The following is a 288,358-nucleotide window of genomic DNA, read 5'->3' on the forward strand; positions in this document are numbered from 1 at the left end:
GGTGCGTGCCCTCAAGTACTATGTGGCCCGCATAAAGTCACTCCGTTTAACGGATCATCTGTTTGTCGAATTCAGACCTACAGGGCACGGCAAGGCTGTCTCCAAATCTTCTATTGCCAGATGGATTGCAGCCTGCATCTCATTCTGCCACCAGCAGGTGGATAGACCACTCCAGAATAGACCCAGAGTGCATTCCACCAGAGCAGTGGCCGCAACTACTGCTTTTCTCTCCAGGATCCTGCTGCCAGACATCTGCCATGCTGCCAGCTGGAGATCAGTGCACACATTCACCAGATTCGACTGCGTCGACAGGGATTCCGCAGAGGAGTCTATAGTCGGCCAGGCAGTTCAATGAAACCTGTTGGTAAATCTCCTGTGGTAAGTGATATAGGGAGTTCCTCCACGCTTGTGTATTGGTTATTTTTTGACTGCTTTGTGATCTATTCACAGCATATGAATCTATGAAAGCTCCAATGCTGGAGAAGGAATGTTACTTACCTGTAACTCCTGTTCTCCAGCATTTGTATCTTTCATAGATTCACATGCGACCCTCCCTCCTACCCCTCATGGCTCGTCGTTTGGCTCTTACTGCCACTTACATGTGCTTGCCAAATCTGAAGATTGTGGAGTTAAGGGAGTGTTTCCTATTGGCTGTGGACAGTCTGACCCAAAACGATGACGATAGAGCACCAAAGTGACTGAAGTTTCAGTTTAATTTAAACTGCTCTATTTTCACGAGGATTCCCAACCTGACGACGGGGAATATTCACAGCATGTGAATCTATGAAAGATACCAATGCTGGAGAACAGGAGTTAGAAGTAAGTAACATATTACTTCCTTAGAGTAAGGATGAAGGATGGACAGGGCTTTATCCAATGAGAATGCAAATTAAGTCTCAAAATATTATATGTTAATTGATTTCATTAAGATAGAAGTGACTTGTTACAGGCCAAACAAATGTGTTTGAATCTTATTTTCATTTAGTGAGAAGACCTGAGGGACATTGAAGATGACAAATATGTTTTAACAATGTGTTCATTTAGCAAGATGAACTGAGGGACTGTGAATGTAAATAAAATACTTATTTTACATACTGCATTGTTCGTTCTTGTCTCTAGCATGTGCACTGCATTATGTGTTGTCAGTCTGTCTCTTTCTGAAGTCTTTCTGTTTTGTCTATCTCTCTATCCATATGCATGCATTAGGAAGCATCACAAGTTTTAACGTGGAGCTGTTGCAGAACCAGTGAGTCGGATGCCAGGTTTTGAGGAATGTAAAATGCTAACGATGTGGAGGAGGGGAGACACACTTGAAGCTCACGTATTACAAATCTAATCATTGTAGCTTCTTCCAGCGCAACAGAGAAACGCTAAACTCTTCTCTGAGGCTGAGCTGAGTGCGGGGCAGAGTTCTTATCTAGCCGGGATCGTCGATCAATGACGACACACGAGAATTGGTTCCCAACATGGTGCTTTCAAGGGTCTCTCTAGCCCTCTTGTTAAGTCATAGCAGATAAACTCAAAGTGTCATGCCAAGAATGTTGACCTATGGCACAGAGTTGTTACATTTTACAGTATTACATCTTTTCCTTTGCTAGTGAAGAGCAGTTTAGATTTCTACCAAAAAGGCCTTCTAACAATTAAAAAGACATAACTAGGCAGGGAGCCAAGGGAGTCATACCTATCAGCTAGAGACAAGCACCATTAATATAAATCTCCAGCGCTGTATAAGCATGGGTGTGCTGCGATTAGTTTAAAAGTCATAGCCCTTATGACAATAAGCAGGAATAAACGGCTACTTGAAATGTTCATTATGAGTGCTTCAATAACATGCACAGAAGCAGGTGTACCCATGATGGTGCTGATGAAGGTGTTTTTGATGGGAAGTCATTCACACATGACAGGTACATTCCTTTGCAATGCATATATCAGGTGAATGTCTGGCAATGTGCATACAATGTGTACAAAATCAATCAAGTTTTTATTATAAGAATGCAGCAGCCACAGGCAGATTTTCTTTTATCTAGATAGGTGCTTTATGCATATGTAAAAATACCCTCTGAGATTTAGGGGTAGATTCAGTTGCCTTGTATACAGAGCACATTAGGCAAGAATAACCTACTTGCCAAATACTGAGCTGGATCTCCGGCTTTCTAGAGAAAGATATGTTAGTTGGTTTCCACAAGTATTGAGGTTCCTGTCTGGGAATACAAGATATGGGACCCTGGTACAGGACCCTTGGTCTTATGAGAAGATATTGGGATTTCATCCCACCAGAGAGCTTCCAGTGTCAATTGATACTAGGGAATACCTTCTGTTAAAATGTCAATATGATAATCTGCACAAATGGATGGTGAGGTAGCGAGCAGAAATAGAGCATAGTCCTACGCAACAATCTCAGGAACAAGAGATAACATGTGAGTCTATACAAACTGACCTAGGGATACAGACCAATGGGCTGTCACAGTGATCGCCCATCTTGTTCCAGTGGCCACTCTGGCCAAACAGGTTAGACCCCTGTTGTGTCGAAACAGAGTGTCAGCGTATGGCTTGAGTTCAGTTCACCCTGCCAGACCACTTTCTTTTTGCAATTAAGACGTTAGGGCCACGTCTTTACTGGAACTACTCGGCAGCAGGACGCCCCAACAAACACTGAGTTAAAGCGCAGTGATCTACAGTTTCCAGAGCCCTCAACTTCCCCTTTCAAGAAACAAATAGAGTGTGCATTTTTAGCTTAGCCCCTGCACAAGCAGGAATACAATACAACAGCTGCAATTGTATATAACTCTCCCCTATTTAGTATACATGTGCACACACGGCTGAAAGAAATACAGTTTTCCTTATAAAACATGTCAGTGTCAATGTTATCTGCGAAGCCAGTGGAGACAATATTTACATACAAGAGGCACATTACAGGCTTCTCACAATAAATTAAATAGAACTTCAAGCTACTGATGAAGGTCAGGAAGCCAAACCAATCCAGGCAATCCTTCCAGGAAGAAAAGGTGGGGATGCTCACAGCTCTTAGCTACCGTGGACGCTGGGAGAGAGCCATGCTGAATACTCCCGCCTTCCTTCGTGCTGTGTAAGACAGATACACTTCCAAGCATACACTCTACAGATCGACATTAAAAGTTTGGAAAACACAACACGTAACACAAGGTACTCTTTAAGCTACACAGCTTTAACATGAGGTGAATCAAAAACAAACATGAGAGGCTGATACACTGCAACTACAGATTCTCCTCCCACTTTCAGGGGATCACAGTAAGGACAGAGAGTTGGTGAATAGGGTGTATCTCATCATTCAGGCATGGATGGCATCTCATGGCCTATACTAATTACGGAAAGAAAAAATCCAGAGGATACAATTTTGGAAACAAAGGAATCAAGAAATTTAATTGAACTGATCCATTATTTAAATATCAAATTTTAATCGAGAATTAATCATAGCACTCAACAATTTTACATCGCAGGAAAGAAATTAAGAACACATAATTTCACATATAATCCATCTCATTCATACACAGGCGCCCATTAACCATTCATACATACATCACAATAATACATGTAAGTTAAAACTTTATCCTAAAAAAGTCATAACAATTGATTTACTTATTGTCTTCATAAAAAAGAGAGAGAGATATATATAATAAATATATATGAAAGGCCACAACAACAAATTGCTCAAGTGGTCATCAGTTTAGGATGGGTCACATCGATGTCCAAGGTTGACCTCATCACTGGTTTCTCAACCGGCTTCGGCGTATTTAACTTTAATTGAGTTACGCCTTAATCAGGAGTATAACAATTCAAAAATTAATACTCGGAATCTGAATGCTCCTATGGTAATCCATTTTGTTCAAATGGGCCATACTGCGGAACAAATGGAGTGGTTCTGCATTGAAAAAGTAACTGCTTCCAATGTAGCCCAAATGACAAAAAAACTGGCTTACAAAGAACAATTATGGATCTTTAACCTAAAAACTTTAACTAAAGGTCTTAACACACTAGAACCAGGGTTTTCATATTCCTAACGGGTTTCCACAAGTGAGACAATGACGTGGGAAGTCCCTTGGGTCCCGCCCACCGCAAGCCTTTTGATGTTATAGAGAACGAGAAAAACAGGCCGGCATACCATTCATAGTCCGTTTTTTACCTTGATTGACAAGTTGCAGTCACGTGAGCGGTCCTTTGGTCACGGGTCCCTCCAACCGCGGTCAACTGACAGCATTAGCTCAGTATTTAAGAAGCCGTAGGAATAGCTTTTACGTCACCAGAGGGGTGCCGTTGGGTTACGGAATTGACATACCTTGCGAGCGAGCATATTTTCAACAGCTCGTCCCGGAATAGTAAGTAGATTCTCCCCTCTCTCATGCCAGAAAGTATTTTTTCAGCCACGAGTCACCCGTTATTTAATAGTTTCGCACACAGTGAGTTTTCGGCCCCGTTGAATTGTATATGCCTTCGGCTGTTGACATCCTTCCAATGCCGGGCTCTCTCCCATTAGTAACGTGAGCCCTGGTGATTGATTATCTTTTCTCAGGGAGTCTTATTGTGATTTGCGCAACTTATCTTCGCCCCAACTCGACCCTATCAATATTTTGACCATCTCTCTCTCCATTCTTTCTCTCATTCATATAGAGAACGGGAGAGTTGTGAATTCCTGGTTGCACCCCTTGAGTCTATGAAAATTAATATTGGAGGATTGATCCTTCCCTCCTAAATGGTGATTCCTGCAGACAAACAGCTACTGTAGGATCGAACTATTCCCATATCTCCGGCTGATGGTTACGCAGTACAGACGTGTTGGGACATCGCATATTGGTATAGCTGGTACTCCTGTTCTTCATGTCAGGAACTTTCAGCTGTCTCTCTTTCTCTCTCTTCATTTATGAAGGTTAGTTATCAAAAATTAGGCTTATGGGTGCTCGCACAGCACACTGCTTGTATAAATAGATCACGCGAGTTTAACACATGGGAATTCACATCTTCCTACTAACTAAATGGGTCTGCTTGACGGCCACGAGCAGTGGATTCTCTCTGCACTTTGGGGCATCAATGACCATGGTAGCACTGTTTATAACATGCAAAGTACCCCCCTTGGAGTCATGGTACAAGGGTGGGGGCAGGTTGTGTTTGATTTTAAATCACTTTTAATGAATATGAATTGGTCGATAATTGGGGGGTTTCCCTTTGTTTTTTCTAGTGACTCTACGATGAGGTCTCATATATGTATGTTTCCCTGTCTTTCTAGAGTTGAATTGTTATTCTCCTGATGAAGGCGTAACTCAATTAAAGTTAAATACGCCGAAACCGGTTGAGAAACCAGTGATGAGGTCAACCTTGGACATCGATGTGACCCATCCTAAACTGATGACCACTTGAGCAATTTGTTGTTGTGGCCTTTCATATATATCTTTCTCTCTTTTTTATGAAGACAATAAGTAAATCAATTGTTATGACTTTTTTAGGATAAAGTTTTAACTTACATGTATTATTGTGATGTATGTATGAATGGTTAATGGACGCCTGTGTATGAATGAGATGGATTATATGTGAAATTATGTGTTCTTAATTTCTTTCCTGCGATGTAAAATTGTTGAGTGCTATGATTAATTCTCGATTAAAATTTGATATTTAAATAATGGATCAGGTTCAATTAAATTTCTTGATTCCTTTGTTTCCAAAATTGTATCCTCTGGATTTCTTCTTTCCGTAATTAGTAATGTACTAATACCCTGACCCAGAGTGTGGGGTTTCCTGTGTCCTTCAGATAAATATATCTCATGGCCTATGCCTGAATGATGACAAGACAGAGCTCATCATCCTGGGTACCCCCGCTAATATCAATAAACTAGGCCTTGAATATGCCGAATTCAACATAGATGGCAACATTATCAAAGTATCCAGGGAGGTAAAAACCCTCGGCTTTTACCTGGATGCCACTATGTCATTCACTAAACAGGTCAACTCACTAGCATCCACCACTGCATATACCTGCAAATTAATAAGAGCAGGCACACCATTCCTATCCAATGATAGCTGTATGATCTTGGCAAGAGCACTCATACTCTCCAGGCTCGATTATTGTAATGCCCTATATAGCGGTGCTAACAAAGCCATTACCCATAGGCTACAAATCCTACAAAATAATGCCTTGAGAGCTGCCCTCGGCATTAATAAAAGAGAACACATCTCCACTACCAGACGCCAACCCAAATGGCTCTCCACCGACAATAAAATCAAACTAAATTTGGCCTCCCTAACCCATAAAGCCCTCAACAATGCTGCCCCTAGTTATCTGATGGACAAAGTAAAGAGAAAGTCATCCATCAGACAAACAAGAACTATCAATTCCAACTGTCTGATAATTCCCAGATTCAAACTCTCCACCATTGGAGGTAACAGCTTCCCTGTGAAAGCTGCTACATTTTGGAATTCTTTGCCACACAACCTGAGAGCCAATCAACCCTATTTGCACTTTAGAAGGAATCTCATCAGTCATTTGAACTCCAACAATCCCCGTATTTAATTGTACATTTTATACTTCTGTATAGATACTGATACTTTCTGTTTGAGGCCTTTGCTCTCGCCACAAACAGCCCCTGTACATATCTGTATATTTCACTCCTTTGTATAGATATTGATATTTTTTATGTGTGAAGATTTGTATTTTTCTCATTCCTGTAACCCTTAATTGCATATGTCTATAATTTTCTCTCAACTGTATATTTCTGTAACATTGTAAGCTTCGCATATTCTTTCTGCCTGCGCCCTGCTGCCCCTGGGTATGGTGCGCCATATAAATAAATAAACAAACAAACAAACATACAATCTAGATCCTGGAACACAAGTTCCCAGTACAATCTAGAATGATCTAGCATGGCATCTAGAACCACGATCTAGAACATTCTAGCTTGTGTGACATAGCACCTTAAGATGTGAAAAGGGCTCCATCAGTCCATTAAATATGAATGATCAATGTGCAAAGCAGACCAATGCTTTAGCATTAAAAGGCAGCATACTTACACCCAATCAAGACAGTGGTGTAAACACCTGCAAATATCAGCCAGCCATTACATAGCTAAATCAGAGCACAGCAAAGCTAAGCTAAGCAGACATATTCATGTGTGAATATATTATCTGCCACAACATGCATGTAAAAAGCCTGCATGCACACATGCAGTTCAACCCAACATGGACATTCTCAACATGTGCACATATTTTAAAGCAACTCTAGCAACAACAAAAAAACAGATCACAATCTATATAATCTATGGAGGTGTGAAGACAACCGCTCTAGTCCATAAACTGTCATGATTCCTGCCCCTCGTGTCCCCAGCCCTCAAAGATGTCAGGCTGGAGCCAGGCCACGATCACCTACATAGCCCTCAAGGGCCTCTCCATCCCTCCAAAGACCCACTTGGAGTCAGACTTGGCGCTTGTGGCACCAGACTCACTCACTCCCATAGGATAACATTGGGGATTGGACTTGTGCATTGATGGGAACAAGATGGATGCCCACACATATTTTGGTTCCCAGAACTGCATGTGCGGTCTAGTCTTTTGGGTGTGGTTCAGCCCAGAGACACCTGGGATACCCATAGACTATTTAAGCCACGCTCAGGCTGAGAAACATGGTTTGTGTTTTCTGCACCTGCAGCGTGACACTCACCGTGTTCGGAACGGTCTCCAGTAGGCCTGCATCTTTCTTCTGCGCTCAGCTCCTGCAAGAACAAGAACACCGTTAGGAACAGCCTTACCTTGCGGCGCTTCTGCCCATCATTCATCGCTCCTTCTGTTCTGCGGGCATCTTCGGCGGTGTAATTCCCATCCCGGCACGCCGCTTCCTAAGGAAAAGGGAAAAGAACAGAAAAAAGGCATTAGTAAGCATTCTGCAAATCTTCGCTTATTTTTAAATACTGTACGAGCTTCAAACGCTTACCTGAATTCCAGCCGCTCTGGGGGAACCCTGTCTCCGGAACTTCTCATCCATCTGCAAGAGGGAAAAGACACTCCAGGTTAGCGTGGAAACATCTAGAGGCACCGCATACCGCGCTTACCCACCGCATTTGTTCTTCATACCCGGCATCCATGCTGAAAACGTTGCAGCACCTAAAAGACACAGAAAAAGAACTCAGTTCAATGCAAATACGAAAGGGGTGCATCGCGCTCTCACTCACCTTCAGCGCTATTCAACTCAGCAGCACGCCGCCATCCCCGGACGCCGGCCATCATCTAAGGAAGGAAAGGAACAAAGTTAGGGAACTGTTCAAAAGACTTGTTATACTTACCTGTCGGACTCTTGCCAGTGAAGTAACTAGGCAGCAACGAGCCCTCATCAATCAACGCGTCCCTGCGCTGAAAGCAGGACGGAGAGCACACTATCCAAGAAAACAAGGTGAGCTGTGGATCAAAGGGAAGGCTTGGACGCCGGGGAAGAAGGGGTTCAAGCACACAGAGACAATAGCGAGTTAAACTCTACCAATCCTGTGTTTCAGGCCCAGTCTCCAGTCGAATAGCCTCCAGGGAAGGGTTTGAGGTCGTAAGAGGTCGTAACAGGTTGAGTGCTGTCCCCGTGGATACCAGGTGAGCACTACATAAACAAGAAAATATGCAACTTAATAGAACCTGTTAAACAGATACCTTCCATTATGATATACAGCATAATGCAGGCAGGATGATGAATTGCCAATTAGATAGCCAAAGCAAGCACTTAACTGCGTGTGCTATAATTTGTTAAGGATTTCAATCAGGCGACACACACCTTGGTCTCAGCCTAGGATGTAGCGCTCAATTGATATGCCTTTCTCTTTATTTTAAGCAAATTCAATTTGAGATGGTACACAACTCATATCACACACCCTTTTTCCAAATACCCCGGGTCACAATGGACCATGAACCAGGCCGGTTGGTGAAAATACAATATTTATTTATTTTTAAAATTCAAAAGAAATCATAACATTTTTAATATGGGGCAGCAATCAGCAAAAGGGTGATATTTATAATGAATATGGAAGCAATGCACTTGGTTAACCTTCTCCTAGAGCATATACAAAGCATAGGAGCACTTTTTGATTTAGGAAAGATAGCACCCAAGTTAAGATTTCCCCCTGCAATGTTCCCTCAACCCACAGATAATCGAATTCTGAGTGGATAGAAATGAATTAATTTGTGGTTAAACTATAATATACATATGTTTTATCACAATAGCATGTATGTTATATCAGTGGCAATCACAAGGCAATGGATCAGCAAGAGGCATACGATTCGAAAATTAGTGGAAAGTTTAGAGCATGCTGCAGCCAAATGACATGTGGGAAAACTTGCAATTTTCTCAATTCCCGCTTTAATTTACCAAAACGGTTTTTAATAAAAACTGGTGAGGTACTCTGACTTGGAGTGCGGTTTCTGGATTAGGGAATAGATGTATATCACAGGGCCAATATAGAGGTGAAAATAGGTCTCTAGCTATGAAACTGGATGAGATATGCAAGATATAAAAAGGGTCGATTTGAGTAAAATGAAGCCGTGAAATAAGAAAGGAAATCAGTTATGACAAGAACAGCTTTACTTTAAACTAGAGTAATCAGACTAGACCACCAAAGATGGACACAGTAAGATCCAAGGTTGATTTTCGAGTTCTATCACCCCAGGGCCCAACCTTGGCGGTAACCAGTTCGATCACTCGAAATATGACTAATGGCTTAGGATTACACAAGACGTAATTGAAAAGAGATGGCGCTAGCACTTAAAACTGAAGGACAGGATGCAAGGATAATTCTAACAGTTTCAACAAGTTATCGGGGTAAGATCAGATTGCTTAGAGAGTGGGATAAGGACAAAGGCAAGACAAGATAGGCTATGTATTACTAAGGGGTAGGGATTATACTCACAGTCCACTTTCTAGTTTTGGGATTGTTGGACAGTCAACAGGGTCGGGTCACCACACAGCTGGCGCGCCTCTCAAAAGACAGCTGGCAAGGTCTGGTCACTGGGTAGCGAACAGCTGGGCAATTCGGGTCACTGGATGGCACAGGTACCGCTGGATGCAGTTAGTGAGCAAGCAGTTAGTAGGCAACAAGTCAGGCTGGTTCAGGATGCTTCCCAGAAGAATACCACAGCTTTCCCCATTAGTTATTTGGGATTTTAGTGGGATTTCAGAATTAAGGCCTTGCTGGGATAGGATCAGCAATGCTCAGGCCTTGTAGCTGGGATCAGCAAGATGGATGGAGCAGATGAGGAACACAGGGCTGGAACTTCAGGAAGAGTGTGTGTCTAGAGTCTTGTCAGGGACTCTTATTTATAATGCATAGTGACATCATCAAAGTACATGGCTAGGCAGGCTTAACTAAGCACACCCCGAACCGACTGGATTGGTCAGGGGTGCTAGTCTCCACCTCGCTCTCAACTGGTTGGATTTCCGGATAACCTGTCAGATTTCTGATGTGAGTTTTACAATGTTGAAAAACCTCCCACAGTTACTTTAGCTAAAATCCAATTTTGCCACAAATGGTACATTTATACAGTTGAAGTCTCTTCGCAACTTACATAAACAGGTTAACGTTCCACTCCAACTCTGAAATCTGTTAGACATTGTTTCACCCTTCTAATACGTTTTGGTAATTTTGAGTATGAAAGATTCGGCCCAAAATTCTGTAACTTAAGACACGTGTGTTGATTATCATTAGGGAGGCAAGTATGAAAATTTGCAATGGGATCATGGATACTTTTCTTATAATACCCTATTCTTTGCCATTTCTGTACCCAAGGTGTCAGCGAATTCTACAATGTCTCAAATTGTACCCCACAAAATCACTTTTAAACTGGGCATGTTTACATTTTTACAAAGTCTTACTGCAGAGATAAAAGTCTTTACATTTGTATTAATCAATAAGCTTTGGAAACAAATGGCAGTGCTTTGTCCGTCACTGGACCATTTCTTTTTCTTCAGCTGCCACCAACTGTCATTTCCTCCAGACCTAGGTGGGGGTTTCCCAGCTTGATTGCGGTTTAATACCTTTATTTTCTTATATTTGGTCCTGAATTAAAACAAGCCTGTGGAATAAAATAGCCCATGTGTGTATTTTCACCAGCAACAAACCCCTTCACATTGCTAGGTAATGGCAGGCTTTCATTCAACAGTTGTACTTTTTAAAACAGGCATTTTTCTTTTTTGATTTGCAAAGCCCATTTTTTTACATGGGTGGTGCAAGCTGGCATTTCTTTTTTCTAAGTTCGGTTTTGCATCTCCATCAGATTCCCACACTGTTTTGCAGCCATAGTTATTTTCTTGTATGCCAGAGTTTTGTTTGAAGCGCAGATGCATTGAAATTGACATGGCCCAGATAGTTGGAGTTCCTTTGAACTACTGATCTTTGATACTTTGTGAAGAAAATGAACGTGTTTCCCCGTGCGGGTAAAAGTGAAGTTCCTTGGTTGATTATTCACAGAGTTGGTTTGACAGGGTCTGTCAATTAGAAATAAGTCTTGGTTTTGCTGAAGCACAATGGGATATACTGGGCGTGGCAGGGCCTTATTAGTAACAGTAGTTTAAGGAAGAGCAGATGATAATAGCGTCAGCAGCATTATTTTAAAGGTGAATACATTTCCTTTTTACTGGGGATTTTGGGCAACACTGCTTTTTCACTTTATTCCATTTGTATATGTCAGAACACACTGGCACGCTCCCTTAGTGTGTCCCCTTGTTCCATCCTGCCCAATATGTGCTTGGCAAGATGGAGCAGCCATCTTTTTGTTGCTGCAAAACGCAGTTTTGAGGCCATGGCGCTCACAGAAGCAAGGGCAGCTATTTTGCTGTTTCTGCTGAAATGCAGCTTTGTGATGTGAGGAAGCACAGCTGAGTTGGGTCAATATATCCCACACATTGCAGATGTTATGTTATTTGGTATTTATATAGCGCACTATTTATCATTGGTAGGACCTCAAAGCACTGGTAGGTTGAATGCCCTTGGGGACCGTAGTCCAGGTCAGTCGAAAGAGTAAGGTGTGATAGTGTACTTGGGTGCACCGATTATGTGTGCAGCAGGTGCGATTGCCTGGTGGTAGCTGCAGCCTAGCATTAGGTGTGGTGGTATTTGATATCAGTTGAATGTGTACAGTCTGGATGTTGGTCACCAAGACAGGGTTCTGGCTGCGATAGGCTCGTGTAGGACGCTTATGTGTGCAGCTAGGCCGATTTTCGGGGGTATAGCTGCATTTTATCAGAATGTTGAGGTGTTCATGAAGTATTGTTTGTATTTGAGCAGCTAGGCCAAAATTGATCGAGGAGTGTAGCTGCGCTCTAATTGAGTGATGGTGTGGAGTAGAGAGTAGGCATAGTGATAGGAGAGGTGATTGTCTGGGTCGAGGTTTTGATCTAACAAGCTCGCTATTCTGGATTTCACTTGCGCATTTGCGATTGCTGCGTTCAGCGTAGACTTATTAGTGACTTGATGGTCACATTCAGTGGCGTCATTGCTCGGGATCTCTTGAACATTAGTCAGCAATTGTAAGGTCTCAGCAGCCTTAGATGGTCTTAGTCGGCATTATGGAAAGAGCCAGGTTTTTAGAGCTTTGCAGAAGGCCATGTAGTCTTGGGTGTGTCGAATATGTGGGGCGAGTGAGTTCCACAGAGTAGGGGCCAAGGTTGAGAAGGCAGATCCTCCGATCCTGACAGAATTAGAGGTTGGAATCACTAGGAAGAGGGCAGTGCTTGATTTTAGGGTGCGAGGTGGGAGGTAGGGTTTTATATTCTCTTGTAGGTAAATTGGGCCGGTCTTGTGCACTGCTCGGGGGGTAATGCATAGGGACTTGAAGGTGGCCCTTCGTCTGACTGGGAGCCATTGAAGGGTGCAGAGAGCGGGTGAGATGTGGTCTCTGTGTCCCAGAGCAAGGAGTAGTTTGGCGGAGCGTTTTGGGCTCTTTGGAGTTTGTTGAGTTGGTATGCCAGTGCTCCCAGGAATAAGGAGTTGGCATAGTCCAGTCTCGACATAACAATAGACATAACAGCAGTGAGCCTGTTGGGGTAGGAGAGGTATGCAAAAATGCGTCTAAGAAGTTTGAGGTGGTAGTCACAGCATTTTGAAACATTATTGATCTGACGGGAGAGGGTTAGGCCTGCGTCCAAAGTGAAGACTAGGTTTTTGACTATATTGGGGGGGGGGGGGCGAGGAAACGTGGCCAAGGGAGCGGTTGTGGGAGAAGGGCACTATTGCCGAACACCAGGATTTTAGTTTTATCAGGGTTCAAATGGAGGTGGTTACATGTCATCCATCGGTCAATATCACAGAGACAAGCTTCAAGGTTGGGACGTGGGTGCTGATCTTTGGGATTCTTAGGATAATTTGGGTATCGTTGGCATAGTTGTAGCAGGAGATGTTGCGTGCAGGGATGATTCCTGGTACAGTGGTCAGATAGAGGTTGAAAAGGAGAGCAGAGAGGCACGCGCTTTTGGGTACTCCAGTGTTAATAGCGCAAGCAGTTGAGACAAAAGGGCAGAGGAAGGTGATTTGTTTCCTGTTGCTGAGGAAGGAGGTAATCCATTTGAGTGCGGAGCCACAGATTCCTAGGAAGTGATGGCGGTCAAGGAGGATTGAATGGTTAACGGTGTCAAAGGCTGCAGAGATATCAAGAAGAATCACCTCTGCGCAGCCCTCAGAGTCTGATGTGACCTTGAGATCATCCCAGGTCGAGATCAGAGTGGTTTCTGTTCCGTGTCAAGGTCTAAAGGCAGATTGTGCTGGGACGAGGAGTTTGTTCAACAAAGCAGTTGAGCTGGGAGTATGCAGTCCGGTCAATTAGTTTTGCAAGGAATCTGGTGTTGACGATTGACCTGTAAATCTACAACCAAGTAGATCCAATTGAAAGAAGACGAACAAAACATACTCATTTGATGCAGAAAGTGCAAAGCCACCCATTGGTGGATACAACTGCTCCAAGCAGAAGCGCTACATAAATCACAGAGGAAATAATCACATTTGATAGCAAACTAAAGCAGAGGCAAAGTTATGGGTGTTGTGTGGAGAACATACCTCCTAGATTGTATGTGTTGCTAGAATACACTAATAGTAATTCCTAGTGAAGTGTTTCACCTGGAGTTAAAGTAAATCGGGTCAATGTGCTTTCACACTTGAGAAGCTGGTAATGGGATTTAGAATTAGCGATCCAATAATTGGCCGTTTTGTGGTCTGCAATGGGATACAGTTTTGAGATTCTGTTTCAATATAGATTGCACTGGCTACTGGCCAAGTGTCGCTAACATCATTCATAGGATAGTCCAGAGACCTAAATGCATGCAGGGGTCCTAGTTTATTTGACATTCCTGGGATTTCTCAGTTCAGGGATCATTGAGCAGGTAAGCGTTTGATATATACAGACATAAAAGTAAATGTTCCTTGAGCTGAGTAGGAACTTGACTGAGAAAAGGCACACAGGACCAGTGCGCACCTTCACTTACGCAAGTACAAGCAAAGCTGTCACATGTACAAGAAAATGACGCCACATTGGTGCAATTTGAAAAGCAATTTTGAAATATGCATAAAAAAGAAGAATCCTGGTAGGTTGTTAGCAGTCTTTTCAGTGGAAGACCAAGTAGGCATTGGTCAGTAATATTGGACATGTATATGACAGACAGCATAAAACCCCATAACATGACATAACAAATATATAGTTGCTAAATCCATACACCTTGGTAGGGCTATATATACTTTTCATTTTTCTGATTCTACTTTCCCAGTAACAAAATTAAGGGAAGATCAATTAATCATCTCCTTCATTGGGAGGGGGCACAAAAATAATAGCTTTACATACACCCTAGGATGGTGTACAAGCAAATGATTCTCTGAATGAATAGAGACGGCAATTTCATATGCATCTTGCCCTATGATATTATGACACCCAGAAAGGGGTGGAACTAAACCTTTGAAAATACAATGAGAAAATATCCTACAGAATGCATGTGCATCCTATGTTAAATGTACCATTGCTAGAACATGTACAATCCAGAATCATTCGCATATCAGAAGCAGAATCATTTGCAAAGCACAGAAGTGTCTGAGGCATATTTACTGTGCAATTTTTGAAAATCATATCTTCTCTGTTGCAATCTGTAAAATTCTTGGAAGAGACACCATTATATAACATGCATATAGTAATGTTAGTGCCTTTGCCTTCCTTTCTCTGAGTCCATGCCAAGAGGGGACAGTGAGCAGAAATCACCTGCAGCCAAGACCATAATCTATCTTGCAGCCATCTAAAAGAGGCAAAGTAAGTATTGGAAAGTACACAAACAGAAGTGGTAAGAGGCCTGATCAAGCAGCCATTCTAATCTTGTACATTACAATATCACTTATAAATGAAAGCAACCAGCAATGAACATAAACATCCCTATGAGACAGGCTGGGTGTTGAACCGGTACACGGTCCGTAGCATACAAATGTGTAGTCTAATAGAAGATAGCTTATCTGCAAGCAATGTTAGTTGTGCTGACAACACACTAGCATACTTGAGATGAGAGGCAATGTTTACAAACGCAGCAACTAACAAACACTTGCCGATGTTTTGTATGTGGTCTAACTAGAGGTTTAGAAGAGTACAGAGAGTTGGATGAATAGTATGTCTGTGCACCTCTCTACGTTGCTTGGAGTTGGAGTTCAATGTGTAAGTGTGATGCCGGCTGCAGGACCCCAACTATGACTGATATCCCCTGATCAGTCAAAAGGCAACGATGCAACTGTATGTCAGTTAGGTATGGTTCACCGCCATGGCAAAAAATGTAATCAAAGACCGGTGTATATGACCAATGCTCTTGAATAGCATAACAAAACTGTACACTATACAGGAATATAATCGATTATTCTGTGACTAATGAACCAGCACAGCAGGTTATATGCAGAAACCAAACGTTGTTCTCCTCTGAACTGCTTTATAGACATTCTGTGTGCATACAATCCACACACTCCTGCATCCCTGACGTGAATCGCTGGATCACTCAGAGATTGACAGCTGTGCTCCTAGCCAACTGCCTCGGCTACTGCATCTGCCAGCCCCAGACGAGTGAGCTGACCACCAGACAGAAATCATGGCACAGCAAGCATCGCAATCTGCTGCTGCCCCATGAAAGCGCCTCCATAGAGAGAAGTCACCAGCACTGCTAGAAGAAGTTGCTGTGAGCATCAGTGAAAGAAAAAGACAATCTCTTCACAGCCTTCTGTGACTCGTGCAGAATCTGCCTGCCTTCATATCGCTGCTTGTGGAAAACAGAAGTCAACATTCCTGTGGATTGCAGTCAGTACCAGCAAGCATGCTTCCGCCCTTGACCACTGTTCGCAGCTGGGAAAGCTACCTATATCATCAATGAGCGCCAAGCACCATTGGGCCTTTTGTTTGACACAGCCACGGTGCATTTGTTTCAGGTGATTTGCTTATTTTAAACAAAGTTCGCATCAAGTTACCACTCACCTGCAGCCATGGAAAACTCAAGTTGGAAGAGATACCGAGCCGAACTGGGCTGGGGCATTCTCCATGGGATAGCAACCCAATTTACCATGGGTTTACAGCATGGGAGGAATGAAGGAGAACTTGTGGGAGTGGCCCTTTGCAATATGTGCCCCCATAGAAAGTGCTGTTGACAGAACTTTCAAACTGCCCTACTGTGACAAGGAAGTATCCGGCATGTAGAAGAAACGTATGGAAAGAAGTGATGGAAGATCATACAACACCTATTCATGGAAACAATATACATATTAATCAAATGAGGCAAGAAATCCTGGATCCTCCAAGAGTGATGATAGAAGCAGAAGCTGGTGACCTGGACACACTCTGCCAGCTATTGGTTCAATCGAACAGAGTGGCGATAGAGGACATGAAATACATACGTCAGAAATGTGTGCAGGAGATTCACAATCACAAATGAATTCAGATCTGAATCAAGTCCTAGGTGTGGAAAGTAACCCTTTATCCGGTATTAATGCAGTTTTGCCTAGTTCATCTGACACTAATGCCAATGATGTTTATAAGAATGTTGATGAAGAAAATATAATGCAAAATGTAATCTCAAGTAGCATGGATATAAGCTCCTCAGAGTCACAGGGATAGCGCTCTAGTTTTGGAAAGTGAAAATGGGAATGTCGCTGACAGTGACAATGTTTTACAGTGGTATTCAGATGATGGTGATCATGCATGATGCAACAGAATTAAGTACATGATGCAGACAATGTAATCAAAGTGAAATACACAGCAAAGCTAAGAAATAATAGCATAGCACAGTAGATCTATCCTGTTCATCTAGTAGCTTTAGATATGTCTTTGTACATCCAGTATAAGTAATGTGTAACACACTGCACGCTTACATGCCTAGAACACATATATCAGCCAGACACATGTGATGCTTGTAGAAGTAAGAAACGCATAATGTGTAAAATATCTAATAAATATTAGAATCCACAAAAGTAAAGCACAAGTGGGCTCATTATGAGTATGGCGGGGAAGTGGAGGATTCCCCTCCAGCAAAAAGCTGGAGGTAAATCCACCACTTTACTGGTCGAAAATCGGCAAAAATTGGCGTAATTGCCAGTGACAGTAATTCTGCCTAAATCCCCATGGACTCCAATAAATGGGGACTAACCCCACCTACCACCACTTGTAATCTGGCGTTAAATCCGCCGGAATACTGCCAAACATGTAATGAAGTGCAAAGAAAGCACTAATTAGTGAGTAGTGCGAGTACCACTATGTAGCCCAGAAAATGTTTAGATCTAGGAATGCCTAATAAACAGGTGTCAATGTTCAAGGGCAGAAGTGGTAGGAAATCACAACAGAAACTGTAGAAGCAGAAGAAATTATTTAGTCCTTTCTTCAATTCATGGCGTCTAGGGGAGATGTCATTGTATTTCAACCCTTTCTGCCTTGCAGGGGGTAAGAACAACAGGTGAGACACGATCTAATTTTAGAATTTTCCCTCATAATAGCAGAACTAGCATTAGCTTTAAAAGGGCAAGTAGAATATAGTGCCTTGAAGGGAATAAGCAAAAACCTTCCTAAATGGTATCCTCTGAGGATATATTAGGCTATGTTTAAGTATATGTAGAACCAGTAGTAGTGTGATACATGTTTAAGGGCGGTCTAGACGGCAATATTTAAAACAGCAACAGTAGTGCTACAAACAGAAAAAGTATACTCAAAGTGCTTTAATGCTCAAAGGGGCTCATAGAGGCCCATATCAGCATTGTAGTGAAAAGCAGCTACATAGCAACAGAGCTTTAGTAGTAGTCACAAAGAGAAGTGAGAAGTGTGTTTTTGTGTTCGTATACATTCATTAATTTACTTTTAATTATTTAATTTATTAATGTGTTACAGTTTATAAATAAGCTTTTCACATAATTACAAATCATGTATAAATGTTCACATAAAAATAGTCCACAAATCTAAAATATTACATATACATACTTATTAAATCACAGAATATAACTGAAATATAATAAATATACCATAAGGCATTATCTTGTATATGTAATAGCCGTTCTACATTCCATTTCCATATAAAACTAGATATATTCAGGATCAGATACTAAACAACTCACTTGTGTTCAAATAGAAATCCCTAGTAAACTCTCGATAACTAACCACACATTATACGTTGCTATGAAACACTTTAAATTCACAGAGTTAATATTGCACCACCAGAGGATTTCCTCCTTTATATGATCTACATTATGTACATATGTATCATAATGTCTACTGTAGGTACTTGTCATCTTCGGGCAGCAAGTCAACATGTTTCCCTGACTCAACCGATTCTTTGTCCTCGCGTCCTCTGCAGCTGCGCTCAGAGCTAGTTAGTTTGTTTATTACTCCAGTATTTTCCAGGACTGGGAGATGGTTAATCCTAACAAGCAGGATAAATCGTCTAAGTCTTATCCCTGGACACAAGTTTAAATAATGTTGTGGCTTTTTATATGCATACAGCATGTATTTCACAAATTGATATTCTTTTTAAATATTCAAGGTGAGCATAGTTTTCTAACCAATCGCCTAGGTCTATTTTTCTTGACAAAGAAGTTTTTTTTCAGAGGGGGTGAATTCTCCCTGTCTGTTACTCCAGTTTATTGCGGCCAAAACATCTTCAGTATTGGGCTTTAAAGGCAGTTTCTTGGATTACCTACAGACTTCATGTCGCAGCAAGACTAATAATTGGTTACTAGAGGTACTACTAATCTCCAGGTAGAGTTCAGCCCTTCTCTTAAGGACCATCGATTTCAAAGATTGCATCCCCAGGTCTAGTCTGATAATAGCCATCGGGATACAGGTAGGGAGGCCCAGAATTTTTTTTCTCCAGAATTTGCCTTCCACTACCTGTAGCCACTTAAGGTCAGTCTGTTGAAGAGCTTCAAGGCTGTATATCATCATAGGGGTGAGAACCTGCTGAAACAATAGCCGTGCGGGCCATATACTGAAACCCCCATGGGTTCTAGTGAAACAATAGACCAGAGCCGTGATTTGAGCAGCTCTAATTTTTCTGGCTGGAATATATAATAGGTAGTCATTAGTAGTCTCAAAATCGATGCCGGGATATCTTATAGTTGGGTGTGTATAGTATAGCCAGTTCTTGCACTTCATGTCTTATACGAGTGATCTTTTCACTGGTGAAAACCATAATTTGGGTCTTCTCCAAGTTAATTATCAGATTGTTCCTTTTTGTGTAGAACCATAATGCTTCAGCTGATCATTATAGATCACTAAATGTATGGTCAACAATGACCAAGTCGTCTGCCTAAGCAAGAACCGGGCAACCATCAGTACCTATTCGAGGAGAACAGTTGTGAACTGCAGAAATTGCTTCCGGGAGGTCATAGACAAAAAGATTGTATAGCATAGGTGCCGTGACACATCCCTGCTTGACACCTCGATTCTGTTCAATTTGTGCAGTCATATTGCCTTGCGAGTCTAGTTTCAGAGAAGCTGTGTTGTGTTCCTGTAGAAGTCGTAAATAATACAGAAGACCTTGCGGGAAACCAAGTGTTTCTAGTTTAGACCATAATAGCTCTCTGCGAACTCGATCAAAAGTGGCTTTAAAGTCCACAAAGAGGGTGTGCACTGGGGGATTCCCATTTTGCCTTACATTCATGCGCAGGGTGTCTAGAATGGCCAGATTATACGTGGTGGAGTAGCCCTGCCTAAAAGCACTCTGAAAGCAGTTGAGGAGCCCCCTCATGTCTATCCATCTTTGATGTTTGTTAAGAAGAAAGCTGGCAAAAATGTTGCTGGTACAATCCAGCATAGATAATAGTTTGTAGCTTGCTCGATCAAACTTGTCGCCCTTTCTGTGTATAGGGATAAGTGTTGCCCTCTGTCGAGAGATCGGAATTCTTCCTTCACTAAATACTTTATCGAACAGAATCTTGAGGAGCTCTGCCCAAAACACTGGTTTGTTCTTCAGTGCGATGTTTGCCAAGCCATTCGGCCCGGTGCCGAGGATGATTTTAATTATTTTATTTTGATGATAAGCTGGTCTACTGTGATTGTAAACGGGGGACAAGGAGGTTCAGTCGCCATGGCACAGCTCCCTATCTCGCCACAAGGGATATTACGTTCCTGCAAAAATCTTATCTGTGAGCTCCGATGGGATTAATCATATGGGTTAGCCTGTTCCCCCGTGCTTTCCCCAGTAAAACCCATATGTTCCGGGTGTTCTTAGTACAAATTACTCGTATAGTGTCCTGCCATTGTTTAAGTTTACTTAAATATTTATTTTGTTTGATCCACTTTTTGTGTGGGTTCTTAAGTGACCTGCAGGTAATGTGATAGGAAAGTAAAGTGAAACATGACTTCTTAGCTTTTCGAATTGCTGCTCCGAGTGCTCTTTTGGCGTCCCTAATTTCAAGATCATACCAATTAGTTCTGGGCTGGTCGATCCTAGCTATCCTTGTCCTCGCTGAAACATGTTTCATAGAAAAAGCAGCTATCCATTTTTCGATATTATCAATTGTCATCCTCTGAAAGGTGTCAGTGTCAGGGTGATGGGCTTCCGATATGGCAAGAGCTGCTTTTGCTATGGTTTTCTCTGACCAACTGATTTGTGTGGCCGCATGGCTAACCCTCAAATTTCCCAGGGACTTGGAGGTGTGTTTGGGCTCCTCCAGAGCCACTGTCAGTGAGAGTAAAGCATGGCACTCCAGTTATTAGCAATCACCTCAAAATCTTTGACATATGCCGCCAAATCAGGTGTGACAAGGGTATAATCGAGAGTACTTATGCATTTGCTTTTCCCCACATTTCTTTACCAGGATAGTCGCCTATCGTTCTTCCATTTATCATTTCCATATCCCAATATATTTTTTTTTTAATTTATTTTTATTGACAACATACACGACAGGGTGGGCCTACTGGCCTATTCCACCCGCAATAGATGCAAGAAAAAATCACATTGTCAGAAACATTTTCTGGTTAACTCCCAACCCCCCTTCCCCCCTCCCGATCCCTCCCCCCAAACAATTGTTACGCCAACTTTAGGGAAAATGCAACTATATTTAACATAGGGAAGAACACTTGCATAGCGCTGCGATAGAGAAAAGTGATCCTTGAGACAGTGGGGTAAGGCCATGTGGTGATTGGGCCAGGGCAAGACCAACCCTCTGAGGGGCGTGGGGACCAGCGCATAGCAACCATTGGTTTAAACTTTTGTTCCATCGCCCCTCTACAATCGCATAGTAATACAATCATCGTGCAGCAGCACTGCCGTCCACTCTTGGACAAAATCAGACATAGTATTGTTTGCTATTGCCGAGAGTTTTTCGTAGCTGAAAATCACTCTGAGCTTGCAGAGCCATTCCTCTTTGGAGGGGGCCAGGACACTTTTCCATTTTTGCGCAAGCGCCAGTCTTCCTGCCCGCAACATGGCGCATATGACCTTGGGGAAGGCATTCACCTCCGACTCCGGCATGGGGGAGCCCAGTAGGATTTCCAGCGGGTGCAAAGATGGACCATAACCCTCGATATCTTTGATCCAGCTTAGGAGCTCCGTCCAGTATACCTGTATGGACGGGCAACTCCACCACATATGAAACCAGGTTCCCCGTTGATGGCATCCCCTGGGGCAGAGGGAGGAAACATCCCGGTACATTCTGGACAATAGCGCCGGGGGGCGATGCCATGAATGGAGGATTTTAAAGTTATGTTCCATAGCTGCTGTGTATAGGGAGCCTGTGAAAATGCACTTGAAAACCGCCCTCCAGGTGTGGTCCTCTATTGGCATCCCCATCCTCTCTTCCCATATGCGCTTAAAGGGTTGTCTGCCTTCTAGGTCGGCTATAATCAGCACACTATAAAACTTAGATAGCGAACCTTTGCGAGATTTACTTTTGGCCAGAATTAGTTCGAGTGGGGTGAGGGGGCGACTAAGCTGATCGGACCACCGCGGTTGGGTAAGTATCCCTTTCAGCCGCAGGAATTCAAAAACCGTGGGGGGCCTGTCCACCAGAGCCTCTGTCAAGCTGTCGTATTCAATGAAGCCCTCTTCTCGTGTAAGCTGGGAGACTCTTTCCAGTCCCATGTCAGACCATGCCTGGGTGTCCCGAAAGCCCCTCATATCCAGATCAATGGGCGGGCCCCAGAGAGATGACAGAGGCGAAGGCCATGTAGTTATCAAATTATTAGCTTTGCTGGGTTTCCACAGTGACCAAAGGACTGCTAAAGTAGGATGTGTCTTGAGTTGTGGGGGGAGTGACCTGGGAGAGGCCCAGAGATAGTCCCTGACCTTCCTCGGATGTGCGTGGGTGTCTTCGACGTACGTCCAGAATGTACGCATGTCGTCCCGCATGTGCTCCAACATCACCCTGAGCTGAGCTGCTTTATAATAGAGCCTAAAATCGGGGAGACCGAAGCCACCATGGGACTTTGGGAGGGTCAGAGTGGAAGTTTTAACCCTGGGCCTTTTGCCGTTCCAAATGAAGTGAAGGACACGAGACTGGAGCACCTCGAAAAAGGCCTCAGGTATCACGACAGGGAGAGCTGAGAAGAGATAGAGAAGGCGAGGTAAAATGTTCATCTTAACCGAGACCATGCGTCCAAGCCAGGAGAGCGTGAGGGGGGCCCATCTTTTGAGATCGCTACTGACCTGGGCGAGGATTCCAGGGAAATTCCATTGGTATAGATGAGACAGATCTCTGGGGATGGTGATGCCCAGATACCTTGTGGATGTTCGCTCGATTCTAACCCCTTGAATGTCGGTTTTGTTCTCAATATCTTGTTCCCCTGGGCCCATTGGCATAATACTTGATTTGGATGCGTTTATTCTCAGCCCCGAAAAGGAGCCGAAAAGGTTTATGAGATCAAACAGCCTCGGTAGGGATTTGTGAATGCTGGTCAGATAGCCCAGTATGTCGTCCGCGAACAGGGAGAGCTTAAACTCGCACTCACCACATCGTATACCCCTAATCTCCGGGTCGTTCCTAACCGCTATAGCCAGGGGCTCCATGGCCAGGGCATATAGGAGAGGTGACAGGGGACAGCCTTGCCGGGTGCCTCGGGAAAGGGAAAAGGGTTCGGATGTGCCCCCATTAACTGATACTCTCGCCGAGGGCGAGTTATATAGAGCTGCGACCCACCTACAGAAATTATCTCCCAATCCCATTTTCCTAAGAACCTTGATCATGTAGGGCCATTCGACCCGGTCGAAGGCTTTTTCAGAGTCGAGTGAAAGGAGGTACCCCTCCACTCCCTGTTCGGTAGCCTCATCCATAAGGTCGAGGGTTTTTCTGATGTTGTCCGACCCCTGGCGCCCCGGGATAAAGCCCACTTGATCTCCATGTACTAGGGTGGGGAGGAATTTTGCCAGTCTGTTCGCCAGGAGTTTCGCCAGTATTTTAACGTCAGTGTTTAGGAGCGATATGGGGCGATATGACTGGCATAGGGCTGGGTCTTTGCCGTCTTTCGGTAGGACCACTATTAAGGCTGACATCATTGTGGGGGGGAGGGACCCTTGATTTAGTGCACAGTTAAACAGCTTGGCCAGGAAGGGGGCGAGTGTGGATCTATAGGTCTTATAAAATTTGACTGAGAAGCCGTCGTCCCCCGGGGCCGTGCCACTTTTTAAGGAGGAGATAGTATCAATTACCTCTTCCGGGGAAATAGGGATTTCCAGAGCGTCGGCCTTGTCTGGTAGCAGGCCCGGGACAGGGAGGGAATCCAGGAACCTATCAACTTCTATCCCATCCCCCTTGTATTCTGAGCAGTATAATTTTTCATAGTATAGCCTGAATTGTTCCGCTATTTTGGAGTCCCTTGCGGTCGAGTTACCGTCCACAGAGCGGATTGAGTTCACTCTCCTGCTGTTCCTAAGTTCGCGGAGTCTCCAGGCCAGTATCTTGTCGGCCTTTTCCCCTTTTTCCATATATTTTTGTTTCAGAAACGAGAGCTTCCTTTCCGTTAGGGTACCTCTGATGGTTGCCTTAAATGCCTCCCATACTCCCATAGTGCCTACCTCCCCGTTGTCGTTCAGGGAGAAATAATCTTCTATGGCTGTAAGAAGGGTTTGGCGCGTCTCCTTGTCATGTAGTAGGAGGTCGTTACAACTCCATCGGGAGCTGGCTACAGGAGTAGGGGGGAGGCCGATACCAATCTTCACCATGTCATGGTCCGTCCAGGGGACGATTTCCACCCCAGCGCTGGTGATCTCACCCTGCATTGCTGAATCTACCAAAATGTAGTCTATACGCGAGAAGGCATCGTGAGGCTTAGAGTAAAAAGTGTAGTCGGGGTTCAGACCTTTCTTGGGTGTACTCGTGTCACACAACCCCAAATCCCCATTCACTGCCTGGAAGGTTGATGCCAATTTTTTGTGGAGGCGGATGTTGGGGCAAGGATTCACAGATTTTCTGTCCCTTTCGGGGCAGAGCACCATATTAAAGTCCCCTCCCACCAGGAGGGTCCCCTCCGCAAATGACATTATTGTCCCCTTCATGCTTTCCCAGAAGACGTCCTGCGACTCATTTGGGGCGTATATGCAAACCAGGGTGAACAGGCGTCCCCGCACATCCCCTTTTACCATGAGATACCGACCCTCGGGGTCGGCCTGTGCCACCTTAAATCCAAAGTGAGCCCCGGGGGACACCAGCAGAGCTACTCCCCTCTTCTTGGACTGGGTAGAGGCTGAGAATACCTGGTCTATATTTTTAGCTTTAAGCTTGGGCTCCTTCCCCCGAACCCAGTGGGTCTCTTGCACAAAGAGAAATTGTAGTCGTCCTCGTAAATTCCCGCATGAGCAGTGACCTCTTGGTGGGTGAGTTGAGCCCCCGAACATTCAGAGACCCCACTGACAAGGATTGGAGTGAATCATCCATTAGGATGCGTTGTGAAGCACATAACTCCAATTTCAAGGATGCAAGCGTCATTACTCCCTCTATGTTTCAGCACCTCGCTGAGGGTTAGGAACAGCCCCCAGGGTGTGATCAAGACCCCAAACTTTGGCGTATTATAACAAATTCCCCAACATCCCAACATCCCCTCTTCTCTCCCCCCACCCCCCTCCCCCCAGATCGCCTGGTTGTATTGAGGCATTGTCTCAAAGTCACACAACCGGCCAACCATGTCTCCCCCCTCCGGGCTCGTTACCTCATTATAAACGCCCATTCGAGCCCCCCCCACCCCTGCGGGCTTGATGCAAGAATTTGAAATGTAACAACATCCCCCCTTTGCAACGTCGAGTGGAGAAAGATTTCATCAGATTCTAGTAGTTTGTTTCAGCTATTCTGAGGGTCCGGCGACGCTGGTGCCACTCTCCTGAATTTCCTTTGGCCTCGTACTCTGCGCCTCTCCTTTGGAGCGTTGATCTTTTTAGGGCCCTTCGGATCGCGGTCTCCCGGTTCAAAATCCGAGTTATCTAAGAGTTCGCCTGTCACTCGTTGGATGTCGTCTTCGGTGATCAGGGTATACTTATATCCCTCGTGCTCGAAAGAAAGTGAAAAAGGATACCCCCACCTGTATCGGACTCCCTTGGCTTGGAGCATTTTCGTCAGAGGGGAACAAAGACGGCGTCTCGCCAGAGTGAAGGCCGACAAATCTTGGTATACTGAGATCTGGGCCCCATCACATTCCACCGGGCCCTTCTTGCGAGCTAGTTCGAGGATCCTGCTTTTCTCAGAGAAGTAGTGGAAGCGAACTAAGACGGATCTGGGGCCTCTGGAGGCTGCCCCTGCTCTGTGGGCCCTGTCGATGGTGGGTTCGTTAGTGTTAGTTCCGTCAAAAAGCACTCTCACCACCGCGTTGACTGCCTTGACAATGTCTGCCTGGGTTTCCCCGTCCTGTTCCGGGAAGCCCAGAAAACGTAGGTTGCAGCGCCTTTCTCTGTTTTCCAAGTCATCCATTTTCAATGAGCATTTTTCTTCTCTTCTCTCAAGTTCAGACAGGCGCATGTCAAATTGCGATTCGAGAATGTCATTCGAAGGTGTGTTGTTCTCCAGTGACTGCACCCTGTCTTCTATGTTTTCAACCTTTTTGTCTAGGGTGTCCAGCCTAAGGGTGATGTCTGCGCGGAATCCTCTAATTTCATCCAACAGGGCCGCCATTCCCCTGGAGACCGAGATTGCGTCTGCCGCTTCTTGCTGCGTTTGGGCGGCCATTTCAGGGGTTGTTTGGGGCTCAAGGGACGGGCGCCGAAACCTCTGCAGTGTTTCCCTCCAGGTCATAGGCCTTCCCTGGACACTCTTGCTCCCCGGTGTCTGCCCCCAAATGATTGTGGCCACCGGGGCCTGCTTGTCTCCTTTGCGTCCCAGGGGGAGCGGGGGCCCTTGGTAGCTCTGCGGCCAGGGGCGGGGAGGAGGTTGTGGGGGGGCTGGAGCCCCAGGCAGATCACTTGTCGTGGGCGGGGGATCCACTTCCACAGGTTCTCCCCGTTTTTTTTTTTTTTTTCCACCGTTGTGTTGGGGGCCGTGAGTTTTATTGCCCCCTGTGGGTGCCCAGCCCCGGGGTGGGTCTCCTTACCTCGGGGGGGGCCTCTCCCACGCCACTCGTGTTCGCCCCGCGCGGGCTTCGCCAGAATCTGCGCAATCCTGGGGAGCCTCTCCCTCGCCGACACCCCGCTGGGGGGGTTCCTCGTCCTGGTGCGGCGCCTCCTTCTCCCGCTCCTCGGTCCACCTCCTGGGCCGTTCCGTTGCCGCGAGCCGCCGTCGGTTCTCGGCAGGATCCCTCGGCCTCGGACGCCTGGGCCTTTGCGAGGCCTCTCTGGGCCCGGGCTCGCAGTTGTTTTCCGCGGAGCCGCAGGGCCGCAGGAGGGAGGGGTTTCGCGCCCTCGGGGTCCGCTGGCTCGCAGCTCCGGCTCTGCTCCACTCCTGGGTTTCAGGTTTGGGCCAGGGGTGCCCGGCACCTTCGTACTGGGGGGGGGGTGTCGGTGTCTCGCTCCGGGGGTGTAGGGGGGGGCTCGGGTCCCTCGATCAGCGCCCTGGTGGGGAGACGAGAAGAGATGCTTCAACACATCTCAGCGCCCCCTGGTGGATCTCCATATCCCAATATTTAAAGAAACTCAGCCATTGCTGCTCCACCTGATCTTTTCTCGTGTGGAGCATTCTACTCTCAGATCTTAGGAGAGGATTGCATGAGGGCCATTTCTCTCTCAGTATGTGGCAATTAAAGTCACCGACAATCGCAATAGGTTTATTTCCCTGCTTTAGGGACCATTTTATCATAGTTTTGTGCAAAGATTGTTGTATTATTTCATTTTGGCAGCGCCGGTGGCGAATAAAGAGTAATTAGTAAGAGTTTCTCTTTATGTTCTACAGTTTTGTTTTGTTTATTTATTTATAGTGCGCACCAGACCCGGAGGTATCAGGGCGCAGAGGATATAAGAAGGCATTTAGCTTGGTCACATATGGTAGACATACAGATCAAAGTATACAGGCCTAGGGAGAAGTTATACATGAATAAGAACACGACAAGCATGGAATTTGTTACATATGGTATAGGTACAAAGCATATTATAAAGACATCAAGAGAAGGTATGCAGTCATAGGAAGATATATACATATATGATAATGTAGCAATGTACAGGCAGAACTATAATATACAGGGAAGTTAAGGTTATTTACAGTAGGTGTATGGCTGGAGAGGTTTACTTGTCATTCTCCTTGAACCAATTAATCAGATTCTGTCCGAATTTGGTAAATGTTTGAGTCGCTCTCAGGGGTGGTGGCAGAGAATTCCACAATTGTGCTGACTTAACCGGGAAATTGGTGACCCCAATTGTAGAGAGTTTGAATCCAGGTACAAGGAGATAATTTGAGTTAGCTGTTCTAGTGGGTCTCCTTGAGGATTTTCTGATGATTCTCTCTGTCAGGTATCATGGTGCCTTATTATTTAGGCATGTGTGGATGAGAGATGCTGTTTTCAGCCGGATTTTATCTTATTTGGATAGCCACTTATGTTGTCGCCCAGTCTCAGGGATATGTTAATTTTTAGTTATGCTAAGTGCCGCTCTGAGGGCGTTGTTCTGAAGTATCTGTAGTCTTTTAATGATGTATTTGTTGGCTCCAATGTAGAGGGCATTACAGTAGTCCAATTTGGACAGGATAAGCGCTCTGGCTAGTATCATGCAACTGCTGGGAGATAGGAATTGTTTGCCAGCTCTAATTAATTTACAGGTATATGCAGTGGATGAAGCTAAGGTGTTTACCTGTTTGGTAAAAGTTAGAGTGGAGTCCAAGTAGAAACCTAAGGTTTTTACGTCTTTGGCTACTCTAATGGAATTCCCATCAACGGTGAAGGATAAATAATCAGGGCCTAATCTGGTAAGGAGGGAGGTAGTGCTGAGGATGATGAGTTCCGTTTTGTCATCGTTCAGACAGAGACCGTGATTGGCCATCCATGCCTGAATCGATGATATGAATCCTATTCACCAAGGCCAAATCCTTATCATAATCCCCAGTAAGTGGTAAGAGGATCTGAGTATCATCTGTATAGTTAGTGTAGGTGATACCCAGATGGTCCAGATCATCAAAAAGGGGCTTGGTAAATACATTATATAGGGTCGGTGAAACACATGATCCCTGGGGCACCCTGCAAATGATGGGGGTAGGGTCTGCTGCTGCTGAGGGAGAGAAGACTCTCATAGTCCTATTACTGAGAAAGGACTTTATCCATACTATGGTCTCTTAAGAGAAATGTGCTGCTGACTCCAAGTGGCTGCATAAGACCCCGTGGTCCACCATGTCAAATGCAGCAGAGAGGTCAAGGAGGAGGAGTAGCGCTAGTTTTCCGTTGTCTCTAAGTTTGCTTATTTGAGCTTTGAGATCAATTAAGGCTATTTCCGTGCCATGTTGTGGCCGGAAACCGGATTGGGGGTCCTAGGAGTTTGTTGATTTCTAAGAAATTCTGAATTTGGATGTATGCTACCTTATCTAACATTTTTAGAAGGAAAGGCACTGTTGTGATGGGCCTGTAGTTAGCCGGTATAGAAGAGTCTAGCGTCTGTTTCTTGAGAAGAGGGAGTACCCACGACTCTTTCAGGTTGCAAGGGATAGTGCCTGATGAAAAGGAGGTGTTAATAAGTTTGGAGATGAAGGGTGCTAGATCTATGGCAGCGTCCTTGATTAGTTGTGCTGGGCATTGGTCACCCTTACAAATTGAGTGTGTGAGTATGACCTTCTCCACCTCAATCGTGGAGACTTAGGAGAAGCTGAAGCGGGTAAGATGTTTGAGAGGCAGCGTGGGAGTTTTATTACAGGAGGTCGAAGGAATTAGGGAGGCTTTCTTTAGTGCTATCTTATCTGGAGATTGGAGACTTTGTTGGCTAGAGCATGCTGAATGTCAGAGCACCAGGTTTTATCTTTGATGCAATTGTCTTGTATTGGGATGGGAGCTTCTAGTTCTTTTAGTATTGTAAATAATTCTTTCATACTGGAGTTAGCTTGCAAGATTCTGTTATTGTCGTTTTCCTGTTTCGCTAAGAGGATGTCTTTTTTGTATTGGGCTGAGATATTGATTAAGATCGTTTTGTTTTTTATGGATGGGAGTAGTCTCCATGCAGCTTTGCATTTTTTCTTGTCTAGCCTTAGTTTTTTTAAGTGTGGGGTGAACCAGGAGTTAAGGTGACTTTTAGGTTTGCTGTTTCTTAGTTTTAAATGGGGCAATTTCATCAAGCGCGGTGGATATGGCTTTATTGTATTCATCAACTAATAGATTAGGGTCCATATTGTCGTATAGTGAGTTAAGATTGGGTAGTATGCGGGGTAGGAGTTTGTCAGGTGTGATATTCTTTTTGTTTCTAGTTAGCGTGGTGGGGAGTGTGGGGTTCACTTGGCGGCCGATCTTTTAGTTACCAGCGTAAATGCCAGGAGGTGGTGGTCAGTCCAAATTTGAGGGGAAATGGCAGTGATTGAAGCATTACAATTGTGATCCGCCACCCAATCAAGGATTCTTCCCTTGTTATGGGTCGGTGTATTCACTTTCTGGGTGAATCCAAGATCTACCAGTATGTTAGCCACAGTGATTGCATGTTAGTCTTTCGCATCATTGAATCCCAAGTTAAGATCTCCTAACAGTAGGTTCTTTAAAGATGCCGTCTGGAGCACAGGGTAAGCAGGCTCCTTGCACTTGCCACCATGTCACGGCAGCGCAGGAAGAGCGACCAAATCGCCTGTGGCTGTGGTCAACCAGCAGGTGTTGGCAGAACGCAATCAGGCCGTCATGCCCGTCGGTGCTTGGGTGGAGCGAGCCCAGGATATGTGGAAGGAAGAAGTGCAGTATGGGGCTATGCTATCAGCTTTTCATGTAGAGGAGGAACAGAAGAAGCACCAGAAAGAAAAAGAGGAGCATTTGAGACACTTTCAAGGCGAGGTGAAGCACAGAGTTAATTAGCAGGTGAGAATGGGGAAAAAACAGCAGATGCTGAAATCTTATGATGCAAACTCCTTGTGTCGCAGATCATCTCCACAGTGTGTCAATGAGGATCTTGAGGATTGCTTTCTGGAAAGACCTAATGACCGTTCGATGGAGCAACAAGACCAGATCTTGGTTGCTAGCCGGGCTGGAAAGGAGAAATCGTTTCATAGCAGAGAAGGTTGTGGAAAGGTTTGTGATCGCATATTGAAGGAGCCCTCTCCAACTGCCCCAGACACAGCACTCAGCACTTATTTTCAAACTGCACTAATACTTCAACCAGGTGCAGAACTAGAGAAAAAGAAAAAGCAGTGTGAAAATGAATACTTGATGTACAGACGCCTTTTCATGAGCATTGAGCTGGATCGAGTAAAGGAAATGCACAGACAAAAAGAGAATGAAAAGAGAATTGAAAAGATCAAGAAAGGAAAGGAACTTCTTTGTCGTGCAGAGGAGAAGAGAATCCATAATCTGACTATCCTGGAAGAGTCACACTCTGAGGCGAGAGAATGTGAATTGTTAGGAGAGCTTACTCTGGAAGATCAGCAATGGAAAGTAACAGACGAAAAGAAACAGAAAAGCAAACGTGTTCGGTAACTGTGCTGTTTTATGGGATCCAGGAAATTAGGTTTTGTGTTGTGCACCACATAAGGAATATTCTAATTGGCATCAATCAGAAGGTGATGGTATGTATGTTAATAGTGTTGCACAAATCGAGAGCTTTGGCTTCCCAACATGAAAAAAACACCTGGCTTAAAAATTATGAAGCCACCATTACTGTTCTAGACCTGCCACCAACTGGACATTTATTGAAATAGAATCTGTTCCTCCAATGCCACTGGACAGCCTGTTCACAATGAACAGACCTTCTCCTCCGCTCTTACACGTATGGCTTGAAGGGATGGCTGGAAACAGGGATCAGCATGAGAAATATCTTCGAATTAAAGAATCTTGTTTGTGGAGAAATCCTACGAGTATATAGAGCCAAATAATGTAAAATTGTAGCATTTGGCAAAGCGCCTGAATATGGAAAATCCAGCACATTAGTGCACATTTGCTTCTTGAAGTTTAAATATAAGTTGTGCATCTCTCAATACCCTAATTATTACTGACTTTTGCCTCTGTTTGCATCAATTTTCCTGTCCTAATGCCAGCATAAAAGAAACTCCAGTGCTCCTTGGCCTCTTTCAGGTCTCTCCCCTCTCTGCTCTGACATTTTACAACTTCCTGCAGCAAGCACCCAACCGCTTTCTGGAGGTATTTGAGGTGAGGTGAGAAATGGAAGGAGTGACTAGTATGTGACATTGTTGATCAAGACGGGTGCAGGTATGTCACAATATAGTACGAAATGAAGGTTGATCTGCACTTCCACTACATTCAAGAAAGGGTTGTACATTTCCTCTATTTGTTCCCCTTAGAGGACGTGGAAGTGCAATGCTATCTGAGTAATGCCTGTTCTGGAAGGAAACTAGTGGCATACTAGCCTGCGTATGTTCCAGAGATGTAGGAAAGCTACCCTCCTGTGAAAAGTGGTTCTCCTCTGTATGGATATGATGGTAAATGCTATGATTTGAAAGACCACTTATTTGTATACTTTGGCTGTCCCCTCCCCCACCCTCCACCCCTCCTCTCATTGGAGGTAAAAAATGGCTCTACAGAGCTCTTCTTGTGGAGCGAGAAAAGATTTCAAAGTAGTTCGAGAGTAACAACAAGCCTTAATGCAAACAAGGGATTTGCGTGATGATATCCCTCTTGGCAAAGGGGAAAGTTGCCTTTGCAAAAAAGGCATTCTCTGAATATGTACTGATTTGGGAAGCATTTAATGTCATGTACATAAAATTGATAGAGCACTGTAGGCTTGTGTGAAAGATGGCTCCTGTTTGCCATGATCCCTCCATTCCTCTACCCTCACACCTGTCTACTTCCCTCCTTTCTTATGTGTATCCGGTTAGCATATTCAAAGGGAAAGATGATACATTATGTATCTAGCCATTGAGTATACAATTACAAAAACAAAAAAAAGGAAAGGCTGTGTGCATTTGTACAACAACAAAAAAAGATCTCCTAACAGTAGGGTTTGTGAAGTACTTTTTAGATTATCCGACAGGATAGTGGAGATATCTTCATTGAAGGTACCAATAGGTCCAGGCGGTCTATATAGGAGATGGATATTCAAGGTTTGGGAGTTGGCAGTGGGAATTTTGACTGATAAGGATTCACAGGCTTTTATGTCGGGCGAAGGGGCTAATCTCATAGAGAGATTGGATTGAGCGATTATAGCTAAGCCTCCTCCTCGTGATTCATGACTATCGGCTCTCAGGATAGTATAAACTGCTAAAGTAAGGGCAGGACCTGCTGTATCGTGTAGCCAAGATTCCGAGATGGCTAGGAAGTCGTAATTTTCTGCTGCGATCAGGTCTGCTTTGTCAGTCGCATGAGCAACTAGGGAGGTGGGAGGATGCTGGGAGTAGCTCCAACAGCATGTCCGCCAGTATGTGGCTTGGTTGGTTGTGGTTTAGTTTGGGCGTTATAATTAAGAGTAGCCTTCTTGGGTTCCGTTAATGGTTTATTTGATAAGCTTGTCCTCCGATTGTCTAGGCTAGACACATATCTAGTCAGGGGATCAAACAATTTTGGCAGGCGTGCGCGAAGCCTAGAATTTCTGTAGGCAATGTTACATGTAGATATGGTGATGGGAATATCTTTAGTGGGTATTGTGTGAGAAGGGCGCTTGAAAAGCGTGGTATTGCCATTAGGCTAAGTAGAATGCTTGGTGAGATTATAATTAGCTGGGTGATGTACATGGTGCTTTAGGTCAGGGAGGCACAAAGTAGCGGTGAGGAGTAGTTGAGGTTGGTCAAGTTACACAGTACGAGAAGCCGGATCGGGCGGCCTAGAATGTTAAGTATGCCCAGGCTAGTGTAGTTCTGCAAGTAGGGCAGACTAGGCATATGCTAGAGCCTTATGATGCAATGGGCTAGTCAGGTAGAGGTTAGTCGGTGTGTTAGACGTAATAGTCTGGTCTGGTGAGAACATATACAATAGACTTAATGTGATGTTCAAATGTGGGCAAATGCAGTTGAGGTCAATGAGCTAGTCTGAGATAGGCAAATACAAATAAAATCAGTAGTCTGGTTTCATATAGACAGATACAATAGTCACAATGGGCTGGTCAGTATGGGCAATTACAATTGAGATGGATAGGCTAATCTGATATAGGTGTATACAATTAGGATTTTTATTTTATTTATTTTATTTATTCGGATTTATTTAAAGCGCACGTCATCCCGGGGGCACCGTGGCGCTGTTACATGAAGACATACATAATCTGGTTACAGTGGAAGGAAGACGGTTACAAAGCAATTTTCATTACAGGACACATTTCGTATCAGACGTATGCGAGCTAGTGTAGGTGAAGGAGGGATGAAGTTAGTTGAATAGAGTGGTTTTGAGGGATTTGCGAAAGGAGTACAGCGATGGTTCTGCTCGGAGTGAGTTGGGGAGGGCATTCCAGAGCTTAGGTGCTATGTGTGGGAAGCCAATGCCGCCGGCTTTGGCTCTTCTTACAGTGGGTACTCGGAGTTGGTTGGCGTGATGGCTTCTTCTGGGACTGATGAGGAGTTCTTTGTTATAGTTTCAGATAGGTAGGGGGGTGCTGTGTGATTGATGCACTTGTGTGTGAGAGTGAGGATTTTAAAGTTGATTCTTTCCTTGACTGGGAGCCAATGGACGAGTCTTCTGGCCTGTGAAATATGGTCAGTTTTGGGGATGTGTAGTGCAGCACGGAGGGCGTTATTTTGCACTATTCGGAGCCTGCTAAGGTTTTTTGTCGATGTGCCTGCCAGGAGGGCATTGCAGTAGTCCAGTCTGGCTCCTCTAGTAGCTCTGGCTATGGAGAGGCAGTTGGGCGTGGTAAGGTAGGGTTTTATGGCATAAATGAGTTTGGTGGTCAGAGCAGAAGCTGATGCAATGGCGCTGGTTTGTCTGGTCATAGAGAGTGTGGCGTCAATGTAGACTCCTAATGTCTTGACAGCAGATGAGACAGGTATGCTAATACTGTCGATAATCATGTGAGAATAATCGGGGCTGAGTTTAGTTAGTGTTTCGCTGGGGGCTAGGATGATGATTTCGGTTTTGTCTCCGTTTAGGCAGAGACCATTGATAGCCATCCAGGTTTGGATAGTGGAGTAGATTTTGAGGAGGACTTCTGAGTCTAGGTCGTAGTCTCCGGAGAGGGGGAGGAAAACTTGCGTGTCCTCTGCGTAGTTTGTGTAGGCTATGTTGAGGGGGTCCAATAAGTCAAAGAGGGGTTTGGTGAATAGATTATAAAGGGTCGGTGCGGTGCAAGACCCTTGTGGGACTCCACAATTTATAGTGGTTAGGGGGGCGCTGTCCTGGTCAGAGAACACTTTCATGGCCCTACCTTCAAGGAAGGATGTGATCCAAGTGGTTGCCTTGTGAGAGAAGTGCGCAGCATTGAAGAGGTGAGATGTGAGAATGCTGTGGTCGACCAGGTCAAATGCAGCAGAGAGGTCGAGCAGTAGGAGGAGAGAAGGTTTGCCTGTGTCCATTATTTTGGTAATTTGATTGTTTAGCTGTAGAAGGGCAGTTTCAGTCCCATGGCCTTTGCGGAAACCTGATTGTCTTTTGCCTAGGATGGTGTTGGTTTCCAGGTAGTGTTGGATTTGATTTTGTGCAGCTTTGTCTAGGATTTTGAGGAGAAAGGGGACAGTGGTGATGGGGCGATAGTTATTAGGGGAGGAAGGGTCGAGAGAGGGTTTTTTAAGGAGCGGGCGAACCCGAGCTTCTTTTAGGCATTGTGGTACAGTTCCAGATGCGAAAGAAGCATTGCTGAAAGCCGTGATGATGGGGGTGAAATATTCTGAGAACTCTTTGATTAAGGAGGGTGGGCAGATATCCCCTTTGCAGGTGGAAGGTTTGATTTTTTTTAGGAGGTACTTGACTTCCGTCTCTGAGACTTCTCCGAAAGCAAAAAGGGGTGTTTGTGAGAGAGAGTTGTTAGTGGGAGGTGTGGGCGAGCAGGTGGGGGTGTTGAAAGCTTTGCGTTGGGAGGCTATTTTGTCTTGGAGTGTTTTAACTTTATTGAGGAGGGCAGTCTGGATGCCTGTGCACCATGCTTCATCCTTGAAGATTTCGTCTGGGCTGGAGGCAGGTGTGGTGAGTTCCTTGAATATGGAGAATATTTCTCTTGATTTGGAGCTGGCATTAGTGACTCTCTGGTTGTAGGATTCGGATTTAGTGTGGAATATGGCTTTTTTGTAAGTCAATGAGATCTCTTTGAAATCTTTAAGCGAGGATTGGTTAGGCGCTGCTTGCCATCTGGATAGAGCTTTGCGTTTCTTGGTGCGAAGGTCAGATAGTTCTTCAGTGAACCAAGAGTTGCAGTGCATTGATTTTTTCCCTTTTTTTTCTTCTAGAGGGGCAATGAGTTTGATGGCTTGAGTGAGTGTGCTGGAGTAGATGTTTGTTTGTTTGTTTGTTTATTTTATTTATAAAGCGCTCCGGACCCGGGAGTAAATGGGCGCTGGAACATGTTACAAAGCATAATACATGGTAATTAACAGTGATACTTTTAGCAAAAGTTATAAACAGAGAGTACAGGCCATGGCTAATTAAGACATAACTGGTACATGTACAATATATACAGATAGTAACTGTGTCTAGCATACTAATTGACTTTGTGCCAATAGCCACCCAATGGCAAGTTTCCTGAAGGACTGGAAGGAACTGGCCGACTTAATGTTTAGTGGCAGGGAGTTCCAACGTTGGGAGGCGAGGACAGTGAAGCTAGAGCCTGTGGCTCTTTTAGAGATAAATCTTGGCACCATGAGACCTAGGGTGTTGGAAGATCTAGTAATTCTGTTGGACTGCTTCCAGGTGAATTTATTGGTAAAATGGGGGGGGGCTAAGTGGTTGAGAGCTTTGTATGTGAGGCAGAGAGTTTTGAGGTCAATTTTTTGTTGGATGGAAAGCCATTTGCATGTGATTCTAGAGTTGGAGATATGCTCTCGCCTAGGAATACTTAGTGCTGCTCGTAACGCGTTATTTTGAATGACTTGGAGTTTACTAATTATAGCTTGGTTGGCACCTAGGTAGAGGCTGTGAGAGGTAGGGTCATGGGTAAATGGAGGCTTGAGTTCAGGGATATCAAGGAGAGGGGCGAGGTTGGAAGCAGTGAGTTTTTTGGAGCTTCTTACTTTTGCGGGGGGGCATGAGTTAAGGTTTTATGGGTGGACGTGGTAGGAATGGAGAATTGAATGAAGTAATGATCCGTCCATGGGAGGGCCGATATGGAGGATAGACGGCTAGTCTCATATAGGCAGATACAAAAGCTCAATGGTCAGGTCGGATATAGGTAAATGAAATCAGAAATGCAGTCTGATCTGGGCAACTACAATTTGGATCAGTAAGCTGTATGAAATCGAAAATTACAATAGAGTTCAGAAGGCTTGGTTAATGATGTAGGTGGATACGATTGGGATCATTAGGCTAGAGTGAAGTAGACAAATCCAGTTGGAATGAGAGGGCTAGTCTCATATAGGGTGATACAAATGAGGTCAGTGGGCTAGTGCATGTATGCCAGTGGAGTAGAACTTTTGGGCTGATCCATATATGTTCATGTGCGCTGGCTTAGTGTGTTGGACAATTAGGACTATTTCGGCATCGGAATGATGTAAATATGTTTTAGTCAAGAGCGTTACATGCAGCATTGGATTACAAGAGCTGTTGCAGTAGGATCAGGGAGAGGTTATGGATGGGAATGGGGAGATTAGGGAAAGATGCTCCTCAGCTCCTGCCGCCCCATCCACTGGTTATTCTTGTGGTGAGTTCTCCGCCCACTCATGCTACACACATTCACACTGTTGACCAGTAACTGGGGGCCTTTGTTGTGGAGCCTGGAACCACTACAAGAGCTTTTGCTTGGAGCTCTCAACCACGCTACATTGCCCCCAAAACACTGCGTTAGTATGAGCCTTTTGCCGTCACTGCATTAGCTGCATGCAGTTTAAAGACTTGTGGTAACGTGCACTGTTACACGGCATCCTTGTCATTACATTGCACCTTGTGACATTACAGAGTACATTAGCCAAGGATCAGAAATGTACTTAGCTGCGGACCGTAGTCTTGTTCTTCTTCTCAACACACGGATGTCCCAAGTGACCCGTAGGAGGCTCCGCTGAAAATACCAAAAAACACAATAAGCGTGTGCTGGGTCTACTATACGTTCTCACACTATGTTTGTGCCCCCAAACAATGGGCCAACATGACCCGCTTGTGTGCTTGAGTTGGGTTGTCTTCACCCGAGGCTCCGCACCCGCGCCTCCTGCCCTGCCCCGCTGGATCACCAGAAGTATACGTTCCAGGTTGCCGAACCCAGAATGTACGTGAGCTACACTCAGTCTCCCCTATGCTCTCTGCATGCAGGTTAATGTTCGATCATGCGTTGCGGACTGAGCCGCCAAGTATGTATGCCAGGTCCGCGACCTCGATCGCTTCGTTAGTCTTTCTTTCCACACACAGTATTATTCAAAAGCACTTATCTGTATGCTGGTGCGGGGCCTGTGATGAGTTCAGGCGGGCGGAATGCCCTGCGAAGACTGGCCCTGAGCGGAGGGCTGGGAAACACGTCCGATCTCCTCAGAAGCCGGAATAGCAAGCGAAGAAGCGTGGGCGCGGCTTGCGCATGCGCAGTTTGTTGGGCGCGGCTCGCGTGTGGCCTTCAACTCGGGGTTGTCATTGACAGTAAGGGGTGGGGGGTTTTTGGTTTTCAGGGACGGGGGTGCTGCTTTTAGAAGGGGTACGTGAAAGACTGTATGTATACGCATGTGCTTTGGTAGTGTCAACCCTACTGCCACTGGACTTATCACCTTTTCTATCGGATATGGGCCAATGAATCTTGGTTGGAGTTTCCTTGGACCTTGGAGGTGTAAATTCCGCGTGGATTGCCAGAGTATGTCCCCATTGTATTAAGGTGGGCTTGGTCTGTGCTTCTTGTCAGCGTATTTTTCATAGCTTTGCTTTGCTGAGGACAGGTGGTTTTGCATAACTTGCCAAGTGCCGACAAGTTGTTTCCTGCGTTCTTCCACAGCTGGAGCCATAGGCGCGAGGTCGGGTACTGGTTGAAACCTCGGGTGAAACCCGTATGTGCCAAAAAAAGGAATCACTTTAGTGGATGTGTGGAAAGCATTATTATAGGCAAATTCAGCTAGGCAAATTACCTCCGCCCAGGATCTTTCTTGACTGTGAATCATACATCTTAAGTACTGTTCTAATGTTTGATTCAGGCGTTCGGTCTGACCGTCCGTCTCGGGATGATAATTTGTAGACAGACGCATCTCAATACCTATTGCTTTACAGAAGGCACTCCAGAAATGGGAGGTGAATTGTGGGCCTCTGTCTGAAACAATTCCCTGAGTTATACCATGAAATCGTACTATGTTCTTCAGGTCGCTAGCAGAGGGCGTCCCTGTACATGGTATAAAGCGTCCCATTTTAGTTAAGTAGTCTGTAACCACCAAAATAGATATGAAGCCCAAACTTTTAGGTAGTTCAACAATGAGGTCCATTGAAATCGTATGCCAAGGCCTTGGTGGTGTTGGTAAAGGTTGGAGCAAGCCTGCGGGTCGTTGATGATCAGCCTTATTACGTAGACAATTTTCACACTGATTCAAATATATTCGAACATCTCGGATCATGTGAGGCCACCAGAAATGTCTGCGGAGTAGTTCGAGTGTTTTAGTCGCCCCTGGATGACCCACAAATGGCGAATCGTGACACCACTGAAGAGCCCTTTTTTGTAGTTGGTTAGTGGGTAGATACAGGCAGCCTTTGTAGAATGGTAATCCTTCTTTTACAGTTCGGTCTGCATCCTGTATTTCCAATTGTGCTAGTTCTTGAGCGGTCATCACCCTTCTGATATCTTGGAACATATCATCCACAGTAATGCTCCCGATTACCCGTACTGGATCTACTATGGGTTTTGTTTCAATTGGATTTTCTGCCAAGAACGATGAGGAGTCTGGATATCTGGACATGATGTCGGCCTTTTTATTTTCTGCGCCAGGCCGATACGTGACTATGAAGTCGAATTCAGCAAAGTACATCGCCCATCTTAATTGTCTTGGACTTAATGCTTTCGCTGACTTTAGGAATTGCAAATTCCGGTGATCAGTATAAATTGTGATGGTATGCCTGGCTCCCATTAAATAGTGTCACCATTCACTGAACGCAGCCTTGATGGCCAATAGTTCCCGGTCAGCTATTACGTAGTTTTGCTCAGCTGGTAGCAAGGTTCTGGAATAATATGCTACGGGATGTAATTGTCCATGATCATCACGCTGCGACAAAACAGCCCTGATAGCATAACTTGATGCGTCGGTTTCTACGACAAAGGGTTCAGCAGGATCTGGGTGCAAAAGCACTGGAGCTGTGGTGAAAGCCTTCTTTAGTGCCTGGAAACATTCCTCTGCTGCCGATTCCCAACGGAACATCACTCCCTTCTTGAGCAGACGGGTGATTGGAAGCACTTTTTGAGCAAATCCATCTATAAACGCCTATAAAAGTTGGCGAATCCTAATATGGTTTGGACTTCCTTAACAGAGCTAGGGGATGGGCAATCTACTATGGCTTGTACCTTCCTCTTGTCCATGGTGACTCCTTGAGGCGATAGGATAAACCCTAGGAATTCTACAGTTGACCGATGAAATTCGCATTTCTCAAGCTTTGCATATAGTTGATGTTCTCTTAACCTTTGCAAAACAGCTTGTACATGCTTTTGATGTTCCTCCATATTTTGCGAATATATTAATATATCGTCAATATATACAACTGCGAAAACATCTAGGTAACCCCGTAGGACTTCATCCAGAAAGTGTTGGAACGCTGCTGGGGCGTTGCAGAGTCAAAACAGCATTACTTGATACTCGTATAGACCAAATTTGGTCCTAAATGCCATCTTCCACTCGTCTCCTTCTCTTACGCGGACTAGATGGTATGCTCCGCGTAAGTCCAATTTTGTATATACTGTGGATCCTCTCACTTGATCTAACAACACCGGTATCAGCGGTAACGGGTAACGGTTTTTAATAGTTATCCGATTTATTGCTCTATAGTCTATGCAAGTACGTAGATCTCCTGTCTTTTTTGGGACGAAGAATAAAGGAGAGGAGACTGGTGATGTTGAATGTCTGATAAACCCGTCTGCTAGGTTGGTCTCTATATAAGCCTGGAGGTGTTCGTTTTCTGCCTCCGTGAGTGCGTAAATTCTGCTGCATGGCAGCGCGGCTCCTGCTTCCAAATCAATGCAGCAGTCGAATGGTCTATGGGGTAGTAGAGTTTCTGCCGCTGCCTTACTGAAGACATCCCTATACTCAGCATATTCTTCGGGTAGCTCCATGTTCATACTTCCTACGATCTGTGTGTTACGTGGTTCCAAACAGTGTTCTTCACAATAGCTTGCCGAGAACTGGACTGAACTTACCTTCCAGTTTATTCCGGGATTATGTATTCGTAACCAAGGTAAACCTAGAATGAATCCAAAATGTGGAGCTGCTATGACGTCGAACCGTAACTGTTTTTGGTGATGATCCCCGCATGTCAATTGCAGATCTTGTGTTTGGTGCGTAATGAGTCCTGAGGACAACGGAGATCCATCCACTGCCTTCACTTCTTCGTCCAGTCTTTTCTTGACTAGAGGAAGTCCAAGTTTCTGCGCTAATTGCGCATCAACAAAATTGCCCGTAGCACCTGAATCGAACATGAGTATTATTGAGACCTGATTGTCCTGCCAACGCAACTGCCCTTTCAGCAGCACATGGGCTCCCTGGCTGTGATAAGTGTTAGACAAGCTCTTCGGGGTGTCTTCTACTAAGCTCGCCTGGGCCACCCTCACTGGCGAACAGTGGCGTTTTCCGATGAATTACCTTTCGGTTTTGTGGGACACTCACAAAATGCCCTGCTTTTCCGTAGTATAAACAAAGCTTGTCTCGCCTTCTCTTGTCCTTCTCCACTTTGGACAACGGTCCCCAGACCGTTTCGATTTGCATAGGCTTGTCTGTGCCTGTACCTTTTTCAGAGGGTTTACTGGGTCTTTGTTGATCTAAACGTACCATTGTCTTTGCATCCCACTTCCTTCTGTCTTGGCGCCGGTCGCTTTGGCATTGATCTAGACGTAATGCTAGGTCGATCATCCCTGAGCAGGTAGTTGGCTGCGGATCTACTTGCGCAATCAGGTCTTTGAGGTCTTCTCGAAGGCCTTGATAGAAAAGCACCATTCTTTTCTCTTGCGGCCAGTCCGTTTCTACGGCTAATCTATTGAAAGAAGTTACATAGGTGACCAGTTCCTTGCTTCCTTGGCGTAGGGTCAACAACTCCCTGTCTTTTTGCAGGGCGGCTGAACGTCGATTGAAAATCCGACCAAATTCCTCTAGGAAGTCTTCCCAAGAATACAAAAGGGCATCATGCTTTTGAACCAATGGTGTCGCCCATGAAGCTGCATCCCCACTGAAGTACAATATCACAAAGGCAGTGCGAGCCTGTTCTGTCCGAAAAACTGTGGGTTTCATTAGAAAATGTCATTGGCATTGCATGATGAATTGATTGTACCTTTGAGGGTCACCTTGGTATCGTTCTGGGGCAGCCAAAGGAAGCGGGGGTTCGCTTGACACCTGTACTTGGACGGGGGTTGGGGGCTCACGGGGTAATGGAGTTGCCGGGGCTTGACTTTGAACTGTTAGGGCATGAACCTGCACTGCTAGAGTCTGGTACTCTTGCCTGGTTGCTGCGAGCTCCTACTTGAGCTCCTGTAATAAGACTACCATCTCAGCCATGGTTGATCGTGCTGCCCGGGCGCCTAAATATACGTGGGCTTGCTATTCTGTCGGGGGATCTTCTGTCTTGTCAGCCGCAGAGGCAGCACAAACACCTGCCTCCCGTAAGGTCTTGGGACCTGGACCCGATGGGAAACACAGGATACCGCAACCCGTCGGGGAAAGAGGGTTAGGGTCCGTTGAGTGGATGGGTACGGGGTAGTAGGATCACCGGGAAAAGGATCAGGGAGAGGTTATGGATGGGAATGGGGAGATTAGGGAAAGATGCTTCTCAGCTCCTGCCGCCCCATCCACTGGTTATTCTTGTGGCGAGTTCTCCACCCACTCATGCTACACACATTCACACTGTTGACCAGTAACTGGGGGCCTTTGTTGTGGAGCCTGGAACCACGCTACATTGCTTGGAGCTCTCAACCACGCTACATTGCCCCCAAAACACTGCGTTAGTATGAGCCTTTTGCCGTCACTGCATTAGCTGCATGCAGTTTAAAGACTCGTGCTAATGTGCACTGTTACACGGCATCCTTGTCATTACATTGCACCTTGTGACATTACAGAGTACATTAGCAAAGGATCAGAAATGTACTTAGGTGCGGATCGTAGTCTTGTTCTCCTTCTCAACACACGGATTTCCCAAGTGAACCTTAGGAGGCTCTGCTGAAAATACCAAAAAACACAATAAGCGTGTGCTGGGTCTACTAAACGTTCTCACACTATGTTTGTGCCCCCAAACAATAGGCCAACATGACCCGCTTGTGTGCTTGAGTCGGGTTGTCTTCACCCGAGGCTCCGCACCCGCGCCTCCTGCCCTGCCCCGCTGGATCACCAGAAGTATACGTTCCAGGTTGCCTCACCCGGAATGTACTTGAGCTACACTCAGTCTCCCCTATGCACTCTGCATGCGGGTTAATGTTCGATCATGCGTTGCGCACTGAGCCGCCAAGTATGTCTGCCAGGTACGCTACCTCGATCGCTTCGTTAGTCTTTCTTTCCACACACAGTATTATTCAAAAGCACTTATCTGTATGCTGGTGCGGGGCCTGTGATGAGTTCAGGCGGGCGGAAAGCCCCGCGAAGACTGGCCCTGAGCGGAGCGCTGGGAAACACGTCCGATCTCCTCAGAAGCCGGAATAGCAAGCGAAGAAGCGTGGGCGCGGCTCGCGCATGCGCAGTTTGTTCGGCGCGGCTAGCGTGTGGTTCTTCTTCTCCCGGCAGGCTTGTGAAGCACACGGCCTCCTGGGAAATGTAGTCTCTTTAGGATTCTGAGTCCCTGCATACTTTGCCTGCAACATGGATGGAAAATCCTGCTTATATACTGCATATAAGGTTTCTTCAAATGATTCACAGGGTTTTGGTGATTGGGGAACATATGTTTACTACAAGAAGTGCTGCTAACCTGCCCAGCCCTGACATGGGGTCTCCTGCCCTCTCCACCGCAGGGTAGGTAATTCTGCCTAAAATGGAGGCAAACAGGGCCTTATACTGGCCTTGGATGTGGCCGGCTCGTCCGCCTACCGGCGGACGCTCATAATGATCTTGTTATTGTTGCCTAGAAACCTGACGAAGCCTCGTTCTGGTGCTGCATCGCGCCCAACATTTTGTAAAGATGGGCATTTATGTAACCATTAACCATTTAGCATAGCAAAGCGCTAAGCAGCTTGATCATATCATATATACATGCATGCAAACACGCATACATATTCATTTTTGAATGGCCAGAACATTAACCCTATATGCATACATATAATATATAGCTATAATGAGTAGGTTTTCTATGTTAGAGGAATAAACAGCATCTTGCTTAAGTGCGAAGACAAACAATTTGTAATGTTGTGTCCTTGAATTAGGGACATTTAGGTAAGGTTAGATCATTTGGCTTGAAGCCGACACTTGATAATTCAGCAGCAAGCTGCGGGGTGGTACCAACCATATTGTTTACCATTATCCTAAGAAGAACGGAGGGGTGCTTCTAAGTCAGAAGCAGGGGATTTCCCTATCAAGTGACAAGCATTTATGGTAGTGGGGATTTCCAAGCGAAGGACCCTAAAAATATGCTGCTTGCCCAAAAACCGAACATGCCAGGGGAGTTTACAGGGGGTATGAGCTCTGAGCTACACCTTAAAGTGATGTTATTATATTTTCTTTCAGATGCAACGGGTTTTGGCTTGATTGAATAATGTGACATTCTGGTCCTTTGATGTTGTGATTTTGTGCTTAGCATTGAATATTGTCATTTACTGAGATGCATAAAGATAGCCTCATTGATTTAAGCTTTTATGAAAATGGTAGAATAATAGGTTTCAGTACCTTTACACAATATTGCTTTATTGTATTGAGCACTAGCTGTGGTACTCAGTGTTGCCCGTGTCCTGATCGAGTGGTGTCTCATGTGCCCTGGAGGATGTTGCTCTTGTCCTCATGTCAGCAAGTCTTGCTTCAGTTTGCTCCGGCATCTCATTTGCCCTGGAGAAAGTTGCTCTTATCCTCTGTTCGGCAAGTCGTGCTGCTGTTTGTTGTTGTGTTTCAGAAGCTCTTGATATTGTTTTTCGCTTTGCATCAGATGGAGCTTTTCCAAGTGATGTTCGTTTTTTGTACGGCATATTTCAGTCACTCAATGGCTTCAGCACATTTGAGAAAATAGCCAAGAAAGATTGATTGTGTTCTCTTCTCGCGAATGAACGTAAGTAAACTGTAACCTTGCCATTTCCCATATTTGGAGTGGCGAGATAAAAAATATATTTCTTTTCCTTTAGAAATGCTTTAATAAGCACTTTCAAACTGTATGCAACAGTAATACATTTCAAAGGAATAACCAACACATCGAACATTTGACTTCAGACACTTTTCAAAATGTTGCCTGCTTCTAGTACCTACTGTAGTGAATCAGGGTGAGCATCAGTAAATGAGGGTGTCTACGCAGTGAATTTCTTGCATCCACGCAGAGTACAATCTTTCCCCAGACAAATGAGGAATACATGCAAAATTTGGTAGCAGTGAGTTCAACAGTGTGGATTTGTATAGCTGGACTAACATACACATATCCAATATTTGTTTGCATATAATATTTTTGCATCCAACCATAGACTACGATCTTGCCCCAGACAAAAGAGGAATCCATGCAAAATTTGGTAGACGTGGGTTCCAACAGTGTGGATTTGTATAGCCGGACAAACATACACACACACATACATGCATACATTCCACTTTATATATAAAGATTGTGGTTTGATTTTAAAAGTGTTGTGCCTTTCCTTAGAGTAAGGATACAGGATGGACAGGGCGTTATGCATTGAGAATGTGAATTAAGCCCCATGTTGGGATGCAAATTAAGCCCCACAATATTATTGATGTTAGCTAATGTAATTAAGAAGTGACTTGTTACAGGCCAAACAAATGTGTTTGACTCTTACGTTGATTTAGTGAGAAGACCTGAGAGACTTTGAAGATGACAAATATGTTTGAACAATGTGTTGATTTAGCAAGATGAACTGAGGGACTGTAAATGTAAATAAAATACTTATTTTATGTACAACGTTGGTCGTTCTTGATTGTAGTATATGCACTGGATTATGTGTTTTCATTTTGCCTCTCTCTGAAGTATTTCTGTTTTGTCCATCTCTCTATCCCTATGTGTGCATTAGGGAGCATCACAAGACTTGACATGGAGCGGTTGCAGAACCTGTGAGTAAGATGTCAGGTTTTGAGGTTTGTAAGATGCCTACGATGTGGAGGAGGGGAGACGCACTTGAAGCCCACGTATTACAAATCTAATAATTTTGGTGGGAAGTGCGAGAACCCATTGCTACACTTTAAAACATCAGTCGCTGCGCAGAGCATGGCATGGGAAGTGGCAAGCTAAGTGGTCTGCAGGTGAAATCTGGAGCCTTGGTTGTTGAGCTGGAACAGCACCCTGTAGAATCCTGATGATAGACCACAAGACTACTGAAGTTCACCTCGCACAAACCAAGTTGTGGAGCAAGTCAGGGCGAAGCAGGTCCATGGCAGTTTATGGTAGTCTGTGGTTAGGTGTGTCTTACTGCTCTCAGAGGGCTACTTCGATTGTGAGTATTCCTCAACGACTTACTATTCATTGCACAGTAGAAACATGGCACCATGGCTGCTTTGATTAAATCACCTGCATGACCTCTAATTCAGCACACACACAATTCTGTCTTCCCATCAAGAGCAACCAGAATTACTTTGTCCCACTTCTGACTTGTTGGCGCATCAAACTTATTGTACCAAAATTATGCCGACGTGATTAGTTCTTAATATGATAGACAATTCTGTTTTAGATGCATGGCTTTGGATGTTCTGCTGTCTTTTCCAAATTATCCAGTCCAAGGTTCAGATACTAAGCTTACTGCCCAACAGGACTGGAGAATATCCTTCTCTTCGTACACTCAAATTATTACAGATACTAACCTGTCTCGCTCTCCGTTCTTATTAGCTACAGGCTCTCCTAAATCTAATACTCCTTTAGAGCATCCATTTCTTTAACATTCAACTACTCCTAATACAAGCTTGGGCACTTTGCTGAGCAATGTTAACAACACACCAGGCTCAGAACTACACACTTTTAAGTTTACTCTCTCCACACTTGCTAAAGCATATGAGTGTATTCTTGAGTTCAGAAAACAAAAATACACTTTAAACTCTATGGGCCTCATTTCGACTTTGGAGGTAGCCATGCCCTTAATGAGGGCATGGCTGTCTCCAAAACCGTGTCCGGGTGCCCTGAATGGGGAATTACCGGGCCTTTCCGAGTTTGGAGGGCCCAGTAATTCTTCCCTCTGGGAACCCGGGCCCGGACCTTCCCCATTCTCATTTGAGCCCCCATAGGGCTCAATGGGAATGGGCGCGGGAGCTAACAACGGGCCGATTACGACCGGCACGCTGTTAGGTCCCTGGTCCCCTCGCGGGACCCGGTAAGGACGTCTGGTAAAACCAGACGTCCCCATCGGGTCCCGCGAGGGAACCTCGTAATATTGTGGAATGGGTTTAACAGGTCCGCCACCATTAGCGGCACCCGTTAACCCATTCCGCAATACTTATAATGAGGCCCTATGGCTTCTAAATTAAACTTTGTAGAAGGTTTAATTTATGGAATTACTTGGCATAGGTCAGATAAACCCGATTCCTTTCATTTGGATCACACTACCTCTTCGCCCCGTAGGCCCACGACTTCGCCATCTGAAACCTTGAGCCATTTAAATGAGGGCGTTAAGCGTGAAGTTGATGACTCTCTCGCTAAGCTGAGTGACTTGGCCAAATCTTTTACACTTCACTCTCCGATCATTATATATGATTCACAGCCAGTAGCATCAATAACTAGATAACAACCTCACTAGATGCTTTATAGAAGCTTACTTCCGAATCTGTGTCTATGCTTCTATGCCGAGTATTGGTCAACGGACCCCATTTGAGAGAAAATATACAGAAGTGATACCTGACTCTTTGAGTATTAAGCCATCAAAGAAAGACAAGAACATTAAGGATTTTCCAAAATCTACAAAAAAATGGGTCTCGTAAATTCCTGAGGAAACTGAAATCCTGTTTGCCCCATCAGCAGGTAACCCAAAATTGTATTATCGCAGACAGGCCAAAGGCATCATTGACAACATCTGAGCCGATTTAAGTAGCTGCATCTCCCAAAAAAGAAGGAGAAAAAAAAGAAGAAACATGCTCCCCTGGCTACTGCAAGAGGTTCAATTAAACACTTCTTAAAACCAGTAGAGGAAGAAGATAAGGAGCTGAACATGAGTATTTTGAATACGCATTCTGAGGCTGATGTGGAGCAATTATGTGTAATTACCACGTCACATGAGGCTTAACCTACCATCTCCTCTAATGAAGTTGGAAACAGGGCCATTGTGTTACTATTGGACTCAAAGGACAACATTCACTCTCTTGGACCAATGTTCTTCTAAATCCCAAAAGAGTAGCAGTGACAATATGCTACTCTTTTGGGAGTAGCAGTTCGGAAGTTCGGAAGCCTTCAGTCAACTGCCCCTTGAGCCAAAGTTCTTCCCGTACTAAATTTGAAAGGGAGGTAATACCAGCTAACTCTGGGAAGTATTTAAGCAATCATGCCATACTGCTGCCTTCCCAGAATCCCTCAGTTCAATCTTACACAATCTTCCTTGTGTTGGAAGAAAGGAGGAGTAAAATATGGGAGAAACATTTGACGAACATGAGCAAGCACGAAACACAACCTTGGGGTCCGAGTGACTGTTTATTCTTCTCGACAGCCTTGGCAGCTCGGTCCTTTAGACCTATTACTTATTACTTAGGACCACAGGGGTTCTGTGAACTATTTCACTGATGATCATATTTTGTATGTGGAACACCTTTTCAAAGAGGACAAGGGTCTTCCACTAAATAGGCAACATGTTTTAGCCTTGTTTTAGGAAATTCCTAACCTTAGAGTCATTTCTATGAAAGATTTGGCACAGGTTGAATTTATTACTGAGACTAGATGTAGTAAAACATTATTTTAAGGGTAATTAGGAATGTTGTCTTAATGGATGCACCTTCTTTATTGTCCTATGAATATGTTTTGGTAGTGTCTTTGGGCCTTGACAAATCATGTGATTTGCGTTCTGAGGTTCTGGGGATTCAATCACTGGTTGAAGATCTCCCTAGAGAGCCTTTAATCCTTTAATAATTAGCCAGTAACAACAGTGATAAAGGGCATCTTGTGAACGGATCAAATCTGATTAATTCTAACAAACGAGATTCATATGATGGTTCCCAAATCGCCAATTCCGTGCATGGTGGAAACTCCTGTGCTGGCAATATGAACTGAAACAAACAGTTCTTGGTAGCGTCTTGGAATACCAGGGGTTAATCCCATCTAATGTCACAATTTGATACTTTGCAGAACTATTTATGAACTTCCTCCAGGAAACCTGGCTTATCCCATTCTTGATGGCTTCACCATGTGCCATGTTAAAGCTGAACAGTGTCCTTGAGGCAGGCCATATGGTGATTTACTTTGTACATTGCAGAATTGTCTGGGCATTTCAATGTCCCAAATAATTACACCTAGAAGAGACATATTCTTGGTTAAATTGCAGTGGGTTGAATTTAAATTAAAGATGCTTTGTTTCTGCCTTCTGTTTAATATTTATTTTAATTTAAGGTCAACTAATACAAATGATTTCTTATTAGGTTTTTCAGACCTTTTATCTCAAGAAATGGTTGAGGAAGATACCAGTGTTTTGGTGCTACGTGACTAACAGCAAATGTCTTGATCCTAGCCATTATTTGGCTGCGAGCCGAAATTTCGGTTGAACTAATGAATCGTGGCTTTATGATTCAACTTAAAATGGAGACTTGGAATCTGCTCTTAATGAATGCAAACATTATTGGTGGCGCAACTCCTCATTTCACTAGAAGGAATCCCCACATTAGGTCAACCCTGGATTATATTTTTCTTTCGAGAGACCTCAGTGCCTTCTGTCAAAAGCTTGAAATAATCGAATCCTCTCGGAGTGATCACTGCATATTGTCACTGCTGTTATGGATACCCTTTACAATTTTTGATCCTGGTAGTCATATAATGTATGTCGAAGTGAGACCCAGGGACCATGCTTTAATTTGGAAACCAAGGCTTGCAGACCGTTTTAATCAAGTTCTTATGGGCTGTGACAATACAGATAAAGAAGCCTTAATTGATCCTAACTCATACGACCACATCACACAAAAACTGATGATGAGTTTAACAACTGAGAAACGTTTGCGTGGCATGGCTACTCAAAATAGTGCCCACAAACATACTTTTAATGCGCTGATTTAATCAAACAAATAAAACTACGAAGTGCAACTTAAATAAGTATGATGTGAACTATAGGCCACATATTTGTAGCCCAAAACATAGGTACACTAATTGGGTCAATCCCACAACCAGTTAATTACCTTTAGAGATGCAGAAGCCATGCTCTTTTGTATAACTCAAAAGGGATGCAGGTACATTCTGGAGACTAATTAAGCCTCCAGACAGCCAGAGATCCCTGCAAATCCAATCAATCTCAGCTGTGATATGGTAAGACCATTTTACAAAGATTTATGCCAGCTCTTGTATTGTGAATAAAGCTCCAGGAACTGCGGGCCAACATAGCAAACCATTGCAGTTTCATCTAGATTCAATTTAACAATGTATTTTGAAATGCAAAGCATCGAACACTCTGAACCCTGATGGTTTAACAAACGCCACCTTGAAATCTAATCCATCGCTATGGTCCGCAGTTCTTTGGGGCTTGTTTAACAATATTCTAAATAGAACATCTTGCCTCCTTCTTCAAAAGGAGAATTGCTGGTTCTTGTTTTCAAACGTGGCGATAGGCTGGTTCCAACAAATTATCAACCTATATCCCTCTTGGGCTCTTGAGGATTTTTACAAATTTGATTTTAAAGAATTTACATGCCTGGACCAGAAGCTCAAGTAGGTTTGATATACAAGTCAGGGTTTAAGAGTGGTGTGGCACTTCTCTTAACTGGCTGCTGCTGCAGCTGATGAGTAGTCAGGCAATCCTGGAAAAAAGATAGATATACAAAGTGCATAAGCTTGGTTGTCCAGAAGTGTTGCTAAGTATCTTAGTTGCCTTACAAAGCGACACACAAATTAAGATTAGACTTGACCAACAAGGCCCTTTTACTCAATGGATTAGTACTAGTGCCATTCTTGTTTACTTTATATATTTGTGATCTGGACACTGCATTTCACCAAGTCCTGGCAAATCCTCCTAAACTTGATAATTCCCACTTTCATTACCTGGCCTATGCAGAAGACATCACCCTATGTGATCATACCCCTACAGGACTTCAAAGATCCTTGACTGCCCTGAATTCTTATTTTCTGGACATGAATTTAAAATTCAATATAAGCTATTCGAAAATTTTGAGTAATATCAGTCTCCATTGCAAGCAGTAACTAGCTTTAAATACTTGGGGGTGAGCTTCTATTCAAAAAAGGTTAAACAGGTTTTGTTTAATAAAGCTACAGTGAGTGCGACCAGGTTACGGATGTTGGACAAAAGATATGGTTGTTTTTCATTTTTGCCTTTACTCAAGTACTACCATCAAAAAGTTATTCCAAAATGTATGTACGGTGCAGCGTTCATGTGTTCTGGGCAAACATTGAAGCATTACTGTGGAGAAAAAACGCTTTCGACCCCCAAGGTGTCCCAGTAGCAGTGCTGTGTCACGAGCTGGGTTTAATTTCTCTACAAACTCGAGTTAATTGGAGGCTTTTGCAGCTTTATAGAAAGCTATTACTTCCACCTTTGCATAGACTATTTACCAACTTGAATTTAGAAGCTGAATAGTCTGCATGTCTGGGTCTGTTAACTTGGAAACTAGAATGCAACTCCCTTCTCCTGAACATCGGATGAGGAACTAATTGGTGTTTCGGTGGAAGTAAAAAAATAAGCTTTTTCAACTAGACTAGATTGGATTGGAAACAGAGCCTTATTATTGGATTATCATGGTTTATCATTTTAAATCAGAAATAAAATATTTCAACGTGATTTCGCCATATCTGATGAAAAACCCGCCAAGAGCCCTAAGAAACAATAGGCTAAGGCTAAAATTAAACTAATATTCCACTAGAGAAGTTATGGGAGCGAGAGAAAAGGTTCCAAGAGTTGAGAGAGTCTGCAGATATTGTGCCCTAGAGGTCAAAACCTTAAAAGCACTTATTTATTGAATGTGGTAGTTTGTACGATCTGCATACGAAGATGTTTGCAAAATGTGTGCACAATCGGAATAAGTTATGTACAGAATATTTTTGGTGTAGAATTTTACTGGGCCAGGAAACCATCTCATGTATTACTACAATATAAATGTTGGTTTTAACTTGATGATTTTATCAGACCTAATAGGAATAGTGAAGTTGTTGTATTGATGTATTATTTGAATTTTATACTATTTATATAGTATATTATTTATCATATTTTAAATGTTGTGTAAAAGGTTTATGTAAACTTCTATACACATAAATAAAATCTTATTGTAGCGTGAGCATAGAATCAGTTCTTAATTGGCCAAGGGGAGAGTTCCTCTGTTTAGTCAATCCAGTGACTGATTGCTTCTTCTGCTGCATGTGTAATGCTAGGCTTCCCCGAGCTGAGCTGAGAGTGTAGGCAGAGTTCTTTTCTAGTAGGGATGGTCGTTCAACGACAACATGCAATATCTCTGGATGATGTTCATTGGTAGTCTAATGGCCCCAGGCAATACGGTTGAGAGTTTCAGAACATACCCGTCTGCCTTGGGTGCATACTTGAACTCGGATGAACAATGTTGGTCTATTTCTACCCCAGTAGTAAGGTGTCATTTTGCCTGTGCCACCTCTTTACTTCATGGACACCTTAAACCCAGGTGGGATCTCTAAGTATAGTGCTTTGTGTCCTATGCCACAAACCACCCAAGCTCATAGTTTCATCAGACCTTGAGCTAGTCTCCTGACAAGGTCGCTTTTCTCATAGAAGTAACATTGGGGAGGAAATCCAAGCTATATCAGCTGAAGAGCTGTTCATTCATCGAGAGAAAGTGGTATTGGCGTTCCATATCAATCAGGAATTTTTGCTAGCTGCATTCTTCCCCAAACCGTCTTCTATGGCGGAAAGGGATCTTCACTCACTGGCTGTCCAGAGGGCCCTGCAATTCTATTTGGATAGAACCAAGGGCCTTATGAAATCTTCACAGCTTTTTGCCTGTCTCTCACCCCCAGCCCCCCGCTAAGTGGCTCCTGTTGCATTTGAAAGGCACGCCCCTTAGGTATCAATTGCAAAGGCTGCGATGTGGGCCTTTTCCTCCACCTTTTGTGAGCACTATTGCCTGGACAGGAGTTCAAGGGCAGATCACCAGTTTGGACAGGCGGTCCTGAGGAACCTCTTCAGTTGAGATGGAAATAGGACATTTCACCCACAGATAGATGCAAGCTCTTCCAGACATATGAAGTACAGAGGATGGGATGTAGGAATAAGTAAGTTACTCATTGTAGGGACTATTGTACTTCTGGTCCAGAGTCCACTTTCCTCCATACACCGCCCTGCATCCCCGTAAAATGTCCTGGGCTTTCATTTAGGGGACAACCTTGGTAGTTGTAGAAGTTCTGAAAGGTGAGGGCCAGAGGCGGGGCTTGGGGAGGAAGGGCCTGAGGCTGAGCATGCATCAAAACCCATGTAAAAAATAAAATTGACACATTTTTTGTGGTGCTACAAAAAACTCTCTGGTCCCATCCCATTCGATAGAACGTCTCAAAAATATGGAGGAAAGAAGACTCTGGACTAGGAGTGCAGTAGTCACTAAGGTGAGTAACGTTTTCTTATCCTGGTGTAAAACCTGGGCATGTGAGGCTGTACCTGACATCTACATATTACGGGCATGTCAGGTTTTAGCTGGCATAAGATGGTGGTAAAATTGGCGTTTGACGATGCACTTGGCACATGATAGCAGTATTTGGGTTTGTGATACTTTGCCTTTCCTATGAGGACTGTACATGGAGTAAAACACATTGGGCCTCATTACGACCCTGGAGGTAACTATGGCGCTATTAGCGCCATGGTTGCCTCCAAAACCTTACAGATTCCGCCATGGCGAATGGAGCAATTACCGCCCATTCCAAGGTTGGCGGGGCGGTAATTCCCCATTCACCATGGCCTTTCCCCATTCCCATTTTAGCCCCCATAGGGCTCAATGGGAATGGGGAAGGTGGTAATAACGGTACCGCAAATTGCGGTACCGTTATTACCTATAAAGTCCCTTTGCGGGTCCCGTCCTAACTCGTAATAGGGCGGTAAGGGATTACTGGTACCGGTAATCCCTTACCGCCCGGGTCGTAATGAGGCCCATTATCCTCTATGTCTAAACACACATTTCTGGCACAAACAGGACATATGGAATTACTTACATGGAGACAGTGTGCTATGTTATTTGGGTGCATATATGGCTACATGTCAACAATTGTTAGTGGTAGCACAGTGGACCGTTAGTTCCGCCTCTACCACATTTTACTTAGGATTAAAAGAACTGAAGAACCTGTTGTCTTTCGTGATTAATCACCTCACCACAGTGACTAGTCACAGATCACAAGTACATCAACAGGCTCAATCGCAGGCTTGAGAACAGAATAGAGAACACAGAAGATCTCAAGCGTGGGAAAGGTCAAGAGGCAATCCCTCAATATCAGGAAATTAGTTGGGAGAAGATCCCATGCAGTTTGGGAATCTTAAGAGAAGCAAAGTCCACGTAACTGCCTGGGAGACTGACCAGGAAGCTTGCCTGATTCCTGGACTGAAAGTCCCACCACTTTTCTCCTTTAGTTGCAGGGAGTGCCAGAGCCCTAAGAGACAGCTATTATTGGGACCTCATTAAACTGCACCATGTGGGAATGGTGGGCCGGAAAAGAGTCAAAGGAAAGTGGATGCCTTCACTGCATTTAAAGAGTTGGTGCCCACAAGAGAAGACTTACTCTGTTACCATTGAAACCTTACATAATCACCTTTGCAAAGAGAAGATTTACTCAGAAGGCAAGACAAGCTCGACCCCATGATGCAGGGCTCCGGAGTACTCACTGCACCCTTGGGCGACACGGTGCTTATCCTGATGGTTCAATAATTTCTCCTTAATTTAAGGTTTGTCATCCAAAAGGGCTTTCATTGTGTGGGCAGAGAATACTGAATGGAACAGATCCGCCTGGAAGCATTTGTTGGAGTCTGGAGAGAGAGATGTTCTTATAAAACATTGTTTTCACCGCCAGACATGGGTTACTTGAAGTGTCTGCATACTTTCTGAATAGGAAGCCTGAACAAAGGATTGCATTCCCTTCTACTGGTCTTCGAGGGATTTGGAAACGGGCCTAGCCTACACCTAAAGGTACCAGTATGGACCTCATGGCTTCTTTTTTTCAGAATAAAATCAAGATGCTGCAAATGCCTCATGGCACAATTTGCACGGGCTTGAATCTGGAGCATTGCAATTATAAATGCTTAATACTCAGACAGGATCGAACCTGTGTTGCTCTGCAGTGCCTTACTTCCCAGACGAGCACGTTGCCCCTGAGCTATCCTCCCGGGACCAGCATTGAAGCGTAAGATATGGGACTAGAAAAAAAAAATCAGCACACAGAAACTGAAAATGAACAGCTAAAAATAAGAATGATGCACATAGTTGGGGCCCACTGTACTGGAAATACCGAGGCGTCAGCGAGGGAGCAGTTTCTGATCCTTACATTGTGGTGGAAAAATCTAACTGGTAACAGTGCGAGGCGATTCATAAGTAAGGGGTATGAACACACCCATGCATTGTGATGCAAGCCAGTTTCTGTTCTCCACCACTAGCTAGAAAAAACTCCCCAACCCGCACTTTCGGAATAAGAAAGGCCCAGTATGTGGGAGTACTAGCAATCTAGATTAAGCATTGATTGAATCTGTGATGAATTTACCATTTTCTGAAATTCAGTTACAATGTAGAAGCAATGTTAACTTGAGGACATCTCTAACCAAGCCTCTCTTATTGTGTTCAAATTGTACATGGTTGAATGTCAGTTACTTGGAAATTCAGCCACTACGTTCTCCAATCACACAAATCAAATTGTGTGCTTACATGTGTGTTTACAACTCCCTACTCCCTGATGTCAAGCCCATCCCCACTGTGTCAGATTTAAGACTGCCCTGAAAATTGAAGGAAAACCTGTGTTGTCCAGTACCATCATCCCCCGACATAATTCCTCACCCTGACTCACCTGTGTATGCATGTAAACTCTGCAAATGGTTATCTCTGTACAAGTCCATTTGTGTGCAGTGTATAGGAAGGCCCTGGCCGTGCCCTCTTCATGCCCCACGCCTCTGTGCTCATCACCTGTTTGTATTCTATTGTGAGGCACCCAAGCACGAAATTGCTTCGCAAGCCATTGTGTCCTTAAGTGCTGAGCTCTTCTCATTTTCAAATGAATACAAATGTAAGTTGTGCCAAGAATAATAAAATGGCTTTCAACAAGAAGGACTTTGTTGCAGAATACACAAGAAGATTCAGCGTGGGCGACACAAGATACATTCCACACATTTCACTGCACGTACAAGGTTCCAATCTGTTTATTTGTAATGCAAAACACAGCACAAACTACAATGGCATCAGAGAGATGTAGACAGGTTAACAAAGTTAATAACAACAAAGACATTTGGATAAGGCACTGATTGCAGTTACCATGCTGTTGTACATAGGCACAGGTGGTTAACATATTGATGAAGGTGGTTCCGTAAACCATAATACAAAAGGGATCACTTTGAAAAATCACAAGAGGTCCAGGAGATGAGGCAAAACCTGGTTATTCCAGCAATGCTCCACATTAGTTTCCCTCTCTCTAAGTTTCTTGTGCAATGTTATAAAGTTTCTAGTTTGGAACCTAGGTACGTAGATCAATTATATTAGGATACACTGCTTAAAACAAATGTGAGAACTGAAATTTAATTTGAACATTTGATTGGCTACTACTTTCTGCAGACAAGCCAAACAGACAATCTAAAGAGTTGTGCAAACAGACAGTGTCGGATTATCCATTAGGCCGTGTAGGCAGCGGCCTACGGGCGCCACTCCTTTTAGGGGCCCACGACAACGGATCAAAATAAAGCAGTGCAGAAAATTCAAAACGTATTAGGAGATAATTTGCGAGGTGGGGGCCTGTCATTTCGACTGCCTAGGGGCCGTCACAGGGTTTAATCTGGCACTGCAAAACAGAGTACCCTAGTAAATGGATAGGTGAGTGGTGCCTGCAGGAATCTGCTGGAAACGTGGGTTCTGTTTTCATGCACAAGGAAAGGCAATGCTCAGGAACATACGCAAAGGAGAAACCGGGAGGATCCTATTTTCTTTTCTATACTGACCTTCTTTGCGAATAGCACTAGAATTTTAATCCTTGCCGTAGATACAAAAACATAACCATCAATTCCAAAAATGTAGCTTCATTGGAAATGTGATGGTCTAACCTTCAAATCAGCCCGCTCACTGAATTTCTGGACCTTTGAAAACACTGGAAAAGGTGCTGGGAACAAAGGCGAGAGGGCATCCCCTTCAAGAGGATCCAGCCCATTGAACATTAAACCCAGGTTTAGCTTGCTCAAAATATTATTTAATATTTTTCTCCTATTAATGTAAGTTTGACTTTTACATGGAATATTGTTCTGTTTGTAGCCCACTGCTACTTGGAGAATACTTCATGCAGGGGGGGGCCCGCTTGCAGCAGCAGTGTGCGCAGATGACTCCCTGTCACCAGGTCAACACTTGCCTAGTCCTGGGCTTTTCGTTTCCCAGATCAGATATGCTCAAATGTATTTTTAACATGGATGATAACCAAGACTAAAACTTCCAAAATATATCAGTTTGTTAAATTAGAGTCATCATTAGGAATATAGCTTCATGGTGACATGGGTCATCAGATCACCCTATGCAGAGGCGTACAGGACATACAAATCAAGCAGTATGAGGAATGCATATTGGTAGATATAAATCCACAATAACCATAACCTGCGGGACAACCAACCAAGAGCTAAAACAGAACAAAAAATGTATTACTAATTTCCAATGTAAAAAACAAACATACAATCCATCAACGCACCCATAACCACTCAAAGTTCTGTATTTGCCAAATGGCTGGGGGGTAAAAAAAACCACACATTTTTAAAAGCACTGCTCCATCTTTTGGCCAAAGCAGACACCACTCCAGCCTGCTCGGTGTCACCCAGGTGCGCACCACCTAAGAGCAGGAGAACATTACTTGGCCCTGGTTTCACCTAGAAGGGATAGCAAAAGGTGATGTTGCTCATGATGAAGTGGGGACTCCCTGTTCTGAGGCTTGGCTACTAGGTGGCTTGTGTGCACACAATATTCAAAACGTTATTGCTCCTCAGGAGATCAGGGAGCAGGTGGTTATAAAAGCTAAGGAAACATAGGCTCGACATTTATTGAGTTATGAAGTACTTCTATGTTCAAATGAGTTTCTATAAAAAAAAGTATAGATACACACACACACTCTCCGTGGGGGTAAACCTGTGCCACCCCCCAATAAAAAATGCTAAATTCACCATTACAAATAATTTCTGAAATGCTGCTAAAAATCACAACATTTTGTATTTTACCCAAGTGCCAGTCATTTTAATTAGGTTCCTTGGGCCTCATTACGACCCTGGTGCTAAGGGGTTAACGGCGCCGTAAAAGGCTGCGGCGCTGTTAACCCCTTAGCGCCTAATTACGAGGTCCCTTTGCGGTTCCCGACCTTAACGGCTGGTCTGGACCAGCCGTTAAAGTAGGGACCCGCAAAGGGACCTTGAAGGTAATTACTGTACCTCAATTTGCGGTACTGTAATTACCGCCTTCCCCATTTAGCCCTATGGGGCAAAAATGGGAATGGGGAAGGGCCAATGGTGCATGGGGAATTACCGCCCCGCCAACCTTGGAATGGGGTGGTAATTCCCCATTGCACCATGGCGGACTCGTTACAATACCGGCAGCAAACATGGTGCTAATAGCGCCATTGGTTACCGCCGGTGTTGTAATGAGGGCCCATGTGTTAATATCCCCGCAAAAAGATCACCATACAAAAATGGCACTGTTTTTCTGCGGCGATATTAACCCATTGAACCAGGGGGGGACACCCCTGCAGCCCCCATATTTTTTTAAAGGAGCGGGGGACACCCCTGCATCCCCCGCTCCCATTTACTCCATAAATTATCCCAACAAATTGGTGCCTATGCCCTTTCTTGGTAACCATTTAAATGGCAACCTTATTTGTGGGGATAATATTACCGAATACCTTTAATTAGCCAGTAAAATAAATCACTACCAATTCTGGATATCTGATGCACACCACTCTGGTGTCCCCATGACACACTATTGATTTAAATGAATCAAGAGTTCCAGTTCTGTAGGAATTGTTTTTAATCAGCACACCAATTTAAAGACATCACCACTGAAGTTCTCTGAGTTTGTTAGCTGCGTATTTCTTTTTTAATGAAGCAAAATGTTTTGAAGCTGGTTTTCCCATTAGTCAATTATCCCTGGAATCTTTCATTATAAATTCTGAGGACAATTATCCCCCTTCATTGTTCTGTACAGTGGTGTACTGTGAAATGGCACCTGAGCTCTTCTCCAACTTCTAGCATCTCAGTTTAAGAGATTGTACATGCTTAGGGTATGCGTGGAGAATCCCTAGGAGCAGAATAGCCTGGGAACTTGGGCCCCCGACAACTCGGTGCTCTAAAACGTAGTGTGCCCGATGCACAAATTGGCATGAGCTTCAACCACCATTGCAGGCCGATTCCCCGGCAGGATGCCACTAGCACATGTGGGAATAGAGTGCTCGTATCCAGAAGAGCTGTGTGAAAGGACATCTGCAGCTGAAGTAATGGCAGGGACAAGGAGATCTAACATGGTGCCAGGATGGGAGCAGTATAAGGTGGCAGGAGCTGGAAGATGAGAGCAGGATCAGCGTTGCAGGTCAGACATTGATGGCGGCGAGCAGATCATTGAATGATTCAGAACATACAGGGAGCTGGAGGATGAGAGCAGCATCAGCGTTGCACGTCAGATATTTATGGCGGTGAGCAGATCATCATTTAATGATTCAGAACATACAGATGATCTGAAGAGTACACATTGGAAGTGGGACTGCTCTAATTGGTCTGGACCCAATGCTGGGTATGAAAGTGCCTGGCTGAAAATCAGAGTGCCCTGGGAACTGCGCTGCCGGTGTCCGATTCTTTGTGTGAAAGTCTGGGTTGCCGGACCTGTGTCCGCCAAGTAACTTGTGAAGGTGACCCCACAAAGACGTTATTTTCACTCTGCTCAAAGAGTACATTGTTAGCCCCGGAACGTGAGGAGTTGGACAAGGCGTGTATGTCTTGGAACAGGAAGAGTGAAAAAGTTCTGAGTGTTTCATGAAAGAATTGACTGTATGGAGAACATGCTAGCGGACCAGAGCCATGACAACCTTTAACACTGTGCAGTGGGTTTTTGATAATCTGCCCAGAGAACAACACTAAAATGCTGGAAAACAAACTAACCAATTTAAGAGTTCTAGCTATCCCATTCCCCCCAACTCTGGCAGTGGATACGGATCTGCAACATGCAGTGGAGGCCTCCTATCTATCTATATTAATTTTTGTATAGCGCTAAATCGCCCTTAGGCCTCGAAGCGCTCACAGGGACAGAAAACACAAACACACTCCTTCATCGAAAAGCCAATATCTATGACGCAACTCTTGTCTAGGGACATGAAGACAAGCCGTTAGAGCTGCTGTGGCATTCAGTCTGCCTTCCATGGGGATAAAGGTAGCCCCCTAATGAGAGGGGATGACACTGGTCATGTTGAGGGAAGGCCAATAGAGGGGTGGCATTTTGAGGGGGGTAGTATTAAAGAAGGAGGTCAGATGTGAGGGATCATGGTGTGTTGTTCTCTGATCTTTTTATGGGGGATTTCACACAGGTGGTACTTGCGGCATATCCAAAAAAGCTTTGCTAGATCTTGAACTTTAGTTACCCCCTTGGACATCGAGCCATGTTGAGGGTCATAAATATGAGAAAGGTCAATGGCTATGGATGGGTGGAGAAGGTGCAGAGCATTCCACAGCAATTCAATACAGATGCAAGTAGTTCTTGAGCAGCCTTTAGCTTAGTAAACGTAGGAATATGGTGTGACGTAATATGGTTTTCGTGGGTAGTACTGAAGTTGGGAGAGTCATAATGTTGTGGATGGTATTTGCCAAGCCAAATGGCTGATCCTAAAGTTACAACTCTGACAGAGGGGCAGCGATAGAAGCAAACGGGCTGCCTCCCCTTATAACAAGCCTCTGCTTTTGATAATGGCACTGAAAGTTGCAGGATTGTCTAGAAGTTGATTGCTTTGTGTGGTTAACTATGTCAATTACTTACATGTTGTACACATGTGTGTGTTTTCCTTATGGGGTTGATTCACAGCAGCAGCTAGCCCAATGTTAGGAGGAGAGTTGAGTCTGGCAGAAAACGGATGCCTTTTAATCAGAAATAGTCTTATAACCGGAAATGAGAAATCAGGGTGCCCTACATCCAGCAACAGATCACTTTCTCCAACTTAAGTAACAGGCAGTCTCTTACTCCTTCACGCTTGGGCATTTAGTGTAGTCAAAAGTGGTAGAAAACAATCTACTTTAGATCCAGTGTGAATATTGACTAAGTTGTAGCCCTCAAGTGGGACTGAAAGTTTGGGAAGCAGTCTCTTACTGAAGCACCCGCCACATCAGCAGTAGTGGCTCCAGTTCAGCAGCAGCTAGAGACCCAATTCGTCCCTCCATCAGCCAGAGAAGCAGTTTCTTACTAAAGCAACAGACATAGCTCCAGCAAGAAGCGACCATCAATCACTATGGCTGCAGAGTCTCCCTCTCCAGCATCGGGCATCACTTGCAGTAGCAAGCAAATGAGTCATTTTAGGTGCAGGTCTCACTGAATACCTGGCGACAGTCTCTTAAAGCATGTGCAAGACACCAATAGCAGGGCAGCTTGTTGCTAAAAGGAAGGCCACAGTCGTTCACTCTGGAAACAGGACACAGAGGCTTGTGCTGAAGCAGCAGATCACAGAGAGTTGTTTACTGCAGTAGTAGGTCTCCATTTATAAGCAGCCATATTTGAAGCCTTGATTGTTCTGTGCAGTAACAGTCGATGGAAAGTAATACCAGGTTTCGAGCCTGCATTATTCCTGTAGTAGACGAATGGGAAGATATAGCCCTCAGAGAGAAGACCAGAGGTAGAAAAGATTGTTTAAGAGTCCTAGAAGCATAGGCCCACTAACACCAGCCACACAATGACAAATCGGGCAATTTGATGATAGTGCCTTTGTTAGAATCGGAAACATAAGAAAAGAAAAGTGTAGTCCATAAGTAGGAAGCAAGAAAGATTGAATTTACAAACGGGGGTCCTACTAAGAAAACAGCAACACAGTCCTCATTTCATAAGAAGCAGGTGTCACTATATCACAAGAAAATAGAAACTCTCTATAAAGGGCAAAAGACAACAGGCCCATGGTGACCCTCATTCTGGCAATTCTGGAAAAAGAGAAGGTGAAAGCGGTTAATACGGAAAAACAAAAATAATGCAGCCGACGAGCCACAGACTTGATGAATTGTTTTGCCCATAACTACCACCAAATCGGACCAATGGTGCTGGCAGTGAAAGCAAAGAGAGTGGTGCATGGTGGGTGGTGGGACACCACAACGTGGAAAACACAGAGGGGCTAATTTTCTAGAAACTTGGGTAGAAGTGTAACAAAAGGTTAAAGACCCGATTCTGCACACCAGGGGATTATTGTCATTGTTTGCGGGCTGATCTGGGGCATGGAATAGGATTTCTGTAACTGCCTGCCCCCAACATTCCGCCTGCATAAACCACATGGTTTATGACAACATGACATTTTCACACTGGTATAAAACCAATGGATTACTATGGCATTGCTTGGTTTTGGCAATTGCTAAAAGCAGGTGGATTCTTTAGCAATACAATGTAAAAATAATGTGTTCAGGGGATTTCACGTGCTTTAACCATTTGTTCTACTCCGTATTGCAAATACTGAACATTTCAGAGGGAGTCGTGTTGCGCCAACATTTTAAAGTATCCAGGCCCATCTGTGCAATTTACACTTTCTTTTTAAATAACCCCCAAAACGGGGAAAGAGTCATGTCTGGCTCACCGTAGTGGCAGGGAAATCTCTGCCATTCCACATTCTAACAGGGAGGCCCTCACTATGTGTCCTCGGATTACCACAGGGTCTTCACAGAATTTGGCACTTTCCACCCTGCCAGCGATAAAACATGCAGATCTTTTAAAATTGTGCATTTCAGATCAAATCTGTAGGTCATACTTTGCCAGCCTAAAAAAATCTATTTAGATGCCAGTGTAGAGGGATGTAAATGGGCGTGGGGCAGTAGTGGGTCACACTACTACTGCACCGTGTAAAATGATGCCAAGAGGGACTAATAATCCTTCTGTGCATCATCTTTGAAACGGATGAGAGTTGTAATCCCTTCACAACCTTCCCTAGCACAATCCTTCCTGTTCCTCAAATGAAGCCGTGTGCATACATTCACCCTGTTTTATAAAACAAATATTGGGGAATAGGTACAAATGTAAGGAATAGCCATATTCTATTCCAGCTTAGACTCGAGCGTTATTTTCACCATGCAGTATCCAGGAATAAAGCATGCGCTCAATAGCTCATAATCCTTGAAATCAGGCAGTTTTACTACCGAACTCATCATAAGGACCTGCCTGTTTTCTACATTTGCAAATAGCAGTCAAAGTGGCATGTGCTCCTGTGTGAATCCTGATAATAAAAGTGGAGGTTGAACCACTTAGGAACCAAGAAGACAAATATGGACTGAGCTCAAAAGTTTAAAGAATCATAAACGTTGGCCACTACCCTGGACCTCAGTATGCACTATAATGTGTGACCCTTTCTTCAGGATTCCCTACAAAACCGTAGTTCAGGATTCGTTCAAGGTCACTTAAAATCTACCCGTGGTTCTTCTTGAAGGAAATAGGATGAAACCTGGTTTAATGCTTTCTTCTTCTCGGTGACCCATCTGCTTCCACTCACAACATTTGTTAAAGGCATCTTCTCTCAGCCTGCTTTCTGCATGACATGGACACCCAACATCTTGTTAATAACAGTCAAATGGCAGCAGTGCTGCACTTTCAGGAACATGCAACTTTTAAAAAGAATCAGCCACGAGGTTATTTTGTGTGGCCTGGGTTTTGGAGGATGTTACTGAATTGTTCTGGTCTTTAAGTAAGAGGCTGATGACAGCAGGCCAATCAGTGCCCTTTCGCCTCTCTATTAACCTCTGTGGAGTCTGAAGTGCTGCAAGGCTCCCTCTGGTCACTTTTCCTCGAGGCCACCAGTCAGAAGTGACCAATCAAAATTGTGCAGGCCTGTAGCATGGATTAACATTTTTAAGTTGAACATTCCCATATCCCCCTTACCTTCCTCTGCCTTGTGGCTCCTTTTTTATGGATGTATTGAAGAATCACTTTCTTTTATTGTATGTATTGTACATGCTGGTTTTATAATGTGATTCACTATGATCTCAGCTTTTACAGAGAAATATACTTTTATCTGAAATAAAGCTTTTGGATTAATTTCCTAGAAGATGATGTATAGAGTAAGGCTGCCAAGCTGCATTGGCTTTCTAAGCAGAAGCTAGTTTTCACCACATCAGAAAAAGTACCATGGGTTCCAAGACAACTTTATCTATGGGCTGCTTTAAAGGGCCTACCCAGGGCGAGGGTCAAGGTTTGGCGGTCTAACATGATGGCCGAAATCTACAGCTTGAGGAATCTCCAGATGCAGTCATTAATAAAATAAGTGCTGTCAGTTAACACTGCTTATTATTAAACATCAGGACTGCTGTTATTTCTCATACCACTACCAATTAACTACACCCACATAATGTATATCTAGACCTCCTTTTGGGGGTGAGGGGACAGAATATCTTGCACTGAGTTGGAGAGAAACAATGAACACTTGTTAAACAAAAATCCACTTAAAAAACATGCATAACTACAGGTTCATCAACAAATGTCCCCTATGATCTTGGCCATAATTCACTAAGGCAACGCTGGCTCGTTCTACCTGCATTGTAAGTTTGTGAAAGGCATTCCACTTGATCACCTTCAGTATCTCCACTTATACCCGAGTCCTATATGCGCACTGTGCCACTCAAGGCATAACACTGCAATCATTGCATAGTAACCAGTTTGGGAACTACCTCCCTGAGAATCATCGGAAAATTGAAAAAGGCCTTACATTTTCTAAAGAGCCAAAAGACTGGTTTTCATGTCCCTTCTCCATTTCAGTGGTTCCAGGCCCCCCGATTATCGCCTTTACTGTGCTTGGAGAATTTAAGTTCTAGGTTGTGCTTATACAATGTAAATCATCTCATTCATTCATTTAAGAAAGGACATGACAGGATGCAAATGCATACAGTGAAGAAAACGAGAGTGCAGAAGGAAAAATAATTCATATAGTCATATGTGAGAAGGTTGCAAGAATAGCTAATAATAATATACAAGTAAGTTTAAGTTACAAAAAGTGCATATAATTCCCTTATTCTAAACATTTTCACTGGTCTGAAGAATGGGAGGGATGGAGGGTCTAAAAAAAGAGAGGAGGTGGGTCTCAAGTTTACAAGAGGTTTGGATCTTTCGAGATTGTAATGGCTGTGGCTCCATATGGTTTGTATGTTGAAAGACTAGGCGCGTTATAAATGCCATATCATATCATTCCATAGAGAATTCTTCATCGTGGGAGAATTCATGGATTTTCTTTTATAGGACTTTTTACAGAAAATGTATGCAGGGGGGAGACCCTTCCCCAAGTCCCCCCTACCTTTATTAGTACCCGAATCCTCCGACCACATACATTTGTGGCAAAATGCGTCGGAAAGAATGTGATGAATTCTCCCACGATGGAAAATCCAGTGATGGAATCTTCCTATCCTAATGGCTGTATTATCTAAGCTGGCAAATGTATTAATCACTGACCAGCGGGGCCCAATAACCAACAAATTCCCATTGTATTTGCCACAAAGCTTCCATGCTCCCAGTTCTGTAAAGGTTGTGCTGTTTACATCGGTTTCCTAGGCAGCTTCTGTATTCCAGTCTGGAAGCAACGACCCTCCACCCTTCGCCGCCCAAACCAAAGGCAGATCATAACGGATTAGCTGAACGTGTCACGGTTTCTGGTCTTGCAACATCCGACCACAAGACCATAAGTATAAAATACCTTGCATACCTGTCAAACTGGTCCTCAAATAAGCGGTCATGGCATACTGATTTCATGAAATATGTTAACGGAGAAAACGCTGATCCCGCTTCAGAGCTTCTTTGCAAATAATTATGACATTTTCAATACAGATCGATAAAAGCAACTTTGTAACATATTTCGTCTCACACACAATACTTATAAACTATTCGGATGCATAACAAAGTACATGAATTCTGTCCAAGCTGCATACTGCATCAACGGGGATGGGACATGGAGACACAATCCATCTTCGCGAGAAGGGATCCCTTACTTAAAAGAAAAGCTGGTTTGGGGAGAAAAATGGAAACCACAATTACATCCAAAATCGTTATTGATTGCAGTAACATTCAAAATTAATTATTTTATACGACTTAAAGGGCATTGGTATCCAAACTTTGAGAAAACTCAACGTACTTAACTCTTTTTTAACACACTCTGAAAAGTAACTAGATGCACAACGTGGAGCTGGAAATTGCATTTGATTGGAGTGGTTTCTCTACCAACCAAAAATAGATCTTATTTAGCAATTTCCGCCCTCCAGCTTGACCTTATTTTACAATTTAGCAGTAACCATGTTGTGGAAAGACTTCACAATACAGTGCAGGGTGAGGCAGAGACCATTAAACAGAACTGGTTTTACAACATTTCTAAATCCGAACTCAAGGATGAGTGGTCATGCGACGGAGTACTTGAAATAGATGCTGTAGTCTGAAGCATGAGCTAACAGAGGAAAACGATGCAAACCCTCTGTCCCCGTCGGTTGCCAGGAGCTCATGCCTTTGGCGTGTTCCCCGAAAAAGCACTACCACCACTCTGAAGGTCAAATGGCAGGGCTGGTTGGTTACCGCGAAGGAAAATTAGTGCCTAGCAAATCAGTTGTTTTATGTCGCTTGCATCCATGATGTATGCTACTGGTGTTCTTTATCAAAGAGTACAATGGCCATTTTGAGTTCTATACGATTACTGCAGCATCACACACGGTTCTTGCAATCAGCGCCTACTTGCCCCTGGGTTAAGTGCCCTTCTACAAATGCAAAATAAATAAAAGTAGTACATTTTGGAGTGTCTGTACTACGGATGGAGCAAGATCACTTTGAAAGCCAGAGCATCAATGTACGTGTTAGCTGTTTTCAAAAATTGCTTTGGTGTTCACAACCACTAATGCAGTAGTATTGGGATATCTGCAGGAGGAACTTCAAAGGACTGTAATATCAGGCCTTATAACACACTGAACCAGCAGGTACTTACACCGGGACCAGACTTTAGTCTCAAGAGCTTCCCAGCATTACTTGATGCTTTCTTCTCATATCTCAACTATTTGAATCTTCCAGATATTGCTCTACATCAGTACTGTAATACAGGCTCATTGTGCGCATACTGCATTAGAGGATTCAGCAGGAAGCTGGGCGTTCAGGAAATAACCCAGGGGAAAGTCCAGTGTGAGGAGTGCTTCCATTTTCATCATTTGAATCTGCCATAATTTGTGGATAGAGTCCACAATCCCAGGGAAAGCAAGTGTCCTTTATTTGTTGGTGTAAGAGGCAAAGAAGTGCCATCTCACCACCAAGGTGCAAGGCCCTTGTGATTTCTTTTTGAAACATACAAAAATGTATCAACACATATCATATAATCTACAAAGTGTATACTGTTTCCAAACTAAAAGAGACATCAACCTCCCCTCAACATGAACAGCATAGCTACGCCCCCATCCACCACCCAAGAGTTTCAGCATATTTACACTACAACAGCTCCATCCCGGTTTTCAAGCAGTGCGTGGTAATGCTGTACAAACAGCAACTCTCGTCTCTTTGCTGCTAGACTTTCTACCCCCAACCAACGTATATCAGCGGCTCACATACTACTGCCATTGGTTTGGACGCGCATGGATCGATAGCACTCCTCATGAGCCAAACGCAATAATGGTGCCTTAGCCCAGTCTGCGTGGATTGGGACACCCTTACGCATTCATCAGAGGGCTATACAAGGCTTGGCAAGCACTAGTGCTAAACTGGTGAATTTCCTTACCAGCTAAAATAACTTGGAAAATAGTGCCAGTAGTACCACCTTTCGGATGAGCAGGAAATGCATGTCAAGTATTTCCTATATGTCTTTCAGCACAATCTCCCAGAATTCACTTACCGGGTATATTCACAGCTTCAATGGGAGAAGGTAGTTGCTGAGCAGTTTGTCATGAATCTAAACTGCACTTGGTCATTATGGAGACGTTGGGGTAAACAACACGTTCCTCTCTGCAAGTACTGCTACCAATGTGGCGATCTGGGTCCTTTTTACATCTGCAGGCAGTGGTCTAGTTGTTTTTAAGATGGCGACTGTATTCAGTACAGCCGGGCACGAATGAGTCTCCTTCTAAATTGTTTATAAGGACGAACAAAGGTAAGGAGTACGCATCACTATGCTCCCATAAGCTTGGCGTATGTTGCCTTTTGTTTCCTTGCTTCCCGGTGCCTGTGCTTGTCCGGCCTGGTTCCAGTTGTATCCCTCTCTCCTCGATCTGCTGTCCTTGTGCTGCAGTTGCCCTGTCTTCATTACGTGTGACATGGGCTTCACTCAAACCGCTCCTGACATCGATCTACTTCATCGGAGAGCATCCCGTCTACCATCTTGAGGGTTTTCTTCTCCAAAATGGTTTCCCTTGGGAGTTCCCTTCTGGAGACCAGACCGGTCTGTTCCACTTCGGCAGGTCTGGTTTTCCCTAGGTGACATACCACTAACAGCCACAGAACCAGTGCTGATACTATCCACACCAGTCTCTTATATTGGAATTGCCTTATATCATTGCTGCAGAATTGAAGGCTTGACACAGTTCCGATTTTTGCAGCGTGGTTTATGAGCGGAATACTGATTTTCCATAATAATGTTATGAAAAGTCAAGATTCTATTAAAGACACAGAGCCGAAGGATCATGCTTTCTCTCTTTACTTAGAACTCTAGCAGCATATAACAATTACAACTTATAAAAGAATATTACATCAAAAAACTACATTTCCCAAATAAATGTCTTTTTGTGTAGTCCATTCTCTTTATGTATATGAAAAAACCACGTGACATTTCCACCAGTCAGAACACACTCTATCCTTTAATCTTCTCTACATCTCTGTGTCCTTTGTCTTTCTTTGTCTGTCTCCAACTTTAACCTTGCACCTCAACTGGTAAACGCTGTCTTAATCCTCAACTTTCTGTTCCTCCTCATGTCCCTGCACTCTTCACTTCTATTTCTGCACACCCTGGGGAATGATGATCATTAGCCCTCTGTTCTTTGGTTTCAGCAGCTCATCACTTTCTCTGATGGTGCCCACATGCTCATAGAAACGGCATGGCCGGTCCACAAATTGACCTCACCTCCAGATAGCACACTAACTGGCAGAAACAGATGAATGATGTTAATTGCCCTCAATTGTTTCATGACATGGCTGAGACATGGAATCTTGCCACTTGGGTCTTCGCCAATCAATTATTATAAGGATCTAGAGCATGGTGTATTCATTTTTAAATATATTAGTTTTAAAGTAAACAAATTCATAATATGATACGGATTAGAAAATGAAACCAAGATCTTCTGGAAGAGTGTTAAGGTCTCTAGGGCTGGTCTGCCTTGATGGAGTAATGCGGTGGGGAGGGATACAGTGGTGGTGCAATGTGAATGTCATCTGACAGATGCTGGGTACCAGGGGAAAGAGACTCAAGGATCCTCCTCATACCACCCCCGCCCACCCCCAAGGTACAACACTCACTGGCTTGGGGTGGCACCGCGCTCCCCAAGTCAATGCCTGCTGATTGGCAGAACCAGGCAGGGGACCGTTACCCTTCTCCCTCATTTCCCCTAGCCCCTTTGCATGGGAATTTTGAAGGAAGACCAGAAACTGTAGGAGGTCTTTTCCACTTACAGTGAGAAATATCAGGGCCACTATTTCTCTTTTGGTGATTGTCCCTCCCAAGCGGATAGATCTTTCTGTAATGCAGTTGACTCTTCCACTGGAGTAATTTGAAAACATTTGTCAAACTGGGAAAAGTCAGTGCCAGGGAGAACTTTGTCCAGGAACCCAGGTAGCACTGCCATCTCCATCTTACATTGCTTCTTTCCAACGTCGACCCTCAAGTTGGCCTTCAGATACTCCCATGCACACAGGTGACTAGATGCAGAGGATTAATTTGCTCAGGGAATACCAACTCTGCTTGGACCGCAGTCTGTCTGCTTCGAGAGTCTAACACAGCCGTGTTGTGTTGGGCAGATCTTTCAATAGAATTGTTAGATAGCACTTTGTTAAGTAACGCTTTGTTAGCAAGGTTCACACTCACCCTAATAACCCTAACAATAATATATTGTAGCTTCTTATTTTTTTGCAGTTAGTACTTCCTCAGACGTTTGGTATGCTGGCTCCAGCTACCAGTTCTCATTAGGGTAATCTGCATCGTCTGGGACAAAATAGCTTATGTCCATCAACTCGGGCATTAGTAGTGTGGGACATGCACGAGCCATGTGAATGTTTGCAGGCTTAAAACCAGATTGGGGCATGCTCAGGTGTCATAAGTCACATTCCATAGTTCCCTGTTGGCTCAAATTCCTCGGCACATTCACAGGGGCCAGTTTTGGGATGTCACTGCTATTCCCAGATTTCACTGTAATGTTCCTGGGCCTGTGTCAGGGACATGGGAAGCTTTGGGACAGGATCTAAACTAGGTACTAGGAGACTCAAGCGTGGGAGAGCACCGACGGTGACAGTGCACTGGGAGAAAAGTAATATGCTATAATTTTTCCTTAATGGTCTTTCCAAGAGATCTGCAGACTTCTATGCTCAAAATTGAGGATTGGGCTCTAACTAAAAGCCCTCACAGGACAAGGCTGCAGTGTTGAGCGACGCAGGTGTGCAGGAGATGCTGCCTGACTGTACGTAGCACGCTTTGCTACATCCACGCATCCGTGCCTATAAGAACAAAGGTATGGACCCCCTGTGGCAAAACCCTCGCAGGACTAGGCCACGGTGTTGAGCGATGCATGTGTGCAGGAGACACTGCCCGACTATACGTAGCATGCTTTGCTAAGTTCATGCATCCATGCATATAAGAACTAAGCCACGGAGCCTCTGCAGCAAAGCCCTTGCAGGACACGGCCGCAGTGTTGAGCGATGCAGGTGCGCAGGAGACCCTGGCCGACTATATGTAGCATGCTTCGCTATGTCCATGCATCCGTGCCCATAAGAACTGAGACACGGACCCCCCATGCAGCAAAGCACTCGTAGCACAAGGCTGCAGTGTTGAGCAACGCAGGTGTTTGGCGGCGATGGGGTAGCGGCGTAGACAATGAGTGTGGATGACCTCACCCTCCTGTCTGCAGCCGCCAGGTAAGAAGGTGCGGGGAGAGTTAGCTTTCCACACTCCACACATCCCCCCCTGACCTGGTGCCCCGTCTCACTATTGAATATGCATGGTTTCTCCTGCAACTGGTCCTTGCCCCATCCTCCACCCCCTGCTTGCCTGCGCCCCCTCGCAACTTAGGCCGCATGCGTCCCTCTTGTGGAGGCTAATCGTTGTGCACTCCTTCTTACTGAGGTTACGTTCACTCACTCTAAGAAAGTGTTGTCAAAACAGGTGCTCCCCTGTTCATCCAGAACCATCAAGGACCACATTGACACCTTTACTCCAGCCTTGGCCAATTTCTGCAACCGCTCCTTTGCAACTGGATCCTTCCCTTCCCCCCTTAAGCACTCCCTTTTGCACCCCCTACTAAAGAAGCCCTCTGCCGATTCATGCTGTACGGCTAATTACCGCCCGATCTGCATCACCCCTTTCCTGGGCAAACTCTTGGAAAAGCTGGCCATTGAAAGTAAGCCCCTGAACGTTCACACCAGAGAAAAAATAACCCGCTAGGGAAGAAAGGCCCAAGTCGATCTTGTAAGGATAACACGCTTTTAATCTCATACACAGATGAGAGCAACAGCAAAGAACTCTGCTGCCAAGAACATTCTGCTGAAAAGAGGTACAAGCAGAAACATTTAAGGCAAAATCATCATAATGACGCAATACATATAGTACACACCCGCACAGCTGATTGGATGGACCCTATACAGGTGCTGCCTTTATCCATATGGATGGCAGTTTATTGGTCCCAGCCAGGTCCGTATATCTCATCACGTGGTCGCTGTGGGGCTCATCTGCTTCACATGTCGAAGGTAAAGAAAACAAATGAACTATACTCGTACTATACAACTTGTTTATCACTCATACCATGCACTTGGCAGGCTTCAAAACAGACGCACAGGGCCCTCTAACCTGCACCCACACATTTTACTCACTCCTTCGCATCATCTGACTCCCAGGTCTCCACCCTTGTTTGAAGTCTAATTTATCCCTCCCAGCACCTCGCAATACAAATCACACGATTGTCGCTGCAACGATACATCCTCTCCATCCTCTTTGAACATTTCAACACTTCTTACTTTGGGGTTGATGGTCAAAGGGCACCTGGTGTCATGGGATTCAAGGAGCTTAGGATTTGGTCAGTTATATGGGCTACAACTCATAGTGACTTGGGAATGGGTCGGGTCGTGCTTTGGCCAAAGTGAGATAACATGCCCACCAGGTGCCAGCCTCTAATCGCGGCCTTCCAGGGCACATTCCTTTTGGGTGAAAGACACATCTTTGCAATGCTTTCAAGAACAATGGACAAACTGTGTCGGGTGGGGGTGCAAACTGTACTCAATGGAGCTCGGGCACGACTGGAAATTTCTGTGGCCTCGCAGATTTGGGCCGAGCGCATGTAATGCCGTCTTTACTGTGCTTACAGCGTAAGCCTTCTTTTCTACCAAGAAATACTAAAATCTGTGTGAAATAGCAATGCCGGCCGCACCATATGAATATGCTATAATTGATGTTAACATGGGGTCCTACTGGACGGGAGAGCGCCCCTTTCACTGGCTCCCCTCCCCCTGGGTTCATTACAGTGCCTTGAATGCAGCTCACCTTACTTTAAAAGGACCTGGGGTAGGGGGTGGGGCTGTCCCCTTCCCAACATTCCCCCCTTTCGTTACTTCTATAGTAACAAATTCTCAAATTGCTATGCGCTCCCACTTCCCAGTTTCTACATCCACATATGGCTTATTCCTTTTTACTGGCACCCACACACTACACACTGAACGCAAACTTTCCCCCCTACCCGCATACTCTTCAGGTGAACAAGTCATGTAAATACACCCTCCCTCCCCCGCCAGGTCCACCCAAACATCTGTAGTTTTCTGGATCAGGGAGTTGGCAAATGACAGTGTGGTATAAAGGGTCAACTTTCTCGATATGGGATGGGACACATTTCATACTTCGGGTCACCTAGTGGAATATCGGTTTGCACTTCAATGCTTTTTGTTTTGCTAGGTGCTTTTGAACTCCCATTGATATCATTCTTGTGCTATCAGGTGCCACAGTGGCACAGCATCGAAGAACCAGCTGACATGCAGAAAATGACCAGGATGAACACAATGATGGGCATTAACATCTTCACAATTGCTCCAGCCATGTTGAGGCCCTATTAAAAGTCATGCTTAGCCAATCATTGTCCTGAATTCCTTGTTCCTTCTTCATGCCAACATCTAAGGCATGGACAGCTGCAATGATGTGGGATAGTGATGCATTTTCTGGCGGTGCAAACGTGCAATAGGAATCGCCAAATATTTTGCAAACCCCATCCTCGATTGCTGTCAACATATCGAGCACCTATCTATTTTGCATTATCATGAGTCTTAGTGCTCGTAACTCAACATTGATCACTTTGAACCCATTCTCTGTGTCGAACTGGACCAGTTCCCATAGCACGATCTGTAGCCATTTGGTATTTACTTCCCGCCTGTACCCTTGGCAAGAGTAGGGAAGCGAAGAAGGACTCCACTGAGCTGAACAGCCGACACTCTTCTGGTATTTCTGCAAGCAAAGTGGAAGAGTCTTTAGAGATGCAGTTCAACAATTTCATTCTTTATGGTTGCTGAAATTGGCCTTTTCCTAGCCTGATGTGAGGCTCTTGCGTGGGCACCAGGCTCTTATCTTCAGGTTCTATTGTGGGGAAACTCGTCGGCCCCTCTGCAGGCAGCACTCCCCCCCCCCCCCCCCCGTCCCCCTTCAGGGATTACCAATAGCGCTGAATGCAATTTGGCCAGCAAACAATAGCCCCTCCATGACACTGGGAGGTGCAAGTAAACTTGACAACCACAGATCCAGTAGTAATCCATCAATGCCACCGTTCCTTTCCTCATATCTGTGATCAGAGAGTCTTATTACAATGTTCATTGTGCCAACAGAGACTGTACCCTTGCTGCGGAAACAGAGCTTGTATTCTCCGTCCTTGTGCACTTGAGCCAGCTTTTCAATCCACGTCAGCTTTGTGATATGCTTTGTCCAGATTTGTGCACATAAGTTGACCACTCGTGCTATTCTGTCCTTGCTGTATGTTACCAGTCCTTCTGCCACACAAGGTAATGCACTGTGCTGACAGTTATTATTGACATATTTCCACCCATTCACCATCAGAAAAGGTAACTCAACACACTTGATGTTTCTTTTGTCATCGGAACACTACGAAATCTGGGCTCACCATTTGCAATTCCACACTGTGTGCCTGGAACATTCCTTTTACTCCGCAAAGTGCAAGATGAACCAGGCATTGTGCTTCTATAATTGGGACTGCTTATGTTACTAACACCTTGGGAGCCCCTGACGTGTGCGGAATGAGTGAACACACATAACAGCTCCCATTTACAGCATTTCTCCCCTCACCACTCATCAGAATACCATGAATTACCAAATTCGGGGTGATGAATATCTTCGATCACATCAAAACCCAACCCTAGATATGTATCATACTTTCGTTGTGCCTCTCTTTTAATTCTTCCATACACAGTCTCGAGGATAGTCGCTTTAGTAATACTCTCAAAAATAACATTACACTCTGCCACAGTGGTAAACCTTCCCCTACTTCTTGTAAACAGCTGTTCTCCGCTTCTTTCACAGACGGAACTTGCATATGGTAATCATTGAACCAGTTACCATTGTTATTATCCGGATTCACATTAGTGTTAATATATGTAACTCCACTTGCATTATTGACATTTATATGTATCGTTCCATTTGGTTAATATACAATCCAATTCCCCCACCACACCATTTATAGGACTGCTCTCTATAATACCCTTGCCCAATACACTCCCAGTAGTATTAGCATTATCACACACAATCCTCCAGCAAGTGCTAACCAACAATAATAGATATATTTCCATAGCCTTTCATTTGCAGCTCTACGCCTTGGGTCTTGGGTCCCTACTTAACCATACATGAGCTGCATCCATCTTCTTTTTCACCTGCAATAGAGGCACAGATGCACAAGACAACAAAAGGGAGGGACTTGCAAGACGTACACTGACAAAAAAGAAACAAGGGGGAGAGAAAGAGAAAGAAAGAGAAAGAAAGAGAGAGAGAACGAGAGAGAACGAGGGAGAAAGAGGGAGAAAGAGGGAGAAAGAGGGAGAAAGAGGGAGAAAGAGGGAGAAAGAGGGAGAAAGAGCTCTTAAAAGAAGAAAAGTGTGGAGCTAGCAGCTGAACTTTGGCCTGCCACTTGACTGTGCCATCACACCTGTGTCTCCTTCGGGAAGGCCTGTGAGGTGCTCGGGGTACAAGTACTGTCACCCCTGTTGTTACGACAACTGATGCACTACTATGCTTTCTGGAGGTCCCCTACGAACGTCAGAGAGATGGACCCAGTAGCGCAGCTCCTGCACTTTCACTGCAAGGAGAGTGTACAATGCCACCTCGTATGGTCCCTGGAACTGGGGATTGTTCCAACAGCGCACAAAGTTGCGAACATAGACGTAATCCCCTGGCAGCAGTGGTCGAGCCATTATATGCTCAGGATCTGTTCCAGTTGTCTGCAGCATCGGGCGTCTCTGTAGTCATGGTTGTGGGAGGTGCAATCTGTCGGGAGACATATTTAATGGGCTGAGATGGGGTCATCAAATAATCCCTGAATTCCTCTCCCAACACTGCTGCAGTCCTATGAGCATCAGAAACCCTTCTCACAGAGGACATAGGGGTATGCATGCCGACCAGTAACTACCTCGTGAGGCAACAGGTGATGGTCTTTGCTTGGCTGCGTGCGTAAGCTAAAAAAGGGCCAGGGGCAGACAGTACACCCAGTTTTTCTTCAAGGTGGTTTATATAATTTATATAATTTACTCTTGAGGAGGCCATTTATCCTCTCCACAACGCCATTGGCTTGTGGGTGATAAATCAAACACATCCGATGCTTGATACCAAGTAGTGCTGTAACATGCTGGAATAACACATTGAAGAAATGTGTGCCATTGTCCGATTTCAAGACCTGGCACACATCCCATCGTGGGAACACTTCCTGTACCAGAAAACTTGCAGCACACTTGCCATCTGGGTGCGTACATTGCCCTGCTTCCACCCACCTCGAGAAGAACAGACCACCACAATGAGGTACCTTGATCCATTACAACGTTCCCCATTTCGGCGTAGTCTATTTGTAACTCACAGAATGGCCCAATAGGGCATGGCAATGTGCCCCGTAATGTCTGTAGTGTCATACCTGTGCCAAAACTTTGACATGTGGTACAGTGAACGACCATATCAGTGATGCTCTCCTGAATATTTGGTGTGAGCCAATCCTCGTGTATATCTGCAGCTATGTATTGTTTTGAACTATGAGATGGGTAGTGCAATTGTTCAAATGCTACCGCTAGCAATTTCCCGGGCATCACTGTCTTCCCAGAGCTCTATTGTCTCCACAACAGATCTGTCAGACTGCTTACATCTTCTCTGTAACCACAACTCCTTCTGCCACTCAGGTGCCTTTCCTTGAAGCTCAATCTGTGAGATGGGCAATGTGGTGTAAGGAACTGGATGCTCGTCTGTCAGTGGGCAGTCAGAACGTACTCAGTGGATGTGTCACTTGACTGGTACGCCGCCATTTTGGCTGCTGCATCAGAGGCTGCATTTCCCCTTGAGATTTCGTCTGTCCCGTGAGTATGGGCGGCCCACTTGATGACCGCTACAACAAATGGCTGTGAGAATGCTTCTATCAGCATCTCTAACAGCAGAGCATGCTGCGCTGCAGATCCATCCGCTCTCCTGAACCCCCTCCTCTTCCAACGGGAGAGAACCGCGTGTACTGTTGTTGTAACATACGCTCAGTTGAAATATATTGTAAAATGACACCCTTGCCACGCTCTCAGTGCTTCGATGAGTGCCGTGAGTTTTGCCGCTTGTGCGGAATAGTGTGTAGGCAACCTCTTCATAACCACCATCTTGTACTCCCCCCGCCCCTCCTTGAAGTTGTACCATTGCTGCCCCTGTCCGCCTCTGGCTATCCTTCTGATCAATTGTGGACGACCCGTCAACAAAAAGTACCATACCCTCTGTTAATGCACAATCCCCTACTTTGGTAGCATCATCCTCCTCCCCCTTGTATGTGGCACAGTCGTGTATTGTCAAGTCGTCTGTCGTGGGCATATCTGTTAAAAAGGTGGCAGGATTCACTGTCATACACCCAACCACATGAATGTGAGGTTTCTAAATGTTAATTTCATATACGGACAACCTTTGTGTAGTCAGGGTGGACTTCGACCGCTCCAAAATAGCAAAGGATGTTACACATACAACGTTACTGAACACCCCATCACAATTGTCAAACTTCTCTGTATAGCAAAGGCAGTGGCTGCTAGTGCTTATTCGCATGCAAACAGCCCTTGCATCGCTGCATCCAGAGTATCACTGTAATAGGCCAATGTGTATTCCTGTGTATAGTGCAGGGTGGCCAATACGGGTGCCGAGCGGATGACTTCTTTTGAATCATCAAATTGTCTAAACATTTCTATCGTCCACAATACCTTGTGGTTCTTTGTTTTCTGTGCTTCCCTTAGGGCTTGCAAAAGTGGCCTGGTGAATGCTGCGTAATCGAGGATCCAGGCCCTGCAATAATTGCACAGGCCCAGAAACTTCTGCATCTCCATAACTGAGGCGGGTCTGCGGTGGCACGTGCCGATGCTGGCCTATCGGGTAGTATCCTCTTCCCATTCACCGATATGAACTGCCCTAAATAAATTACTTCCTGCTGGCAATATTGCAATTTGGCCTTATCAATCTTGTACCCCTTACAAGCTAGTAATTGTAGCAGTGAAACCAAGTCTCTTCGGCAATGCTTTTCATTGTCACTACAAACTAGCAGATCGTCTACATACTGGATAATCGCGCTGGGAACTTGAATATTTCCTTAATCAGCTTGCAGTATTCTGCTAAATATGCTCAGGCTGTCACAATACCCTTGAGGTAATCTAGTATGCTCCAACCTCATCGGGCCTTGCGTAAATGCCGTAATGAAGTGGAATCGAGAAAAACACCTTTTACAAATCCACCGCAGTGAAATATGTAGCTTTTTTTGGGATGCGCAATAAAATCGTTGCAAGATTTGTAACCACTGGAAACATTTTTTGTACCAGATCATTTACGGGGCACAGGTCTTGGATCATTCTCCAGGTGCCCCCCGTTGATTTTTTTAACCGGGTATATCGCTGTATTTCACGGGGAAGTAGATGGCATGATAATCTCCTGGTCCAGGAGAGCCTGTATGGTCTTTCTAATGCCTTCCTCCGCCTCTCTTGACAGTGGATATTGTCTTACCCGGGGCATCACTGCACCTAGTTTTAGGGTTATACGCACAGGTGTTACATTTTTAAATAACCCTACAGCATATGGATATGTAGTCCACAAGGGACACTGCACTCTATGGTACTGTACCATTATGCCACAAGGGATGCACATTTCTAGAATTATTTTCCCCTCTGTTGTTATTCTCAATTCAGAATCCATCACCTCCTTTAGCTGCACTGTTGGGTCTACACAGAGCACTGTGCGCTACTCACACCCATCCACCCATAACAGGACAATCATTACGTCTGAAACGACCAACCCCTGCAGGTCCAGCGATAGTATCGTTCCTGCCACCACCTCGGGTGACACAGCTAGATGAAAAATGAAATCAGTGGGCACTCACAGCACTGCTTGGCAATCTGGGGCACTGCCTTCACAAGCATTGTGATACCATAAATAAATATGTCTGGGTCTACGGGAATCCCATGGACAACCACCTCCCTTGCCATTGTATGGATAATTAGCATGGCCCTTACAGCACACATCCCAGGTGTAGAACATGCTACTGATCTGTAAAGGATATAGTCATGATACTGAGCAGGTCCCTACCCAGTAGACTGACAGGGGAACTCTCGGAATATAATAGGGGCGCCCGAACTATCTTTCCTCCCACCTTCACATCCAACTACTCAGTGTATGGCACCTTGGAAATAGCCCAAGAAAACCCCTGCGGCTCAAGATATTTTACAGATAGTGGAAAGTTGCCTTCCATGACACACGATTTAGTTCCACCAGAATCCACCATAAATATGAATTGCTTGTTTCCTATCTCCGCCCCCACCAATGGTTCCTCTTCAGGGTGGATAGTCGTCGACAGGAGCGGACACACGAAGGCTCTCTGTGGGCTGTCCTAGTCAGGATACGTGCTTGTTCCAGGGAACGAGAAAGGGCTACCTCCTACTCCTACCCAAAGGGAGCAGTCGCCCCACCTGGTGCCCCGATTACCTGGACAACACCACCCTGCTGTTGATGCGGCGGATGTTGCACTTGTGTGTCCGAAGCTTGAAGCTGCTTGTTAAAAGTGTGGTAGCGCCCCGAGGATACTCCTGGTTCTGGCACCCTTGGCCCTGTTGCTGGTACCCTAATCCTTGAGGTTCTTGGGGCCCTTGGCCCTGCTGCTGCGGCCCTCAACTATACCCTGCCATGCACCAGCTCTGGCACCCCCTTGTGAAATGCACCCACGTCAAACAATTCCAACATTGAGACCGTCCGAACCCATCTCCCCTCGGTCCAAACCCTCCACCTCTTGCTTCATAAAATCCACCTCCCCGCTCCTTTGCTGCGGCCCTCCTTGCAGCCACTGTGGGCCGGGGTACTGTTGCCCTCCGCCCTGGTCCTCCACCCGCCCAGAGCGCTGCAATAGTGGCACTCACAACTTACTGCGTTCTCTCTGCTCCCTCTACCTGTGCTGGCGTTGGCATGGGCACCTGAAGTGCCTCTTTTGCCAATTTTTTCTCTACCAACTTCGCTTCATCCCCGTGGCGCCTCTGCACTGTTTCGTTCTCCCGCTCTTTAATCCTCTTGCAATGATGCACTATTATGCTCTGTATTTGCGGCCATTATTTTGCCTCAATACTCACAATCTTATCCAATGCCTTCTGCACTTCCTTCGGCAGACACCTCTTTACAATTAAATAGAAAAATGGTATTGATTGATCCCACAGCCCTCCCATCTCACTCTCCATTTTTAAGAATGAATCCAGCTGGGTCCTCATCATCACCCATGGTATATTGCATCAGGGACTGTAGATCGGGAGTGTCCGTAAAGGCCCTTTGTAATGCTTCCCATACCAGTGATCTAACTCCATTGAATGACGGCCATATGCCTCCGGGTTGGGTGCACTATATAAATTGCAAAAATAAATAATGCCCCATCATGTGCATGATCCCCCCAAGGTTACCCCCGGGTATCCAGCCTAAACCCATAACATCTGCAGGTTGATCCCCAACTACGACAACCAATAAACTCTCCAGATCCCCCTATTGCCAGGTGTACCCTTGCTGTTTGTTTTCCGAATTTGTATATCCACTTGCTCGCCCCTGCTGTAAATTATTCTTATCCATTTAGGGCCAGGGCACGTACTGTGTCCTTCCTTCCCCCTTACGTATAAGGGGCATCTGCATCTTTACTCTACTTCCCTAAATCTGCTTCACAACACCTTTTCACCAATGCCATCCGGCCAGCTCTGTTCTTAACCTGCCTCCCGCCCATCCACCTACTGCTTAGGCAGTATCTTCAGCCACCATTTCACCCCTCCATTCGCCTTCACTCGGGTTCTCTGTGAATGTGCCAGCATCCCCTCCCTCCACATTCTCTCCCAACACTGTAGTCTGCTCTCCCATGACAATCCACCCACCCGGGCTGTTTTCCATCCCAACCCCTACACGTTTTATACCTTCAACGTCCATTTTAAGCAATAGTTCCCCTGACTTGCACTCTCCTACCCCCGTTCCTAGTACACTTACTTCCCTTCCTGTTTCTGGGGATGTCTGTAACCTCTGTAGTTCCATTTGCAACCATGTCAACCTATCCTGAAACTCCCTAGACCTGTCCTCTGGCAATGCTGGTGCTTCAGGCGGGTAGCTATACGGAGGTGGGGGAGCAGTAGCTGTAATGTTGCTGACACTGCAGGGGATCCTACTGCCGCGGGAGGGATCCCTATCGTAGCGGGTACATAGCTTGGATTAGTGTACCCTTCTGCAGGATATGGTGTCAAGGGATATAATCCCTTAGTCCCTACCTGTGCCCCACATTCCCATTCTCTCTTCTTGCACTTCTCTGTCTCTGCGCCTCAGCTCCAGTTCCTTGATCCTCTGTATCTTCAAACATACGCCGAAGATGGAGGATCTCTTTTCTCTTTTGTAACAGCTTCCCCTTGTATTTCACTACTAAAATATGTGGACATGTGCTCCAAAATGTTCTTATTGTGTGAGCCCTGACCTGGCCATGGGAAGGGAATCCCCCCTCCTCCTGTCTCTGCGATCCACTGCTTATGATACTTTTCCACCCTGTCACGATACAGTGGCAGGGCCTTCTGCATGTGCTCTATTGGTGATCCTCCCCCATGCTAGCGACGTCTATCCCTTATTAGCCCAGCAAAGCCACTCTAATGCGCCGCACGCTGCTGCTTACTTATAACAACCAAAACAAAAGTATTTACCTTCCACCCTTCTCTCTCACCCTTCCATACGCACACACGCTGCTCCAAAAGATTGGGCGGCACCACACCACACCACACCGTGACTCACACAATTACCACCCCTTCTAGGGCCTGCTTCTTCACCCACAAAGCACTACTACCACAAACTAAACCAACACTCTACGCTAACCACTGCTACTTGTTCCAGGCATACTACTTATAGGAGACCACTATGTTGTATTTCCAAGAACCTCCTTTAAATATTATTCTGCCTCGTGGTACCACCTTCCCTACCCTTCCGAGGAGGGGATCCCGGCCTTACCTTATAATCCCTTACCAAACCAATAATTAATACCGATTTGTATCAGCAATACCCCTAACCTCATCCACGTTACACCAATGTGACCTTGCTCTACACGTACTCACACTTCCCCATACACCTGTTCCCTCCTTGTTATCTCTTACAAGAGTCTACTCACATGCGTGTGTTCACCCAAACTCCTCCGTCACGGGGCTCCAACACCAGCCTGCACTCTCCTCTGAGCTATGCCCCACTTCAAAGAGCAAAGAGAACTTTTCTTAAAATGGCGCTTACTAGACCACTCAAAACATGGGGCCAGTCGCTGTAGGTGGGCACGGCTCCTTCTGGAGAAGCGGTGTGGAAGCCTCTGTGGATACGGGGGGGGGGCGTTAGGATCATGTCAGGGTCAGCAATTGAAAGTAAGCCCCTGAATGCTCATACCAGAGAAAATACAACCCACTAGGGAAGAAAGGCCGAAGTTGATCTTGTAAGGATGATGCGTTTTTAATCTCATACGCAGATGAGAGCAACAGCAAAGAACTCTGCCACCAAGAAAATTCTGCCGAAAAGAAGTACAAGCAGAAACATTTAAGGCAAAAACAGTGTCATAATGACACAATACATATAATACACACCCGCGCGGCTGATAAAATGGCCCCTATACAGGTGCTGCCTTTATCCACATGGATGACAGTTTATTAGTCCCAGCCCAGTCCGTCCATCTTCCATCACATGGGCACTGCAGGGCTCATCTGCTTGTCACGTCGAAGGTCAAAAAAACAATTAACTATACTCCTACTATACAGCTTGTTTATCACTCATTCCATGCACTTGGGGGACTCAAAACAGACGCACAGGAGGTTCCAGGACAGTCTAACCTACACCCACACATTTCCCTCACTCCCTCCGCGTCATTCAAATCCCAGGTCTCAACCCTCGTTTGAACTATAGTGTATCCCTCCCAGCACCTCGCAATACAAATCACACGATTGTCGCTGCAATGATACATCCTGTCGATCCTCTTTGAACATTTCAGGACTTGTTACTTTGGGGTTGATGGTGAAAGGGCACCTGGTGTCATGGGATTCAAGGAGCTTAGGATTTGGTCAGTTATATGGGTTATAACTCGTGGGCACTCAGGAATGGGCCAGGTCGTGCTTTGGCCAAAGTGAAATAACATGCCCACCAGGCGTCTGCCTCTAATCGCGGCCTTGTAGGGCACATTTACTTTTTGGTGAAAGACACATCTTTGCAACACATTCAAGAACAATGGACAAACAGTGTCTCGGGTGGGGGTGCAAACTGCCCTCATGGGAGCTCAAACATGACTGAAATTTCTGTGGCCTCATGGATTTGGGCCCAGTGCACGTAATGCTGCCTTTACCGCACTTTCCATGCAAGCCTTCTTTTCTACCAAGAAATATTAATATCTGTGCAAAATGGCAATGCCGGCCGCACCATATGAACATGCTATAACTGATGTTAGCATGAGGGTCCTACTGGACAGGAGAGCGCCCCTTTTACTGACCCCCCCCTCACCCGGGTTCATTACGGTGCCTCAAATGCATCTTGCCTTACTTTAAAGCACCTCGGGGACATAGGGATGGGGCCGTCCCCTTCCCAACACCATCTCCCAGCACAATCTGCACACTGAATCGGTTGGCTGTTTCCACAACCACCAGTCTGGCTTCAAAGCTGCCAGAAGCACGCAAACTGCTTTCTTGAACCCCAGTGAAGATCTGCTCTTTCACCTTGATTCTAACCTTCATTCTGTCCTCATTCTCCTCAATCTTTCTTAAGCCTTGGATATGGTCACCCATGTCATCCTACTCAATCACCTCCGGAATACCCAGGTTATCACTGATCAGGCCCTGGCCTGGCTAACCTCATTTCTCACTGACCGACCCTCCCAGGTTCAACTCGGGTCTTTCCTCTCCTCCATCTCCCTCTGTACTTGTGGTGTTCCCCAGGGGTCTAACTAACCTCTCTGCCTGGTTTTTCAACCAATACCTGGCACCTCTTGCCCACCACATCGCTTCCTTCTGCTCCAACTCTCAGTGTTATGCAGATGACACCCAGCTTTCCTTCAGGCTCCTCTCAGCCGCCTCTTCTCTTTCTCTCATTCCAGACTTTGACCGCAATTCAGGAATGGTGTGCCGCCAATGGTCTCTGCTTTAATGCCAGTAAGACTGAGATCTTACTCCTCGAACTGTAGCTCCATCCTTTCCCCTCTCTCTCTCTCTGGCTGCCCACTCTGGGCCCTCTTCCTGCTCCTATCTGAGGCTAATAACTTTGGGTCATCTTCAACTCCACCCTCTCCTCTTCTCACATCTCTGATGTCTCTAAGAAGTCAAACTATCAGCTGCACCTCCTCAGAGGTATTTTTCATTTCCTCACTGTCCTCCAGAAGCTCACTGTCACCAGAGCTCTGGTCCTCTCTGAGCTGGACTACCGCAACAGCCTCTTTCTAGATCTTCCTGCCTCTACTCCTCGACCTCTACAATTTATCCAGAACAGGACTGCAAGACTCTTCCTTGGCCTCAAGCCCAGGGATCATATCTCTCCAGCTCTGAAATCTCTCCATTGGCTCCCACTGGCGGCAAGGATCAAGTTAAAGACTCTCTGTATCGTCCACAAGGCTTTCTGGGGCCTTGGACTGCACTACCTCCAACTCCCTTTTCCTAAACATCTCCCTTCTCGAGCTCTCTGCTCATCCACTTCAAACTCTCTGATGGTCAGTCGCTTTTCCAAGCAGAGAGTTGGGGCCAGATCTCTATCTTCTGCTGGGGCCTCCCACTGGAACAGCTTCCATGCCTCTCCCACACTTGAGCAGAACCACTTGTGGTTCTGGAAGCAACTCAAGACCTTCCTCTTCGCTTCCGCTTTCTCTCTTCCTCTCCCCTGCTGATGTCCTACTGCTCCACGCACTGGTCACCTGGCTACCCTCCGAACTTGGGCCCAGGCTCCCGCATGTCCAGTTGTCTTTTTGCACTGCCTCTCGGGTCGCCTAACACTTGCTGTCTCTATCTGCAACCCTACAGTCCCTTCTCTCTGCACTCCGAGCCACCCGTTGGCTGCCCTTTTTGAGGTACCTGCACCAAGTCAGACGCTGGTTGCACTTTTTTTTTTAGTTGTCTGCACTTCTCCCCCCCCTTCCGCTGCACTTCTCCCCTTCCACTTCTCTGCACCTGCGATCTGAATGACACAGGGCCTAGTAAGATCGTTGTTCTGTCATCCCTATGTTTCCCCCTCCTTTTCTTGTCTTGTCTAGAAACACTTGTGTACAGGTGCGTTATAAATGCCATATCATATCATAACCCAGGCCAAGATGGAGGGTTAGCTCAACAGTAATCTAATTTGGAATGTTGAGGGCAGATTGGATGTTCTGACTGTTTCCAACTGCCTTTCATCCTTTCCCCTGGAGGAGTCAAGACATGTGTTTATGAATTCCTCCACTGAGGTCTAATTAAAGGGGGAACTTGAAAACTTTTAAGCTGGAACCGTTTGGGAAGAAGAACTGATGAAGAACAGAAAAGATGGGTGGGAGCGCTGCGCTTAGGAGAGCCTTCAGCTCTTTAAGTTAGAAGTCTTAATATAAGCTTAATGAAGCGCATAGCAGGTCAACAGCAGGCAAGAAACTGTGGCGTTTGGTGGATTTTTGTTTGGACCATTTGAATCTGTAAATATTAAATAGGAAGGCATTTCCAAACAGTGCGCTCGGACAACTACATCTCCTCTTGTTTAAGCTGTGCTTCTTCCATGCTGCGACTGGTTACGTAGGTTTCAGAAAAGCCTCTGAAATACTGTTTGGTTTCCTGCAGAGTTTGTAAATATTGACCATAGGACGCAAACTGAACTGCAGTCTGTTCACAGCTCTGAGTGAGAGTCACAGTGAATAGAATAAAGGAAGTCACATGTAATTATGCGCAGCGTTTGGGTAAAGCTAAATACTTAAGTTCTGCGAGATACCTGCTTATGACAGATACTCTCCAACATAGGATTCGGATCAGGACCTTCCTGCCATCAACAAAGAAGAAGGGTTTCTTTGAAGGCTTTTGTGCACAGGGAAGCGCCGTCGGCCATTTTGTTTTTGGGAATTCTGTGAATTGTAGCTTAGTTTGTTTTTTATGCACATCAGATAAGTAAATAGTTAGGCCAGAGGAAAAACTTTCAACGCTAATCTTTGTTGTTGTACAATTTATTGCTGAAGAGTTGCTACCACTTAAAAGAAGGCTTATTTTCTGCAAACATTTCAAAAGGCAACGGAATTAAAATATGAGCAACTAGTTGGTGACAGGTAAGCACGCTCCTCTGTAATTTATGAACAAGTTGAATTCAACTGTGAAAGGTAAGAGTATAGACATACATGAGCATTACTGTGTATGAAAATGAAGAGATGACAAGCAAGCACACATCCGCGAGAGTCAGCTTTGGGTAAATTAATTTCAACTCCTTGCTAGGGCACCGCTTAGGAGTGAAATCCTCGGAGCGGGTGCAGAGGAAACACAGGTACAACTCAAGTTAGGCAGAGTAATTCAGATTTTCTCTTTGAATGTAATGTTATAACACACGTTTAATTCCTGTACAGGGCACAAGAGAAGATGTCAGAAGAGCTCCTGAGTGGTTTGTTATTTTCTCCACGTCCCCTTTCCCCGCAGGCTGACCTATAATGCACAGTGTATATAGTCTGTGGGTGCAGAGTGGTCGGAGAGGGACTGTGGGGTTCAGCAGCTCCCACGGAAGATGAGAAATGTGGACCCTAATATTTGGACCTCAAATTTCTCTAAACAGTTCATAGGGGACGTTTTGGGGTGTCACTGCTATTACCAGATTTCACTGGACTGTTTTGGTGGACCCATGTTCCTGGGCCTGCATTCCAATGTTGGTGGTTGTCCATGGCCTGGTCCTTCTGTTGTGAAAGGTACTGGCCTCTTTCCAACATGGTCTCAGATAGCACATCTGGATGGATGATTGGAGACCGCAGTTGTGGTCCCTTCTGCCCCACGAGAAATGAGTTACTTCCAAACTGGGTTTGTGTACTATGAAGGCATCATGAAAAGTTCAAAATAAAATGGTTTATTAACTCAACTGTCAGAATGGTTGAAGGCCTAACTTGCCCTATGCTAATGTGGGATTTCCCTACCTGAACGAAACTAAGGAAAGTCGGAGTCAGAAAATTCAACTTAAAAGTCTGTCTGTGTCCAGAACCTATTTTGTCCCTCACAACTAAAGCTAAACAATGTGTAGGGATGTCAACAATAAAAGAAACGATGATCAAAACAAAGTTCTGAGCTTCTTCTAGCTCCTAGCTTCTAGCTTCCTTTTCAGCTCCCCTTCCCCAAGTTCAAGAAAGCTCAGCAAAAGTCTTGAGATTACCTTTCCCAAGTTCAAACAGTACCACAGATCCTTGGGGTTCCCTTCCCCAAGTTCAAGGCAACGCAGTTCGAAAGAAAAGGGTCTTGAGGGCTCCATCCTCAGGACAACATTGCAGTCCACTTGTGGTATGTAGAGGGGTTAGAACCGTAGGTCAGTGCGCTAAGGGTGTACGTCCTTCATGTGAGGTCAGCAGCAGTGTCAGCACTATGAGGTATCTCCCTTAACCTCTGATCATAAAGAGTATGCTAAGAATGGTTATATGATATGATATGGCATTTGTAACGCGCCTATACACAAGTGTTTCAAGGTGCGACGAGGTGGGGGGGGGACAGGGGGAGACAGACAACGATCCTACTAGGCCAGGTGTCATTCAGATCGCGCAAGTGCAAGGGTAGAGGGGAAAGGGAAAAGTGCAAGGGGAAGGGGAGAGGGGAAAGTGCAGTACATGGTTAGTAGAATACAAGATAAATAATAGGGCCAGCTGGTGGCAAGTGCAAGGTAAGTGCCGGGAGGAGGGGCTGTAGGATACAGAGACAGTCCCATAGTGCAGGTAGGCAGTGCAGGGAAGAGTGGCTGGGCCAAGGAGATCGGCGAGTGGCCCAGTTGCAGATTCAGTGTAGGTTTAGTGAATTTAGCAGGGGAGAGAGGGAGAGAAAGCGGAGGCAAAGAGGAAGGTTTTGAGGTGCTTCCGGAACCGGAGATGGTTCTCCTCAACTTTCAGGGAGGTAGGAAGGCTGTTCCAGAGGGAGGCCCCTGCTGTGGAGAGAGATCTACCCCCAACTCGTTGCTTGGAGATGCGGCTGACCCTGAGGGAGTTGGAGGTGGATGAGCGAAGAGCTCGAGAAGGAAGATATTTAGGAAGAGAGAGTTGAAGGTATTTTGGCCCAAGGCCCCAGAAGGCCTTGTGGACAATGCAGAGGGTTTTGAACTTCATCCTCGCAGCCACTGGGAGCCAGTGTAGTGATTTCAGTCCTGGAGAGATACGGCCCCTGGGCTTGAGGCCAAGGACAAGTCTTGCGGTCCTGTTCTGGATGAGTTGCAAAGGGCGGAGAGTAGAGGCAGAAAGATTTAGATAGAGGCTGTTACAGTAGTCCAGCTTCGAGAGAACCAGGGCTCTAGAGACAGTGAGCCTCTGGGGGAAGGAGAGGAAAGGAAGGATACCTCTGAGAAGGTGTAGCTGGTAGTGTGACTTCTTAGAGACGTCAGATATGTGAGGAGAGAAAGAGAGCGTGGAGTCGAAGATGACCCTGAGGTTTTTTGCCTTGCAGGTAGGAGCAGGGAGAGGGCCCAGGCAGGCCGGCCAGAGAGCTGCAGGGAAGGAGGGAGTGGGTGTGCCGATCAGTCTTACTGGCATTAAGGCAGAGGTCGTTGGCGGCACACCATTCATGGATAGCAGAAAGACAGTCAGAGATGAGGGAAGGGGAAGAGGAGGCCGAGGGTAGCCTGAAAATGAGCTGGGTATCATCCGCGTAGCACTGAAAGTTGGGACAGAGAGCAGCGATGTGGTGAGCAAGAAGTGCCAGATACTGGTTGAACAGCCAGGGGGAGAGGTTAGATCCCTGGGGGACACCACAGGTAGAGAAAAAGATGTCAGAGAGGAAGGACCCCAGTTGGACCTGGGAGGGTCGATTGGAGAGGAAGGAGGTCAGCTACGCCAGAGCCTGACCAGTGATACCCAGGTTATCACGGAGACGGTTGAGCAGGATGGTGTGGTTGACAGTGTCAATGGCAGAAGAGAGATCGAGCAAAATGAGAACACAAGGGGTGTTAGAGTCAAGGTTTGAGAGCAGGTCCTCGCGGATGTTCAGGAGAGCAGTTTCCGTGCTTCTGGCAGCTCTGAAGCCGGACTGATGGTCATGAAGACTACCAACAGATTCAGCATGGAGATTAAGCTGGGAGATGGCCAGTTTCTCCAGGAGCTTGCCCAGGAAGGGAGTGATAGAGATTGGGCGAAAAGTTAGCTGGGCAGGAGGGGTCGGAAGAGGGTTTCTTAAGAAGGGGGTGCACAAGGGAGTGCTTGAGGGGGGATGGGAAGACTTCAGAGGCAAAGGAGTGATTGCAGAAGTCAGCCAGGGCAGGAGCCAAGGAGTCGATGTGGTCCTTGATAGTTTTGGAGGAAAAGGGGTGGACTTGTTTTGACGAGACTTTCATAGATCAGACTTGTCTCGAAACGTCGTCAGCAGAAAAAAGGGGAAAGGCAGAGAAGGAGGGAGGACGGGTGGCTGCAGAAGGGCCAGAGGAAGATCAGGGAATAGAGGGGGGGAGGTGATAGGAGGAGAGTGAGGACAGGATGTCCTGAGTTTTTGAAATTAAGTGAGAGGCCAGTGCCGTGCAGAGGGCCTGGGAGGGGACAGGAGAAGTAGAGACTGCAGCAGGGTTGGCCAGCTCCTTGCAGATTTTAAAGAGTTCGGCCGAATTGTTAGATGCCGCAGAGATACGGGCTTGGATAAGGGCTCTCTTCTTGGTGAGAACGGAGAGCGGGTATTGCCTTTGGAGCAGGAGGCAGGCCAGTTTGTCAGAGGATGAACGTGAAGCACGCCATTTCCTCTCTGCCACCCTGCACTTGCGTTTAAGGGTGACGAGATCCGAGTCATACCAGGAGTTACATTTGGCTTTAGGCTTCAGGCGGATTCTCATGACAGAGGCAAGGATATCAAGAGTATCAGATATAGCAGAGTGGAGAGTGGAGAGGGCTGTGTCAGGGTGGGAGTCAGCCGAAGGGGGAGGGAGGGCAAGAAGGTGGTAGCGAAAGCCTCAACTGACACGCGCTTCATGGGTCGGATGACCGCGAAGGTGGGTGGCAGTGATGAGGGTGGCTTTGCCTGTGGGGTAGGGAAGGTGAGGTGGGAGGATAGGAGAAAGTGATCACTCCAGGAGAGAGGAGTGGAGCGAGGGACAGAGAGGGGAAGGTCAGAAGAGATCAGAGCATCAAGAGTGTGCCCTGCAGAATGGGTCGGCCCAGACGGGAGAATAGAGAGAGAGAGAGTCGCAGAGGTCGCGAAAGAGTCCAGAGGGAGGACAGGAGGCATCAAGGTGGATGTTGAAGTCTCCAAGAAAGAGGAGTTGAGTGGTTGAGGACAGGAGTGAGGAGGAGAGGTCAGCCCAATCAGAGAGGAAGGAGGAAATTTGACCAGGTGGCCGATAGCCACGGTAAGGGAATGGCTAGGAGAGAGACAGAGTCGGCAGACAAGGCATTCAAAGGAGGAGTAGGTCTGCGTAGGAGTGACAGTGGCAGGAATCCACTCTGGGAAGATAAGGGCCACACCCCCCCCAGCACTGTTGGGCCTAGGCAGGGAGAGGATCTTGTAACCGTCAGGTAGGAGTGTGTCAAAGCTGGTGACAGAGCTGGCCATGAACCATGTCTCAGTGAGACAGAGGATGTCAAGGTCCAGTTCCTCAAGAAGGCGACAGATATCAGAGGAATGTTTGACGGCAGAGCGAGAGTTGAGAGTGGCAATGTGGAGAAGGTTGCCATCCTTGAAGGACTTCCAGGGAGGGGTACAGATCAGAGGTACGCCCTGTGGAGGTGAAGAAGAAGGAGCCCGAGAGAGGGCAGGGTGAGAGGGTGGAGGCAAGGTAGCCGAGGACAGAGAAGAGGGGACAGCAGGAGAGGAAAGGAAGTTGATGAGGCGCGGGAAGCGTCTATCAAAGAGGTGGAGGTTGGCCTGAGGGGCTTGGACCAAGACGGTCCCATTAGCGTAGACATTAATGATGGCCTTAGAGGAGCGGAAGGGGGCCAAGAGGACATCCCAACGGGTGCCACCATTAATGGGAGAAGAGGAGAAGAGAGAGAGCACAGAGACCATATGAAGGGTCCATAGGTCAGGGGAAGGCACGAAAAAGAGGATGTCAGTAAATGTTTCCTTGGAGGAGGCACTAGTGTAGGTGTCAGCGATAGGGAGGCCTGGGTTGGAGACCAGGATATCCTTTTTAAACTTTTTCCTACCAGATTTAGTGAGGAGAGCAGGATAGTCAATGGAGAAGCAGTTAGAGAAGGTAGGCGAGATAGAGAGCACCATGGAATAAGGAGGGAGTGGGGGGGAAGACAGACGAGAGCAAACGGACAGGAATGAGCGGCAAGCCCCAGTTTACCACATTTCAGAGCAGCAGTAACACAGTAAATACATATTAGGTACCCAGTGTAGAGGCCACCTAAGTTTGAGAGTCCTGCGAGGGGAGAAAAAAGCCCCAGTTTACCACAATTAGCGGAACACAGTGAAGTGTAGAAACCATGTGAATGAAGTGAAAAGGTGTAGGTTGGTGGGCTGGGCGAGCAGGTGGAGCCAACCAGAAAGAACGGCGGAACGGCACATGGCATCCCCTGCAGACACCTGCAGACACACTGGGAGCCGCAGCCGTAGGAGCCGTCCTTCGCCTAAGGGGCCCTTAGCCGAGGGGGCTGCCGGGCAGGGGGCTGCCCAGGGGGGTGGGATTTAAGGCAGGAGGAGAGGAAGGGGAGGGGGATGTGGGCAGGCAGGGAGGCGGGAAGGGAGAGGGGAGAGGAGGACCAAGAAGTGAGGTGGGGGCAGGGGGCAGCACAACACGCACGGAGCGCCAGAAACAACAGTGCCTCAATAAATAAACTTACTGTAAGCCCAACGGGGCCAGGAAGGCAGCCTCCCAGCTGGCCACACAGGGCTACGGGCGACCGCTCAATCCCGCTCAGCTCAACAAAGAAGCGAGCGTGGAGAGCGGTCGTCGCGTAGTCCTGGAGGGACTACGAGGAGAACCAATCAGAGGGGGGGGGGGTATACAGGGAGGCGGGAAGGGAGAGGGGAGAGGAGGACCAGGAAGTGAGGTGGAGGGAGGGGGAGGGGGGCAGCACAACGCACACAGAGTGCCAGATGCCATAAACAACAGTGCCTCAATAAATAAACTTACTGTAAGCCCAACGGGGCCAGGAAGGCAGCCTCACAGCTGGCCGCACAGGGCTACGGGCGACCGCTCAATCCCGCTCAGCTCAACAAAGAAGCGATCGTGGAGAGCGGTCGTCGCGTAGTCCTGGAGGGACTACGAGGAGAACCAATCAGAGGGGGGGGGGCGGGAAGGGAGAGTGGAGAGGAGGACCAGGAAGTGAGGTGGAGGGAGGGGGCAACACAACACGCACGGAGCGCCAGAAACAACAGTGCCTCAATAAATAAACTTACTGTAAGCCCAACAGGGCCAGGAAGGCAGCCTCACAGCTGGCTGCACAGGGCTACGGGCGACCGTTCAATCCCGCTCAGCTCAACAACAAAAAAAAAAGAGATGGTCTGCGCTACACCCTGAGATAGTGTCTTTGGTGATTCATTCAAAACTCTGCAATTCGTAACATTGATACTTGTTATTGTGATCAGACAGCGGACACGTGTTTCGACCCTTGGTCATCCTCAAGGCAAGTATTATGGTTCACTTTCTGTCCCATTCTATCATATTGCTGGGTTCAGCGTTCCTCCTGTCCACCAGGATTCTGCCCGTATGTGTTACCGAATGGTAAGCTTATAGTGTCCTCTAACTAATATAGTTGGAATGGTGATTCACCTTCCGAGATTATCCTTTACAGTGTTAGTCCACATTCCTTGTTTAAGGGCTTAAGTCCATTGGGAATGTTGTCAGTCTCCCAGACGCAACAAGACGTCAACAAGACGGTCTTGTTGTCTTCCGCCTTGTATTAAACTGCCATCTTGGAGCTGCTGCTTCCTCGCATGCTTTGCCTTGCTCAGAGTGTGCTTTCCTGCTCCGCCTTTTATCTGTGTGGGGAAGTGTGATGGAAATCAGCTGTGTGTAATGATCAGTAATTGACGGACCCTTCTGACCATTGAATTGGGATACGATAGGTATACGGCTTGGTGTTAGTCCGTTTTCTCTCACAGTGAGCTGCCCGTGAGAAAGTGACCATGTTGGGAAAGGGGGGTTTAAGTTCCTAATTATCCAACCTGGTAGGATGGGGAAAAGGTGTTCCAGGGAAGGGGATACCAGGTCTGGCCATCCGGTGTCCCATTCCACTCCCCGATGACCCCTCATCCAGGTGATGCTCCAGCACAGGTACACCCCCAGGAACTGGATCCAAAAGCGATGGCCGTGTCCTCGCCACCTGGATGACAGATCCCCCCCCCCCCCCCAGATACTAGCGGGTGAGACACCTTCAGGTTTCTCACACAGACCAACATAACTTTTTCTTTGCAATCAAAGTGCTTTCACAAAGACATAACTTCACCATCTCTCTGCGTTTCTTTAGTCAAAGCTGATTTTCAGTCCTGTAAACCGAAACAGACACAATACAAGTTCCAATTTGGTTATTCATTTTCCTGTGACATGCTGTGCTTTTCATCTCAGATTGGACAGTTCTCCATTGTGATAAAAGTTTGCTAGATTATTTCTGTTACACAACAATTCCTTTTTGTGCTTTGTCAAATAATGTTGAACGTATACTTTTATTGTAGATGGGCTGCACATTTCTCTGCACGTGTTATTTTTCAGATGCTGTGTGTAGGCCGCAGCTCGAACGTTTCTTTTTTAAACTGGAGCTGATCTTCCTTTGCATACAAGTGCTTACACTCTTCCTAACTCTTCCCCACCTCCTTTCACTCCTCCTGATATTCCTCCCCTACCCCTCCGTTCACCTTCACCCCCTCCTCATTCCACCTGATATTCACCTTCACACCTTCCTTACTCTTCACCGCCCCAACTGTTGCTCCTGCCCTCTAGACACCTCTTGTAAGCCGCCTTCCTCCTGCTCTGCCACCACTTCCTTTTACGTGTTTCTCTAGCCTCAATACTCCTTCTCTGCCTTGAAACTCCTCTACTGCAATACTCCTGTACTTCCTTTCACTGTTCTTCTGGCCCTTCTTGATGGCTTGGGTTGAATGGACTCTTCCTGATAGGATGTAGTGGTCATACATACTGTCTCAGCATGCTCGGTGACTGGGATTCCTTGTAGTCCTGACTCTTGAGAGAAGTTCATCAAATTGGCCAGTTGGCATCTTAAGTCTCTTTCTGGAAATGTCTCCCTGTTTGATTTGCTGTAGATGCTTTTCCCCTCGCTGCTTATTGCTAGAGATCTTTACGGGTGGACAAATGTGGCACATGTCCATAGACACTGCCTAGGGAGGGACACCCACATGCCGTGGTGGGTCCTGAAAGGAAGCCAGGACGCGGGCAGACCTCCGGAGCCCAGGGCGAGTTGAGCCGACAAAAGTACACAGGTGTGGGAACCTCTGTGGTGAGGAAGCCGAATCTGGAGCTGTGGGGAAAAGCTGCTCCTCCCCTCCCTGCATGTTGCCAGAGATCTTTATGGGTGGACAAAATATGGCTGCTGATGCAAAGAAGTCGGTGCCCATTTTTTTACAAAATAGAAATAAAATTTCATGATATTGTTTAGTTCACTGCCAACGCTCCGAGTTTGCTGTCTGGCTGTTCTTGGCAAGTAAGTTTGGATCTGATCAATAAATCCTGTAATGCACTCTGTGTTCACCGTAGTACATTCATTTAGTCCATTCATTATAGCACAACTTGTGTAGCTTGTTCACCATTTCAGTGGGGGATATATCGATCATGTGAAGTGACTAAAGAGTGGAAATGCATATTGAGAAACTTAAGTACTAGGATGGCTCAGAAGACAGCTCAGAACATGAAGATCTTGTTTCGAAAATGCCAGCTCAAAGTACAAAATTCTGGTGAAGCCAATACAGCCTTTCCACTATCTGAGGTTTATAAACTTGAGTGTATACAATACAGAAGAGCTAGTAACATCTACTGTATTATGAATAAAATGCACCTGTACCCGTCCCTAAATATATCAAATGTGTCAGCACCTCATCATGTACTGATAATGATGCGCTTTAAATTCCACTTGATTTATTCAGACTACAGCAAGGATGAAGAGGGTAAGTGGACTTGAAGGAAGCCCCTATGGTTATATTGATTGCTGCCGGAGCAGCATATAAGGCTTTGGTTTGTGATTGAGACAAGGGGTGAGAGGTGTTGATGAACAACAAATGTGTATGTGCCCTGGCCTCAAAAACCCTGAAGATGGCCGTACCTGTTTCTGGGGCACTCCTTTCCTGTGGAGGTCGTTTTGGCTCTCTATGGCAAGTAGGTCAGTGGGTATCAGATGAAAATGTCTTTTTTAGAGAGTTAGGGAATGCGTGTATGTGTGGGAGAGGAGAGAACATGTTTGTGGTTGGGAAGGGGTGGGGGAGCGGGTTAAACAGTGTGCTTGCGTATCTGTGTGAGTGGTGGAGGATGAAGGAGACTGTGCTGGGCTGGGCTGGGAAGGTGGATGGCAATGGATTAAAGGGGGGTTCGGGAGGTAACAAACCCCTCCTGCAAGCCCCCCAACCCCCAGTTCTTAGAAATCCCACCAGCATGGGTGGGGCTGTGGCGTCTTCCCAGGGGATGGGAGGAGGTTAGGGTGGCAGAGTTCAGAATTATATTTTGGCATTTTTTAAGGCCACACAAAATCGGACTAAATAAAAATCTGTCTTTTTGGTGTTTGCACTTCAGAATGAGGAAATATTGCATAATGTAGGTGTTGAGCATTCTTTTTGAAGGATGGTGTATCTGCAAAGCCACTTCTTTAGTATGTGGTTTGGTATCAGCGTTTCTCAAATTGCTTTTATTTGAGAATTTTCACTCCATTGTGCTTGCAACAGTGCACTGTATGTCTGAGTGCTGCATGGGTTAGGGTGGCACTTTCTTCTGAGTATTAAATGGATGCAGGATGCAGGGTGCATCTTCCCCATGACTGTCCTCTTTGTGGGGTGGAGCGACGAGTACCTCTGTGGGATGCTCTGTTCCTCCCCACAGTCTTTCTGTCCCCAAATCTCTAAGTGCGCTTTGCTAGTCCAGTTCAGGTTTTCCCTTTGTAGAAATGGGGTGCAATGGGACATGTAGTTCTTGTCAGGGTGGTTTCTTAGCTGAGCCTGGATAACTTGGGCTTGGATCACATTCACATTCTCCTGTATCCCTTCTGGCCTCAGGGATCCGACTCTAGTTTCTGCAGATTCCTCCTCCCAAATCCATAATTGACCCTCATAGAACCGTTTCAGATTTTCCTGTTAACAACAAGTCGAATTCTGGGATGTGGAGTCCCTGAATGATGGATTTCCGGAAATAGTGGGTGAAACATGGCCTAATCTGAACAATATGTGTGAAGGCACTTTAAAAGATGTATAACATAGGTTCTCTAATGAGATAGCTGCACACATGATTTAAAAGGACCTTCGCTTCCAGAAACAGAATACCCTTGTTTGGATTGATTGCTCAGATGGGCTTGTGAAGTAGGCCATTTAGGGTTAAATTAGCCAAACGGTAGCTGTGTGGGGTAAGCAGAGATTCTGGTCTTTGTCCATTTTTAGACCGTGAGTGACTTGTCATAAAGCTATGTGTGCTGAAGTGTATAAAGCGGTTTGTTCTTGTCAAAGGGGGAGAGAGAGGGAAGAAAGCCCAGATGAACGATTGTACATCATGCTGGGCTTGCTTGAAGCGAAATAAACCTCTCTGAATTACCTTTGTAAAAACCTCCTGGGCCAGTGCTTTTATTTATTTGAGTCATTTGTGAACATAGGTGGGCATGCTGAAAAGTAGTTTCCCACACTAACTCTCGGGTAACAGCGGTCTTCAAGGACCTGGGGGATTTAATTCTCAGGTCCATGCGAATAAGACCATGAGGTCACTTCACCACACCGCCTAACCACAGCCTATGTGGGAATAGCTAAGACCCAAGATCATATCTTCCGTTGATTGTCCTAGCCAGTGATATACAGTATGATTAAGTAGTATTACTAAAACTGTGATAAGACCAGCTATAAAGAAGCGCCAACAGCATCACTCCAACCCCTGACTAGCATTGCTGTTCCATTTCAGAGGTGAAAAAGACATGTAGGATCAACAAATCAAACACAGAGGTTTCCAATTAAACAAGGATTTATTAAGCATAGTTAAAAGAATGGGCAAAAATAAGAAAAGGGCAATGTGAAGCTTCAAAAGCAGGATGGCGTTTCCTCTAGTTAAATTGTTTAGAGATTTAGTTTACAAATCACAGTCTAGGTTCCTCCCCTGGGGAAGTTGATTATTTTGCAGTCCTGGGGTGTGCTCTGCATTGCTTTCTCCTCTCCTGACTTTGAAGATTCTGGTCCCCTACTTCTCTCCTTCAATGCAGGGTGAAAACCATATCTACAGGTCTTTGAGCCGTACACATGACTGCAAGCTGGGTCCATCATCAGTATGGCTGGGTAGGGTGGCAAACCCTTAGAGTTTCCGTCAAGCGTCCGTTAAGCTTATTTGGTCTAAAGGCTTGATATCGGGATTCTGACCAATTTCTTGTCTTAGGGTTCTGTCTCTGCTCCCACAAAGCCCAGCCTCACTCTCTTAGATAAGCCGCTAAAGTATTGTACCAAAAGGGGCCCTCACCATCATTTGCTTTCCTCTCCTCTACAGTTTGTTACCCCTCTTGCACCATATATGGAAGAACCCCATAGGAAGCTTTGGAAGTGATCTATGAAGAATAGGACAATCAGGAGAAATCAGGTGCTAACTTGGGAGAGATTGTAATAAAATACTTGTTAGCATATCAGGAACATCAGACGCTTAACAAGCAAAAATGTAGAGAATGATGAAAAAAACGATGATAACAATAAAAAAAACAGAACACCCTAGGATTACAATGCCCACCTAAGTACTTTCCAAGTCAGAATGAAAGTACTGGTGCAGACATGAAAACAAGCTATGGTCCATGCCAGTGGCATAGACCATAATGCATAACTGAATGGATTATCAGGTGGATCAACTGGACAGACTGAAAATGCAACAGTTATATCTGTAAAGTGGTTGAAGGCCTGGTAAGAGGGGGGAAAAAGAAACAACTCCCCCACTCCCTCTTCTTAACCACACTTCATTTCCATACAGGGGTTCACTCGTTCCGACTCTCCTTAGGCTGTGCAACTCAGGAATGTGTGGTTAAGAAGAGGGTACAGACAATAGCAAAGTATATAGCGACACCCTGCTAGACATGCATTGTATTTACCTGACAACGGTCAGTGATGCACTACAATGAGTGTGCGCCTTCCATAGCACAAAGCAGACTTGCTGTGAGGTTTTGGTTTTGGCAACTGAATAAGATGCAAGGGGTTTTACAACCTTACGCTGAGCCAACCATCCTGATGAAGGTGGTATAAAATATTGTTTCCCCACAGAAACTGGTTGACGATATAAACGGATGTGTGAGTTATTGATACAAACCAGGTAAACTGTAGTTTTATAATTGTTCCAAGTGAAGGTTATTTCTCACTCGCTTCCTTTGGCAATCCATTCAGTGAGGAAGATGAATGAAGTTAGGATAAACAAGCAGTAGACACAATGGAAAAGGATTACACTGCAGTCTTTTCCTATCTCTGCATAAGGATTTTTAGATTGTTCGTATATGGTGGATAAACAGTCAAGAATAAAGTACATTGTGACCAGTTTCATTCACCATTTTTACAAATCTTATAAGAGTGGCTGGTTTCTGCAAATGAGGTTGTCTAGATAGGGACAGTTCTCCCTCTATCTTCCACCTAGATAGGCGGCCCTTCACCGCTTGCTAGGGGTAGCACACTTGTGCAGAGGGGATACTTCAGATCTTTTCAGGGACATTGACCTAGGTTCATAAGCAGATGGAAGGTTCCTCTCTTCACAGTGTTTAGGCATTAGAGGGATGGCATGAAAGCCAGATAAACATCATATCCCATTATATACTTTCAAAACCCTAGACGCGCCACATACAATAGCTTATCATGCCATTACCCAATCATCAAGGTATATCGGGAAGGTAACAACCTTAACAGAACAACCCCATCCAATTTGCAAACATATAACCTACTAATCTAATTTGCAAGGAGGACTTCCATGGCATTCTCATTGTGGCCATATTACCCCCCTATAATATCAATGAGTTATCCCGAAAGAAGCTTTACTATTCTGTCATTCCTCTCCATCTTCTTCTCCCCCACCCTTCCTATACTTCACCAAAAAGGGACACCGTTCCATGTCTAGGTTCTTAGATGATTAATTTAACAACAAAGTCAGCTATTTCATTTAAAATATTTCCTTGGCTTTATACGCTCCTTCCACCCAGATTGTTGGAAAGGACCTCTTGCAGGTCAATGTCAGGCATGCCCTTGCTGCCAGTAACAAGTTATGTTTGGCAATATTATTGATTTCTTCCCTCTAGAGGAAGCCCAACAAGTACTATTAATGGATGAGGAGGCTTCAGGATTCCTTCAAGTTCCTCAATCCGTGACAAGATATCTTTCCAAAAGGTCAGTACACAGCAGCATCCCTATCAGATGTGCCTGTACATTCCTGTGTCCGCTGCACCCTCTACAAGATAGGAAGCCAACATTGGAGAACATTCTAGCCAACAACTTGGGCAAATACTGCTATCTGTCGGGCAACTTAATTCCATGCATTGGGATACCACTGAAGTCTTCCATGCCTTTACTCATAACAATTGCCACAATCCTTCTAAAATCTATATCCCCAAGTTTCTCTTCCATTGACCCCTTGCCCTATGCAAGTAATTACTTATTTCCCTCGTTTGTGTTTTACACAGCTGCAAGTTCAAGCCCTTGAAAGTGATCCAAGACTCTAGTACTTTTAAGAATGGTGTCAGATCCCTCCTGAAGTTTTCCAGCCATTTGGAATCTGGCACCACTCGGTCCAGCTGCAAAAGAAAGGAAAACCAAGATAGGTCCCAGCCCCAAGTCCAACTTCAACTGTTCCTGGATGACAAACTTGCTTCCCTTTTGGAATTGCCCTGCCATTATCCATTGTGTTTCATGGCACTTTTGAAACTTCACTAAATCGTGTTTATTTTAACAAATTGCGGGAGCACATAAGAAACTTAAGGGGGCTGGCCATGTGGAGAGCCCTCGAATATTATGCTGTTTTTGCCAAAGTCCCCACAGCACTGGGAATACGTGATAAAATTGCATCCATTCCTAGGTAGTGTATTACACAATGTGATGAATTCTACGGATTCCTCACTAATTCTCTGCCTAAAGTGTCCTCCCAGGTGGCCAGGGAACGGCAGATGCTTTCTGATCCTGACCCTGGGTGTGTTCTGCGGATCACCTGGAAGGAGAAAAGGTTCAGGGGAATGAGAGGATTCTGTGGGATGAGACACAGTATTCATTCCTCTAGGGAGGATGACTGGGCAATGGCACAGTGTGGAATGGCTTGATATAAAAACCATCTTGCTGTGTCACCAAATACACAGGTAAATAGAGGTATAAACAATCATGAACTCCTAGGTCTTAGAAGAATAAAAACCCTTTCAAAGGCCAGGGACTTGTAAAGCTTACGACCTCCTCTACACCCAAAGGTACAGTGAAAGGGAACCTATGTATAATAACGAACTAAAAGAATTGCCTTTGCCCGTTTGAATCAGATACAGTGCCTAATCGTTATGATATTCCTTTAAAGAAAGTTATCAAGAACAAATGTGGGTTTAGAAGTGAAATTCTAAATCCAAAACCTAACTTTGTCAAAAAAGGGACTCCAAGTCCCATAATCCCCTATGTTCTCCAGCATGGGGTCTGGCACGGATTCACATGCTTATGAATATTCCCTGTCGTTAGGCTGGGTAAAAAGAAAAAACAGTTTCACTTTAGCTTGAAAACTGTATTTCTCCTCTAAACCAATCACTGTCCTTTGGGTCATACTTACCCCGCCCAATGTCAGCCTTCTCCCTAAGCTCCACCCCTGATGGCCATCTTCAGATGATTTTCACTGCATGCTTAAGTTTTGGGAGTCCTCTTCATGCTCTCAGCTATTTTTCATATTACGAGTTTTTGAGACAAATTTTGGAAACTTTTTGGACTGTTTTTTTATCCCATCGTTCGACCAGACTTCGATTACCGGCATCAGGGACAAGCTGTCGGCCAAGAGCATACTACATCGAGGTTGTTCCATCGAGTTTCGAGAAGGCCCAGGCTTGGGCCTACTTCGCACCTTTCCATCAAGACCGAGGAGAAGAGATGCCTCTTCAAACTCTGCACAAAATGTGGATTGAGGAATGTGTACGTCGAAGATCGACACAATAGATGTCTGTATTGCCTGCATCCGGACCATGAGGAGGGATGCAAAGTCTGCCATGGATTTTCAAAAAAGGCTAAGTAGGATTGCTACAGCAGGCTGGCAGCATGGCTCAAATTGGGCAAGGCCTCTGACTCTTCTTCCGGGAATGTTCATGCTTCCCCCAGGACCAGCCGGTGCCACAAGCGAACTCCCTCAGAAAAGAGGTTGACATCCTTTGAGGACGCCCCACCCTCGCAGGTCCAAAAGAAGGCCAGACTGCATAACGTTGATCCCACAGGGTCTGCTGCAGTTTCCAGCTCTGGAAGGACAAGGTCGCTGTCACCGACTACTTCTGTTAATGTTAATGTTAAAGGACATTTGTAACGCACACTATCACCACCGGAGTGGTCCCTTGGCGCTCTGGTGGCTCTGAAAGAGGAGGGGAGGTTGAGTTAGTGGGAGGAAGCATGACAAGTGCAAGAGAGCAGTGATGTGCTGTTGGCGGCCTCAGCCCGGTGGGTCAGTTGGCTGGGCCTGGGGTGTTCGCGGTCGGTAGTCGTTGTGTACTGTTGTGCAAGGCTATGTGTGTTTTTTGTTTTGTTGTTGTAATGTAGTGAAGTTTGTGCAGTTTGTTGTGCTGTAGGTTTTGGTTGTGTTTGGTTTGGAGTTTGAGAGGTGTATGCAGAAAGGGAAATTGTTAGTAGGGTTGGTTAGTTTGCGTCACTATCCTGAATTGAAGAGCTCGGCTTTTTTAGTCTACGCTGTTGCGGCTCCGTCCAGATCTGGGTCTGACTGGCATACATGGTCCTTTCTCCTCTAGCCCCCGCCTCTAACATGCTCTCTCATAGCTCCCCTTATCTTCCTTTCATACTCCTGTGGCCATTGCACCTGCCAATGACAACCTCTCAGGTAGTGGGGTGATTGCCAATATCTCGATAATTCCACATCAGTGTGGTACCTGGCAGTGATTAAGTGAGGGCGTGCAAGAGTGTTGGTGGGATTGTCTGGGGTAGTTGACTCAGTCTCTGTGCGTGCCGCCTGTGTTCCAGTCTATCCGGTGTCATCCGTCCAGGTGCTGTGGGCATTGCTCTCTGGGGTCAGGGATGTCCGTGTCTTTTCAGTTTAGTCATCCTTTTTTTCCAGTTTCGGTTTCTTGGTTTAGTCTGTGGTGTTGTAGAGCCAGGTTTTTAGTGATTTCCTGAATTTTAGGTGATCTTCAGTGTTTCTTATTTCTTTTGGGATGTTGTTCCAGGTTTTTGCGGCTAAGTGGTAGAAGGAGGCGCCTCTGAGTTTTTTCTTATGGTATGGTTTGAGTTCCAGGCGGATTTCATTGCTTGATCGGAGGGGTCTTGCTGGTTTGTAGACTGTTATTTTCTTTTGTAGGAATTCTGCTCCTGGTCCGCTGATTGCTCAGTGCGTTATGCACATTGTTTTGAAGGTGATGCGATGTTTTATTGGGAGCCAGTGTAGTGTTTTTAGGGCTGGAGTGATGTGGTCTCTTCTGGATAGTTTGAGGAGTAGTCTTGCTGCTGCATTTTGGATCCGTTGCAGTTTCTTCAGGAGGTATTTTGGTATTCCGAGGTAGAGGCTGTTTGCATAGTCGATTTTAGACATGATTAGGGCGACGATAGTGAGTGATTTGTGCGTGAAGGAGAGGAAAGGTAGAATTCTCCTTGCCTTGTGGAGGAGGAAAAAGCATTTCTTCACTGTTGCATTTATTTGTGGTTCCAGGGTTAGATTGTTGTCCATTAGGACTCCCAGATTTTTTACTACCTTCGAAGGTGTTGGTGCGTTTCCCATTTCCATAGGCCATGGGATGGTGGTTTCGTTCTCTTGGTCTTTGGATACGATCATGATTTCTGTCTTTCCTGGGTTGATTTTCAGGTTGTTGGCATCCATCCAGTTGAAGACTTCTTTTAGACAGTCGGTTAGGGTTGAATGGTCGGCATCGGTGTCTTTGATTTTGTAGATGATCTGAGTGTCATCTGCGTAGTTGTAACATGTAATGTTGTATTTTTTGAAGATTCTGATGACCGGAGTCTGATAGATGTTGAAATATAGTGGAGATGGTGAGGATCCTTGTGGTACTCCGCAGTCGTTAACTCGTGGAGTGGATTTGAAAGGTTTTATCCATACGGTTTCTGTTCTGTCTGCTAGGAATTATTTGGTCCAGCGTAGTGCTGTGTCTGTTATGCCTATGTCTTCTAGACTTTTGGTCAGGGTGTCGTGGCCAACTATGTCAAAGGCTGCGGACAGGTCGAGCAGAATAAGGGCTGAGGTAGTGTTTGAGTCTGCGTTAGTTTTTAGGTCATCCCAGATGGATAGTAGTGCTGTTTCCGTTCCTCTCGCTGGTCTGAAACCGATTTGAGCTTAGTCCAGCAGGTGGTGTTTTTCTACGTGTTCTTGGGTTAGTTTATATACGTAGATTTCTAGAAGTTTCGCTGGGTAGGGGATGTTGGAGATCGGCCTGTAATTGGAAAGGTCATCTACGTCACCACTTGTGTTTTTTAAGAGTGGCTTGATGTATGCTGATTTGAAGATTTTCGGTACAGTCCCTGTTGATAGTGATAGATTTAGAAGGTTTCTGTAGTGGTCTGCTGGCGATCCTTGTGCGAGGATTGATTTGTAGATGTCTGGGGGACATGGGTCTATGGGTGATCCCGCTTTCTTGCTTCGTTTAACCAGCATTGCGAATGCCTCTGCTGATATTTCAGGAAAACTTCAGAGTTTGTGTTGAGGTTCCGAGTTGGGTTTGTTGGGTTGTATGTTGTGGTTGGTTGGTCGCTTTTGTATGGTTTGACGGATGTCGTCGAATTTTTTTTTAAGTGGCCTGCCAGGTCGTTGCATAGTTTTTCTGAGGGGTTGGGGTGTTGTCGCAGCCTTGTGGGTTTCTCATTTCTTCAATGTTGCTAAACATTTCTTTTTGTGTGTTGGTGGCATTGTTGATTCTGTCATCGTAATGTCTTTTCTTTGCCTTTTGAATTTCCTTCTTGTATGCACGGATTTGTTTCTGGTACAGTGTTTTTTCCCCTGGGTTGTATTCTTTCCTCCATTCCAATTCCATCTTTCTGTTTTCCTTTTTCATGTCGTTTAATAGTTGGGTGAACCATTTTGCCATTGCTCTTTTCTTTGATGGGGTGAGCGGTTTTTCTGGGGCGATCCTGTCTATTGTATGTGCGATCCATTTGTGCAGTATCTCTGATTTTCCGTCTAGGTCGGCTAGCTCCAGTTCTGTAGTTGAGGGTTTTGTTAATTCCAGTTGTTCGAATAGGTTGCTTTCTTTGACGTGTTTCCAGTTTCTTTTGGTGGTGGTTGTGAGTTTCGGATGTTGGATGTAGGCTTGGGTAGGCAGAGTGATCACGAATGGGATGATGAGATGGTCGCTCCATAGTATTTGTATCGGAGGTGCTGTGGTGATGAGTTTTTCTTTGGCGAAAATTGCGTCTAGGGTGTGTCCTGCCGAGTGCGTTGCTCCTTTGACTAGTTGTCGTAGTTTCCTGGTGCGGAGTTGTTTAATTAGTGAGTTTTGGAAGTTGGCGTGGCTGTCTTCAAACCAGATGTTGAAGTCCCCCAGGATGATTAGGTGTTCGTGGTTGATGGCTAAGGTGGTGATGGCTTCTATGAAGTTATCGACGAATGTTGCATCCTATGTTGGTGGTCTGTATACCAGGATGAATGTGATGTTGGTTTTTGGGCTTGCTTTTAGGCGTATTACCATGGTTTCACAGTTGAGGTTGTTGAGTGGTTCGTCAGTTTTTATTTTCAGGTGTTCTTTGAATGCTATAGGGATGCTCCCTCCTTTTTTGTTTTTTCTGTTTATTTGTAGGCATTTGAAGTCGGTCGGAAGGCAGCTTTGGAGTGTGATTTTGTAGTTGTCGTCCAGCCATGTTTCTGTGATGAACAGGATGTCAATGCCGTTGTCGTCGAGTAGGTCGAAGATCTCTGTTGAGTGTTTTGACATGGATCTTGCGTTTATTAGATTGCAGTGAAGTTTGGAGGTGTTTGGTTTGGATTTTGTCGAGGTCGTCTTCCGGTCGGTGTTGAGGTTTCCTTCTTGGTCGGTCACTTGTTGGGCTGTGGGGTTTGGGGTGTCAGCGTCTTCGAAGAGTTCTTCTAGGTTTTGTCTTGGTTGTGTTAGGTTGATTGATGTTGCTGCTTCTAATGTTGGGTTGGATTGCCGTGTTGGCCAGTTGTCTGCGAGGTATGGAGTTAGGTAGAGGGATTTTCTCTTCTCTCCGAGTTCCTTCGGTTTGTGTTCCTGCCTGGGGGGGTCCAGTCTATGGTTGTTCTAGGTTGCTGTTCTGGCGTGTTTGTTCTTTCATCTCTTCGTCTTTTTCTCGGGACTGGTCGTTTGCGCGGCATTGTAGGATTGAGAGTTGTTTAATCTTTGTTTGGTGATGTCTAGTTGGTCCTGCTTTGATCTGGTTGTTTTGTGGTCTTGTGGTGTAGTGGCTGGTGAGGGGTTGTCTGCTACTAGTTTCGGCTCCGTCTGTGGGTGGTACTCCGGCCGGAGTTGACGACTCGTTCAGTCGCCGTCCTAGGAGGGGAGGGGGGTGGTAAGGGTTATTAAATTGGGTGTTATCGGTGGCTCTCTTTACTGTCCGTCTCCCTAAGCGCGGTTCACTGTGGTGAGCAGGCTGTGTGGGTTGGGAAGGGTATCTGCTGGTTGGAGGGTGGCTTGGACGGGCATAGCTTGGGCTTTCGCCTTGTGATGCGAGAGGCCCTAGTCAGAGTGACCCACCACCGTAATTCGCTGGTGGTTTCTGTCTCACTTGAGAGTTTGCTAAATGTGCGAGTGAGCTACATTTGAGATACCTGTGTAGTGGGAGAGCGGCTTATCAAATTTGAGACACCTGTATAGTTGGGGAGAGGTCTATCCATGTAGTTTGGAGATCACACAATGCTATTTGGGCACAGAGGCCCTGCTATCAATGCAGCCTGGAGATCACACACTGCAATTTGGGCAAAGAAGCCCCGCTAAGTTTGAGATACCTGTATAGTGGGAGAGAGGCCTAACAATGCAGTTTGGGGATCACACAGTGCAATTTGGGCATAGAGGCCCTGCTAAGTTTGAGACACCTGTACAGTGGGAGAGAGGCCTAACAATGCAGTTTGGAGATCATACAATGCAATTCGGGCACAGAGGCCTTGCTAAGTTTGAGACACCTGTATAGTGGGAGAGAGGCCCAACAATGCAGTTTGGAGATCACACAATGCCATTCGGGCACAGAGGCCCTGCTAAGTTTGAGACACCTGTATAGCGGGAGAGAGGCCTAACAATGCAGTTTGGAGATCACATAATGCAATTTGGGCACAGAGGCCCTGCTAAGTTTGAGACACCTGTATAGTGGGAGAGAGGCCTAACAATGCAGTTTGGAGATCACACACTGCAATTTGGGCACAGAGGCCATGCTAAGTTTGAGACACCTGTATAGTGGGAGAGAGGCCTAACAATGTAGTTTGGGATAACACAATGCAATTGGGCACGGAGGCCCTGCTATCAATGCAGTTTGGGGTCACACAATGAAATTTGGGCATAAGGCCCTGCTATCAATGCAGTTTGGGCACAGAGGCCCTGCTATCAATGCAGTTTGGAGGTCACACACTGCAATCTGGGCACAGAGGCCCTGCTAAGCCCGAGACACCTGTATAGTGGGAGAGAGGCCCAACAAAGCAGTTTGGAGATCACACAATGCAATTTGGGCACAGAGGCCCAGCTAAGTTTGTGACACCTGTATAGTGGGAGGGAGGTCTATTAATGCAGTTTGGGATCACACAATGCAATTTGGGCACAGAGGCCCTGGTAAGTTTGAGACAACGTATAGTGGGAGAGAGGCCTAACAAAGCAGTTTGGGATCACACAATGCAATTTGGGCACAGAGGCCCTGCTATCAATGCAGTTGGGGCACAGAGGCCCTGCTATCAATGCAGTTTGGGATCATACAATGCAATTTGGGCACAGAGGCCCTGCTATCAATGCAGTTTGGAGGTCACACAATGCAATTTGGGCACAGAAGCCCTGCTATCAATGCAGTTTGGAGGTCACACAATGCAATTTGGGCCCAGAGGCCCTGCTATCAATGCAGTTTGGAGATCACACAATGCAATTTGGGCACAGAGGCCCTGCTATCAATGCAGTTTCGAGGTCACACATTGCAATTTGGGCACAGAGGCCCTGCTATCAATGCAGTTTCGAGGTCACACAATGCAATTTGGGCTGCTATCAATGCAGTTTGCGGCAATGGGCGGTGATTACATTGATCGACATTGGTTTTGCCTAGTGGTCAGGTATCTGGGGTAGAGTTGTACCTCTACCCAACCCAAGCCACCCTACCTCACGGGTCCTTGTGGTTGCTGGTTGACGGCTGGCCACTGGCTTCCCCTGCGGACAACTGCTGACAACTGCTGACACTTCCTGGAGCCGCCTCTGTTGGAGCCGCCCTTGGCCTTGGGCCCTTAGCCGCAGGGCTGCACGGGCAGGAGGGCTGCCCTGGGAGAGTCGGCTGAGAACTAAATGGGGTATCAATCAGGGAGCGGGGAGGGCTACTTCTTATGCGAGCCTACCGGTGAGGGGCACTCCCTCTAAGGGAAAGTCCTTGACTCCTTCAAAACTCTGCTTACCATTGACGGGCAAGATGACAAAGGAGAAATCTAAAGGTGGCCCTTCGCTGCCCCCCTTGGCGACACCATCGGCAACTCAACCGGCCAAAACAACTTCATCATTGATGATCACGACCATGTTGGCTAAGGCTCCTGCTACCACCCAGTCGACAACCCCATTGACGACCTCATCGACGACCACTATTTCTTCGTCAAAGTGGGGGCTGGCCACGAAGGTAGTGTCCACGGTCACAGCGGCGGCCGCGCCTCGGTTGTCTCTCCCACCAAGGCGTGAAGCAGCTGCTGCTGCTCTGGCTCAGACCCCTGGAATGGGGACAGCTCTGGCCAAGTCTCCAGAGAGAAAGGGTAAAGTGCCTACTGACCTTAAGAAGGTGACAGAACCACGAGCTGCCCCGGTGAAACCGGTGCAGATTTATACAAGCTCAGAGGAGGGTGACAATCTGCCCAAAGACTGTTATTAAGACCATGAAGGGGTTCAGGGACACGTGCCTGTAGATGGGTGCCCATGAGGTGAGCCCGGTCCACCACTCGCCAGAGGAGGCGCATTAGTCCTGAACCTCCACCGCCCATTCCTTTCATGCTTCAGCCAAGGAACAGGTCTTTGGACATTCGGACCACGCTGCACACGCTTGTTTCAAAAATTCAACAGAGACTGCCTGCTCCACTGGGCCCTGCTCCATCTAGGAGTCCTACTGTCAGGCAGGACCCAGCTGGTACAAGGCGCCAACCGACACCTCCGCCACCACATCCACCTCAGGATTGGACTTCGACTGGGGATGCAACAGCACACACTGACACAGGCACAGATACAGCTACGGACACCAACGAAGCTAATGACTTTGTACCAGCTGACAGGGAGCCAATGAGCACGGATGAACCACACAGGGCCTCTCCACCGTATCTCCTTCACAACCTCTTCCTTGATGATCTCCTTTATTTCTTTAACTATCTTCTCCTTGGTTGATGGCACTTCCCCGTTTTCCTCTGGCACTCCCCTTATGAGGTTTATATTGTTCCTCCGAATGTTCCTCATCGTCCACCTTTAAGACCAACTCTGTCACCCTTTTCTCTAGATCTTTATGTCAGGCCTTGTATTTAAACTCCAAGAGGTCAGTTGAGAGTTGATTATTTTTCAGCACTTGCATTGTGTCCTAGACTTAGTCAATCCTCCCTTAATACCCATCAGGGATGGCTGGATATTCCGTCGAAGCACCTTTATGGCAGTCAAAAGCTTCAGTGTCCTTTTTTGTTGATACAGTCGCAGATATTGTTCCACTAGAGCAGTGGTCTTCAAACAGGGCGCCCCCTGAGCAAAATGTGGCCAGGCTAGGCTCCAAGTCCAACTGGCTATGAACTATTGCACGCCGTCACTGCACCCTACTCCCAGTATAGTCCCTGGGCTCCCCCACCTAATCCCATCACAGTCCTTGGTCTCCGTCATCCCACTCCTAGCCCAGTCCCTGGGCTCTCCCCACCCCACCACATACCCTTGGCTCTCCCACCCTGCTCCCACTAAAGTTCCTGGGCTCCCCCGATCCTGCTCTCACCACACTCCCTGCACAGTTCAGTGGAGGCTGGTGAATGTTTTTTAAGTGGAGGTGTGTGAAACCCGAGGGGATTCTCCCAAGTAGACCTTGAGAAACCCTTATTCAGGTGGCCAGGGAAAGGGTCGCGCTCTCAGATCCCAACCCTGGGGGTGGGGACCCCAGGGTTTTGCTCAGGGGAATGCCCTAGGTGAGGCGCGGAATTATACCAGGGAAGAAGGAGAGGAGGAAATCCATGAGGCTTTTGTAGGCTGTACCACATCTACCTCCCTTCCACGCAATGAGTCTTGTTGTAGCTTGAGTGATCTGTGTGATGTCTGAGTGAATGCAGGGCCTCATGGAATTGTGAGGTGGAGCCTGGTGTGCTGGAGGCTTAGGAGTTCCACAGAGTGACGGTTGGGACTTGAGTATGGCAGGGAACCAGGAAAGATGCTTGTGGCCCTCTCTCCTACCTTCATAACTGCATCTATGTAACCAAGTAATAAAGCATGACTCCTTCATAATTGACAATAACATCATTACTGTAGCCAAAGTAGTTAAAACCCTTGGTTTTTATATAGACTCCACGCTTACCTTTGGTAAACAAGTGAATTCCATGGCTTCAGCCACCTCCTACACCTGCAAGCTAATTAGAGCAGCCAAGCCCTTCCTCTCACCTTATAATTGTGTAATTCTAGCAAGGGCATTAATCCTGTCGAAAATAGATTACTGCAACGCCCTCTACATAGGCAGTAACAAATACATCACCTTCAAAATTCTGACACTTCAAAATAATGCCCTGAGAGCCGCCCTCAACTTCCCTAAAAATGCCCACATATCAGACCTTAGGAGATCTACCAACTGGCTTTCAGCTAAAGACAAAATCCTCCTCAAAACAGCCTCCCTTACACACAAATGCCTCAACCATGCAGCCCCGCAATACCTTATAGACAGATTCACCAGACAAACAGCCTCTCGCCCCTTACGAAAAGCTAACTCTAACCTTTTGTTAGTACCCAGATTTAAATTGACTAAATCTGGCGGGAGTAGCTTCGCTGTTAAAGCGGCACAACTGTGGAACACCCTTCCAACTGCTCTAAGGGAAGATCTCCATTACCAGCAATTCAGATCCAATCTGATCCAATGACTAAAAAATCATGATGCCTAACTTCGCCCTACTGTCATTTGGGATCTCATGTATATTTTGTATATTTGCTCTGCTCTATTTATCTGTCACATCTGCATTCTTGTAAACTCACTGTACATACTTCTGTGATTTTTTGACACTACATGTCTACAGCATTGTAACCGTAGCTGTACCCCTGTTTATTTGTAACATGTAACCTAAGTTGAACAACCCTCTTTCTGCCTTTGCGCCCGAATACCCTTGGGTCTGGTGCGCAATATAAATAAACAAACAAACAGTGTTGTAATTTAGTAATGCTATGAGATGTTTGTGCCAAATGTATTGGTGTTAGTGCTGAATGTGCAGGTTTGATGATTTACATGCAATTTGGGAGGCAGAAGTTGTATGTGTGCAGAGTATGTTGTTGGGCGCTATACCTGGGAGATGCATTTAAGCACAATTTGCCCCGTTTTTAGATATGGATTGCACATGATGAATTTGAGAAATAATGAAGTATTTCTTTATGAGCATGCATTAATTACTGATGATGCGCAGGATTTTGGAAGCAGATGGAAGCTTTCTTAAATGATGATGTTTCGCTTTTTTTTTGCATTTTTTAAAAATGAAGTTGAAGTATAGACTACAGTAAATTGAGCAAATATCCACAGAGTTTTGTAGATTATAAAATTGTGCAGGGATGTTCTGAATATGGAGACTATGTATATGATGAGTTCATTTGAGAATCACTTTTGATGTTTTAACGTGATGTGCGCCCCCAGCATGGTGACTGATCACCACCATGGCTGTTGGTGCAACACATCCCCATTTTAGGAAATGTAAATGTTTATTTGCGCATTTGTGTGTTGTGAAGTTGTGTTGTGTGGACAGTGAGTTAGAGTTGGCGTCTGTGAGCGCAATAGTGTAGTCGTTGTGAGAGTGTATGACGCAAGGGTGCGCACAAGTGGTAGTATGTTGTGTAGCAGTTGTGTATGTGTGAGTGGTAGCACGTGTGTGTAGAGGTTGTGTACGTGTGAGATGTAGCACGCTTGTGGTTGTGTACGTGTGAGAGGTAGCATGTGTTTGGAGTTGCATGCTTGTTGGTGGGGTGGTTCCACACTCTGGCCAGGTGTGTTTGCTGTAGTATTGGAAAACCTTTCGAAGAAACCCCATATTATTGAGGAAATTGGACACCAGGGTAAGGGGCCTGTAATGTAGCTTGGAGATTGTTGAACGCGGTAGTGCGTGTGAGTGTTGGGGCAAGGGGCCCATGGTAGATGTTTGTGTGTTTTAGGTAACCGTACATGTTCTCCAGTTGTTGAGGTTGGTGTCCTCTAGGAGTAAGGTTTAGACTTCTAGTAGTTGTTCTGTAGTGCCAGGCGGTGCAGGGTAGGTGGAAGTATAGTAGTTTAGCATGGCAGTTGATTTTGAGTTGTTAATTTGTTTTGGAGTGGCACACAGATTTTAGGCCAGTGTTGTTTTTTTTTTTGGGTGAAGTTGTGGTCATCGCGGACCAGTTGAACCACACACTGGCAGGTGTTACTGATGATTAATCTATTTTTACAAGAATCTAATTCGGTTATTGTTGGAAAGTTCGGGATTGCACTACACATTTTTACCATCTTTTGTGTGCGTCTGAACTGTGTTGCAAATTTTTAGTTATGGATTTCACTACAGTTTCCATTCTTGTGGTGTTTATTTTGACAGCTCTGCAAAGTTTTTCACTGTGCATAGCCCACGCACCACAACTTTCCTTTTTGTGGTTGCGGTTTTGTGATCTTTGTATTGTGAGTCATTTGGCTATATTTTTCATTCTTTTCCATGGTTTTTCTTGAGGGACAAGGGATGAGGCATTCGTTCGGTTGGTTGCATTGGTTGATTGTGAGTATTTGGGTGCGTTGTATTTAGTGATGTTGGCGTGCTTAGGACATTGGTTGGCCATTGCAATAGTTTGCAAGTTTGAGGCTACGTTGTTTTGGTAGGTGCATTTGCCCCATTGTTGGGCGTGGTTGGTGCTCAGGTGTGGCAGACCGGTGGCCAGGGGTGGCAGTCCTGGCGGAAGGAGTTTAGGAACGTTTTAGTGTGTAGTTCGGTTTCATTGTTCTGTGTGGCAAGGTACGTGCTTGGTGGTGGCAGCACGAGACCCCGGCGTGGCAGGCCGGGATAGAAGGAGTTACGGTTGGCTATGATTGTTAGTCCTAGCACGTTTGTGGGTGTGCTCTGTTTCTTGTGCTTGTTTTTAATGTGGGAGATGTATTGTAGCTTGAGTGATCTGTGTTATGCCTGAGTGAATGAAGGGCCTCATGGAATGGTGAGGTGGAGCATGGAGTGTTGGAGGCTTGGGAGCTCCACAGAGTGACGGTTGGGACTTGGAGTATGGCAGGGAACCAGGACAGATGCTTGTGACCTTCTCTCCTACCTTCATAACTGCATCTATGTAAGCAAGTAATAAAGCATCTTCTGTTTCTACTTACCTGGGTCAGCCTGGTTCCTGCTCCATGTCATCACTGGTCCAGGCACATCTTGCAGGAGGCAAGATACTACAAATCTCCCTTTCTCAAATCCAATGACCCCTGCGTATATGGTAAATCCAATAGGAACTCAAACCCATCTGCACTAGGACACTACATCTCCCAGAATCCCTATTTTCCAGTTGCGTACCCAAATACTCCCAGTCATTCTTCTCCATGTACATCTGATTATTATTTCCCGAACTCCCCACAAACCCCCTTATTCATCTCACAAACTTTACAAATCTCACCTTCCCGAGTTGTCCAACCACCCCACCCCCCCCCTTTTCTACACAAATACTTTCTCACACTGTGACAGACAACAGACTAACACCAAAGCCGTTCATCTGACATGTCCCAAAACAAGGGTCAGGCAGAGCCAGGCTATTGCCCATAACCACACACACCTGACTGCCCTTTCTCTTCCCCAAAGGGATAAAAGGCAGAGATTTCACTTTGAGCAAGGCTGAACGCACAAGGAAGCAGCTATTCCGGACCAGCAGTTCAAACGGAGGAGAAAGGCAGCAAGACCTGAAAGGACGATGAGGAGGGAATTGTCCTTGCTCTTTTCAACTCAGACCTGCAAATTCTCCAAAAGGGGAATTACAAGACCGGGAAGTACAGCTGGCGTGTGGTGTGATAGGTGTCAAAGGTACAAGGGGCCCTCCCGTGCTGATAGCCAAGGCAGGGAGAAGCGCTTGCCTCTGTGGTGCCGTCCTTGACTCCACAGTCAAGAAACTCTACCAAGATCAGCACAGCCGGTGAGTCAGAGAGGACTGATAGTAAACCGAACTGCGATGGGCCCAAGGTTGCAAGCAGCAACATTGTTTGAACAAAGAACTTGTGTATTTGAACTTTAAAGAAACCCCAGTAAAGGTCCAGATACAGAGTGGTCCGGCGCCATGTGAGTGCTTGTTCGAAGGACTCTGGCTAGAACCTTTTGTTGAAACTACAAGAACCAAGAGGCCTTAGGGGAGGCAGGCGTGAAGTGCCAAGGTGGTCATATGAGGGTCAAGCAACACCCCTTGTACAGTCGAAAGTCTTTGACACATTGAGGAAACAAGGTGAACTGTGTTACCGGGGGCACATGTGAACCAGACTGCGGGATGCCTACGAATTAGGGTGACCAGTGACACAGCCAAGAACATTGTGTTAACAGAGCTGTATGAAGCCTGGCTGGGGGCTGAGACCCAGACTTAGGTAAAGGGAATACCCTAAGGGGTCTAAAAGGACTGTCCTGTGAACTGTGGCAAGTGTGAACCCGATGGAGGGATGCCGTGGGAAGGGAACCCTGCATTATGATGAAGCAAAGTGAACTGTGTATTTGGCAAAATGCAAACCCGGCTGAGGGATGCCTGAAAATTGGGGTGAACAGTGATACACCCATGAACATTGTGTCGACAACAGTGAACCCGGCTGAGGGATGTCCACAGTGAATGGTTGTTTAAAAAGACATTAAGACTCTTGAATGTTACAAGTTGCTGAGATTTTGAATGAAAGGCCGTAGTGAACCCGACTGAGGGACGCCCATGTTGCAAAAAGGATCAGAGCCCTGTGGAGGGGATCCAAGGGTGAAGAGAAATCACCAGATGTGAAGATGACAAAGGAATTTTTGTTTGTTGTTTATGGCACATCAGGTCCTCTGAGGGGAGCGACTTTGTGCGAAAGAGACTTGGCCACAGAAGGTCCTGATATTTTGGAAACTAACTGTAAGCTTGTGCTGGTGAAGCCCAGGAGTGTATTGTGCTCAAGAGTACCGCCTTGTCCTGTGCTAAAAACGTGGGGAAGAGAGACCCCAGCTTTACCATCCTGACTTATCATTTTGAGAACACTTCTTTCTTTTCTTGTGAACATTATCACACACTATTTTGTAGTATAGCGGTAAGGATTGGCAATAGGTGTTTTAGTATAGGCCCTTTTTATTTGACTAAGATACCACTAGAACTGTTATTATTTCATGGTCGTAGCTTGTTCCCATCTTAGATTTAGGTTTAGATTAGGCATTTATCTCACCTATTATACAGTTTAATAAACACCCTTGAACTGTGATCACTTGTGTCTGTTTTTACTGTTGCCAACTATGAGGGCATAAATATTTCTCCTAGATATGCGATAGCAACTGAGTGTAGCAAGGGAGCCCACACCAATCAAGGGCATTCGGGGGAGGGTCCTAGCCCCGGGACATTTTTTAAAACAAATCGGTTAAAATGTTGCACTTTAGAGCATACTTTAAAAATAAAATTGGATAAAAAGCCTAACAGTCTGCAGTTGGTGCTGGGGTGGTCCGGGGGGCAGACATGCTATTTTATACTGGACATCTATGATAGATGTCAAGTAAAAATATACCATCCGTGTCCCCTGGGCTCCACAGCACCTCAGAAGGAGAGCTGATTTTGGCAGGTGGGTAGGTGGATTGTGCAGCAAAGGCATGCCTTTGTTGTACAATTCCCCCTACCCACCTGCCAAAATCAGCAGGAGCTCCCCCTCACACATACAGACACCAGTTCCCCAGCCAGCCTTCCCAATAATCTATGCAAAGCAAAACGTCCCCTGCCTTGCTTGCATGGCTCATTGAGCATGTGCAGCTGGAGAACTGAACTATCAAAGGGAAACTGGGTTTCTCTTTGACAGTTCAGCCAAGCAGCTGACGGAGCGCTCAGTGTTCCACTGGGCTGGCTCCTCCATAATGGGTAAGGGGCCGCTGGGTCGATGCCCCCTCGCCCATTATTGACGAGCTTCTCCTGCCCAGGGTTCCCCACTGCCCCGCTCCTCCCTAAACCTCTCCCTGCATAGTCCCTGGGCTCCCCCTAGCCCACACCATGCATAGTCCCAAGCCCCCAGACCCTCTCCAAAACTACCCCAGGGCTCCCCCACCTACTTCAAAAACAATCCCAGGGCCCCACATGCTCCAAGAACAACCCTAGGGCTCCCCACTTGCTCGAAAAACAACCTGAGGGCTTTCCGACCCGCTACAAAAATAACCCTAGGCCCGCCCAGCAGCTACAAAAATAAACCATGGGCTCCCCCACCTGCTTCAAAAACAACCCAAAACACCCTACACCCTTTCCACAAACAACTCCAGGGCCCGCCTCCTTGCTTTGTATAATCCCGGACCCGTTTCATTCATGCAACTGGATTCAAACACCCTGGAAGCGCGCTCTCTGGAAAGGGATAAAGAGCGTGCTTCCAGGGTGACTATTTCCTGGGTCAGCCACTTCCACTGACACTGAGCCTGGCCCCCTGTCACTGAGCATGTGCGACGGGGTCATGGCAGGATGGGATATGCAAAAATGTGCATGTCATGTCCCATCCCGCGCCAGCTTTTCTTTCCCCCCTTCTAAACCCCTGCCCCCCCTTTTTTTTTTAAATGTTTGTTGTTTCAGGCTGGGGTCCCGCGCTCCTCCCTCCCCCCGGGAATGAGGCCACGCCCCACATTTTGAATACCTCTGCACTAGAGGGCTGCAGTCTTTAACGTTCCTCCATTGTTGTTTCCATTCAAGCTCTCAAACTGCTGTAGGAACAATATGGCGCTCTACGTGTAGAACCGTCTTCCACCCAGCATGTTTTCCGTCTTTTGGGATTTCCAGGCTTGTCGTACTTCTTTCTGTGCATCAATTTTGTTGTCGACACTAATAATCTAGGTAGCCCGATGTTATATCACGACACTGTCTTTAATCAAAACCCATGCAAAAGAATGCATTAACAAGAACAAGAACAGATCTTCTAATGCACAAAACTAGTAAAACAACAACACTGGAGAAAATAAGATTTATCACAACATACAACAGCAACAATAAAATACTTACCAATATTCTTTAAAAGAATTGGAACATACTCCAAACAGACAGTGACTTAGAACAACTGTTAGACCCACAACCAAGTCTAACCTTTCGTAGAGCCAAATATTTCTAAAATATACTCAGCCCATCTCATTTTGTTTGTAAGAAGAAAACCAACAATGCAACACAAATGATGTGGCTCAAACCTCCAACAATAGGAAACCATAAGTGTGGCACCTGCAGCCAATGCACATTTTCAGACAATGCCAGAACCACCATCACACTGCCCAATGGACATATCAAAAAATAAATACAACAGTTCATTAATTGCAATAGCAAAGATGTAGTCTACGCAATTCAATATATCTGTTTGAAATACTATATTGGGAGCACCATACGAAATCTAAAAATAAGGATCAGTGAACATATCAGATCTATCCAGAATCAAGAATCACAAACACCACTGGCTCATCACTATCAGGCCAACCATTCACAAAAAGATATTGGTAAACTCAAATGTTTTGGAATTGATAAAATCAAACTCCCACCAAGAGGAGGCAACATAGAAAAATGTTGGAAGAAAAAGAAGCATTTTGGATTTGCCTTATGGACACTTGTTATACCGGACTCAACAAGGATCAGGAGATGCACCATTTCCTGTAAACATAATTTTCAAAATATTACCATTGGGCATTGTCCTCAATAGGAAAAACCGCCAAATACTTAGACGGGGAAACACGTGTTGAGGAACCTAAAAATGCAAGGAGCCTAAAATGCAAAGAACTTTTGAAGTGACAAAGCAAATGAACAGACCATAAATCGGCAATCCAAAACCAAAGGAAATTCCACAAACCAACTGGGGAACCTCCAAAACAGTGAATGTTTTGTGGATGCAGGACAGCAGAATGGAAAATAACCTATAAAAAGAATATCATTACACAAACCAACTGAACGAAAATTGTTGCAGTGACTGTTTTTGTGAATGAAGGACACTAAAAGCAATGTAATCAGCTTTAAGTAATAAGCAAAAATAACATGATTAACACCAGAAAGGACAAATAAAGGCGCAAATATTCATATAATACAGTATTCTTCTTTATTGTTCTGTCTTTAATCGTAGCCTACTCACCTATTACTTACTTTGCAGTTGCTGACATATCTGGTTGGCTTTCATTAGTCCCCATTCACAGGAGTTCTGTTGCTCCCTGGTCTAAAGAATATGCTGCAACTATAGGGAATTTGCCTGCATTACTAGGTGTCCTGGATTGTCACCATCAGGTCTGCAGGCCTTTCTTCATTCCCTCACAGCGCTCCAAGCAACCGCTTCACTTCAAGGCACTGGAGATCTTTTGTGAATGGCTGTTCCTGTACCTTCAAAGCACCATTCCTCTTGGCATCCTTCCAGGGTCGTATCTAGATTCCTTCTATTTTCTATCCTATGGGCCCTGCCTCGCGAGGACCTCCAACACCCCATCTTTCCCTCACAGAATGTGCTCACTGTGTCATCACTAGATGTGGGCCTTTTCTTATGCGCCCTCCCTCCCCTTATTGCTTGCGTGCGCCAGAATGATCCATTGGGGTTCTTGCAGGTTTGGCACTCTGACACACTACTGTCAAAAGCCACGTTTCGCCAGCCCCAGCTGTGGAAGTCTCTGGCCCATAGCAAGGCCATGCATTACAATCAGTGCTTTAAGTGGGGTAAGAAACTGGGAGGCTCATTTGGGGTGTGGTATGCATGATGGGCATGGTCTAAGACCTGATGGGCGTGGCCTAAAGATGAAGATGTAAAAATGGTCTGGCCTACATAACTAAGTGCATATCGCAACACAGTATAGTGTAACTCAAAATAACCACAAGGACTCTTTGGTGCGCTCCAAATAATAGATTTATCTTCTTAAGTTTTGTATTCAAAGTCATACATCCCTTATGGTTCAATCTGGTAGTTACATTTGATATGTATTCCAATCATACATAATATTCAAACATTTCTTCAATTATCTTGATTTTAACCAACTTTGTTTTCCATTTGATTCAATATTTATTCTCAGACTGAATCTTTCAGTGTGTGCATTGTTGTCTTTTTCTTTTCTCCCTCTTATCTCCCTCATATGGTATATTTTGAATAATATGTTGAGGATGATTACTCCTGGCATGCAGGATGCTGTTTCCTGATGTTGGTTTGGTAAACAGTGTGGATTGTATTTTGTTGTTGTCTATATACAGTTCCAAGTCTAAAAAGGGAATTTTGTCAGTGCTTTCTTCCATTGTTAATTCATTGGTATTTAGGAATAAATGATAATTCCTTTAGAGATTTTTGATTTCCTCTCTAGATTACAAGGACGTTGTCTATATATCGCCCCCAGAATACAACGTTGTTCAATTCAAAACTCCCCATATAAAGGTTTGCATAAAAAGGGGCAAATTGTGCACCCATTGCAGTACCTTGGTGCTGTTTGTATATGGTATTGTTGAATAAGATGTTATTGTTCAATACAAAATTTAACATTTCAAGAATCATGTTGTTTTCATCCAAACAAGAAATTGATCTTGCTTTTAGAAAATAGTTGACTGTTTCCATTCCTTTTAGATGTAAAATACTTGTATATAGTGCAGTGACATCGAAAGTGACCAGTCTGAAATCATCTTCCCAATCTATATATTCCAGCTGTTATATATGCTTTGTATCTTGTACGTATGATGCCAGGTTGGCTGCTAAAGGTTGTAGATGTCTTGTCTATTTATACTGATATTGATTCACTCACTGATCCAATTCCATTAATGATTGGTCTACTGGGTGGTATTTTGTTGTATTTCTTATGTATTTTGGGGAGAAAATATATAGTTGCAAGTACGGGATGTTTGTTTCTTACATAGTCATACTCATCATCCGTTAGCAAACCATTCTCATGCCAGTGTGTGCTCATGTTGTTCCAATCTTCTATGATGCGAGGCAAGGGGTTCACAGTATAGTATAACAAATAAAAGCTCAAGGTCATAAAGCCCGGCGTGTGACGAGAAGAAGCTGGGATCAACAGAGGACAGCTGCGAACAACGTAAGGAAGGAAAAGGCTGGGAGTCAGGGGAGGGCAGCATGGTTAGCGAGTCTAAAGAGACTGGCTGGGGGACGCCAGACAGGGAAACATGGGTTGGTGCGGGGAGTGCCCAGCTCATTCGGAATGCAAGCTTGCAATGTTAGCTCCAGTCGGTGAACTGAACATGCTACCCCTCCCCCAAGGGTCCCCTACCATCCCATCGAATACGCAATCAAATTACTTGTTTACATTCACCATCAACATCTCCCTCACCAACAGTGCTGGAAATGGAAACTATTGATTGGGAATCTGACCCCATAACTGCGCAGTGGTGTGCGGGTGGATTGCTCCCACTACACCCCACATCCCCCACAATAAACATTCGCCTCTGAGGAGATTAATCATTACCACCTGGAAAATAATCCAAGGTAGAGGCATTTACCCCAATGGTTCTGCACACCATCTCAATCTTAGAAACTGTATTTCAATATTTCCTGCAGGGTAAAACCCTAATGAGTGATTTCACAAGCATTGTGATTAGACCTTAACTTTGTCTTGTGGGTAAGTGCCTTGCCCTTGTACCCAACTACCTAGCTTGGAATCCCTGTTTAAAGCAGTCTAAGCACTGAACCAATGGAAAGGGAGCACATGGATTTTTCTGGATCCTAGATCAGGACAGACATGTTTACCATATTGCAAATCCGGAAAAATCCATCCCAGTTCCAGAACTGCTTATGGATCAAGGTGGGAAAGTACTGGCTATCAAAACACTGCAAATAAAACACTAGTAGGAACAGAGCAAGGTCAGTGAGAGCTATGAGAAGCGCCTATGCATTCTTCCACCCATACATGTATATATATGCCATCTGTGTATTTGTCTATATGCTGCTAGTCTTTCTGAGTCTGCAGTTCTGCTTCTCTCTCCCCATCGGTTTCTTTAGTTCTGTTGACCTCTCTACTCTCCCTTCCTCTCCCTAGTTTGTTGTTACTCCATCTCTGTCTACCCTCCTCCTCTACTCCCCTTTTTCTTTGTAGTTCTGTCTGCTAGCCTCTCTCTCACTCTCCCTCTTTTATGACGTACTTAATACTGGTGACCAGTTTCTAAACATGAGCCCGGGATTCGAACCTGTGTTGCTATGCGTTGTCTTGCTTCCAAGACAAACGTGTTGCCCCCGAGCTATCCCCCTGGCCTTTCCTTCTCTTTGTACTCGTCTGCCAGCCACTTTTTATTCTCATTCATATTCTCACTCTCTCTCACTCTCACTCTCACTCTCTCCTAGTCTCTATGTCTCTGGTTCTCTCCCTCTCTCTGTAGCTCAGACTGACATCATCCCTGCCTGCCTGTAATAGACACAGCTTGCAGGACTCGCCAGTTGAGATTTCGTGTGCAAATGCGAGTGAGACCACAAGGAGAAGCAGGCCCATAGAGACGACCTTGATGATGCGGTCAGTGTGGCGCTCCAGGCGGTAGAGCAGGGCGTCCGTGAGCATGTACTCTGCTGCAGTGCTGGTGATCGACATGGCAGTGGCATTCGTGGGAGGGGGAACAGGATTCCACAAACCCCCTCCCACTACACCAGGAGGGTCTCTTGGCCTCTCACGAGGATGCGGGGCTAGGAAGTCCTGTGCACTCAGCCCGGGATGCCCCACAAAAGTGACATCCCCAGGGGGAAGGGGCACCTAAAAGATACAGGATTCCACAAACTGACAAACTCCCTCCCAATCTACAGCACGAGGAAGTTAGTTTGGCGACTGATGCATTTCCGGCTGCAGATGTGACTGACAGAAGGGCCAGCCAGCCACAGCAACTTGCAAACTGCTGTGGCTGGCTGGCACTTCTGTCAGTCACAGCTGCCTGACTTGATCATGGCGGGCACATCTCCCGTCACGGCTACGGCCGTGGCAGGATAATGTGCCCCGTCAGGCGTGTGGGGGCTGAGCGGCACCGGCAGGGCCCCAGTTCAGCCCCACTTTCTGGAGACTGCTGGGGCCTGGCCCACTTAAAGCACGGATTACAATTCCACTCTTCACCTCAATAATCCCTGAAGCAATGGGGGTAATGGGAGAAGCTCAGCAGGCCTCTTTGCTCCTCCTACCTCGAAGGCGATTCTACAATTCATTGGGGTCTGTCACCTCATTGTACTTTACACCACACAGTCTTTCCCTGGCCCAGGTTATCGCTCCTCCTTACTATTTGCGGAGTAGGGTAGGGAAAAAGGTCCCACGGGGATTCATCACTTTTGTATCATAATCATTATTTGCAAGGGGATGGCTTAAGCCAGGACAGCGGTTCTCCAATCCAATGCTCAGCTCACCACCAGCAAGATTGAAGCCTGGGCAACCAGCACACGCACCGGTCCTCTACTCATCGGTTGCCTGTGCGTCTGCCATTTTTATGCACAATGTGTAGGGCTTTTAGAGTTACGTTAATTCTTTCGCACATCCGGGAGGCCTACATGACACGCATCCAAGTCACGTGAGAGGCCATGCTTCACACTTCCATAGTCCTCTGTCTCATTAGAGTGTTGCACCATTGTCCCCAACTTCATCTATGCAATCCTGGGTGTGCCGTGGCGGAAGTGCGCCTCTTATAGCAGCGGGAAATGGGGTAATCGCTCTTATTTTTAATCAAGGGAAATCACAGGGTGAGCACATAATTCAGGCAGCCATATTTCCTGCACCCGCGAGTGGTCAGAGATTATTTTTAAAGCTTCACTAGTTTTAAAAGTCTATCAATGGGAACTACGGAATATGGCGAAATGAAGATTGGGGAAATATGGTGCTACTCCACGAAGAAATGTATGGACACATTCTGGGGGATTAAACTCTATGTTACTATCAAAACGGAAATTAAAAAGCAAGTTGCATCCAGGGTTCGGAGTTCAACTTGCAAAATCATGGACAAAAGGTCTGGCAGGTTGCGGCTTCTGACAACAAAATTTTACAAATACACCTAGAAGGTGTATACAAATGAATACTATTCATACAATTTTCACAATGAAAATATGTATGAAGATTATGTATTACTCAATATACAACTATAGGACATTTGCACAATGAAGACATACAATTGTTTTGTATGTATTTAAATTTTCATGTGTGACTTCAAACATATATCAGACCTTTAAGTGTAAAGCTATACGCAATGGATGAAATTTGTTTTTAATCAATAGATTTGTCTTCAACCTTTTTGGTTTTTCCTTAAGTTTTCTATGTCAGACCAGTTGGTCTATTTGCACTATAGTTTTTGTGTACCATAAACCCTGATAAAACTATTTAACTAAAAGTAACAGCTAATAGAATCGTGGTTGTAATAATATTTGAATGCAGATTTCATTGTTCAGAAGTTGGAAAATCGTAGCATAGCTGAGCTGGAAAAAAAAACAAGTTGGTACTTACAAGCGTTTTACAATAGACTTTTCTTCTTTGCTTTCGTTTGAAGTTGGAGCTTTGGCAGCAGGTAATTCCTCTTCCATTATTTCAAACTGGCCTTCGTGGGGAGTAATAAGGCCACTGGGACAAAACAAGAATAACATTAGAAAGCACACAGGAAATCGTTTAACGCAAAAGTGGATGACTGTGATATTGGCTGACAGGCTGTTGTTACTGGCAATTTGCTTTTTGCTAGATAGCGCGAACGAGATGTGGTCTAGCGGTTGTTTATTTTGGAACCTGGCAATCAGGGTGCAAATCCCTGTGCAGCCAACGCAATGGAATTCAAACATCTCTCTAAGCACTGCTAAGTGCAAACTAGATGGCAATAGGGTCTATCTAGTATTGTCCAAATTACAGGTTCCCACCCACTCCATTCCCCAATCACATCCTGCTGTCTGTAATCTCACTGGATCCCAGAGTGCCATATTGTTCTACGTACAACACCCCATGTTCAAGATGTTTCAGCTACGATAAAATCGGTCTTTAAAGTGCTGCACTCCTCTTTGGGGCTAGGTCGGCACTCACTGTAGAAGAGTAAAGTGCCTGGTCCTGACCAGAGGGCCATCCTGAACTTCACAAGTTTTAATTCCGTAACGGCTGACTCAACTCTTCATCCAAGGTTAAAAACTTGAAAAAGATAAACAAACGTAGCAGCTTTCATTGCAGTGCTTAGAAACTGGAGAATCTGGCATGCAGCTCTATAAAGCAGATATTATTATTATTAATAATAATGCAAATCTCAATTCCTACTGGGGATTTGTTCCCTCAGCATTTTGCAAGTGATCCCTAGTATTGCAGATGGAAACTGAGAAATGAAGCCACTGGACTGCAAGCTCCGTATCAGGCGATTTATTCATGCGCTTATCAATGATTGGCGATACCAGAACAGCATGACAACTCTGTGGCAGATGGGGCAAAGTCTGCAGGCGCCTGGCACAGGTGTGCCAGATGGTTCCGTGTGTTTTTATCCCTCATTTTTTCATCCCTAAAAGGTTTCATTTTTTAAATTTGGCACAATTTTGAAATTCAGTGCAAAAACCGGGTGTTGCCGCCCGCAGCTTCATTAGCCCCACCCCAACCCCAAAAAATCATTATCCCCTTTGCCAAACCTACCATCTGTACCTCGTTTTTTTTTTTTTGTTTTAAACAATTCTATATTGTAGTTGAATTCCTTGGCGATTAATATCCTGCCTATACTTGCCATAGATCTCCATGGGTCGGCTACTAATGTTGAGAAAGGAAGAAACTGCATACTACCTTCATTAGGCATAAGTCACTATTACTCTCAGGTTATGCTGATAGAGGCTTAGCCTCTGACTCCCAGCAAGGCCGATGCTCCTAGAGCCTCATGTGTCTCTGAAAGCCCCTAGAACGTTGAGGGGGTCTGGGAACAATAAAAAACACCTAGATCATGACAAGTGTTGGAAACCATAGGGCAGGTGCTACAATTAAATCCGTTCTTAAGAATGGCCAAAAAGAAGATATATAAAGTGGAGAACTTCCAGTCAATATCCGCCATGGCCAGCATTAGCAAGGCTTCTGCTATATAGCAAGAATGCATATGAAAAGGATGAAACTGATGTGACCTATTAAAATGGAAACTGACAATATTTATTAACTTCCTAAAGAATGCTCCATGACGATACAGAGGAGCAGAAACATGATGATGGGACAATGTATAATTAGAAGAACAGCTGAAGCTATGATCTAACTATGTGTAATAGAATATTTAACTGAAAACGGTGCTTTAGGAATACGTTTCAACTAACAATGTTACTGGATTACATGTGTAAAAGGATAACAGTTTGCAATATTTATTATATGCATTAGATGTTGGCATTTTGCAGAAATAACATTTTCGTACTTTTTGTATGAGTTTATAAATATTTTTTCATAATATGCAGACCCTGCAAGGAGAGTGTGGATCCCGTCCCAACTCACCCGTGATGTTGGAGCGTTTATGGGCAGGCCTGCTCCCTCCCCTAGCTAACTTGATGGCGGCAGGTCGGCGGGACTGCAGTCCAGAAGATGTCGGGCCGCTATGTGTCCAGCTGCAGTATGCAGCGTCGTGCGCCTAACGAACACTGGCAGGGGCCGTGCAGCAGTGGACTGCCGCCATCTCTGGGAGTGCAGCAAACACCACAACTACGGTCACAAGGGAGAAGGATGGATGCTGTGACGGCTCTATGAGTCGACGCAGAGTCGAAAAATTGAGCCTGCACACCACCACTAACCCCCCAGGGATTAGTGTTTAAAAACAAAGGCCTTACTGCCAAAGGCCCATTAAACCACCAGGGTATGGTGAAATAAAAGCAGGCCTATCCTCAGACTTAGGCAGTGGTGGAAATGGAAAATATGTGAAGGGGATCCCACAAGGGCCAGGGTGGGTGCAGAGTTCCGAGGAGGCAGAGTTCACAGGGGGCGGGGCTGTGATAAAAGGATGTTCCAAATAATAATTTTAATAATAATAATAAGTTTATTGTGATTTATTTCAAAATTATAACTTTACACAAACTTAATCTTATAAATTACAACACAACAAGAAAACACAACGCAACAATTCACATAAGCATCAAAGCAAAATAATACAATTCACTACTTTCACTGCTTTCCAAAATGTCATGGTTATGCAAATTCATCAGTTCATCAATTCATCAGTCAATACGTAATGGTGTAACCCATCATAGCCCTAGATCTTAAGTCTTCGAGAACGGAATGACACTTTAATCAAGCAGTCAAGCAATGTCAGACATTTGACATGCACCCACACCCGAAATAAAGCAGTTTGCATAGCAATGGTGTCTGTTTAAACAATAATCCCAAATGGAGTCTGCTATGATTTCCTCAGATCTATGTACATGGATACCCAAATTGCACATATACAGTGGCCACAAGCTGGCACACTGTAAGTACATTTCTGGCTGATTCCAATTGACCTGTTACGCCGCAGATGTAGCAATGCCCATCTTCGATAGTTTTAAGCGGGGTCCCATGACTGACAGAACTGGCAGTTGGTTTGTGCGTAATTTCAACAGAAAGAGTTATGTCCAGGGAGGGACATAAAAGCAGGTATGGTTGAGTTTTCCTGCATCGATGGACTACATGCGATACTGCTTCATACCCCTTTAGTTTTGAGAGATGGAAATAGTTACTGCCAAAAATTCCATTTATTACATATCTTCACAAAAGATTTTTTCAAGTGGACATAGGACCCATTTCTGTTGTACTCAAAAGTCCAGCCGATCTCCGTAAAGAGCGTTTAATTCAGGGACTTGTAATTCAGGCCCCTGAATACCCTCTCTGTGTCGTAATTCTGCCCTACCGCTGCAAGCAGCTTACAGACTGGGTCAGAGTGAGATTTTAGATTAAAGGACCCCCTAGCCCAGAGTGCCATGCCCCAGAGTTATTCCATTGAGCCGGAAGGGCCCAAACCCAATACTGAATGCCAATAGTGTCCTTCTAACCTATTTAGCTAGCTTATATCATGAATGGCTAATGCCCCAAGACCATACAGGATGGCTGGAACAAAACATTGCTTATACAGCATGATGTTCCCCAACATGCTGTATCCAGCTTGTCCTCTGGCAAACATACACGATTGCAGGGTAAGATACTTTGCTCGTCTCTTTTTATGGGTCATTATCAGACCATAATCAGTCCGGGCATCAAACTCGAAGCCTAGACAGGAATAGGTCAAGGAAAAGTCTATGGTGCCAATTAAGGTGTCCATCCTAGTCCTATTGACCTTATTTCTGGAGACCAGAATTACACTCGTTTTCTCCAGGTTGATGGTTAAATCCAGTTGGGAGGCATATTTGGCCAGCTCATTGAGCATGTTCTTCATGCCAGTGATGGTCTGATTGTACAGGACCAAATCATCAGCGTATAACATGCCCACCACTGGTAGGTCTCCTATCCTCAGATGGCAATTAGATGTGGCGTACAAACGAGGGAGAAGGTCGGCAATGTATAGATTATACAACATAGGGGCAGCCACGCACCCTTGCTTGACACCCATATTTATGTGTGTGGGATCAGTGATTTCCCCCTCATTGTCCAGTCTTACTCTGGCAAAGTTGAGGACTAGAATATGTATAAGCCAAATCGGACACTTCAAGTCTCTAAGCTTTGCCCATAGTGTTTCCCTATTGACCTGGTCAAAGGCACCTCCAAAGTCAACGAAGGCAATGTATAACGTAGCCTCCCTTCTACTATGCGTGGTCTGGATAAGTTGATTCAAGACTCTGATGTTATGAGAAGTGCTTGAGCCAGGTCGGAAACCTGTCTGCGCGAGGTTAAGGATCTTATTAGTGGTTGCCCAGGATTGCAATTCCTCAATACTAGCGACGCAAAGATCTTTCCAGTTACGTCTAGCATGGACAGTATGCAGTAGTTAGTGACATTAGTCCGGTCCCCTTTTCTATGCACCGGAATAAGAACCGACCGCTGCCATGAAGACGGAATAGTGTGCTGTCTACAAACTCGTGAAAAGAGGATCAACAAAACCTGGGACCAATTAGTCGGGTCTTTCTTTAACACTACGTTTGCCAGGCCATTCGGGCCCGGTGCATTAGATGACTTAAGTTTCAATATGGTGTCCATCAGGATCCTGCGGCTCAATGGTAAAGGCCAAGGCTCATGAAAATGGTCTACCATAGAAGATGGCTTAACAATGTGAAATTGAGCAGATATGTATGTGGCCTATTAGGTGCCAGATATGCGGTTCAAAATTCTGATTAGCTTTTAGGTTGCCTCTCGGCTGGCCCGGGTAGATATTTCTTGGATTGAGGCTATTTTCAGCTCCAATCAATAGGCCACCAGCAGGCCGCCCATGCTCACCCTTTTTGGCTTGGGTCTGGAATAATACATACACGTCTAACTCCAACTCGAAGGGAAAAAATGTCACAGGCGGTAAGCCTGTCCCAGGACCCACCCTGGCAAAGCCAATGTTTAAAACCCCTTGTATTCCAGCTTAAGATAAAGTTATTTCACTCCTTCATTTCTTTTGGGGAATCATTCTCATCAGCCATTCCCATCCTTGGTCATCGTTGAACTTTACTGATGCCTGTGAGCTCTTATGAATAGATGTAGGTTTTACGGCAGCACGAGAGCAGTTGCACTCAGAACAACCCAGTGGCCTCACCTCTACCGGCAGCGGAACATCCAATAGAAAACCCAGATAAGTCAGGGAGGGCTGGTGCTGTCGTACGAGTGCCGCTGTCTCAAGTAGGCAACCATGTACCTGTGTTGTTTTTTTGCCATAAGTTACGCAGTGAAGGGATTTTACTGAACAGTGCCATAATTGTGGAATGGTTTAATTGGCGGCAGGCTTTGAATGTATCCGATGGGGTTATGTTAAGTTTTTTCTCGTCCAAGGGACCAAAAGGAACTTTCCAGGGACTTTTGTCTCGGCCCAGATCTTGTAAGACTGAATGTGATATATTAACTTCCTCATGCCCGTTAGTGTTATTTAAAGGGGGTGGGGGAGTCAATGTTCACATTATTAGATGAAATTTGCTCCTCTTGCAAAGTTAGTTCTTTTCCGAGTGCATCCACTACAAGCCATCTTGTTAAAGTTCCCACAGTCTGTGCAGACCTTCTCTTGCGTCATGCTACCCTCATTCGTTGTTTCTTTGACGTGATTTTGTTGCCAGGGCACAATGTGGAATTTAGCAGTTGAGTATCCACCAGTGGATTCTGTTCAAGAGGTACAAGTCTGCGTTTTGACTGTTTAATGGCTTTTGCTTGTAGTTTCTTTGTAAGTCGAAGTTTTTTCCTGGAGGGATAGAGCGTTGAGGAGTTCACCTCTGTGTCACTGATGTTCAACGGTTTGCTGTCAGGGCCCAGAGCCTCATCAGGAATTATAATCAGGAGGAGGGGCAAGGGTTTATGGTTTTGCAGACCATGCTTCTGAATTGCTTTCCCACGAAGATCAGTAGCAAGTGGCCCTTCAGCAGCTTTATAGTCAATGAACAGATTGTGCATTGCTGCTATAGTCAGCCCCTGGGCTTTTAGGTCCTCATGCATTGTTCTGCAGAGTTTTAGTAAGATCTTTACTGCGAAGTGTACAACTCCGTTGCTCCGCATAGTTCCAGAGGTTTAATGAGTACTACCATGCACTGAGGCTGAATGCGCCGTTTCAGATTCGTGGAGTAAATTAGGACTAGCAGATAGCCTTTGGGTAATTGTGGCAGATGCCTGCAACAAAGGAGCAGGTAGAGAAGAAACTGAAAAGGGGGCCAGGAAAGGTGAACGTGTGAGTGATGGTCGACCCAACTCTCCAGGTCGAGTTTCTGCAATTTCATCGAATTCAAAGTTGGTGCCATGACCAATTTCAGCTGACACAGCGATGGGGCCCACCAAAGGAACAGGAGGTCTGGTTTCACCTATATCCAGGTCAACCAGAGTGTTTCCCTGTAGGGCATAGCACAGTTGGAGTAGCGAGTCATTTTCCAAATCTAGAGGATAAGAGCTGTTGTCACCCTCTGAGGGGTGGTTTGAAGCCTCTACTGTTGCCAGAGCCACTGAGGGACCCGGCAACTTCATGGGAAAATATACATCCATTGGGCATTTCTGGGCAGATTTACGACCCCCTTGCAATCCCCCCGTTAATCTCCCTTGGTTCAGATGACTCCAATGCAGAAATGCACACTATAGCGTGTTTTCTTGACTGTAGCTCGTAGGGCTTTTTGGTGCAGCAGGCAGCAGCCTTAGTACGATTCAAGGCTTTGCCAGGCATAGATGCACACTCTGGGTAGATTATCAAAAGGTGGAGGGAAGTGAATCAAGGGGCACACTGAGTAAACACAGGTTGTTTCAAGCACAAAGAGCGCGTTAGAACTTGAGGGGAAGAACGGTTCAAACAGTGGCCCAGATAAGATTGAGGTGGGAGTATTTTGAGGTGGGAGTATTTTACTCCCCATTTTAAAAAGTTGCGAGTAAATGTGATTTCAAGAGAGTAAAAATGACTTTTCTCTTTTGCAAGAGAGCAAAATGTGTGTGACATCCAGCTGACATGTGCAAAGACTGTATGGAAAGCATTACTATGCGGCATCTTTCTGCATTGTGACAGAATCCACCTTTCATTATTTCTCCAAGGTCTGGCCATTTGATCTCTCCTGTATATATTTAAAAAATGAAAAACACAGAAACCTAGCCTATTACATAGTAAACCAAACATGAATTTTAATGTGTGTTTTGAGGTTCGATAGCAGATTTGTCTTTTGATGTTTAATGAAAGTCCTAATTTCCTGGAGCTATTACTACCTAATGGTATGCCAATGTTATGATACAACAGTGCAAAGAGGCAAGGACGCCATGCTAATTTCTATATCTAATTTCATGCTCAAACATTTATATAGCGCTTTTAGCAAACCGCTGTACATAGAACATATTTATCACAATTATCTCCAACCTAAGTCGGTACTCCTTTATCGACCTCGAAAGGATAAAAGGCTGAGTTGACCTTGCCGGCATTCTAACCTATAACCTACATTTCACGCACAGATCGCAGCAACAAGCTCTCAACCTGATAAGTTATCTTATTGACTAACATCTTTCAGGGGTCGGTAAACTGAGTATCGACTGAGATATAATAATCACAGTGCCTAGATGTTGGATGAATCATTTATGAAGCGCTACATGAAGTCAAATACTTATCTGGATTATCCCAGGGACAGGTTTTTCTGAGTTTCTATTTCAAATTACAAATGTAACTCATTTGTTTGTTTTTTGTTTTTGAACAGTGCTCGCACATCCTGGAGAGTCAGGTCTTCGATGTTTTAATTGTAGTCTTGATGATTTGAGAGGGCAGAACACCTGTGATCACCCTTGAGCAAAGACGCCACTGCCACTGACCATTTATAGTAATGTACCGCATTGACTGCAAGGTTGAATGGAGGTAAACTAGACCGTGCATACTCCTAATTTTAAACAGTTTGTATCATTAGAGTGTAAATTAAATTAGAAGTGTAAAAATGATCTGCATCCGCATAATTATGCGCAAAGCACAGAAAGTCTGAAAAATACAATTGTGCAAAACTGGTTTGCTTTCACTGGGGGAAAAAAAGCATAATTTGTTACAAAAGATGAATTCTCAATTGCAACTTAGTTTTCCATCTTATTAGTTATACAATCCTAAAATGCTAGGAAAATAAATATGCACAGTGCTTCAGTTTGCTCCATGAGCATCAACACAGCAGAAGCTGAATGGAAACAAACCATTCCTTTTATCACAGTGTGCAGTTTTTTTTTTTAAGGCTTCAGAGAAATACATTATGTTTTGGAGGCTTTTATACATTGCTTGCAATTACATCCATGTAGATAAATTGGACTGCCCTAAACTTGTGTGTAAATGTACACAGGAAAATAATAAAGCTGTTGTATTTACAAGATTTTCATGCGTAAAAAGGTCTCGTACGCACCTTATCTGGAGGCCTGGGTTCTATGGATGACTTTCCACAGTCACCGTCACTCCCACAAGTTGATCTATAAACCAGCAACCATTGCTGCGGCCTCAATGGCTAATAAGGCAGCTCTGTGATAGGATGCCCCTGTCTAAGCTGCTGCTAAATAAAGTCTGTAGGTGAAAAGTTGCTATTTGGGTATGTATAAGGACTTTTATGCTGCAGCATGTGACTAACGAACGCCTCAGGCTAAAAATAAAGGCGCCCCCAATTTAAATTATTGGAGAACGAATAAGTCTTTAGATTGGAACTCCTGTACCGGGAAAGTCACATTAATGCCAAACATGTGTCAATGGGTGCTGGTTTACCACATAGAAGAGCGAAACACAGCCTTTGTTGCGGGTGAACATCTGTGTCCGTAAAATGAGTCCCAGCTGTCATCAAAGTCACAGGAACACGGAACACTCCGCAATACGCTCTGCTAAGGAGCAGGCTTTTCAAGGAGGCTCGTCCACTGCGCAATGATGGAGGAAAGACTTCCTCTGAGCCAAGGAAGAACAGCAGCCGCAAATGGAATGCTCCAGGAACAACGGAACACTCAGCATACACTAGTTTAGTGTTAAAATGGCTCCATTTATTTCATAGCTTGAAACTTACTATGGTGTGTGTACTTTTCAAGCCATCTTCTCAAGACTACAAATAACAGAATCTGTTTGGGAAAGGCAATGATCAACGAGCCCCCAGCCTTGCAGGCTTGATCATGTAATCTGCTCTCTGTGCACAGTGTGCTCGCACAGAGCTGATTACATTACCAAGTGATCATTACATTTTCCAACTTGATTGTACTCTATATGCATGTAGCTTAGTGCAAAACAGCAAAACAGTGCATAGTTGAGCAGAGCACAGCTTTGTATAACCCAGGTCTGTCTGAGCAGTATGATATTACGTTCGCCTAGAAACGTAATATTAAAGCACAGTTTAATGGAGAGCGTGAAAGTGGAATGCAGCACAGGTTAAACTACCTCATCAAATCTTATTGTAGGAAGGTTCGAGTTTGCTTTTTTGTATAGCAACATACATTGCATGCCAAAGCATGTTAATCTATAGTGAGAGAGATAACAGAGGTGGACTTAATTTGATAAACTGGTTTTATTACTGGTTCCGTTAGGAACCATGATAAGCAATGGTAATTCAATGTCTCTATTTAAGTTAATCTATTTCAGTGGGTGTCACTTCAGGTGCAGGAAGGTAAGGTCTCTAGGCCACCAGAGACCAACAAACTAAACATCTAAACCTCAAAGCCAGTTGTTGCCAACAGGAACTCCTTCCTGCACTCCTATTGAGCCTAAGCTCTGTATATCAAGTATACCAAGTATACACATTCAATGTTCTCATTAGAGGTCATGGACCTTAAACTCGAGATTCAAGTCAAGAGTGTCAAACAAACAAAAATGTTTAAATAATGATATCAGAGATATGGATGTACTTGATACTTGCAATCACTTGCAACAAAATATATACAAATTAATGATCAAATCATTCATGGAGAATATCCCTCCTAAATTATAATTTCATAGTGTGTTATTCAATGGAACCAACATTTCAAAAAAATCAAACCGTGATTTCATACTTTGCAATAATAGAACCAATCATGTAAATAAGTGTTTTACATACCCACAAGTGAGTAAGATGTCATTTTCAAAAATTGACCAAATAACAAAGAATAGGGCTGAGGTATTAGGATTCAGTGAGGACGAGGCCCAGAGAATCCTTGGGCTCATTAAATCAACGGGTGATGAATTAACTACATCAGAAAAACCTGAAGCATTGATGAAAAAGCTCAAATGGACTATTCGTCAAGAGATTAATTTGAAACTACACACATCCACGCTAGAACAATAACACAGGGCACAAAGAATCCCGGCAGAGCTACTTGTGAACCTTGAGCCAACACTCTGCAAAGAAATTCCTATCTTTGTAAAGAAGTGGCGTCAGATCTTAAACAAGTGTTGACTCAACCTCATACTTCTAACTATTGAGGAATTGGCATATCATTTGGGAACTTTGGAAGACGAGATCGAAAACATCAAAACAAGCTTGAGTGCGGGCTTCACCAACGATCAGCTCCAGACGGTCCTAGAGGATACAAATCAGAAATTGGCAAAATACTAACAAGAACATGATGTCAAAAATATTAGGAAATTCAGGTGAGACACCCAAGATTATAAATTGGACATTGTTTATAATTGGCAAGAATATTATGGTCAACGACTGCCAAAGGTCTTCCAGCCTCGTGTCCCGAAAAAATTAACACCAAGCTCAGAACCATCATCTTCTGAGGCATCCAGCGCAGGGCTAGAGACAATAGCGGAAAGTACACCAAAGGAGGAATCTCCAACTTAATCTGCACCTGTGGACAGAGAAGCCCAAACAAGCGCTGCTTTTTTAGAAAAAGACCAACCAGGAGGGGACAAAAGAAAAAAAAAAACAGAGGAAGAAAGGGACCACAAAGAAAACCTAGTGGTTAATATCGCCTCGTATAGACTCTCTAAACATGAACTAATGGTATTACAGAAGGGCCTTTCCTTCGTGTCCCAACACTCAAGTACCCTTCTGAAAGAAAAAATAGACTTCAAGTTAATGAGAAAATTGAAATTTAAGGTATTTTTTGACTCAATAGAAGAAGGATCCAGAGGGGAGGCGACCACCGATTTCTTGGAATTATCAACTAAAAGCACATTCAATCCGCCAATGCAAAATCACATCTTGACTGTGTTTGAAAAAAAAAAAAGGTCTTGGAAGATATGAAGAAACTTCACTTCCACCAAAAGATGCACACTAACTTCTCTGCATTGGAACGACGTATCCTCAAGAAATTACTAGACAATCAGGAAATTATCTTCAAAACAGCCGACAAGGGCGGAGCACTGGTTCTAATGAACAAAAAAGATTATCTCGAGGAAGTCAAGAGACAACTCAGCGACAAAACAACATACAAGGAGATCCGATATGACCCCACGGAGAACGTACGATCACTAATACAAAATGTCTTAGAAGCAGAGGAGTGATTACTGAAAAAACACTCAAGTTCCTGGAGAAGGTCCCCCCTATAATGCCAGTGATGTACATTTTATCTAAGATACAGAAAAGATTAGACAAACCACCGGGACAACCTATTATAGCAGCAACAGGAGTATCCTGGAACCACTGCCCCAATATTTGGACAAAGTCTTACAACCCCTTATACAGAACAGAGCTACATATGTGAAAGACACTATGCACTTTCTATCACAACTTAAAGATGTCCGCTTTGTCAAAGGCAGAGACATACTGTTCACGATGGATGTAACCTCATTGTATACCAACATCATAAATGAGGCCGTCCTGGAAGCTGTTGAGTGGCTGCTGCTTCAAGCAGACTCTTGCTTGGGGGACAGAATCTTTGTCCTCACATTATTAAAACGTGCCCTTATGAATAACTTTTTCAAGTTTGGTGAGAAACGTGTTCTACAGATCTCCAGTACTAGCATGGGAGCGGCTATGGCACCTAGTTATGCCAACGCCTTTATGCAGTATCTGGATAATGAGTACATTTTGAATTCTCCACAATGGTTGCAACATCTCTCTATGTTCGTTCGTTATATAGACAATGTGTTCGGTATCTGGACAGGACCGGCAGAGGAACTAGAAATGTTCTTCTCAATGATGAACAATATGAATGAACGTATCAAGTTCACTACACAAACCAGTGATACCGTCATTAATTTTCTAGATGTGGAAGTTTACTTTGAGAATGACCGCTTGAACACGAGAATCTTTACTAAACCAACAGACCGTAACAGTCTTCTACTAGCAACCAGTTTCCACCCACAACACACTATTGATAGTCTACCCCTAAGCCAATTCCTAAGATACAGAAGAAACATCTTGGATACTGATGAATATAGACGACAGGCCAGCACACTGGAAGCTATATTTCTGGAGAGAGGCTATCAACCCTCCTCCATCACAGCCATAGCAAGACAAGTGGAGGATGTACATCGGGACATGAACTGGAGCCAAAACCAACAAAAACCGAAGGACAGTTGGTATACGTAACGTCTCACTGTACACAAAGTAATAAAATCAAGAGAATCATAAAAAAGATCTGGCCCATGTTACAACTGGACCCACAACTTCAGAATCTATTTCCCCAAGTTCCGATATTTGCTTATAGGAACAGCAAGTCACTTCGAAGTAGTCTTATCAAAGCTGAATTGCCTATAGCACAAACTAGGAAGATAAACTATAGAGGGACACAAACATGTCACAATTGCCAGCACTGTGGTAATATAATTACAGGCACCAACATCACTCATCCACACACTGGAAAGAATATTGAACTCAAAACATTCATGCACCTGCAATTCCGCCAATGTAGTGTATGCATTGAAATGCCCCTGTGGGCTGTACTACGTAGGCATTACAACACGTAAGGTAAAGCTCAGATGGACTGAGCACAAATCCAGTATCAGAACAAGAAGTACCAAATCCCCAGTAGCGGTACACTTCACTGAGGCAAGGCACTCAATAGGACAATTAAGGTGCGTGATCTTGGAACAAGTCAAATTAAGAAACCGGGGGGTGATCTCCAGAAAAGACTATTGCAAAGAGAGATCATGTGGATCAACCTATTAGACTCATTTACCCCAAGGGGCATGAATGCCGAATTTGATCTCATGTGTTTTGTTTGTGGTACTGATATCAACATATGTGAATTTTTGATGTGTACTAAAAATGTGAGTGGGTTCTACACATAGGCCCGCGAGTAATGGACTTCTAAATAGCCATATACAATTGTACTACCAACACGTGGTAATGAGGGAGTTTGACTGGCACGCTGCTAAAGGATGTAGGAATGGTCCTACGGTTGTTTACCATTATGTTAAAGAATGTGAATGGATTTATCGAGCCTGCGAGAGAAGGGGAGCTTTATACAGAATGTGTAGCTTGTCTTATCCCTTGCTTAGGCGAGGTCATGTACATGTACATGTATGTGTCCAGCCACACTGGTCCATGTGTATATATATATATATATATTTGTTAAACAATGTGAGTAGGTTTGTTATCAAGCCTGCGAGAGACGGGAAGCTTTATACAAAATGTTTAGCTTGTGTTAGCCTTAGATTAGGTGGGGACATGTACACCTATGTGTCCAGCCGCAATGGTTCACATGTCCATTGATCCTTGTTTACCCTCACAAATGCTCCAGGGACTTGCACTGTATATTTTGCTTATATTTGCTTTACCAGAGATGCCGGTAGGAGGTAGCGACATGTATACAGACCTGTAGACATAATCCCACAGTCTCTGGATAGCCTAAATAGTGACACACCACAAATGACTGCACGTTGTGGGAGGCGGGAGTGAGGCAACATGATCTTTGGGTCGGTTGTCTCCCGTTCCCGCTCTCCCAGTCGTGCTTTAACCTCAATCTGTAGTCTTGTATCGGATGCATTACAAATCGTATGCGTCGAGTTGCTGCACACGTTTGGACAGTCAGATATAAATCAGTAGGTAATCAGGAGGTTCACCTCTTTTAAGGAGCAATACATTTGATTGCACACTCGATATATACATATTGCTATATCTAGAAATGTTAACACCAACAGGTCAACTAACGCATAAGATCCCCGAATATGCATTGACAGTTACCTAGGTAACCATGCTTTCACGTAATCGACGTAGTCCACACCAAAATGTTGGCGGCAAGAACGCCGATAGGCATGTGCGGGGTCGCCATGCCAACTGAGATATACAGGGTCTGTGAGCCGCGCCGTACAAGGCAGGCAGTCTCACAGGACACGCTGATATTCTTGCAGGACGCGCTGCTATCGTGACAGGTAATAAGCGGCCGTGAGGGTCTCTTTAGTAGAGACCCTTACAGAGAATTCTGTAGAAAGTATTGCTTCGTTTCTGCCACCTCTTGGCTGGATACCTTTACAGAGACCTTCGATTGAGCACCCACGAGGTGCCGGACCACTTGTCACTGGTATTGTATCTTTCCTTCTCAAAGTTAAAACATCCAAGAGCAATTTAGCTTTACTTCCGTTTTTCATCACATGCGGTTAACAATGTTAGTTCCTGCGCTCGTTATACAATGTTGCCGCTTGCAACCTTGATTTCAACACAGACCGGTTTTGCATCGGCCATCCTAACTCACCAGGTGTGTTGATTTCTCTGATGCTACTTTGTTCTTGGAGCCAAGGACGATACCACAGTGGCTGCTGCTCCTCCCTGACTTGGTCAGCCTCTGGTATCTTCGACACACTATGCAGGATTCTTTAGCCTGGTTTCCTGTCCTTATGTTTTCTGATCTACAAGGGTTTCGAAAGTAACGGTTTCCTGTCAGAATGGTCAAGGGTATTTCCCTCCTTGCGAACCCTTCTTGGTTTGCCCTCCTTCTCCCCTTGTTCAGCTGCGTTCTCAAAACTGCTGATCCTTCATGTGCTTTGCCTCGCTCAGAGTGTGCTCTCATGCTCTGCCTTTTATCTGTGTGGGGAAGTTTAATGGAAGTCAGGTGTGAATGATTGTCAGTAATTGCCCGACTTCACCGGACCATAGTAGAGGGATATGTCAGGTACACTGCTCGGGTGAGAGTCTGTTTTCTCCCCGAGTGGGATGTCCGTGTGGAAGTGTTTGTGAAGGGAAAAGGGGCAGGAGGTAAAGTTTCCATGTATCCCTCCTGGTAAAATGGGGTAAAGGTGTTACAGGGGAAGGGATAGAGGGTCTCGCCATCTGGTGTTCCACTCCCACTCCCTGAAGACCCCTCACTCAGGTGATCCTCCAGCTCTGGTCCATCCCAGGCGCTGGATCCAAAAGCTATGGTTATGTCCTGGCCACCTGGATGACAGATACCCGAGGACTAGCGGGTGAGACACCACCTGGTTTCTCACAGTACCTTGAGCCAATCAATGAACTACAATTTGCATCTTGCAGAAAGCATGCACTTCTGGTAAATTCCCTGGACTCAGAGGGGCAATGCCTGTTCACATTAGCAGACAAAGCACATCAACCGGAAAGGTTAGATTTCGATTCACCCCATGCAGAGGTCGTAGCAGCCTGCGATGTTGTTTTGGTAAGCAAATCAACATGGTACTGGACTACCGCAAGATATACCACTGACTTTAGTCAGCAAAGGAATCCTTTGAGGACTCTCACAGTCCTTCATGAACTGGCCCGCACATGTGCCTTCAAATGCAGTAACAGATCAATGAGATCAACTCATTCTCCACCGGTACAAACTGAAAACTCAGGAAGCATTATGAATGAACAATGACCCATCTTTGGAACAAACCCTCAACATAACCAACACCATATAACATTCTATGCGATGCATGAAGGAAGCAAGTCGACATCAACTGAGAATGTATGCACGGTAAAATGTCAATCCAATAACCTTTGCAAACAAAAGGTATGATACAAAGCCCTGTTCAGTGACTGATGACGCATCATCAAGAAGCTGTACTTACAGTGGCATCAAACATGCGTGGTGCTGATCTGGGAGTCAGGTCTACTTGGCAAACTACAAGAACCCTCCAGCATTCAACCAAGTCTGCACAAATTGCAAGAAAATGGGGCACTTCAGTTCACCATGGAAAGGGGTCCAAGAACGTTTTGGTGATGGACATGTTTGAATACGATGACCTCTGTGATGGAAGAAACCAACTTGTCCTCAGCATCACAGGTGAACTCAGAGGACACCGCAGGAGAAAACAATGCTGCTTGAATTTCATGAATGAGGTTCTCTGAAATTGTTGGTTGATTCCAGTTTGAACTATACTATTATCATCAAAACTGCACACAGATAAGCATTTGGGCTCTGAATTGATTCACTTGATCTGCTTGATGTTGCTCTAGGGGCATGCAACGCCTGACAATCCACCGACCATCTTCCTCCTTACCGAAAGGCTTATATGCCGACCATCTTCCTCCTTACCGAAAGGCTTATATGCCTCGGTTTGTCAACAAAAGATAGTCACCTTCAAGAAGTATTTGCATAATAATAATCTGAAATTACGTCTTGTACCTCTCACGGCTGTTTATGTTTATGGAAGACCACATCATCAAGCCTGCTGATGCTGCATAAAGGCTCAACCATGTGGTGCTCATTCACAAATCTGAAGGTCTGTGCCTCCCTGTTAAACTCAGGAATTTAAACCCAAACATCATCGTTTTCCCTTACCAAACATCACAGAGCTGGTCCTCCTATTGAACCATGTGAAATTTTTCACAAAATTTGATTTGAAGGATGCATCACCAGATTAGTCTTCATCCAACCTTGGAACCTCTTACTGTGTTCTTACCATGATAGGGCTTTAGTATATTAGAATACCATCGTTATGACCTCAGTATTTCAAAGATTTATCACACATCTTCTTGCAGGCATTCCCAATGTTTTGTTCTTCCAGGATGACATACTAGTGTATGGTAGCTAGGAATACTCTTAAAAAGCCACCCTTTGAGACAGTCCTACAAAGAGTTGTATCCAGTGCATGGAACAGAAAATTGAACACCTCACATGTGAACTCTGGGCAGACAGTTTTCTTCCCGAAGTTCCTTTTGTTGATGCCATTAAACATACTAGTGCACCCGATACTACAGACCAATTTCATTTTTTTCACAGTCATTTCTCAGTATTATGCTAAATTGATAAACCCATTTGCTTTCAAGACAGGAACAATGACGGTCTACCAAAATAAGAGATCACCTTCTGATGAACGGACAAGTGCCAGGCAGTTTTCGACATTGTTAAGGGTGACATCATCAATGTTCCACACTGTAACACTTTACACCCCAATGTTCTCACCACCATTTCTGTCTATGCTAGTGTGAATGGGCTAGGTGCAGTGATACTACAGCCATACAAAGCACAAGAGCATGTGGTCGGATTTACTTCCCATTCACTCATAACCCCTGAATGTTAAATTCTAGCTTGTTTATCACCCACAGAGCATTTTTGCACCTACGTAAGGGAAAGTCGCTATGACCAGAGAACAGATGAAAAGCCACTGGTGCACATTCCCATTCCTGGTAACATGAACATCTCTTTCAGTGAGACTGACTAGCTGCCAAGTTGGAGGAATTCAACTTTCAAAATAACTTCACCCCAATCACAAAGTGGGATAGGCCTGAATGTGTAGTGTGGTTGGCAAAAGATACTTTCCTGGCACCAACTGATAAGCTATAAGTGAAGAAATGTGGCGTGACAAGAACAAAGCAGATTCCCTGCTGACCAACATGGCTCATGAGACAAGGATGACTATTCAAAAACAGTTCAGTCCTGGGCCTTCTACCAAATTGGAAGGTACAGAATGAGTTGTATGATGAATGAGAGGAACACACGGACCTCATTGGCACATTGTCACAAAGGGTAATGCCCAAGTGTGACTAAAGTCCCCTGTCTAGTTATGGAGGTCCCTAGAGGGGTGTAAAATGGGGCCAAGTACATACAGAAGCTAAAGGATGATGAGCCCAGGGACAATACAGGGAGGATACCCTGGTCACCCTCACTGGGACGTCTATCCCAAGACAGTGGCTAGGCAAAGGAATCTTGATCGATCACCTGCCCCTTTGGGAAGGACTGTTGCGGGAGGGGGGCACTATATAAACCAGGATCAGGGATGTTGGGGTCCTCTGTCCTCACAGATTCCTTGCAGGGCTCACTCTATGGACTTGGGAGGACATCAGAAGCATACACAAAAGAAATACATGACATGGACGGTGGACATAGTTACATTTTTCCCCACAGCGCTTGGATTTGGTGATGGAGTATACTGGGGAAGCATATCCAGGTTTTTGTGCAACTCGTTTCAAGACGTTAGTCAAGTTGTGTATGTATTCCCTATGACGATTGTTCCCCGTAAAATTCCCTATGATGATTTTATGAATGAGAGGGAAACACTGGGTACACAGAATCTTTGTATAATACACCTGGAGCCTTCAGGAGAGTTGTGGATGTAGCCCTGTTTTTTCTTCTTGACATATATCACACATTTGGTGTGATCAAATGTAGTTCCTACTAAACTGCACAGTGATTAGTTTGATTGTCTGCTTCTACAATGATATGTGATGCTTTTTCAACTCAGATGCCTGTCTGAAACAGCATTGAAGATGACATGGTGGGGATTCATAGTGCAAAGTGTGCTGCACATGTACGCTAAGCACAACAGTACAGCCAGGGCTGAGAAAACGGCTACCCCACGAGGGGGTGAAAGAAGGGAGAAATCAAACAGAGGGGGAACAGACTTGGAGCCTACACAATGCTAACAATGCTTATTATTATTATTATTATTTTAACCTGAACAACCCAGATGGAGTGAACTTTGTTTTTTGTTGTGAATACCGACCTATCCAGGTCTAGACAACTCCTGCCCGGAGAAGGGATAAACCAGAGCCTTTTCGAACTACCTGACAAGGCCATTTATCTGAACCTAAAGAACAATTGAGAAGCATTTTGTTTTTGTTGGTAGCATTCTACGAAATCAAGAGATTGTGGTAACTATTTGGTGGGGGTGGTCAGAAAACCAGCCACCATAAAGGTGGAGTAACCCTATACTAAGCTGAAGCTCAGATTCTATTTCTTTCTTTGCATAGTGTTAGGGCAGATAGCATAGTGATGGATTGAGGGCAGAGTTCATCTCTGAAACATCCTGACAAGCACCCGTTTGTTGTTCTCTAGCATAGGGAATCTGTCATAGACCAAGAGTTTAGAGGAGGTTTTCTTTAGTAAACCATCTGAACCAAACATGTCCTCTTGTCCGTCTCCTAAATCTGATTTACCACACAATGGGCCTGATCACGGGCGATATCCCAGGAGGGCTACCGGCCAACTTTATTAGCGTTAGTGCCCACTGTCCGGCGGTATTACCGCTGGATAACACGTTGAATGCTAACGTTAGTCCCCATTCCCGCTGGCGGTAGTTGCGCCGGAAATGGGTATTTTTCTGGCGTGTTTACACCCAGCTCTCAGCTGGGGGTAAACACGCCAGACTCGAGATTGGGCGGACCCTTAAATGCAGCGGTAACACATTACCGCCGCATTTAAGGGCTACCGCCCAACTCGTGATCAGGCCGAATGTATAGATTGGCTCATAGAATTGAACTGAGCTTCAAGCTTTAACCAGTTGTGGAGGGAGAGTATTCTTCAAAAGAACATATGGCACCTTAAGTCAGGAAACCTTGCTAGAAATGTTATTTGTCCCTCCTCTAAATGTAAACCTACAGCTGTCCTAGGAGTAGTTGGCTTTGGAAAGCCCAGTGGCGCAAGTAATGTTTTGTCTACCAGACCAAGTAATCAGTGGCATTCTATCATGGCAATACAAAAAGTATGAAGTTGAGCAAAGGTATTTCAACCTAAACAATATCACAACCTACCTTTTATAGCATTGAAGCTCCTCCTGTGCCACAAGAAGCTGAGCTTTTAGCTGGTTACGTTCTTGCAATACTGCTCTCAACTCCTCCATTGTAAATCGAGGACGGTTTGGATCTGCAAGATCAACCACCATTTTGTCTGCTCCAAGGTCCTGCTGCGGAACAAAAAGGGTTGCGATGGTCTATGAGAAATGAAGATCTCCCATTATACTTTGCTTACAAAACATTCTTAGATCAAATGAAGATAATCACATCAACATACACAAATTGGAGATTGCCTAAACGGTTATCTATGGGGGGAAAGAGGAGCTTTCTAAGATTAATACAGTGTCAGAATAGAACAAATAATACAGTGTAATCCCAACAGTGCAGAGGCTAAATTTCCTATTACTATTACTGTTACTATTATGTTCCACTTATCTCAGTGCCCTTTTAAGTCACCTACAGTCTCATGGAGTCTCATGGAGTTTGTGTCTTCCTATGTACTTCTTGTAGTCTAGTTGGATTTGGTCCTCGCAGATCCTGGTGGTGTTTGGTGTCATTGCCTTGGCTGCATCTCCTCCTAAGATAGTGAGATGGCCTCCCGAGGCCACAAAGGGTCTAACAACCGCCAAGGTCCACAGCGGGCAGGTGGATAGTTCCATACCCTACTCTAGCGGTCTTCTATCCCTAGCTGCCTCACCTGGGCCCAATCCTTTCATTTTGGTATTGCTGGTCCTGTTAATAAAGCACCCGGCTCACAATGCAAACCTTAGGGGAAATAGTACCATTGCCTGCATCAGCAAACTTTAGGTAATTTAGAGGCCCCTTTATTTGCTTCAGCAACCTCTCTGGGATTCATCCACCTCCAACTCCCTCAGGGTCAGTCGCTTCTCCAAGCAACAAGTTGGTGGTAGATCTCTTTCTTCTGCTGGGGCCTCCCTCTGGAACAGCCTCCCTGCCACCCTGAAACGAGGAGCTTCATCTCCGGTTCCGGAAGCACCTCAAAACCTTTCTCTTTGCTTCTGCTTTTTCCCCTTCTCTCCCCTGCCGATTCCCTGGCTGAAACTGAAACTGCACCGGTTGTCGGGCCACCATCTGATCTCGGGCCCAGGTCCCTTGCCTCGCCAGTCGCACATCTGCACTGTCTTCCGGGCAACCCCCCGCACTTGTGGACTGTTTTCTGTATCCCTAAAGTCCCACTACCAGCACTTACAGCGTACGCCTGCACTTACCCTTGCACTTGCCACCTGCTGGCCGCACTTTACTTATTGTTATTTATTCTATTATCCCATATACTGCACTGTCCCCTCCCCCTAGCCCCACACTTTCCCCTTCCCCCCTCCCGTGCACTTGCACGATCTGAATGACAACTGGCCTAGTAGGATCGTTGTCCGTCTTCCCTCTGTTCCCCCTCCCTTGCCTCGTCGCGCCTTGAAACACTTGTGTATAGGTGCGTTATAAATGCCATATCATATCATTATTAGGGTAATGATTGAGCGTAGACCTAGTTTTGGGAAGCAACAGAGCCCTTTATAATTATAGGGGGAAGAACACAGTGAGGGAAGCAGAGAAAAAAGGAGCAGGGAGCTAACTGAGGAGGGTGGGCAATTGGCAGCATGGGCAAAGACAGTGGGGAGCAGAGCCCCGAGTCTCAGGTAGGGTGGGGAGTGCAGGGTGTGTGGACCTAGGTGTTGAGGAGCCATTCCTTGAAAAGGATGGTCTTGAGCGCTTTCCTGAACTGTAGAAGTGATGAGGCAAGTCGGATGTTGACAGGGAGGAAGTTCCAGAGTCTTGGAGTGTTACCTGTGACTCCAATTTCTTCACCTCAATTGAATACACATCCCTGACACTGTAAGAGCTGGGCATGCAGAAACTCCTCATAGTAACTTTGAAGGCTTCCCATTTCACCACTTGGCTAGAGGGTGTGTTCTCATTGTCTCTGAAATGGTTAAGTGTAGCCTTCCGAGATAGATAAGCAAAGACTGTATCCCCAAGCGCTTCTACATTCGTCCTCCACATGGGGCACACTGCAACCCTAAATTCTCCACATAGAGATACCTTTAAAGGGTAATGATCTGATAAAGTTCTGTCCAAATATTTAACTTCACCAAACCTATGATAATCTCTCTCCAACGCAAACATAAAAGGAATCCTGGACGAAGAATTATGCACACTTGAATAGAAGGAGAGCCATATCACCAATGAATGTTTAGCCCATTACAACTCTCCAATTCCAAACATGTTTATGTGCAACCTATCATTAAACCTGAGTTGCCAGATTTAGGGGTCTGGTTCTACGGAGCAAGATATCCAAATATTGATCAACTACATGATTAACATCCCCTGCCCAAATTAAACAATTATGTTTAGGATTCCTAAGCAGTTCTGCTATTTTGTTAAAAACAAGGAATAGTCTATATTCGGAGCATTCACATTAATAAGAAAAGACTCTTTGCCCCAGGCAGCCATAGCAAGTGCTACATATCTATCTGACTGATCAATTATTGATATGATTACTACTGCAGGAACTTGTGGATGTATCCCCTATCAAAAGATGTCTATGCATTTCTATAGCACCAAAGCCCTTAGGCGTCCAGGTGCTACATTGAACGAGAAACAGACACAGAAGACGACAAAAAGGAAAGAAAGAAAACAGTAAAAGAGCTACCTAGGCAAATAATGTGAAGCATATAGTTGCCCACTGTAGTTTTTAAAAAGCATTCTATCTTCTTCTGCAGTCAATCGAGTATTCTTTAAGAAAGGCAATCTTAATCAAGTATGAGAAGATTAGCTTCTCTTAATTAAGCTGTTAATTTCCCAAACATTCCAAGCTACCATCTTCCACTAGCCATGGTCCGTAACACCTATATCTACTAGCAACAGATGAACCTCAATACCAACACAGGCCATCACAGAACCCCCTTAAGCAAGGAAGCCTCCTACTACTGGAGAACTCATTATACTGTTCCTTGTAGATCTAAAAAGTGATGTCCACTACAAAACACTCTCAATCAAACTTGTGGAATAAAGGCAGGGCCCTACCTGTGCCATGGTGGCATGGGCCAGGCAATGACGACCCTCCACCCAAGCACCACCCTATAAAGGAAACAGGCCCATATGTTTCAAAAGGCCTTTTGTAGCCAAAAGAAGTAGGATAATACAAAAATATAGGTTCTCATACATCATATACTCTTTCCATCTTCCAACTACAATTATGACACAATCTATTAGGTTCACCAACACACAGATCACAATGATAAGGAAAACAAATTCAGAAAAAGAAGCCAATCCCTTAACTCATCAAGTCAATGTCTCTACACACAGCTCAGAAGGATATGTGAGGAAGTGTCTTCTTCTCATTCACATCAATCATCAACCTGTCTGGAGGCGTCCTCCTCAAACAATGTTGGAATAAGCTTCTCCAGGCAAATCTTCATCGGATCCATCTCCAAATCCTGTTTCAGACTAAGTATCTGTATATTGTTCATGTGCACGCGATCCTCCAAGTCAGTGAGCGGCTGCAAATCTCCTACAATTGACTCCTAAATGCGCTTGTTTATCGATGGCATCCTCTAGCGTGGACACTCTTCTCCACCTCAGTCATCATGCCAGAGTTTAAATAGGTCTTGTGTCTTACCTATTCAGAATCATATGGTACAGAGCATAGTCCGATCTTATTGCAATCTATAATAAGCATTTTCAGTTATTTGTGTAGAGGGAGACCCCCCAGCTGATCCAACGCTGCACCCATCTTGAGACTATGATAAACATAAATCAGCTGACGGGTCACAGGTTTGGTTTAAGCAGTCCTCGATCAAATGGTGCATAAAACTCACAGCGCCACTTCTCTTGGTTGTAACTGTACTCCTTTATGACTTTTTAATGCAGCCGAGCGTTGAATGCGTCTCAGTTTAAAATTAGGAAAGTGAGCATGCAGCTTGAGTCAATGTACAGAGGACAAAAAGAACACCAGGTACTGTAGGGAGTCCGGGTGTATTTATAATTAGTAACGTTCATTCAAATTACTACAATTCATCAACATTCCACAAGCATGAACATTTTTAACCACAATCTGTTACAAACTTAAATTAAAAAAAAAAAAAAAGTTCCACAATAATAAATACATACATTTAAATGTACATCAAAATAATACCCTCCAATCTTGCTAACTATTGAAAATGTGTCAATATCATTGAACATGCTTATTCTAACAACCTTATAGACTTTCTAGAATGTAAAACTCTTATCAAATAGGTTGCCAGCCTACATAACTGGGCCTGGACTTGCAGTGAGGCTAAGGCTAGACTAGCATCTCTAGATGTAGTGGGTTTACTTGCTCTAAGTATTAGGAGAAACCATCTATTTCTCACCAGATAGTAGAGGGAACAAAACAAAGTAATGTGCGTTAAGTTCTCACCCAACCCATTATATAATTACAAGGTGAACTCTCAAAGCAAATGCCATCTCTCAAATCTAGCAGAGCAAGTTGATTTAATCCAAATAAAGTAATTATTCTCCTATATAGAGTATTAAGGATAGAATTCTGGTATAGTGACTCTCATTCAGTTTAACTCCTTGTGAATACTAATGGAAAGTAGGCCTCAACCTACTTCAGGTCCAATATTCAGACCACATGTCCATAGGCCCTACCTCATTATTAAGTGTCAGTGTTTGAGTCAAGATGACATGGGGATCCAAAAACCAAGCTCCCTTTCGCATACTTCATATACCCAAACCAATTCCTCTAAAGGAATATTATGTTGGAAGTGTTCCATCATAATATCCCCAACTAAGTAAATCACCCTCTATTCACCACAGATTCAGCAAGCCTTGTACACCTGCAAGTACAATCTTGCCTCTTACATAACACATACTAGTCTCACAATGTGCTAGAATAGTTGCATCCAACTTATTCATGCCAAGTAGTTGCTTTAAAAATAACTTTCAATATTATTAAAAGAAACTTGTACATTAAATCCTCAGACTTTGAGACCATACAGAAACCATGCCACTGCTTTGGCTTTATAAATATGCAATTCCACTGTACAAGCAACAGTGTCCAACATTTTATACAAAGAGCAAAGTCCTCCTGTGGTCTGTCACAATTTCAACTGTGCTCGAGAAACTGGAGGCATCCAAGACATAGCGATATGATATGGCATTTCTAAACGCGCCTATACACAAGTGTTTCTAGGCGCGACAAGACAAGGAGGGGGAAACAGAGGAAAGACAAAACAATGATCTTACTAGGCCTTGTGTCATTCAGATTGCGCAAGTGCAGGGAAGTGGAAGGAGAGAAGTGCTGGGGGAAATAGGGGGGAGGAGTGCAGGTGACGCAATAAGTGCAGCCAGCGAGTGGCTCATAAGGTACTGTAGGCATTGCAGATACAGACCATAAGTGCTGGGGGAGCCCAGAAGCAGTGCGAGGCCAACTGGACATGCAGAAGCCTGGGCCAGAGTTCAGAGGGTAGCCAGGAGACCAGTGCGTGGAGGAAATGTGACCTCCAAGATAGATGAATGAGCACGAAACCTCAAGTGGATTGATATTAGCTTCAGGGGTTTGTGCTGCCCCGCTACCAATATTTTAGACTTCCTGGAATTTTATAAAACATGGTCAATTTGCATAAAACCCACAATTTTCGGATAACGTAGTTAATGCGAACTTGCTTTTTGCTACAATCATGATGTTGTTGCCGAACAGAAAAAGGGGGGTGCTGCGGTCCTCTACCGGACAGCTCATGTCTTTCACGTAATCTTTGGCCTAGAATATAATACATAGGATGAACAAAAGGGGCGCAGGACACAACCCAAGCGCAAACCTCTTGACATTCCAAGGAAATGTGCAGTCTGGCCACTAACTCCAAACCCAACCACTGCTTACGTTTTACTGTACAGTGCCATAATGCATTCCACTAGGCCTGTCGTTGCTTCCATCTCATTCAGCACCTGCAATAATTGATCTCTTTGTACTAAATCAAACACCATGACTAGGTCATCAAAAGGCATTAAAAGGCTTTCATTAGCCAAGGAGCCCTCTATGAGATGGAGAGCATCACGACAATGCTCACCGAAATCCTCCCACACCTAGATTTAGAATTGCCCCCATTCTTAGCAAAATATATGGGGCATGCAAGGAGAGCCGCCTGACGGGTCCCGGACAGACGGGAGACATCCACCCACGTCGGAAGTGGGATCACAGATTAACCATGGCACACGTTAGGACTCGAGAACCCAGAAAGGGAATCACAGCACCCCATATAGCTACCCCTGACACTTGCCCGCTTGCTCATACAGATCCCAAGGACGGATGTGTATTCCATGTTTCCTGTTCTCAGTGGACAACATGCAAAGTGGCATTTGGAACTCCTTGCAGAAGAATATTCATAAGTTAAGACAGATCATAGCATTATTGCATAGAGTGGTGTTATCTTCCTTTCTGCACCCGTCTGCTGTAAACTGCATGTTAATTGAAAACTGAATAAAGTTTCTTTGGAGGAAAAAAAAAAAAGGCTTTCTTTGCATAACTTTAATGGTTTTGATCATAACCAAAAGCAAGTTCAGACACTGGTAAAAACAGTACCTCACCCCCTCTAAAATTCCAATTGTGTGCAAGTGTTTCACATAAAAAACCCTGCCAAACCCTTTTGGAATTTACATCTAATAGTGAGATTGGTTGATGGGAGCAGTTGCAGCTCCTATCACCCCTCTTAAAGAGTCTTGGAGTGTTACCTGTGACTCCAGTTTCTTCACCTCAATTGTATACACATCCCTGACACTGTAAGAGCTGGGCATGCAGAAACTCCTCATAGTAACTTTGAAGGCTTCCCATTTGACCACTTGGCTAGAGGGTGTGTTCTCATTGTCTCTGAAATGGTTAAGTGTAGCCTTCCGAGACAGATAAGCAAAGGGTGTATCCCCAAGCGCTTCTACATTCGTCCTCCACATGGGGCACACTGCAACCCTAACTTCTCCACATAGAGATACCTTTAAAGGGTAATGATCTGGTAAAGTTCTGTCCAAATATTTAACTTCACCAAACTTATGATAATCTCTCTCCAACGCAAACATAAAAGGAATCCCGGATGAAGAATTATGTACACTTGAATAGAAGGAGAGCCATATCACCAATGAATGTTTAGCCCATCACAACTCTCCAATTCCAAACATGTTTATGTGCAACCTATCATTAAACCTGAGTTGCCAGATTTAGGGGTCTGGTTCTACGGAGCAAGATATCCAAATATTGATCAACTACACGATTAACATCCCCTGCCCAAATTAAACAATTATGTTTAGGATTCCTAAGCAGTTCTGCTATTTTGTTAAAAACAAGGAATAGTCTATATTCGGAGCATTCACATTAATAAGAAAAGACTCTTTGCCCCAGGCAGCCATAGCAAGTGCTACATATCTATCTGATTGATCAATTATTGATATGATTACTACTGCAGGAACTTGTGGATGTATCCCCTATCAAAAGATGTCTATGCATTTCTATAGCACCAAAGCCCTTAGGCGTCCAGGTGCTACATTGAACGAGAAACAGACACAGAAGAAGACAAAAAGGAAAGAAAGAAAACAGTAAAAGAGCTACCTAGGCAAATAATGTGAAGCATATAGTTGCCCACCGCAGTCAAATATTTCAACAATCTCTACCTTTTGCCGGGGAGAATGGATCATTTATCTACTTGCGCATCGCCTTTATTTACCATATGGGTGGAGGATTCATCCAGCATTAAATGTATCTCAACTGAAATGTGTTCAACCTCTTACTTGTCCTGCTCCTGACAGATTGTTGTAAACTGCTTTCTGTCCCCTTCCGATTTGTCATTTTTATCAATTGTTCCCTGGTACAGCAGAAGCAGAAGGTCCACTCTGATGTCTGGTCTATGGGGCATTTGTTGCATTTCAGAATTAACTTTGGCTTAATGAATGTTGGGGGTGGAGAAGCATTCGGGATATAGACATTCCCATTTCCACCTGGAAGTTGTGGTGTTCAGGTGCTGTGTATGTTGGCATCCTTATGCATAGCAGTTCTGATATTTCCTCTCTTCGGTGTCTGCCATATTTTTGCTTTTCCCGGTTACAGAACTTGCTCTTGTTTAGCATGCTTTTTTTTTTTTTTTTTTTTTTAACACTCCAACCATCTCCTGTTATTCATAAACACTAGTCTTAAGCATGATGGTATGAAGGTGTGTAGCTCCTCTGCAGTCTTCCTTGTGATGGGTCTACTCTGCTGCAAGATCCTCAAACTTCTTGTTTAAGGCTTCTGCTTGCATCAAGACATATCCCATGTTCTTTTCTGATGCAATGCTTTGTCTCTCCATCAGAGATCTTTCGGACTGAACCTTTCTGGGTGCTTATCAGGGCTAGAATTAGAGTGGAGACACACAGAACCGCCTTTTCGTCTAGATCCAGGGAAGGAGGAAAATTACGATGTTCAGTTCCTGAGAGTTACGAGCTTGGTGCGGCATGTCAATCCTGTCCAGGATGTATTTGGGGTCTAGGAACAGGATTTCAGTATTACATTATGTTATGCTTGAGGCTATTCTAGGACATTCAGTGTTTTATGGCCTAAAGTTATACATTTGTCTTCTTTACCTCTGACACATACTTAGATTTAGTGTAGGGGTGGCAATTGAGGTGATGGTCTCATACAATATCCATCAGGGCCCAACATAATAAAAGGCAATTCTAAGAGTCCCAGAGTGCAATATGCTGTCGAACAACAGGATTAGCTGTAGATGTAATTGGGGGAATGGGGTTACTTATAAGCCATGGGTCGGTTGATCCAAAACATCACTGGAGCTATATCATTGGTCCTCCTGTGGCACAAGGGAACGGTGCTCAATAGACCCGTAATAAGAGCAGTTTTATCATGCCCAAGAGATAAATGCTCTGTAGTACTTCTGCAAGCACAGCAACGATTCAGTGGTTATCTGGGGCATCCCAGATGACTCTGCTATATGTTGCAGCCACGCTTTTAGCTCAGACTCTGTCCCAGATACATTTTCTTCTAACGTTTGTGCAAGTTCACTTTGTTTTACATTTGGCATCCTCATTTTATCATATTCCCCAGCAGAGGAAATTTGACCATCATTCTTTTTCTTTTCTGGCCTGGCTACTACAGACGGTTGTGGAGGAGGGAGAGCAAGTACTGGAAGTACCACAATCACCACAAAGGTAATTTGTTTCGAAGTGGACACTGACTCCAGGAGTGGGCCAGCTCACAAACTCGGAGAAACATTTAAGTTATAATTTATCCACGCCCCTTTGTTATTCTGTCCCCAACCTGAATAATATCTCAAATAAAACCTTGTACACTTTATATTTCAGTTATCTATGTTGGTCATCTGTGGTGGCCATCCCGACAGCTGCTTCTTGTACTTTGTAGTCGCTGGAAGACCCAGTCCTGGATCTCTGAGGGGTAGAGGGTAGTCTCTTCTTCTGCCCTTCCGAGCCAGGAAGATTTGTAGAAAGCACTTGTAGGGGTTCTGTTGCCTCCAGTGGCAGGCTCCTGGGTAACAGTGCCTCAGTTGGGGGTATGCCCCTTTGTACAAATTCCAGTTTCACCCCAAATGTACCCATGGAACGAGTAGAAAGAAGAGCTTTCCTCGTTCTTGAAGCCTTCCATCATCAATTCTATAGTAGAGGACTTTGGACTATACTGTATACCCAACAAAGTATCAGGTTAACCAACTAAGGGAGAGTTGCCCCTCCCCTTCGGTTCCCTCCCTTATACAGGCAAATTGCTATTACAGATTGGTCCACAGCAGGCCCGTTAAGAGTCCAACAAGTGTCATTTGCCTCCTGATGTCATACCCAGAGTTCCTCGTCTGCAGGAAGTGCAGAGGGGGCAGGAAGCTTGGGGAACCCCAGCAAAACCCAAGATGACGAGACTCCCCTGTGGTCTGAATTCCTCTGTCTGCCTACTTCAAAAGAACTGGTTTGCGGGGGAGACCACCAGGGGGCGCAGGCTACATGGAAGCCTGAGAGCTCAGCTCCCGAGGAACCCATGGTAGAGAGCGAATTTCAGAAGTATGCCCAGCCCGCAAACTACAGACATCTGACATCTCTGTAGAAGAAGGGGGTCCTGCATCGCTGGCCGGTGTCCTGGCTAAAAGAGGACTGTTCTACCCGGTAAACGCTGCCGGCGAAGTTGCCGCCCCTCCCCGCCTGCGGAGGCCCTCTGGAGAGGAGTGCGGTGTGGTCGCTGAGTCGCCTGAGGGCGCCGGACATTACGGCGACAGTACGGACAATTCTACCTTGGGTTCCGGAGCGGTGAATGCCTGCTGCGGCGTGAACCGGGAGCCCCCAGACTGAGCTCGGGCCCTGAAGAGACTCCAACAGCATCGTTCATCATCGGAGTGCGTGGGGGAGAACTGTGACGGCGTGCCCCTGGCCTTTCCTGGTCCCCCAAGAGTTGAGCGGTGCGCTCTGCGGGAGGGTTGAACACTGCCCCCTCCTGACCCTGTGCATCTGCACTTGTGCTCCCCTGCGCCAGACTGGCCCCCCCCCCACCCCTGCCAGAGTGAAGAGCGGTGCGGGTGCAGCCGGGTGGCAAGAGGTAGCTTGCCTGCAGCCCCAACACAGGCTGGGCGAATCAGCAGAGGAAACCTCCGGGGCACACGCTATTAAGCCCGGCCGCGAGGTAAGGAGAGCGGGTGGGCCAGGGAAGCTCCTGATCCAGTAGGCACCGCAGGGGTCCATGAGGAGGTAGGGGAATAGTTGTCCTTCTGCCTTCCCTTCGAACTATACACCAAGGCCTGGAGGGGCAACTCACGGCACGAAGAACCAATTGAGAGGAGGCCCTATACTCGGAGGACAGTGGCAGCAGGCTGTGGCTGGGTCCACAATCGGGTGTGGGCAACAAAGAGACTGTAAACCAATCACACGGTATACAAACTGTGAACTGGGGAATTGGGCTCAGCTGCAGGATATGCCAAGCGGAGGATCCACTTTCTCCCTGCGCAGGGGAGACTAGCTTCATCCCGCGCCGTCCCCACCGAGACTTAATGCGTTTTGCCCGCCGGCAGACATCAGCAAAGGAAGTGGATTGTGAGTCCCGTATAGCTTGATAAGTGGAGGCCCATTCTGGGCTGCGAGTGCACAGACTCACAAGAAGCAGCAGGCAGTTCCCCTGAGGTGGAGTGCTGTGTATTGGGGCCGGAGGGCAACAGCGCAGCATGGGACGAGCGACGATGGCATAGCCCCGTCCCGTGGCACATGTTGTACAAGAAAGCAGGGGCGCAGAGGATAAAGGTCGCGTGAAAGCCAGGAACAGCGAGAACAGTTGCAAGACCAAATCACACTGAGCGCTCCAAAACCCTGCCCGCAATTTCAAAGGCTCATTCCCGTGGGGGCAGCGGCCTATAGTGATATGCCCCCTTTTGCAAGGAGCATTCGCAAAATCCCTACAGCGACACACAACGCACACTTTATGCAGCAGGACATGGGCCCCTCTACATTTCAGAAGCTGCAGAAATTCTGCAGGGAGTCCACGACCATGGCCTTTCCCATGCCCCAAGATGACACTGCAATCCCAGGAGGTGACTAGGAACTATCAACTAAAGCTGACATTTGCCTCCTGCTGGGAGAAATATGTGAATTTAGGACAAGCATGACCACGACGGTCAGTGTGTTACAGGACAAGATTCATAAGATAGAGGATAGGGTCGAGGCTCTGGAGAACTACCAGCAGTCGGCAGATATAAGTGAAATGAGGACAGAGGGCCATTTCCAAGAGCTTGAACAGAAGAACTGGGATCTAGAAGCAAAAGTTGACGACTTGGAGAATCGGGAAAGAAGGGCGAATATAAGGGTACAAGGCCTCAAGGAATCCTCAAATGAGACCCCTGCTTCCCTGGAAAGAAGAATCAAAGCCCTCATACCTTCCATACTTCCCTCCAATTTCCCCTCCACTGGAATTTGAGAGAGTCCATCGGGCAGGCGACCCCCCCGGCGGACCGAGATCAATTCTGGCGAGATGTCACCATTACAGGTATAAAGTAGATATCCTCCAGAAGGCGCGAGAGTTGGAAACAATTGACTTTGAGGAATCAAAAGTAAGGATCTACCAGGATCTCTCAGCCGCCACCCTAGCACCCTATGGCTGGGAGAAAGGAGCACGAGATATAGGTGGAATCACCCGTTCGCCTTGATATTCTCGTACGGAAATGAAGAACATAGGGTCACCTCAAGGGAGGAGGCGGAGGGAGTTCTTCGTAGCCTACAAGCGGGATCAAGCGTAACTGAAGGTGCAGAAGCCCCCTTATCATCGGAGCATGCAAGAACTCCCTCGGGCCCCTGGCGCCAAAAAAGACAGACCAGAGAAGGCAAGAAGTTTCAAAGGTTGAACACCCGCTAATGGAATCGAGAGGGGCAGATAGCGCAATCTAGAATCAACTCCACCTGAATCCGGGCTGGGCATCATCGACAGTCGATACAGAGCGACCGTTTAAGACTTGCGTTTCAAAATGAGGGGGGAGCCGGAGGTTCCTAGGGACAACACCCGTTGTGTGGCCCTATGTTAACACCTGGGGCATCTCGCAGTTGAAGAGAATACAGCTGAATGTTTTTCCGTCTTTCTTTCTTTCTTTCTTTCTTTCTTTCTTTCTTTCTTTCTTTCTTTCTTTCTTTCTTTCTTTCTTTCTTTCTTTCTTTCTTTCTTTCTTTCTTTCTTTCTTTCTTTCATTTTCTTGGGGAGTTAGGGAGGGGGGGGGTTTGACTGTAGCTGGCAGTCCATGAGAGAATCATTAAGGAAAGTGAAAATGCTGAGGGCACGACCACCAATGAAACGTGCCAGAAAGCTGTTAACAAGCCTGTTTAAGAGAGATGATGGGGTTGACGCAATTAGAGTAGGTTCCCTCAATGTAAAAGGATTAAACTTGCCGCAAAAAAGGGCCATGCTTAGACGCACTTTCAGATTAGCTAACCTCGACATACTATTTGTCCAAGAAACAAAATATAAGCAGTTGGGAGAATTTGAAGTAGGAAGGGGATGCATAGGGGGATCGATATGGGCATCTGGGCCTCAGAAAAAAGGAGGGGTGGGCATGCTATACCGGGCCTCCCTGCGGCTCCAAATAACACATTTGCGCAGAGACCCAAAGGGTGCATTTCTCATTATACAAGGGTCCATTGGTTCCACAGCAGTCACGCTGTGTTCAGTGTATGCCCCCAATGCTCAGCAGCTATCTTTCTGCAGAGATTTTCTGATGACCCTAGAGGGAGAGGGTCCTGTTATCTGAGGTGGAGATTTTATTCAAATCACAAACCCAAACTTAGATTGGCGGTCATATTGTGTGGGAGCTTTACCCCCTCCACCCACTCCAAGACAATGGAGCCTTTCAGCAGATAGTTGCAGCACATCACCTCGTAGATGCATCGAGGACCACACATCCACAGAGCAAAGCCTATACATTTTATTCACCACCTCACCAAACCTTCACTCGCATTGATTATATATTTTTAGAAGGGTGCCTAGAACACTTGATCACAGAAGCGACAATTGATTTGGTGGGTTGGTCGGACCAAGACATGGTCGCTGTTGGCTTAGACCTGGGGCGGAACATATTGGGGGATAAAAGATGCATATGCAATGATACACTATTTAAAGATAAGCTCTTCCGGGAAAAAACCCTAGGCGAAGAGATACGCAGCTTTTTTGAGAGAAACACCACAGGTGAGACCTCCACCCATACTGTTTGAGAGGCCGCGAAAGCTACAATAAGAGGCTTAATTATGGCGCAGGGCTCCTCAGTCAAAAGATTGAAACTGCTAAGAGAGACCCAAGTCAAAAGATTAAATTACAGAAAAAGAAATGTCCCTTGCTAGGGAGGAAGGTGACCTCGCTGAGACGAGTGCCGAGATTAGAGCCCTCGGAAAGGAACTAAAAAAGAGATTTGGGAGAGCAAGGCGTTGTCTAGCCTGCGGTTTGTTAAGCAAAAATATTTCGAGAAAGGGGATAAGGCACACACACTCTTAGCAGCCAGGCTCAGAAGGGAGAGCGCAGATAGGGCGGTTCTGAAGGTCAAGACTTCCTCTGGTTCGATACTGACAAACCCGGAAGACATCACGGGCAGATGTGCCCAATTTTATGAGCAGCTTTACACATCTGACACGGCCCCCACCCCTGAGAGCAGTGAGGAATACCTGTCCAAAGTAGTATTCCCTGCACTGACTGATGAGTACCGAGAAAAGCTGAATGGCCCAATTACCACGGAAGAGGTTGATCATGCCATCTCCGCCCTTAAGGCGGGTTCGGCACCGGGATCAGATGGATTTACCCCAGCCTATTATAAGAGATTTAAGGGCGCTCTGACGCTGTTTCTCGCCTTGCTCTTTAACAGTGTCTCAGAGTCCGGTCTAGCTCCCCCTTCCTTCACAGAGGCAAGAATTATATTGATACCCAAGGAGGGGAAGGACAGGATGGACTGTAGCTCTTATAGGCCTATCTCACTGTTAAATGTTGATGCAAAGGTATATGCTAGCATCCTGACCAAAAGGTTAGGCACTGTTCTCCCACGGCTGATACACAACGATCAGGCTGGCTACGTCACCGGTAGGCAAGGCTCGGACAATGACAACTCTTGGCCTCATGGCTTCCATCCCAAATGCAGAAGAAGGACCCACATTGATATTGGTCGATGCCGAAAAGGCCTTCGACCGAGTGGAGTGGAGGTTCATGTCGGAGATCCTGCGCAGAACTGGTATGGGCCCAAACTGGGTCAGGGGAGCACAGGATTTATATCAGAATACTCAAGCTAAGGTAGTGGTTAATGGAATCGCTTCAAAGCAGTTTACGTTAACCAGGGGTACTAGGCAGGGGTGTCCACTTTCCCTGCTCATATACGTTTTAGTTATGGAGCCGCTGGCTCAAAACATTAGGCGAAACTCAAAGCTTAGAGGGCTCCGCAGATATGATGTAGAATAAAAATACTGGCGCTGTTTGCGGACTACGTCCTGGCCTATGTCTCCCATCCTGAACACTCCATTCAAGCACTCCTGCAAGACAGAGGAATATGGGGCACAATCGGGGTTTCGCATAAACAGGAATAAAACAATGTTCCTCCCTCTCAGGGATCCTGACCCATCACTTGCGCCACACCCACAGACATGGGACCTCCAAGTCGCGCAAACAAGCATTAGATACTTAGGTATACTGATTACGAGGAATCTTCAAGAGTTATATCAGTCTAACTATAAAACACTGTGGTCAGTGATCCAACAAGACCTGGACAGATGGGGTAATCTCAACCTCTCCTGGGCAGGTAAACTCACAGCGATTAAAATTAACATCTTGCCACAACTCCTTTTCCTTTTCCAATCTCTTCCCATTGTACTCCCCAGTGCCTTCCTGAGCACGGTTCAAAAAAGTCTGCTAGCATTCCTTATGGATAATAGCATATAGCACTCTTATCCTAGCAAAGGAAACGGGAGGTCTTGCCTGCCCAGACATCCACGCATACTACGCAGTCACTCAGCTTCGTGTTCTTGTAGACCACATTTGTGATTCCAAAAGCAAACAATGGGTCACTTTGGAAAATGGTATCTTTGCCCCAGTCACCCTTGGGGAATGGTTATGGGCTCCTCGGGAAGCCATTCCGCGCAGGGTAAGGAATCATCCCGTCCTACGGGCACTCTGGGCACTATGGGATAGAAGAAACCCGGGTATGGTGGGAGTCACAATATGGCCGTCACCACTTAGCTTCATCTGGGCCCCACCAATTGGAGATGCTATCTAGGAGCCCCTCCGGTTTCAGCCCCAATATGAACAGGGACTGGTCAGGGCAAGGCAAACGTGGAGGGCTTGTTCTTGTCCAAGGGAGAGCTCGAAGAGGTGCAACAGGGCCAGACTATTAATCCTCTGCCATACCTGCAATTGAAGGGAGTCCTCACGTACCGTAAGTGGAAAGACATGCTAAAGCGCCCTCTAACGCCATTCGAAAATATACTGAATACGCACTCTGGTTCCAAAGGGCTCATAGCCTCCATGTACAGGGCACTCATGGACAGGGGTCACCTCTCTCCTCCAAGCACTAAAGCCAAATGGAACTGAGAATTGGGCTGGGAAGAGAACCAAGCAGGCTGAGCTGCTATATAGAAGGCGGTCTGGAAGTTCTCGATCTCGATACAATATAAGATGCACAATTGCAGAATTCTGACTCAATGGCACTTAACCCTGCAACGCTTAGCAAAAATGTACGAGGGCATCTCCCCCTACTGCTGTAGAGGGTGCGCACAGGTGTGCACATACTGGCATCAATGATGGAGCTGTCCACGGATTTAGCTGTTCTGGAAAGAGATACTGGGGTGGATTTACGAGATCGAAGGAGGAACTCACAGAGACTTAACTCCTCTCCTGGTCCTCTTTGGACTTGAAAAGATTGAAAACAGATATCTGCTTCTCCCACACATGCCAAAAAACTTGCTATTGGCTGCCCGTGTCTGTGTTACGATCAAGTGGAAAGCGCCCTCTCTTTCTACGAAATCAGACTGGCTGAGCAAAGCTAAAGAAATATATGACATGGAAAGCCTAACAGCCCTCATGATGGAGACCCATACATACATAGACCAGCAATGGCTTCCGTTCTTGGAGTATCTCAATGAGGGTCAGGCAGCCCAGACCTAATGTGGCCCTACTGTCGGGAGAAAGGTGAAGCAAAAGTTTTAGTCCATGCGCCTAAAGCACTCCCGAAACCCAGCACAGGCATGTCTACTGTGAACATTGGCTACCTTGACGGAACCTTATCTATCCCATAACCTAGCCAACAAGCTTGGACTCTGCTACAAAGCTAGCCGTACGCCCCCGCTGGACAATATGTGCTCTTGAAACTCACTGGACAAAAGTCTGCTATGGCAGTCAAGCCCGTGGGGGGACTGAGGGTCGGGGTTGGCGGGAGACGTGGGCTTATCTCTATCCTGTTCTTCTTCTCTTTTTTCGTACTTTAATGTCATAAAATTGGGATCAGATTGTTATATTTCTTGCTTGTTTTCCAAGCCGTTTGGCAGATGCTTTTTGTGATCACAATAAAGATATATTTAAAAAATTAAAAAAAATAAAACGGACTGGTTTGCGAGTGCCAATGTCATGCCAGGACTGTCTTTGAAGCACTGGGTCCCTAGGAACCTCCCATGGATGGGTCCTGTGCTCTGGAGGAAGGTGTTCACTCTCCTCAGGGGAATCAAAGACGGTTTCGTGGGCAGGGTCCCATTTGGCTGCTGTGAGTGCACCCAGTCTAGACAACTAATACTCACCCAGCCCTGTCATCAATAAGTTACCGCACCAAGCCGACAATAAAATGGCATCCAAGCTTGCGAGGAACCCTGACTATGTGAATGCAGCATTTGCAGATGTTGTGCCAGGTAAGAGTGGGCTGGTGTCCTTGCTAAACTAACCCATGCCCTAAATGGTGAGAAAGTACAGAAAGGTTTCTGATTCTAGGAAGAATAGGAATATGGCCGCCAGTTGGTCTACGATGCTTTGAAGCTTGGGTTTGCAGATTATTTAATCCTAGTATTCTATGCTCTCTTGGCAATCAAGACTGTTGAGTTTGACTGTAACTGAATGCTTGTGTACCTGATCTATGCTTTTTGTGATGTTTTTCAGTGCCTTTGGGTGAGTCTGAGTAGCATGGCTTATTTTTGGGACAGCTGTGGGACGTCAGTGTTTTGTATTTTTAATGTAATTCATCCCTGGGAACAGCTTTACTGGCTACTTGCGCATTTGATGTTTTCCAAGGAAGCGTTCCTGTTGTTGGTGGATTGTACTTGTTATTTGTGTGTTCTATTGTGTTGGCATTATTGTTGAGTCATTCCTTTGTACTATCAGGTGGCTTGCAATACTACTTACACTTTGATGTTTACGACATTCTTCTTTTGGAATGTACCTGTGTTTTGCTAAGGATTTAGATGGCAACAATGCTGAATCACTCTTTCAGGATTAACAACCATTCAAACATTATTGTTCCCATTAATTGCTTGTACATTCGTTTCCAAAATCATACTCTGGCACCTAGTGGAAATGTAAAAAGACTTTTTGTTTAAATCCACTGCTATGTGTACCATCTTTTCAAAGATCATAAGCCAGTTTCACTTGAGGACATGTTAATGAAAATGTCTGCCAGCTAAGGCGTGCTTCAGAGAAACTGCTGAGTCTAAGTAAGAGCACTGCTTAATAATGATTTCATGTGGCTCTATATCATTCACTGTGCAAGGACGCTTTGTAGCACTATGCCACATAGCATATATCTGAGTGCCACGAAAAAGTCAGTCCAGCTGTCACATGGTCTCTACCATTTGCATGTACAATGCCTTTGAAGTATAGCAGAATCCTCAACTGTAGGCAGTTGCCCTAGGGCAGTGGTCTTCAAACTGTGCGGCTGGCCCTCCTAGGTGGACTCAAAGGATCGCCGGGGGGAGCAAAGTGCTTCAGAAAGGGAGTACATTGACTGCTTTCAATCAATAGAAAATATGAGCAGATATGGCATCTGGGGGGTGGCATGGGGAAGGCAGTCGCTACCTGATCCTAGCCCTGAGGGTCTTATTAGCCAGGTGGATCACCTGGGAGGAGAAGGCAACCAAGGAAATAGGATGATTTTCAGGAGGGTGAGGTTTCCATAATACCGGAATACCTAATTGCTTGTTGTCATAGTAAGGCTCCCCTTCCCAGAATTACCCAAATTGTCAGTCGTGAAAACACTTATGGTCAACCTGGGAATGATATATGTAAGGATCAGAGAATCAATACCATTACGTCTAATAGTTATAATTACACCTTAGGTTGGAATTATAAAACCAAGAACCAGCAATTAATTCCTTTCAAAGCCTTCCCTAAAAGGTACATTCAATAAATCATTAAAACAGGAGTGATTTAGATAAGGTTTAGATAAGGTTTAAACGAATCATAATGTTATAGGTACTGAGACGAGGAAGAGGGGCTCAGAGGTGCAGAATTGTAATGGGCATTCTAGTGGTTCTCATGACCCACACCTGAGCGGGACCTTCAAATATTTAAAGCCCCTTCTGGGGCAGGCCATTAGACAGCAGCAGTGGAAGCAGCAGAAGGAAGCCGCTGCTGTGTCTCCAGCAGGTTGCGGTGCTGAGACTAGCTGTCCCATAGGAGAGAGAAGCTCTCCTAATTCGGTGTCCTACTCTGGTGGTTGGCGAACGCCGGAGTATGAGAGGAGCAAAGCAAGCTCCCATTACAGAAGGCACGAGCAACAGGAGTGCGACCAGAGCTCTCAGGCGCCCATGTCCCAATGAGAGAAGATGTTGAAGCAGCAGCGAGTCAAAGTCGAACGAAAGCGCAGGGAAAGACCAGCGAGTTGGCCTTCGCTAGGTAACCCCAGGGTGTTCCGTAACAGACAGCTGACTCAAAGTCATCTTTTTGAATATCGAACTAATAAATTGAAGCAATTTTGGCATAACGCTTATGTTGAGTAAGACAGATTGGCGCGACATTATAGCCCCCATTGGAAAAATGAAGAGGGGATAATATTTGAACAAAACAAATGTAATCTACAGAAAGGCAGATAACTTAAACGGGAAGTTGATACCCAGCATTGCCTAAGCCAAAGAAAGGCAATTGTAAATAAAAGAGGATACAGCTTTCCTAAAGAGGGATACTTGAAAAAGAAACACTACAAACAGATAAATGGTATTGTAGAAGGAACACAGAAGGTGGCAGGGTAGAAGCCCTCCTTGTCCAAATCATCAGGTTGGAGAGGAATATAGCCTGCATTGCATGTGGCAAATAAATCAGTGGACCAAACACTGTCAATGTGTACTGTACCCTTATGAAAGAAGTTGTGAACCCCAATGTTGTTGGTGAAATTCAAAGACTTTTCTAAGAAGCCGTTTTCTTTTATTACATTTCCACATTGAGGATCCATGTATGGAAAGTCTGAGGCAAGCCTTACCATAGAGTACTTGTGGTAGTGATAGGAGTTTTTATCCTGGTAGGCAAGTACACCGGGATAGAGACCATTAGTGGTTAGTCCTAGCAGGTTAGCGGACCAGTAAGAAGACAAAGTACTGCAGTGTGGTAGAAGGTAGTGGTGGAAAGAAAGTGGCAAGTCCACTAATGTGTTATGATGAATGTTAGAATGTATTTCTAAACTCTGCTCTGGTGAACAGATGTTAGTGAAACAGGGAACACTTGTGCAAAGTTAGCCAGGAATATTCGAGGCAGCTTGGAGAGCAGTCCAGGCTAAGTCTCAGGAGTAGTGGGGATGATATCTGAGGTCTTGGATGAGCGCACACACAGACGTATATCAAAAATATACAATTGATTAGGCCCAGAACAAACACAGGTGAATAATGGCAAACACAGCAATATCACTAGTTAAACACACACTATGTAAAATATATGTACAGTCACTTTTCGGTCAATGCGGTGAAGTGTGGTTTCCTGCCAAAACCTGTTCGGAGGGAAAGCAAACACACTTTAATACATTGACCAACCCCAGAGGTGGATAACCCTAACTTATTAAGTCCAGCCCTACGAAGAATGGAGCCTTGTGCTCAGTGTCAAGTTTGTGCGTAAAAGCGCTTGATGATGCATAAAGCTACAAAGTAGAAAATTACATGGGAAGGAAAAGGGGAGGATTCCAGAGTATGGAACTGTGATTCCAAGAGTCAGCAGAGAGTCTGCTGCAGAGAACAAAGCTGTCCCCAACTTTCGGACGGCTTTGGGAAGCAGGAGTCACCCAAGACAAGGACCACAAGGGATCTTTTGTGCGTAAAAACGGTTGGATAAACTGGGGCCAACGGTAAGAGGTAGGATTACTCACCGTCCTTAGCTCACTCTGGGTCCAAACCTGGCAGGCTTGGAGATGGTCGCCTGAGTACAAAATCCCCTCCTTGGTTAAGCTTCAAAGAGCACAAGCGCTGCGGGTGCAGATGTGGGTCTGGTGTACAACTGGAGCTGGATCTCTTGTCACAAATGCAGGACAAAGAAAGCACTGGTGCAGCATGTCACAGGACATTTGAAGAAAGGCGGGAAAGTCACCAGCAGAGACTGCCACTGTCGCACAGTGATGCAGGCCACCCCCCATCCCCCCCAAGTCTCACGGTCAGACACACGCTCCCCTCTTGCAGCCCAATTCCTTTGAATTTACCTATACAATCTTTACCACTCCTCATGCTATTTCTTTCCTCATTATCTACCGTCCCTGTGGCCCACTTGGCTCGTTCTGAAATAACATTGATCTTCTTCCTCACATTCTGCCCAGTCCAACTCCACTTATATTACTAGCAGACCTTAATCTTCAAGTTTCTTCCACTCACTCAGCTTCTCCTTTCCTTTCTATTCTTGACTCCCATCTCCTTTCACCTCTCCCCACTCCTCCTACTCATATTTCTGGTTCTTCTCTAGACAATATTTCTCTCTACTTTCACTGCTTCTTCTGTACTAGCCTTACCCGTTTCCCTGTCTGACCACTACTTACTCTCTGTTTCACTTCTGTCCTCTTGTCCTCTATTCTCCTGATCTCCCCTACTACTCTTCCACCGAAAACATTTTTTCGGTGTGATTTACGCAACTTGAACTTGTCACTTGCACTACCATTCTTCCCTCCTAAACAAACTTTTAGTCTCTTACTGCGGATGAGACAGCATCTACTCTTTCTTCATCCCTCTCTCTTGGTCTTGACCAACTCTATCCTCTGTCCGCTTTCCAGCCCACTCGTAAACCCTCTCAACCCTGGCTTTCCCCTCATTTTCGTGCTATGCAACGTCTTCTCTGTAGGTTGGAAAGGCGTTGGCTTAAAAGAAGAACTTCACCTAATCACCCTGCCTATTTTTCCTATCGTGCCCTCTACGATAACTGTCTTGCCTCTGCTAAACGTGACTATTTCTCAGACCTCCTTCATACCCAATCTGCCCATCCTAGGCGTCTCCTTCAAACTCTAGCATGCCTTCTCTCTCCCACTTCTCTTGATCACTCAATTAATTATTTTCTTCTAAAGTTAATTCTCTGCGCCAAGATATTCTAAACTCTCTTTCTCCAACTACCATATTCTCACCCCGCGCTACCCCATCTGCTTTCATCTCTAGCTTTTCTCCTGTTTCTAACTCTGATGTGCTACTTCTGTTAGCCAACGCTCATCCCAATGCCACTCCTACTGATCCTATTCCATCTGCTCTTATGCCTAAGGTTTATCCTCTTACCATACCATATCCAGTTTCTTTCTTCAACATCTGCCTTAGCACTTCAGTTTTTCCTGCAGTTTTCAAACATGCAACCATTATTCGTATTCCTATTCTGAAAAAGCCCACTGTCAATACTCTTATTGTCTCCATCTTCTGTCCCATCTCCCTCTTATCTTGCCTTTCTAAACTAGAGCGTCTAGGATATTCTCAGATTTCATCTTTTTTCACTGTCTTACCTCTTCATCCCCGCTTTCAGTCTGGTTTCCGCCCTCGTCATTCCACTGAGACTGCACTGATCTGTGTACTTAACTCCCTTCTTTCAGCTCGCTATTCTAAACACTCCTCTTTTCTTATTCTGCTTGACTTATCGGCCGCTTTTAACACTGTGGATCATTCTTTGCTCTTGGAATCTTCTCCTCCTTTGGTCTCAGAGGTTCTGTTCTCTCCTGGTTCTCTTCCTAATAGAACTTTTTCCGTCTCTTGGGCTGGTAAGACCTCGTCACCTTTCTCCCTTGAGCATGGTGTTCCCCAAGGATCAGTCTTGGGTCCTTTTCTCTTCTATCTCTACACCTCCGAACTCTCAGCTATAATCTCCTCTTTTGATCTTTCTCATCACTTCTACGCCTATGATGCACAACTCTTTCTATCCTTTTCAACTTTCACACCTGAAATTCATCACATCCTCACATTATGTCTCTCTGCTATCAAATCTTGGATGCCTTCTCATTTCCTCACTCTAAATGCAGGGAAAACTGGTGGTGTTATACTTCCCTGCTAACACTCTTCCTCCTCACCTACCACCTTCTTTCATATATTTTCCACCTGCAAGTCTCACTATCTCTCCCACTGCTCGTAACCTTGGTCCTTACTTTGATTCGAATCTTTCTTTTGTTCACCATATTTCTCTTACTTCTTGCTCCTGTCGTTTAAATCTTTACAATATCCGCAAAATTCTTTTCTCACCTTTCAAGCTACTAAACTTTTTATCTCGTCCTTAACCTTTTCACGACTCTTCTACTGCTCAAATGTTCTTTTTGGTCTCCAGTGTTCTCGTCTTGCTCCTTTGAAATCTATCTATAATTCCTCTGTTCGTCTACTTTGTCTTCTTTCCTATCATGATTCAATTTCCTCCTCACTTGGCTGGTTATCTTTTCACTCAACTCAAATTTCACTTTCTTTGCCTAGTCTTTAAATCACTTTACCAGCTTGCATCTGACTATCTTGCGTCACTTATTTTTCTACAGTCCATCCCGCCCTCTCCGCTCCTTCTGTCTCTTCAGATTGAATGTTCCACATCCACCATGTGCCCAGTCGCACCCTGCATCTCTTAACGGGCACAATTCCCCGTCAGAGAAGGGTTCCACGAGACAAGGTGTGCGATCAAGCGCAAGGGATATGCATAGTGAGAAATGCTAAAATTTGCAAACGCGCGCATTGCATATATAATCCAAGATGGTGGACATGCCACTTGGAGGTTCTGTCTATTCACAGGTGTGGTCCAGCACAAGCAACTAAGCAGGTTTATCGCTTTACCAAAATCAACAATTACCGGCTAAGAATGATCAGAGAAACAGGTGCCCACAATCACAATAAACGCTCTCCAGCGGTAGCTGCAGAGGCCCCTATTAGCCAGAGGGGTAAAAAGGATAGGTGTAGGTGTTTGAAGACAGCAAGTGTTTGGAGGTGGTTGGCAACATGAAACCAGAAATACTGAGAGGAGGAAGGAGTCAAGAATGTGGATAAGGAGTAGGACAGAGGTAGTGCGAGAAAAATTGCGCTGGATGCAGTGAGAGGAGCAGGTGGTGAGAAGAGTGGAGGAGGTGTTAAGGGAGCACTTGCGCAAATGATTACAATATAGAACATACAGTACAGGTTCCTAGGCACAGGATAGCCAGAACTGTCATGAAGACAATTCCTGACATTCCATTCTTTAGATCCCTCATATGCTGCTATATTTAGTTGAGGTACAGGCCTTGTGAATTTGAATGTGCGAGTGGTGCTCAGCAAACTCTCCTGGTCCTTCCTCCGTGTGGCTCTAAGCAACAAAGCGATAAACGAGCCAGGCATCATCTTTGTTGAGCATGTGCACCAAGTACATGGTGGAGCAGCATGCCTCACAGAGGTTTCTGGTTTGCTAGGCCTGGTTTTTGCAAACATGCTTGTTTGGGCAGGGGTGGGGAGGTGGGAAGGAGACACATGAACTTTGGTTCGACATGTAAACCCTTGGATATTTTCTGCTGGCAGGGTCTGTCTTCTTGCAGGTGTTGCTTGTGTATTTCTTGGCTTCTACAGACATTTTCCTCTTTAAGTGGCCATGCTGACATTTAAGCCCTTCTGTCAAGTCCCTACCAAGCTCATGGGAAGAGGATGAAAAAGACATGGGAATCTTGTCTACCCCTGAGCCCTGCATCATTTAGAGTTTGGAGGTATCCAGGCCTCTACATCATCCCATCACAGACCACTAGAGTCAGGCAGGGCACTTCACCACACAACCCAAACCCTTTCAAATGCACTGCATCACTTTCAAAACCATCTCCACCAAAGCTTCTCTGTGCTTAATTGTATTATTTATATACTAGAGCTTCATTTGGGATCCCTCCCAGTTATGGTGCTCTAGTAACAAGTGATATTACCCCAAACAAACGGTGCTTAATTTATCCACAAAATGTCTGGTTTGTGAAATGCAGGCTGGGCCCATGTCTGACATGAACTTGCAGCTAAATGAGCTATCTTCCCAGCTACAAATAAAGTTTACCATTTTGGGAGGTCAACCAAGCACAAGAGGACATCACATCACATAGTTGGGTATCATAAAAATGAAAAAACAAGGAGTTTAAACTTAACAAGCGTCTTATTGTCTGATATCATATAATCTCCCCCACCTCATAAGGCAAAGGATCTACGAATATGCATCAGGTCTAGGGCCCTTTGCAGCAAACAGGTGACCTGCTGCTCAACTTTTTGCGTTCTATCGTGGCATGGTTGAAACGTGCTGTGGTTGTGACAGACCAGGTTTCCCAAGATCCTGGACATGCCAAATCGTGGTGCAAGCACGTAGTGTGGCTGTGCTGAATCCCGTAAATTAAAGGCTCTCCCACGCTATATAACAGTCAGCCAACCAGAACTTCCTCACCCGACAATGGTTTCTGCGAGCCCGGTAGTGTCTGCTTGGACATTGGTGTATGTGTTACTTGACTTTTCCTGTGTACTAACTTTGGCCTGAGTTTCTGGATTGCTTATTGGATATACTTGTCCGACGTATGGCAGTATCCTGTGTAACAGCGTTGGCCTATACTTCTGAATTGTCTCCTAGATATTCCTCGATTGGTGTGTGGCTACATCCTGTGTATCGAACATTGGCCTGTTCATAGGATTGCACATTTGATTTTTCCGCTCACCAGATCTGGCTTAAGCACTTGCACATTGTGAGAAACCCGAACGTGTCTCACCCGCTAGTCCCCGCAAATCTGTCACCCATTTAGCCAGGACATGGCCATCGCTTTTCTATTCAGTTCCTGGGGTGGACCAGTGCGGGAGGATCACCTGGATGAGGGGTCTTCGGGGAGTGGAATTTGGTCACCGGAGGGTGAGACGCAGTATCCCCTTCCCTGTAACACCTTTTGCCCATCCTACCAGGAACTCAAACCCCCTACCATTTCTCGACATAAACCCCTTCTCACGGACAGTTCACTGTGAGCAACAATGGACTAACACCAGAGCTGTATACCTGACATGTCTCAACACCACGGTCAGGCAATTACAGATTACACACACCTGACTTCCATCACACTTCCCCACACGGATAAAAGGCGAAGCACGAAAGCACACACTGAGCAAGGCGAGACACACAAGGAAACAGTGTCTCACCCAGCTGTACACTAGCCCTCTGCATTCCTAATCGCACTGAAACTAGGTTTACCCAGTTTGCACCTGTATTTTAGCCATATTTTTGAATTTCAAAACTAGGTATACCTGCTTGCATTCGCTCTTAGTGTCTTAACAACCACTCGGATTGTGTTGTGCCTTATGGTCGCTGACGGACCACTCTGATTGTGTTGTGCCTTATGGTCGCTAACGGACCACTCTGATTGTGTTGTGCCCTATGGTTACCAACAGACTATGCATTTTAAGTCACACTATGATTCTTGAATATCTTGCCCTATATTACTTGGTAAACCCCTGGCCGACAACTTGCCACCCGCTATCTACATTGCGTTCTCTAGCCAGACATCCTAGCGAAGTAAGGGAAGTTAATGGTACCAGTTAACCGCGCTAACTGCCATGTGTAGAAACCTGACCTCCCTGACCCTCATAACTATAATCATGGCCTTTGCTACCTACAGCACTAGCCCCCCCCCACCACAGACAGAAACTTAAGACTTAGGGCAAGACTACCTTGCATATACGAACCCAAAAGAAACAGTACTAACCATACTGTTAGATCCCCAACTATACAGACGCACTTGGACAAGCAAACTCAAGCTACGACACCCTTAACTCCGACCCCAAACTCCACTCGTTATCACAAAAAGAAATACCCGAGTCAAAACAAGCACAGAGATAAATCTGCAAGCTATCCCACCCCTAAGAACACCCTATCTTTTACTGGATCCCTGATCAATGCCAGATCCATGGTAGCCCATACAACCGAAATTGCGGACATACTAAACAGTAGCATTGACCTCCTGGTCATAACAGAAACATGGCTTCATGAAGCAGCAGGACCCTCCCTGATGTTAGCCGTACCTGACAATTACCAGATCCATAGAGTAGACAGACCCAATGCTAAAGGTGGTGGCCTAGCCATCATCGCTAAAACTACCTTGCCTATCAAACTCACCACCTCACCCCCATGTGCTTCCTGCGAACTACTATCAGCAAAAGTGCAACTCTCCAATAACCGCACGTTAACTATTCACCTGATCTATAGGCCCCCAGGCCCCTTGGGAACCTTTGAAGACGACCTTACCACCCTCATAGCGAACAATACCCAAAATCATTCGCAAACGTTGTTGCTGGGCGACTTCAACATCGGCTTTAATGAGCTAGACAACAAAAATGCCCTCGCTATAACAGCTATTCTAAATGACCACGGCCTTACTCAAAAAGTCCTCTCCCCTACACATGTTAAAGGCAGAACCCTTGACTGGGTATCTGAACTTAATTGCAACATAGTCATTACTGACATCACCCCTCAACCATGGACCGACCACTATCTAATAAACTTCACTGCCACACTTGACCTCCTCAGCCCTAAAATTATCAAAATGATACCACCACTTCCCACCAGAAGTAAAAAAGGCATTACTACAGAAAAACTCATCCCCCTTCTCCTGCCCACTATCAATGGCCTGAAGGACAATACTGACCCAGACACCTTAGTAGACACCTTTAATAAAGCTATGTCCCATGCTCTAGATACAATTGCACCTCCAAACCTACGCAAAAGCTAAACAAGAAGCCCACCTTAATGCTTGGTTCACCCCCCAGTTTAAAGACCTGAGAAAGCAGAAACGAAAACTCCAAACCATCTGGCGTAACTCGCCTACTGACGACAACAAAGCTTACTTAACCCAATTCACTAAACATTACAAGTCAGAAATTATCAATACAAAAAAAAATGTATTCAATAACAGAATTACCAATGCCAAATCCAACACCAAGGAACTCTTTGCCATCCTCCGGGAAATGGAATCTCCCATCCAACCTACTGACACGGTCCCCAAGGACAAGATATGGTGCACTAATATCCAGAATGCCCTATCAAATAAAATCTCCACCCTCCAACTTAAAATAACTAATAAAAAGGACGCCCTCTCTCCTACTGATCAACAAGCACCTCCAGTGACTGAACCTAATACTATCCCCCCTTTTAGTTTCAAACCCATCTCCATCATCGACACTGAAAAGGTTATCCTCTCACTGAAGCCTTCCAACTGCAAGGGTGACAGTTGCCCAGCTCAAATAATAAAGGACGCGGCTAGAGATTTAGCCCCATTTATCTCGAAGCTTATTAACTCCTCCTTGAAATCTAATACAGTGCCAGCCAACTTAAAAGAATCTTGGGTCCTCCCCCTTCTTAAAAAACAAACCCTCGATCCATCCATCCCGACTAACTATAGGCCTATCACCACTGTACCCTTTCTACTAAAAATTATCGATAGAATAGCCTATCTCCAAATTCAAGATTATTTAGAAATTAACCATCTACTTAGCTCACGCCAATCAGGCTTCCGCCCCCTCCATGGCACTGAAACAGCCTTGATAGATCTTAAAACTAAAATGGAGGAATTTAAGGATAGTGGTAAAACAGCACTGCTGCTCCTACTGGACTTGTCAGCAGCTTTTGATCTGGTGGATCATGCAGTCTTATGCAACCACCTTAAGCTCACTGCCAATTTCACAGGAGAAGCTAGAGCATGGGTCCAATCCTTTCTAGCCAACCGGACCATGAGAGTGTTTTCCACATCCACTTGTGCCGATCCCATTCAAATTACATGCGGAGTCCCACAGGGCTCTTGTGTCTCACCCACTATGTACAACATTTTCACCAAGCCATTGTTCGACAAGTTGGACAGACTGGGCGTCACCTACACAAATTACGCAGATGACACCCAGATCCTCATACCCCTTTCAGGCAACTATGGAGCGGACCTGGCTTTGGTGAATAAAATTGACATCCTCATTCAGGCATGGATGGCCACCCAAGGCCTCTGCCTGAACGACGATAAAACTGAAATTTTGCTCCTCGGATCAGACCATAACCTATCTAAACTCACCCCGGACTATGCCTCATTCAAGATCGACAATAATACTATTAAGGTTATGCGCGAGCTTAAAACCCTAGGTTTCTACATCGACACAGCTCTCACCCTCAAAAAGCAAGTGAACTCCCTCGCCTCCACAACCACTTACACGTGTAAATTTATCCGTGCCGCCAAACCCTTCCTGTCTAGCGCCAGCTGCCTCACCTTGGCCAATGCCCTTGTCATGTCCAGATGTTGTGTCTTGACTGTCGTGTAGCCGAAGAGTCCTCTGTCCACAAGTGCCGCACAGAGAGAATCAAAGTCACTCTCTGTGCCACCTTTGAGGCCGCAGGTGGGAGATGTTCTTTCCGGAACTGCGGTACTCGTGGAACCCCGAACCACTGAAAAGGAAACACTGGTTAAGTGCCAAGCCAAAACAGTTTCAACAACCAATCAACAAGTTAGTGGAACGGTCTTACCAAAAGGTGTCTGTGGAGTGGCGGTTTAACCTATGGGGAGGTTCCGAGACCCAGCAAGGCTGTTCTTCCAGAATGTAAGTTTCCCAGCAAGGTTGCAAGTGCCGGGCCCACCTAATGCCAGAATCCGCACAAGCAGGGCGGAACGTAGAAGGAGTCCGTGAAGCAGTCCGTGGTCGTAATAATGATCTGAAAGCAAGTATCAAAGCCAAGGGTTATCCGTTGCCAGTCCGTGAATCAAATCCGAGGTCAAAATCCAAAAGGTGTGAAACAAAAAAGGTTTGTAGCGCCGTACAGGAGTCCGAAGAAACAGCTGTGAAGCACCGAAGCCCCGCAACAGAGCCGTTTAAATACTGGCGCTGCTAATTCCTCCCAGTCACATGACCCGCGAGCGCATCACGTGAGTGTAGTCCAGAAACACGTGAGCGGAAGGCGGCGGTCATGTGACGCGAAGAAGTTGGTCTAGCAGCCGCCACGGAAGACGCCAGGGAGGTCGACGTCTCCACGTGCAAAGAGCATGCCGACCCAAACTTTGTGGCAATCGGCGCCGTGGCAACTGGGGCGAAGAGACAACCTGTGAGTCCCGGAACCGGGCAAGAGGGCGAGGGGTGTTCGGGGCACGGGGATGAGGAATGGGACCCCCAAAGGGAGTGGAGTGCGTGACACCAGACTGGACTATTGCAACGCCCTATATTCAGGTGCAAATAAGGCGGTCACAGACAAACTCCAAAGATTACAAAATAATGCTCTTAGAGCAGCTCTGAACATCCCACGTAGAGAGCATATCTCCAAACACCGGACCGAGGCCCACTGGCTCAAGATAAAGGACAGAATCCTCCTTAAAACCATCTCTCTCACAGCCAAATGCCTCAACAATCAAGCACCCCCCTACCTAGCTGAAAGAATCAACTGGAGACCTTCTAACCGATTGACAAGATCTGCCAACACCTTCTTACTTGAAGTCCCTAGATTTAAACTCACCACAGCGGGCGGATCTAGCTTCCCAGTTAGAGCTGCACAATCATGGAACACACTCCCACTTGACTTCAGACGCCCTCTACCTTACACTAGATTTAGATCTAATGCTATCAAATGGCTGCACAACAACGATTTGTAACACTTGTTAAGACAATATTCTTCTGCGTTCACCCATTTTTGATCCTATATGTACTGCTTCACCTGTATCATTTGTTGTAAGTTACCACTGTTTTGTAATAGCCTGTGTCAGGCTTTGTAACTAAGTTTCGAGTCTACTTGTTTTGTTGCGCCCAGCTGCCCACGGGCTTGGAGCGCATTACCAAATAAATAAACAAACAAACAAACAAACAAGCAAGCAGTTCCAAGATGGCAGTTTAATACAAGGAGAAAGACGGCGAGACCGGAGAGTGTTGAAAGGTGGGCAGTACCCTTGACCTTTTTAAGAGCCTTGGAAACCCAAGACCGGGCATTAAGGCTGATGAAGCCTATACAGTGTGTCGGAGGTACCCAGGGCTCTCTCGCGTCGATAACCAAGGCAGGGAGGAGAGATTGCTGCTCTGGTACTGTCCTTTTCTTCTACAACAAAGCAGTGTCAGAAAAGACAGCACAGCCAGTGAGTCGGAGATACTGATATCAAACCAGCTTGTCTATTGAACCGAGGTTGCAAGCGGCAACATTGTATAAAGTGATCAGTGTGTGAGGCGTTTGTAAGGAGCAACGCAAATAATTGGAAATCAAAAGGAGTAGCCGAACTTTGTAATTGAACTTTGGGAGGCCAAGAAGTGATACCATACAGAGTGGTCTGGTGCCGCGTGGGAGCTCATTCGAAAGTTTCTGTTAGGTATCCAACTGCTGCAGAGTGTGAGAAAAGGGAATATTAAGATCAAAGTGGTCATGCAGTGGGTCAAGCCAAACCCTGTGCACATTCAAAAGTCTTTGATTGTTTAACATACATCACAGTTGGTCCGAGCCCGTCTGAGGGAGACTAATTGAGTGAGTGAAAGGGGTCCGAGCCTGGAAGAGAGGGATCCAACGTTGAACTTGTTGGTTTGAAAGGAATATGAGCCCGGCTGAGGGGGATCCAGGGTGAACGCCCAAATTGAACACGGAAAAAGGAAAGGAACATTTGCATTTTATTATTCGTTTGTACCCCAGACACTCCGAGTCAAGAGACTTGGTCCTGACCTGTCAAAGCCGAACTGTATCCTTGTTCCGCAAAAGCCAGAGTACGTGCTTTGCTCGAGTGAACCGCCCTTCCCTGTGCTGAAAACATGGGGAGGGAGGCCAAAGGCCTGTGCATCCCAACTTATCATTTTGTGAACATTCTTTCTTTTTCATTAACATCACCCGACACTATTTGCAAATGACTAGTAAGGATTGGCAATCTTTTTTTTTTAGTATAGGCCCTTTTTATTATTAAAAGACTCCACTAGGACTGCATTATTATTTGATGGTTGTAGCTTGCTCCCATCTGTAGATTTAGGTTTAGATAGACGTGATGAGTTAAATAAACACCCTTGTCTGTCTTACTGTTGATACCATGCCTTCCTTACACCATACTGATAAAAATCATATGATAACCTGTCTGAAACTTCTTTGTAACTCTTTAAACGGCAGTAGACACAGTAACATAAAGAGCCTCTGCTGTCCTGTGCCCTTCCTGCCACTTAGTGTCATTGTGCTGCCCTGGTAGATTTCTGCATTGTATATTATTTTTTTCTTTTCTGTTTTGGCGATCTCGTTACGTTCGGGGTGGTTTCTGATCCATAGACTATGTGGGAAGTCAGACTCAGGAAGGGGACAACAAATCATTGTTCAAACCAGACTTTTATTTAAACCAAAAGACGGTCTACTCTTTCCCCAACTCTATGGTGTGGGTTGGCCCTAGCTAATGAAAGAAAGGAAGAATAACAGATGCTAGTCAGTAAGTATTACAAACCTAACACAGTCCTTGGTCCCAAAAGCCTAATCTAACCTTGGTGCCGATCATGCCATTAGTATAAAAAGACTACCATAAAGTGGACTACAACAGGTCTTTAAAGGGTTTCTTCCTCATTGGTTGAAATGGTGGTTGGCTTCTGACCCCCACCCAATTGACCATCTATACATTATCAGGCCTTGCGCCTGGCCGGATAGTTCAAAGTTCTGATAAGAATGTCCTTTGGGTCTTTCTGGTTTTGTGTAACAGTCTTTGACTTTACTACTGGGGTGGTGAGTCCTCAGCTCTGCAATATGGTTTCTTTCACTTGACTGTGCGTTCGGGTGTCTCTTGCCCAGTTTTGGGGTCGCTTGGCTCTCACCCCTGCCATGGGCTTTCTTCTTTCTTACCCAGTCATGGGGTTCCATATCTCTCACCCCTTCTTGGGGATGCTGGGCTTTCATCCTGCCATGGGCTTTCCAGTCTCTCACCCCACAGTAGGGTATTGTGTCTCTTTCCCCTTCTTGGGGTTATTTGGCTGTCACCCAGCCAAGGTCTTTCTAGTTTCTCATCCCGCTGTGGTGTTTTGCCGATCTTCTCGCCCACCTCCATGCTCCTAGGAACAGCTGTGTACATTCGTAGTGGTGTTCCTTGGAGAAGCGGTCTCTTTGGCTAACGCAGAACTACCTAATCCTGTGTTCTCTTTTCGGCAAAAGGTTCACAAGTTTGCTGGTGCCATGGACTGCGGGCGCTGCATACCCGTCTCTCACTCAGGCGGTGCTTCTCGGTTTGCGCCCATCGAGCACAACGGGCTCCAGACCAATCTGGCATTAGCAGCGTTACGCTGGCTCACTTTGCAGCCCTGCATCAGATGCCTTCTGCGTAAAGTCTGCTGCTTTACACTGCCCTCCAGGAAGCTGCCCTCTCCAGTGTCTCGCTCTGCAGGACTCACCCCCTCCCCCCAGAAACCACCCCCCTCCCCTTCCAGTTCCTCTTTCTTCAATGTTGTTCCTCCATTGTCTATACAATTCAAGCTGAAACAAAATTGGTTCTTGCATGGATTCTGCATTTCTTGTACTGGGTGTTGAATAAAAGGGTCAGAAACCACGCCAGCCGTCTCTAAAGGTTCACAAGTACAATTGTACTACTCAATCCCCCACATAGACAACAAACACATGGTAGCTTTTACCTTGCGGGAGGATGAATGCAAACCCTTTCTGGAGATTCTTTGTTCAGTAAGGGGGAGTCACTCCATTGGCATCTTGCTTGCCTCCTTCACTACGGGTTGTTAAACTTTAGCGGGCTCACCACGCTAGTCCCAAAGGGGTGGCTCTCCCATGGGGAGAAGGGACGAATTCCCTTCATCCTTCACAACTCTCATCCAGGTAGCCTATAATTAATTCCCCTATGCACCACACTACCCCCAGCTAGCACTCTAGCAATCAAGGGACAGCCCCCAATTGTTTGTTTTGCTTGGTTTTTGAGACCCAAAGAAGTCAGAAGTTGGTTCTCTGCTGCACTATGACCTATCCCTTGAAGATATACACCTGCCCTTCTGGGTAGTTCTGCCCACCCCTATCCAAGAAGGGGTTGTGGGGGGGTCTGTCCAGAGAGAATGGGGAGAGAATGCCACATCAGCCACGCAAGTCTGTTACAATATGTTTCAAATTTGGGCATTTTTTAATGCTTTTTTGAATTTGCAATTTTTTAAAACCTGCTTTCCTCCACACACACCCTATTGGCCACCCATCTGCCCATCTAATTAAACCTCCCCCCATCTATCTTGTGTGTTTAGGGGCACTTTCAAAATTGATTTTCAAATCCCAATTTCATAATTCAGGTAGTTGTAGCTCTTTTCCATGGTGGCATTTTCGTAAAATCGTTTTAACCCTTAGTTAACATCTATATTCCTAGTAGTCCAGAAAGAGATGATGACTGGGACTGGATGCAAAAGCAGGCTGCTGCCCGTATCTGCGAGAAAGCCAAAGGGCGAGCAGGGTTTGCATTGGCAGTGTTCCCCACCTAAGAAGTGGAGCAGAGATAGCAGCAGAAGCCACCGGGAAAAGGAGCAGACCGCTGGTGAGTGTCAGAGGGACACCCAGACACCGGGAAGCTCCAAAACGGACTGCAGGCATGTGCCAGTCCATATACTGAACTATACGACACTTTTACACTGAAATAAAACCAATGCCTGTTGTTCACTGCATTGTAGGGAAACTTCCAATTGAAGTAACTGAGCACATTGCATAGTGAACTTCCAAACGCTTTACTTGTGAGACCATGCGAGCGTGTAGTAAAATTTGAATTTAATTAATCAACATAGGAACGCTTTTGAACTGAAACCCAAATCATAGTAAAAACCTATGTTACACACCAAGTTATATTTAACGTTATAGTTGACTATATTAAAGGCTAAAGAAAATGTGTAATGAGTGAATGCAGTCTGGCAAGGCAACTGTCATGATCTCTGCTTCCAAAAGGTCAGGGTTTTCCCAACTCCCTTGGAAGCAGATCCATAACCCAGGTTCCGAGTGCCAACCAGTCCCAATTGGGACCTTTTGGACCCAGTCCTGGCGCCAGTGGCACCAGGCTCATAAATATGCCCAGTCCCAGCGCTGGAAGCGCCGGGCTCATAATGCTTGGGTGGACTTACCTGCAGCAGACCATGCTGCTTACTTGCCTGCCAGTTGAGCCTCTGATCCTCTTCTGTTTGGAACTACTTTTCCTGTTGGGTGGGGCAGGAGCCACTCCCTAGGTTCAGAACACTGGAACTCTTCTGGAAAGCAGGAACTCTTTTCTTACCTAGGCGTGGCTGTGGAAGGAGACACCTAAGCACTACAGGAGGCTATTTAAACCACACCCGATGGATGAATCTTGCTTTGCGTTATTCTGCATCCTCTGCAGCAGAACGCTTATCGTGTCTTCTGCATCTGATCCTGGGCCTAAGGAAAAAGGCTTACCATCCTGAATCCAGTCTTCAGCAACACCTATAAAGACAAGAAAGAACAGGTTAGCATTACGGTCTTCAGTGACAGCGCTTCACTTACCTGGTCCATCGGCTGTCGCCAACGCCTCGCGCTGCATTCCGGCATCTGAAAGACAAAGGCTTACCTACTCTTCGTGCGCTCCGGAGGTCTTCGCACTGCATTCCGGCATCTGAAAGACAAAAGCTTACCAACTCTTCGCACGCTCCGGAGGCCTTCGGCGCTGCATCCCGCATCTGAAAGACAAAACAAGGTGCGTTTAAAGACATTGGGGAACTTTAATACTCACGTGCCATTACTCCTTTCCACATCTAACCCAGTGGGTATTCCGGCACCCTGCAGCCGCTCCGAACTTGTACCTGCAAAATAAAAAGACAGTTAGAGCGCCTCGTGAAGCAGGCAACAAGCGCTTACTTACGCGCTTCCAGGCGCTTCTATTCATCACACGGGCTCCATCTTCAACTCACTTCAGCCCGTCATCCGCCATCGCCGGAACCCTGCAAAACAAGAGACATCATTACTAAAGACTTTTAAAGACATTACAATTACTCGAAACTTACCGTTCGTGCAGTAAACGACGGACAGCAGTCCTCTGAAGTCAAGAGGCCTGCTCCCCTTATCCAGTGAAGAAACTGGTTACAGCACCCTGCCCCGAGGCAGATGGAGAGCACGGCGTTCACTTACCTAAGGTGAGAGCGTTAACCTTTGGGGTTCTACAGGAGAAGAGAAAGGGAAGAAGAGAGAGACGTTCAATAACCCAGTTCATTAATCCCATATTTTCTATCTGCAGACATCTTACCCTTCGAGTCAGACATACAGTGCACAGAGGTCCAGCCCAAAGAGCCAGCCGTGTGTTACACATCACCTTTGAAGATACGGTATACGCCCAGTCAAGACCGGCGCCTCTACGGGAATCAGGTGAGCGTTACAGCAACAACTTGGAAAAGGGTGTGTGATACATTGTAGCAGGGCCACGAGGCAACCCAGGAGAAGCCAAAAGGAATATAAGAGTGCATCCTAAAGCCAGGAGACCAGTGCAGAAGAGTCAAGTGAAAATAACTTGGCGCACAGGAGCCAGTGCCAAGGAACTTGTGTGTGGGGCTGAGGAGTCCAGGGACCCTGGATGCGCGAACTTTGATTGGTGGACCGTGTGGTCTGACAACTGCATCTAGACCAGGAGGACCATGAATTGTGAAAACTAAGGACACCATGAAACAAGATCAACAAAACCAATGTAACACTTTTAAAGAGACTAAAGCGAGTGAAGTCTTGGCAAAGGCAATCCCGAGACTTGAGAAACTGTACTTGTTGTCTTGGGAACAGAGTCCTGAGACCCTTTGTTGATTTGGAGTGTGCAACTTAAAACTTGGGGAAGGGAACCCCAAGGATTGGTCATGAACTATATTGCACTGAACTGGATAAGGTAATCTTTGAGACTTTTCTTCATGGAATTTCCTTATGTTTGGGGGAGGGGAGCTGAACGGAAGCTGTGAGCTGGAAGAAGCTCAGAACTTTGAGTTGAACTGTCTCTTTTGAGTTTGACATCTCTATAAATTGGTTTATTATAGTTGTGAGGGCAAGGATAGGTTTTGGACACAGACAGACTTAATTTTAACTCTTTGACACAGACTTTCCTTAGTTTCGTTCAGGTAGGTAAAAAAAAAAAAACACCTTAGCATAGGGCAAGTTAGGCCTTCAATCATCCTGACATTTCAGGTAAATAAATTCAGTTTAAGCCTGAAGTCTGTTGTCTGCGTCGTACTTTATGATGCCTTCACGCTAGACACGATTTTGATGCCTACCCTGTGATGTAATTCCTTGTGAAGTGGTATGGCAAATATGAATACATTTGAAGGGTCCTCATGGAGATATATGATTTGATATTGCATTTATAACGCGCCTATACACAAGTGTTTCAAGGCGCAACGAGGCAAGGGAGGGGGAATAGCGGGAAGACAGAGGCAACGATCTTACTGGGCCAGGTGACATTGAGATCGAGCAAGTGCAGGGGAGGGGGCAGGGGAAAGTGCAGTATATAGGATAAACATTAAAATAAATAAAAACAATAAATAAAAAAAGTGTGGCTGCTGGTGGCAAGCGCAAGGTAAGTGCAGATATCAGGTGTAAAGTGCTGGTAGGGGGCTGTAGGGATACAGAAACAGCCCGCAGGTGCAGGGGTTGCCAATGGGGCAGTGCAGGTGTGCAACTGGAGGGGAGGGGACCTGGACCAGAGATCAGAGGGTAGCCAGGTAACCAGTGCAGTTTCAGTTTCAGCCAGGAGATCCGCAGGGTAGAGGGGGAAAAGAAAGCAGAAGCAAAGAGGAAGGTCTTGAGGTGCTTCCGGAACCGGAGATGGTTCTCCTAAAGTTTCAGAGAGGCAGGGAGGCTGTTCCAGAGTCAGGCCTCAGCCGAAGTAAGATCTACCACCAACCCATTGCTTGGAGAAGCGACTGACCCTGAGGGAGTTGGAGGCGGATGAGCGAAGAGCTCAAGAAGGAAGATATTTAGGAAGAGAGAGTTGGAGGTATTGAAGCCCTAGGCTGCAGAAGGCCTTGCGGACAATGCAGAGGGTTTTGAACTTGATCCTCGCTGCCACTGGGAGCCAGAGCAGAGATTTCAGTCCTGGAGAGATACTATCTCTGGGCTTGAGGCTAAGGACAAGTCTTGCAGTCCCGTTTTGGATGTGTTGCAGAAGACGGAGAGTAGAGGCAGGCAGATTTAGAAAGAGGCTGTTGCAGTAGTCCAGCCTAGAGAGAACCAGAGCTCTGGAGAAAGTGAACTTCTGGGGGAAGGAGAGGAAAGGAAGAATACCTCTGAGGAGGTGCAGCTGGTAGTGTGACTTCTTAGAGACATCATAGATGTGAGGAGAGAAGGAGAGTGTGGAGTTGAAGATGGACCGAGGTTTTTAGCCTCACAGGTGGGAGCAGGAAGAGGGCCAAGAGAGGCCGGCCAGAGAGTAACAGGAAAGGAGGGAGCAGGTGTGCCGATGAGGAGAATCTCGTTCTTACTGGCATTAAGGCAGATCACTGGTGGCGCACCGCTCCTGGATAGCAGACAGTCAGAGATGAGAGAAGGAGAAGAGGTGGCAGAAGGGAGCCTGAAAATGAGTTGAGTACCATCCGCATAGCTCCGAAAGTTGGGGCAGAGAGCAGCAATGCGGTGGGCAAGAAGTGCCAGGTATTGGTTGAACAGCCAGGGAGAGAGGTTAGACCCCTGGGGAACACCACAGGTAGAGATAGAGATAGAGGAGAGGAAGGACCCAAGTTGGAACTGGGAGGGTCGATCCGAGAGGAAAGAAGTCAGCCAAGCCAGGGCCTGATCGATGATACGCAGGTTATCACGGAGACGGTTGAGCAGGATGGCATGGTTGACCGTGCCAAAGGCAGAAGAGAGATCAAGTAAGATGAGGACACAGGAGTGTTAGAATCTAGGTTGGAGAGCAGGTCTTCACGGATGTTCAGAAGAGCAGTGTCCGTGCTCTGGCAGCTCTGAAGCCAGACTGATGGTCATGGAGACTACCAACAGATTCAGTGTGAAGATTAAGCTGGGAGATGGACAGCTTTTCCAGGAATTTGCCCAGGAAAGGAGTGAAGGAGATTGGGCGATAGTTAGGCGGGCAGGATGGGTCCGCAGAAGTTTTCTTAAGAAGAGGGTGCACAAGGGAGTGCTTCAGGGGGAAGTGAAGACTTCATCGGCGAAGGAGTGGTTGCAGAAGTCCACCAGAGCAGGAGCCAGGGTGTCAATATGGTTCTTGATGGTTTTGGAGGAACAGGGGTGAACCTGTTTTGACGAGACTTTCATAGATCGGACTTGTCTAAAAACTTCATCTGGGGAGAACAGGGGAAAGGCAGAGAAGGAGGGAGGAGAGGTGGCCGAAGAAGGGCCAGAGGAAGAGCAGGGAGTAGAGGGAGAGGAAGAGAGAGCGAGGACAGGATGTCCTGAGTTTCAGAGATGAAAGGAGAAGCTAGAGCCATGCAGTGGGCCGGGGAGGGGACAGTAGAGGTAGAGACTGCAGCAGCATTGGTCAGCACATTGCAGATTTTAAAGGGTTCAGCCGAGTTGTTAGATGCCGCAGAGATGCTGGCTTGGATGTGGGCTCTCTTCTTGGTGCGGACAGAGAGCCAGTATTGCTTTTGGAGCAGGCACCAGTCCAGTTTGTCAAAGGATGTACCGGAAGCATGCCATTTCCTCTCAGCCACCCTGCACTTGCATTTAAGGGTGACGAGGTCTGGGTCGTACCAGGAGTTGCACTTGGCTTTGGGCTTCACGAGGATCCTCATAACATGGGAAAGAAATCAAGAGTATCAGATATAGCAGAATGGAGCATGGAAAGGGCTGTGTCAGGGTGTGAGTCAGCCAAAGGGGGGCGAGAAAGTGGCGTCGAAAGCCTTAACTGACACAAGCTGCATGGGTCGGATAACCAAGTAAGTAGGTGGCAGTGATGGAGTTGGCGTGGCCTGAGGAGTAGAGAGGGTGAGCTAGGAGGAAAGGAGAAAGTGATCACTCCAGGAGAGAGGAGTGGTGAGAGGGATAGAAAGGGGAAGGTCTGAAGAGATCAGAACATCCAGAGTGTGCCCTGCAGAGTGCATCAGGCCAGAGGGGAGAATAGAGAGTGAGAGAGAGTCAGAGGTCGCAAAAGAGTCCAGAGGAAGGACAGGAAGCATCCAGGTGGATGTTAAAGTCCCCAAGAAGGAGGAGTTGAGTGGTTGAGGCTAGGAGGGAAAAGGAGAGGCCCGCCCACTCAGAGAGGAAGGAGGAGATCTGACCAGGTGGCCGATAGATGGTGGCCACAGTAAGGGAATGAGAGAAAGAAAGAGGAGTAGACCTGCGTGGGAATGACAGAGGCAGGAATCCACTCTGGGAAGATCAGGGCTACACCCACTCTGGAACAATTTGATCTGGGCGCAGAGAGGATCTTGTAGCCATCAGGGAAGACAGTGTCAAAGCTTGTGACAGAGCTGGCTGTGAACCATGCCTCGGTGAGACCGAGGACATCAAGGTCAAGATCCTCCAGGAGGCAGCAGATGTCAGAGGAGTGTTTGACAGCTGAGCGAGAGTGGCAACGTGGAGAAGGTTGCCGTCCTTGAAAGACTTCTGGGGAGGGGTACAAATCAGTGGTACGCCCTGCGAAGGTGTAGAGGAGGCCTGAGGGGGCAGAAGAGGAAGGAGGAGAGGGCAAGGTAGCCAAGGAGGAGACCGCGGGGGGAGACAAGGAAGCCGTGGGGGGAAGAGAGGGGACTGCAGGAGAGGAAAGGAAATGGATGAGGCATGGGAAGCATCTATCAAAGAGGAGAAGGTTGGCGTGAGGGCCTTGGACCAAGACAGTACCATTCAGGTAAACATTAATGATGATCTTAGAGGAGTGGAAGGGGGCCAGGAGGGCCTCCCACCGGGTGCCACCATTAAATGGGAGAAGAGAAAGGAGAAAGCACACAGACCATTTGAAGAGTCCATAGGTCTGGCGAGGAAACGACAAATAGGATGTCGGTGGGGGTTTGCCTGGAGGAGGCACTGGTATAGTTGTCAGCGATAGGGAGGCCTGGGTTGGAGACCAGGATGTCCTTTTTAAACGTCTTCCTACCAGATTCAGTGAGGAGAGCAGGATAATCAATAGAGAAGCAGTTAGAAAAGATAGGAGAAACAGAGAGCACTATAGAGTAGGTAGGGAGAGGAGAGAAGAAGGGTTGTGGGGGCAGGGAGATACTAAGAAAGGACACAGGGAGGGGTGCAAGCAGACAAGACAGTGAGGGACGAGACAATATTCGACACTTGAGCAATATGACAAGAGCTAAGACAAAAGTGGAGCAGTTTGCTAAATGAACCCTTTGCTAATAAAACTAAACCAAGACAATAAGGACAAAGTAGTTGGTGAACGAGAACCTAGAGGAAGGAAGATTGCAACGGAACACACAGCAGTACAGAATAGGACAGGGCAGTCAGTGAGGCGAATACAAAAAACCGAGAAAACCAACACAGGAGACATCGGCGAAAGCGGACCTAGATGAGGGAGGAATAGTGGAGAAATACAGGCAACATAAGCAAAAACAAGGCAGTCAGTGAGGGAAACAACAGCAATGAAGAGAGATGACCTAAGTAGGCAAGGATACAGCAGAAACAGGACAGTAGAAAAAGCAGTGATCAGGGCAGTCCAGACAGAGCAGAGGGGACGTGGGAGCAGGGGAACTGAGAGGGGAAGTGTGCGGACCACGCGGTCGGGAACGCGAGGAAGTTGCGAGGACACGCGATAGATAGCAGAGATTGCGAGGAACCGCGCAGTCAAGGATTGCGAGGGACCATGCGGGCAAGCGCTAGGCAGAGAATCGCGAGGAAGTGACAAGGACACGCAATCAGGGGAGTTGCGCGGAACCACGCAATCGAGGATTGCGAGGAACCACGCGGGCTAGGGCGTAAGGCAAGTGTAGGACGCGTGGTCAGGTGATAGCGGGAGGAGGGGAGGACATGCGAAGAGGGGAGGACACGCAAAGAGGGGAGTTTGCGAGGAATCTCGCAATCAAGGATTGCCAAGAACCACGAGGGTCGGGAGCGAGGACACGCGATCAGGGGAGATGCAAGGAACCTTGCAATCAAGGATTGCGAGGAACCACGCGGGCTGGGAGTGAGGACATGCGATCAGGGGAGATGCGAGGAATCTCGCAATCTAGGATTGCGAGGAACCACGCAGGCTGGGAGCGAGGCAAGCGCGGATCACGTGGTCAGGGGAACGCAATGGGGGACATGGACACGCAATCCAGGAATTGTGAGGGACCAGGCGGGCTACAGCACGTGTGCGGAGCACTGGGCGGCACACAGGGGGAGTGCGAGAGGTCACGCAAGTGAGGAGGGGGCGAGAAGGCACGCGAACAAGTTGGAGGGTGCGGGAGGAGGGCAAGGAAGTGCAGAGTAGCAAGCAACTCCCAACTTCTTACCTGCCGGCTGGAGGGTGAAACGTCCGCACTCACAGTCTATGCTGCAGACCCATTTGTCACCAAACACCTGCGTCACTCAACACTGCGGCCTTGTCCTATGAGGGCTTTGCCGCAGAGGGTCCCGAACATCGGATTATATAGGTTCGGTAGCGTGGACGTAACAAACGTGTTACGTGGAAAGTCGGGCAGCGTCTCCTGCGAACCTGCGTCGCTCAAACCCACAGCCTTGGCCTGCGAGGGCTTTGCCGCAGAGGTTTCCGAACCTCGGATTATAAAGGCTTGGTAGCGTGGACGTAACAAACGTGTTACGTGGAAAGTCGGGCAGCTTCTCCTGCAAACCTGCGTCGCTCAACACTGAGGCCTTGCCCCGCGAGGGCTTTAGGAAGGCCATTGGACATCTGATGTTGATATTGGTAGCAGCCTTAAGATAAGAACTAGGTTTAAGCTTCATGTGCTATAAGGCAATGGCAAGGAAGGCCTTTGCCGTACCTGACCTTTATTAGAAAACGATCAGAATCCATCAAAATATCTATAGCTAAGAAGCATCTTTACTCCATGTTGAGGTCCACAGGAGAAGAGTTTAGGGAGCATTTTGGGGGAGCCCTTATTAGAAGTGTTGGTCAAGACGGGGCGGCAGCCGCAGAACTTAGTTATAGAAAATTGTAACGGCATAACTGAGAAGGAATATACATATGCTGTATTACTCACAGAAGATTGAGGGGAAATTCTGTAGTTTGAAATCCCTGAAACAATACTGTATTGTCTTCAACACCCCAGTGTACTACCCCTAACACGATGTCCTCCCTAGTCAGAAGGCTTGAGAGTGCTTCATAAAGAAAAGACTTTGGCAACTGAAAGTGTAGTAGGAAGTTGTCAAGAGCAACCTTGGGAAAAAAGAAAATGTCAATGGAGTAATTACCATATCCAACCTGTTGACCATGATTTGTTTCCATTGCCTCAGAAGTATTTAAAATGAGTTAAGTTTCTGAAACCAATCCACGGTTCGAAATTGAGGGTAGCTGGGAGTTGAATGGTCCCTTGAATGAACAAGTTAGCTTGACACTAACAACTACCAGGTGCTACTTTTGGCTCCCCAGGCCAACTGATGCTGAACAAACACATCTATGTGAATTCAAGTCTGTGTTTGGGACAATCTATAAGTAAGTATTAGGACACATCTATACAACATTTAAAGCATAAATGGTCATAAATAACGGACAAAAAAATGTGTTTCGATCTTATTTTGAAGCTTGACTTGAGAAACTATGTACTAGCTCTTACTGCTTTTAGCTCCTGCTTATCCAATCTTAATTTCGAGCCCTGCTATCTGTAAAGAAAAAGACCTAAAATCCTGCTGTGGGGCTAAGCTCATTCTTTGGAAGAAGAAAACGTAAAGGCCGCATTTGCTCTTTTGCACTTTCTGAACCAAGAAGATAAATTGATCCATATCTTCTAAGCGCAGCCTTAAAGACTGGGCTAGTTTGATTGGTGAATACATTTTGGTGGGCATTCATTACAGATTGGTTTCAGAAAAGATTGCTAGAGTGGGTATGTAAAACGCATTGCCATTATTGCGGGGCTGATACCTTTAAACTGTTGGAAAGGTTTTGTTTACATATCTCGAGTATGTTATAATGAAAACCTTTATAGTGAATGCATTTATTTTGGAGTGTGGGGCCATACCCCTGTTTACCACCCCTAAAAACCCACCCAAACGTTTCCCCAAAAAAAAGCAACTTGTTTTTATTATTTGTTTTAGTTGCAGCGCAACTTTTCAAATATTTTATACAAAAAAGTAACTCTTTACCCCACCCTAAAATGCATTCGCTGTAAAGGTTTTCGTTATAAAAATACGCGAGATGTGAGCATTCACTATAACGGATTCGATAGAAAGACTGTATGCCATGTGTTGTGTACGTGTGCTCGTTAACTGCCAAAAAATTCCTTCTTTGCAGACATCTATATGATGACTGCAAATCAGAGCTCTGCATCAGCAAATGAATCGTCGACAAGTTATTATGTTATTGCACAGGGGCTAGGTTTGACTTCCTGGCCTATATATATATTTTTTTAAGAGTTTCAGAGGAGTGAATGACAAATCAGAGTGCAGAATGTTTTCGAAAACGTGGACTATGGATTACTTTAGCCTTTATATAGGAAATGGTATTATTTTACCTGTCCTCGTGGCCCGTCCCTCAGAAGCTTTTCCACTTGGGTCTTCAGGTTGTCTCTCTCCATCTGTAGCTCCTCCAGGGTCAGGCTGCTCTGGTTGACAAGGGACTCCAGTACTTCAAGAACTCTGACGATTTTAAACTGAAGCTCAGAGACTTTGCTGTTAGTGCCTTTGGAGTCGTTGCTTATCTTCAAAAAGTCCCGTCCTATCACATACGAAATGTCATAGACATCCTCCACTGACAGCTGGAAAGCATCTTTCTCGAAGGCCTGCTCGGGTGTGTGCTCCTCCATGGCTCTCCAGCTCCTAGTTCTCGGACTCCTGCACAGTTCAGCGTCCCTTACAACGCCCTCTGAGCCTGTGTGAAGGCTTCGGACACGTTAACTCTGCCACGTTTCTGCCTCGCACACCGGGGGTATACAGGGTGCCTACTGCACAGAGTCATCCGAGTCTATCGTTTATGTGCACAAAGGCTAGTTCGTGCACTAATCACGAATGAAAACAGACGCTGGTACAGCGTTTCACATAAGCTGCGTGAGGTCCAGACTCCTCTGAAAGCATAAATAAATCCAGTGCTGTACTACTCGGGAGCGTGCAGAAGCTTCCGTGTTGCACAATGTTTAGATGTCTGGTACGCTTCTTCGCGCAGTACTGTGCACCGGCTGCCCCATACCCAAAGCCTTCCGACCTGTCGTGTTCGACAAAGTTGTGAGCACCGTCTGCGTCTTGTCTCGGAACTTCCTGGATTTCTGCACTTTCTGCTAAAACACAACTTCTGGTTTTCATTTCATCCAATGACGTTGACGATGTTGCAACCAGAGCGCGTCCTAGAAATCTCCATGGCTACCGATCGGCCTTCACTCGCCCAGTCTGCATCAAGGCCCGGCCCATCCAACATTGCTCGTGCCCCGCCCTACGTTTCAGACGCTACTCACAAGCTCGCCATCTTGGTATTGGTAAGAGTCAAATAAACCCGGCCTCTATTACTTCAAATGGACGCTACTCGTACGCGTCCCATTTTGTGGAAAGTACCGCTTTTGTTGGAATAACGACCATCTTGAAACTAGAGTTTCTAGATCCTAGGGACTCTGGCTACAATAAAACAGTCACATATTTATAGAAATCTAGCTATATATTAGACGGTCATTTACGAATCTTCGTTCAGACTGATATATTAGATATGTGGAAAATGTACATTTTTATACATATTTAAAAAATGTCATAATAGGAAATGTTCAAGAGAAATACTTTAAAAAACCTAGATATTATAAATAGTATGTGTATTAAAACACTTTTTCAATAGGCCACGAAGAAAGAAAATATGCGCCTCTTCACCATGTCGAGATAGACGCCATCGATGTTTAAGAAAGGCATCGACGTTAGATTCCGTCTCAGGGGCTGTGAAATCGAAAACGAGGCTTGAAGTGCTGATCTGATGTTACCTTATTCATGAGTAAGTTGAAAGAAGGCTGTTTTGTAAAGCTAACAAGGCTTCTGGTTTATTCGTGTTTTTCCTGCACGAAACAGAACCGAGTGTTGTTGCAGCTCCAAGGTAAGCAGAACACCTATAACATCTAAGGATTTAATATTGCGCCATTATCGCTCTCACGTGAACGGTTTCCAGTCAGATGACAGGTTGTTGCTTTGTTGTTTAATCGTCCACAGGCATTGTTGTGGCATAACGTTAATGGTCTTGGCTTGATATTATCATACATGCCAACATTCTGAGGCACCTCGAGGGAGATTTCATGAGAGAATTCGGAAGGAATGAATTTCCCCATAGGAATTCATTGGGGGTAGAATTACTTGCGGTGGGAGAATGTGAAAAATTGCAATATTTTTCATTTCAAAATCGGGAGTCTCCCGCCTAAATCCGGAGGGTTGACATGTCTGCATTATTCCCACCCCTTTTCGTAGTTCAAGTCATAATTATACATATTGGCGTCAGGCTATCATCTGGAAGTCCAATTCCATCACGTTTCCATAACTAACTGCACACCACCCTATTTTATTTGGGAGATGCCAGTCTGTTGCATTATTATTTACGTCCTGGGCCCCGTGGTCAGCAGGCCCCCCCCCCCCAACTTAAAGAAGATTCGGAGGCATCTGCCGAGCATGGACGGCCCCTTTATTAAAGGCGCATGTGCGAAGGCTGACGTTAGCCGTCACGCATGCGTACCCCACATGACTCTACCCTCGCAGAGAAGGCTGGAGATGCCCGACCAGGTTCAAAGACTACTTTCTGGACCCAAATCCCTGAGTGCCAGATGGGACGGTAACTGCCCACGTTGGGCCCAAAGTTTGTTTGTTATATTGTGCAAGAATCCTAGTGTCAGGTTGACCACCTGTTTACTCTACTTATGAACATGTTGTTTGTTATGAAAAAGGAGGGATGTAACAGAGTCATTTTTTTTTGCAGTCCTGGACTCTGTTTTGCTTTTCGACGCACATGCAGGGGCCTCTGATTTCTGCACCCGCTTACCCCAACCAGAAGCAAAAATGTAGACTGCTGGTTAGAAAGATAAAATAAATGGCTCATTATAGGCCCTTTATTCATACACAATGAACATGCATGTAACTGACACATAGAACATATACAGAATGAGATATAAACAGGAATAAAGATCACTGTAGCAGTGGTTGTAGAAGACACCTTCCTGTCAGCCTCTTCAACACTGCTTAGTCCCAAAAGCAGGTAGGCAGAGAGATCACTTGTGTTAACGGGGTCTGGAATGGAGCGTCCTCCGTCTCAGCGAGACTTCTTCACCGGGGTCCAGTTCTATTTCTCCCCTCTCAGCAATATCTCAGTTCTTTATTGGGATAAATCCCCGCCCCCTCATGGTTGCATCTGCCCTCGGCTGAAGAGCAGACAACAAGCATTGGGAGCACATAGTGGAAAAACACAGCTTCTCTCATCTCCGTTCCCAGTCCCCTTATCGCTGCACCTGCGGAGCCCAACAGCCTCCTCGGCTCGTCCTTCAGTGGACGAGACAACAAGCATTCCTTCTTGCTAGCTCCTCTGAGATCATCCTGACCTTGCAACCGTTTGCAGAATTCACGTTTACTTGCTGAGCCCACGAAAACGTTGGCTTTCATTGTGGTGATGGGAGTGAATGTCCAAAATGGCTGCGCACCGGCACCGTGTTTCGCTCAATTTTTGGAAACACTTCACCCCTTGGACAATCCACTACCATAACCCAATAAACGAAAAGAAGGTTCCCTAAACCTACGAAACATACCCCTTAAATTTGGAATACATGAAATACAACAACAAAACAAAAAATCCAAAATAACAAAAACCCAAATAAAAACAGAACGCAAAGCGTCTGGAATCCATGCAAACATCTGATCCCACCATCCCCTGTCCTGGTCTTGAGTGACTTGAGAAATCAGATCCCTCAACCCACCAATATGCTTTTCGATGGACTGGGAATGGTCCTCCAAGTTAAAAAAACATATCTCTTCCATAGCATTGCATCCCAAATTATGCTTAAAAAACAAATGATCAATTGCAGCTCCATTCTGCAAAATAGCTTTTCTAAAATATCTAATAACAGCTCAGTCAAAGCTTGAGAAGTTTCATTTAGCCTTTTAACTACTAAACAAGCTAATTTAATCATGGTTTTATACCCCCAGCCGGTGACAGATGGTCAGACTTTGTAGAACGTATATTGCCTCCCATTCCAGGAAAATGCAAATTGCTCCTGACATTCCTCAACAATCGGCACATTGAAGAAAGCATTAGCCAAATCTAACACTGCATACTACGTCACCTCAAACTTCTGCACATTCTCAATCAAAGTCACAGCGTCTGGCACTTAGGGTATTAACAGAGGGGTGTATTTATTCAACTTGCAATAATCTACAGTCATACAGTATCCTCATGGGGCATACAGACTGCCCAGCCTTAAGCCCCAGAATGTAAAGTTCAAACCTGAACTAGAGTAGCCTCTCCCAAATGGACTAAGGTAACCTCTGCTCCTTTCATCACACCCTAGATAATAGCATACCGCCCCTCTGCATCAATCTGGGTCCCTGTGCCAGTGAATAAGAGTTTTGTGGACCAGGTTTTAAAATCCCTCTGGATTGAGATGAGTAGCATGTGTAAAATCGGTTATTCCCCCTGGATTTAGCATAACTACCTAGACCTAATATCTTAAATTGTAGTGTCTTAACTGCCATCTACCACAGTGAGCATGTTGGCTGCACGCCCTGTAGATGTACATCAGAGGATCGAACCCTGCTCCTGTCTAACAACTGCCTAAATCTTTGCATGCCTAGACCAACTTTATAACTTTTAGTCCTGAATGTTCCCCCTCCGCCTCCACGCTCATCCCCCTCCCAATCAGGGTGATGTCAACCCCCGTGGCCCGCAAGTACCCCAACCTCACAACTTTTAACAGCCTCCCCTCCTCTTCCCCCCCAGCAACTTTCGCAGAGACACCAGCATCGCACCACACCACACCCGGGGGGTCAGGACCGGAGTGCCTGCCACCCCCCCAACATGAGCATACTTCAATTGAATGATAGGCCCTTTCACTACATTGACATAATGATTTAACCTTTCAACTAGAGCCTAATAGAACTTGCTCCTCCATGTTTCATTGCTGATGAAAGTACAAGCAAAGGGAAAGAAAAGCCTTCACCATTAGAACGTAAATCTTCTATGGAGCTTGAGGAAGTCAGCGTTCCCCTTCCCAGTCAGCGTTTAGGGAGAGTATCGAGAAAGGACTTGACTTCAGCAGGGTCTGAGAAAAAGTGTGTTTTATTGTCAAAGACCACCCGTAACTTTGACGGGTACAACATTGCATATTGTAGTTCCCAGTCCTGTAGTTGTTTTTTTACCGCCGCTAAGGAGGTCCTGGCCTTCTGTACTGCAGGGGTGAAGTCTGGGTATATTGAGATCTTGGAGGACTGATATTGGAGATCTCCGATTTCTCTGGCTTTCCTAAAATTCATGTCTCATTTGCAGTAATTTAGCACACAAACTATCACAGGCCTCGGGCTCTGGCCAGGTTTAGGAATCTAGGCAGATATTCAGTGTGCTCTTTCCACCAGGAATTGCTGGGACAGGGGAGGGTCGTTAAGCCCTTTTTTTTAGCAGAGTTTCCACAAATGTTCCCATGGCTTGGGACTTCACTGACTCCGGAATACCCACTATACGAATATTATTACGATGAGATCTCGCCTCGAGGTCCTCGTTCTTGGCCTTCACCCCGGCCACATCCTGTTGTAGGGATCTAAGAGTAGTGCAGATCTCTGCTTGTGTCTTCAAGCTGCCCAAAACGTTGCTCAGCTTCCATTATCCTTCCGCTTTGATGATTCCTTGCTGCATGTGGTCAACCTTAAATACCAGGCTGTCTACTTTCCTGTTCAGAGTTAAAGCCTGACTGTGTGTTTCTCAAGGATGACTGTCATGTCAACTTGTGCAAATTGTGGCTTGCAACCCACTTCATCCCCCAGCATGTCTTCTGATTCAGGGGCATCAGATTTGCCCGCCTGCGCCCGAGTGGGCCCCTGCATTTGTCTTCGCCGCCATGTCCGGGAATGCTAGCTTAGATTGGCGTCCCTGGCCTTTCACCATTGTTTGGACAACTTACAGGTGGTAGTATTAGCCCGATTAACGCTACAGGATCAGCAGGGCTTCCAAGCCGCTTATGGTGTCTGTGTAGAGGCCGGATATAGATGAACTGGGATGCCTCCAGTGAGCGGCGCTCACGCGGTGTTGGGGGTCCAGCAGCAGGTATCCGGCAGGGGGTAGTAAGAGCACGTACCTTTTAAGCTGTGACAGTCCCTCACGGGGAACGGCATGGTAAGCTGAGCGGGGAGTGAAGCCGGTGTGTTTCGCCCAACTTTAGGATAATAAATAGCAGCGTTTCACCTGGCCGTATCTAGAACTCCCTCCAGGGACAGCATCTGATGAACGGAGGAGGTGCTGCAAGTGGTTGGGGAGAGCGTGCTTGACTCTCTAAGCACCACACGCAAGATGGCTGTTGTCGTTATGGAACGTTGAGTCAGTTACATCCCCCGGACTGTCAGCGCGCCCTCAGCCACACCACCAGTTTACTGCAGTGGCTCCGGGGGAGAGGGGGCGGTATGTGTAAATTGTTTCTCCCACTGAAGCTGTGGCTCACCCCGTGCTTCGCGCACACCCATCGGTTTCGATGAAGCACCTGCCGCTCTCTGGTCGCCGCAGGGACTCTATAAGGGGCGTGTTGTCCCTCTGCTGGAGCGCCCACAAACGTTGTCAAAATTGGACGTAGAGTGTGCCGGGGCTACACGGTAAGCAGGATGGCTCTGGTTGTGTTATTTTCGAATTTCAGGGCGGCTGCAGGCTCCTTCTCTCCCGGCCTTCCGGGAGCTCAAGGACAAACATCCACCTTGGTGAAGTGCCCCCTGGTTCACCGCCTTTGCTTGTTTTACAAACTTTATTTTTTCTCAAGAGCACAAGTTACAGACCTGCATATGGGAAACAGTGTACCACATTCTTGTCATTTTTCTTCCTATCAGTTCCCAACTCTGTTATATAAGGGCTCATGAGTTTAACCATTATAACTCCTCTGCGACTTTGCTCAATACGTTTTGATTGTGTTGCGGACCAGTCCATCCTCCTGGGGCATACGTTTTCACAGAAAAGAAACCTTGCAGAGGGTCTTGGGTTTAAAGTACATTTGTTCCCTGTCTTCCATATATTCATGGAAAGGCGTCCATGTGTTCAGTATTTCGGGTAAGAGCCATATGCCAATGCTGTCACCTTTTCCATTGCCATCACTCCCCAAAGTCTCGCCCACCACATGGCAATCACTGGCCCCTGTTTATTTTTCCACATCTGCGCTAGGTTAATTCTGGCCGCTCTCAAAGTGGGTGGCCCTATTCCCTGTGTTTGCATAACTTCTTTCTACTGCCTCCCCCAGCAAAGCCACCACTGCGTCAAGAGGCAGCTGTACCTCCACCACTTCTTTGATAATGGCTCAGAATTTCCTTCTAGTACGACTCCGCCACTGGACAAGCCCACCTGTTACGTTTCCCACGACATGCCCTGTTCCTGCCAGACAACCCACACCATATGTACTAACCCCTCTACTACACTTCAAAACAAGGGTATCCCACGCACACATTCTGGCTTACGGAGGTTGCGGCCTCTCACCCGTTATGCCAGGACATGGTCATTTGGATCAGGTGTTTACCGGCCTTCGCATCGCTGGCGTCTACAATGGAAACATCTGCTGGCCCGCAACGTTACACGTTGTCAACGAAGATCTACACGTCATGTAATCGGGCCAAACGTCACGTGACGACAACATCTCACGTGACTGCATCACCTGACGCACATCCATGATCATTCCAGCATCAGGTGACCTTCCCTATTGGCTTAAAAGGCCTCCTGAAATCGATAGCGTTGCTTCACAGCTGTTTCCCTTCAGGACTTTACTGCGTTTGTTCGCATGCTTGAATCTCGTTTACTACGACCTCGGATACTGTCTATTGGATTGCCTTGTCTACCGGATTGCTTTGTCTACTTCTTGCTTCTTACACGTTACCAGACCTCGGACTCTGTTTACTGGATTGTTCTGTCAACTCCTGGCTTTTGTTAACCGACCTTGGTTTTTTGGAATTGGACTGTCTTACGGATTTCGTTTTTGGATTCAGTGACTTTGGCCATTGGCCTTCTGCTAGGCGTTTGCCTGACTACAGTACCACAAGCCACGTGTGTGCCGCCATCCAGGGTTTGGATACCACCCACATTCCACACAGAGAAGCCCACCAAGCCCTCTGTCCCGGGTTTCACTGCCTCTTCCATCAGGGTGTCACCTTCCGTATTTCTAGGTAAGAGGTACTTTATCTCACTGTTGGGTATACCTTGTAATTATCGCACATTATCTGATAACCACTCATTGCCTTACAGCGCTCAAGGGGTCCTTCTGGCAGTTCCCGGTTCCAGACCTGACGGCTCACAAACAAAAAACCTGTGGCCTCAAAGACTGCACAGGCATTCTATACCAATTGTCTGTGTGGTACTTGGGGACGGAGGCATTATTAATCTGCACGACCATCAAGATCATAACACCACCACATATGGATTAAGTCCCCGGGTTGCCCACAGTCCCTCTGACCTGTTGGGGGGGATAGTTTGGGTTGTTGGAGTGCATCTGTTGTGGCATCATATTCCACCTCAGGTTAATTTTATATGCCGCCTCTTTAATTGAGACACATTTGGAGCTCTTCGTGGCCCGGCGCCAAATTTGGCTCCATGTCTCCCCCAGTATTGGTTTCCTTACATCTAGCTCCCATTTCTGCATGTATGGTAGATTTTTTTCCGGGTCCACCCCACACATCGGCCGATAGCGTCTTGACATCCCTTTCTCCGGTATTCGAATTTAGGCTGTCGAAGGCTCTAGAAGCGTCTAGTGCTAGCACCGAGAACAGCTGCCCTGTCCTCCACCCCCATTCAATGGTGTCTATGGCTCTGCGGATATTGTCGTATGTGTGATGCCCTTTCACAAAACCTGTCTGTTCCGGGTGAATTATTTACGGGAGGATGTTTGCTAACCTCAGGTCCAGGATCGTGGAGTAGATTTTAGCATCCCCATTCAGTAATGAAATGGGGCGATAACTTGTGCATTCTGATGGATCTCTATCTGGTTTTAGAAGGAGAACTGTGGTGGCTGGGCCCATGTCCCCAGAGGATCGCCCCGTATCTCTTATGTGGTTGAATAGTTCTGTGAAGGGGCCTACCAGGATGGTCTTGAATGTTTTATAATATGCATTACCTAGTCCATCTGGGCCTGGGGATTTGTGTCCTTTCAGAGCACTTATAACCTCCCCTACCTCTTCCTCTGTTATGGGCGCTTCTAACATTTGTCTGTCCGATTCTGTGATATGTGGTAAATCCACTTGTCCCAAAAACGCCTGTGCCTCCCTCTCTACGTCGTACCCCTTCAGGTTTCTTGTGTAGTGTGAGTGCATGATTTCATTTATCTGCCCCCCCCCTCCTCATTAGGTCGCCTCTCTGGTGCTTGAGTTGGGTAATGTGGTTCTGGGCTTTCTGCTTTCTTAATTTGGCCACAAGGAATCGGTTAGCTTTGTCCCCATTTGTATAGTAGGATTGTTTAGTTTGTAGGAGGAGTTGTGTGGATTCATCTAGTGTGTCTCTAGGGCCGCCTTAGTTCTTTTAATTTCCCAACAAGCCTTCTGTGACTCTTTGTCCTTATAGTGTGCCTCTGCAGTCCTTATTTTGGCTTTCAGTTCCCACCTCACTTTCTCTTTTCTTTTTACGAAATTTGATATGTGCGCTGTGAACTCGCCCTGTACCACTGCTTTGCTAGCGTCCCAGATGGTTCCCCAATCGACCCCCTGTGTGATGTTTTCTTCTCAGGGTCAATTCTATGTCCACCCTAAGAGCTTGGTCTTTTAAGATTATTTCGTTTAGACGCCATGACTTTCGGGTCTGCGAAAGCAGGGTTATTGGCTCCATCTTCAAAGAGACCGGTGCATGATCAGATAAACACTGTATCCCATATATCTACACCCTTGATTTGTGAGATCATGGTGTCCGAGATGAGTGTCGATCTGCGAAAAGCCTTTGTGTGCGGCTGAATAATGGGTATAAGCTCTTTCTTGTGGGTGGAAAAAACGCCAGGTTTCTATCAGGTGTAGTTCCCTGAGGAATCGGGGCAGGGCTTGTCTGTATATGCTGTCGTTAGGAGTGGCTGGGAGGGTTTTGTCCATTGAGGCATCCATTACGCCGTTGAAATCGCACCCTATCAGGATCTGCCACACCCCCCATTCTGCGATTTTGGGCAGCAGCCCTAGCGAGAACCAGTGTTTTTCATTGGGGGTGTAAATTTCTACCAGGGTGACCTGTTGGCCCATCAATATCCCTTCCAACACCAGATATCGGCCCCCTGGGTCCCTTTTTATGAACTATTTCTCGAAGCGAATTCCTTTAGCTAACAATATGCCCACTCCCCTCTTTTTGGTCCCTCCTGAGGCTAGGTATTGTGTAGGGAAAGCTCTAGGCTTTAGTCTGTGCTCATCTTCGGGGAGCAAGTGTGTTTCCTGTATCCACACCACTGAGGCCTGAAGATTGGAGAGCCTTCTCATGATTGTTTTCCTTTTTATTGGGGAATTAAGCCCTTGGACATTTAGCGTCACAAAATTTAGGTCGGCCATCATTGGAGTGTTGTTGTGTACCTTCCATCCGACTGTAGAGCTTGTCCACCCCCCTGCTTGTTCCGCCAGTGTTGTGCATAACCTCAACCAAAGTTCCATGTTCCTTTGTCCCCTCCCCCCCAACCCCATGAACTTCAACAATAACTTCCACCATGGTTATACCACAGTGGGTCACTGGGTTTGTACTCCCCCCCCCCCCCCCCCCCCCTGGGAATTATGGGGTCCGAACCCCCCACCCCCTGCTACTTTTAGAAGCTGTTACATTTCCACATTCCGCCGTGGCAGCTTTCACTATGAGAATGCCTAACTCACGTGTTTGTTAACCCTCCAATTTCCCATACGATCCCCCTCTTACTTTCAGACCACGGCTTTCTTCGCCATTGGGGTGTAGCCCCCGATTTGCTCCACCTGTATCTACCTCTCATGTGGGATCAATAGTCTTGGGCTCTTTGTTGCGACCTCTCAAGTGGGGCCGCGCTGACTTCCATTGCTCCCTCTCCTTCCATGCTTCCAGGTGGGATTATTTCCTTGTCGTTGCCTTCGATCCTGTCGTCCTCCCTCATGCGGTCATCCATGTCCTCTTCCTTTGTGATTGTGTAACGCGGAGCCTGGTATGGAATGCCCATCGGTAGCGCACCTTCCTGCATCTTAGCCAGTCCGTGACGACCCTTAGACGTTTCCTCTTTGCGAGGATGGCTTGGGCTAAATATTGGTAAAGCTGGATGGGTGTAGATTGGAAACGTATGGGTTCCTTATTCTGAGCAGCCCGCATGATGTTTGTTTGTTTATTTTATTTATATAGCGCTCCAGACCCGGGGGTAAGAGGGCGTTTAAGGAAAGCTTGCAAGGCAAAATAAAAGTTACAATGATACATTTGTAAAGTTATGTACAGTATATACAGTCAGAGGTAATTGGAACATACAGTTGCGACCTTTATGCATGTATAATATATACAGTTAGACATGGGCTATCCTCCTTCAGTTGGAATAGGTGTATTTGAGTCACCACATCCAGGGTCAGATTTATGTTGAGCTGAAATGTGGAGTAAACCCTATGCGTTCGGTCCAATACAATGTCTCTTTCGTCTGCCGTGCCCAGGATCTGCCGGAACAGGTCTACTACATATTGTTGCACGTCTGTGTCCGCCACAGACTTCGGGATCACTCGGATCCGTATATTGTTACACCTGGAACTGTTTTCGGCGTTCTCCTGTTTGCCCTGGACACGGTCCATTTGTTGGTCATGTTCTAGCACTCTTCTGGCTAATTCGTCTTGCCTTTGTTCGACTACTGTATTCTCCACCTCGTCAACCCTTTTCTCAACAGCCTCTATTGGGATCCACAATGGACTTGGCTAGGTCAGAGGCGCTATCTTTAATGTCTTTTTTTCAACTCCTGCAGCATTGCCAGCAGGTCTGATTTCCGTATAGGCGGGTCATCGGGCTCACGTTGACACTCTGAAGGAGGGGAGTGTATCTGAACAGTCGCCTGTTGTTAGTTGTGTTTGTGAGTCTCTGCGGTTTGCATCAGGGTTTTGATGTCTCCCGACATAGGTCCTTTCTGTTTTGTTGCTTGTTCAGCCATTCTTGCGGTATCGGGCACTATTTTATAGCGGCCCGTGGTTCCAGTGATTGCCTTGCCTCTGACCTTCTGCTTCCCAGACTTTATACAGGTCATTTGCCAGAGGTCAGTGATGGGGTGGTGCCCCTTTGGGTTGGTGCGCGATCACTCTTTTGTGCTGTGGGCACCACTGGAGTTGGACCTCTGGCCACCCACGTTGCTCCTCTGATCGCTATTTCAGGCCCCCCTTTGTCCCTGCTGTACTGGTGCTTCTCATGCTGACTTGGCAGTTCAGGCAGAACATAGGTTGCAGATTACGTCTCTCCAGCGCTAAGGGGGTCTTCAACTGCAGCGAAGCCGTCCTGCATTAGCCTTCCTTCCCCACGGTATACTTGCTTTTGCCCAGCTGGCACTCGCTTTGTTTTCGGGGGTTTGCCTCCCTGCGCTTCTGCTATGCTTATGTCCTTTTTATTTTATTTCATTTTCCCCCCGGCTGCCCCCAGCGTCTCCTTACCCGGGACCTGCTTCATGCCCCCGTTTCTCTGTGCAGGATCCAGGCTCCGCTTCTTTGGCTGTGGTCCTCCCTCTACCGTGTCGGGGGAAGGCCGTCCCAGCGTGGGCGTCGGTGCCTCTGCCCGCCGCTTCAGCCTCTGACGAGCCGCTCACTGCGGGGGGTTGCCTCATTGTTTTCGGGTCGTTTGCCCAGTTGGGGGGGCCCAGACTGCTCCCACAGACCGGGCACCTGCTCCTTGCGCCTCTGCTGAATTTATGTTTTTATTTTTTCACCCGGCCGCCCCCAGCTGCTCCTTACCAGGGACCTGCTGCCTGCCCCTACTTCCTCCAATCGGGCTCCAGCCTTGGTCGTGGTCCTCCTGCCGACTCATGGGAGGGGGAGGGTGTCGCCACGCGAAGACCGTTGGCTCTAGCCTTCACTTCGGCTGTTGCCGGGCTGCTTGCCGCAGGTTCTGCCTTCTGTCTTCGGGGCTGCGCTAGTTTTTCTGCATCGCAGCTCCTTCTCCGGGTGCAGACCATCGGCTCCCGCCTGTGTCACGACTGCCATCTTGGCAGGGGGCTTTCTGTGTGCCAAGACTTTCGGACTCAGCTCGGCCGGGAGGGCTCCGCGACACCGCAATTTTACACAGCAGGCCCCTCGAGTGCTCCGACACCCATGGAGCTTTTCCTCCTAATTGCCAGACACATTTCAAGGGGGTTACGGGCCACGGGACAGGGAAGGGGCCCGGAGCGCACCAAGAAGGCATCCGTTGGTGTCGTCGGCTAGCCACGCCCCCGTCATTGCTTGTTTTAACGCGATTTCAGTGCATGGAAGAAATATAAATCAAGTGGCTGAAGGCACACTTGGTTAAGAAATTTGTATTCCTCCAGTAGCCATTTACAGCTGCAAGTAAGACGTTAACTCTCAGCAGACTGTTTACAAAAACACTGTCGGATCAAAGTTTGATGCTACTTCTTGATAGTGGGAGCTCAACGAGATCCCAGGAGGGTGTGTTTTGGGCAGGGAGGAGCAGGTATTGGGTAGAATGCCCATATGGTATAGCATGGTCATGGGCAGTCAATTGGTAGGTAAATAAACAAAAAACACTTGCAAGTTTTGTATCCCTCATCGCATATCCTCTCCATTCTACCTGTACTCCAATGCAATCGTTTTGGCTTTTAGGTGGCGCTTAGGCGCCAACTAATAGCCCACACTAAAAGGAGAAACTAAAGTGTTTCCTTTGCAGTGCCCATTTCCATTTTCAGACTGTCTACCCATGGGTATATAATGTAACCTAGTCCTCATGTCCTTGATCCAGATTAAAAATGAAATGCACTTATCTCAATTAAACCTTTTGTTGTTGTTGTGTATGTGTTTGGCATTTAAAGTAAGAAATGTATACTTTATGAAGATTTTTTTTTTTCATTTTGCCACTAAAATTTAAGAAATTGCCTTTTTAGTCTTGCCAAGTTGGCAACCATTTGGCAAATACTTTTTGCCTCAAATTCAAGGACTGCCGTTCATGCAGACCACACACCACTAGTGAATGCGATGGCCCCAGGAGGAGGAATAGACATTTCTGCAAGGTTCTTAAGATCTCAAAGTTGCAGCAGAAAAAGTAGATGGAATGGTGAATGTTGAGGCGCATTTTTCGTCGCTGTGGAAATGGCATCCAACAATGACGAACAGGAGTGTGAAGTTGCATGGGTTTGATTGGAAGTGAGTGTTCACAGAGGTCGTCTGGATCAGTAATTGTTGTCTTGATGCAAGTGACTGTGATGAATCTCCTCTCCAGCAACAGGCAATGTGCTGAAGTTAATTGAGCAGTATTGCCTGGAAGGGGGCCCAATGAGGGCACCCTAAAAGAGGAATTTTGGGCATTTAGCAACGTCTCGGAGAAGTTTAGTTTTAAAATGGGAACTACTGTGCGGATTGAGACTAGTTTCAAGGTTGTGAGGACATTTTGATTAAATTAGCATTCCAGAAACCGGTTTAATGAAACGATGCCACAAGTGAGGGAGGAGTTATGGTGGCCCCAGTTCAACACTGACCCTGAAGACTGTGCGAACCTGTCCTATCTGCTGAGTGCTGTGGTGCAGGTATGGCCCATAATCCCAATTGAATTTCCTAATAGTCCCTGGAAGAAAGAGGCCATAGATATTGCAGAAACTTTCATCCTCCCCCATTATTGCAAATACTTGGTGTGCTTGATTACTATTTCAAGTGGCCAATTGATAAGCAGGACTGCGAGGTGACAACCCAGGTGGTCAAGGATTTCCTTGAGGAGGTTCAGCAAGGGGCTTCTCGAGGGATTCATCTAATTATCTGGGTAAATTTATCTCAAGAGAGATTACAGATTATTTAAGAGACAGGAACATACGTGCACCTCTCTATACTGTCTGCAAAGGAATAGGTTAGTCGAGCGATTCAATAAGCACTTTAAAGACTTCACTCAATTATGTGTCCATGACGGGTGGGATTTCTTGGATGAGCAAGTGTTTATCTATTTGTACCACACACTGCTACTAAGGTCACACCATTTGAATGGTTATGCAGCAAAGGATCCAGTTTAATGTGGAGCGCAGAGAAACTAATCCAGCATAGGACTGTGAGACTTATCCTTGGCCTCAAGCCTAGGGACTGTTGAGGAGAATTTTCATTTTAGTGCTTAATTCCTCCCACCTTAGAGACCCCCAGCTCTTTTGCTGGACTTAGGACTTTTTAATTTTAACCCTGGAGTGAGTGAGACCTTTTTCTCACTCTCTCATGTGTTTTTAACTTGAGTTGGATTTTGTGTTTTCACTGTTTTTGGAGTCTGACAAGCTCCATAGACATCTGCTTTTTGTATGATGACACAAAGCACATTCAGTGCAGTGTCACTGTGAAATCCTTTAGATTTCTCTTACGGTTTGGATACCTTTTCTTGGGTGAACTACAGTTCACAAGAATAGTGAAGTGAAATTGGCTTTACTTCTAGGTCCAGTACACACCATCTTATGTGGAGTGCTGGGGGATTACTTAGTAGCCCCTTATCTTACCCTCTCATGTAACATTTTTGTTACCCTCACTACTTTAAATGGCTGGTGGCAGTGGTTTAAACTCCCCTGTCCTTTGTCTCTAGGAATTCCTGAACGCAACTAGTCCCGATTGGCTGGCTGGCTGTGACAGCCACCCTGCTGTGTGATGACAGCCTAGGCTATGCATGGATGGAAGAAACCTGCTTAAAAGGTGAGGGTTTTGGGACTACAGACAGTCAACCACTGGGAGAAACACCCGACGAAGAAACTGCGAACGAAGCTTGCTGCAACCTCCTGGACTTTTGAATAGCCCGGTGAAGCCCTGCTTCTGTGCTGACCTCCTTTTTCACATTAACAGAGAAGCTCCGGACGGAATGACTTCTCCCCTTGGGTTAGTGGACCAACTAACCCGAGACAAACTCCAATGGACCACCATCCCTGACTGGCTATGTTTCTTTGTTGCTGTGAGAGCCCAATGCCAGGGGTCGAGTGTCCGTAGTCTGCCATGGAACAAATCCGACCTGAAGCTCCAGGAGACTCCTAAGGACCATTCAGAAGCAGGACCTCCAGGTCCAGAGTCCCCTCACCAGAGTGCCAGACCGAGGCTCCAAGATCCGCATCAGTGCTGTTTGCTAAGCGCTGAAACTGCAAAGTGCTGCTCAACCGAAAAGAGCCCGTAGCTGCCCACGACCTCCCAAGTGCCGCCGCAGGAGCCCTCCAGATGTCCTCCCTCATGTCCCCATGACTGAGGCTCAGGAACAAGGGTCTGCACCAAGACCAAATCCAGCTGGACCACTCTTCTTCAAACCAGAGGTACTGTTTAGGTTTGGGGTACTTATCTCATTGCCTTTAGCCATGCTCTTCTCGGTTGGGAATTGCATTGGCTTATATTTTTGAGTTGATTTCAACTCTCTTCTAACGGGCTTAACAGCTTGTGACCCTATAAGTGATTTTCTAATAAACCCTCTAACTTTGTGCAAGACTTTGATTTAAGAAGTGCCTCAGATCTATAGACTGTGTCCCAAATGACTTTGGCTTTCCTGGCTCACTGCAGACTCTTCTAGCCCATTGACTTTGATACTGTTGGCCCCTCATATGTCGTAGCTTGTTGTATACTGTTATGGCTGGGAAAGGTTTAGCTAGATTTCATTGGAAGATTTAGTTGTCCTTGCATGTATTGAGAAACTGTTTAACCCTTTTCCTTCCCTAACCGTCCCTTTCTACAAACCTCAGAATCTGCAAAGTTTACTAGTGTGATATATAAATGCCATTACTGTTCTTGTGATTGAAGTCACCTCGGTGTAGGAATTGTGTAAGAAGCATATCCAAAGATTATCCGCTAACTTGTTTTGATTCTGGAAAGTGTATTTACTTTGCTACAACTTGGCTGCTTTCATTTGTGCAGCGCACATTTACCCCTCTTGAGATAGGCTTGGCTACCCAGTCAAACTACCAACTTGTGTAGTGCAGACCTATACCAAAAGATGGGTTACCTAATACCAAGCAGATAAGTGTTGTGTAGTCTCACACAGTGTGACTGCACCAATTCTTACCTAACAGATTGCATCTCTCCAGCCCTAAAATCTCTCCACTGGCTCCCGGTTGCTAGGATCATGTTCAATACCCTCTGCATCATCCACAAGGCTTTCTGGGGCATGGGACCCTGCTCCATCCAACTCTCTCTCCCTAAATACCTCCCTGCTAGAGCCCTTCGGTCTTCTAGCTCCAACTTTCAGGAGATCGGATGTTTCGCTAAGCAGAGAGTGGCGGGTAGATCTCGCTCTCCTCCGCAGGAGCCTTCCTCTGATATGGTCTCCCTGCCCCTCTCAGGCTTGAGCCGGATCTCCTTAAGTTCTGGAAGCTCCTCAATACCCTCCTTTTCTCTTCTTCCTTCCCTCTCCCCCTCCCTTGGTAACGCCTCCGCCTGCCGCAGTGACTGGCTGCCTGGTTCCCGCTGAGTTCTACAGGGCACCAGACCCCCCCCAAACCTCACCCCCCCCCCCCCAACGCCCAGTCCTCCCCCTATCTTGCACTTCACATGTGGACCCTCATCCCATGCATGCCATGGCACTTGCCCACCTGGTCTCCCCTTAGCACTCCCTAGCCCCTGTGCCCCCACTCCCATTTCACTTGCACTCTCTCCTCTTTGCCCTGCACTTTGAATTCACGCAGAGTGGCACCCCCCCCTCCACACCCCCATTTCCTCGCACTTCTTGTTACTGCACTTGCATGACCTGAATGTCATAGGACCTAGTGAACCGTTATTGTATCTTTCTCCCTTGTTCCCTCCCTACCCCCCTTTTGTCTTGTGGCACCTTGAAACACCATTTGTTGTATAGGCGCATTACACATTTCCAATGCATGAATAAATAACTGTCCATTGTGTCTTTTCTTGCTGTCCGTTTCACTCTTTACCATCTGATGAAGTAGTCTATGGTCATTAGAAAGATAACACATTGTTCCAACTCTGCATAATATTTCCAGTTAGTCCAACAAAAGTCATCGAAGCCTGCGTTTTGTGTGACAAAATTTGACACAATATCCAAAAACGATATCCATACAGTTCTTTTTTTTTTTTTCTTTTTTTTCTGTTGATTTGCTTTCTCATTTGTTTGCTGCTATAAATCCAACTGAACTAAGTCGATAAAATCTGATTTTTAGAAAGTTGATTGTTTTGTTTCTTTTTGCTTCTAGAGAATGAATGACTGGACGCCCATTGCCGTAGAGTACCACCCACTGAAAGCTGGGAGCATTGATGGGACTGACGAAGAACCACATGACCGCGCTGTCTCGAGGGCTCTTGCATCAAGATATGTGCCAAACAAAGGTGTCTCTGGGGACCCTCTGCTCATGCTTTTTGTTGCCAGGCTAAATTTAACGACCACTGAAGAGAAAATAAAGGAAGTCTTCTCCAGATATGGAGACATTAGAAAGATTCGCCTTGTCAGAGACCTGGTAACTGGATTCTCTAAGGGCTATGCATTTGTAGAGTACAAGGAACAGCGGTCTATATTAAAAGCACACAGAGATGCCAATAAACTTGTAATCGACCAGCATGAGATAATGGTAGACTTTGAGTTGGAAAGAACCTTAAAAGGTTGGATACCACGGCGCTTTGGAGGGGGTTTTGGAGGCAAAAAAGAATCTGGACAGTTGCGATTCGGGGGTCGAGACAGACCCTTCCGGAAACCCATTAATTTGCCAGCAATGCAGAATGACTTTTATGCAGACAGATATTCAGAAAGAAGGGAGCAATCTCGTGAGAGAGTGAGAGAATGGCGGGAGCGGGACAGAGACCACGAGAGAAGCAGGGACCATAGGCGAACAGAGGAACGATCACGTAACTGGGGAGAAAATATGCATGACAAAGAGGACTTGAAAGAGGGAAGAAGCAGGGATCGTGATAGAAGGGACAAGGAGAGACCTCGAAAAGAGAGAGAGGGGGAAAGAAGCAGGGACCGGGAAAGAAGCAAGGACCGAAGCTCTAGAAAATTTAAGGAAGAGGATGAACATACATAAAGCTAGATTGCTTGTTTGAAGGATTTGAATAGCCATTCTTTCAAGCTTCTCATTGGGATGACCTGCTGCGCCTTGTGCAGTAGAATTCCAATGTACTTCTAAAATACATGAAAATTAAAATATCTTCAGAGGTTATTTTTTTTAAATCTGTGATCAATAAAAAGGTGCACGTATATTTTGTTTGCGTTTTTCATTTAGGAAAATGATTGTGGTGGCCCGGATTGAAATATACGGAACAAGCTAATTCACAACATGAGATATTTTCAGGGCAGTATGAACTTTAAAAGGGCAATCTCAGTCTTCCAATTTCTTTTTGCTCATGTACCAATTCAGTTTTGAACAGTCAGTTGTGGATCTGTTAATATATTTCATATTGCTGGTCATGGTCCTTAAAGTATCCATATTCTTGCAATTGCTCGGTACAAAACAAGATTAGCGACCATATATATAATAGTTTCTGAGTAGACTATCTCCTCTACTAACGGTGTAGGCCATTCTACTATGAAGTTACTTTTTTTTTTCTCCACGCTTTATTTAGCATTTTCAAAATAAGAACACAATGTCAGTTATCAGAACTAGAACAAAGGTGAGGTCAAATAGAGCAAGGTCACCAGGTCCATCAGAAGCGACATTTTACAACACATCATAACAATTAAGCATATCGAAAAATCAGTGGTTTGTGGGTCAAATGTTCATGGGTCCCCAGGAACTGAAAAATGGTGATGCACGCTCCGTAAAAAGGCTTATGTGTCATTAAGTATGGCGGTTATCTTCTCCAATGAGACAAGCGTCCAGACCCTTACCTACCATTGCACCACTAGCATAAATGCCTGAACAATGTTGCCCCACAATATTTAAGAGATAAAATCCTCGTCACAACCCACCAGATTGGCAAATTCAAATTGTATCATAGTCCCGAGATTCAACCTGAAAAAGGCTGGAGGCACCAGCTTTCCCGTCCAGGCTGCCCAATGCTGGAATGCCCTCCCAAAACACATGCGGATGAATCAGCCTTTCCTTAAATTTAGGACTAACCTTAAAAAATGGTTAGTGTCAAACGACCACTGATTGCCTCTCTTACTGCTATCTGCTATTTGTTATTTGCACACTGTTGATCCAGCCTGAACTGTCACTGTTTTTTTTAAAATCATATTCTGCACTTAGCTATTGTATTAAGACTGTTTGCTGTTGTCTACCTTGTAACTCAAGACTTGTACCTTCTTACAAATGCGCCCAGATACCCGAGGGTCAGGTGCGCAATATAAACAAACTAGAAGGCCCCCTGGTAGCTTCCAGGAGGCAGCCAATTTAATGGCAGCCACCAAAAGCTGCACGATAACTTGTGCAGTCTGTCCCCTAAGGCGATAGCTGCCATCCTCGTTGGCATCACCCTCAGGTGCCAGGGGGGGCCACACCCGGGAGGTCTTTTATGTGAATAGGTTTTACTTCCAGTATGTTTGTGAGAGAGGGCAGGACCACCACATATGCCCCAGTGTTCCCCCGCTCCCCATCCCCTCTCAACAATGACCAGAGATGTTGGGGTTCATTGCATGCAGTCTACTTGGGGACATGTACCATCTGCATAAAAATGTATAGCCACATTCCTTTAACCCCGTACAATGGGGTGCCTAATGGGGTTTCTCCCAAATACGAGCCAGAGAGTCTGCGTGGATGTCTACCCCCAACTCCTCTTCCCATATCCGCAAGTAGGGTAGTGTATCTGAGATGACGGAAGTGTTCGGCAGTCTGTAACAGCAGGCTGTGCGCCTCCTGGTGAGGCCTTCCACCAGCGTAAGCTCCAACCGTGTGGGATTCCTGGACCCCCTCGGTCTAACTTCCCTATTAGTAATCCAGTACCTGAGCTGGGCATAATGGTACCGTTCCCCGTCATCTACAGCGAATTTCGCTTTACAGGCCTTAAAAGTCAGCGGTTCTGTACCTGTCAACATGTGACCCAACATGAGTTTACCCGAGATCTCCCAGACTGCAAACTCCCGACCACTTAACCATGGGCTGAATTCTGGGTTATTGAACACTGGCATTTGTGGGCCCAACCCCAATCAGATATTCAACATACATCCTCCCATATCCCAATAGGCTAATGAGGCTTTGGTAGTGTGAAGGAGCTTGCCCCCGTCTTCCCGCACCCTTGGTGTGAGAAACGGCATACCATCCAGTGGGATTGACGTAGCTTCCTGCTCCAGCTTTACCCACCATTTCCTGCTGTCACCTCCCCAATCAAATGGGGAGCTGACCTGGGCTGCAACTAAGTATCTGGAACTCCCTAGTCCCCCTTGCCAAGAAGATTGCATTAAGACTTTCCTGCTCACTTGGGGCCTTTTCCCTCCCCAGATAAACTTCAGGATCTTCCCCTGCAACTAGGAAACTGGTTTTGTGGGTATTGTAACCGGGAGGGCATGCGATGCGAACACCAACCTTGGAATAAACCTCTTCATTGCTGCTATGCTGCCTAGCCAAGAAATCGGCTGATGCTCCCATTGCTTGAGATCATTCCCACAGTATTTAAACACACATGAGAACTTCGCTTTGTACAGTATCTCGATCTTCGGAGTCAGATAAACCCCTAGATATTTTATCCGTGACCCAATTGAGAGGCAGGGAGGGACAGACGTTCTGGGTTAGCTCTTGCAAATCCCCATTCCCACAGACTTCCCACAGTTGAGTGTGATGCAGGAGTAATTGCCAAACTGTTCGATCACTGCTAAGGCTCTGGGAACAGAGCGCACAGGATCAGCAAGAAATAGTAGAACATCATCTGCATATAGCCGTATCCTATGCTGTGCTTGTGCTTTGGAGAAACCTGTGATATCACCATCCCTCCCCCTTATCAGCTGGGCCAAGGGCTCCATAGCAAGGGTAAACAATAATGGCGACAGGTGGCAACCCTGTCTAGTTCTCGTCTGATTTGAATTGTCCAAGTGTAGGATCCATTTACCTTTACCCGGGTGAAGGGTTCTGTGAAGTTAGCTGACACCCGCCTGCAAAAGCAAGGGCCAAAGCCATAAGCTTTCAATATTTCCTGCAGGAAAGGCAACAGAAGGCTTTGTTAGCGTCCAGTGACAGTGCCTCCTGCCCTGTGTGAGCCCCCAGCTCAATTAGATTTAGTGCACGCTCGATATTGTCAAATGCCACCCCACCCCTAATAAAGCCTGCTTGGTCTTAATTAAGGACGATCGGATCATCGGGAGCCTGTTGGCCAATATCTTGGCGTCGCAATTGAGCAAAGCTTTGGGCCTTCATGAGTTATTATAATTGTTTTAATTATAATAGTTTTTTTTATAAAGCGCTTAATACTGAAAAGGTTTCTAAGCGAGGACCCGGCATTCGAACTTGTGTTGCTCTGCCTCATCTTGCTTCCAAGACGTGTGCGTTGCCACTGAGCTATACTACCCATGCGGTTTCAGAATGAGTGATGTTCTAGATTCCCCCATCGTGCCTGAGACCCGCCCAATCTCTCTTAAAGAATTAAAGATGTTAGCCAACGTGGGGACCAGCTGGGATCTAAAGGCTTTATAAAAGGCGTTGGGGAAACCCATCGGGTCCCGGAGCCTTGTTGCTTGGGAGATTATTTATGACCAATTCCACTTCTATTGGACCCTTTAATGTTTGTCTCTTTCCGACAGGTGGGGCAGTTGCGTAGAGTCAAGTTCCGTACATCCCCTGGGATAGCTACCTCTGCGGCCAGAAATTTTGTGTAATAGCTTTCAAACATTTAAGTTTTCATTTGCTCATCCCAACACAGCCTCCCTGATGCTATTGCGCGTTTGCGTGCCTTTCAATTTGGCTACTAAGAGCTTGTTCGCCTTGTCACCTCCCGAGTAATAATATTGCTTGACGTGCAAGAGGGCTTGTGCTGCCGCTCCTGCCTGCACGGCCTCCAGCTTAGCCAGGGTCGCCCAGAGTGCCCCGAGTGATCTCAACACATTTTTCAGTTTATGCTCCCTCTCTTTTGGCTTTCACCTCATCCTCTGGTATTTCCTGTGTGCGGACCGCTGCTTGAGTCAAGGCTGCAGTCCTCCCGATCAACTCCCCTCGGAACACTGCTTTCTCTGCGTCTCACACCAACCCTCGATCTAGTTCCCCCTGGCCGTTCTCCCTATAGTACAGCTCTATTACTTTCCCCATATCTCTTTTCAACACCGGATCTCGTTGTGCTGCCCCATTCAATTGCCATGGCACTCGCTCAGCAGGTCGAAGGGTTGGATCCGCAATGGTGAGTGTAACGGGGCGTGGTCCGTGTGAAGTTCAATTGCTATAGAGGTGGTGTTCCCCACCAGAGCAGGCGCCGTCAGGATCAGGTCTAGTCTGGAAAAGGATCTGTGGACTGAGGAATACAATTATATGATATATTTTATTTATATCGCGCCCATACATAAGTGTTTAAAATGTGAAGTCACGTTCCCCTTGATGGTGGAACCGCCATGACGCTATACCGTTTAGTTCTCTCAGCATGGTTGTGATGGCTCTAAAATTCCAGAGATCTACCTGGGGGAGGTGACTTATCCATGTAAGGATCGATAACGCAGTTCAAATCGCCTCCTATAACCAAGCCACTCTCCTTGAATGATTGGGACCATGTCCCGGATAAATTGGTCCTGATTATCATTTGTGCCGTATATCCCCACTACCGTTAGCTGAACACCCTCCAAGGAGCCCCGCAGGGCCAGATACCTCCCCTCTCGGTCCGTTAAGACACCATCAGCCCAGAAAGGGAACCACCTAACCAGCAGAATGCCCACACTTTTCCTTTTCACTCCTGCAATACTAAAAAAACTTTAGGAAACCTCCTACATTTGATCCTTTTTTCGTCCTGTGGCAACAAGTGGGTGTCCTGAAAAATTGTGATATCCCACCGCAGAGATCCCAGCCAGCCTATAACCAGTTAAGTTTCATGGGTGGTTGAACCCACGCATGTTCCATGTTCCCACCCGCAGCATTGATGTCACCTTAGAAGATTACGATGAGCCTTGTTCGCTGACGGCATGTCTGCAGGTGGTGGCCTCCCCATCACAGTGGCCCATCCCCCACACTTCGCTCCCACCCAGGTCCTGCTGGACCCCAGTGAAACTATGCCAACCATTGTGTAGACCTTATTCTAAAACAAACAACCCTAGAGTCTAGGGGTATAACTAAACCATGTGTCAAAAGCCTCCAACCGGGGACAGTTCCCATGCTCCAAGGCCAACCCGCCCAGTTCCCCACAATGCAATTCACGCCACAAGCCATCCAGAGTCCACCCCCCCCCCACATGTCATGTTACCTCCAGTCAAAGTGTGAGCTCAAAGGCCCTCCCAGGGCTTCCCTACAGCTCTCAAGGTACAGCTGTGTCTCTTTGTTGTGGCTCTCCATCCAAGCTGCTGATCCACAGGGCCGTGGCCTGAGATTCCAACCTCCATTGTCTATCAAGTCGCTGATTCAGCAGTTTTAGATTTGTTTTTGCTTTAGCCAGGATGGGTGCGTAGTTTGGGGTGCTTCCTCTCCTGCTCCTGAGGGGAACCCGACTGGTTACCCGGCTCCTCCTACTCCAAGTCTCCCTTCCTCGGAGCAGTGATGCCACCTCCTCCTCCTTGGTCAGAGTATTTCTTCCCATTTGCTTCAAATAGTAGCCGACAAGGAAACCTCCACTTGTAGGGGATGTTATTGTCCCACAGCCATGGTGTGACCACATTCAATTTCTTGCGCCTATAGAGGGTAGTCTGGAAAAAGGTCCTGGAACAGCACCAGGTTGGTTCCCCTAAATTGGACTGCTCTTGTCTTTGGAGCTTCTCGCATCACCTGCTCTTTCTGGGTGTAGAAATGCATCCTTGTGAGGACATACGGGCACAAGCCATTCTGGGTTTGGAATGTATAAACACTATACGTACAGTCTAGGATCAGGACTTTGGCTTCTGGCAATTGCAATATTGAGCAGAGTAGGGCTTCGACGTAAGTGTGTAGCTCTTGGTCTGTCATCATTTTAGGAATCAGTCTAATGCGGATGTTGCGTCTAGAGCGGTTTTCTGCATCTTCCTGATTAACCACTAATGCCGCCAGCTATTGTTCCGGAGCATCCATCCTTTCAGACAGCACTGCTTGGTCATAGGTCTGTTGCGTCAATAATCCTTCCAGCTCCTCAAGCCTGGTCTGAAGATCCACAACTGCGCCTGTCAGCTTATCCAAGCTCCCCTGGATTTGTTGTTTGAGCTCGAGCTTCAAGTTCATCAGCGTGGCCTTAATGTCCCCCTTCGGTGTCATCAGCATGGAGGGATCCTCACCCAGAGCGGGCCAGGACGCCGGTGCGTGGGTCTGGGCGCTTGTCTGCAACAAGGGGCTTCTTGGGAGGCGCCTCTGCATCACCAGCATCTGCTTAATGTTTCCATAAGCGGGTGCCTTGGATTTCCCTGTGCCTGACGCCATCGCTTCTTGGACCGAGGAAGAAGTAGCAGGACTCTCTTGCACCAGAAGGGTGTCTACCCAGGTAGACACCGGAGCACTGGACAGGGTCAGCTGATAGCCCCTCATCCTGCTTAATCTCCTTTGCCATGCAGGCACACCCAACGTACTCGGATCGCCAGCTTCTGCCTCTTAGACTCTTACCCCTTCACCATGCCACCTCATAAGGGGTCGTGCCTGCTCTGCTTCCAGTGACGCTTGTATAGAGCCTCCTGAATGGGTGTGTACGTTATCCGATGGCCAGTTGTAAAGGATGGCAAGCACCACTTCTTCTGTTATCCCCAAGGAGGAGGCGGGTATTCTTATTTAAGTCGCCCCTATATCGGGCAACACTCGTCCAGATCATGAGCCATTCCTTTCTCACCTTTCTAGGCTCTCCTTATTGTGAGCTGCTGCACCTCCTCCTCTCCTGGACGGCGGGATCCCTGCATAGCTCCAGCAGCATCACGTTAGGATCCCTGCATAGCTTTACTTTAAAACATTTATAATGCGCAGCGACCCGTGGGTGTGAGGGCGCAGACCAGATTTACACGAACAAAGTACAAAAAAAGCTGTCCCGAGACACGGGAGGGAAAGAAATGTGCAGAGAGAGAGGAGAAACGAATAAATAGCAGGGTCTTGAGCTCTTTTTTTTGAAGGTGCTCAGTGAGGATGGTTTCTTTTTTATTTATTTTTTTCAATACATTTTTATTAACCATTTGTAATTCATACAACAAAGAGCAATAACAGGAAGAAAATGAACACAGAACCTCCTAAACCCCTTTAACGCGCCCCCTTCCCCTCCCCACCCAGATTCTGCAGGTTCACTGAGCGGCCAAGTTCGACAGATAGGAAAAGGAGTAGCACACTTCAACTTAGAAGGTCCGATTCATCCTGAGGGCTAACTATGCCCAACAGCTCCATCGCCCTGGGGCACCAGGCCCGGTGGGATCACGCTTTTAAGAAGGACAACAGGGAGGCCCATTCCGAGTAAAACCTCAAGTGCATGCCTTGAAGCGCATAGGTGAGCTGCTCCATTGCCACCAATGCCCAGTTTCGCCACCCACTGGTGTTCCTGAGGCGGGTCCTTTGAATTCCACTTTCTGGCCAGGACCATTGCCGCCGACATCATCATCATCACATACAGTTTGCTGTCGGCTTTGATGGGCAGGGTGGCAAGCATTCCATTAAGGGCCACTAAGTCGCGCCCCCCCACCTCCATCCTGCAAAGGACCCAACACCCGAGTTATCGCCTGCCGAACCAAAGACCAAACAGCAGCCAGTTTCGGACATTCACACCAAATGTGAGCCCAGGATCCCACTTCGCCGCACTCCCTCCAGCAAAGTGCCAAATGCGTGGGGTATATCTTGTTTAACTTAAGCGGGGTACGGTGCCATCTAAGTAGAAGCTTCAGCCACATCTCCCGGATTTGAATAGCCCTAGTGAGTTTCCGGATTTGGGTCCACAGCCTAAGCCACTCCTGTTCCCCTACGCCAGACCCTAGATCAGTCTCCCATTTACTCATGCAGGACCTGGAATGCAGTGCCTCTTCCTGTTTTATGAGCTTATAAATAGACGAAACCACCGCCCTGTCCCCCGAGTTGGTATCTAAATACTTTTCAAATTGGGTAAGAGGGCGTGAACCCGGGCGTCGTACAGACGGGTGAGAGATCCAGTGCCTAATTTGGAGGTATGAGAATCGCTGTTGCTCTCCCACACCAAAGTCTATCTTGCAGTACTCAAAGCTTTTCACCTCGCCCTCGACAAGCAAGTCTCGCAGCATCCTACATCCCCCTGAAAACCATGTATCGAAACTTGGCGTGGGGGTGGCAGCCGGAGTGAATTGCGGGTTTCCATGCTGGGGAGAATATGGGGAAGGGAAGGTAGTGATCTGAGCCCTACGGACTGTCTGATCCCATGCATCCCCGGTCGCCAATGTTATAGCGCTACAGTACATTCTGTGTGGCCTATCTTGCTTCGGTAACCACAGGACGTCCTCCAGTTCTGTACCCACCACTGCTCTGTCCATCGGGCTCCAGACTTTGCCCCTGTCGTTCCTCTGCCAATCCCTAATTACCCTAAGCTGCGCAGCTAAATAGTACACTTGAAAATCTGGCTGCCCTACTCCTGCCCCCCCCCCCTCTCTCAGGCAAGGCTTTCATGATGGGAGCCGCCACCCTCGGGCGCTTTCCGCTCCAAACAAACCGGCTAGTTATTTTTTGCAAAGCCCTGAAGAAGGAGTTAGGGACATGTACCGGTAGGGTGACAAAGTGATACAAGATCAGGGGTAGGATTGACATCTTTAAAGTGTTGACTCTACCCAACCACGAGATCTCAAGGGGCCCCAGTCCACTAACTTAGATTTCACCTTCTGGAGGAGCGGCGGATAGTTCACTACATAGAATTGGTCCACTTTCTTGGTCAGATACACCCCCAGGTATTTCAACGAGGATTCTACCCATCTGTATCTGTGCACCTTAGCGAGGTCACAAATTTCAATGGGCGTCAGGGCTAGGGGGAGAACCTCCGACTTGTGGGCGTTGACCTTTAGGCCTGCCACGTTACCAAAATTGTCCAGCTCTCTTGCCACCGCCTGCAAAGATAAGATCGGGGAGGTTAAGGAGAAGATCATATCATCAGCGAAGGCCGCAATCTTGTGGGCCTCGCCTCCGAATGGGATAACTTGGATGTCTTCAGCTGCACGAACTGCTGCCAGAAACGGTTCCAGGTGGAGGGCATACAAGAGCGGCGACATCGGTGTTAGGCAGAAACCTGTGCAGTTCCCTTAGGGACCACTGCAAAAAGTTTAAGACTAGAGGTGTTGGCAGTAAAGCCAATTGGTAGCAGTCTGTACCACCCAGATTTACCTGGTAGCTGTGGCTGAGCAGTCAGACTTCTCTCAAGAAGAGTTAGGCAGTATATAGAGTATACACATTAGGTACAAAAATACAGTAGCACAAGCAAACACTGACCAGAGCTTTGGTTTAAAAGTATATAATTATTTATTTAAAAACACACTTGTAAAAATACACTGGCACTAATATGTCAAGCAAGTTCAAACACAGTCACTAGAAATATATACACCTCCCTGATTAATTATTCGACAAGTTTTAGGAAAAGAACACCACTTATTATCAACACAGAGGTGAGCGCTTAACCAAGATGGCACTCCGATAATTATTTAAAAAGGGAGAGAAAAGGCAGAAATAGTAAAGCACACAATACCAACACTTTTAAAAGAACCACAGCAAGTCAAGAAAGGCAGGGTCTACTGTAGAGCAAAAAGTTCATAGGCCAGGCCCACTCTTGGAGAGAGCAAGGTGGAATTTTCCTAAGATAACACAGTTGAAGTACACTTTAAAAGTCTTTGCAGATAGTTCAAAAAGGATTTAGAGCAGTTCAGAAAAGTTAGTTAGCAGGTCCCAGGTCACCCCAGGATAGAGAGTCAAGGATTTATGGGACACCTGTTGCAAGGGAGACCAGGCGGGACACAGTACCTGAGATGGTGAGAAAGCTCCAGCGGGGGCAGTTGTTCCTTGCAGCGGGTGCAAGTCGGTGCTTCGTCCAGGGGAAGAGAGATCTCGACGTGGAGGAAAGCTGGAGGTCGTTGCACTGCCAGGGAAGAAACCAGCCGCGGAGTTTCCTGGTTAAAAGGTACTACCCTTTTATTCGCGGTAGTGGTGAAGTGTGGCTATCCGGCCGTCGGGGTGCTTGGCAGGGGCAATTCGACCAGGAAGGCGAAAAGAGGGCGAACTGGTTAACCCCACCAGCTCAAAGGAAGAAGACTCTCCTGGCAGAAGATCTTCTCTGTCGTTGGGAAGTGGTGAGTCGGTTCAGTAGGGCTCCACCGGTGTCGTTGCAGGTCGGCTCAGCTTCTCCCTCTTTGGATTCTTTAGGTCCTGTGGCGACTTCTGAAGTTCCAGTCCCCAAAGCCCTGCTTTTATGCAGAAAACCCCCATTCACCAGTCCTAGCTGTCACTCAAACATGCCACTGGGCCAATCACACAAGAGTGCGACTTGAGATGCCGAGGCAACTCAGTCCAGGGTGCCTATTCCCCCCCCCCCCTCCCACACATCCTGTAGACCCAGACAGAGTGGCACCACTTTTGGAGGCTTCTGTGCAGAAGCCTGTCAAAAGTGGAACAAAGGGCTCGACTTGGGTTGGAGTTACAGAGGTGAACACAAACGCCATTATAAAACCGAGCCCTGCCAAAAAGACCCAACTGGGGAATAAATATTAAATAAATAACCCGGCGGTATCTTTAACATTGTACCAAAAAAGTGGTGCGTTTAAAATGCATGGGAAAATCCCATAAGAAATATTCCGGTGGAATAACCACTGCCACCAGCCAGAAACTCGACAAGGGGGGACTGGACAGTGCCCTCTTGGGAAGCAGACCCTGGGGCAATCTAATTACCCCTACCAGTACTTCTACAATATGATGGTTTGTACTGGTTCTGTTCACAATTTGAGACTAGTAAAGTCAATGGTGACTTTACATGCCCTGGGAGACAGTAGTCAGTCCCAGGGTATGGAGTCTATGTTTGGGGGTCACTATGACACCCCTGTGTTACTGCACTGAGGGTGCTGTGTAACACACTTACCAAAAACACATGAAGCCCTATGGAGTAAAAGACCCCATAGCCCATAAAACACATTACAAAGTCAAATCATGCCTAAGAGTGGGAGAAAAAGAGTCTCACTCTTAGCAGGAGAAGAAAATAAACCCCAAAAATCCAGCAAAGCTGCTGGGGGACTCACTAGGTTTGGGAAATTAGCCTTTACAGAGAATTCTCCCTAACAATCGGGCATCCCTGCTTGGTTCCCCTTCCCACACATATCGGTGCAGTAGCCTGGCCGTTTATCGCTAAGCGTATGACAGGGTTTTGGTAACTAGCCTTCACCCGCGCTATAAAGCCTGCTCCAAAACCCATTTGCTCCAGGACCGCAAACAGAAACCCCCACTCAACCCGATCGAAAGCCTTCTCGGCATTGATAGCCAGCAGAAGGGCCGGAATATTCTTTTTCTGGGACTTTTCAATCAGGTGCGTGAGCCGTCTGACATTATCCGAGGTTTGTCTACCCCTTCTAAAACCTGACTGGTCTCCCTGAATTAGTTTGGGGAGGATAGATTCTAGACGATTGCCAGGTCTTTAGCATGAATTTTGGCATTGACGTTCATTAATGCTATAGGGCGGTAGGACGCGCAGTCGGTCGGATCCTTACCTTGCTTATGAAGCAAGATCACTTTGGCTTCGTTCGTTCATGGATCCGGGGAGTTGTCCCAAAGAACCTATGCAATTAAATAGTTTAGTGAGGACGGGAATCGAGACCTGCTTGTGGATCTTATAGAATTCTGAAAGGAACCCGTCAGGGCCCGGGGCTTTACCCGATGGAAGGTTATTAATGACCCTCCGCACCTCATCTGGCGTGATCTCGACATCCTGCGACAACCGACGGACGTCAACCTCCCGAAGGTATGCCTCTTGATCTACGATCTGAGGAAAACTCGAACTATAAAGGGCAGTGTAGTATTTAGTAAATGCCCCCTCAATGTCCGAATGCAACGTGAGCAAATACTCCCCACCCCCCCTCACCTTTTTATTTTTAGTATGCTTTCTAGCTAACAAGCGGTCAGCCTTATTGCCCTTAACATAGAACCTCTGTCGGTAGCGGCAAAGATTCCGTTCAACCGCTCTGGTTTGTATGAGGTTCAACTGACCGCGAAGCGATCTATACTCTTTTTTTTTTTTTTTTTTTTTTTTTTTTTTTTGGTGGCAGCCGACATTCTAAGGCTCATGCGAGACATAACCTCCTTGAGCCGCTCCTCCAGCTGTATCTCCTCAAGCCTTAATTCCCTTTCCCTTCTAGCTTTGATAGCGATGATCCTGCCCCTGATCGTGGCCTTCAATGCGTCCCACCAAATCTGAGGAGTTGAATCCTCCCATTTATTGTGGGAGGCGTACTCCCCCCACCGCGTCCTCTATCTCGCTAACCAGGAGAGGGTCTCGAAACAGGGAAACCGGGTACCTCCACTTCCAGATGGCCAGAGGGTCTCTAGGCACCGCCAACGATAGGGTAAGCGGAGCGTGGTCCCCCACAACGATCGCGCCCACCTCCAATGCCAACGCCCTTCCCAACAGTGGTTTCGAGATCCAGAGATAGTCTATCCACTAGTGTGACCTATGCGCATGCGAATAGAAAGTGTACCCCTCCACTGAGCCGTATAGTTCGCGCCACGTGTCCACCAAGGCCAGATCATGCATTTTCTTCAATAAGTCCCCAGATGGGCCCCCCTGTCTATCCCATGTGGAGGAGCTCCTGTCTTTAGCAGGGTCCCAGGCTAGGTTAAAATCACCCATTAGGAGGATATTCCCCACTGCAAATTTCCCCAGGCGAGTAAGAGATTTCTGTAGGAAAGGGTCCTCAGCTTGGTTGGGCGCATATAAGCTTGTCACCGTAAAGGACTGGCCCTTACCCTCCAGCAACACTGCAAGATACCGACCCTGGTTGTCTTTCTGGATGTCTTTAATAGTCACTCCTAACCCGTCCCCCCCCCCCGTTCTTGCTTGCCTGTGTAGCCTGGACCAGACGAGAGTACCCCCAGAATCTAATCCTATGCGATATCTTTCGTCTGTACATGAGTTTTCTGCAATGCCACTACGTGGGGCTGTTCCCGCCTAAGAAAGCGCTCAACTTTTCCCCTCTTTATATGGGAATTAAGCCCATTCACGTTTAGTGACATGAATTTTAGGTCGTTAACGTTGGCCATCTGCCCGTGTCATGCTGGTCTGGAGAGTCCCAGGGAACCTTCTCAGCCTTGTTCCAATCGTTGGGTGCCCCAAAATCACCCCCCATGAGACCCATTTGATGCCACTCAAGTCTGAACCTTGAATCTTGAACCCCTCCCACCTCCCCCCTTCCACCCCTTCTAGGCGGGATCGGCTGGCACTCAGCCCCCCCCCCCTATTACAATAAACACGAGAGCCAACCCCAATACCAGACCCAGAAAACACCCACGCGGGAAATCCCATTCCCATTCCAAGATTGCCAATCCCGCCCTTCCCCAACCTGCAACCCGAAGCAACATAAACCCACAGCCCAGCCCGAGCCCTTAAACAGCTTCCATTGGGGCCCTCCCCGGCCTCTACTCAAAAACTTGTTACCCCCATCAGGCTGCTATGACACCACCGAGGGACCACTCTGCCTGGCCCCGTCTTCAAGAGTGCCCTTGTTTGCCTGTCGCTCGGGGCACGGGCCCGAAGATCTCTTCCGGCCCCTCATGCGCTTAGCTGTAGACCACCCCCACGCGGGGGCGGGCAGGGAAAGGGGGCGGGCAGGGAAAGGGGGCGGGGGGGCCGGCGCCGGCCCTGATCACAGGTTATCTTATGTTGAGAGCCCCGCCAGGCGAAGGACAAACCAAATGGATGGGCCCATCTGTAGCTGATCCGTTGAGATCTGAGGAAAGTCAAAACAGGGCCCATTCTTCGCCTCTTTATAAGCGTAACCCTCGCCAAGTCATGATAAAGTGCGATTTCCTGGCCATTGTAGGTGATTCGAGCCGCCCTTCTCGCTCTCTCCAGAACTCTCTGCTTCGTCGCATAACTGTGGAAGGCTACCAACACGTCCTGCGGTCTGGATCCCGCCTCCGCTCGGACCCACCCTGTGGACCCTGTCAAACTGCATGTCAAAATCCAGGGTGACATCCAACAAGTCGACAAATATTCCTTTCAGAGCAGACGGGAGCTCCTGGTCTTGGATATCCTCTGACAGCAATTTCACTCGAATGTTCGCCCTTCTAGACATGTTCTCCAGGTCTTCCGCTTGCAGCTCAAGGTTTTGTGTAACCACCGCCAATGTCTCGTGTAGGGTACCCACTTTTCTTGCATCTTCCATCAGTTCCTGGACGGCCCTCTTGTTGGTGTCAACTCTCTCCTCGACCTTGTTGAGGTCTCTTCTGAGATCACCTAGGCTTTCAGCCAGGTCCTCTCGTAGTTTGTCCATCTGTTGTTGTCCGGCCGCCGTGATCTTCTCTAACAGTTCGCCCATAAGGCGCGAGAGTGATTCCTGGGTTAACGGTGTGTCGTGGCCCTCTTGGGAGGGCCCGGCGGAGGACCCGGCCAGCCCCTGAACCGAGTCCCGAGCTTCCGTGGTCTCCATGTCCTTGGGCCAAAGTTTCATGAGGGGGCCCTCTGTAGTCTTCCTGGACATCTTTCCGTGGGCTCTTGGACATGGCCAGCCCAAGTGGCAGAAGACAGAGAGGTAGTAACGTCCTCAAAGGCACCCCCTTGGCAGGGGCGGCACGGGGGCCGGGCCAAGGGCCACACCGGACCTGCACGCTCCTGCGGGGCAACCGAGTCAGGGACCCACAGCCCCACCCAGTGCCTCACTTAGCTGGGTATACTCCCCCGCAGCTGTTGCCCCCAGTGGCAGTGGAGCAACCGCGGGAGCGGCTCCCCTCCCGTGGCACCAGGGGTCTTCTACTTTGCTGAAGGCGCACCGACTGACCAGCCCCCCTCAATGCTCTCCATTAACAATGCAGGTTGCTGAAGATCAGCAGGGCGATCATCCACAAAAGCAGTTCCCCAGCGGAGTCCAGCAGCCAGTCCGCTCGCCCAAGTCCAGGACGCCCAGCCGGGGGAAGGACCACTCCACCACCTCGAAGCTGTCAACAGTGAGCCTCCAGGCCTGCACCACTCCACACAGGCGGCCCCTCCACACGGGCCTGAAAGGGGGGGGGGGTGTAGCACAGGCCAGCAGTTCTTTTGGAGCCCAGAGGCCAGCCACAAACCACGGGCAGGAGGCCCGCTCGGGCCCCTCTGCCAATCTCAGGCTCTCCCCCGGTCCGCCTCCAACGCACCCGGCAGGCGCTGCTTCAATTCCAGGTAGCGCTCTGTCCCCGAGCCTTACTCCTCTTACGAAGCCCTGGGGGGCCGCCACAGTGCCCCAGCGGACCACCCGCCCGGGGCTCCCCAAACAGCTCCACAGGGGACAGGCACCACCGCTGCCACTCCGGACAGCCCCGAGGCTTCAGGCCACTGCGGGCCCAGCTCTGTCAGCCGCAACCTCCCCGGGGACCCGGCTCACGGCCCCCTCTACACTCCTCCCCCGCGACTCGGGGGACCAAACTCCCAGGGAGCTGACAGGAAAGCACCGGCAGGGACGCCCCAGACCCCCCCCGTGGGGCTCAAGCTCCTTCCTCGCTCCGATCGGCGGCCGCTCACCAAGCGGCTCCGCAGGCTCGGGCGCTCGCAGCACCAGCCGCCGGACCCACACCAGGGGCTCGGGTCCCGACCCAGGCTACACCAGCCGCTGCAGGGGGGCCGACAGCCGCCCGTTCCGACGCCGGGGAGGGCCGCTGGATCAACGGGTGGGCAGCATTAGCAAGTGCAGGTCGGGAGCGCAAGGCGGTGCGTCCTCCCGACTAGTCGGCCATCTTGGAATCCGAGGACGGATTTCTTAAGTCGGTTGGCAGAGCATTCCAAAGCATAGGAGCCACGCAGAAGAATGCTCCCGCTTGGACTTCCTTAATTTTGCATCTGGGCTGAAAGAGGAGATTTTGATTAAGGTTTCTGTAACAGGGTTTTTCCCTAATGTGCTTTTGTAGGTAAGGGGGCATAGTCCCCATGCGACACTTGCAGGTAATAACCAGCAATCTAAAGGAAATTCGCACCTCTACAGGGAGCCAGTGAAGTGCCCGTCGTGCTTCCGTTATGTGAGAGCGAAAGGTGAGACCTGCTACGACTCTTACTACTCCATTTTGTACCACTTGAAGTCTACTGATGGTTGCTTTGCTGGCCCCCACCAATAGGCTACAGCAGTAGTCTAAATTAGAGCCTATAATGGCTTGTGTGATTGCCTCTGCGTTCTGTTGGGAGATGTATGGTCTCAGATGAGCCAGTAGTTTGATATAATAGGACGCGGATGCGACCGTGCAACCTATATAGGCCTTCATGTTCAGAGACTGGTCCAGCACTGCTCCCAAGATTTTCACTTTCAGGATTGTGGGGATTTCAACGTCCCCCAACTGGAAGTGTTTATATGCAGGGTCCAGTTTGGCTAGGATGCCCTCAGAACCCACTACCATGAGTTTGTTTTTTCCCCGATTGAGGGCCAGATTATTCTGCATCATCCAATGCTCGATGATGGAGAATATTCGGTTAAGTTCAATTTCATACGAATCAAGCGGAATGACACATTGAGTGTCGTCGGCGTAATTGGAGAAGAGTACCCCCTCTTGTGCCAGATGTGCGAAAAAGGGGACCATAAAAATATTGTAGATGCCAGGAGATGAGCTGGCTCCCTGCAGAACTCCAAAGAGCACCGGTATGGCAGGCACCATTGCCTCGTTTGCGCAAACCCTACTAATTCTGTTAGATAGGAATAATAGCAACCAATTAGTGGCGGCCTGGGAGCAGTTTGCCGCCGACATAAGCCTATCGGCCAGAAAGGTACGATCGACCAGGTCAAATGCTGCGGATTGATCTAAAGAGATGAGTAGAGAGATCTGCTGAATGTCCATATCTCAAGAAGTTACGATTTAAGATCCAATAAAGAGGTTTCTGTGCCGAATCCTAGCCTGAACCCAGATTGAAGAGGGTTAAGAATGTGGTAGAGATTGAGATGTTGAGCCATTTGGGAGTAAGCAGCACGATCCAGTATTTTGAGCAGGAATGGGGTATTCGTTATTGGCCTATAGTTGGTAGGGACACTCTGATCCAAGTTAGGCTTTTTCAATAGTGGTGTTACCCAAGCCTGCTTCATCTCGTCCGGGACAGTGTTGGAAGCAAAGGATGAGTTGACACATTTCACAGATGGCCTGCACTAGTGAGGCCAGACAGGCTTTGATGATAGTCGATGCGCAAGGATCGCCTGTGCAATTGGTAGCCTTAAGTTTGGTCATAATCGAGGCTAGGCCCTCCTCTGATATAAGGGTAAAATCAAAAGTGGGGATGTCCTTATTTCTGATGAATGTTTTACCATCTCTAGGAACCCCCATGGTGTCAGTAGCAGTCTTTTTGATAGCTATACCGTCACAAATCCCTTCCAGTTTCTTTGTCATGGCGTTCTGAATGCCAAGACACCAATTATCATCTTTGGTGATAGTAGACGCTTTAAGTTGAGGAATTAACTCCTGCTCTTTGAGGATTTTGAACAATTCCCTCGAGTCGGAAGATGCTTGAGAAATTCTGGAGTTATGATACGACTTCTTAGCTTCTAATATGGCAATTTTGTATTTTTTGGCGGTTTTTTTGTAGTTTTGTAATGCTAAAGGAGATTGGCTCACTTTCCAGGTATGGAATAATTTGAGTGAATCTGCTTTAAGAGATTGAAGTTCAGTGGAGAACCAAGGATTGCTCCTTTTGGTCTCTGCACGTTTCTTCTTCCTTTTCAGAGGGGCCAGTGTATTAACCACCAAGTCCAGTGTGGATTTAAGTTTCTGGGCTCTAGTGCAAGTAGCATCCGTCTCCAGGATCAGCAGAGCCTGTGGTAACAGAGCTTCAATTCTTTCCTGAGTCAAGTGTTTAATATTGCGTTGTAGAACTATTTGGGAGATGTCTGATTTGACTTTGGTACAGAAGGGCACGGTGACCGAGAATTGCACAAAGGCGTGATCCGACCAGGGGCATGGGGCCACCTGCACATCAAGACAAGGTGAATTGATAGTAGATACCCAATCTAGGGTGTGACCCAAAACGTGTCACCACCATATTATGCATGCCTTGGAATACCTTGTTTAAAGACTCGAATTTAGGCGTTCTTGGATCTGGGCAACCATTTTCGTTTTTGTGTTTAGGATACCTTTGAGTGCCATTCATGCATATGAGACCTTCATCCACATGACCTGATCTAGCCCCCTGTAACATGAGGTGAGGCTTTGCCAGTCTGTGTACACCCACCATTGTATGTCTGTAACCATATGCTTGTTCATGTACTTTGCCAATGTACCATGCACTTTCTGTAAATAGCGCCTAGATGCCTAAGAGCGTTGTGCACTGAATAAAATGCTAAATAAATCTACACCGCACGTGCTCGGCCACGTCCCCAAGTTTATTTACTTTTATATATTCAATTATGCAATATATACTGCACCCATCACCACTTTAGTGGTCTTACAGCGCCTGATCTTGTCCAAAAAGTAACATATTAGGATCCTGCCAGGGTGTCGACCAGACCTTAGTCTGTCGAAAGGAAGTGGAGGTTTGGGGAGGAGGTGATGGGATAAAGAAACTAGAAAAAAGAATGACCAAAATGAGAGAGAGGATATGGTTGTGGAAGTAGGGATGTGTGTTTCTGAAATGTGATAAGTTATTGGTAAGCATGAGTGTGGGACTCGGGAGGGTGCAGCTTGGCTTAAAGCAGAGTTTTATTGTGATGGCAATATCTACAACGACTAAGCATGGCACTAGATGTTGTTAGATGGTGAGTGGTTGATATGCAGTGATTATAACGAATTGAAAATAACTAATGACATTTTCAACTAACCGAAAACATCTATAAAAAAGTTAATGAATTTGTCAAAATTATATATATGTAGTTGGGAATGGGAATAGTCATGGGGTGGGGCAAAAGTATGAATAAAAAAAGGGGTTGGTTTGAGGGCAGGGGACCCCCCCAAGAACAAAGAATAAAAATGTTGTTTTTTTTTTAGATATTTTTGGTTCGTTAAAAATGTATTGGTCGAGACCACTAGCGGGCGCAGAAGGCAATGGCTGCCTGAAGCTCGGCTCCTCTCACCACGGGGACAAAAGAGATGATTTAGAGCTAAACCCAGACGCGAAAAAAAACGATAAATCCAAAAGGCTTTGATGGCGAGAAGTGACTGAAGGCAGGGGTGCCAAGAGCAGACTGCCAAATCAAGGTACAACTGGCATACGAACAAGGTGCCATCCCACACCGGGGCCTGGACACAGTGAACGAGCTTTGAAGGGCGCCAAGCTATCCCAGAGTGAAGGAAAAGCGCGGCTGTGACGAGGATTGCAGAGTCGCCCACACAAGCAGACGTAAGCAGTGACAACCCTACTATAAGGGCCAGCGGGACGACGAAAAACAAGTGACGGGCCACGTGACCTAATCGGGGCCAACCAAGAGGAGGGAGCGTAGAGTACCCGGGCCGAACATACCGCGGCCTGCAACAAGGAGCGGAGACCCAGACTAGCATCCCCTGAAATAAAATTGAAACGAAGGCCCCCCTCCCCGGAGCTCTGAAAAAAAGGGAGTAGGCGGAAGACAACCCAAGACTGCTGCCCAGGGGCATGCATGAGGACCAGAGCCTTAGTGAGGGGAAGAACCCACTCGGAGGAGCAGCGCCTCCATGGGGTGAGACCGGCACCAAGGGACCAGAAGGGCCGTACTGGCAGAGAAGAGGTGTGAGATTCAACCCCCCCCCCCCACCACCACACAGAGGGACCAAGATACCGGCAGTGAAGGAGGGGGAGACGCCTAAACCACACTGATTTTCTTTTTTTTTTTCCCTGCCACTGCGCAGCGGGGGCCGCAGAGACGTGGGGAAGAGCAGTGAAGTGGAATGAGCCTGCATGTGACAGTTGGAGGAAGCAGGCAGGCCCCACCGTGAATCCAAGAAAGATTGCCCAAAGAGCTGCACAGCACGGGGGAACCCCCCCACCCCCCTCCTACCCCACTCTCCCCTAGAACAAATAAAGACAACTGTCGTGGCCTCTAAGGACGACAGGACGCTTAGACGGTTCTAACTGGCTTTATTATATATGACAACAAGGGTGAGCTCACTGGTCCATGTACTGGTCAGGGGCAGGTACTCACAATGTCATACTGGGCCTCCCAGTTATTTCACTGGGGGCAGGGTGTGCAGTTGTACTGCACGCTGTTTACTTCCAGGGCCCCCACGAGGCCTCCTGTGGCATTGGACTTATGCCCTGGAAGTTTGCTGTGTAAGCAGTGAGGGCCTCGGGTGCGTAGACCCCTTAATCAGGGGCAGCGCTCTTCAGCACGGCTGTCTGGCGCTCTGCCAGCCTGCTACTGGCGCCAACGTTATTTCGCAGGGCGCGGGTCAGTGAGATTACGTTGGGACGAGATCACGCGAGACCTCGCTCCCGTGATCACGTGACGTCCCCACACACCTCCTTTGCTGGGAAAAAGGATGGATGGTCATTCCATGACAAAGTCTGCAAACCTACTGGGGTTCCTTTTCTCTCTCTGTGCTCTGCCTTGATCTAGAAGCGGGGCAGGGTTGCGGGAGTTCTCTTGGGGAGATGTGGGTGATTCAGATTCTCCTTGTCTGCGCTGTAGCTCCCTGAGTGGGGTTGGGGAGTTGGTGTTCGAGAGCTTGTCGCTGTAGGGTATCGCCGAGGCATCTCTTCCTGACTGGCGAGGGTTTTCGGATGACTCTTGCTGGCCTTGATCTTCTCCGGTTTCCCAGGGTGGAGGTTCAATAGCTTCTTTCCTGCGGTACATGGCCACCCTTTCTAGATTCCATTTCCTTCCGTCGCTGGTGCAGATGTGGTTTGACCCTTTGGCACCGACTTCTATGGGACTGCTGTATCTGGAGCCGGTTGAAGTGTCTTTGTGGGGGAGACGTATCTTGACCAGGTCGCCTCTGTTGACCGGTATGTGGCGAGCGGACCGACTCGTGTCCCCGTGAGCCTTCATGGCGTCTTTGTTCCGCTGCATGCGAAAAACGACGTCTTCCATGTCCACATCTTTGTCAGCCCTCACTTGATGGAGCCACGGTGGTACCAGTGTGGATGCTGCCCTTCTCCCCCTTAGCAGATGGAATGGTGACACACCGGTGACGGCGTTGGGAGTGATGCAGTGGGCTGCGACGGCCTCCTTGACAGTCTTGTACGGGTTTAGGCCCGAGGCATGCGCTAGTTGCAGCGCCCCTTGGATGAAGCGGTTCGCCCGCTCGACCAGGCCATTGGCCCTGGGTGGTAGAGACTTGCTCTTCGCTGTTGAATATTGTTGAGTTTGAGGAATTTCTCCATTTCTCGAGAGACCAACTGGACACCATTGTCCGTCACAATTTCCTCCGGGAGGCCTTCGCGCTGGAATATGGCGGTGAGTGCTTCAATGACTGTGTTTGTGGTGATGTCTGAAGTGAAATCAACTTCGACCCATTTAGAGAAGTAGTCGACCGTGACTATTCCATATTTATGTTCTGGGGGCATGCTGTCCAGCGGCCCGATGAAGTCCAACCCTAATTTGCGCCACACACTTCTTTGGAGATTTCGGTGGGCAGCATAGGGGCTTGTCTCACAGACAGGCGCTTGTCGCTGTTTGTGCACTCGTAGCACCTTTCAACCATTTGTCGTATGTCCTGATCCATGCCTGGCCACCAGTAGGCGTCGCGTATCCTGCGCCTGGTCATGTTGCACCCCAGATGGCCTCAGTGCGCTCTGCACAGTATTACTTTGCGAATTCCGCTGGGCGGGATCACTTGGTCGCCTCTCAGAATGAGACCGTTCATGGCAGTGATTTTGTCGTTCACCTTCCAGTAAGGACGTAGGACCTCGGGAATCGCTCTTTCGTCAGGCCACCCTTTGCGGGCCCAGGCTTCTACGCGCCGTAGGGCATCGTCCTGCTCGAACTCCTCCTGCCAGTGGCGCTCACTCAGGTCCATGTACTCGCCGTTCCTCAAGTCGTCTATAGAGGCTACGACACAATCGTCTTCTAAGAATGTGGTCCCAGGGGCGCTTTGATTCAGGAGTCTGGACATGCAGTCCGCTTGTGCGTTTTTCCAGCCGGCAATGTGGGCTATCTCGTATGTATACTCTTGCAGTTTTGTGGCGATCCTGGCCAGTCTCGGGGTGGCAGCCTTGGTGCCACCTGGGCTCAATATGTGGATGAGGAGTTTGTGGTCCGTGACCAATCTAAATTTCGTGCCCCAAACATAAGATCTGAAGTAGTCAACGGCCCAGGCACAAGCAACATTTCTTTCTCTATGGTGGAGTATTTCTTCTCCGCTGATGATAGTGCTTTTGATGCGAATGCCACGATATTTTCAGTGTCACCCTTCTTCTGGGTCAGGGTGGCCCCCAGTCCGTACGCGCTGGCATCCGCAATGATGCAGGTGTCCGATTCAGGGTTGAAGGGTTTTAGGCATGGTGCGTGCAGAATCCTACTTTTGATTTCAGTGAAGGCTTTGTCTTGCTGTGGCCCCCAGGAGTAGGTCGTCCCTTTCTTCAGAAGTTCCCTCGTGGGGGACGTGGTTTCGGAGAACCTTGGGACAAATTTTGTGTAGTACTCTGCTAGGCCCAGGAACGAGCAGAGTTCTTCTCTGGACATCGGGGCCGGGGCGTCTGCTATGGCCTCCATAAGGTTCTTCTTGGGGCTCACCCCTTTGCTTGAGATGCAGTACCCAAGGTATTCTACCTTGCTCACTCGAAAGACACATTTCTCGTGGCGAAGATGAACAGCTGCCTCCTGAAGCTTGCTCAGGACTGCCCCGAGTGCTTTGTCATGTGTCTCGTTGTCCTGGGCATACACGAGGATGTCGTCCTGAAAGAATGAGACGTTTGTGAGTCCTTTGAGTAGGGAATTCATCATTCTCTGAAATGCGGACGCTGCCGAGGACAGCCCAAACAGCATTCGGGTGTATTGAAAGGTGCAGAAGGGAGTGATGAACGCTGTAAGAGGGCGTGAAGACTTGTGTAGTGGAATCTGGTGATAGGCGTCACGCATGTCCAGCTTCGAGAAGATTGCCGCCTCTTTCATCATTAGGACAATTTCGCTGATGCTGGGGAGCGGAAAGCTATCGGTAACAACCTCTAGATTGAGACTTCTCAGGTCGATGCATATTCTGAGGTCGTTGCTGGATTTCTTCTTGACTAGAACCACCGGACTCAGCCACTCTGAGGATTCCACTGTCTCAATGGTCCCTTCTTCGACATCTTCCGGAGATGGGCATCTAATGCAGGTCTCGCCGTGGCAGGCACCGGTCTAACTTGTGTTTCACAGGCACTGCATTAGGTTTCAAATGAATCTTGTGGACAGTCTCTCACTTTCCCCGGTTTCTTGGAAAACAGGCTAGGGAAAATCTCCTTGAAATTTTGCACTGCTCCTGAGGAGACCATGAGTACCCGTTACGGAGTGCTGGGGTCTAGTTTAATGCTGAGTCTGTGTTGATCGTCCCACCCGAGCACGGCTGGACCTTTGGGTGAGAAGTACACCTTGGTGGTGGTAGACCTCCCTTTGAATTCAATTTGGGCTCTGATGTATCGCAGAAGGTCGACAGTTGCACCTCCAAAAACCATCGGCTTTTGCCTGGTTGTTCTAATCTCTACTTTTGCTTGTCCCATCATCTCCTTGTACGTGTCGATGGGAAGGATAGTGAGGTCTGATCCTGAGTCTGCCATGACGCGTGTTTCCATGCCGTCCACTTTAATGGTGCAGAGGGGCTTCTCTCTCCTGGCATGGAGGGCGTTGACCATTATGACCATGGGTCTGTCCTGTAGCTCGTCATCGTCGCTTGAAGCGCGGTCGCCATCGATGCGGGAGACGTTTTTTTCCCACCACGTGCATGCTGGGGCCACGTGACCAATGCGTCCGCACTTGGAGCACTCCTTATTCCTGGCGGGGCAGTCGCGATCGTTCGCCATGTGTTTGGTGCTGGCGCATCTGTAGCATTTCGGCACATCCCTCTCTCTGCCTGGGGCCTTTGTCTCTGGGGCTGTCACGGGACTGCTTGTCTCTGCGCCCTCTCCATTGTAGCGCCGTAAGTTCGGGCACAGGTAGATGACTTCCCGCCTGCTGGAGGTTTATTCCTCTGCCATGGCGATTTGGATGGCCTTGTCGAGGGTCACTTCCTTTTCTTGTATGAACTTGTCCTGCACTTTCCTGGAATTTGTGTGAATGACCAGCATGTCGCAGATGACTTGTTCTGCGTTATTGTCGAAGGCGCATAAGGATGCCAGCTCCCTCATCCTGGTGATGTAGTCGTGCATGGGTTCGCTCCCTTCTTGCTTACGGGTGTAGAATCTCAGCCTGTGTAGCACCACGTTCTCTTTATTAGTGAACCGCTTTACGATGCGACGGGTTGCCTCTTTGTAGACGTTGTCATCATCGTCCACTGGTATGGCTGTTAAACTGGCAAAAATGCGCTGTGCCTCGACGCCCATTGCGTTCAGCAGCATAGCCTTCTTCCTGGCAGGGGCATATCCCATGCCGCCAATGGCCTCCAGCTACGTGGAGAACAGAGGCTCCCACTGCATCCACGGGATTTCCGGGGTCCCCGGTGAGGGGAGGAACGCAGGGGGCAGTGTGGCGCCTTGCATGGTGGGTCCGTGGGTACTCTGATATCCTCGTCGCCAGTTATGTTGTGGCCTCTAAGGACGACAGGACGCTTAGACAGTTCTAACTGGCTTTATTATATATGACAACAAGGGTGAGCGCACTGGTCCATGTGCTGGTCAGGGGCAGGTACTCACAATGTCAGGCTGGGCCTCCCAGTTATTTCACTGGGGGCAGGGTGTGCAGTTGTACTGCACGCTGTTTATTTCCAGGGCCCCCATGAGGCCTCCTGTGGCATTGGACCTATGCCCTGGAAGTTTGCTGTGTAAGCAGTGAGGGCCTCGGGTGCGTAGGCCCCTTATCAGGAGCAGCGCTCTTCAGCATGGCTGTCTGGCGCTCTGCCAGCCTGCTACTGGCGCCAACGTTATTTCGTGGGGTGCGGGTCCGCGAGATCACGTTGGGACGAGATCACGCAAGACCTCGCTCCCGCGATCACGTGACGTCCCCACAACAACACATTCGCCAGGCCAGCGGAGATCTGCGCAACTGGGCTCGCAAGACTGCACAAAAGAAAGCCCATAAAGACTGGGTGCCTTCAGGGGGAGGTACCCCAGACACAGCCGGGATCCCTGAAAAGCGGTGTCAGGTAATATTATCCCCATATATATGGTCGCCGTAAATAATATCGCCGGGAAAAGGTCGCGGCGATATTATATGGGTGACCATATATATGGGGACAGGGGCTAAAAGAAAAAAAAAAGTTTGGGGGTTGCGGGGGTGTCCCCCGCATGTTCCATGCAATAATGTCGCCACAAAAAAGGGCAATTTTTCAGCAATATTTTTGCATGGCGAGATTTTTGTGGCAACATTATTACAAGGAACCTGAAAAGCCTGGTGAGGAAAGAAGATCCAAAGGGACAAGGAGGAGAAAATAGCCAACATGATCTCCTCCTCCCCAACCCCCAAGGCATAATTAAAGGAAAGGCCAACACCTCCATTCCGCCACAAAAGAAAGGGCCTGTTACAAAAGAGGGAAAGACCCCAGCACAAAACCTCACCTAAAAGGGCTCCCAAGGTAAAGTCTGCACCCTCCATTGGCCCCAAGAACACATAGCAGAGCAAAGTCAAAGGACCAGGCTGGAAAGCAGATGAAAGGCCCCAGGGGGTGCTCCTCATAACACTGCCATAGGGCCAACAGAAGGGGATAGGTGCCTAGTGCGGGCCCAGCCCTCAAGAGGCCTGGACAGGCTCCAATAATATAGGAGGGAAGAGGTGCCCAAAGCAGGGGACTCCCCGAGAGGGACCCCCAAAATGAGCAGCGCTTCCACGAAGGAGGACATTGCAGGGCTGATGGCAGAGATTAGGGCCCTACGATCTAACATTCAAACCTCCATTTCGGAAAGAAGAGGGAAAGTCGAGAAGATAGAAGGAAAAGTAGAAAACCTGGAACACAACCAGGTCAACATGGTAGAAATTAAACTTAACGCAAGGATGACGGACATAGAATTAAAAGAACTCGCCCTCAAAATGGATGACATGGAAAACCGAGAAAGGAGATTGAATGTACGAATCATTGGCATGGAGGTAACTGAGGGTTAGACACCGGCCCAGATCGAGATGAAAGTACAAGACATCGTCCATTTACTATTCAAGGCGGAGGGAGGCAAGACGGTGCAAATTGAGAGAGCCCATATAGGAGGAAGAGCATTTGGAGGAGGACCTCTCTCAATAGTCGTGAAATTCTTGCGCTACAAAGGGAAATAGGAAATTCTCCTCAGAGCAAAGCAGGCACAGGACATTGAGTTCAAAGGCTCAAAGATAATGATACACCAGGACCTGTCAAGTTTCACGCTGGGTTGTGGCTCACCGAGCATGGAATCCAGTATAGATGGGGCTATCCCTTCGCAGTGACTTTTTAAATCAAAGGAGAAGACTATAGAGTCACCACGCCGGAAGAAGCAAGGCATGTGTTAAAACACCTAACAGACAGCGGACACCAGGGGCCCATCCGGACACCAAAGGGCCCACTCACCAAGATCTCAGCACACAGAAATGCAACCTCAGAGGCAAAGAGAAGTAAGGCGGGAAGAAAATATGTTAAGCTGAGTCCCTGCAAAACCTCCCTGAACTATGAAGGGGGGAGGCCAGGTAAAAGAACAAAGAAGCCATACAAGGTAACGATGGGAGGGAAAGGGATTAGTTAAGGGTTCCTCCAGTGGGGGGTGAGCTCAAAACCTAGTGGCCCTCAGTTTTAAGAGGGTGTCTCAACTCAAGGGACCTTGGTCTGCTATCACAGCTGGGGTCTTGTTTGTCTAGTTATGTTCACAGTTACAAGAGGCGGGTGGGGGGGGAGAAAGACGGGTGTAAAATTAAAAGAAACACATGGGGCAGAGTTTCATGCAAAGAAATGGGAGGAACAGGGAGGAGGCAGATGGGGGGGAGCAACGTAGGAATGGAGGAGAACTCAAAACCCTAGCCAGGGAGTGCAACATTAAAGTTGGGCACATTAATGTCAAGGGGCTGAACTTCCCCCACCAAAAGGTTGCTGGTGATGAGGGAATTTGAAAGAGCCGCCCTCAATGTTCTCTTTATCCAAGAGACCAGACTTAAAGCAGGGGAAGAGAAGCCATTGAGTGGGAGGGGAGTGGGGCAAACATATAAAAAAAAAATCTTAAGTGAAACACCATTGACCAAGGGCCTCGTTTCCCAGCTATACAGGACTCTCCTACGTGGTCAAGGGAACATGGACAGAGCTCTCAAAAAATGGGAGAAGGACCTGGGCCCCTGTTAAGACGGATTTCTGAACTCTGTCCTGGTGGCGCAGAAGTTCAGAAGGCCAACCTAATTACTTGGAACAGGGTAACCTCTGGACAAGCCAGACCAATCAAGGTAGCGATCGCGGCGGTCAAGACTAGGTCTCAAGAGGGGTGAGGGTGACTGAAAGCCCGCAGTGAGCACACAAAGCAAGAGCGCTGACAAACTACTCCAAACAGTTGTTATATCAAAAATAGATACACATTTATTTTAAGGCCTTTAAAATAATGACCGTAGCGAGAAAATCACAATATTAAACCAACACATACCATATCAACACAATATATATACAAATACACAGTCGCAAGCGTTTAAAGCACGAAATATGTAGTCCACCTGCCAGGGAAGGAAAACAGGCAGTGCGATAATGCTTTCGACTCAGTTCGCCTTCATAGGCACCTAACTAGATGGAAGTCCGAGCCCTGCGAAGAGTGGAGCCTTGTGCTCAAAGTACCTGCCACGCCGGTGCCGACGGGCACAAGGGGAAGCTCTTCGGAGGAAGTCAGGCGGTTCACGTTAGTGCACAGCAGAAGAAGAACAGGTTCCGCAACTCAAGCGCAGCCTCCACAGCGGGCAGAAGCAGAGCGCGAGCGCGGCAAAAGGGTGCTGTTTTTACACAGCAGGGAAAAGCAATGGGATACTGCAGGAGGGCGACCAGATCCTAGATATACTACTCACCGGTCCCCGAAGCAAGCAGACCCAGGCTTCTCCACGATAGTTTCAGCAGCTGGGAGGTTCAGAAGAGCAGGGAACGCTTTGTAGTCGTGTAGAGCAAAAAGACGTCCCAATCGACGAAACCGGCACAGTTTTGTTGCCGCACAGGACAACGGAGCGGCCGTGTGTATTCAAGCCAAATGTACACTCCTCCCTTCAGACCTGGGGACGCCAAGCGTACGAAGCGTGGGAGAGTGACAAGGACTCGCAATACAACACAACCTGGCGGCGGTTGCAGAGCCAAACTCCTTTGTAAGCTGGTCAGTCAACTGGATGGCCCAGAGACGCTTCCGAAGGCTTACTTGGCAGGAGATGGTTGAAGATGCCGGCAATAGCTGTTCCTGCTATTCCAAAGGTCGAAGCACCAGTACAGGCCTTCTGGTTCGATCAAAGGCGGACAGGGGCTCTCCGGACGACAGCAGTGCAAAGGAGGATTCCTTCAGCGGGTCACCAGCGATTCCTCGGTCCAGCCTCGTAGTTGCAGGATACTTGGCTCCTGTATTCCTTCGTTCGTGAGAACTCAGGAGATCGACATGGTAGTGGTGTTTCCAGCTCCCTCTTATCCACGGTTCCCTTCGCGCCAAAACGGAGGGGAGCCAATGGGAGATCCGCTCATCAACACACATACCATACGTGGACCAATCACGGACCACGGTGGTCCCAGGCATTCACACCACCCTAGACTCTCTGGCACCCAGGATGTGTATTGGGACAGACATCCCAGCCCACACCCTGGAGGCACACAAACGACATGTAGAAGCCCGCGAAAGCAACTGCGTTTCGCGGGAAAGTACATGCCCAAATAAGGAAGGCCCCGGGTCGCCGGACCTGGGGAAGGTGAAGGGACCAAGGCGGACAGTGGACAGGACAAAGGAGCCTCGCGGCCTGGCCATTTTGGGAGCCAGGCCACCATTTTGGGTTCAGTGCAAAAACGTGCTCAGAACGCCAAAAGGAGCTCAAAATAAACAAAACGATCGCTGCCACCATTCCAGTCCCTGAATGACTTGCACCGATCAAATACCATCCTAAAAGAGTATCTAGGGCCTGTATAAGGCTAGAGACCCAAGAGAGCTGTAACTTAGCTTACAGTGCCCTCTTGTGTCGTGTTGCACTAAAGCTGCGACACGATAAAAGAAACTACGGGAAACCACGTTCCCCGGTACTGACTGTCCTAAGGGCATGTCAGTTTCCCCGTAAGAAAGGAGCGAAAGCCCAGAGAAGTGCGGCAGAAGGCTGTACTTCTCTGGCAAAGTCAAGAACAAGGTTAAAAACAATAGCAAAAAGTTTAGGGGTTGCCACATGGAAGGAAAATTCCCTACAATTACGAAATCTTTCCTAACACTCGCCCCTCCCAGACTATGGACAGGGGGAACTAATCCACCCCTGGATGAGTCTCTTGTTCAGGTCGGTTAAACATTCTGGACAACCCATCAGCATTGCTATGTTGGACACCTGGCCTATGCTCAATAGTGAAGTCGAAGCCTTGTAGACTTATGGACCACCTAAGCAACTTTGGATTCTCCCCCTTCATGTTCATTAGCCACTTTAACGGCTTATGGTCAGTCTGCACAGTGAAGTGGGTCCCATAGAGGTAGGGCCTCAGCTTCCTTAGGGCCCACACAACAGAGAAACATTCTTTCTCTACCGTGGACCACCTGAGCTCTCTGTCCTTAAGCTGGCGACTAATAAAACCGATAGGGTGTTCCTTACCCTTCTCATCTACTTGTGATAGTACAGCTCCTATCCCAGTGTCAGAGGCATCCGTCTGCACGATAAAAGGTCTTTGATAATCAGGGGCCCTTAGGACAGGGGCCTGGCACAAGGAGTCTTTTAAGCCATTGAAGGCCTTCTCACACTCGTCGGTCCAAGTTACCTTCTTGGGTTTCTTCGGAGTTGTGAGGGCAGTCAGAGGAGCAGCTATGGTACCATAGTCTGCCACAAAATTGCGATAATACCCCGTGAGTCCTAAGAAGGCTCTCACTTGGGTTTGCGTAGTGGGGGTAGGCCAGTCTTGTACTGCTTGTACTTTACTGGGTAGAGGCTGTATCCTCCCTCCACCTACTTCATGTCCAAGGTAAACCACTGAGCCTTGTCCAATCTGGCATTTACTAGCCTTTATGGTCAAGTGGGCTTTCTGAAGAGCCTGGAGCACAATCCTGAGGTGTTTCACATGGTCTTCCCAGGTGGCACTGAAAACTGCTATATCGTCCAGATATGCAAGACAGAATTCGTCCAACCCATTCAACACATGATTCACAAGCCTCTGGAAAGTGGCAGGTGCATTCTTCAACCCGAACGGCATTACCCGGAATTGGTAAAGGCCGTCTGGAGTAGAAAATGCTGTCTTCTCCTTGGCATGTTCTGCTAAAGCTATTTGCCAATAGCCAGCAGTGAGGTCAAACGTGCTGAGGTACTTGGAGGCACCCAAAGTATCCACCAGCTCATCTGTTCGAGGCAAGGGGTGTGCATCTGTCTTGGTGACAGCATTCAGAGCCCTGTAATCCACGCAGAACCTCAATTCAGAAGTGCCTGCCTTTGGAACCAACACCACAGGACTGGACCAAGGACTACTAGAGGGTTCAATCACCCCAAGGTCTAACATCTTGTTGACCTCGGTCTTAATATAAGACCGTACTTTATCTGACATCCTGTATCCCCTACTTTTGGTAGGTACACTGTCTCCTGTGTCAATGTTATGTTTGCACCAAGGTGTCAAACCAGGGGACTGTGAAAACAGGGGGGAAAACTGCCTAAGCAAACTTTTCACCTCAGCCTGCTGATCAGAAGTCAGGTGAGGGGCCACTCGGACACCCTCAACGGAGCTATCTGAAGGACCGCTCTGGAACAGGTCGGGGAGAGGTTCAGACTCCTCTTCCTCAACGTCTGACGCCAGTAGCAGTGCTGCGATTTCGACTCTTGGGACGAAAGCCTTCAGCCTATTCACGTGAAACACTTTTGGAGCCTGTCCAGGCCTTCCAAGGTCCACTAAATAGTTCACCTCACCCAGGGGCTCCACCACTGTGTAAGGGCCTAACCATTTGTCCTGTAAAGCGCGAGGCCTTATTGGATTCATGATCAGGACTTGCTGACCAGGTGTAAAGTTGATGAGGGAAGCTTTCTGGTCGTACCAATGTTTCACCAGCGCTTGCCCTGCCTTCAATTTATCACTAGCCAAGCCCATCAGAAGTGCCATCCGTTTTCTGAGCCCTAGCACATAGTCAACTACATTGGTAGTAACAGGGGGAGTGGGCATCTCCCATCCCTCCTTGACAATGGCTAAGGGTCCCCGTACGGGATGACCGAACAGAAGTTCGAAGGGGCTGAAGCCAACACCCTCCTGTGGTACCTCTCGGTAGGCAAACAGCAAGCATGGTAAAAGAAGATCCCATTTTCTTCTCTGGGGCTCCTCCAGAGCCCCAATCATGCTCTTTAACGTTCTGTTGAAACGTTCCACCAGACCATTGGTCTGGGGGTGGTATGCAGAAGAGAACTTGTAGGTGACCCCACATTCTTTCCACATAGCCTGCATATACTTCGACATAAAGTTGCTGCCACGATCTGACACAACTTCTTTAGGGAAGCCAACCCTAGTAAATATGCCGAGTAAAGCTTTTGCAACTGACTTGGCAGTTACAGTTTTCAATGGGATGGCCTCAGGATACCTGGTTGCATGGTCGACCAGCACCAGGATAAACCTATTGCCCGAGGATGTTTGCGGGTCAAGGGGACCGACGATGTCGATCCCTACCCTTTCAAATGGTACCCCCACAACTGGGAGCGGTACCAACGGAGCTTGGATTGTCGCGCCAACCTTACCAGACAACTGGCAGGAGGCGCAACTCCTGCAGTGACTTTCTACTTGCACCCCCATCTTGGGCCAGTAGAAGTGCATGGATAACCTTTGCTTGGTCCTCTTTATACCAAGGTGACCAGCAAGGGGAACTTCATGCGCCAACTGCAGGAGGAAGGGTCTAACAGCAAGGGGAACCACCAACCTCCTATGGTCTCCTTCTGTAGACTCTGTGGGCTCACTATACAGGAGTCCACCTTCCCAATAAATCCTATGCTTCCCAGGAGGTTCACCCTCAAGCTGGGAGCAGGCCTGTCTCCTTAGGCCTTCCAGAGATGGGCACTCACGTTGGCCTTTACTGAATTCGTCCCTATCAGGACCACCTTCAACTAACAAGTCTTTTAGTTCAGGATGATCGTTGGGGTCGAATACTTCAGGCATCGCCACCTCCTCGTCAGGCTCGGGCGATTGACCAACTTCCTCCACCGCAGTGGTAGGCGAGCTCGGGGGAATATTCTCTTTCCCCCGTCTTGACTTGTAGACTCCTTTCGCCTTGGGTTGCCCCTTCGGCTGGGGCGGCGTATTGGACTTGGCCAATGCTGCCCGTGCTCGAGACCGTGTGTAGGGTCGTTCGGCAGTGTCTCCTACGAGCCCTAAAGCTCTGAGATCATTACCTAATAAGACCTTTCCCGGGACGTTTCTCTGAATGCTCACTGGAATCCTGACTGCTGTACCATTTAAAGTTAGATTAACAGGGATCACGGGAAACATACGGAGGGGGCCGTCAGCCAACTTAGTGGGCATCAGAGTAGCTCTGGCAACTTCCTCTGAGTCTACCAAGGTAGAATCCACTACAGTTCGACTGCACCCACTATCCCTAAGAGCTGGAGTATCCACTCCATTGATCAGCACACTGTCTTTAAAGTAGTGCTTGGTATTATCCGGAATCCTAGCATACGCCTCTGCGACTTTAGGCTCCCAGGAACCCAGGGACACTAAAACTACCTCGGCCTCTATTCCGCTGGGAAATGAGTCCGAGGAGAAGGATGCTCCTGTAATCTCTTCTTCCTCGTAGGAGGAGAAGGCCAGATTAGCGGAGTGGACCCCCAAAGGTCTAACCTTACAACGGGGATCCCCCTTCACATGGTCAGTTGCTCCACAAGAAAAACAAGCCCCAGTGGGTCTGTTTACGTAGGGAGGCTTATTGTAACCAGAGTTCTGTTTCGGAGGCGCACCTCCACTACCCTGTGAGTTCTCTTGTGTCTTACCCTTGTTTTTCTTTTTGTGGCCCTTTTGGGAAGAAGATTTAGCAGATTCCCCACCCTCCATATCTTTGGACTTTTTCCCCTCCTCCTGCTTACCAGGATGAGTTTTGTCCTTATGGGACACTCGATGTGACACCCATAAGTCTGCTGCAATGGCCAGCTTCTTAGGATCTATCTCCTTCGAATCGGCCAAATGCTGCTTAAGCTCCGGGGAAGAAGAAGCAAAAATGTGTTCCAGCATGACAAGATTTATCATGCCGTCGAAGGTAGAAACCTTATAGCCTTCGACCCAGCCAGTTAAGTTTTTCAAAGATTCAGCGACATAAGATACCCAAGTACCACCTTCCTTTTTCTTATACTCTCGAAAACGCTTTAAATATTGGGCCGGAGTCTTCCCAAACTTTAAAATGAGAGTCTGCTTTAACATTGCGAAATCAGCCCGCTCAGCCTTCGACATTTCCATAATGGCACTACAGCCAGAATGGGGCAGTCTACTGAGCAACCACGCAATCTTATCAGCATTGTCAACTTCCTGGACCTCGCATGCATACTCAAACGCATTCAGCCAGTCCATAATGTCATTCCTCTCTTCATACACACTGAGCAGATCTTTTGGAAACCGTGGATGAGAGGAGGCCCCAGACCCATGTCCAGGACCCTTGGATCCATTTGCAACCTGAAGCTTGGCCAGTTCCAACTGGTGATCCCTGTCTTTTTGTTTTTCTGCCTGTTCGATTTTTAGTTTGGCTATGCTGAATTCAAGCTCCTGCTGCCTAAACCGCAGCTCTTGCTTCTTGAATTCAAGCATAGCCTCCCCATCAGCACTGGCAGAGGAAACATTAGACATTACATCCTCCCTGTCCTCGTGGTCGCGATGGATCAGTGCAGCAGCAGAACCGTCGGTTCTGCCAGTGAGAGCAGCCCCACCACCTTCTGCACTGTCCTCGGAAGTTATAGCGTCAAGCTGCGCTTCCTGCCACGCCACGATTCTCTGGATCATTTCCAATTTAGTGCCTTGAGAGGAAACACCTCTCTCCGCACACATCTTTTTCAGCGTTTCTGATTTGGAAGCATTTAAAGTTAACAACGTATTTGTTTCCATACTGTTTGATAGGACTATGGCCTTTTTAAAGTTATATTACAACAATTCACTACGTGCACTGTTTGGAATAACCTGAAATGCCTTAGTTCGAGCGCAACACTGGATACCTTCAGTCGTATCCCACCGCTGTACACCAATTTGTTAAGACGGATTTCTGAACTCTGTCCTGGTGGCGCAGAAGTTCAGAAGGCCAACCTAATTACTTGGAACAGGGTAACCTCTGGACAAGCCAGACCAATCAAGGTAGCGATCGCGGCGGTCAAGACTAGGTCTCAAGAGGGGTGAGGGTGACTGAAAGCCCGCAGTGAGCACACAAAGCAAGAGCGCTGACAAACTACTCCAAACAGTTGTTATATCAAAAATAGATACACATTTATTTTAAGGCCTTTAAAATAATGACCGTAGCGAGAAAATCACAATATCACAATATTAAACCAACACATACCATATCAACACAATATATATACAAATACACAGTCGCAAGCGTTTAAAGCACGAAATATGTAGTCCACCTGCCAGGGAAGGAAAACAGGCAGTGCGATAATGCTTTCGACTCAGTTCGCCTTCATAGGCACCTAACTAGATGGAAGTCCGAGCCCTGCGAAGAGTGGAGCCTTGTGCTCAAAGTACCTGCCACGCCGGTGCCGACGGGCACAAGGGGAAGCTCTTCGGAGGAAGTCAGGCGGTTCACGTTAGTGCACAGCAGAAGAAGAACAGGTTCCGCAACTCAAGCGCAGCCTCCACAGCGGGCAGAAGCAGAGCGCGAGCGCGGCAAAAGGGTGCTGTTTTTACACAGCAGGGAAAAGCAATGGGATACTGCAGGAGGGCGACCAGATCCTAGATATACTACTCACCGGTCCCCGAAGCAAGCAGACCCAGGCTTCTCCACGATAGTTTCAGCAGCTGGCAGGTTCAGAAGAGCAGGGAACGCTTTGTAGTCGTGTAGAGCAAAAAGACGTCCCAATCGACGAAACCGGCACAGTTTTGTTGCCGCACAGGACAACGGAGCGGCCGTGTGTATTCAAGCCAAATGTACACTCCTCCCTTCAGACCTGGGGACGCCAAGCGTACGAAGCGTGGGAGAGTGACAAGGACTCGCAATACAACACAACCTGGCGGCGGTTGCAGAGCCAAACTCCTTTGTAAGCTGGTCAGTCAACTGGATGGCCCAGAGACGCTTCCGAAGGCTTACTTGGCAGGAGATGGTTGAAGATGCCGGGAATAGCTGTTCCTGCTATTCCAAAGGTCGAAGCACCAGTACAGGCCTTCTGGTTCGATCAAAGGCGGACAGGGGCTCTCCGGACGACAGCAGTGCAAAGGAGGATTCCTTCAGCGGGTCACCAGCGATTCCTCGGTCCAGCCTCGTAGTTGCAGGATACTTGGCTCCTGTATTCCTTCGTTCGTGAGAACTCAGGAGATCGACATGGTAGTGGTGTTTCCAGCTCCCTCTTATCCACGGTTCCCTTCGCGCCAAAACGGAGGGGAGCCAATGGGAGATCCGCTCATCAACACACATACCATACGTGGACCAATCACGGACCACGGTGGTCCCAGGCATTCACACCACCCTAGACTCTCTGGCACCCAGGATGTGTATTGGGACAGACATCCCAGCCCACACCCTGGAGGCACACAAACGACATGTAGAAGCCCGCGAAAGCAACTGCGTTTCGCGGGAAAGTACATGCCCTAATAAGGAAGGCCCCGGGTCGCCGGACCTGGGGAAGGTGAAGGGAGCAAGGCGGACAGTGGACAGGACAAAGGAGCCTCGCGGCCTGGCCATTTTGGGAGCCAGGCCACCATTTTGGGTTCAGTGCAAAAACGTGCTCAGAACGCCAAAAGGAGCTCAAAATAAACAAAACGATCACTGCCACCATTCCAGTCCCTGAATGACTTGCACCGATCAAATACCATCCTAAAAGAGTATCTAGGGCCTGTATAAGGCTAGAGACCCAAGAGAGCTGTAACTTAGCTTACAGTGCCCTCTTGTGTCGTGTTGCACTAAAGCTGCGACACGATAAAAGAAACTACGGGAAACCACGTTCCCCGGTACTGACTGTCTTAAGGGCATGTCAGTTTCCCCGTAAGAAAGGAGCAAAAGCCCAGAGAAGTGCGGCAGAAGGCTGTACTTCTCTGGCAAAGTCAAGAACAAGGTTAAAAACAATAGCAAAAAGTTTAGGGGTTGCCACATGGAAGGAAAATTCCCTACAATTACGAAATCTTTCCTAACAGCCCCATGCTGGCTGAACACTTATAGATGCAAATGTGCAAATCGGCCCACACAACCTCCATCTCAGCACAATATACGTTACATGGTTTAAAGCTACTGCACAGGTGGCACTACGATCCCAGGCGACTCTCCAGAATGTTTAGCCAAGCGAGCCCTCAATGCTGGAGGGAATGTGGCTCCTAAGCAGATTATTGGCACAGGTGGTGGGCATGCCCGAATGTTCATGCATTTTGGAAAGAGCTACTAGCATGGATCAAAAAGACTTACGGGGTGACACGCAAATGCAATCAAGACTAGTGCTTTTTGGTCTGGAAGAACAGGAAGGCCGATGGTTGCGAATCCCCCAAATGCTGCACTTTATTTTATATATTTATTTTTTACATTTATAAAGCGCACGAACAGCCCTTGGGCATTGTGGCGCTGTTACAGAAGGCTTGCATAGTTACAGAAGAGCTTATACGAAATGCATGAAAGGGGGTGCAGCAGTTGCTTGTTGCTACCGGCCAGGGCTTGCCTTTGCGATAAATTGGAAATCGCAGGCCCTCCTGATGGAGAGAGCCTGGGCCCGTTAAGCCAGAGAACTCTGAGGTGGAGAACATCACAGGAGCACCTCACAGGGTCTCCCCAAGCAGAGAAATGGAATGGGCAACCTTCCTTAACATCTATAAATAAGTGGTGAAAACACCAGGGGCAGGGCGGCCCACAATGCATGAAACCCGCACTCTGCGAACATTAACCAAGAATCGTCTTGTCGAAGGGGGGGAGGGGTTGTTAATTTTGAACTAAAGCACACCACAATTTTTTCTTTGAGAATGCGAATACGTAAATCCAAGAATTGTGAGTTGTTCAATAATAAAAAGCTCAATAAAGTAAGTTAAAAAAAGAAATAATGAGTTTTGTGATTCATTAAAATCACATGTAACCGAGTGGTTGTGTGATGGGATTGAGAGGTGGTCAAGAGGGCCCTAGTAGTATGGAGTTTTTCACAAGATTAGTTTGTAAGAAACAAACCCTATATCAAGGGAGAGCACTGGTTTGCCATGCCAACCGACCGGAGTGTCGGCGCCAAGAGTTGGACATGTATAGAAATGTGCCTGGGGAGAACGTGGGGTAAGTGGGAGGGAAGAAGAGGCATGATGGACTTGTGTCCAGAATGAGGTTCTGTTAGCTATGAGCTAGGTATAATTCACTATAACCTAATAAAATGACATTCATAACACAATAGTTAAAGCAACCAGTTATTCAAGCAAGGAAGACCCTTCCTGTCCTGAGTGGAACCGTTCTAGCCTTTTTAAGGATGAACTCCAACACGCACTAGATGCCCAAAAGCACCATCTCCCAGATCAAACAGAAAGCGGCCAAAGGGAGGTTTCCATCTCATTAATGCTCATTCTGTGTCCAAATGACAGCAACATTGATTACCTTCTCCTTTAGGGCAGCACATATTTACTTTTTGTTCTACTTGAATAATTTAGTCAAACTCACCCTCCATAGACAAGATTACCTAGGCAATGGCAATAACCTCCACCAGCATCCTGATTATGAATCCCGCCTGCATTTTATGTCATGGTTACCACAAGGATTTTATATTTGCCCGGCCCTAGGCTTGTGCTTCTGTGCAGAATGCTTAACAACACAAAGCCTATCTTTTGCTCAGCAGTGGTCAAGACTTGTGAGCCTTCCACAATGTCATTGTGAGTCTGGGCATATTGAAGCCAGGCCCAAGAAAACCGACATAAAAACCCTTCTACTTACTTCCCTAGGCCCCCCAACATTTGGTAAGAGTTGTATGTCCGAAATCCAAATTTGGCAAGTTTGCAAATGCTCCCTGAAAAGTGAGCAAAACAACATTGGCAGCGCCAGGCTTTTAAGCCTTCCAGAAGGTCATGGTGACCCGAGGCATGTTGAAATCATGCCCAAGAAACTCTGCGTGGAAAGCCCTTCTACTCACTCCACTAAGACCTAAACGGGGCCAAGTTCTACAGATGGGAATACTGGAAGGAAATATGGACACATTTAATTGAGGGTAGATGGGATTTTGGCGGGCTTCCCTTGGTGCAGAGGGACCTGGTCCGGGCTTACTGGATGTTCGTGAGTTCGGATAGGACATTATTGGAAATCGTTTTAGTTGTGCGTGAGGCAGGAATCCTTTTAGGCTGAGTTAATTTACATAATCCAGCCTTTGCTTAGCCCCCTCAATCTTGGCTATAGTTACTGTGTCCTGTTAATAGAGGGCATCATGCAAATGTTGGGTCAGAACAGGGGTGTGTAGGGTCTAGTTAACAGATTAGATTTCCAGGCCTACCTTGTGTTCTTGGTTTGTGTTTTTTTTGCTTTGATTATTTGCGTGTTTGGGGGGGGGGGGTGCTTCCTGCTGCTTTATGTAAAAAGAAAAAAAAGACTATCCAAACATGAATATTTGATGAAACCGAAGCAGTGGGGGAATGCAGTATCTTTCTTTGATGGGTGACGCAGAGGCTAGTGCCTATCCCAAAAATGTGAATGATCTCCTGCTGTAGTCTACAAACACTGAGCATTATCCCCCACCCATGGGAACCCTTCTCGCAGGAGTATAGTATTATCAGAATTGTTCCTATCGCTAGGTTTTATACAGAAGTACACTCTGCAAATTCAGTGATCTTCAAAAATGCAAAACAGTTCTTGCTTTTTGTTAAATATACCTTTTTTCCATTACTTTTTTATTCCTTAAAATCAAACTTTTAGCATATCCCTGAAAAAAATCAGATTAAACAATTTTCCCTGGAATATGGTGCAATGTACCAAAATAATGGTTATTCTTAATAGCTTTTAATATGCACTCTTCTCTGGGCAAGAACGTGCACATGCAGTGGAGCCTTCCCTCTTCCTGTCCCACTGCTTTTTCTGTCCCATGTCATAGTTCAAGGCCATCAATAACATATGCAAACTAAGAGATTGACAGCAAAGGTGCACTTAAGAATCCTGCGGTCGGGATGTAAAAAAACATTGAAGAAAATTAGTATTTCTTTTTACCACTTTTCTCCTTGCGTAGCAAGATTAACAGCATTGTAGGAAAATGAAAGGAGCCGACTGTCTGAAGGAGGAGGCTAGTCAGGAGAAAGAGGTTGGAGCTTGAGAGACTCTCCAGGCTGCTTTACCATATGCAGAGGAGGTGGAAGCTGAAGTGAGGAGGAGACTTTACCAGGGACGTCATTTGGGGGTTGCCAGAGGACCGCTGCTATCTCCCGAGCGACCTCTGAAATATTTTTGTGACCTCTGTATCTCCAGTGGTCCTGGACTGGTGGATGCGCTTTTAAAAATAGTTTGTTGTTTCAACAAACTTTTAAAAAGCGTACAAGCTCCAGATTCTATGTCAAGACTCGGAGGCTCAGATTATGCTCTCACTTCTCTTTACTAACTCGAGCAGCAACCATATAAACAAAATAAACATGGAAAACCAATAAAACTACAAAGTCCAACGAAACCCAGTAATTTTGTAGTTCGTTTTCCATAGGGTAAGCAAAACCATGTGATCCATTCTTCCAATCGGTGTCACTTCTCCCTTATAACATCCCATAACTCTGAAGTCCTTCCTCTTTCTTTGCTGCTCGAGCAGCGAGATAAGTACCTTTATTTTTATTGATAAATGTTTACTTTGATGCTGTATTGCTAATAAGCTGATAGCGCGCGCGTTTGCAGGCGAGCGCGTAGGGATTGGCGGAGCACATCCGCGGGGAAGACGCGACGGGACTCTCGTTCCGGCGTCAGTTTCCCTCTAGGAGGCACTACAGGCACGGAAGTTCGCAACGGCGCGACGGGACCTCAGGAGTTCCGGCGCCGTTGCGAACTCACGTATCAGGAGAAAAGTACGAGCAGAGTTTCACGGGGCTCGTAAAAGATAATATATTTCAAGCCCGGCTTTGAAAAGCCCATCAAACGCCGTCTTCGGAACGGGCAGCCGTGTGTGGACTGAAGAGGCACGGCTCTTTGCCTAGACTGGAACGCCACCTAGTGGCTGAAGTTGATATCGCAGGCTACAAACCTGCTCAGAGAATTGTAAGCTGGGAGAACAGCACAAACTCACTAACCCCTCATTCTGCCACTGGGGAGGAGGTGAGCAGAGGCTGTAACCTCTGCTTGACGGGCTCAGTCCCAGGTAAGACTGTTATTACCACGAGGTCTCGCCTAGCTACCAATACATATCTTTGACGGGGGCAGCCCAAGCAAACTGCACTAGGCACCTTAACAGTGCCACAGGGGCACCAAAACATGAGCGACTACACCGACGACTCGGACGGCCCCCATGTCAGCGGGCGCCGTATGACCGAGGCGGTGCAGATTCTACAGAGTGCCGAAAGGCCCCGGGAAGAGAGGGGCATTTTGCGAAGCCTGGCGGATCTGTCCCAGGGTAAGGCTCGCAAAAAGAGAGGGGGAAGCAAACACAAAACCCGCAGGGACCGTAGCGCCCAGACCCCCCCCGGGTTCACCCCACAGATCGGGGAAAAGGAAGGCGAGATCCCACGAGAGAAAGGTCTCTAGCTCGAGCGAGTCGGACGACGACTACTGTAGGAGCAGCTCGAGGTCCGAATTTTACACCTCCTCAGAAGACCAAACCTCCCCGGAGGAGGAGGAAAGCCATCCTAAGAAAAAAGGCAGGAGGGAAGAAGAGGATCTACTCAAGGGGGAGTTCGATCCCGATGATCTTATCCACCCCAGGTCCAATGAATGGGACCCGCCGGAGAAAATCGCGCCTGCGGGCACCGCTAAGCAAACAGGCCAGGTCCAAACTGAAATCCGAATGCCCAAGACCAAGGGTCCCTGACGGAGTAGCGGAGACCCCGGAGATCGACGAGAGGATCTTGACGTTCCTGGGCCGGTACGGCAGGGACGTAAAGAGGGGCATCGACAGATCCTGGCGGTCCTGTCAGGACAAGGTGCTGGATATGCTAGGGCCGGTCACCAAGATCTGGCAACTGGCCGAGGAGGCAAAGGCCAAGAAGGAGCCCATGGATCCGGGGATTATATCTGGCTGGGCTCAGAGAATTATCTTCCTGCTCGGTAACGCAAATACAGCGTTGGCGACCGAAAGGAGAAGGTCGATCCTAATGAAACTGGACTCCAGATTAGGGGAGATGGCGACCTCCGAGCAGGCCACAGCCGCGAAGGGCAAGCTCTTCGGGGATTTGTTTATCAAGGACATGGCGAAATTCGCCAGTACTTATGTATCGATGGACAGGGCCCAATCTTCCCTGAAGAAGATTTTCGGTCGAAGAGTTTTCGACAAGGCTGGAGGAGGAAGGGGCCGCTCGTCCAGCCGTGGCCAGTACAGAGGCTCCTACAAGGACAGAAATTGGAGGCAAGAAGACCGAAGGTCCAACCCCTTCTTCCCTTCTAGGGGAAGAGGCAGGGGCAGGGGTTGGAGGAACAACGGAAGGCAACATCACCAGAGTCCCCCAGGTGAGAGATGTGAAAGTGCTAGCAAGGTCAAATGCAAGTATTCCTCCAGTAGGGGGGAGAGTGAAACGATATGTAGAAATATGGGAAGAGTTGTCTTCAGACGCCTGGATAAGACAGACCGTAAGAGGGTTTCTGTTAGAATTCTGGCGGGAGCCATATCAAGTAGTACGGCCAAGAAAGATAAATTTCAGCAGAGAAGACGAGGTCCTGCTAGACAAGGAGGTGGATCTGCTAAGGGCAAAGAATGCAATCGGTCCAGCCTCAGAGGGACCAGGGGGTTTTATAAGCAATCTGTTTTTAGTCAAGAAAAGACACAAGGTCAGACCAGTGATAAACCTGAGGGGTTTAAATTTCTTTCTAGTGTACAGGCATTTCAAAATGGAAGGCATCCATCTTCTAAGGGATGTTCTCCAACAGGGAGACTGGCTAGCAAGGATAGACCTCAGGGATGCGTATCTAACGATTCCTATCTGGCCAGAGCAGACAAAACTTCTTCAGTTCCTTTGGAAGGGACAGAAGTGGGAATTCAAATGTCTTCCCTTCGGGCTAGCGTCGGCGCCATGGTGTTTCACCAAGCTCTTGAAACCTATAGTGACACGCCTGAGAGAACAGGGGATCAGGTTAATTATTTACCTGGACGACATATGTCTAATGTGCCAGGACAGAGAGGTTCTAGTTCGACAGGTCCTGTTAACCACGGGGTTATTACAACAGCTGGGGTTCCTGATAAATTGGGAGAAGTCACAGCTAGAGCCAACTCAGGATCTGGAATTTCTGGGGTTCAACTTAGAGACAACACAGGGCACTCTCAGATTACCCCTAACCAAAGTAAATTCAGTCAAAAGGGAAATCAAGATCATGTTGGCGAAACAGGAAGTTTCTCTGAGGGAAATAGCGAGACTTATAGGACGTCTGTCATCATCGATACAGGCGATATTTCCAGGCCCTCTGCATTACAGGGCGCTACAGAGGTTGAAGATCAGCCATCTCAGGAAAGGGTTTTCTTACGAACAGAAAGTGAAACTATCACAAGAAGCGAGACTGGAACTAGAATGGTGGTTCTGCCACATGGAAGCCTGGAACGGCAGGGCGATATTTGGCTCATCCCCGGACCTAGTGATAGAGTCCGACGCCAGCCGCTGGGGATGGGGAGCCAGATGCGGAGACCAGTCGACAGGGGGGAGATGGTCGAGAGAGGAACTGGGTCTCCACATCAATTGCCTGGAACTTCTAGCGGGTTCCTTCGTGATTGGGTGCTGGACACAGAAAGCGGCGAAATCGTCCATTCTTTTGAAAATGGACAACGTTTCGGCAGTCAGATATATCAATCGACTGGGCGGAACAAGGTCACAGAAGCTGACGGAGATGGCCAAGGAGTTTTGGCAGACCTGTCTCCAAAAGGGGATAAGCGTGAGAGCAGAACATTTACCGGGGGAGCTCAATCTGATAGCAGATTGGAACTCAAGACACCTGAAGGACTCCAGCGACTGGCAGCTGGACGACTCAGTCTTCCAGGAATTAATGCGCCGCAGAGGTCCCTGTCAGACGGATCTCTTTGCTTCCAGGTTGAACAGGAAGCTTCCCAGATTGTACAGTTGGAGACCGGATCCGGAAGCGACAGCAACGGACGCCTTTCTCCAGGTCTGGGGACCAGCAAGGGTATACCGGTTTCCCCCATTCTCCTTGATAGCACGCACAGTGGCACAGGTCAGACGTCAGTTAGCAACAGTGATTCTGATAACACCAGACTGGAGAGGCCAAGCTTGGTTCCCGGACCTTCTGGAACTGTCGTTCGAAGCCCCTATTCGGCTGCCGGCCAGGGAGGATATCCTGCTGAATCCGGCAGGAGAGATTCACCCGTTAGTCAGGTCAGGGAATCTAAGTCTTCTGGCTTGGGCGATTTCAGGGAGAACTGGTCTAAGCCAGGACTTTCAGGCACAGCTCAGGAATTCATCAGAAAATCTTGGGCTCCATCGACAGACAAGGCATATAGAGTGGCATGGCATAGATGGAGTAATTGGTGTCTGGAGAGACAGGTTGATCCCGTATATACAGATGTGATACACATAGTGAATTTTTTGGCAGCGCAGGCAAAGGCCTACAGGACCATTAATAATTATAGGTCGGCGATTTCAGCAGGCCATGCGTACATAGACAACAAGCCGGTAGGGGAGCATCCCTTGGTATGTAGGCTTCTGAAAGGCATTAGGTGTATGAAACCCCCAGCTCCCAAGTATACTCGTTTGTGGGATGTGAGTATAGTTTTAAGAATGTTTCAGAGTTGGCCGGACAATGAATTCTTGTCCCGGAAAGCACTATGGGCTAAGTTGACTACCCTTCTGTGTCTTATTTCCTGTAAAAGAGTCTCGGACGTGAGAGCGTTAGAAACAAACAGAAAGTCTTTTTCCCCTTCAGGGGTAATATTTTTTATAACAAGGAGAACTAAAACGAATATTAAGTCTGTAGAATACATGGCCTTCCCAGACAAGCCTAAGCTGTGCCCAGTTAGGTGTTTGAAAGCGTACGAGCGGAAAGCAAATGAAGTGAGGCCCGCGGGTGTGAACCAGCTACTAATAGCAATTAGGAAACCTTTTAGAGCAGTAGCATCAGCCACCTTAGCTAGATGGGTGAAGTGGTGCATGGCCGAGGCAGGAATAGACGTACAACAGTTCGAGGCACACTCTACACGGGGTGCAATGGCATCGTCCGCCTTTTTGGCAGGGGCTCGTTTGGAAGATGTCCTAAAGGCGGCAGACTGGTCTAATGAGGAGACCTTTAAGAGTTTCTATTTTAGACCAGTGGAGCGAGTAGCATCGTTGGTGGTAGGTAAGCTTTAAACGAGCATAATCTGAGCCTCCGAGTCTTGACATAGAATACAGATTTTCCACACATTCGTTACAGAAAGTCATGATTCTATTAAAGACTCGGAGGCGAAAGATTATTCCACCCAATTTCAATCGCTAGGGTATATGTAGTTTTATCATGCTGTAATAATGCAATTTGTTGGAAATATGCAATTTTGTCTTGATTTGTTATGGTATTGCTATGCGATTGCCCACCCGTCTATGAAGGAATTTCTAACGATTTACGTTTGTTTCAGGAGCGGAACAGAAAACGACAGTTTGAAAAGTTTGGCTGAAGCAAGTCGCCTACCGGTTGGGGCGCGAGTTTGTCGGTGCAGCGAAAGAAAGAGGAAGGACTTCAGAGTTATGGGATGTTATAAGGGAGAAGTGACACCGATTGGAAGAATGGATCACATGGTTTTGCTTACCCTATGGAAAACGAACTACAAAATTACTGGGTTTCGTTGGACTTTGTAGTTTTATTGGTTTTCCATGTTTATTTTGTTTATATGGTTGCTGCTCGAGTTAGTAAAGAGAAGTGAGAGCATAATCTTTCGCCTCCGAGTCTTTAATAGAATCATGACTTTCTGTAACGAATGTGTGGAAAATCTGTATTGCCTGCTGCCATGCCTGGGCTGCAGCGGGAGCGGCAACGGCCTCCGTGTCTGTGATTGTAAATGTATCCTTCTTAATCTTGAGCTGAGCTCATCCAGAGATCGGGCGGGGCTGAGGGGCAGATCTCTGAGAGCAGACCGCAGCAGCTCGGGTGCGTGCAGGTGACGGAGACTGTTAAATCACAGCAAGGTAGGGTTTTCATTTTGCAAAAAGATTCAGCAACCTATGGCGCTTAAGTTGTGTTATTGACCCTCCTTGACCAATGAATTGTTTATCTAACAATCTCCTCTCCATTTAGGTGCTGATTGGCATTCTGCTCAACAGTCTGGCTCTGTGGAGAGCATCTCGCAGGAGAGAAGAACTAATTGCTTTACAGCTATGTCTTTAGTGGTGTCCATCGATCTGCATTACACAGAACCATTTCAGTTGGTGCTATGTGCTTGGTTGGCCTTTGCTTCAGAGTACAAGAATCTGAAATGGTGGTGTAGGCTAACGTGTAGAGTGACATGCACCTGGGAGGGGCAGGTCCTTCTCAATGTTGATTTTGTGTTTATTTTTTGTGAAGGGCTCTGTTGGCGACCTCTACTCTCGTATGCTTGAGAGCGGGCCCATGCACAGAACTGTTTGGCAAATAACTAGTTATTTCCTCTCGGAGAAAAACTGCCTGCCCCTAGCAAGCTCCTCTTGTAATGTGCAAAGTGGTGCCATCCCTGGAACCCAGATTACAGAAATTGTTGGTGCACTTTTTACACAAGTCTGTGGATTACTGAAACCTGGGTGTGCCCTGTTTACCATTGCCCACAAGCACTGTTAATACAGCTGCATGCTCTTGTTTTCTGCCATTATGTGGTGCTTTGGCTGATGTCTACTGCTTTCCGAATTCTATGCTTTTCGCAAAAAATTATGGGCACGTTTTAGAAACCATTATCCTCGTTTTCAAATCCATACCTACTTGTTCCAGAGTTGGGTGAACAGTTTACAAGTTCCTGTGTGTAGTGTAATTCGCTTGTGCACTTATTATAAAAAGGCAATATGTTCACAGAAATGTTTGCGCACGTTTCGAAGCGTTCCATCCCCTTTTTATTTGCAGGACTTTGCACGCAGCTGTTACAGAATAGCCATGCTGTTTATTACAGCAATGTCACTGCATGTTCTTTTACAGAATTAGGGGGGGTACATTCCCGGAAATACCCAGACTTTGTATTACGTCTTATTGTGCTTACTCATGGTTTTAAACATTTCCATTTAACACCCTTTGCTAAAATCTCGAAGAGTGCCAATGTGCATTTTTCATTGTAAATGCTGACCATGTGCGAAAATATCTTTAGGCAATGCACACACGCTGCATAACCTGTGCATGGGTCTGCAGACCTGCCCAGCCATGGCATCAGCATCGCCCAGGAGTACAGATCTGAACATTGGCAAACAAAGGCCAATCCTGGTATCACCCAGGAATGCAGACCTCTGCATTGGATTGGTATGCTGAGAGGACAGGTCTGTGTCAGTTAGGCACAGGCCGATCGTGGATTCGCTCAGGAGCCTGTCCCGACTCTTTATTGGCCTGGCATGCGGGGTGGCTCTGTGTGTGTGCAAGGCAGACACAGGTCAACAGTGGCATTGCTCAGGAGCCAAGATTCAGCATTGGCCTGGCATGATGGGCTGCTCTGTGTGTGCGCGCAATGCAGACACAGGGTGAGCGTGGCATTACCCGGGGGAACAGTCGGAGCTGGCATGCTGTTCAGGATGTTTGTTTGCATGTAGGAGGTAATGGGTGCCCAGAGTACGGGATGCTGTATGAGTGCGCTGCTTTCCCCAGGCTACTCTAAATTCGTTAATACAGTTATGAATCCTCCCAAGGATATGTATTTTTCAACATCTGAAGCCTAAAGAGTAGATCCACGCAAGCTTGACATGTGGCCAACTTTGCTCCAGACCTGCAGATGAACTGGCCTGCTGTTAAATCTCGGTTACCAGTGTAATGGTGTACACTAGAGTGTAATTTGCTTTTTGCCTTTGAGAACATTCAGACATGTAATTGCTCATGTTACTATAGCTCGTAAGATAGCTCAGTGGGTTGAGCACTTGCTGCTGCAATGTGGGTGTGATCTGCAGGTTACAGGTTCAAATCCCAGCAAGGCCAGCTCAGCCTTACATCCTTCTGAGGTTGATGAATGGGTACCAACACAGGTTTGATGCTGTAGTATGTATATTTGCTCTATATAAAGCGCTTAAGCGTAAGTGCTATATAATAACACATCATTCTCATTTGGCGTTGGACGTCTGCTTACATTCATAGTAATTTGGTAATATGGGCCTATACACACAGATATTAATGCTACACATGGTCATCCATTCTTGTATGAAATGTGTATCACATTACAGTGATTTCGTAACCATATATTTAGTAGTGTACTTAGGAGCAATGCTATGTGATGCTCCTGTTTTTTCAAGGGGTGAAAGGTCGTGTTCCATCACTTCTGTGATGTCGCATCACTTCCTGTAATGGCACTTCAGGGTGGGGTTAAATGACATCACTTCCTGTGATGTCACTCTTGGGGGTGTGGCACTGTGATGTCACGTCCGCTACCCCGGGCATTTTGGTGAAATGACGTCCCTGGACTTTACCCAAAAGGAGCATTTGTATGGTGGAGGAGGAAGGGAGGCAATGGAAATGCAAGTTGTGTTCCTCCCCTCTCTCTGCCATACAAATGGATTGAAATGTGCAGTGGGGTGATTAAAAGGCTTTTATGCCTTTCAAACACGTTACACCACTGACCAACATGAGCCCCTCCCAGTGCAAAATCTTGCTGCATTACCATCGCCTGTGAACACTCATTCAAAACAAACATCACCAAGAAGACACAAAGGGCACTGCTTCTCCGCAAGGTCAAAACATTCATCCTCAAGCTCTTGTCATCTACCAACTGGAGAGAGCCAACGCCCTACTTGCAGGAGTACCAGATGCCACGGAGTACCGGATGCCACCTTGGGTCCTCTGAAAGCTACCCAGCACATTACAGCATGCTGCCTCACGGGACTAAGAGGACTAAGTACATTCAAACACCCCCCATCCTCAAGGAACTGCACATGCTACCCCTTCAAGCATGCCTCATGTTCAAGACCCCTACAAAGCAGTCACTACTAAAATATGGCTCTACCTGGCCAAGAAACTCGCCAACTCCAGAGGCCAACATGCTATCAGAAGCAGCAACATCCCAACACTGGACACTAAGAACTGCAAGAAGGGAAACTGAGATGTCTGCCTTTTCCTGCAATTCACCCTGTCTCTGGAACAAGTTACTAATGCAGATAAGACTGCCCCTCCATTCTAAACTGCAGGAAGGACCTGCTGATCGTGCTCTTCAAAGAACAGCTTGCAAATTGCTGGTCACCCCACTCAACTATGCTAGTCCGTAACCCCCCGCCACACACCCGCCGCGGAGCTCTCCTGCCCTTTACCCATTCCAGCTACCTGTGCTACTCGTACACCTTAACTGTAAGCCCCTGGTTGTGTCCCCTCTGTATAACACTCGATTACTTCCCAGGTATGTCAGTGCTTTATATATCACCTAAATACATACACACCCCATATGCAGACCTCAGGTGAAAATGGGAGGAGACAGCTGGGTGAGAGAAGTGGCGAGGCAGAGCTATACAACTGAGGTTCATCTTTGTGATGAGAGCAGAGGGAGAACAGGGTCAGGAAAGGATGCGAGCAACCTGGCTAATTGAAAGAGTCCAATCCAGGAGGGCTCTGAAGAACCAACAAAGTGAAACGAGGAAGCTGAGAGGCAAGTGAATTGTGAGGAGAGACGTCCAACTGCCAATACGTCTGAGGGAGAGATTGTAAATCCTGAAGCAAGGAAGCTTGAAGACCAGTGAACTGTATGTAGTTGTGAATCCTGAAGTAAGGAAAGAAAAAGACAGCCCAAGCCATAAGAAAACAGGAAATTGCACTAGAAGGTTCTCTTAACATTTCCACAAAAGATTCCCTATGTGTACGTCATAACGTATCCAAAACAGAGTGGAAAAGTGAACCGAAAAGCTTCACCATTCCATTCTGTTTTGTAAATATTTTAACTGCTTCCCGCAAATCACAATTGCAGGAAGCATTTACAATGGATATCACATTCTTCGTAATTAAAAATTGAATCAAGAAATAGTTTTCAACAAGTAGTACTTGAAATTATTCTAACTAACGTGGCACAATGCTTACTTCCAAATTGTTCTTAGTACAGCCGATGGCCCTTGTTTTGTACCACGTGGAAACAACCCATTTTTAACTCAATACATTTTAAATTCATGATGAAATTGTATATACACATATCTTTAATGAAAAATTCAGAACAGCGTAGACTAACAACCTGTATGAAATACATATACACAGATTTCAACTGTTTAAAAATCCTTTGCGATGTCACTAAATCATTTCATCCTAACATTTTATTTATTTAAACATCATTAGACAGAATTAACAGCACAACACATTGTTTGATTGATAAAGTACTACAAATGATACCTGACCTTCTTTAAAGTGCAATAAGTGCTGTTCAATGGATGCACAAGCTCACAAAACACCAATTGTTTTTTGTGGAAAACCAGCCCAACTAGTACAAGATTAATTTTCTGAGCTGATATACATATTGCCTCATTAGACAGATTTTTGATCAAATTGAATGCTACAAATAAGAATAATTTCGGTGTTGGGGTACTAGTTTTGACGAAGTGCGTGAAATTCGCTAGTCTTCATCAGGGCCATTAATACCATCCAGAATCTACATGCATACAATGAATGAACTCATGATATGCACGAAGTCCATGTGTCAAAAATAAAAGGACAGCGACTCTAACTTAAACGGTACCTGGAAACTCCAGGAGTGAACTCATTGGTGTGTTTGGTCTTCTGCTATGTTTACTATCAAAGTAATGGGTAAAGATCAACGTTGTCCCATTACAAAAAGGTTCGTAGGTAATCCAGAAGAAAAGGTGGAATAATGTACCTGATATTTTTTGGAAGAAGCATAAATGATGTTTATTTAGCAACCATGCTGCACTCCTAAGCGTGTGTGCAATGCAATTGTAAGGACTGAATATGTAAAATAGTGAGGCAAGTTCGCTATAATATCATTTGGAGAGTACCTCTCTTTGCTCACTACTTAAAATGCTAATATAAAATGTCCTTGCCCTCAAAGAGTGGATATAACCATCCGCTATGCTTCACTCAATTGTGTGTGAGCACGGCCGTACCATCACTTACGTGAAGACCGTTCTGGACACCAACCTTGATTAACATATTGGCACATCCTAACACGTAACGTACACAAATAACAACTAAAAGGTACAAGCAAATCCATAAGACTAAAGCTTCTGTTTGTGACAGCATACTTGGGCAAAACATTGTTGGGCGCAAACATTGTTGCACCCTGTGTACTTGGAGCAACAAAAACATTTGGGAACGGACAGCTTAAAAGTAATTAACAAATGTGTGTCGCCTTGATCCAGAAGGCAGTCTGTGCATCCATATACCTTATCAATGCATCGAGTCATAGCAACACTGACAGTTCCATCTGATCATTCAGTCCCTTAGATCTCAAATTGCAAATCAAGAATCATTCCCATCTCAGTAGCTTTTCATCTACTGTCTACTGTCTAATCTGTTTCAGTGGAACCGTCATGGGTCAGGGTCCTCAACCCAACCGTCTTCTCTTTGACAGGCTCCTCCCTCGCCTCTCTAACCTCACCTCTCTCTCCAGCCAGGCTCCCCTGCCTTCCGTGTCTACTTCCTCCTCTGCACAGGCCCCCGTGCCCACTGTGCCCTCCTCATCCTCTACATCCCTCTGGCCCTCTTGCCACTCTTTGGGGGGACCACTGTCCTCTGCGCCCCACTCCCCCGAGGAAGACCTTCAAAGACCTTCAAAGATTGCAAGCTGCTCCACATTGCCACACCAACACTCGCTCTACTGTCAAACACTCATCTGACATCTGCAACCTCCTCGAACTCATGGATCTTGATGTGCTCGCTATCACTGAGACATGGTTCAAGGATAGCTCCGTCCCGACCTTTGACACACTCCTCCCTGAAGGCTACAAAATCTTCTCTGCGTCCAGGCCAAAGAAGACAGGTGGGGGAGTGCTGCTGATGTTCCCTGAATGGTTACCCGTATCCATCATCCCTACTCATTCCTACTCCTCCTTTGAGTGCTTAGTTTGCAGACTCTCTCTCCTAAATCTTCTCTACTTATGGCCACCTTCTATCGGCCACCAGGACAGTCCACCCTCTTCCTCTCGGAATGGGCTGACCTAGCCTCCTCTCTACTTTCCTCCTCTTCTCAACTCCTCCTGATGGGTGATCTTACCATCCATCTGGACTCTCCTGACTCCTCAGGACCTTTCCGCAACCTATGCGACTCTCTCTCCCTCTCTATCCTACCCTCTGGTTCCACGCACACCGCAGGCCACGCTTTAGATGCTCTCATCTCTACTGACATCCCTCTCTTTCTATCTCTCTCACTACCTCTCTCTCTTCGACTGACCACCCTCTTCTCTCAACACACCTGAAGCTCTCCTCTTACAGCAGCACACCCAGCACAGCAACTCGGCTTCAAAGTCACCAGACACATGAAAAAAGTGACAGTGGCTGCATTTGAGTCCTCATACTCTCCTCCACCCATTCTTGTGGCTGACTCCCACCCTGACACAGCCCTTGCTAACCTCAATCTCTCTATCTCCAACACTCCTCATAATCTTGCCCCTGTCATGAGGGTCCAACTGAATCCTTGCAAAAATTGCAACTCTTGGTATTACACCGATCTGGCAGCCCTTAAATGCAAATGTAGGGCAGCTGAGCAGAAATGGAATTCGTCAGGCGAACCATCTGGCAAACTGGCCAACCGTCTCCTTCAAAGGCAATATCGACTCTGCATCCGCTCCAAAAAGAATATTTATTCAAGCCTGCATCTCTGTGGCATCAAGCAGTCAGGCTGAAAGGTCTGTAAGGAACTGGCCAATCCTGCAGCAGGCTCTTCTGTTACACCAACCCAGGACCTTTGCTGGGCCCTGGTTGCACATTTCATCACAAAATCCCAAGACATCCTTTTCTCCCTCCCTTCCACACCACAGCATACACCAACACCGGACCTACTTAGCCCTCCCTCCACTTCCCCTCTCTTCTCTCTCACCCATATCCCCCGATGAGGTTGCCAGACAAGTCCGGTCTATGAAGGCTTCATCCATACAGGTGGACCCCTGCCCCTCCAAAACCATTAAGGAATACATTGACTCCCTCGCCCCAGCCTTGGATGATCTCTGCAATCTCTCCTTTTCCACTGGATTTTTCCCAACTGCTCTGAAGCACTCACTTGTGCACCCTCTGCTCAAGAAACCCTCTGCCGACCCCTCCATTCTGGCAAACTACCACCCTATCTCGATCACTCCTTTCCTGGGCAAACTCCTGGAGAAGTTGGCTATCTCTCAGCTGACCCTCCACACTGAATCTATTGGGTACTTCCACAACCATCAGTCTGGCTTTAGAGCATCCAGAGGCATGGAAACCGCTCTTCTGAACACCTGTGAAGACCTGCTCTCAAACCTTGACACTAATACCCCCTGTGTCCTCATTATCCTTGACCTCTCCTCTGCTTTTGACATGGTTAACCACAGCATCCTGATCACACGTCTCCGTGACACACTGGGAATCACAGGTCAGGCTCTGGCGTGGTTAAACTCCTTTCTCTCCAACCGCCCATCCCAGGTGGAACTGTGAGCCTTTCTCTCGTCTATCGCTCTCTCAACCTGTGGCGTTCCCCAGGGATCTAAACTATCCCCCTGGTTCTATAATGTTTATCTGGCTGCCTTCGCATGTGTGATTGCCACTTTCACCTCTAACTTCCAGTGTTATGCAGATGACCTGCAACTATCTTTCAGGCTACCCTAAGTCGCAGCCGCCTCCTCTCCGCTCATATCTGACTGTAAGCTATTCAGTCATGGTGTGCTGCAAACAACCTCTGCCTCAATGCCAGTAAGAGTGAGATTGTTCACACTGGGACCCATGCTCCTGCTTTCCCACTTTCACTCTGGCTGGCCAGCCTCCCTTGGCCCTGCACCTGCACCCACCTGTGAGGCTAAAAACCTTGGGGTCATCTTTAACTCCACTCTCTCCTTCTCCTCTCACATTTCGGACATCTCTAAAAAAGTCTAATTATCGGCTACAACTCCTTGGAGGTACTCTACCTTTCCTCACTTTCCCCCCAGAGGCTCACGCTCACTGTCTCCAGAGCCCTGTGGCTGGACTACTACAACAGCCTTTTCCTCAACCTCCCTGCCTCTGCTCTGCGCCCTCTGCAACTCATCCAGAACGGAACCGCAAGACTTATCCTTGACCTTAAGCCCAGGGGTCGCATCTCTTCAGCGCTGAAATCCCCTCACTGGCTCCTCGTAGCTGCAAGGATCAAGTTCAAGGCCCTCTGCATTGTCCACAAGGCTTTCTGGGGCCTGGGACCTATCTACCTGCAACATTGCCTACCTACATTCTGTCCCTCATGAGCCCTCCGCTCATCTACCTTCAACCTTCTGCGACTGAGATTCTCCAAGCAGAGATTTGGAGGGAGATCCTTTTCCTCAGCAGGTACCTCCCTCTGGAATAACCTCCCTGCTGCCCTCAGTCTTGGGCCTGATCTTCTTTAGTTCAGGAAACTCCTCCAGACCTTCCTCTTTTCCTCTTCCTTCTCTCTCCCGCTACCTTGCTAACCTAGCTCTCTGCTCTTTTCCTCTTTACCTCCTATTCCTTACAGCTTGCTGACTGGCTGCCTGGTGTACCTCAGAGTCTCGTAGGTCCCGGGCAACCCTGCCAGTTCTCTCTCGCACTTGCCTCAAGGCCCTGCACCCCACCCTCGCTGCACTTGAGAAACAACCCATGAGAGTGTCTCTCTGCACTTAAACCAGTCTCCACCGACTGGGTGCACTTGGACCTCCCGATCCGTGTGACCGTCTGTGCACTTGCACGATCCAAATGCACAATGCCTGAAGATCGTCTATCTGTTTCTCCCCTGTCCCTGCCCCTTATCTGCACTTTGTTAAACTGCAGAATCGCTGTCAGGCCCATTTGCTGCCGCAACTGTTAAATGTATTATATTCACTTATTCTACCTGCGCAGACTATTATCGTCTCTAAATTTCAAGGGATCTGAGTGACTGTTGTTTTACCCCATGTTTCCCACCCTCCTTGAGCGCTTTGAAACACTTGCCGGTGTATAGACGCTACATAAATAAACAATACCAATTTACTGAGCCAACTCTGATATCTCAGTTTATTTTTTTCAACAATCTGCTATTTTAAATCATCCTGGCTGTGTTGTGAACCCCAAAAGTGTGCAATTTAAGGTGCAGGTAATACCTTATTTTAAATACGGGATCAATGCTTATTTATTCAAATATCGTTCAGTTTTGCTTAAATAACATTTCTTGCAGGGGCACAAAATTACATTGATGACATTAGATGTCTTACAATTGGTAATCCTTTGGAGTGACCAAGACTTTACCTGCGAAGGCAAGCTCAGTGGTTTTGGTAGGAAATTGGCAAACTGCAATGCCCACAGGCATGATGTCCAGTGGTATGTGCTAGTCCTAGTAGGCCTCGGGTGTCTGAATTGGGCCCATCCTTTTTTACTCAGCGCGTGTACCAGAGATTGTCTAAGATTAGCACTGGATTGGCTGACCACCTTCCTCACTAACCGCCCCTCCCAGCTGCAGCCCTGCCCATTCTCCTCAACAACTTCTCTCTCCACCTTTGGTGTCGTCCAGGGCTGTATCCTATTGCCAGGGCTGTATCCTATTGCCTTTGCACTTCAATATCTATCTCGCCCCTCTTGCTCACCTGATCTCCTCCTTCTGTCCCCATTTGCAGTGCTATGCTGATGACTCACAGCTTTCTTTCAAACTCCCCTCCACTACCTCATCTTCCTCCTCTCTCATCCTCGAATGTCTGACCGCTATCCAGGCATGGTGTGCGGCTATCGACCACTGTCTTAATGCCAGTAAGACGAAGATCCTGCTCATTGGAACACCTGCGCCTTTCTTCCCTCCTACCCTCTTGAAGCCTTCCTTGGGCCCTCTAACTTCACCTTCCTGAGAGGCCAACAACCTTGGGATCATCTTCAACTCCTCTCTCCCCTTTACCTCTCAAATCTTGGGCCTTGCCAAAAAGGCCACTACCAGCTTCATCCCGTTAGACGCATTCTCTTCTTCCTCACCTTTCCCCAGAATCTCAGTGTTTCCAGAGCTCTAGTCCTCCTTAGGCTGGACTACTGCAACAGCCTCTTCCTCAATCTCCCCCTTTCTTCCCTTCACCCCCTTCAGCTAATCCAGAATAATCCTTGGCCTTAAACTTGGGTATCTCTCCAGCCCTAAGCTCTCTTCACTGGCTCCTGGTGGCCGCAAGGATCAAATTCAGGACCCTCTGCATCATCCACAAGGCTTTCGGGGGCCTGGGACCACGCTATCTCCAGCTTTCTCTCCCTAAATACCTCCCTGCTAGAGCTACCTGATTGTCAAACGATTCTCCAAGCAGAGAGTGCGGTGGCAGGTCTATCTCTTCAGCTCGTGTCTCTCTTTGGAACAGCCTCTCTGACTTGAGCCAGACCTCCTTAAGTTCCAGAAACTTCTCAAAACTCTGCTTTTCTCTTCCTCTTTCCCTCTCTCCATTCCTTGCTAATCACCCCACTGCCGCTGAGACTGGCACCTGATCCTTCATGCATCTCACAGGGTAGCAGGCCCCTGCCCAGTTGACACCAGCACCCCCAGCCCCGCCCTTGTGGGTCCCTATCTGGCAGCTGTGCACCACTCCCTGGAATGCCTTCACCCTTGCACTTAGCCAGCAGCTTCGTCCCATGGCACCCCTCGGCACTTCCCTCCCGGCCTCTGCCAGCGATTAACCATTCCTTGCTCCCCCACCCCCCACCCTTCCCCTCCACTGTTTCCGACACCCCTCTTCACTGCACTTCGAATGTCACTAGGCCTAGTAGGATCACGATTGTATATTTACTGTCTTTGCCATTATTATTTACTCCCCTTGTTCCCTTTCCCACTTGTCTTGTGGCACCTGGAAACACTATTTTGTTGCATTGGTGCCTAACAAATGCTCAATATAATAAAAAATAAATGAAAAGGAATGCCTTTTTTAAAAGCAAACCAAAAGTTTAGCAAACTCTGAATCGTGAACTTTTAGAATGTGCTAGGTTCGCAACACTAGGTTCCTCACATGGTTACTCATTGGGCAGAATGCAGTGACGCAAACTAAACGGTTATTTGGTGTTTTATCTTTCTATTGTGGAAGGTTTTCTCTTGGATAGAAACGTGCTCTCTTCATTGAGTGTTTCAATAGTTGCTTGCGGTAACCTCATTTAAGCAGACGATCCATCGTTATTTGTGCTTGGTAATAAAATTCCTTAAGAGTGGTACATTTCATTTGAGCCTGTAAAAACGGATTGAACAGCATATTTTTGTGCAAACTCATTGGATGAAGTTGACTTAAAATGTGGACCTGTATTTCTATCAATGGGTTTGTGAAACAGACACTTCTTGCTCGCCCTCATTAGTTCGAATGAGCAAGTCAAGAAAATGCATTTCAGATTGACTATATGAACCTGTTCATTTCAAATTGGTGTGATGGGAAGTGATCCACGTGATGAATGCAACAAGATGGTCTAAGGCGTCTTGCCAAAGAATTAAAATATCGTCTATGTACCGATGATATAGGCTTATCGATGCAAGGAATGGATTATTTTCATTCCAAATATGCGTCACTTCAAATTGCTCAACAAAGAGATTGGCTAGACTGGGGTTGAAAGCTGCAGTAATAATCACCACCACTCTTACCACCACTTATAACTGGTGTGCAGGATTGGAAAACGTCCCCCATTTACAGTGTCGGAAGCAAGAACTAGATAGCCCATACCTCAAGTGGAGGGCTTGTGTACAACGTATCAAGGAAATTGAATGCTAATTGTGTTGTGGGAAATGAAGTCCAGATTCCTGGCACCTCTAACAGAAAACTTATTAATTCCAAGAAAGTGAGATATTATTGTAGGCTAAGAACGGTATACTGTTCTCAATGCACTGAGGAAGCAGATGGCAAGCACCTTGGCAGTAAACAGTGAAAAGAAGGCTGTTCAAAGACCCTATACCAACTGTGAGCAAACAGGCCAACTTTACATTCCAATAATAATTGACAACAAGTTTTTTAAAATATTTTTAAAATGTATGCCTGGTCTACCATCATTGATTGTTGACTGGGGACCGTGCTCAATGCTAAAACATTGGTTGACCCGGTTGAGGCTATTTGAGCATCTGGGTTTTGAAAAGTGTGCCTTAAATGTGGAATAAGCAATCTCCTCCTGAATTTGATTTCGTTTTGTTTTGCCAGTTTCTTTATTTGAATCAGGAGTGTCAGCTTTTTAAACAATTGATCATTTGCCTCATACATTTGTTAGTAACCTGCAGTTTGGCTCCCTTGCTCGATTGACTCAATCTTCCATCATATTGAGGTTGATAAAAATGTTTACCATTGAGTTGGGTAATGGTCATTAGTCATCCAGCAACCATTTATTTTGTCTTGTAACCTATAGCACAGGTGACTTGCCATAGCCACTTTTATTGCGGCAGTCCTTGGGAGTGCTTCATCCAGACGAATTTGAGGTCATGGCTGCAGGACCGAGTAGTGGACTGCTATTAGTACAAAAAAAAGGAATTTTCCAAAAGGGAAATCTGACACGCATAGAGTACCATATAGGCTTGGTACCTGCTCTGAGGAACCTGAAGGCGTCCTCACTTCTTTCCCCAATATATCCTCCCCCAGGTGGCCAGAGAAAGGCAGTCGCTTTTGTATCCTGATCCTGGGAGTAGATATGCGAGGGAGGATCACCTGGGTGGAGGAGACGTGGGGAGTGGAGATAAGGAACCCTTGGGTGAGACATGGTATCCACCCATTTCCCTTTCCCAATGAACCTAATAGTCCCAAGGTCTTTGTAGGGTATTATCAATCCCTTCCCTATTTACCAGACAACCTATTCCCAACACATACCACTTAGGTACTGAGACGAGGAGGCCACCATTGCAACAGGAAAGACTGGACAAAGGAACATGCGCAGTCTAGTGGTTGGGCTCATTAACGAGGAACCGGGAACTTTAAAACGGGCTTGGCTGAGAGGTATCGGGGGAAAGCGCGAAGGAGAGTTCCAGGGCATAAACTTTGGCAGCGGGCAGGCACCTTCCCGAGATGCTGGGAGGTTTATGGAGCACGATCCAGTGCAACAAGTAGGAGGGGCTTGTTGGCAGTCTGAGGCAGATCGGAGGAAGCAGTGCGGTACAGAGCAAAGGTACCGGGAGCGTTTGAGAAGCTCCCGTACGCTCACCGGTGCAGGATCGCTGACTGCAACTGACCGGAGCTCTTCAGTAAGCAGCTGGGAAGTTAGGAAGAGGCGGAGAACCCCGAACACCAGAAACCAGAAGGAACCAGCGCAAGCAGAACGTGAACAGAGACGAGTCTCTGAAAAGCTGCCGAAAGGGGAAACCCGACCATAAGGAAGCTGGTGAGTCCGCCTAGGTGAAAAGGGGGGGCCCGGATGCAGTAGATGGGTGGTTTTGAAGCCAGGGACATTTGGAAAAAGTGAATGGAATTCACGAGACATTCAGTTTTTAATATCTCAATTGAATGTAAGGAAAAGGTGAATGGAAAAAAAGTGTTGCCAAGAGGCACATAAGCCAGCATTACTAAGAGTTACCATATGTAAGCTAACATTAAGAGTTCAATCGTCAAGCATTCCAAGAGTCCAAAATAATTAAGCAAGAGAAGTAAAATAGTTGCGAAGCTAGTATACAAGACCATATGTTTTCTAGCAGGAGAGTGTACTGGGAAGCTTGTGGTGGATTGTCCAGCTTGAGCTATTACAGCAGCTGTGTTGCCTAGCCGGAGAGTGTACTGGGAAGCCTCTTGTTGGTTTTGCAAGTGAAAGCTACGGGAAAAGTGAATGTTATCCAAGTCTGTGAGAATAAAGCTTTAAAGGCAGATAAAAGGACATTGACATTGACTCAAACCTCATTGTGAATCTGAAACCGTGGCAAGAAACTTATGAAACGGAACCAAGCAAGGTGTGTCGGTTGCATGACCTGTGATGGGTGGACCGTGTGGACCGACAACTGCGCCTAGACCGAATGCACCCACCTAAGGAAAAGCCACACTAAAGAAAGCCTGTGTGAACTTAGATTGATGATCTCATCTTGAAATTTGTGAAAGGTAACCAAACTCGAAAAGCTGTGGAAATATGTGCGTTATGTTGGAGCCTGAAATACCTCAAGGACTTGTGGTGTTTTGAAACATTGGAAGACTTGACGCCAGGGAAAGGGAACCCCTTTGTTGTAAAGTGAACTATTTGAATCATGGGAAGGGAAAACACTTTTCCACTTAGAGTTGGAAAAAGCTCTGAACCATTATTTGGAACACTTCTCATTTGATGCTGACATCCCTACACATTGTATTCAGTTGGATGTGAGGGCAAGTATAGGGTTTGGACACAGACAGACATTTGCTTTGGACTTCTTGACACAAACTTTAATTTCATTTAAGGTAGGGAAATCCCACCTTAGCTTAGGGCAAGTTATACATTTCCCCACACATTTTAGTTAATAAAAGTTTATTTTTGTTTTATTTATGTATGTGTTATAGTTCTCCAGGAACTTTTCACATTTATACACAATATCACATAGAAAGGAAATATAATTCAAACAAAGTCAATCTTGTTTATTTAAAAAGAGCACAGTTACACACAGTAAAACACACTTTCTAGATTTCCAATTAAACACACAATTGTAAGAAAACCGCTCAAAAAATCTTCCCAAAAGAATAAAAACTAAGATACCTGACAAGTGCAAATATGTTCCGAAAACGTTTGTTCCCCGGATAGATAGATACAGGTATGATATAGTAAAATCACTAAGGGGAACAATCGTAACTTGGTGCTCAAATAAAAGTTTATACGTTAAACTTCTATACTGAGTCCGTGATAACCTGGGTATCACCGATCAGGCCCTGGTTTGGCTGACCTCTTTCCCCTCCGATCCACCATCCCAGGTCCAACCTGGGTCCTCTCTCTCCTTTATCTCTATCTTCACCTGTGGTGTTCCCCAGGTGTCTAACCTCTCTCCCTCGCTGTTCAACCAATACCTGGCAATTCTTGCCCACCGCATTGCCGCTCTCTGGCCCAACTTTCAGTGCTATGCGGATGACAATTAGCTAATTTTCAAGCTCCCTTCCGCCACCTCTTCTGCTTCTCTCATCTCTGTCTGTCCGCTATCGAGGAGTGGTGTGCCGCCAACGATCTCTGCCTTAATGCCAGTACAACTGTGATTCTCCTCATCGGCACACCTTCTCCCGCCTTTCCTGTCGCTCTCTGGCCAGCCTCTCTTGGCCCTCTTCCTTGTCCCTCCTCTGAGGCTAAAAACCTCGGGTCGTCTTCGATTCCCCTCTCTCCTTCTCTCCTCACATCGATGACATCTCTAAGAAGTCCTACTACCAGCTGCACCCCCTCAGAGGTGGTATTCCTTTCCTCTCCTTCCCCCACGAGGTCACTGTGTCCAGAGCTCCGGTTCTCTCTAGGATGGACTTCTGCAACAGCCTCTTTCTAAATCTGCCTGCTTCTACCCCTCATTCAGAACAGGACTGCAAGACCTATCCTTGGCCTCAAGCCCAGGGATTGTATCTCTCCAGGACTGAAATCTCTGCACTGGCTCCCAGTGGCTGCGAGGATTAAGTTCAAAACCCTCTGCATTGTCCACAAGGCCTTCTGGTGGCTGGGGCCTCAATACCTCCAACTCTCTCTTCCTAAATATCTTCCTTCTCAAGCTATTCGCTCATCCGTCTCCAACTCCCTCCGGGTCAGCCGCTTCTCCAAGCAACAAGTTGGTGGTAGATCTCTCATCGGCTGGGGCCTCGCTCTGGGACAGCGGCCCTGCCTCCCTGAAGCTTGAGGAGAACCATCTCTGGTTCCGGAAGCACCCCAAGACCTTCCTCTTTGCTTCTGCTTTCTCTCCTCCTCTCCCCTGCTGAACTCCTGACTGAAACTGCACTGGTCACCTGGCTTCCCTCTAATCTCGGGCCCAGGTCCCCTCCCCCGCCAGCTGCACACCTGCACTGCCTCCCAGGCAACCCCTGCACTTGGGGGCTGTTTCTGTATCCCTACAGTCCCCACCTGCTCTTGACGGTTATAGGTTAAAGGATCGAAAAAAAAGGGTCAAATGGTCAAAGGATCGACTCAAAAGTACCGAAAACAAAAGGATCTATTTATTTATTTATTTATTTGATGGGGGGGGGTGTCCCCGCCCCATCCCCTGTTTTTTTGGTAAAAAAACATTTTTTTTACCTATACGAAAACCCAAAAAAATTTATATAATTAAAAAAAATCGATCCTTTTGTTTTTGGCCCTATTGTGTCGATCCTTTTGCATTCGATCCTTTTTCATTCAATGCTTTAACTGGACAGCGCTCTTGACACCTGATGCCTGCACTTCCTGCATGTGCCACTAGCTGGCCGCACTTTTACCTGTTGATCGTATGTATTGCACTGCCCCCGCCGATGCCCCCTTACCCCGCCGCACTTACCCTCTCCTCCCTCCCCCCTCCCCTGCACTTGCGCAATCTCACTGTCACCTGGCCTAGCAAGATCGTTGTCTTTGTCTTCCCTCTGTCCCCCTCCGTTGCCTCGTCGTGCCTTGAAACGCGTGCGTTATAAATGCCATATCATATATCATATCTCGTTGTGTGTATCGCTCATGATGCCTTCACACTGCCCACTCTCTGCCTTTGACCTTTTTTCCCCTCTATCCAGACTGCACAAGTATTAGACAGAGGGTGGTTTAGTAGTGGTGGGTTGGGTAAGTCTGTAGGTAGCAGTGCAAAGGACTATCTGTACAAGAGTACCCACTCTTACCCTCTTTTTCATTGAGGGAAAAATAGAGTAGAGAGCGTGTTTCTGCCTTCGTGTTGCAGTGTCCTTCGCCACAGGATTGTCATTTGCGCATGGGGAGTAAATGGGCAGGGGAATTTAGGCTGACATTGGGTTCTCATGCCTGTTTACTCACAGTGTGGAAAATCAGACTGGACATCCGCCGTGCACCTAGGCCCACAAGGATGAGATCAGTAATGGTGGCTACAGGGTGAAGTCGTCTTTATCCCATTTCCTCTCACATGAACCCTGTACTTCAAGATTTGATGTCTATGTGGTTTACATCCCCACAGTATTGCAGTGAGAGTAGAAGCCCATGGTCCAATCGTCTGAGGGAACTCCTTCCAAATTCAGGATTATTTGGCTTTTTTAAGACCGGATGCAGGAAAGATAGGAGGATGTGGGTGGGGGCAGGGGGATAAGGGAAAGACCGGAAGGTGCAACATCTCACCCATCATAGAGTGTATGATTTCCTCTTCTGAGTATCCTAGTTGTCAAATGGAATGACACTCCCCTTCTACCTTTCATTGTTGTGTTTTTTTCTCTATTAGGAGAGAGGGGTAGTTGGTTTCCTTGTCTTGTCATTCTGTTTGTCCTTCTGTTCTAGAAACCACAAAACCAATGTATCCCAACTGGACTTTAAAGCTTGGGGTTGAACCACTTTGGTGTGGCATTAATGAGGGCTTTTGCAAATAGCAACGGAAGCATTGGTAGTCTGTCCCCTCAGCTTTCATATGAGAGATGTCTAAATGATGCAGACTATTGCTTCCCCTCAACATGAATGTCCACTGGGCTTCCTTTATTGGCAGAACGGTTGCAGCCTGTCCTTTGTTGGCATGTCTCTGGACAGGCCCATATCCCCGTCCGCAGTGTCAACATGTCCTAACATTGAAATTGAAATGAACAAGCCTCTTGCTTCCCTCATAGGTGTTGGACTGGAATTATGCATGGCTGAAGGAGGATGTTCTTGATCTGATTTGGCTGAGCAGACTACATCTCATGGTTGCAGCCAGTCAAGATGGGAGTTCCATCAGCTTGAAGGAGCTAGAGGGAAGCTGTCTGGTCCTTAGAGCAGAGAATGCATACATTTTCTTGAAAATTCCAAAACGGCAAGGGCTGAGAAATCTAGCTCTGGCGGTTGCAATGAGAAACAAGCATGTTCATGAGAGAAAACCCACAGCAGTCGCTTTTATATTACTAATCACTCCTGTAAAGTGTAAATTCTGGTATAACTTTTCACCACTTTCACATCATCTGGCATAGGATCCCTATACTCTATGATGCCAGTGCGAGAACGGAACTAGCGACCACGATGTCTGGGAGAGGAGAAACCCTTGCTCATTAAGATATGATAAGGTATTTATAACGCTCCTGTACACAAGTGTTTCCCACCCAGAAAGTCATGCCACTGGGATCAAATGTAAAAATCATGTTTTGATCTTTCAGATTTTCAGCCTGATCTTGGTCTGTGCCTGCCCACTGGCTATTGATTGTTATAGTTTAGCTGTAGAAGGAGAATGTGGAAGTGGTACCCTGATATCGGTACCAATGTTAGTACTGGGAGAAGAGGGTGGACCGGTATGATAGACAAAATATCAGCATAATTCAATAGAATAGAACGGGGCGTCTCATGTTGCTAGAGAGCCTTTTTCTCCAGCATTGGATCTTTCATGGATTCACAAGTTCTTGAATATTCCCAGTCAGACTGGGAATCCTCTGTAACATTAAAGCAGTTTACCTTTAGATTTCTAAATTGGTGTCACTTTAGTGCCCCATCAGTCATTTTTGGGTCATACTTCCCACAACCAAATAGACAGGTCCTTTAAGCTCCACCCCTGGTGGCCATCTTTAGGTTTGTTTTACTAACCGTTAAGTGTTGGGAGTCCTTAAGAAATCTCTTCTACAATTTGATGGTTTTTGTCTATTTGTGATTCCTTTTTCCATAATGTCATCCTGGTTTGGTGCTTTATCGTTTCTCACCGACTGGGGTGAAGGTTTGCCCCATCCCATAGCGTCCAGGTTTGCTGTATTCCATCTATCCCGTTTGTGGCCTTCAGGAGTCAGTGGACGACATAACAGACACGAGGAAGAAAAGCCTGTTTAGGCCTGCTCGGCTTATCACCTACATTGAGGATCTTCATAAGCAATATCTCTACTATCTGTACTGTCTGTACCTGGACTACGACTTAAGAAAATGTACCATCTGCCAGTCGTTCTCATCCAAGACCCGCAAGGACTGCCACCAGAGGTTAGTGGTTGTATGAAGGTGCTGGGGCCTCTGACACAGTCTCTGTCCATAGTTATGCCTCTGCCAGGCACAGCAGACCCCTAGAGCACACTCCCTCATCAAAGAGGTTGAGGTCCCATGAAGAATCTTCCCATGGGAAGAAGGCAAAAAGGGGACATGGATCGCACACTCAGGCTGTGCCCTCATCGTTGATGTTTTTGGGTAATTTCAACAGTCGCTTCGAGAACGCTGTTGGAAGCAGCTTTGTTGTCCAAGCATCTTCGGGGAAGCGACACTCGTCCATGACTACAGTTTCTCTGTCTACGAGAACCTCTTCCTCGACACATGGGCAGTCCAAAAGTTCTTTGTTGATGACAGCAACCGTCATCCTGTGTCTGACTCTGTCGACCACTTAATCGACAAACAAATCATCTACGTCAACAATCAAATCCATTACTTTGGTTCCGTTGACCACCTCATTGACAACCAAATCACTGCCTGTGTCTAGGGGCACTACCCTAGCAACCTCGTTGTCATCTAGACCTACTCCATCACCAACCGTGTCTTCTTCGCCCACGACGCCTGCTCGAAGACCTTTTCGTTTTCTCTTTTCCAAAGGGAATTACTGTGGACAGGGATGTCTTGTCAGCTTTGTCTTGCCTCCCCATGCCAACTTGTACCCAGCCACTGTCCCCATATGCAGCGCCTGCGGTCCCCTGTCTGACCATGGCCCCTCCTGAACAGCTGTTACAGCAGGGTGCTGATTCTGACTTGGATGCACCGGAGGAAGTATTCTCTGATGACGAGGAAGATGCTGAGCCTTTCCTTGCGAACATGCTACCACTAGCTCTTAATCAAGGCCCTGCTCAGTCTTCTCCAGTTGCACCTGTTCCAGTGGAGGGACTTGAGAGAGCAGACTGAAGCAATCCTCAGGCTCCTGTGGCTCCGGCACCCTCCGGCACAACGTGCCTATGGACATTCTGTCCATACTACAGACACTGGTTTTGGAGCTGCAGCAATGGCTCCCAGATCCACCATTGCCTTCTCCAGCACATCCCTGTGTGTTCCCGGCAAAGGAAAGTTTGGTTCCTCCACCACCCTCTGGACCCCGGCCGGGCCCCACTTTTTCCACCAGTCGCCCTCACAGTTGCAGACACCGATGACGACTATCCGGCAGACAGCTCTCCACAAACTCACTCTACAGATGAGTTTGAGGATCTGGTACCAGCTGATGGTGAGCCAGCATATTTACCTCCAAGAGATTTGCCTCCTCTTTTCATACCCTCATGTCATGAGCTGCAAAGCTCTTTAATCTCCCTAAGAAGCAGAAAAAGGAGGGATTCCTTTATCAGAGGTGGGAATCAGCCAGAAAGTCAATGGTAGCCATTCCAGTGCTCGCAGATGTTTGGGAGGACAGCGTTTTGGTAATGAGGAATCAATTCTCAGCGCCAGTCAAGAAAGATCGCTTCGAAAAGAAGTACATGATCCCAGATTCGGCGCAAAAATACCTATTCACGCAACCTTTCCCCGACTCTGTCATCTCAGAAGCCGCATGTAAGCGCGGCCAATCCTTCACCCCATTGTATTATACCTCCAGACAAGGAAGGCAAACAGCTGAATGCTTTTGGCAAGAGGGTCATCGCTACAGCCGCTACCACCATCCAAGAGGCTAATTCATTGGCTATCCTCTCCTGCTATGACCGGGAGCGAAGGTTCAAGCTGGGACCAATCCTGGATTTCTTTCCAGACGACAAACTGGATGAGGCACTTAAACTGCTACATGAGGGGCAGGTGGCATCAGATCATACCATCTGTATTGCTGTCGACATCGCGGATACAGCATTTCACCAGATGGGTAACAGTGCAGTGTTACGATGTCAAGGTTGCCTTAAGGCCACCAACTTTCAGCCGGATGTCCAGTCCAGGATTGTAGATATGCCTTTTGACGGCATCGATCTGTTTGAGAAGACGGTTGCTGAAACCCTACAGACCTTGGACGCCAACACTAAAACCGCTAGTTCGTTGGGCACTCTACAACAGCATTGCCAGTCTTTTGGCTTAGGAAAGTCAAGATTTTCAAGGAATTCTAGATCACCCTAGTCACTGTCACAACAGATGCTACCTGGATGGCTAGGGGTGCTAACTCAGGGGCCCTACATGCCAGGGGTCTTTGGGCAGAAGAAGAAAAAACTCTACAAATTATTCTGCTGGAGCTACACACTGTGTTTTGGGCGCTTAGTCATTCCTCCCACGGGTCAGCGGGCAAATGGTGCGGATCTTTACAGACAACACCACTACAATGTTTTATGTGTGCAGGCAGCGAGGCACCAGGATGGAAGCACAGACACTATGGTGTTGAGGCTCCACATGTTCTTCATTCCTTTTTACCTTCCAGGTGTTCAAAACACCATGGCTGATTCCCTCAGCAGGGAACTCCATTCCTGTCACAAGTGGGATTTTCCTTTGTTGAGGAACTCCGGAGAGCAGCCTTTTTTGCCACCTATGAGAACAGGCGGTGCAGATCCTTTATTAGCAGGCTGCCACCTCGGGAGAGCTTAGGGGATGCTTTCACATTCCTCTGGGAGGTGAAGTTCCTATATGCCTTCTCTCCAATACCCTTAGAGACGCGAGCGCTAGGTGCCTTCAGACAAAATCAGTGCAGACTGATCTTAGTGACCCCTACCTGGTTGAGACAGTTTTGGTACTCCGACCTCCCCGAACACTCCTCCGTTGTCCCGATGAAACTTCCTCCTTGCTACAATCTACTTTACAGGTGCGAGGATGCAGTCCCCCATCATGTCCCAGCCTCTCTCAACCTGACAGCCTGGCTACTGTGCTCTTAGCTTAGAGTTCTCAAAACTGCAGGGGCTTTCTGGCACAGGCCCGTTCCCCATCTACGCTTGCCTGCTACAAAGTAGATGGAAGCGGTTTACTACTTGGCATGCAGCACAGTACCTTGACCCTTTCGCCATTCAGCCAAAGGACATTCTAACTTACCTATTATCCCTGGCGCAAGCTGGTTCGGCGCATTCGTCTGGCAAGGTGCATCTGGCAGCGATAGCCCGCTGAAACTGCTCTACGTCCGTTCATTCTCTTTGGTCTAATCGGGTCCTTTGTGGGGTTTTTTCATTCTTTCCCACCTACCAAACAACCAGCTCCTGCCTGGGAACTCAGTGGCCCTGTCCAGACTCATGAGACCACCGTTTGAGTCAATGCACAAGACTACACTCAAATTTCTCTTTTGGAAGACTGCCTTCCTCGTCGCCATTACATTAGCGCGAAGGGTAGGCGAGATCCAAGCCTTTTCCTGCCAGGCACCCTACCTGTCTTTCCACAGGTCCAAGGTGATTCTAAGCACCAACCCGCCCTTTGTGCCCAAGCTTCATTCAACATTCCCCCTCAATGAGCTGGTATTATTACCTGTTTTCTTCGGATCCCCAGTTTCCCTGGCGGAACTATCTTTACATTCCTTGGATGTCGTGCGTGCTGTAAAGTACTACATTGCTCACACAAAGATCTCTCAACTCTGTGTGATGTTTAGCCCCTCTGGTACTGGCGAGGCTCTCTCCAAGTCTTCGATTGTCTTGTGGATTTCCTCCTGCTTTTCTTTCTCCCATCAGAAGGGAGGCAGACCTCTCCCTGGCAGACCCAGGGATCATTCGACCAGAGCGGTGGCCGCCACTTCACCTTTCCTCTCTGGGGTTACCCTGCTAGACATCTGCAGGACAGTGACCTGAAGGTTTATTTGATTTTACTGCATCAACCGAGGGATTCTGTGGCACAGTCCAAAGTTGGGCAGGCGGTTCTACGTAACCTGTTTGCGTAAGTTCAATGTCTCCTGTGGTAAGTGTTTGCTACAGTGAGCTTGCCTCTGCCCATTATGGTTATATGGTACTGCTTTGTAATCTATTCACATCAAGTGAATCTAGGATTTTTAATTTTTTTATTTTTTATTTACTTGTGAATAATCAAAGAAAAGAAATGATTTTTTACAAGAAGGAAGTCATGAAGTATACAAGTCTTTGTTTTCAAAGTTTCAAGTTCGCAAGATTGCACCTTGTGTTAAACGAATGGAGAATCGAGCTAATTCAGTTGCCCAACAGGCGGGAGTCTTTGACGGGTTTTCGTACCGGTCGTCACGTATTAGAGGGATGACTGTGGAAGACCGTGCCCACAAGACAAGCAAGGTCACTCAGATATGGAGTACGATTAGGTTGAAGATTCAGTTGTGGTAGGAGGATGCCCAATGGCATTCATTTTGGTGACGGCAACTTCCATTAATTTAGACGTGGCTAGGGCCCAACAAGTTTTTTCCCCTGAGATAAGGCGACACCACCATGTGTCTTCTTCTATCACGACGGAATCAGCCCATAGAGGTGCCAGTAAGGCTCTGCTTTCTTGGTGAATCTAGGAATTACCCAATGCTGGAGAAGGAATACGTTACTTACCTGTAACTCCAGCAGTTACAGCATTGGTGCCTTTCATAGATTGACATGTGACCCTCCTGCCTACCCCACTTATGGCTCTTCTTGGCTCATACTGCCACTTCACGTGCGCTATGCCAAAATCTGAAGATGGACTTCAGGGGTGGAGCTAAGGGAGCCCTTTCCATTGGCTCTGGGCAGTATGACCCAAAAATGACTATACTAGAGCACTAAAGTTTTCAGTTTAAAAATAAACTGCTGTGTGTTACCGAGTATCTCTAGCCTGACGACAGGGAATATTCACAGCATGTGAATCTGTGAACTATACCAATGCTGGTGAACAGGAGTTACAGATAAGTAACTTATTCCTTATTAGATGTCAGTGTGAGCCTTTTAGCAGATCAGCATTCTTCATTTCCTCAGGTGCTTGACAATTGGCTTGGGTGTTGAAGGTATCTAGTGATTTTCATCAGTGCAGGCCTTTTTGGCAACATTGTTTTTCTTTCTCCTCGATTCTTGTGTTCCAAGCAGTAGTTGGAACACTTGGTGTAAAGCACAAAGCGGCATCAAGGAAGGGGTGGGGGTACTTAGTGTCATTAAAGGAGGGGGGGGTGGCTGTTCATTGTTTACTGCTTTTTATCAACCAATGTTTATGGATTAGTTGAGCAAAAGGAAATGGTGGGACAGGCAACATTGGGGACAAGATCAGGTTTACGGATTTCAAGAATTGTTGGCCCTTGCTTGGCACATGCTAATTGCTGTGACTCCCACACCCTCAAGCAAGACTCCCGCCACTTACTTACAATTACATTTCCTCCAGCTCGTCCACCCACCTTGTCCTCTGCTTCTCTCGCTGTCATCCCATCCCATCCCAAGGCCTTCTTGCTATCTGCTGGTCAGAGCAATGCAGCTTTATGAGCCTCTCCCAAGAGCTGTGCAGCATCCCACTCGAGTGCAGCCGCTACATGCTACTCCCTGGCACCCTGCATGCATGTGCAAGCGAAAGAGAAGAGGAACAGAGTGGCATCATTTTACACCCACCACAGTGGAAATTAGCTGAGTGGTACAAACCAGCATTCACTACCGCACAACATTTGAAGCATTTGCTCTTGCTACCGCTTCACCGGGCTGAAATCGCCAAAGGTCATCTCAGTCATGCTGGATGTGCCTCCCGCTATTGCCTTCCTGCAGTGGCCTGGTGCTAAACAAATCCTATCGGCCCAGTGGGAAGACTACATAGACTGAAACCCTTGATTGATCAGGGTTTGCCCGTCGCCTCTATGCAGTTCTAACCAAAATTCGGGGCACTGAGGGTCAACCATTCTTCACTAGTGAAGGCTGTGGCCTGGGTTGTATGGGCTATATGCTTGTTCCTTAAGGGAGCCTAGAAATAAAGACAGACACCAGGGGGTGGAGGGCGTGTTTGTGTGAATTCATTTCTGTTTTGGGTAAAACCATCGAGCCCGCCATGCGGCTAGATGGAATGTTGAGAGAAAGAAAAGAACGAAGGAAGAGATCTCCTCTGCCCAAGAATGGGATGGGCAGGGGAGTAGGGAATCCTAAGGGGATTTGAAAAAAGATACAGTTAGAAAGGAGAAAAGACAAGAAAAGCAGAGGCGAGAGAAAGCAGAGGACAAAGAGTGAAAAAGCACTTACTTGGGGGGGGGGGCGTTGCCTTGAGCAGTCCCCTGTGCGCTGGCCATGTGTGAGCGCCCCAATAGGGTCAATCGCGAGGCTGGGCTGCTTGGAAGGGGCAGCTCTTCTGCCCATGGGGCAGTGACAGGTGTTGGCCTGCTATTCAAAACCCTGGGGCTGAAGAAAAGAACATCCCAGTCTGGGCCGCGTGAGGGGGGCTGCCCGATTGTGCCCCCCTGTGCCCACCTGTCGGCCTGCCTTGTGGCAAGAGAGATGGGCCCTTCTGAAAATCCTCCCGGGCTGCGTGAGCTAGGCAGTGGTGGCGGAGGGGGAGGTGAAGAGCGATGAGTCCACTGTGCCCTCTAGGGCAGAGCAGTGAAGAAAATGTCCCTGGCTGGCTTGCGGGCAGCCCGGGGGAAGAGCAGGAGATGGGAAATCTGGGATATTCCATCGGGCAGCTATGGTGAAAAGAAGTCCCAGGCTGGCACGACGCAGTAGCCTGTGTGGAGCTCTGGCCGCCTGTCCTTTGCGTCTCCATGATGCATTGCAGAGGAGGCGGGCCCTGAACAGGAGAGGATCGTTTTGGCATAAATGCATCAATCTCACAGCACCATCCTACTTATCGGAAACCATAACTAAGAACCTCCGCCCCAAAAGAAGCCACCATGCAAACCAGTTACAAATACCCACTATAAGAAGAGCCAAAGCCGGCGGCATTGGCTTCCCCTACATAACACCTAAGCTCTGGAACGCCCTGCCCAACTCACTCCGAGCAGAACCTTCTCTGTGCTCCTTTCGTAAAATCCTTAAAACTACACTGTTCACTTAACCTATGAATAGCGAAACTGTATCTATGTCTTTTTTTTATTTTTATTTAGACTTTTGTTTATTGGCAGAAAGTGAAGACAGGCACAGTACATCATACACAGAGAGGAACAGAAATCGAAGTGTCACGTTCGGGCATTACATTATGCACATATCTCACAACAATTCGAAACATGACGGGGGAGGCTTAGCAGCCCAGAGGGGCTAGGTGCCCAGGACATCTGGTTCCTGGCGGGCCGGCTCCAACAGTGGAGTGGGGCTTCCGTCCATATCGTCCTTGTTGTTCAAATAGCTGCAAAACTCTGTCCACACATTTTTTGGGCGAGATGATGCGGGCAAGAGTACAATATAATCCTCCTCGCACATTTGTACCCAGGTAAGGGCTTTCAGCCACATCTCAAAGGTAGGGGGAGAGCGGCGCTTCCAATTCTGTAATATACATCTTTTAGCAACGATTGCACTTATATTAAAAAATGTTGACTTTTTTTTTGCATTTTCCCCGGACCATATTCCAAACAGCAAAGCCAGCGGGTCCGGGTCTACTGGAGACCCAATTATCTCCGAGAGAGGCCCCGTCACCTCCAACCAGAACGTACCCAGTGCAGTACAGGACCAGAACATATGCACGTGATCTGCCTCGCCAAAGTTACATCTCGGGCAGGTGTGGGAAGGGTGGCGTGTAGTAAAGCCTGTTAAGAAATGTATATTGTATGCACCGGAATCTAGCGTTAAGGGAGACTTTTCGCGTGTATGCACACATTTTGTCCCACATTTCTTCAGTAATTTCTATTTCTAGTTCCCTGGCCCAAGCTTCCCGTGGTTTGAGGGATGTATTCCCTCGTTTTTCCAGTTGCATTTTGTACAAGGAGGATATTATGCCCCTGCCACCTGTAGAGTTTGCTATATATTGGAGTTCGGGTGCGTCTGGGGGCTCATCTGGGTAGGAGGGCCACATTGCACGGACCACCGCTCTCAGCCTGAAGTATTGCAGTAGCTCAAGGGCTGAGCTGGAGTGCTCAGGCCGCCATGTTTGGGGGGTGATAAATTTACTATTTGGGAACAGGTCAGTTAGCGCTCGATATCCCAGAGCCTCCCAGTGTCGCACAAAGTGCTGGTCGTGCGTGGGGGAGAGTCAAGGGAACTGCCATATGGGAAGCCATTTATAATATGGATGATGGTCCTGTGTGGTGTTCAAGATCTTGTTCCATGCCATGATTGTGATGGCCACAAGGTCTGCCGGGGCTTCTGTCTGATATGTATGATGTAGCACCAGGGTCATGATATTGGTCCCACCCCTGCCATTTTCTCCAGTTTGACATGTGGAGGCGGATTCGTATGTGCGTACCAGTGCGTAGCATGTTGGGCCTGTGCTGCTATCCAGTAGAGGGTCAAATCAGGGGCCGCAAAGCCTCCTTTTTCTTAGAGGGGGGTCATATGTTGCCACTTCTTGCGAACGGCACCGGAGTGCCAGAGGAGCTGAGCACACGCTAGGTGGAGCTTTTTGAAATATTGCTTCCCCGGCCACACCGGCACGTTGGCAAAGATGTAGAGAAGCTTGGGGACCGCAATCATCTTAACTAGGGACAGTCTGCCCGTCAGGGACAGTGGGAGGTTGCGCCATTTAAGCATCTTGGCTTCAATGAGCCGCGCTGTCGACTCGTAGGTCTCAGCCAGTAGAGAAGCTCTTGAGAGCGATATCTGCACCCCCAAGTATTTGATGCCCCCTGGGGACCAGCGTAGGGGGTATTCGCATGATGGTTGTTGAGTTGCCGCGGTCAAGGGGAATATTTCAGATTTAGAGTAGTTGATCGTAAAGCCGGAGTATGTGCCTATTTTAGTTATGGCTCGGATGATCGGGTCCAGGTGCGTGGAGGGGTTTCTTACATAAAGGAGCACATCATCGGCGTACAGTGAGATGATTTCTGGTGTGTCTTGTAAGCGGATACCCTTGTGAGTGTGACGATCCCTGACGTGGTCAGCCATGGGTTCAATGGCGAGCGCAAAAAGAATGGGGGAAAATGGACATCCCTGGCGGGTACCCCTGTGCAACTGAAAGGGAGAGGGGACAATAAAGTTGGCGAGTACTCTGGCCAATGGGCCCGTGTACAGCAGTTTTATATAGGAGATCATGTTTGGTCCCACTCCCATTTTCCCCAACACAGCCCATAGATACTGCCACAAGACCATATCAAATGCCTTTTGGGCATCTAGCGTGACCGCTACTGCATCCGCCTTAGGGTCGATTCTGGACATTACATTGAACAATCGGTGAATATTAAGTGCTGTAGAACGGCCAGGAACAAAGCCACTCTGGTCCTCGTGGACCAGGCGGGGCATAAGTGGAAGGAACCTGTTCGCCATTATTTTAGCAAATATTTTCGTGTCCGTGTTGATGAGAGACAGGGGCCGGTAGGAGCCACATTCGTCTAAAGGTTTCCCGGGTTTGGGAAGGACGGTGATTAGGGCTTCCCGCAGGGAGGGGGGGAGGGTGGCTAGCCGGAGCGATTCGGTCCAGACCCCGTGCAGTATGGGAGCAAGTATAGCAACATGTTCCCTATAGAACTCAGACTTGAGGCCATCAGGGCCCGGGGCTTTATTCTTCGGGAGGTCCGAAATTACCTGGACTATCTCCTCAATGGTGAACGGGGTATCCAATTGCTCTATAGTGCTTTGGGAGATAAGAGTCATAGGGATGCGTTCTAACAAGTCATCCAAGTCGTGGGCATTGTGTTCCGGCTGGGGGCCGTATAGGCTGGCATAAAAACTAGCAAAGGTGTCAGTAATGGCTTGGTCTGACCAGTGTCGCTGGCCCTGCTCATCCAGAATGCTGTCTATCCGGGATCTACCCCCTTCCGCACGCACTAGTTTGGCCAGGGTTCTACCGGTTCTGTCCCCTCCCCATATCTTCCGCAGCCACGGGGCGGGCAAAGTACCGTACCTCGCTCAGGGCATGGGATTCGAAGAGTTCCAGTTCGTCCTAATTTTCGCTAGGGTTGCCAGAGCAGGCGCAGCGGCGTGTTCTTGTTCTAGGGTTTTAAGTTTCTTTTCGCAATTAGTTAGGGCCTGCCTTATGGCCTTGAGAACCCCGGCTTCCCTTGAGATGCACATCCCCCTGATGTATACCTTGAATGCTTCCCACCGGGTCCCCTCAGGTGTGTCCTGCGCATTGTTGTTCTCGAAGAAAGTGTGTATATCGGAGAGGATGTCTGCTTTAAAGACAATGTCGGATAAGGCCTCAGATTTAAAGCGCCAGGCGGGCCGGGGGGCCAGAGTGTTCCCAAGTTGAATCTGTAGTAGCACGGGAGAGTGATCGGAGAGCGTGCGTGGGAGAATCTCAACGTCTTTCACCCTGCCCACCAGGCACCCAGAGAGAAGGAACACATCTATTCTCGAGGAGCTGTCGTGTACTGTGGAGTAAAAGGTGTAGTCCCTAACCTGGGGGTGGAGCATCCTCCACACGTCGTGTAGATGGAGGGAGTCCATGTATGCGAGGAGTCTTTTGGCCGCTTGAGTCGTGAGCCTGCGGGTCGCTGACGTCCTATCTAGGATATTGTCGAATATGAGATTCATGTCTCCCCCCCATACAATGGGAACCTCCACATACCTCATAAGGACGCCGGACAGGGCATCAATGAACTCAGGGGAGTCGGTATTGGGGCCGTAGGAGTTCACGAGCTAACATTCTTCATTATCCAAAGTGCAGTGGAGAATTACATATCTGCCCTCCGCATCGATGTGGGGTGTGTGGAGTGCAAATTTTACCGATTTGTGGATGAGGGTTAAGACCCCTCTGGACTGAGTAGAGAATTGGGTGTAGAATCTGTTCGAGCCCCAGGATTGTGCAAGGTTGGATGATAGGTGTTTCAAAGCATGTGTCTCCTGCAGCATGAGCACCTTGATCCCGTGCCTCTGTGCATATGCCGCAATCCTGCGGGACTTTGTGAAATTTGTCAATCCCCGGACATTCCATGTCATTATTTTAATAGCCATATTGACATTTACGGGACATCCCAACCAAAGGATTTATCTCTGTCTAACTCGGTGTGTATTGCAGTGGCGTAAGTGCGCCTCTCAACAGAACCACTCCTCCCTTTTCTGCCAATTTTATGATAACAGTCCCCAACTTTCCCGCCCCCCACCCTCACCACCCGAACCCAACTAGCAGTGTATAAGTACCCACCCTTGGAGTGCCCAACTGTGTGCCATCCCCAACTGGGCGACGCTTGACCAATAGCCCAACAGGGGCTTAACCATATACACTCCGCCTTTAACGACATTGCAGCTGCAGTGGGGGCTACCGCTGCCGTTGACCCACATAGGTGTCACATATCATGAAATACATCAATAATCTTGGAACGTCTAACATATGAGGTGATTACGAGATAGCAAGTATGTTCTTAGGTAATAAAAACTGAACGAACATCGGCCCAGTCCAGTGCCAGGCTGTATGGCTCGAGTATGAAGGCATGGGCTCAGTGCGCGCCATTCTGGTCAGGATGTCAAAGAGTGTACCCCCTCCAAAGAGGACGCTCAAGCGTCCAAACGTGAGGGCTGTGCCAGGCCGGAGCAGAAGTAGAGGAGGGGGGGGCAGATACACCCCGGGAGGGGGAGAGTTAAGGTGTGGGACAACTGGTGGGGCTCCCGAAGGACCATGAGAGCCTTTACTGCAGTCATTGACACTGGTTCATCTGCCGGTGAACGCCCGGGGGATCAATTACAGAATGGCCACAGCAGGAGAACCCATTTGCCTTAATCGTTGACCATTGGTTCCTCCGGGGGTTCTGTTAGAGGGATTTGTGCCTCGATGAACTTGACTGCCTCGTCCGGGACCGTGAAGAAATAGAGTTTATTGCGATGAGTGAATTTCAGGCGAGCGGGGAAAAGCATTGCATACTCAATTTTTCTATCACGTAGCATTTTCTTTAAACCTCCAAATTGCCGTTGTTTCATCTGTACGCTCACTGAAAAGTCAGGGAAGATCATGATGGTTTGTGACTCTAGCCTTAGTTCCCCCTTTTCTCTGGCCAGGCGAAGAATGTGGTCTCTATCCTTGTAGCTCAACAGTTTCGCAATTATCGGCCTGGGGAAGTCTCCTAGTTTGGGCCTGGGCGCTAGTGAGCGGTGGGCTCGCTCAACGGTGAAGAATGGTGACAACTCAGGATTACCAAGGAGGTCTTTGAGTAATTGTTCAACCGCAAGCTCCATTCGTCCCTTTAGCGCCGATTCGGGAACCCCCACTATGCGAATGTTATTCCTTCGCGACCTAGATTCTAGGTCGTCGCACTTAGCCTTGACCTGCTTCATGTCACACACGAGTTCTGTGACTGTGTTCTGTAGGGTATGCACATTGTCCTCATTGGTGCCAATTCTTTGCTCTGCTTCAGTGATCCTGGCCCCGTGTTGGTCCAGTTTTGTTCTTAGAGAGGCGACATTAGCGTTGATATCGTCCAGTTTTTCATGGAAGGCTGCAAAGTTTTTGGCCATGGACTCCATCAGCGTGGTTAGATCGGGTTGCGGGGGGTCCGGCAGTATGTCCACATCCTCCTGTCCCATAGAGGAGGACGCTTGATCGGCCCTGGGCGCTGCCTTAGAAAATTTGTCCATGGCCCCATCCTTGTTGGCCCCCCTCGATCTACCGGACATTGCGGTGGTGGGCGGCAGCACTGCACTCAGTTGTTTTGCTGGTAGTCGCGGGACAGGAGTGCCGCAATGGGGGGAGTAGCGTGCCACTGGTGTCAGTATACAGGTGACTTAAGCTTGGACATGCAAGTATTAGCTCCAGATGGAGGGGAGACAGAAAGCACGTGGCAGGGTAGTGGTGATGAGGCAGTCCCCAACAAACGCCCCGAAGGCGGCCGCAGGCACCCCGAGTAGGCGCCAAGTGGGCCTTTATGTGAAAAGTGTCACTCCTTCAATTGCTGTGTGGGTGCACTGGGTGATACGCTGGCGAAGCAGGACGGTTCCCCCCCTGTCCTGGCGCAGTTGTTGTAATGGAGGCTCCCAGCAGTTTAATCATGCGCTGCCCTAGGCCCAGATGTTCGGGGTGTTGGAGGGAGGGTCCCCCGCTGCAAGGCGCGGGCGTCCGGCCTACCGCCGCTGGTAAAAGCGTGAAGCTCTGGGGACGTGCACCTTCCTTCCAGGAGCGAGATCTTCAGTATGAGCGGGCAGTGAGGAATACGGGTAGGGGAGGGAGCCGGGCCGCGGCTGTCACACCGATACCGCCAGAGCGCACAGGGGCACAGGCAAGAAGGCCGAACAAGCGGTGGCGCCAAAAGCAGCCGCCCCCACCAGGGGCACCTACCGTCACTGCCCGCAGTCGGCCAGGGTCCTCGGCAGAAGAAGGGCGGCCTCCGCACCAAGGGGCACCAGTCAGCAGCCCAGCCCCTGGTACGTCCACAGCAGCTCCGCGGCACTCCGGATCCCCAGGGGGGCTCGTCAGCAACGCCCGCTTCCCCTTAGCAGTCCAGCACGGCCCAGGGCCGCTGCATTCACGCCACCCTCGGTCAGCCAGGGAGGCAGGCCCCGCGGCCCACGCGGCCCGCAGCGTAGTCAAACGTATCTTTGCCCCGGCTGGTTGGATCTCGGCGGTTTTTGTCCCTGTGTGTGCACAGCAGTCCCGTGATGTCTAGGAGGGCTTTAGTTGGGGCGTATATAGCAGGATTCCGCCGTTGTCTGCGGATTGTGGACCGTGGGTCACGGAGCTCCAAAGCTAGGCAGCCATCTTGCTGGCTGCTCAACAGTGCCTCCCGTAATGATCTATGTCTGTAATGCCAATATATGTAACCGTTACGTGCGTAATGCCAATATTTGTAAACTTTATTTGCTCCTGTAATACAAATGCCTTGTAACCACTATGCCTTCTCAGTAACCAGGTTTATGCTACTATGTAACAGCGCCAGATGCCCCTGTGCTGATTTGCGCTTTAGAAATCTGAATAAATAAATAATAAATTGGTGCAGCGGTGACCACGGTGGCGTCCCTATGACAACATGGACAACGCCTGACGTGAACATGCCACCCGAATCTGCAGAGAAGATGCAGACGGCCCCCATGCCATCATGGCTGCCCTAACGACTGCAAGGTGGCAGTGGGTTGCCCGGTGATTGTTGGTGGGCTCCCCAGCCTATGGGTGCCCACCCTGAAGATCAATGAAGACCCTGAGTGCGGTTGTGACTGTGGGCAGACCCCGCACACATGCAGTAGACCACCCAGGGACCAAGTAGGATCTGAGCAGTGAGCATGGGTGCCTTCGCATGGTAGACGGGCCATCCAGAAGAAGTGGGGCCTGGCCCCATATATCATCAGGGGACAGGCCCCTGTTCACCCATTCAGCAGAGACAGCCCAAGGACAGCACCAAAGGTACTGAAAGGGAGTCACTGACTACAGCAGTCACCCCCCATTGTAATATATGATATGTGTTTATATTTAATATGTCATTGTTTGTGTTTACACTAATGTATATATTTAATGAATACATTTTAAGTAGGGAATAAAAGAGTGGGGAATTATATAGAGGGAATGTTAAGTAGGGGTAGGATGTGAAGAATATATAGGGGGTAGAGACGAGGTACCCTGGCGTGAGGATTCGGCTGCCTGAGGCCACTTAGGGGGATGGGACCACCACCAAAGGCCATCCTCTGACTTCACGCTCCATATAGATGGTACCTCGTGCCTAGAAAACAGGGCTGGACTGGAAACTAAAAAAGGCCCTGGAAATAATTACTGGGGACCAAAAGAGGCCCTGGAAATAAAGTTCAAAGTGGCCCCATATGACACATTTTCAGCAAGCCCAATGCTTTTCCTATGAGAACATTTGAAAATGCCACAGAAATGAGGCCCAGGGTGCAGAGGCCCACCGGGAAATCTCCAGAGTTCTCTACAGGCCAGTCCACCCAGGCGCGTTATAAATGCCATATCTTATCACACCTGGAGTTAGGGGTGGGCTCTGTAGCGTCAGACTCAACCCAGGGGTCTCCAAGACCCCTCCAAGGAAGGGTGAGCTGACGAAGCAGATTCCCATTTAGTTGGTACTACACCAGGGGAATGTTAAGAAGGGGATAGGAAATGTTTTTTTAAAATAATGTTTTTTTAATAAATAAAGACCTTTGGGACCTGTATGAAATCCACTCTGGTGTCAGTGTCCATGAATAAAGGTAAGAGCTAAGGGTGTATCCCATCTCCTGTTAACAGCAATTTACAAGTGCAACACCCCTCCCTATCCAGCAGGTCTCCGGGGTGGGGTTAGGGGTGGTGGTTCCCATGGGGACTGCCTCAGCTGCGGAGGAAGTGAAGAGTACATCCGTCATGGACCAGGGCCATAAAACAAGGGCTACATTACAATCACTGGCAGTCCAAAAGGACAGAACTGCACATGGAGATTATGCAAACAGGTTGTGGCATGCCTAGAACAAGGCTTTGCTAAGTGGATTCACATGGTACTTGAACAGATTACGTTTTACACCGGGCCACAATCATCCATACATTATTTTGTTATAGCACTTACAGAACTTTCCTGCACATCCGCGTTTGGTACCATGACTGGCCAGCTCTTCGGAAATCTGTTGGTTCTCCACAGTTATGATAGCCAAGGTGCAGGAGTCATTGTGGATGCATTAAGATACCTCCCTAGAGGAAGCAATTGCTACTGCTAAAACCATGAAACATTCCCTAAGGCCCATGACCGAGGTGGGCACGTCTAGTCGAAAAGAAAAGTGTGCACCATTCACCATGGTTCCAATAATAAACCATATGTACATCTTGAAACAAGGCAGCACCTCACTGCCACAGATGAATCCCAACACTCGAAAGGGCAAGTATGTCCCTGCTTCTGATGTGGCAGCAGGAATCACATCATGAACTACTGCATGTGGTCTGTCAGAAATGCTGAAGGCTCCAAGTGCAACAACATTGGACACTTGCCCACCGTTTGCAAGCCAACACGTTCTAAGACTGTGGCGACCATAGACAATGATGTTGGTGAAACATGTGCTGATTAAATAGCCCATCTAGCGCTCTGTGGATTTTGGGTACCCCCCTCCAGCAAAAGCAAGCCTTACTGGGACTTGCAAATGGATGGGAAAGTGCCTAAACTGCTAGCTGTCTAAAGGTCAGATTACACAATCCTAGAAACGATGCACCGCTCCCTGTTTCCTTGGAAGAGAGAGACACTCCTACACCCACAAATCTCCCCAGGTGTTTATTCTTGACACAAGCATCCTCTGTTAAGGTTTGGAACAGAACCAAATGCTTAAAAGACTGGAAAGCTCATGGAAAGGTATATGTAGCTGAGAAGGGTCCCTATATTGGGATGATCAACGTTTATATTAAATATTAGGCTTGATCCCTGCTCCCAGGAACAAATACTACTAGCAGCCTCACCCTCTTGCAGGATTCTGCTGACCAACTATGCATTGATGTTTCACGAGCTCCCAGGTTCACTAAAGAACTATATGCATAAGATACTACTGAGCCAGGGTGAGTTACCCATTACACACAAACTACGGCATGTTCCCCTGACCGCAAGGTGAGACATTTCTGAGCTACATAATGCACTAGACAAGGACTGCATCATTGAACTGGTCAAGACCACTGAATCACATAGTCCCAACGGTCTCATTCACAATCCCAACCATAAAGGCCTTAGCCTCTGAATCCACATCCGCAGCTTGAACAGTTATGTTACGAGTAGCTTTCACCTTCCTAACATCACAGAACTGGTGCTCAACTCAAATTGCCATGGTCTTTATAA

General features: G+C 46.8%; 2 protein-coding genes across 6 annotated transcripts; one reads left to right on the forward strand and one right to left on the reverse strand.

Annotated features, from left to right (window-relative positions):
* Positions 1-56,796: 56,796 nt before the first annotated feature.
* RILPL2 (Rab interacting lysosomal protein like 2) lies at positions 56,797-189,175 on the reverse strand. Of its 3 annotated transcripts, none has more exons than XM_069619674.1 (4): positions 188,301-189,175; positions 143,964-144,142; positions 124,108-124,221; positions 56,797-66,826 (listed from the first exon to the last, which is right to left on the reverse strand). In XM_069619674.1, the coding sequence occupies exons 1-4, from the start codon at positions 188,589-188,591 to the stop codon at positions 66,811-66,813; spliced, it is 600 nt and encodes a 199-aa protein (XP_069475775.1). In that variant the 5' UTR covers positions 188,592-189,175; the 3' UTR covers positions 56,797-66,810. The 3 variants fall into 3 exon arrangements, with proteins under 3 accessions (XP_069475775.1, XP_069475777.1, XP_069475776.1); XM_069619676.1 differs by having other exon boundaries at positions 143,964-144,112; positions 188,301-189,174; XM_069619675.1 differs by having other exon boundaries at positions 143,964-144,115; positions 188,301-189,170.
* A 425-nt stretch (positions 189,176-189,600) lies between these two features.
* On the forward strand, positions 189,601-207,232 carry SNRNP35 (small nuclear ribonucleoprotein U11/U12 subunit 35). 3 transcript variants are annotated; one of them, XM_069619678.1, is made up of 2 exons: positions 189,601-189,751; positions 206,235-207,232. In XM_069619678.1, exon 2 carries the CDS (start codon positions 206,238-206,240, stop codon positions 207,057-207,059), a length of 822 nt encoding a protein of 273 aa, XP_069475779.1. In that variant the 5' UTR covers positions 189,601-189,751; positions 206,235-206,237; the 3' UTR covers positions 207,060-207,232. The 3 variants fall into 3 exon arrangements, with proteins under 3 accessions (XP_069475779.1, XP_069475778.1, XP_069475780.1); XM_069619677.1 differs by having other exon boundaries at positions 189,733-189,850; XM_069619679.1 differs by lacking the exon at positions 189,601-189,751 and adding an exon at positions 190,555-190,573.
* Positions 207,233-288,358: the final 81,126 nt, after the last annotated feature.

Source organism: Ambystoma mexicanum, chromosome 10, assembly GCF_040938575.1.
Source record: "Ambystoma mexicanum isolate Mex_15411 chromosome 10, UKY_AmexF1_1, whole genome shotgun sequence".
Lineage (NCBI taxonomy): Eukaryota > Metazoa > Chordata > Amphibia > Caudata > Ambystomatidae > Ambystoma > Ambystoma mexicanum.

Coding starts and splice junctions, on each gene's coding strand:
- RILPL2 (XM_069619674.1), bottom strand. CDS start 188,591: ATGGAGGAGCACACACCCGAGCAGGCCTTCGAGAAAGATGCTTTCCAG. Junction 144,143..188,300: donor GGGACGGGCCACGAGGACAG/GTAAAATAATAC, acceptor CATTTCTCATAG/ACCATCGCAACCCTTTTTGT. Junction 124,222..143,963: donor GAGCTTCAATGCTATAAAAG/GTAGGTTGTGAT, acceptor GTTTTGTCCCAG/TGGCCTTATTACTCCCCACG.
- SNRNP35 (XM_069619678.1), top strand. CDS start 206,238: ATGAATGACTGGACGCCCATTGCCGTAGAGTACCACCCACTGAAAGCT.